Genomic DNA, 288358 nt, shown 5'->3' on the forward strand with positions numbered 1-288358 from the left:
CTGCCATTTGATTTCATTTTCGTCAGTTCTTCATTTACTCATTTGGCAGAATAAGTACATTTTCGACAACTGTACTTATCACTTTCCGTTACCGCGCCGTCATCATAGCCTACATCCTGAACAAAGTGCGTGCGTGCGACAGTAAAGTCGGCTCACTACACGACTGACATGTGAACGGCGATACTGACACGTTCCCGCTTCAAACCCATTGATGCAGATGTTGCAGCCTCTCGTATGTGGTATGGCATTGTCATGTTGATGGAGAGGGTGCTCCACGTGTGGACGAACTCTTCCACTTCGTGCTTTCAGTTTTCTGAGCGACTCGCAGTGCACCGACATAGTTACGTTACACAGCGCCATGTTACACGCTACAATCCAGAGTCTTCTATAGGCAGAGGATAGCAACTTAAGTCAACGAAGTGGGAAAGTCGACCGAGTAATATGCATGACATCTAATATGTCAAACGATACTGAAAACAAAATTAAAAATGCGGAAGCATTACATTTCAGCACGCCCTCATACAACAGGAGAAAAAGGAGAGATGATGGAACAATAGAACAATGTGAGTGCAGCATTCCGTATGACCAGAAAAGTATTCAATAGAAGGAATACAGAACTAAACCGAAAAAAACTTTGAGACGTTGTTCAGGGATATCTTCTGAGTATTTTAGTATAAGCGACTCAGGCGCTGTCATTGTGGTCAGAAGAAAGGTGGCCAAAAATTGAAAAAAGCGATAGCCTCCGAATAATCTGACTACTATAGCATCTTGTAGAGGAGGCTTTCATGCATGTTCCGAAAAGAAAGTGGGACATCTTTGATACCTGAGATGCTACGTTAGTTCAAAATCACTGTTCTCGGCATAGTGTTAACGATGTGTACCAACTCCGAAATAAAACCGTTATTGAAAGCGCGTGTAACTTTTTACATGGGTGTCCTATTTCAGTTCTGTTTGATGAAGAATATTAAGAGAGGTATGTAGAATATTAGCGTCTACTATGCTTTTATTAATTTACACTGTGGTGTATTGTAAACCGCCGGCCAATGTGGCCGAGCTGTTCTAGGCGCTTCAGTCCGGAACAGCGCTGCTGCTACGGTCACAGGTTCGAATCCTGCTTGGGGCATGGATGTGTGTGATGTCGTTAGGTTAGTTAGGTTTAAGTAGTTCTACGTCTAGGGGACTGATGACCTCAGATGTTAAGTCCCATAGTGCTTAGAGCCATTTGGACCATTTTTGTATTGTAAACCAATGTGAAATATGTGTCTACAAGATGATCTTTCTTGTAAATTTTTTTACCGAAAATTAGCAAAAAAGTTATGAATTCAGCGTTATTCAGAAATTTACCACATAGAACATATAGCTTATGGTCTTTTCTAATAGAATGTGTAAGAAAATTCTGCCAGTGTCTGCTCCTGTACTTTTGAGGTTAGAAATAAACGACCCCGAGCCCCGCTGGGCAGCTGTACACTAGGGTGGACAACTACAACCAGTGCTGCCTTTTTTATAGTTTTAATATGTATATAACGGGTGTCCTACTTTAAAGTATCATAAATTTTTATCCTTTTTGTAACTAATAATGTGAGTCAAGCTTATGTTGCAAATATGGAAGTAATTTGGTTGGTAATGTCAAAACGAACAGTATCTGCTCTCTAGAGTACTGCACTCCAGCGGGATTTGGAGGAAATAGTTGTAATAGTTCCCGTTTTTCACTACAGAGAGCAGCTAATAATAATACATAGCATTATGTCTGTATTTCAGATTCTCATATTGATAAAATAATCTGCACTTGTCGAGAACTGTTAGAAGTTGCACGAAGAATAAGAACTCGGACTCAGAGAAGCAACTTAAATGTTTAGAGCAAGATTTTGAGACGAAGATGAAAAACTGTTGTCAAATGTTTGACGAGGATAGGCAGTCTATGAAGGTTTTATTACCCACACTTACATCCTGTTTACATATGGCTCCCAAAACCGCATTACATAAACCGATTTCCCAAATACCGCTTCAGGGTGGTTGTGTAAACAATTAAATATCGATTCTGTAAATCCGTCTCTAGTTACCGGTTTTCTAATTCCGCAATAGACTTCCGCTCCCATGTAAACTCAACCGGTTTTGAAACGTGCCTGGGTTGTTAAGTTACGTCTTCTTTTCAGAATATTCGGTTAATGTGGACTTATCGTGCAGTGAAGGAGAAGCTGAAATATTAGACTGAGCATGAAGCTGTCTACCTGTAATATTTAAGTAAAGAGAAATAACGATTGTGTTGACTCAATCAAGAACTGGTTCACCTGTTTCCCAGGCGCCATATTTAACTGGGCGAGCAAATCCGCTTCAGACCTTAACATGAAAACACGACAGCGAAAAACGGTTTCCGAAATTCTGTTTTTGTAATTCGGAAGATGTGTAGCATGTAAACATAGTGTTAAATGCAGATGGAAACAACCTCAAAGAACAACTAAATGGTTTCTTCAAAACAATGAAGAGCGGCTTTCTTCTTCCACAATTATTAACGTGAGTATTGAACTTTAATACATAAACATGGAAATTTAATTCTAATTAGTTCAAGAACCTAAAATAAGATCCGGAGTCCGCTCAACAATTTCACTATGTACTCTATAGATTGTTTAGCCGATTAACGAAAAATCTACAGATTTGAGTACAGCGACAACAAGTATATCGAAATCAAAATCCACGGAGTCACAGAAGTGTGGCCGACCAAGGATGGAATTCGAGAAAGCAAGTGATCGAAGCAAAAAAGGAAAAGCCACTAACTAATTTACATAACACAATAAGCAAATTGGAATTGTCGTTGACTCAAATGAGCCTTCGTTCTTTTGATGCCTCTACTGCTGACAGTATCGTCAAAGACAGTCATCAGCGCGAGCTATTAAATACAGAGCGGCGTTAAAATTGTCAGCCTCTTTCCAAGTCATTAAAGTGTTTGCTGATAAAGCTTTGTCTGATGTCGTTGAAGGAAAGTTATGTAAGTAAAAGTAGATGCTTATCTGAAATACAAAAAACAAAAACGCTCTTATCTATCCCGCTTACGAAAAAATATTAAAAGCCAAAGGTAGGTATTACACATCAGATGCACACATAATGGCCATCCGCTGCGGCCGAGCAGTTCTAGGCGCTTCAGTCCGAAACCGTGCTGCTGCTACGATCGAAGATTCGAATCCTGCCTCGGGCATGGATGTGTGTGATGTCCTTAGGTTAGTTAGGTTTAAGTAGTTCTAAGGGACTGATGATCTCAGATGTTAAGTTCCATAGTGCTTGGAGCCATTTGAACCATTTTTTTGATACACACATGAGACTGTGCGGAATTCAGTGCACAGCCACTCGTAAACCATACATCAGAAAGAATTTTATATGTTGAAAAGGAAAGGTTGATACTAAAATGCTGTTTTGATGCTTCTTCGGGGCACAACGAGTACAAACAAAAGTTTACTGATGGAAGTGATTCGGACGCTAATGGTCTTATAACTTCTGTAGTTACATTGCAACTAGTATCCGCAGATAATCTCCTGCAAGAAAAGTAGTGATACGGAAAAGCCCTATGCCTTCATCACCTCGTTCATCACCTCGTTTTTGTAGATCTGTAATGCTACAATTTTTACATGAAAATGTAAAGACTACTTTAAACGAGAAGAAAGATACCGACGACCAAAAGGCGTCTCTGCGTTCTTTTCAAACCGTTTGCGGGGGAAAGAAATAATAAAACATTTTGGAATGGTTTTCACAATGATTGATGGAAAGGTCTGTAATGCTATAACATCTGCTACATCATCTTTACGTGCTATTCAGTTTGTTACCACAGTCACCATTTTTTGTGAAAATACCTGCACAAGATTGAAAAAGCCTATGCTGTACAATATCCAGAATTAAACATTACGTCAAAATAGTTTAATAATTTCGATTTTGTGAAAAATATAGTGATTAATGTTTCCAATTTTCATTGCGGTTTATCAATCTCACACGCACGAATTCTTTGCTTTGAGTATTTTCTTCACTTTGGGTACAAACTTGAAAGTAAAAAATGGCAATCCCGATCAACAGAAGAGGAAAAGTGTTTCGAGAGTTAGAAAAAAAAAGTTCAGAAGGATTTTCAGACCCGGCTAGGGCTTTTTGTCGATCGCCCAAAATTTGGATACGGGTACTCCAATGATGACAATACTAATCGTCGTTTTTTGAGAGATCATCAGTGTTTGCTCCAATCGTAGGGCCGGACGAAGATTTCATTCATCAATTTCACTTTATCTTGCAGGTCATGTCATGTGGTAAAATTTCGAAAATTTTGTCATCACACTGTGGAAACGTGTGTAGATGATTTACCCTGGAATTATATGTCTGCGACATTTCAAAAAGTCTTAAGGCACGGTGCTTAAATAATAGAATCAGCGATATTAATAATAGGCCAGTTATCTGAAGATGCTCAGGATACGAAAAATAAGGAAATCAAAAAATATCTTGATGGTTTTCCAGAAAAACTTCGTGCGTAAATACAATTGAAGATGTATTTCCTGGTATCTTCGGATTCACTTATTTCGAGCTTGAGAAATAATGGAAGGCAGAAAATATACAAATTTTTCAATGGTCGCCTTAGAGGTTTCAGTTTTTACTGATGATGAGAGCACATTTTTTTTTAGAAATTTCTTATAATCTTGACTCTGACTTTGTATTATAACCATTATTCGTCATCTTTAATTTTGAAATTATAATATGGAATTCATAATCAGCGGCCTCAAAAACAATTACACTGATTTAAATGAAATTCCAAACAATTTTGAATGCAATGGCCGGTCATACTGGATCTGCTTTGTTTTAAAAAAATTGGACTTACAATATCAAATTCGTAATCAGCGACCTCCATAACCCCCACATAACAATTTACGTTTAAAGCTAAAGCTTTCTTCTATTTTTGGCCAACTTTTCTGAGATCCAGACCACTGTGCCACTGTCTCCGGCAGCGCGTTACAGAGTAGAAATGTAATTATGATTTATTCAGTTTGTTACCACAGTTACAATTTTTTATGAAAATATCTGCACAAGATTGAAAAAGGCTGTACTATACAATAACCAACAATAAATATTACGAGTCCCCCCAGAACAAAGAGCCGAATGGTGTGTTTGTCATCGGCTCGGAAACACCAGTGTATAGCGTCGTTGTGCCGCTCTTCCATTGCATTAAGTGAACCCATACGCGAAGTGCATACCGGCCAACTCTTCGTCATTAAACGTATCCAAGTACTGCTGAGCGTCATTGATAATGCACAACTTACAGTGACGGAAAACAAAATCCTAAACAGAACTGAGCAGTACTGAAAGCATACGTTAGGGCAATAAGTTAAAGCGGGCTTTTCTGTTGTCAACAGCAGATACCGTGGGCGAATGGATCAAGGCACACAGCACATACCGTCAAATAGTTCAAATGGCTCCAAGCACTATGGGACTTAACAACTGAGGTCATCAGTCCCCTAGACTTAGAACTACTTAAACCTAACTAACCTAAGGATATCATACACATCCATGCCCGAGGCAGAATTCGCAAATGCGACCGTAGCTGCAGCGCGGTTCCGGACTGAAGTGCCTAGAACCAGTCGACCACAGCGGCCGGGGCACATACCGTCGACAATTGGACTATTGCGGCCAGCCGGGTGACCGAGCGGTTCTAGGCGCTACAGTCTGGAACCGCGCGACCGATACGGTCGCAGGTTCGAATCCTGCCTAGGGCATGGATGTGTGTGATGTCCTTAGGTTAGGTACGTTTATGTAGTTCTAAGTTCTAGGGGACTGATGACCTTAGAAGTTAAGTCCCATAATGCTCAGAGCCATTTGAACCATTTGACTATTGCGAGCTACTTTCGGTGTAATACAAATGCAAGGCTAATGGGGGCAAGAAACCAAACGAAGTGCAATAACTCCATAACGAGCCACCGGAGACTTTAGGTCCTTATACAGAAATCCTGACACGGTTTCCCTGAATAACCTCTGAAAATTAGTCCGTGGAGTTCTGGTTCACCCCGTAAATCTACAGACGCAAACATCAGACGCTACAAGGCAATGGTAAACAATGCGGTACTACATGCTGTTGAGACGATAACACTGGGAAGATATGGTGCAGGACAACTAGGGAAATAAAGAATAATACTGGGCTCTAAAAAAGATGGTGAGGGATGGATGCGAAGACCTAGGAAAGAACTATACTGGAGCATGACGACTGTGTCGGGTGAAATCAAAGTGGAAAGGGGAAGATTTGCGACACTCGTGGTCAGAGCGAATAGGAAAAGAATATTATGCAAATTCAAGGTGGCGGTTGGGGGAGAGAAAGGAAGGGAAAGAAAAGGAACTAATGTTGTCAGCTGCATTGGGACAATATGCGGAATCAGCGGTGACGAGTGAAAAAGTGTGCCGGATCGGGACTGGAATTCGGGATCTCACGTTTACTTGGCAGCTGCGTTAACCACTGCGCCACCCGGACACAGGGTTTATCGCAAATGCGCGGACTTTGTCGGCACGGTCCCCGGCCCTCTCAAATACCCACCTAGCGCCACCTATCCACAGGCCCGTCCATGTCCTCCATGCTCGCTAATTTTAGATTCCCATTGGAGGTCGACCGTAAATGTGCATCCCTACTGAAGGTTGTAGACTCATTACCTATCGAGGAAACCAATTACATATGAATGCGTGTTGTCTATTCTTTCGGATATGTCCAAAAGAACAGACACCGCGCATTCATACAGGAAGAGAATGACGAAAAGTGCATGGAAAACAATGGGGAAGACAAGAGCAAAGTCAGCTACAATGGGGGTTGCTGAACTCAGAAGTCACTGTTCGAAATTTGTAAGTAGGCTGTTTAGGTTTCTATGTTGGTATCGCCACGTAGCGCCCTGTATGAACATCACAGACTGTGCTGTGTGAAGTCTGTGGCTGGTTGGCATTGTTAGAATATTCGCTATTGTAGTGTTGGGCGCTTGGATGTGAACAGCGCGTAGCGTTGCGCAGTTGGAGGTGAGCCGCCAGCAGTGGTGGATGTGGGGAGAGAGATGGCAGAATTTTGAGAGCGGACGATCTGGACGTGTGTCCATCAGAAAGAGTAAATTTGTAAGACTGGATGTTCAGAACCGATATATATATATATATATATATATATATATATATATATATATATATATATATATATGACTTTGGAACACTATTAAGGTAAATACATTGTTTGTTCTCTATCAAAATCTTTCCTTTGCTAACTATGCCTATCAGTAGTTAGAGCCTTCAGTAGCTATAATCCTTTACTTAGCTGGCAGTATTGGCGCTCGCTGTATTGAAGTAGTTCGAGTAACGAAGATTTTTGTGCGGTAAGTGATTCATGAAAGGTATAGGTTATTGTTAGTCAGGGCCATTCTTTTGTAGGGATTATTGAAAGTCAGATTGCGTTGCGCTAAAAATATTGTGTGTCAGTTTAGTGTTGATCAGAATAAGTAAAGAGAGACTGTCTGATTATGTCCAGTTCTGCGCAGCTGTTTGAAAATCAAATAACGTAAGAGGTTTATCAGCACAGTAATTCATAATTTTTCTCATGGGATATTTCAGACGTCGACCCTTAACCGAGGATACCTGATATACCTGAGGATATCTGATTTTTTCTTGTAGTTTGTGTAATTAGTGTAGCTATTGTTTATTGCTAGCGCGTAATTGTAGAGAGAATCTTCTTTGTAGTTGTAGTTTTTCATTGTTGTACTGTAAAACAGATATGGCATGCATGTAGGTTTGCACCAAGTATTTCGCAGCTGTGCTTGCAATTAATTAGATATTATTTTCAGTGCTATTTTAATGTGTTTTCTTATTTTAGTCTTCAAATTGTGCTTTTCTGGGTTACCGTGTGAAATACTGTGACAATTATGGCGTGTGCAAAACGTAACACTAGGCTCCAAAGCAAACTGAGAAATGACAGTGAAGACGAAGTAGTGTGTTAGCGCCACCGTGAAATGAATTAACTAATGTTCAACATTGTAATTTGGTAATTGTGCGTAGAGAAATGGACCAGGCGGCAAATAATGGTGTAGACAGTGAAACAATAAGTGAACAGGGAACCAAGTACACATCGACCAGAATGCCAGAGATCAACGAAGGTACAGGAGGTGGACAGAGAGTTACCAGTGAACAGACAGTAGAAGAGAATACCGAATATCATGAAAAAAGAACGTTAAAGAAAAGTGAAAGGATGAAGAGCTTCTGGCAGAAAAAGTGGTCCCTGTGTTCCTAGAGAGGCCGTAAGAAGAATAAAAGGAAGAAATGATCTTATTCACTATTGTGGTGCATTAGCAAGACCTTTTTGCACTGCAAAACAAAGGCTGCTGGCTTTCAGTGAGCAGCGGGGTTCAGACGAGTTCCTCGATGAGGTAATCCGGCCCGCTTCACAGAGTCCGGCAGGATATAAACGCCATGCGTGTGGAGAGCGGCCTGGCCTGTGATCACTTATGCGGGCTGCTCGCGTGCCGCAGGAGTCACTAAGTCACTGCGCCGGACGTCACTAATTCAGGCCCACGTGGCCGCTCCCACATCAAACATTCACTGCAGCCGCCCATTTGCAGGGCGCCGGCCCAACAGACGCAAACCAAAACCTGCATCGATCACTCCCGCCAGCAACTCGTTGACTCTGCAGCAATGGCCTCTTCCCTCCTGCCACGTCAGGTCCCCCACACGTGATCGGTGCCTACACGCCGCGCTGTTTGCCCTAATGTACACCTGCCGCAGAGACATTACAAGTCGTTTATGGTTTCAGCTGTGAAGGGATAGATATTCCATGATGCCGACATACTATCAACTGGAACAGTGGTCAAAACCATTATTTTATTAAAAGTTTATAATCACACTTTTTTTCTCAAATTATTATCAGTTTCGGTACCAAGTGCCATCACTAGGCCGTCCCGCGATCAACAATATCATAGTGTACAATTGAAACATTGTTTAGGCCGGCCGGCGTGGCCGTGCGGTTCTAGGCGCTACAGTCTGGAGCCGAGCGACCGCTACGGTCGCGCCCGCATCTCGCGGTCGTGCGGTAGCGTTCTCGCTTCCCACGCCCGGGTTCCCGGGTTCGATTCCCGGCGGGGTCAGGGATTTTCTCTGCCTCGTGATGGCTGGGTGTTGTGTGCTGTCCTTAGGTTAGTTAGGTTTAAGTAGTCCTAAGTTCTAGGGGACTGATGACCATAGCTGTTAAGTCCCATAGTGCTCAGAGCCATTTGAACCAATTTTTCGCTACGGTCGCAGGTTCGAATCCTGCTTCGGGCATGGATGTGTGTGATGTCCTTAGGTTAGTTAGGTTTATGTAGTTCTAAGTTCTAGGCGACTGATGACCTCAGAAGTTAAGTCGCATAGTGCTCAGAGCCATTTTTGAAACACTGTCTAGAAATACACTGATCACTTCCCGTGGTATGCTGCCTCTGGGCTATGCAGGCCCACTGTGGACTCATTGCCTGCATAGTCCATATCTCACATTGATTTCGGGGCGCATGCGCAGGAAACAGTGGCGTTTTGTAGCACATGTGTTTCGGGACGGTTTTCTCAACTTATCACCAATACCGTGGACTTATAGATCTGTGTCGCGTGTTTTCCCTATGTGCCTATGCTATTAGCGCCAGTTTTGTGTAGTACCACGTTGTGTGACACCACATTGTGCAATTATCCTTAATTTATGAGCAAGAGTGTAGTAGCGGCCACTCGGAGAGCCAAGCTAAGAGGGGCGCCAGGGGCAAGACATGCATACAGTGCGTATCACAATTAGTGGCAAGAACTGACACGGGTGAAACTGTACCAATGAAAAGAGGGAGAGGCGGGTCAAATGAAAGGTCGCTTGTGTACAAAAATATTCTCTAACTGGCACTGTATGGCGGACATTCACGTGGCCTTCCATGGAACCTCGGTAGTAATCGGCCACGTGAACATTATTGGGCCACCTGCATCCGTTCATAGTGTTTCCCAACAGCGATGGCATCTTACAGCAAGATAACCGAGTCACAAGGCCAGAATTGTGCTACATAGCTTTTAAGAGAATAATAGCGAACTCAAGTCGATGTCTTTGCTACGAAATTTTCCTGGTCTGGACCCGAGGGAACCTTGTGGGAGGTTATCGGGTGCCATCTCCGAGCCCACTAATTACTGGCCCGTAGTTCAGGGGAACTGTGTGACCTGTTCGTAGATATGAGGTATCATATACCTCCAAAAACTTGCCAAGCAGAATCGCTGCTGTATTGCTTTCCAAAAGTGGACAAACACGATACTGAGCATGTGATCGTAATTTTTCGGCCCACCAGTGTAGTTCTTTACAGTAACAGGAAAAATAAATCATTTAGTAAGTGCGAAGACGTCACGGAGATGTTCAGCCAATTCCAGCAGCAGAAGCTGCAAGAGAGGCGTTCTGTATCTCGGTATGGTCTACTGTTAAAGTCCCCACAGCGTACGTTCCTAGAGGAGTCGACAAATATGTTGATATCTCTTACGTATCTCTCGCAAAAAGACAGTGAAGATAAAGAGAGACTTACCAGCAGCCTTTCTTCTCGCGAACCATTCGCGACTGGAACAGGAAAAGAGGAAATGACAGTAGTACACAAATATCCTCCATCACACACCGCAAGGTGGCTTTCAGACTATGAATGTAGATGAGCGAGACTGTAAAAGCAGCGTGCATGTATTACCCTAGCGCCGGGCGGAGTGGCCGAGCGGTTCTAGGCGCTTCAGTCTGGATCCGCGTGACTGCTGCGGTCGCAGGTTCGAATCCTGCCTCGGGCATGGACGTGTGTGATGTCCTTAGGTTAGTTAGGTTTAAGTAGTTCTAAGTTCTAGGGGACTGATGACCTCAGATGTTAAGTCCCATAGTGCTCAGAACCATTTGAACCATTTTATTACCCTAGCATTAAACCTCTGGCGATGGAAAATTTGCCGGACGGAGAATCTAACGCAGGGTCCCGGTCCGTCACAAATTTTCAGTAGCCCCGACATATTTATCTGACTGAGATTTCAGGATACCTGAACGGTTTGCACTCTAGTCATTTGATGTAATGGCATCTTCACTGGTTTCATCCTTAATCACACATTTATTTAATTTCGGTTCATTTTTTTTTACAACCTACGACTGTTGTATTACCTACATATTTTTTTAATTTTTGTTATCTGATGTTGAACACATATAGTAGACGTCAGGATGTAACGAGGAATTGTTTTATTTTTTATGTCACAGTTGTTGGATCACGACTATAGAGGCATTATGTATTCAGTTCATCAGCAGATTACTCGGCCAGCCGGCCCAGGTGGCCGAGAGGTTCTAGGCGCTACAGTCTGGAACCGCGCGACCGCTACGGTCGCAGCTTCGAATTCTACCTCCGGTATGGATGTGTGTGATGCCCTTAGGTTAGTTAGGTTTAAGTAGTTGTAAGTTCTAGGGGACTGATGACCTCAGAAGTTAAGACCCATAGTGCTCAGAGCTATTTGAACCATTTTTACTCGTCCACGAACCATAGTAAATCACGAAACTTTTATATCAAAACGTCGCGGGACACCGTCGAATACATTGTCTCACGGCGGCACGACGTTGTAAAATATTCTCCGGTTTTACTCTCTTTAAGGGGGCGAGCATTCGTTTGTCTACTTCTTATCCGTTGTCTAGTGATTAACTACTGCATACAGAATTTAGGCCTGGTCTGTAAGTTCGGCAGAAAGCTCGTGGTGTGTGAGCCATTAATGACCTATCACCATCAATGTGTCACATCAGGAAGATATTCTTATGGTTTCTATTCTATCATATTTCTAATTTTCAGTTCAGCTTAATTACATTAGTACTCGTACGATCTTAACCCTGGAGGTGTATCAAACAAAAACAAAAAAGTTCCTGTATTAATCGTATATGAAGTATCACAATTCAGAAAACTTCCATTGCGGCTCTGTTGTACTCTCAAAGGTCAGAACGGGCATGTTAATTTCATATCGCAGAATAACGAGAGGGTTATATGTACTTTTCGGCTATTGAAATTCAGGTAGCGTTCGACGTTCACGGAATGCTATCACCATTCACCCAGTCCGGAACCGCGCGACTGCTACGGTCGCAAGTTCGGATCCTGCCTCGGGCATGGATGTGTGTGTGATGTCCTTAGGTTAGTTAGGTTTAAGTAGTTCTTAGATCAAGGGGACTGATGACCTCAGATGTTAAGTCCCATAGTGCTCAGAGCCATTTGAACCATTCACCATCAAACAAATAATGCATATCTCCTACAACATGCTGAAGAATCAGAGCAAAAGCACGGGGAGAAGACTGCTGAAATGCTTCTTCGTGCGCTGTAATTAGTCTGATCTCGTCTTGGTGTTTCCGGTGGTAGCGTCATCTAGGAGGCTGGAATATACTCGTATTTCTAGATCACTTAATACTGCTTCTTAAAGCTTTCGAAGTAGGCCTTCGCTGTGTAATTGGCGCCTATATTCAAGCGTCTGCCAATTCATTTTTTTCCCTATCATTTCCGTGACCCTCTCTCGTGAGGCAAACAAACCTGCGACTATTCGTGGTGACTTCCTTTGAACATGTTCAACATTCTCTGTTCGTCCTATTTAGTACCAGAGCCTCACACTTGAGCAATTTTCTAGGATCAGACACAAAGGGTGTTTTGGAAGCAATCTTCTTCGTAAACTGACTGCATTTTCCCAATATTATGCCGCTGAACCTAATTCTACTAAGTGTTTTACCTACGACTTCCTCTGCGTGATTATTTCATGTCATACCCATACAAACTTTTACACTCAGGTATTTCTATGAGTTGACAGATTACAGTTGTGAGTCACTGACACTGTAGTCGTGAGAGACTACGTTTCTCCGACATTTGAAGTGCCCAGTTTTACATGCCTGTACTTTTAAAGAAAATTGGCAATATTTGCACCACTTTGAAATCTTATCGACTTCTAGTTCGATGTACGTGCAGCTTTTCTCAGATATTACTTTATTATAGATAAATGTATAATCTGCAGAAAGTGTTGGGTTAGTATAACTGTTTGCCAGATCATTGGTATACAGCATCAACAGCAAGGGCCTCAACAAACCCTCTTGGAGCACCAGTGAGTTTCCTGTGAACAGTAGCGCCTCACATTATGGCTCTGCCGACGCTGTGGCCTAGTTCGCACCATATTGTTAGTTCTGTTCGACGATGTCCATTCTAATTGTGTTTTATATCTCTTGACGGTGCCACTTTGGCTTTATTACAGAAGGATACGCTTTGAACAGATCTGAAGATGATCGATACAGACGGAAATCTATTACCTGAAGGCAACTTTTGTGACCGTACACCAGAAATAAACAAACTCAATGAGTGCTTTGTCTTAACTATGCTGTCGACGGCTTTTGTGCAGGCATTTACCGCAATACTTTGGCATCCATTCTTTGTTTAATGTATAGGGTCGATGGCCACAATCTAATACCATACCATGCATACTTTGTATCAATTTTTGAAAGTCTGTTTTTTTCACTAGGGCCTCTCACCTACGGTCTTATTAAGCTTCATACAAAGTTATATCATTATTAGAGTTTTGTACTCACAAGTCAGTATGGCAAAGTTTTCAAACAATAGATTGTTCTGTCTACCTTAGATATTAGTAACTGGTTCAATGTTTAAGCTACTGAAAATTTTGGTTTACGTTGAGTATGAGCTGCCTGATCGAATTCTTCAAATTTGGTTGAAGGCAGCGTTGTAAAGAATACTGAGATACCTACAGAAAAAACCAATAAATGATTGAGATGAAGTATTGCACCAAGAAGAACCTAAAGCGTATTTCTTGGCTCATAAACGAGTATATTTTCTCAAACATACCATCGTAGACTACATATTATTTATGCCTCACATTGATAAATACTGTGTTCTGTTATCTTTGATATTTCATCTTCCTTGGAAGAAATTCGATCGAATTGTATCTATAATTTCCATCTATTACAATACAGGTTTATAAGGAAAATAATACCCAATCTTGAGCAGCTATTTATAGCTATTTGTTACAATAACAAGAAAGGTGTAACTGAAATGTGATCAGTGAAGACGTTCGTTTGCGCCATAAAAATGAAGTAGCAAAGCTTCTAGAAAATAAAAAAGACACAATAACAGGCAGCAAAGTGAGTTCAGTTCAGTGTAATGACTTTGGAAGCCAGCCGGTGCGGCCGAGCGGTTCTAGACGCTACAGTCTGGAACCGCGCGACCGCTACGGTCGCAGGTTCAAATCCTGCTTCGGGTATGGATGTGTGTGAGGTCCTTAGGTTAGTTAGGTGTAAGTAGTTCTAAGTTCTAGGGGACTGATGACCTCAGATGTTAAGTCCCACAGTGCTCAGAGCCATTTTGACTTTGGAAACCTAATGGACAGTTACTTTACCAACGTTAAGAGGACTTAAAGTACAAGTCACACCTAAATTCCAACGTATCTCGATCAAATATTTAATAGCCAGTACTAAGATTGCACTAACCATGCGACAGTTGTCAGCTTGCGAGCAGAGTGAGTTCACTAGCAAAGTCTCGAAACTAATATCCAAACATAGCAAGCACGAGAAAAAAATCGTCGGCTACTGTCAGGTAAGCGGCGTACAGTACGAGAGATTAACAACAAACTCAAAGAGAATGATGTCATCACTATTAAAGCAGGCACTGGTCGTCATTCACAGGATGAATACGAAATGAAAGTATACGAATTTTTCGCAAAAAAGAACATCACTAAGCTTGACAAGTACCCAACTATTTAATTATACACATTATTAAAATGACTCATAAAATGCGGTACTATTTTCACAGAAAAAAATTCAAGATTGTGTAGCAATCAACCCCTGTACACTAAAAGTTACAGCCCAGCCAAAGTTTCGTGAAGAGGATAGACCAGTTCCTCCAGTTATTAATAGCATAAGCAATCCTGCGTATTTTCTAACCAAGAACTGCATGTATTTGAAACTGAATTCACAGTCACAAACCCCAAAGACTTAGCAAATCAGATTAAAATCATTAAAATTCCTGCTTAAGGGAAATTCGTTTTATTCTGCATTATGAATCTCAACACAGCCGTTCCAGTAAAAGAAACGGTAAACATTATTCAGAATATTTTTTTAAAATACGGTAAAGCCAATTTGTTCGAAACGTAAGAACTGACTGAAATTCTACATATGGTGCTATTGAACAATTACTTTTCATTTCATGGGAAAATACAAAAAGGTGTCCTAGTTATGGGAAATTGTCTTGCGAGACCACTTGCGAAAATTTTCATTAATCATGTAGGCAGGGAGGTTTTTACTAAACAAAAACAAAAGCAGGTCGCTGATAAAATCTTATATTGTAGACAACATGTAGATGAAACATTGGTTCTTTTTAACGGTGGCACTGAAGAGATAGGCTGCTTGTACCAACAACTATTTCTCGATTTAAAAACAGCAAATAGCAATTCGAAACATAAATGTAGAATTCATAGGAAACTTACGATATTGGATGCGATAGTCAACAGTTGCTCTTATCACCCTATTGCTCATAGAAGAGCGTTCTTCCTATCCATGTTGAATCACATCACGTCTTCCGTTATAAAAAGGCGAAATTGATAAACAACTAAGAATATTAGAAACCACAGCAACAAATAATAGTTACGATTTAAACATGATTAATGAAATGTACCAGAAGAAGCTGAAAATGAAAAAAAATCAGTAGTAAATGATGAACTCACGCTAGCTAGAGAAGTAAAAAACGAAAATTCAAAATACATTGTCATGCCATACATCGGAAAGGTTTCGCATAAAATAGCACGCATGTTTCGTAAGACCAACATTCGTGTTAGTTTACATACCGACAACGCGCTGAGCAACATCATCCGGCATAAAATATAGAAAGGCCTGCCGTTCAGTCAATCTGGCATGTATAAAATAACTTGTCAAAACCGCGAGAAGTTTCACGTTGGCCAAATCGGGAGAGATTTTAACACACTTTCTAAGGAGCACGTCAGACAGAGTGAGAATAATCCATTCACATTCGATACGCATCTGAGAGGGAACAGCCACTCCGCATTAGATATAAAGAAAACAAAAATTTTGCATAGAGTTGATAAGGGAGAACCATGGACAACGTCGAGGAAGTAGAAATATAAGAATATTTGAAAAAGCACCCAACACAAAAATTAAATGTGCAGACAGATTTGTGAAACAGAAGGGTTTGGACAATTTTAGCCATACCGGTACTTTAAATTCCATATGAACAAATGAACAAGAGGGACTACTTTTATTACGACGAAATCTGGCAGTGTTGCCGAGCCGGAATGTATTTATGTATGGTAGACTCTTATGTATTATATTACTAGTACTTTAAATGTTAGATTTGATGTATTTTTTAGTAAAATGAACACGAAAGATCATTTTTAGAAGGCTCTTAACAAAATGACTATATATTTTATGCAGTAACAGCGAATGTAAACAGTTTTAACAGTTTAGAGATTTGTGAGTCGTAGGATTTTTTTCAGCTGTAGGGATACTTTTGTTACCATAATGACGATTGACACTGCTGTAAGGCTATTTTGTGTTTTGTGTGGAGACAACCAGTTTAGAGACCACTCTTAATACTAGCAAAAAAAAGCATATTCTTTAAATTTTGTAATAAAGCATCGAAACATTATGCTAGTTGATTTTAGCAGTAATGTTATTGTAAGTAATTTTAATTTCTATTCTATAATATATCAAAAATAATGACAGACACACAATGTTGAGCCACATGACCATATACGTAGACATTCGATGAGTGAGCGCGCGCGGACGCAAGTGTGTGTGTGTGTGTGTGTGTGTGTGTGTGTGTGTGTGTGTGTGTGTGTGTGAGCGAGGTTTTATTAAAAGTCTTTCATCATTCTGGACCCACACATGAAGAATGTTTAAGTGTCATTTTTTTCTCCTTTTCTTTACAGTGGAGAACGATCTTCTGTTTTCCGTTTTCTAAATACAAGTGGAGCGTATGGCGACCTTTGGCCTGTTATATGGTTTCGTGCAGTATATTAAAAATAGAAGTGCTTACATAGGAAAGTGTTAAGGAACATGCTGTATTTAAACACATGGTACGTTGGTTTAAAGGTTAGTTGTGAAACGACCGCTTGGAACGTTGTTTTCACCAGCTTTGTGCAACTCACCCGTAAACTAAAGTAACACACGTGTCTTGATAAAAGCAAGGAAACCATTTGATAATCAATGCGTAAATTAGAAAGTGGTAACGGTGTTTTTTTTTTTTAAATAAACCAAAGGAACACTGTAGTTGGTTGTTTTTTGTGCTACAAACATTCTGTATCACGTATCTGCCAGGTTTCTCCAGTAATGTCATTATTTGACAAAATAGCAGATCAAGGAACAACTGCAGGTGATCAGAGAAGAAACGCAACAGAAATTGAGTTACCAGCAGGCCGGCCTTACGTTGTCATACATGGTTGTCCAACAGGGGAAGAGAGGAAGGGGGCGAAGGAAGCCTCTGTCACGCCCAGCTGTCCACCAGCCTCGCCGACGTGACATGGAGGGGCGCTGCAATGTATTTTGCATGCTTATGCGTTTTTCACAACGCTCCCTACACCACCGCCTGGCTAGGACTGCAAACTTTGCCACGTCTTGCACACAAAGAACACGAGTGACAATTTTGAGCCGGGTGGAATGCAAAGTCATCGATTGTCGATCAGTCAAACGTGGCTGTCGAACGGCCAGGTTACGAAGGAATAAAGAAGCAGATGGAGGCGAGACGAAGGACAATGCATGCGGTACCACACGGCAGCATCTGCGCGGTCCAATTATTTACGGCGCCCCTGAACAACAAATGATGCGGAAATAACAGACTCATTCAAGCCCTCTAGACGACTTGCAAATTTTAGTCCGGCATTTGAATATGGGGGTGCGAGCGGTGATAAACCACATTTAAAACTGTGGCGCAGTCGTGCCGTATGTTTTAAGTCAGACTATTTTTAAATAAAGGGATCGCTCGATGTGGAAATTCGAATGTTTCATTAGAAATATAATTTCATCATTAACCTCATGATCATCATCATCGCCGCTCTGATGCAAGCCATTTATATATATACGACTACTTGTAGAAGCTGCAGCTTTTACTATTACTGTCCAGTCAACACTACAGATACTCAGAAATATTAACATTGCTTAACTTCATTTGCTGAAATCATCATCATCATCAGCAGCAGCAGCATCACCATCACCATCACCATCACCGTCGTCGTCGTCGTCGTCGTCATCCGTTCAGCATCCACTATTAATCGTGGAACAGCGAAGAGAGGAAATGTTACATTGCTACTAAATCATCGTAAAGTTTATGCCTCCACGTGTTATTCAAAGGAAATCATAAATTATAGATTATGCATTACTTGATTATAATTATTAGAGCGCCAGTATGTTGTCCTAGACGGCGAGTGTTCATCAAGGGTATCATCATTCGGATTTCATTACGAAATATCGTATTCATGATCCATGGAACTAGTATTAATCTAATCTAATCTAATCTAATCTAATCCAGGGAAGTGTGATAAGACCGCTGTTTTTCTTTTGTATGGTAAGGTGTCGAAGTTGAATGGCTGTACGAAGATACGACTTAGACAAAATTTCTAGTAGGTATGTTGAATGTCAGCTAGCTCTAAATGTGGAAAAATATAACTTAATGCGGATGATTACGAAGAACAAACCTGTAATGTTCGGATACAGTATTACTAATGTTCTGCTTGACACAGTCAAGTCGTTTAAGTATCTGAGCTCGTTTAAATATCTGAGCGAAACATTACAAAGCGATATGAAATGGAACTAGCGTGTGAGAACTGTGGTAGGGAAACCGAATCGTCGACTTCGGTTTATTGGGAGAATTATAAGGAAAGTGTGGTTCACCTGTAAAGGAGACCACATATGTAGAACGCTAGTACGACCTATTCTTGAGTACTGTTCGAGTTTTTGGGATCCGTACCAGGTGAAATCGAAGGAGGACATCGAAGCAAATTCAGAGGCGGGCTGCTAAATTTGTTACCGGAAGGTTCGAACAACACATAAGTGTTACGGAGATGCTTCGGGAACTCAAATGGGAATCCCCGTAGGGATGACGACGTTCTTCTCGAGAAAAACTAATAAGAAAATCTAGAGAATCGGCAACCGAAGCTGACTGCCGAACGATTCTACTGCCGCCAACATACATTACGCGTAAGGATCACGAAGATAAGATACGAGAAATTAGGGCTCTTACGGTGGCATATAGATAGTCGTTTTTCTCTCGATCTGTTTGCGAGTGGAACACGAAAGGAAGCGTTTAGTAGTGGTACAGGGTACCGTCCACCACACACCGTGCAGTGGCTTACGGAGTATCTATGTAGATGTTGATGTAGAAATTAAGTACAAAATGTCCTGTTTTACACTCTATTGTAGTCGTAAATTTTACGAGGGTTTAGTAACATAGGCTTAAAACGGCATTTAGCCGTTTCTGTATATTGTGTACTACACGCACGCACATTGCTCCTGCATGATTTGGTGATGTCATGTATTCACCATCAGATTGTCGGATCGATCTTATTCTATCTCTCGGAATGCAGCGAAGACTTTTTTCGTCCATCTACACTATTCGATCGAAAGTATCCGGACACCCCAATGTAATGCAGAATTATCCACTAGATTTCAAGAGAGGTGGGCAAAAGCAGGCAGGCGGCACTGTGTTATCAGCAGAGGAGAGCATTAAAGGCAGAATGATTCCGTCAGGGGAGCCCAGTGTCCTCGAACGTGGACTAGTCACTGGATTTCACCAGAGAAACAAACGCACCGGGGACATTTCAGTCCCTCTAAAGCTGCCCAAGTCGACTGTTAGTGATACGATTGTGAAGTGGAAACGCGAAGGAACAACCACAACCAAATCAAGACCATCACTTAGTTTCAGATAGGCACAGTCGATCTCAGTGGAGGACGATGGTAAAAAAAAAAAAAATCGCATGAAATCAGCGGAAGGAATCTCTTGAGTTCCAAAGTACTACCAGCAATCTAGCTAGCCAATGACACCAATAATATCGCTGTGAATATTGCAGCGCCGTGTGCTGTCCAAGCAGTCGGTGGTAGCCTGAAATTAGGAGCTCCTGTACTTGTTATCCTATGAATTATATTATAAGCCTTATCTACTATTGTTGATACGTGATCACCAGAGGTTTCTAATCAGTTCGTACCTCAAACTATCCGCTGGGCGTCTTTCTAATCGTAGATGGTGCGCGTAAAGTACTTCCACATTTTTCATATTTCTCCCCTCCAAAAATATTGTAGGTATAAACTGAATTTTTTGCAGTTGTGTAGTTTATTATAAACCATTATCTTCCCTAAAACTACAACTCAATGTGTGTTCCAATATTTTCTAGACACTGTTTTAAACGGACAGGTACGTTTACTGAGACCTTCCTCAAGCACTCAGATCAGGAAAATCACCTATGACCTCACGGACCTTATTGGCAAGTTCGCCAAGAGACTAGTCTGCAGCGAAACCATATTTATTAGCCCGCTCCAATAAGAAGAAATCGCATGGAGTCAGGATTTCGCTCTGGCCGCTCTTTGGAACCTCGACTACCTGAGAAGCGTTCATCGAGCCATTGTGTTATAGGTAAAGCATAATTCATTTCATGTGACTCATTCCATTCAGAAACTGTAGGTTACTCAAAATTTTCTAGAATTTCCATGAAGCTTATATAGTGTCTCTCAACAGATAGGGTTCAATTATGCGGAAAGAAGTTAATTTACACCACACCACATTACACTGTCACTTACTGCTTGCGCTGAAGTTTTTCAGTGGCCTGTTTGGTGATGATGATGATTGGTTTGTGGGGCGCTGAACTGATCGGTCATCAGCGCCCGTACAAAGTCCCAATTTTTACACAGTCCATTTTCTGTTCACAGTCCTATCTAGTCACCCTAACAAATGATGATGAAATGATGAGGACAATACAAACACCCAGTCCCCGGGCAGAGAAAATCCCCAACCTGGCCCGGAATGGAACCCGGGTCCCCGTGATCCAGAGGCAGCAACGCCAGCCCCTAGACCACCAGCTGCGGACTGGGCTGTTTGTGATCACCTTTGCCCAACAACGGCGATTGTGACGACTAATGAACTCCGCTACAGGAGATACAGTTTCATCATAGATTTCTTTTTCAAACAAGTGTGGATGATTTTTTGTGCCAAGTGAGCATCGTTTCGCAAAACACAACACGGCTGTCGCAATCAACTGTATCCAATATTAGGACATAATGAGGCTTTCACTGTCTATAATGTAGCTCTCTGTGGAGAAATCCACACACAGAATAGAGTTAATGTCGTTCTCTTACAGTCTGCCTTGTTGATTTTGATGGGTTCCGCTCGAATATCTCGCTCACTGTGGCCGCTCTTTCCTCCGATACTGAAGTCGGTAACATTCCATTGGAATTTCTAAAATAACTGGGGGAAATGATAACGAAACGACTATTCACATTAGTATGTACAATGTGCGAGAGCTGCGATATACAATGTGACTTTCGGAAAAACATCGTCCACACAATTACAAAGAGCTGACTAGTGCGAGCATTATCGCACAGTCAGCTTAACAGTTCATGCGTCCAAGTTACTGACAAGAATATTGTGTGGAAGTACGGAAAAGAAAATTGAAGATGTATTAGACGACGATCAGTTTGGCTTTAGGAATGGTAGATGCAGCAGAAGGGTACTTCTGACTTTGTGGCTGCTAATGGAAGCAAGGCTAAAGAAAAATCAAGACAAGTTCAGAGGATTTGTCGACCTGCAAAAAGTGTTCGACAATGTCAAATGGTGCAAGGCTTTCTAAATTCTGAGGAAAACAGGGTTAAGCTACACTCCTGGAAATTAAAATAAGAACACCGTGAATTCATTGTCCCAGGAAGGGGAAACTTTATTGACACATTCCTGGGGTCAGATACATCACATGATCACACTGACAGAACCACAGGCACATAGACACAGGCAACAGAGCATGCACAATGTCGGCACTAGTACAGTGTATATCCACCTTTCGCAGCAATGCAGGCTGCTATTCTCCCATGGAGACGATCGTAGAGATGCTGGATGTAGTCCTGTGGAACGGCTTGCCATGCCATTTCCACCTGGCGCCTCAGTTGGACCAGCGTTCGTGCTGGACGTGCAGACCGCGTGAGACGACGCTTCATCCAGTCCCAAACATGCTCAATGCGGGACAGATCCGGAGATCTTGCTGGCCAGGGTAGTTGACTTACACCTTCTAGAGCACGTTGGGTGGCACGGGATACATGCGGACGTGCATTGTCCTGTTGGAACAGCAAGTTCCCTTGCCGGTCTAGGAATGGTAGAACGATGGGTTCGATGACGGTTTGGATGTACCGTGCACTATTCAGTGTCCCCTCGACGATCACCAGTGGTGTACGGCCAGTGTAGGAGATCGCTCCCCACACCATGATGCCGGGTGTTGGCCCTGTGTGCCTTGGTCGTATGCAGTCCTGATTGTGGCGCTCACCTGCACGGCGCCGAATACGCATACGACCATCATTGGCACCAAGGCAGAAGCGACTCTCATCGCTGAAGACGACACGTCTCCATTCGTCCCTCCATTCACGCCTGTCGCGACACCACTGGAGGCGGGCTGCACGATGTTGGGGCGTGAGCGGAAGACGGCCTAACGGTGTGCGGGATCGTAGCCCAGCTTCATGGAGACGGTTGCGAATGGTCCTCGCCGATACCCCAGGAGCAACAGTGTCCCTAATTTGCTGGGAAGTGGCGGTGCGGTCCCCTACGGCACTGCGTAGGATCCTACGGTCTTGGCGTGCATCCGTGCGTCGCTGCGGTCCGGTCCCAGGTCGACGGGCACGTGCACCTTCCGCCGACCACTGGCGACAACATCAATGTACTGTGGAGACCTCACGCCCCACGTGTTGAGCAATTCGGCGGTACGTCCACCCGGCCTCCCGCATGCCCACTATACGCCCTCGCTCAAAGTCCGTCAACTGCACATACGGTTCACGTCCACGCTGTCGCGGCATGCTACCAGTGTTAAAGACTGCGATGGAGCTCCGTATGCCACGACAAAGTGGCTGACACTGACGGCGGCGGTGCACAAATGCTGCGCAGCTAGCGCCATTCGACGGCCAACACCGCGGTTCCTGGTGTGTCCGCTGTGCCGTGCGTGTGATCATTGCTTGTACAGCCCTCTCGCAGTGTCCGGAGCAAGTATGGTGGGTCTGACACACCGGTGTCAATGTGTTCTTTTTTCCATTTCCAGGAGTGTATATAGAGAGACGTGTAATGTATAACATGTACAAGTGCGTAGAGGGAGTAACAAGAGTGGAAGACCAAGAAGGAAATGCTCGGATTAAAAAGGGTGTAAGAAAGTGATGTAGTCTTTCACTGCTGCGATTCAATCTATACATCGAAGAAGCAATGACGGAAATAAGAGAAAGATCCAAGGGAGTAATTAAAATTGAAAGTGAAAGAACATTAATGATATGATTCACTGATGACATTGCTGTCTTCAGTGAAAGCGAAGAAGAATTACTGGATCTGCTGAATGGAACATTCTATTGAGTACATAATATGGATTGAGAGTAAATCGAAAAGCCGGCCGAGATGGCCGAGCGGTTCTAGGCGCTACAGTCTGGTACTGCGCGACCGCTACGGTCGCAGGTTCGAATCCTGCCTCGGGCATGGATGTGTGTGATGTGCTTAGGTTAGTTAGGTCGAAGTAGTTCTAAGTTCTGAGGGACTGATGACCTCAGAAGTTAAGTCCTATAGTGCTCAGAGCCATTTGAACCATTTAAATCGAAGAAGAAAGTAATGGGAAGTAGCAGAGATGAGAACAGCGAGAAACTAATCATTATTGGCGATCATGAAGTAGAAGTTCAGGAATTCTGCTACCTAGGCAGCAAAATAACTCATGACCGACGAAGCAAGGAGGAGATCAAAAGCAGACTATCACTGGCAAAAAGGCAATTCCTGTCCGAGAGAAGTGTACTAACCCAAACATAGGCCTTAATTTGAGCAAGAAATTTCCGAGAATGTGCGGTTGGAGCACAGCGCTATATGGTAGTGATATATGGACTGTGGAAAAAGCGGAACAGAAAAGAATCGAAGCAATGCTACAGAAGAATGTTGAAAATTAGGTGGACTGATAATGCATGCAGTGAGGAATTTCTATGCGTTATCGGCGAGGAAAGGAACGTATGAAAAACGCTGACAAGAACAAGGGACAGGATGATAGGACAACTCTTGAGACATCAGTGAATAACTACCGTGGTATTAGAGGGAGCTGTTGAGGGTGAAACTGTCGAGGAAGACAGAGATTGGAATACATCCAGCAAACAACTGAGGAGGTAGATTGCTGTTGCTACTGTAGGATGGAAAGGTTGGTACAGGAGACGAATGGCGGTCCGCATCTAATAAGTCAAAAAACTGATTAAAATAAGGTCGAGAGTCTACGCGACTACCTAATGTCTATGGCCGGTAGTCATTAATTTTCTGTGGCAATTTTGGTTTATTATCATTTTTTTTGTATCCAGAACATTGACACCTCTGCCTCCACTGGACCTCAATTACAGATTGTCGCACCTCAAATCTTGATGCAATTTTGGTTCTCTCCTCAGTGTTTAATTGTTCTGGCATCTCTGTGGATTCACAGGTTCTGGAAAAAATGTGAAAGAAATGACATACAGTCATTGCTATTGCACGTACTGTAATGTAATAAAATAAATTTTTTATTATTTTGTGACTATTAGTGTAATGTAATAAAATAAAATATGAGCCGTGACTTATACAAAAAAGAAACACACATTAATGCAATGGCTCAGCATAAAAGAGAAATAACTAATGTAGGAATATTATTAACAGTGTAATACGTTGTTTAATTTAGCCCGGCGTGTATAAGCACTCAGTAAACTAGCTCAGTTCTCAGGGTAGTTACGTAATCGTCGATACACCGTGGTTTCGTCTCGATTACCCAATATAAGATAACAAGAGTAGCATCTACAAATGTAATGTTATAATGGAACTGAAATCCTGTGACCAGACCTTTTCTGCCTGGGATGTTATCTCGTTACATAAAGAAAATCTGTAAATAAAATTGTTAAATTATTAGTAGCTGCCTCTGGTCTCGTGAGATCTGAAATAAAGTTAATTGTCCTAACCGACGGCACGTCTCGTAGATCAGCTAAAAGAAAAATTTTAAAGATTCTTCTAAGACGGCGCCTAACAATGAAAAATCTTTGTTAAGGCCCATATCTACTTAAGACAATAAAGGTACCAGATTTACAATAGATTGACCACATACACAAATTCTTTTGACAAAATAACCATTATATTTTTCGGGTTTTAAGTACAACTTACATTATAAGCTGGTACAGCAAGATGAGCTTTACACAAGAACGTCCTCTTAGGTCCGAATCAAAGCAGATAAGATAAGCGAATGACAAAGGAAAGATGTTTCATGCATAGAAGCGCAAGAGTCCATGGAATAACATGTACATTGTAATTCTATCTCTTATTCTTTGGCGTACTTGTCGATTATTTATAAAATTTGTCATAATATTTAGTTTATATTTTTCTTTAAACCCAAGTCCACCCAGGAGAAACAGTACAGTATCATCAATAGATATCCAAAATTCAAAGTAGACGTTTACTTCGCCCACCCTGTAGATATAGCGGTATCCCTTGATTTAAATGTTGGATTTATACAGTAGTTTTAAGCATGATGGTAGTTCTAAGCGCTGCGGTCGCCAGTTTGTTTCCTTTGAGCAGTAAGAAATTAGATATGTGGCCTTGGCAACAGGAACAAAGGAACGTCGGCTGTTGGGAGCGGGCGAGCGGACTGCTAGGAGCGGACGTGAGGCCGGCGTCTGCAGGCGATGGAGCTGCGCGCTGCGGGGGGCGGCGGGGGCGCGTCGACGTCGCCGTCTTCAGCGTCGCCTTCGTCGTCCGGGCGGCCGGGGGAGGCGTTGTGCCGCGTGTGCGGGGACAAGGCGTCGGGGAAGCACTACGGCGTGCCCAGCTGCGACGGCTGCCGCGGATTCTTCAAGAGGAGCATCCGCAGGTAACGCTCCGTACCCAGGCGCCTGCAGTCGCAGGCCATCGAAGAAGTGCTTCTTACTCTTTGTTGCCTAATAACTTAATTAGATTATGTTGGCCACTGCATCCTTATTAAGCTTAGACTCTATATCACATACTACGTACAGGGTCAACCGACAAACTGTAAGGACGGATTTCTGGCTCGAAATGGAGGAAAAAAGTTCCTAGGAACATGTGTCTGTCATTAGACGGAGTGCGTGCAACGACAACAAATCGTCCCGGAACACAATAAAAAACTGCATCGCATCCAAGTCACAACAGATGTTCGAAGTGGCCTGCAAGAAATGCAATGTTTTCACAAGTCGCATCATAGATTGCCGACGTATTTTGCACGTTCTGGCCGCTCTCCAAATAGCGTCACAGGCGTCGTTAACGCGCTGTTGAAGGGTCTGCACATCAGGAACTGGTTCAGCATGTACAAAGCTTTTCATATGCCCCAGAGGTAAAATCCAGAAGGTTTAAGTCCAGTGATCTAGTAGGCCAGGGGCTTTGCGTCCTATCCAGCATCCGGAGACGATATTGTTGAGCTGTTGTCGAACTGTAACGCGGAAGGGGGTGGTGCTACGTCATGTAGAAACCAAATAATCTGTCGTGTTGCCAAAGGAACATTCTCAAGCAGCACAGGCAGAGTATTCCGCAAGAAGTCCAAGTACATTCCTCCATGGAGTCGTCGTGGAATAATAACCGGTCCAAGTATGTGGTCGCCAAGAACACCTGCTCATGCATCGATGCTGACTCGAGGCTGATGATATACCTCAACCATTCCCCCGGAATTGTCTGCAGCCCACAGAAGACGATTCTGGAGATAGATGGTGCCAGTTCTGGTAAAGGTTGCATCGTCGGTAAAGAGAACTGATGACCCCATAGAGGGAAATCCGCTGCTGATAATCCTTGTAATCGTTGTAGGTGATAGAAATAGTAGCTGTTGTCATACAGTATACGAGTATACGTATTTGTACCTAGGCTATGTTCAAAAAATGGCTCTGAACACTATGGGACTTAACTTCTAAGGTCATCAGTCCCCTAACTAACCTAAGGACATCACACACATCCATGCCGTAGCGACCGCACGGTTCCAGACTGTAGCGCCTAGAACCGCTCGGCCACTGACACCATGTTGACGGGCCACTTGCCTTGAGCTTGTACTAGGGTTCGTATCAATATGTAGTAGAACCTGGACCTCCGAATCTGGTGTATGCACAGTCCGTCGCCTCCCTGCACGTACGTCTGTCTGAAAGGAACGATAATGACACAAACATCCAAAAAGGGGTTGAAACGTTGTGTGATTTGATTGGTGCCTGTGAGGGAACCTATTTTGGAATAGCTGTGCTGCCTCTCGACCGTTTCCACCTGCCTGACCGTACACAGACACCATCTCGGCTTGCTTCCGCAATGAATACCGGACCATTCTGCTACTTACAGTACGATACGTCAGTCACACAGCCTGCAACACACAAGGAACACACGATACGTGGTCAGAGGAACTTTCATCCGTGAGTGACATGTGCCATGGCAACGATACATTTCCGGACATATATTCATCGGACCTTTTTTCCTCCATTTCCAGTTAGGAATCCGTCCCTGTAGTTTGTTTTATTAAATTTCATTCTGTATAAACGGGATGAAAAATAGTTCAGTGTTTCCAATATGAACAAAGGTGTTGTTGAATTAGAAACATGTAAAGCTTCTACTCTCCTTCTGTGTTAGGATTGCCTAACAATCCCAGCACTGCATGATTATTATTTTGCAAATTTTCTGTTACAAACGAACACAAAAATTGAGGTCTCTTTCGAGCGTAATATCGAAAAAATTTCATTTCCATGTATTCGTGAAAACACCTTTGAAGGCCGGCCGGAGTGGCCTAGCGGTTAAAGGCGCTACAGTCTGGAACCGCACGACCGCTACGGTCGCAGGTTCTAATCCTGCCTCGGGCATGGATGTGTGTGATGTCCTTAGGTTAGTTAGGTTTAAGTAGTTCTAAGTTCTAGGGGACTTATGACCACAGCAGTTGAGTCCCATAGTGCTCAGAGCCATTTTTTTAACACCTTTGAAATTATGAAGCAGTCATACGAAGAAATATACATATTGAACAAATGTACAAGTACAGTATCCCGTCCAGTTTCTGTACGCTGGGCACAGCTGTTCGATGTCTACAATGCGATTCTGTAAACGTCTCTACGCAACGCCTCCTCATAGCTCTATGGACGGCTATTGTTTCCGCCTACAGCCGCTCGCGTTTCGCAGCTGAAAGCTGTCGAAACCGCTGGCAGGTTTCGGGGGTTTCCTTAAGACGATTCGACTGTAGGGGAGTGTCTTAGCAGTAAAGAATAAACGTATTAAAACTTCAAGCAAGATGCGCAATTTTTTCACATATATCGCTGTTTATGACGTCATATCTCTTGAATTATGTGTCGTATGTGATATACTTGTGTAGGTACATTCAGCAGCATATGTAGATACTGTCTGTGAAATACGTTGTCAATCGAGTTGATAGCAAAAGAGTTATAAATTTTAATGTACGAGTGGGAACCTTTCACGCATCTCAGTGTTTATTACATATCTCCTGAACAGTGTATTGTACAATGATTCAATTTTGAGGTGCAATTAGCAGTATTCGTCGATACTGGCTGCGAAATTTATTGGAAATAGATTTAGTATCACAGAGGTGATAAATAAGTCATGGACGATGCCGCAGTTTTTCACGCATCTAATTGCGTTTGACAACATACCTCCTGAACTATGATACATAGGTGGTTCCCACCCCCATGGTGATTTTTGCCTGACCGTATGATATGTGTGTACCAAGTTTTATTGAATTCGGTACCGTGATTTAGGAGGAGATCTGCACCACAAGAAACCCTACATGTACTGCCGGATTAAGCCAGCGCGAAACCCGTAGTAATGCAGTGTCAATACAATCACAATTTTTAAATAAAACTGTACTGTTTGAAATTTGTGCGAGTGTGCGAAATAATAAAGTTAACACAATGACTGGGATGAGGCACTCAATGATTATAAATTAAATTTAAGAAAATAGTTACACTCCTGGAAATGGAAAAAAGAACACATTGACACCGGTGTGTCAGACCCACCATACTTTCTCCGGACACTGCGAGAGGGCTGTACAAGCAATGATCACACGCACGGCACAGCGGATACACCAGGAACCGCGGTGTTGGCCGTCGAATGGCGCTAGCTGCGCAGCATTTGTGCACCGCCGCCGTCAGTGTCAGCCAGTTTGCCGTGGCATACGGAGCTCCATCGCAGTCTTTAACACTGGTAGCATGCCGCGACAGCGTGGACGTGAACCGTATGTGCAGTTGACGGACTTTGAGCGAGGGCGTATAGTGGGCATGCGGGAGGCCGGGTCGACGTACCGCCGAATTGCTCAACACGTGGGGCGTGAGGTCTCCACAGTACATCGATGTTGTCGCCAGTGGTCGGCGGAAGGTGCACGTGCCCGTCGACCTGGGACCGGACCGCAGCGACGCACGGATGCACGCCAAGACCGTAGGATCCTACGCAGTGCCGTAGGGGACCGCACCGCCACTTCCCAGCAAATTAGGGACACTGTTGCTCCTGGGGTATCGGCGAGGACCATTCGCAACCGTCTCCATGAAGCTGGGCTACGGTCCCGCACACCGTTAGGCCGTCTTCCGCTCACGCCCCAACATCGTGCAGCCCGCCTCCAGTGGTGTCGCGACAGGCGTGAATGGAGGGACGAATGGAGACAGTGCGGCGAAATGTGGCGTTAGTGAGCGATGGTACCAGATGACCGACGCGAGTGTCTTTGCTAGCAGCACGACACAGCCTGTACGGCCTCTCCTGGGCCCGTGACCATATTGATTGGATCCTGACTGGAAAACCTCTGCTTTGTCAGATGAGTCCCAATTTCAGCTGCTAAGATCTGATGGTAGGGTTCGTATGTGGCACAAACCCCACGAAGCCATGGACCCAAGTGGTCAACAAGGGAGTGTGCAAGCTGGTAGTGATTCCGTAATAGTGTGGGCTGTGTTCACATGGAACAAACTGGATCCTGGCTGTGTTCGACTACTTGGACACCATTTGCAGCTGTTCATGGATTTCATGTTCCCAAACAACGATGACCGGCCACAAATGTTCGCGAGTGGTTTGAAGAAGTTTCTGGACAATTCGAACGGAAGGTTCCAAATGACTGGAAAAGAGCACAGGTAGTTCCAGTTTTCAAGAAGGGTCGTTCAGCAGATGTGCAAAACTATAGGACTATATCTCTGACATCGATCTGTTGTAGAATTTTAGAACATGTTTTTTGCTCTCGTATTATCTGGAAACCCAGAATCTACTCTGTAGGAATCAACATGGATTCCGGACACAGCGATCGTGTGAGACCCAACTCACTTTATTTGTTCATGAGACCCAGAAAATATTAGATACAGGCTCCCAGGTAGATGCCATTTTCCTTGACTTCCGGACGGCGTTCGATACAGTTCCGAACTGTCGCCTAATAAACAAAGTAAGAGCCTACGGAATATCAGACCAGCTGTGTGGCTGGATTGAAGACATTTTAGCAAACAGAACACAGCATGTTGTTCTCAATGGAGAGACACCTACAGACGTTAAAGTAACCTCTGGAGTGTCACAGGGGAGTGTTATGGCACCATTGCTTTTCACAATATATATATAAATGACCTAGAGGATAGTGTCGGAAGTTCCATGCGGCTTCTCGCGGATGATGCTGTAGTATACAGAGAAGTTGCAGCATTAGAAAATTGTAGCGAAATGCAGGAAGATGTGCAGCGGATAGGTACTTGGTGCAGGGAGTGGCAACTGACCCTTAACATAGACAAATGTAATGTATTGCGAGTACATAGAAAGAAGGATCCTTTATTGTATGATTATATGATAGCGGAACAAACACTGGTAGCAGTTACTTCTGTAAAATATCTGGGAGTATGCGTGCGGAACGATTTGAAGTGGAATGATCATATACAGGGTTATTACAAATGATTGAAGTGATTTCACAGCTCTACAATAACTTTATTATTTGAGATATTTTCACAATGCTTTGCACACACGTACAAAAACTCAAAAAGTTTTTTTAGGCATTCACAAATGTTCGATATGTGCCCCTTTAGTGATTCGGCAGACTTCAAGCCGATAATCAAGTTCCTCCCACACTCGGCGCAGCATGTCCCCATCAATGAGTTCGAAAGCATCATTGATGCGAGCTCGCAGTTCTGGCATGTTTCTTGGTAGAGGAGGTTTAAACACTGAATCTTTCACATTACCCCACAGAAAGAAATCACATGGGGTTAAGTCAGGAGAGCGTGGAGGCCATGACTTGAATTGCTGATCATGATCTCCACCACGACCGATCCATCGGTTTTCCAATCTCCTGTTTAAGAAATGCCGAACATCATGATGGAAGTGCGGTGGAGCACCATCCTGTTGAAAGATGAAGTCGGCGCTGTCGGTCTGCAGTTGTGTCATGAGCCAATTTTCCAGCATGTCCAGATACACGTGTCCTATAACGTTTTTTTCGCAGAAGAAAAAGGGGCCGTAAACTTTAAACCGTGAGGTTGCACAAAACACGTTAACTTTTGGTGAATTGCGAATTTGCTGCACGAATGCGTGAGGATTCTCTACCGCCCAGATTCGCACATTGTATCTGTTCACTTCACCATTAAGAAAAAATGTTGCTTCATCACTGAAAACAAGTTTCGCACTGAACGCATCCTCTTCCATGAGCTGTTGCAACCGCGCCGAAAATTCAAAGCGGGTGTCAGGGCTTGTAGCAATTGTAAACGGTAAGGCTTCTGCTTTAGCCTTTTCCGTAAGATTTTCCAAACCATCGGCTGTGGTACGTTTAGCTGCCTGCTTGCTTTATTCGTCGACTTCCGCGGGCTACGCGTGAAACTTGCCCGCACGCGTTCAACCGTTTCTTCGCTCACTGCAGGCCGACCCGTTGATTTCCCCTTACAGAGGCATCCAGAAGCTTTAAACTGCGCATACCATCGCCGAATGGAGTTAGCAGTTGGTGGATCTTTGTTGAACTTCGTCCTGAAGTGTCGTTGCACTGTTATGACTGACTGATGTGAGTGCATTTCAAGCACGGCATACGCTTTCTCGGCTCCTGTCGCCATTTTGTCTCACTGCGCTCTCGAGCGCTCTGGCGGCAGAAACCTGAAGTGCGGCTTCAGCCGAACAAAACTTTATGAGGTTTTCTACGTATCTGTAGTGTGTCGTGACCATATGTCAATGAATGGAGCTACAGTGAATTTATGAAATCGCTACAATCATTTGTAATAGCCCTGTAAAATTAATTGTTGGTAAGGCGGGTGCCAGGTTGAGATTCATTGGGAGAGTTCTTAGAAAATGTAGTCCATCAACAAAGGAGGTACCTTACAAAACACTCGTTCGACCTATACTTGAGTATTGCTCATCAGTGTGGGATCCGTACCAGGTCGGGTTGACAAAGGAGAGAGAGAAAATCCAAAGAAGAGCGGCGCGTTTCGTCACAGGGTTATTTGGTAAGCGTGATAGCGTTACGGAGATGTTTAGCAAACTCAAGTGGCAGACTCTGCAAGAGAGGCGCTCTGCATCGCGGTGTAGCTTGTTGTCCACGTTTGGATAGGGTGCGTTTCTGGATGAGGTATCGAATATATTGCTTCCCCCAACTTATACCTCCCGAGGTGGTCACGAATGTAAAATTAGAGAGATTCGAGCGCGCACGGAAGCTTTCCGGCAGTCGTTCTTTCCGCGAACCATACGCGACGGGAACAGGAAAGGGAGGTAATGACAGTGGCACGTAAAGTGCCCTCCATCGCACACCGTTGGGTGGCTTGCGGAGTATAAATGTAGATGTAGATTATTTGACCAACCAGATCTCCCGACATGAATCCCATTGACATTTATGGGACATAATCTGGAGATCAATTCGTTTAAAAAATCCTGCACCGACAGCACTTTCACAGTTGTGAACGGCTCCAGAGGCAGCATGGTTCAATATTTCTGCAGGGGACCTCCATCAACTTGTTGAGTCCATGCCGCGTCGAGTTGCTGCACTACGCCGGGAAAAAGGAGGTCCGTCACGATATTAGGAGGTGTCCCATGACTTTTGCCACCTCAGTGTATCTTCCTCATAGAACATGCTGGTTTTTTTAAATTTTTTTAACCTGGTAGCGCATATAAGCAAAATAAATAAAATTGCCTTATGCTTCGGTGCTTCTCGTTTTCCTACGGCAGATTTCACAGCCACTAAATAAAATTATATTTCACTGCCTTAATATCTTCTACTGCTTTTAAACAGTAGTTTTATCTCCTAATAGCCTTGGGAGAGCCAGTCCTGACAAAACTCTACCATCTGGTGAGCAAGCTGTATGAAACAGGCGAAATACCCTCAGACTTCAAGAAGAATATAATAATTCCAATCCCAAAGAAAGCAGGTGTTGACAGATGTGAAAATTACCGAACAATCAGTTTAATAAGCCACAGCTGCAAAATACTAACACGAATTCTTTACAGACGAATGGAAAAACTAGTAGAAGCCGACCTCGGGGAAGATCAGTTTGGATTCCGTAGAAATACTGGAACACGTGAGGCAATACTGACCTTACGACTTATCTTAGAAGAAAGATTAAGGAAAGGCAAACCTACGTTTCTAGCATTTGTAGACTTAGAGAAAGCTTTTGACAATGTTGACTGGAATACTCTCTTTCAAATTCTGAAGGTGGCAGGGGTAAAATACAGGGAGCGAAAGGCTATTTACAATTTGTACAGAAACCAGATGGCAGTTATAAGAGTCGAGGGACATGAAAGGGAAGCAGTGGTTGGGAAGGGAGTGAGACAGGGTTGTAGCCTCTCCCCAATGATATTCAATCTGTATATTGAGCAAGCAGTAAAGGAAACAAAAGAAAAATTCGGAGTAGGTATTAAAATCCATGGAGAAGAAATAAAAACCTTAAGGTTTGCCGATGACATTGTAGTTCTGTCAGAGACAGCAAAGGACCTGGAAGAGCAGTTGAACGGAATGGACAGTGTCTTGAAAGGAGGATATAAGATGAACATCAACAAAAGCAAAACGAGGATAATGGAATGTAGTCGAATTAAGTCGGGTGATGCTGAGGGAATTAGATTAGGAAATGAGACACTTAAAGTAGTAAAGGAGTTTTGCTATTTGGGGAGCAAAATAACTGATGATGGTCGAAGTAGAGAGGATATAAAATGTAGACTGGCAGTGGCAAGGAAAGCGTTTCTGAAGAAGAGAAATTTGTTAACATCGAGTATAGATTTAAGTGTCAGGAAGTCATTTCTGAAAGTATTTGTATGGAGTGTAGCCATGTATGGAAGTGAAACATGGACGGTAAATAGTTTGGACAAGAAGAGAATAGAAGCTTTCGAAATGTGGTGCTACAGAAGAATGCTGAAGATTAGATGGGTAGATCACGTAACTAATGAGGAAGTATTGAATAGGATTGGGGAGAAGAGAAGTTTGTGGCACAACTTGACTTGAAGAAGGGATCGGTTGGTAGGACATGTTCTGAGGCATCAAGGGATCACCAATTTAATATTGGAGGGCAGCGTGGAGGGTAAAAATCGTAGGGGAAGACCAAGAGATGAATACACTAAGCAGATTCAGAAGGATGTAGGTTGCAGTAGGTACTGGGAGATGAAGAAGCTTGCACAGGATAGAGTAGCATGGAGAGCTGCATCAAACCAGTCTCAGGACTGAAGACCACAACAACAACAACAGTCCACATCGACCAGCAAAGAAACCACTACATAAAAGAAATGAAGGAACTACGAAACTACAATACGTTATACAACAATAGTCCAAAAACGATGAAGGAACATGCAGTGAACTCCAGACGGCTAGAATCAAAGGTACCTTAAGAAAAGTAAATACACTGTACAAGGAATAAACGACTGTAATAGTACAATTAAAAAATAAATACGGTACACATTAATTACGAGGGTGAGTCAAATGAAAACCTTAAATATTTTTTGAAAATATTATTTTGTGCAAAAGTGGTACAAAGCTGTATCACTTTTTAACATAATCTCCCCCACGCTCAATGCAAGTCCTCCAGCGCTTACAAAGTGCATAAATTCCTTTATAAAAAATTTCTTTTGGTAGTCCGCCCAACCACTCATGCACCACGTGGCGTACGTATTCATCAGAAAGGAACTTCTTTCCTCCCATTGCGTCTTTGTGCGATCCATACATGTGGAAATCACTTGGGGTAAGGTCTGGTGAGTATGGTGGATGAGGAAGACACTCAAAATGCAGGTCTGTGATTGTTGCAACTGTTGTACGGGCAGTGTGGGGCTTTGCATTGTCATGTTGCAAAAGGACACCTGCTGACAGCAATCCCGTCGCTTTGATTTGATTGCAGGCCGCAGATGATTTTTTTAGGTGATCTGTGTATGATGCACTGGTGACAGTGGTCCCTCTAGGCATGTAATGCTCCAAAATGACGCCTTTTTCGTCCCAAAAGAGCACAACCTTCCCTGCTGATGGTTCTGTTCTAAACTTCTTTGGTTTTGGTGATGAGGAATGGCGCCATTCCTTGCTCGCTCTCTTCGTTTCCGGTTGGTGGAAGTGAACCCAGGTTTCGTCCCCAGTAACGATTCTTGCAAGGAAGGCATCACCTTCTCGTTCAAAGCACCGAAGAAGTTCTTCACAAGCATCAACACGTCGTTCTCTCATTTCACGAGTCAGCTGCCGTGGCACCCATCTTGCAGACACTTTGTGAAACTGGAGCACATCATGCACAATGTGGTGTGCTGACTCATGGCTAATGAGTAAACATGTTGCAATGTCATTTAGTGTCACTCGGCGGTTTTCCTTCACTATGGCTTCAACTGCTGCAATGTTCTGCGGAGTCACAACTCGTTGTGCCTGACCTGGACGAGGAGCATCTTCCGCTGAAGTCACACCATTTGCGAACTTCCTACTCCATTCGTAGACTTGCTGCTGTGACAAACATGCATCACCGTACTGAACCTTCATTCGTCGATGAATTTCAATAGGTTTCACACCTTCACTACCCAAAAACCGAATAACAGAACGCTGTTCTTCCCTGGTGCAAGTCGCAATTGGGGCGGCCATCTTTATACTGATCCTGCGACGGTACGTGTGCATCTGCACTATGCTGTCACCTGCAGGCCATTCTGCACGCTGTTTGTAGCACGCTTACTAACTTACAGGATAACAGCGCGAAATTTAAGGTTTTCATTTGACTCACCCTCGTATTTTCCGGTTGGTAATCAACACAACCCAATTCTAATTGGCTGGGTTATTATACTTAACTCGGATAACGTTAGGGAATTCCGATGGAAGTTGACGGTGTTGACTTACGACGCATAATGTTTATTGTCGTCATCTCTCACTTTTAGAAATGAGCTAAAACTGTTACTACTCATTGTAGATTCGGATACGACAGTCCTTGCATACGACGGTAGCTAGAATATCATTCATACCAAACTTGACAGTTTTTAAAATTTTATATTTTATATTTTTCTTTTGCACACAGGTACGCAGCTCCCTGTTACGCGGCGCCTGTGGCATGTGCTAATTCTTGCTACATGGCTAATCTAGCACTAAATCTTCTACCATTCCTCCTGCAGAATAGTGACAAACCCAGGTAACGATGATGGAAGTGGATAGCGATCACGCGCCCTCCTCTCCAAGTAGACCACAAGGGGTCAACGATATTGAGATCTAGTGGTTATGGTGGACGGGGGATACGCGACAGTTCATCGCCATGATCACAAAGCCACTCCTGGGCGTTGTTGTTGTGGTCTTCAGTCTTGAGACTGGTTTGATGCAGCTCTCCATGTTCCCCTATCCTGTGCAAGCTTCTTCATCTCCCAGTACTTACTGCAACCTACATCCTTCTGAATCTGCTTAGTGTATTCATCTATTGGTCTCCCTCTACGATTTTTACCCTCCACGCTGCCCTCCAATGCTAAATTTGTGATCCCTCGATGCCTCAGAACATGTCCTACCAACCGGTCCCTTCTTCTTGTCAAGTTGTGCCACAAACTCCTCTTCTCCCCAATTCTATTCAATACCTCCTCATTAATTATGTGATCTACCCATCTAATCTTCAGCATTCTTCTGTAGCACCACATTTCGAAAGCTTCTATTCTCTTCTTGTCCAAACTATTTATCTTCCATGTTTCACATCCATACATGGCTACACTCCATACAAATACTTTCAGAAACGACTTCCTGACACTTAAATCTATACACGATGTTAACAAATTTCTCTTCTTCAGAAACGCTTTCCTTCCCATTTCCAGTCTACATTTTATATCCTCTCTACTTCACCATCATCAGTTATTTTTCTCCCCCTATAGAAAAACTCCTTTACTACTTTAACTGTCTCATATCCTAATCTAATTCCCTCAGCATCACCCGACTTAATTCGACTACATTCCATTATCCTCGTTTTGCTTTTATTGATGTTCATCATATATCTTTCTTTCAAGACACTGTCCATTCCGTTCAACTGCTCTTCCAAGTCCTTTGCTGTCTCTGACAGAATTACAATGTCATCGGCGAACCTTAAAGTTTTTATTTCTTCTCCATGGATTTTAATACCTACTCCGATTTTTTCTGTTGTTTCCTTTACTGCTTGCTCAATATACAGATTGAATAACATCGGGGAAAGGCTACAACCCTGTCTCACTCCCTTCCCAACCACTGCTTCCCTTTCATGGCCCTTGACTCTTATAACTGCCATCTGGTTTCTGTTGAAATTGTAAATAGCCTTTCGCTCCCTGTATTTTACCCCAGCCACCTTCAGAATTTGAAAGAAATAATTCCAGTCAACATTGTCAAAAGCTTTCTCTAAGTCTACAAATGCTATAAACGTAGGTTTGCCTTTCCTTTATCTTTCTTCTAAGATAAGTCGTAAGGTCAGTATTACCTCACGTGTTCCAATATTTCTACGGAACTCAAACTGATCTTCCCCGCGGTCGTCTTCTACCAGTTTTTCCACTCGTCTGTAAAGAATTCGTGTTAGTATTTTGCAGCTGTGACTTATTAAACTTACTTACTAAACTACTTAATAAACATTAATGAAGACACTAAAACTGACTGTCACAATTGACTTTTATTAGCTCCATTCACAGAGTAAGGTATAACATTCTTCAAGGAAGAAAATGGTTTCATTTCACCCCTTTTATTGTGTACATTACGGCTGTGAATATACAGTAATTCTTCAGATGTGTCAGATCGTGGAGGCGTGTGTATTAGAGATCAGATCGTTCCGCGGCGGTTCTACTGACGACGGTTACTCAAACTTATCTAGGCTCTGGTGAGCTAGATACAGTTTTCGATCCCAGTTGTGCTTTATAAAAACAAGGGTACGAAAAAATACGATAGAATTTTTATTGGGTTACTTGAGATTCTTATCCAAAAGAAAGAGTCAAAGAGTTTGTCGTAGAAGTTACAACAGTGCAAGCACTGCCACCGAAATTTAATCTTCGTATTATTGTTATCTCAAATGGTGTGCTGGACCGATTTCAACCAAACATGGTACATACATCATTTACTGTCTGGAAAGAACCGTTGTGGGGGTAAGAAACACTCTCCTCTCAAAGGGGTGGGTTGGGAGTGGAAAAACAGTGTAGCACATGACGCGAGGGTACAGTGTACGTACCAGTCCCATGCCACACCACAGTCATCCAGTATCTGAGAGTGAGAACAATCGGTACTTGCAACAAATTTAATACATAATTTCTAACATTTACAAAACTTTCTCACTGATGATTTCCAAAAAATGATGAAAGGAAAGATGTTGATCATTTGCTATATTTTCGCTGTTCTAGCTCTAAAACTGCCACATAAAGCTGACGTTTTGGTTTATTAGTTCTTTACTACTAACTTTATTCGCAACACATTCGCAGACAGTAGACACGTGTACCACTGGATGTTCCTGCAAAATTATATCATTATACAGCTCATAGTTCAGGAGAAACGACGTCATAAACTTTGAGGTGCCTGAAAATGAACCTACTGCTCAAAATTCGCTAAACATAAGGTGAAACATATATGACTTGAGCGTTTGCGGACAAAGCCAAGGGTAAAAAGCTCATCCTAAACCCCTGGAACGATTTCCGTCAAATTTGGTACACATATTAATTACGATCTGAAAAGAAATATTGAAGGGATGAGGACCACCAGCCTCCTATTGGAGTAAGTATGAGAACGTGGAGCGAGATGGGGAGACGAGCAGGGGGGAAAGAGGAGACAGGCACAGTTAGGAGGAGGACATTGACAGGCGGAATTGGACAGAGAGAGGGAAGAAGAGGAAATGAACAGAGAAGGAAAGAAGAGGAGAAGGATAGAGGTGGGGGAAGGAAGAGATAGGTAGAGAGATGGGGAGGAGGCGATTAATAAAGGGGAGGAGGAAATGGACAGAGAAAGGGAAGAGGAGGAGATGGACAGCGAGAAGGGAGAGCACAGAAAGGAAAGGGGAGAAGATGAAATTAGAGGGAGGAGGAGGAGCGAACAGACGTGGAAGGAGCAGATTGACAGAGACCGGAGCGAGGAGTGGATTGACACAGAGAGAAGAGAGGAGGAGACGAAGGGCCGCAGGAAATGAACAGAGAGTGGGTGCTGGCAGAGGTGGACTGAGGGTGGGGAGAAGATAAAGTTTTGATAAGGAACCCATGTCCGGAAACGATCCGTTAGCATACAAAACATGTTTGAAAATCGGTTCACTAAAATCGCAAATTTGAGCTCATTAAGAATGCTAGACACGGTGCTACGTGATATTTGAGTGATGTCTCCTGGTTGTAACAAATTTTTTGCTCGGTAAATAAAACAAACATCAGGAACCTTTGAGATGTGGTTCTCTACACACGTCGTGAGTTTTAGAAGCTTTTGTTTCAGCTCATATCAGATTGAGCAGGAAGACTATCTGACAGCTGTTTGATCCTTCTAATCTGATACTTGAATCGTTTACTTGTAGCAATACTGCACGTTTGTGGTTTAACTATTTTTCTACGAAGATTACTTCTTAACTACATAAATTCAAGTAACGTTCCAAAGCATCGACTGGTCTTTATGGAAGTACACGATATTTTCTTAAGAATAAACAAATCTTGCTCCAGCATAATGGTACGTTTATCATGTTTCAGGAACCTGGACTACGTCTGTAAAGAGGCGGGCAGATGTGTCGTCGATGTAAGCCGGCGCAACCAATGCCAGGCATGCCGCTTCAACAAGTGCCTTCAAGTTAACATGAAGAAAGACGGTGAGCTACTCAAAGTAACTTCTCAACAGTTGCTATATATCTCTAAAAACTTCATGTCTCCCCCACCGAAACATTTGACATACGGTTATTTGACACTGGAAGTCTGCTGCCTATCATTACGACTGAGGTTACGGAGCTGTAGCAAGGTCCTATGACGTCTTTATGAATTGGTACTGCGTGGGACCAAAAAGAAGTACCTTCCTGGGGCAGTAATGACAGGTTACTGTGCCAGGTTACTCTTCTAAAGGCTGTGATGAATAAATTGGTAAGGCGTCACTTGTGTGGTGGAATCAATTAGTTTGCGTGAGTGCTCGTTCTCTAAACAGCTGTTTCAGGTTTTCGGCGAGTTTTAACTTGCAGGAATAAAGTGCTAATATCAGTTTTTTTGTAAAAAATCAGCACAGGGGATCCGAAACTGTACTATAGATAAGGCCGAGAATCCAAGTAAGACGAGCTAGTAAAAGGTTGCTATACCACCAAGACTAAAGAATTTGTTTCTTTAATTACTACACAGTTAATCCGAATTATTGCCTTCAAGTGCTAAAGCAGCTGCATGAGGTACCGCAGAAAAAAGACGGCCTGCACTGTGGAGATCGAAGGATTGTCTCTTTCGCCACGAAAACTCTCCATATAACACAGCCTTGGATGTCGAGCTGCTTTTGGTCATAAACAAAATGACATCGGGTTCTCATCTACCCCAGTCTATCGTATTTTAGCCCCATAAACTTTCTCCTGTTCTCCGAAATGAAAAGGGGTCTAAAAGGAAAACTTCGTTCGATCCGTCGAAGTTTAGGAGTATAGTTAGTGCGTGTCTTGGCTCTGATAATGCCTTCACCGTGGTATTTTTAGCAGCTTACCCCTCATTCCAAATTTCTTGTTCATTACAAAGCCTACTCTGTGTTACCCCTATATGATTTTGTTTTGATAACCCCACTACTGGCGTGACGAGAAGTCCTATTCTTCCTGCCGCCGCAAAATTATCCATTCCCTTTTTTAAATCCTTTAAACTAACTGCCCGATTGAGAGGTCTAACATACCACGCCACAATTCATACAATGCCAGTTGTGTTCCTCATGATGACGACATTCTCCTGAAAAGCTCCCGCCCGGAGATCCGAAAGGGGGGCTGTTTTGCCTCCAGAATATTTCACCCAAGAGAACGCCATCTTCGTTTAACCACACAGTAGAGCTGCATGTTCTCGGGGAAAGCAACAGCAACTGTAAATTCCCCTTGCTTTCAGTTATATGCATTACCGGCACAGCAAGGGCATGTTGACTAAAGGGGACATATCTTCAAATGGTTCAAATAGCTCTGAGCACTATGGGACTTAACATCTATGGTCATCAGTCCCCTAGAACTTAGAACTACTTAAACCTAACTAACCTAAGGACAGCACACAACACCCAGTCATCACGAGGCAGAGAAAATCCCTGACCCCGCCGGGAATCGAACCCGGGAACCCGGGCGTGGGAAGCGAGAACGCTACCGCACGACCACGAGCTGCGGACGGGACATATCTGAAAGAACAGAGACCACGCGTTCATATAAGGGGATGTTAGCTAATGCTACAAGGTTCTATACTGCAAGTCAATCACCGAGACAGTTGCCCCCGAAACTACTGGAAAAGGTGCTGTCCTTCGGGAACCTTGGGTTACTCTGGCCGCTTTACTGATACCCCTCCATTGTGGATGCACCTACACTACAGCTGTGTGTATCGCTCAGGCATGCAAGCTACCCAGTCTAGGCAAGCTCCATGATTCATGGGGCAATATTAGGTGTAATAGTCCCCCCTTGCTCGAAGTTGTCATTGGACGCCACGATTGTAATGTTGGCTTATCGATTTTTTCTGGCTCTCATTTGGCACTGATTTTTACATATCGACAGATAAAAATCTTTTTTTACCTCACAAATAAATAAGGTGTAATTCGTTTCTGTTAAAGGCTTCGAACATTATAGTACTTCCAATAATTGTGGTCTCACTAATTTCACTTTTGAAAATAGCTACGTTAGAAGCCACGACGAGGAGAATTCCAGTGTGTGTGTTTGTGTGTGTGTGTGGGGAGGGGGGATATCTTTAGAAGAATCTCTTCCAACAATCAGAATTTACTCTCATAGTTTATCCAGCATAGCTCCCCATATGAACTTCACTACGGAAAAAGTGGAGTTAGCATACTCAGATGCCGTAATGTATCACGGCAGAACTATTCCATTCTTTTTAAAAGCCCAGGAAGCGCTACAAGCCTCAGTTTTTCTGTTAAGGACTCCGACATGGAGACTTACTTGAAGTGCCCCATCGCAACGTCGTCTTCTAAAAAGCCAGAAGTTGCCTTGTTGCCACTGTTCAGTGATCAGCAGCTACTACACTGAATAAATATTTGCAAATACTTCGGGAACCTAACAAACTGCTTAATTATGTTTAGTTTCTGTGATTCACAGCCAGTAAATACTTCATAAAATAAAACATGTTCTATTGTTGGCTGTAATGTAAACTTCTATATTTAAATCAAGAGTTAACTAATTTCGACCGTAAGTCATCATCAAGTACCTGAAATTAACCAAAAAAGCATCTCGTTGTCTGTTTACATCGTTTTGTATAAATAAAACTTTACACAACTGGTACTGGCACAATCACGCTACAGTAGAATAATTCTACCCACAGGTGTGATGTTATCAGTTTCTTCTACTTTACACCTACAAAACCAGACGTCATATTCCATAATTACATTAGGAATGAATTCACATCAAAAACGTTACAGCGTCACAGGTCACCTGTTGGTGTATGTACTTAAAGTAGTGCAGCATGACAACTAGCAACTGCTGTTACGATATCAAAGATAAACTTACATTTACACACTGTATAACTGTTGATAGTAACGTAAAAAGAACATTACATATACTGTTGACGTGACAGACTTAGTTGGTGAATTGTATATCGTTTATCAACGACCGAAGACCACTTAAGGGCATACAAAAAAAGTAATAAAATATTCTATGCAGTGCATTAAAAGTAATATTTGAAATACGTACAAATTTCATTAAATATGTAAAGACGAACAATGTATTAACTTCTGACTCGCCAGACTTAACGAATGATTCATATCGTAGGTCACCAGTAACTGTAGACTACATATTGACATGTAGAGACCAACCTATTGGCATTTTATACAGAAGAGTAATCCATAAAAATACACATTTCTTATAATACTTTAAAACTGTTCTATGCATAGCGAACCAGCAGAATCCTCTTCCAGAGAACAATTTATAATACACAAACATGTGTCTATATACATTAAATGTATTCGCAGTTGCGAATATTTACTACCATATGCTGTACAAGGAAAAAGAAAATTCGTGCCGGACCGGGACCTGAGTCCGGATTTCCCGCTTATCACGAGCGGTCGCCTTACCATTTGGCTATCCGAGCGCGATTCACGGCCAGACCCAAACCATGTCGTCAACCATGTGTCTGCAGTTTGCATTCGTACATCCATTATATATATTCCCGTACAGGGGAGCCATTTTACTTGCAAGTCACTTACCCGATGTCGGAGGATACATAAGTGCATGCCTGCCCGAAGGTACACTGTTGTTGTTGTTGTGGTCTTCAGTCCTGAGACTGGTTTGATGCAGCTCTCCATGCTACTCTATCCTGTGCAAGCTTCTTCATCTCCCAGTACCTACTGCACCCTACATCCTTCTGAATCTGCTTAGTGTATTCATCACTTGGTCTCCCTCTACGATTTTTACCCTCCACGCTTCCCTCCAATACTAAATTGGTGATCCCTTGATGCCTCAGAACATGTCCTACCAATCGATCCCTTCTTATAGTCAAGTTGTGCCACAAACTTCTCTTCTCCCCAATTCTATTCAATACCTCCTCATTAGTTATGTGATCTACCCATCTAATCTTCAGCATTCTTCTGTAGCACCACATTTCGAAAGCTTCTATTATCTTCTTGTCCAAACTAGTTATCATCCATGTTTCATTTCCATACAAATACTTTCAGAAACGACTTCCTGACACTTAAATCTATACACGATGTTAACAAATTTCTCTTCTTCAGAAACGTTTTCCTTGCCATTGCCAGTCTAGATTTAATATCCTCTCTACTTCGACCATCATCAGTTATTTTGCTCCCCAAATAGCAAAACTCCTTTACTACTTTAAGTGTCTCATTTCCTAATCTAATTCCCTCAGAGTCACCCGACTTAATTCGACTACATTCCATTATCCTCGTTTTGCTTTCGTTGATGTTCATCTTATATCCTCCTTTCAAGACACTATCCATTCCGTTCAACTGCTCTTCCAAGTCCTTTGCTGTCTCTGACAGAATTACAATGTCATCGGCGAACCTTAAAGTTTTTATTTCTTCTCCATGGATTTTAATACCTACTCCGAATTTTTCTTTTGTTTCCTTCACTGCTTGCTCAATATACAGATTGAACAACATCGGGGATAGGCTACAACCCTGTCTCACTTCCTTCCCAACCACTGCTTCCCTTTCATGGCCCTCGACTCTTATAACTGCCATCTGGTTTCTGTACAAATTGTAAATAGCCTTTCGCTCCCTGTATTTTACCCCTGCCACCTTTAGAATTTGAAAGAGAGTATTCCAGTCAACATTGTCAAAAGCTTTCTCTAAGTCTACAAATGCTAGAAATGTAGGTTTGCCTTTCCTTAATCTAGCCTCTAAGATAAGTCGTAGAGTCAGTATTGCCTCAAGTGTTCCAGTATTTCTACGGAATCCAAACTGATCTTCCTCGCGGTCGTCTTCTACCAGTTTTTCCATTCGCCTGTAAAGAATTCGCTTTGGTATTTTGCATCTGTGACTTATTCAACTGGTAGTTCGGTAATTCTCACATCTGTCAACACCTGCTTTCTTTGGGATTGGAATAATTATATTCTTCTTGAAGTCTGAGGGTATTTCGCATGTCTCATACATGTTGCTCACCAGATGGTAGAGTTTTGTCAGGACTGGTTCACCCAAGATTGTCAGTAGTTCTAATGGAATGTTGTTTACTCCTGGGGCCTTGTTTCGACTCAGGTCTTTCAGTGCTCTGTCAAACTCTTCACGCAGTATCGTGTCTCCCTTTTCATCTTCATCTACATCCTCTTCTATTTCCATAATATCGTCTTCAAGTACATCGCCCTTGTATAGACCCTCTATATACTCCTTCCACCCGTCTGCTTTCCCTCCTTGGCTTAGAACTGAGTTTCCATCTGAGCTCTTGATATTCATACAAGTGGTTCTCTTGTCTCCAAAGGTCTCTTTAATTTTCCTGTAGGCAGTATCTATCTTACTCGTGGTGAGATAAGCCTCTACATCCTTACATTTGTCCTCTAGCCATACCTGCTTAGCCATTTTGCACTTCCTGTCGATATCATTTTTTAGACGTTTGTATTCCTTTTTGCCTACTGCATTTTTATATTTTCTCCTTTCATCGGTTAAATTCAATATTTCTTCTGTTACCCAAGGATTTCTACCAGCCCTCGTCTTTTTACCTACTAGATCCTCTGCTGCCTTCACTACTTCATCTCTCGAAGCTACCCATTCTTCTTCTACGGTGTTTCTTTCCCCCATTCCTGTCAATTGTTCCCTTATGCTCTCCCTGAAACTCTGTACAACCTCTGGTTTAGTCAGTTTATCCAGGTCCCATCTCTTTAAATTCCCACCTTTTTGCAGTTTCTTCAGTTTTAATCTACAGTTCATAACCAATAGATTTTGGTCAGAGTCCACATCTGCCCCTTGAAATGTCTTACAATTTAAAACCTGGTTCCTAAATCTCTGTCTTACCGTTATATAATCTATCTGAAACCTGTCAGTATCTCCAGACTTCTTCCATGTATACAACCTTCTTTTATGATTCTTGAACCAAGTGTTAGCTATGATTAAGTTGTGCTCTGTGCAGAATTCTATCAGACGGCTTCCTCTTTCATTTCTTAGCCCCAATAAATATTCGCCTACTACGTTTCTTTCTTTCCCTTTCCCTACTACCGAATTCCAGTCACCCATGACTATTAAATTTTCGTCTCCCTTCACTATCTGAATAATTACTTTTATTTCATCATACATTTTTTCAATTTCTTCATCATCTGCAGAGCTAGTTGGCATATAAACTTGTACTACTGTAGTAGGTGTGGGCTTCGTGTCTATCTCGGCCACAACAATGCGTTCACTATGCTGTTTGTAGTACCTACCCGCACTCCCATTTTTCTATTCATTATTAAACCGACTCCTGCATTACCCCTATATGACTTTGTATTTATAACCCTGTAGTTACCTGACCAAAAGTCTTGTTCCTCCTGCCACCGAACTTCACTAATTCCCACTATATCTAACTTTAACCTATCCATTATTCTTTTTAAATTTTCTAACCTACCTGCCCGATTAAGGAATCTGACATTCCACGCTCCGATCTGTAGAACACCAGTTTTCTTTCTCCTGATGACGACGTCCTCCTGAGTAGTCCCTGCCCGGAGATCCGAATGGGGGACTGTTTTATCTTCGGAATATTTTACCCAAGAGGACGCCATCATCATTTAACCATACAGTAAAGCTGCATGCCCTCGGGCGTGTCCTACTGGCCATTAAAATTGGTACACCACGAAGAAATGCAGATGATAAACGGGTATTCATTGGACAAATATATTATACTAGAACTAACATGTGATTACATTTTCACGCAGTTTGGGTGCATAGATCCTGAGAAATCAGTACCCAGAACAACCACCTTGATACGCCTGGGCATTGAGTCAAACAGAGCTCAGATGGCATGTACAGGTACAGCGGCCCATGCAGCTTCAACACGATACCACAGTTCATCAAGAGTAGTGACTGGCGTATTGTGACGAGCCAGTTGCTCGGCCACCATTGACCAGACGTTTTCAGTTGGTGAGAGACCTGGAGAATGTGCTGGCCAGGGCAGCAGTCGAACATTTTTTGTATCCAGAAAGGCCTGTACAGAACATGCAACATGCGGTCGTGCATTATCCTGCTGAAATGTAGGGTTTCGCAGGGATCGAATGAAGGGTATTGCGACGGGTCGTAACACATCTGAAATGTAACGTCCACTGTTCAAAGTGCCATCAATGCGAACAAGAGGTGACCGAGAAGTGCAACCAATGGCACCCCATACCATCACACCGGATGCCAGTATGGCGATGACGAATACACGCTTCCAATGTGCGTTCACCGCGATGTCACCAAACACGGATGCGACCATCATGATGCTGTAAACAGAACCTGGATTTATCCGAGAAAATGACGTTTTGCTATACGTACACCTAGATTCGTCGTTGAGTACACCATCGCAGGCGCTCCTGTCTGTGATGGAGCGTCAAGGGTAACCGCAGCCATGGTCTCCGAGCTGATGTCCATGCTGCTGTAAACGTCGTCGAACTGTTCGTGCAGATGATTGTTGTCTTGCAAACGTCCCCATCTGTTGACTCAGGGGTCGAGACGTGACTGCACGATCCGTTACAGCCATTCGGATAAGATGCCTGTCATCTCGACTGCTAGTGATACGAGGCCGTTGGGATCCAGCACGGCGTTCCGTATTACCCTCCTGATTCCATATTCTGCTAACAGTCATTGGATCTCGACCAACGCGAGCAGCAATGTCGCGATACGATAAACCGCAATCGCGATAGGCTACAATCCGACCTTTATCAAAGTCGGAAACGTGATGGTACGCATTCCTCCTCCTTACCCGAGGCATCACAACAACGTTTCACCAGGCAACGCCGGTCAACTGCTGTTTGTGTGTGAGAAATCGGTTGGAAACTTTCCTCATGTCAGTACGTTGTAGGTGTCGCCACCGGAGCGAACCTTGTGTGAATGCTCTGAAAACCTAATCATTTGCATATCACAGCATCTTCTTCCTCTCGGTTAAATTTCGCGTCTGTAGCACGTCATCTTCGTGGTGTAGCAATTTTAATGGCCAATAGTGCACTTTGCATCGTAATTCGGAATAACACAGGCGATGCAATATCGTATGTGTCTCTATGTCCGTTTGTAGTTCATCAAAATGGGTAAGCAGTGATAGTAAGATACCATAAAGAGACTGAGGTCGAATATAATCAACATTCATCGCAGAATACATTATTGGACGGATATAGATGCCAAAAACAGCCCGCTCAAAATCATGTATATGCATTTAAGTTAAGCAACATACGTGGTAACACATCACATTATTTGAAGAAAAATGTGTGGTATCCAAGTAGCAACGTCAGGAAATCACAGGTAGAAATTATGCCATCATCAACATCGAGTAATGACATGAACTAATACAGGCTTCTTATTAAAAGAAACAAGGTTTCAATTAAGCTAGCTTCAATAACTTTTTTTTTTTTTTTACAAAATACAAAGAAGGCAGAAAACGACAAATATCTAACATCTGTCAACCGATACAAACCGAAAGCCAGTGCAGCAAACATTTCGCACCTGTGTTCAGAGGTGTAGGAACTAGTACTGAATACACGAAGTAATTCATGATATGGATTATTATGTTGTCATAACGTAAAATAAACTAAAAACAATCTTAGGGGTTAGTTCAATATAAATCCAAAATACCGAGGACAATAACGCCAAAAAATGAGATTGAGTATCTGTGAACCAGACGCAAACCAAGTAATCGTATGAGTTTATGCCGATTACTTATTAATAAAGTTCGTTCTTGCACGTTACCATTTTCTCTACTACCCAACGCTCAGTAGAGTGCTTGAAAAATATAAACTTTCCGCGCAATTTTTTACCTGTTCTTCCAATCGCGTACACGGATGGGTCTATTCCTGCAGTGAAAGGGTGTTCTCGATATAGCGGAAGTATCAATGCGCCCATTATAAAATCCACCACTGCTTTTGTAATTTACGATCCGTGAGCCCAGGTAAAGAAGTTAGATGTGAAGCTTATCTTCTAAAACTAACTTGGATAGCAGAGTTGAGACGGGTCCTGAGAATACAACTTTAAATGGGATTAATATTGTTTGTAAAATAATAATAAAGTTTTAAAAACGTTTTTCGTTTAATTATTCATTTTCCAAGGCTCATACTATAATGTTTCAATATGTGATATGACTGCAGTAAATTTGCGTGCACTCTCTAGTGGTGGAATTGACTCTCTTAAAAAAATGGACACATATAGTCTTTCACTATGGAAGGGCAAACATAAGACGGTAGGTAGATATGCGCTATCATGCACAAAAGTATCCGAACGACTTTAATTGCGTTCCGTCTGGTTTATGTGCAATCGACATAACGTAACTGCCTTGCAGCACCTCTGCTCTCTTTTCGATATAGTCGTTCGACTATACAAACTGGTTACTACAAGAGATCGTTAGAGAAAACTGCTCTTTAGGGCTACAAGAACAGATGAAAATACCACGATAATTTTAGGAACGCCCCCCCCCCCTCTTCCTACGGACTATGGACCTTGCCGCTGATTGGGGAAGGCTCGCGTGCCTCAGCGATACAGATAGCCATATATCGAAGGTCCCACCACAACGGAGGGGTATCTGTTGAGAGGCCAGACAAACGTGTGGTTCCTGAAGATGGGCGGCAGCCTTTTCAGTAGTTGCATGGACAACAATCTGGATGACTGACTGGTCTGGCCTTGTAACATCAGCCAAAACGGTCTTGCTGTGCTGGTACTGCGAACGGCTGAGGGCATGTAGCTCTACTGTATGGATAAATGATGATGGTGGCTTCCTCTGGGGTAGAATATTCCGAAGGTAAAATAGTCACCCATTAGGATCTCCGGGCACGGACTACTCAGGAGGATGTCGTCATCAGGAGAAACAAAACTGGCGTTCTATAGATCGGAAAAGTAGAGTAGAAAATTTAAAAAGGAAATGGATAGGTTAAAGTTAGATATAGTGGGAATTAGTGAAGTTCGGTGACAGGAGGTATAGGACTTATAATCAAGTGAATACAGGGTTATAAATACAAAGTCGGTCAGGGGTAACGCAGAAGTAGGTTTAATAATCAATAAAAAAAAAGGAATGCGGATAAGCTACTATGAACAGCACAGTGAACGCATTATTGTAGCCAAGATAAACACAAAGCCCACACTCACAACAATAATACAAGTTTACACGTCAACTAGCTCCGCAGATGAGGAGGAGATGGAGGAAATAAGTGATGGGATAAAACAAGTTATTCAGATAGTTAAGAGACGAAAATATAATAGTCATGGGGGATTAGAATTCGGTATTAGGAAAAGGAAAAGAAAGAAAAGTAGGAGGTGAATGTGGATTAGAAGAAAGGAACGAAAGAGGAAGCCACCTGGTAGCATTTTGCACAGAGCGTAATTTAATTACAGCTAACACTTAGTTTAAGAATCATGAAAGAAGATCGTACACGTGATGGAGACCTAGAGACACCGAAAGGTTTCAGTTTGATTGTTGGTAAGGCAGAGATTTCCGAACCAGGTTTTACATTGTAAGACATTTTCAGGGTCAGATGTGGACTCTGACGACAATTTATTGGTTATGAATTGCAGATTAAACCTGAAGAAACTTCAGAAAGAGATGGAACTTGGATGCACTGAAAGAACCAGAGGTTGTAGAGAGTTTCAGAGGGAGCATTAGGGAACGATTGACAAGAGCGAGGGTAAGAATACAGTAGAAGAAGAATGGGTAGCTTTGAAAGATGAAATAGTTAAGGCAGCAGAGGATGAAATAGGTAAAAAGTCGAGGGCTAATAAAAATCCTTGGGTAACACAAAAGAGATAGCTTAAATTCAATGACTATGAAAGGAGAAAATATAAAAATGCAATAATTGAAACAGGTGAAAAGGAATACAGACGTCTAAAAATGAGAACGACAGGAAGCGAGAAATGGCTAAGCAGGGATGGCTACAAGACAAATGTAAGGATGGAGAAGGATATATCACTAGGGGTAACACAGATGCTGCCGACAGGAAAGTTAAAGAGACCTTTGGAGAAAAGAGAACCACAAGATGGAAAATCAGTCGTAAACAAAGAAGGGAAAGCAGAAAGGTGGAAGAAGTATATAGAGGGTCTATACAAGGGAGACGCACTTTAGGCCAATATTATGAAAATGGAAGCGTAGATGAAGATGAGAAGGGAGATATAATACTGTGTGAAGAATTTGACAAAGCACTGAAACACTTACAGACTTACGTCAAAACAAGTCCCCAGGAGTAGGCAACATCTCATTAGAACTACTGACAGCTTTGGGAGAGCCAGCCATGACAAAACTCTTCCATCTGGAGAATAAGACATATGAAAGAGGCGAAATATCCTCAGAGTTCAAGAAGAATATAATAATTACAATTCCAAAGAAAGCAGGTGCTGACAGGTGTTAAAATTACCGAACTATCAGTTTAATAAGTCACTGTTGCATAATACTAACACTAATTCTCTACAGAAGAATGGAAAAATTGGTAGAAGACGACCACAGGGAAGATCAATTTGGATTCCGTCAAAAGGTAGTAACACACGAGACAATACTGACCCTACGACTTATCATAGAAAATAGATTAAGGAAAGACAATCCTACGTTTCTAGCATTTGTAGACTTAGAGAAAGCTTTTGTCAATGTTGACTGAAATACTCTCTTTCAAATTCTGAAAATGGCAGGGGTAAAACACAAGGAGCGAAAGGCTATTTACAATTTGTACAGAAATCAGACGGCAGTTATAAGAGTCGAGGTGCACGAAAGTGAAGCAATGGTTGAGAAGAGAGTGAGAGAGGGTTGTAGCCTATCCCCGATGCTTCTCAATCTGTTTATTGAGCAAGCAGTAAAGGAAACAAAAGAAAAATTAGGAGGAGGAATTAAAATCCGTGTAGAAGAAATAAAAACTTTGAGGTTCGCCAATGAAATTGTAATTCTGTCAGAGACGGCAAAGGAATTGGAAGAGCATTTGAACGGACTGGACAATGTCCTGAAAGGAGGATATGAGATGAACATCAACAAAAACAAAACGAGGATAATGGAATGTAGTCTAACTAAATCAGGTGATGCCGAGGGAATTAGATTAGGAAATGAGACACTTTAGAAGTAGATGAGTTTTGCTATTTGGGGAGCAAAATAATTGATGATCGTCGAAGTAGAGAGGATATAAAATGTAGACTGGCAACTGCAAGGAAAGCGTTTCTGAAGATGAAAAATTTGTTAACATCGAGTATAGATTTCTGTGTCAGGAAGTGCTTTATGAAAGTATTTGTATGGACTGTAGCCATCCATGGAAGCGAAACATGGACGCTAAAAATGTTAGACAAGAAGAGAAAAGTAGTATTTGAAACGTGGTGCTATAGAAGAATGCTGAAGATTAGATGGGTAGATCACGTAACTAATGAGGAAGTACTGAACAGAATTGGGGAGAAGAGAAATTTGTGGTACAGCCTGAGTATAAGAAGGGATCGGTTGACAGGACACATTATGAGGCGTCAAGGGATCACCAATTTAGTACTGTAGGGAAGTGTGGGGAGTAAAAATAGTGGAGGAAGACCAAGAGATGAATACAGTAAGCAGATTGAGAAGGATGTAGGTTGCAGTTGAAAGTCCCCTTAGAAAAATTAATGAATTACTGTGCTGATAAACCTCTTACGTTATTTGCTTTTCAAACAGTTGAGCAAAACTCAACGTTCTCAGACATTACTGTCTTTACTTATTCTGATCAACTCTAAACTGACACACAATATTTTAGCGCAACGCAATCTGACTTTCAAAAATCCCTACAATGGCCCTGACTAACAATAACCTATACCTTTCACAAATCACTTACCTCACAAAAATCTTCGTTACTCGAACTACTGCAATACAGCGAGCGCCACTACTGCCAGCTAAATAAAAGATTCAGACTACTGAAGGCACTAACTGCTGATAGGCATAGTTAGCAAATGAAAGATTTTGATAGAGAACAAACAATGCATTTACCTTAATAGTGTTCAAAAGTCATAATATCTATATCAGTCCATGATATCCAATATTACAAATTTACTGTCTCTGTCCAGATCATCCGCTCTGAAAACTCCGCCATCTCACTTCCCACATCCACCACTGCCGGCGGCTCACCTCCAACTGCGCAACGCTATGCGCTGTTAACAGCCAACTGCCCTACACTACAATAGCCAACAACAATGCAAACCAGCCACAGACTGCACGCAGCACAGCCAGTGATTTTCATACAGAGCGCTATGTGGCGGTGGCGTTACCAATATAAGAACCTAAACAGCCTATTTACATAGCCTGCATGCTCCCCACAAAAAATTTTACAAATTGTTTTGGTCAGTGGCCAAAACAGATTTGAAAAAATTTTTCATAATTACAATAACAAAGAAATCAAATGTACACACTTATCGATACAATGTTGGTCAAAAGCTAAAATTTCCTACAGTCATAAAGACAGTCCTGATCATTCATCAGAATAAAATTGCAGTGTTTTTCTCAAAGTCTAAGTAGTAAAAGAAAATGCACACGGAAGTAGTGGATTTCCATGCTGTCTTGAAGAAGTATTGTTGTCCTTCCAACGGAAAGACAGTGCTGACTCTTGACATGCAAACAGGTAATGGGCCACAACAGAGCAAACCCACAGCAGAGTCAGTCGAAGTTTTGAAGAATATTGGTAGGTAGGTCATCACAGAGCAGACCCACTGTAGTCCTGGTAGGGAGTGTGGTATTTGTGGGCCACCAGGGGTGCAGTCCCACTGTGGTCCGTGTAGAAATAATGGTATTGGTGGGTCATCAAAGATGCAGAGCCACTGTAGTCCTTGTAGAGACGGCCAGCAGCCATTTTTTGCGACTATGCAGGTGCACAATCACCATCAAAGAGTCTTGCGTACAATATAGCAAGTCCATAAACCACCACTTGTGCATGCACAAAGTTTTTGAAATTGCCCTTAGAACCAGCAATGCTGTTAACCAGTCCCTTGATGAATTATCAACACACGTGCAAGCACTAACAGCCCTCTTTTTTTTCACATATTGTGCATATACTATGACCAACAGAAATGTGTGCAGTGAAATGAAACTTAATTTAAAGAACTGGTATCTATACAATTATAAATTTACAACAAAAGAATACAATTACAAAGGTACAAAATACATCATTAAAGAACATAACAATACAGATAACATTTGTGGTAATGCAGGCTTTACAAAAGAATCGAAATAACATATACATCAGTGTTATAGGAATTATGACATAAGTACATACATAAAAGATCAGAATAACTTCTGAAACATCAACTTCGCACATGAGCATTAAAACAAAACGGAATAAATAATGTCTAAACATCTTTACAACGTAAATCTTATTAGCTAAACACATAAAGACAGGAAAAACACAAATTCACATAGCGTAATAACACAAAAATACAGGACAGGGTTTGTTTTCAGTGTAACATTTGGTACTGCAGTCCAACCCAAAACTTCACTCTGTAGATCTTTCCTTTTATTGCAACGTTTGTTTCCACCAAAAAAAATCCTATCCAAGCATGCTTTCTGTTTTCTGTTCACATCCTCTTTCAAAAATAGTTTTTCTCCACTGTACACTACTTTTTTGGCCAAACCATTTTCTTATAGCTTCTCAATGCATTTCTTCCAATTAATCACAACTCGTTCTCTTATATAGCCTACCCCGTCTTAAGCTAACTTAATCTACTGAGCTCAGATATATACACTAAGGGACGAGGCAATGCAGCAGCACAAGACAATTAACACTAACACCAATGAAAAAAAATGCAAATTGGCAAATCTAGCATCAGTAAATATAAATTAGCAAAGCAAATGCAACATTACAACTAATATAAGTCAATGTGCAGCAACAAGAAAAATAAATCACTAGTAAAACTGGCTTAACAGAGTAATACAAAGTGAAATTTAGTAGCACTATGGCTGGAAAACAGCAGCAGCAAATGCAATAACTTACATCTAATCATGACAAACCCACGAGCAGAAAAAATAGTACACTAAAGACAACAATGCAGATAAAGAAAATGTCTATTCACATCTTAATATCTATGTCATTAAAGTGGTGCACCACAAGAAGTTATTCTACCAAAAAAAATTACCCAGTAGTTGAAAAGAAAATTATGTATGCAGTAACTCTTATTAATCCCTTCTTATTGTTCTTTCCTTTCCAAGTGCTCCTTTTTCGAAGAATGTGGATCATAAAATTATTATGTAATATATCTGTTGACAGAAAGTGTTCACATTAGCAAATGCATTTAATTTTATTTTATAAAACCAATGCTGCAACACAGCTGGAAACCAGATATCAAATGAAATAAGCAACTATGAAAAGCAAAGCATAAAAATATCATTCAATAATCATGTGGCATTTCATAAGTTAGTAGAAATTCTCTCAACTCTCGTAGAAAGACACTTGTTATAATCAGGTGTGCAGATGTAATAATATTGCCAATCAGTTTATAAGCATTTCAGTAAGTAGCACAGAGTACGCACTCCAGAATATAATCATATGTTTCCAAGTAATGAGCATGTCATATTTGCGATGCTTTCTACAAAGGAATGTCAATAGCGAGGTTAATGGTCTCTCTTTTTTTTCCACCTAATGGCTTTTTCTACAGGCAGGTGGAACAGCTGGGCGTCCACGACGCATTACGTGTAGGTCACTTAACTTTCTTACCGAAATATTTACGACAGCAGTGACAGTCTCATATAAAAAAAATTTCACAGGTCGAGAATCTGCGTTACGAATGTGTAGAAACGAAATCCTATAAATATAACAGCGTCCAAAAGATTTTTGCCGGCATTGTGATACATTCACGCATATACACACATTTCATAACTCTTAATTCTCGGTTTCCAACATCCTTTTTCACAAACCAGTCTCTAACCACTACTCATTATTCCTTACTTTATTACACATATACATATTCGTAGACACTTTTTCAATATTTCATCATAATGAATACATATCATAATAAACATTCCTCAACAGCATAATACACATCGTTGTCGTAATAATAACATCATAACACCTCAGTCAAATCTCAAAATCGTCGTAGCTTTCTGCAATAATTTCAAAACCTAAAAAAATATCTCTGCTCATTTCAATAGTGTCATCTACCTCAAACGTACTTTAAAAATCATGATTCCATACCAAATACATCATTCAAAGCTCTCATGGTATCACAATGGTTCCGAAAAAATATGAACAGTTCACAAAGTACAGACAAAATACAATTTCATAAGTGTGAAGTTATCCAACTGTGTAATTGCGTAAACATGTGTTACTGATGTAGTAAAAAAATGTTTGTTTCTCTCAGTTAAATGATCAGAGAGCTGTGTAATTTATGTTAGAGAAATATGATACTGATGTGTAAAGTTGTATAAGCAAATACCATATTAGCTAGGGCTCCTTGTGCTTGCCAGACATGGTACACAAAGTAAACGTGAACCCCCCTGAGGATTAATGTAATTATACCCTCAGGTGTTACAGATTACCGCAATGGAATGAAATGTATCACAGAAAACTTTCTTTGTAATTCAAAAATCTTTAAAAATAAATGTGGTAATTACAAAATTAATCACTCAAATACGCGTACTGACGCGCTAAATTGTGCGTCTAGTTGTAAGACAATCTCTGTCATTACTTCAGGGTAAAAAAATTTGCCAAGTGCCGTAATTATCGTCGTCCATAAGCAAAGTTCTGTAGAAGTCAATGTACTTACCTCGTAATAAACAAAGTGAATTGCTATGCGTATAGATATCGTAGTTGTTACGCTTATTGTCGTGATGAAGTAAGTACTGTACTGTAACGTATTGTTGTGCTACAGGAAAGGCTGTCTCATTGTAGCTATACCACAAAAGTTACTACTAAAACATGTTTTCCTTTCCAGAACAATTCAGAAAAACTGTGCAGATATAAAACAGATACACCGCAAAAGCAACAATGTAAATTGTGTCACACATTAGTATTGTCGTGATATAGTCGTGTAGCTGTCAAATAAACTAACCACTGTGTCATCTGGTATCTCTCAGAAAGCACTTTAAATCCATACTGTATTTTCAGGAAAACCAAAATGTTGCAGTAAAATCTCATTAGCAGTACTGGTATATGTTCTAAATATGTAAGCCTTATAGTCGTTACATAATCGTGCAACTAACAAGCAAGAATGTACACATACAGTAACACTGTGCTCTCTGTTCACTATAACAATGCATTTGTAATTACTTGTCTAAATATGTTCCCTAGGTTCTTGACTGGATAGTTAAGTTTAAAACGTAGTTGCATGTTAACAGTTTCTATGTCTGACAAAGGATACTAGTAACGTGAAGTGAAAAATTTTATGGCAAAGACAAAGTTAAAAAGCAGATTATCTTTCAATAAACGGTTTTACATGTGAAATGTGATGCAATCCTTTACTCTTCCTAGTACGCAGAGTTTCAACTTCAAAGAAATTATCATGCGGTATACGTCGGTAAAGAATACTGGAATTGTTCCCAAGGTGAGCGTCTATGTTATTTTTCTCTGAGCCAGCCGGCGCACGTGGCTGCCTACGGTGCAAGTCATTGTCTGTTTCTTTGTTGGTGCGCATCGTTATTGGAATTTGGAGATCTAACTTCTACAAATTCACCTTGTCGAGAGGGCCCTGCCCTGTTTGAACCACGCCAGTTCTGATGAAATTCAGGTCTGTCGTTTTGTCGGTAGTTTACATAATTTCTTTTTTGTCGGTCATGTGGTGAAGAATTTCTCCCAGAATCGTAACTGCACGGTGGACCGTTGCGTCTGAAGTTATTCTGTCTCCTTGATTAAAATTGTTTTGGTTCCCATATTGTCTGTTTCTGTGGTTATCTCTGTCATATTCATTACTACGGAAGAGGGATGTTTCTCTGTAACTATTATTCTGCCAATGGTTGTCATATGGGTGGTGTCTGTTTTGGTCACGATTTGCGTTGTGAGAATAGCCTTGTCGTGTCCAGTTATTATTTCTTTCATCGCGGAATTGTTACGGATGTGACCTTTAATTGTTGTGTTCCTGTTTTCGCGTCCCGCTATTGTCAGTGTCAATTTCCAATTCTTGTAACAGTCGCTGAAAAGCTTCAATGTCGTCTTTGGAACGTCCTGCCAAAATAATATGTCGTAAATGTTCAGACAATTTGATTAAGCAAATGTGGATGAGTTCTGAGGGGCTGTAAGGGTTTGACAGGTACTGATTCTTGTGCAACATGTCTTCAAAATATTTCACAAGACTGGAAAATTCAGATTGTTCGAAATGTTTCATCATTATGATGCTATGTTTTACTCGGTCTTGTGTGGCTTGAGACCAATATGCTGAGAAGAAGGCATGATAGAATTCTCTTTCACTGTGGCAATCTTGAATGACCGGTCGCATTCTCACAGCTGGTTCATTCTCTAAATAGCCACACATAAATTCTAATCTGTGCTCTAATGACCAGTTGGGAGGAAAACCATGAGAGAATTGATGGAGCCACGCTTGTGGATGAATGTCGTTGCCAGAATTCTTAAACGTTTTGAATTTACATGTAGTAATGAACAGCTTATAGTCAAAATCATCGTGTCGGCGAGTCGCAATTGGTCATTGTTACGTCATGTCGGCGGTTCCATCTCAAAATTTGGTGCACCTTGCCAATTTCTTTCATAATTTCCGAAATGCCCTCTGTTATTACTTTGCGGCTTTTCCATAGTTCTAAGTCCCTCTTCCCGTGTTGGAGTGCGAGTGTCCTCTGAAATATGTAATTTTTGTATTACTTGTGCCAACTGATCTTGTACTTCCCGGATTTCTCTTTTGTGTTGCGTATTAATATGATTCTGATTTTGTTTGAATTTCTTAATTTCTTCATACTCTTCTGTGTCAGTGATGGCTACAGGTCTTGTGTCATTCAGATCATCATCTACCTTTGTAGATAAGTTAGTGAACTGATCCGAAAGTTCAGCTACTTTATCCGATAGTGTACTTATTTCCTCTGTGTGTTTTTCTGAACCAAGTTTCAGAGTGTCCATTTGTGTTGAAATCGTATCTACTGTGTCCTTTAAGTTTTCCTGAGTTTTTGCAAGTTGCGTAACCGAATCGGTAGATGCAACTGAGTCAATTTTAGCTTGCAAGGTCTCATGATTTTCATGAACAATAGTTTGCAGTTCTTTTATGGCTGCTTCGTGATTATGTAATGTATTTTCATGCCGCGAAACATAGGTTTGAAATGCTCACAAATTTGTGTTTTTACGTCATTACAGACTTTTTGACATTTCGATTCGATTTTATGTAACTCAGTAGTTAAATCTTCACGTGTTTGTTCAGGTGTGGTGTGAAGATTTTGTTCCATTGCGTCTAACTGTTGCTGTGTTTGTCTCTGGTGTTGTTCCATTGCGTCTAACTTTTGAAGATTTTGTTTCATTGTGTCTAACTTTTGAAGCTTTTGTCCCATTTGTTGCATTAATTGTAATAACAATGCACTGGTGTCTGAAACATGTTCGTCAGTGCTATTCGGCAGTACATTTGAATCGGCAATATTCGCATTTTGAAAAGCAGAAAATGTGTCTTGACTTATTTGAGAAAACGGCGAGGACGCAAAACCTGAATCTACAGTATTAGCAAGATTGTGTCCTGTCATTTCGGATTCCTGAGGCGAGCTGTTGCCGACCGATCGATCGATAAGGCTTCCCTGTTCACTATTTGTTTCACAGTCTACGCCATTATATGCCGCCCGCTCCATTTCCCTATGCACAATTACCAAATTACTACTTTGTATGTCTGTTAATTCATTACACAGTGGTGCTGATAAGCTATGCTCATTGTCACTATTATTTCTCTATTTACTTTGGAGCCTAGTATTACGTTTTTCACACGCCATTATTGTCGCAGTATTTCACATGATAACACAGAAAAGCACAATTCGAAGAGCAAAAATAAGGAAACACATTAACATAACACTGAAACTAATATCTAGTTAATTGCAAGCGCGGCTGCGAAATACTTGGTGCAAATCTACATGCATGCCACAACTGTTTTACTGTACAACAATGAAAAACTACAACTACAAAGGAAATTCTCTCTATAATTACGCGCCAGCAGTAAACAATAGCTACACTAATTACACAAACTACAAGAAAAAATCAGAAGATTCCATTGAGGTATCCTCGGCTAAGGGTCGACATATGAAACGTCCCTTAGAAAAATTAATGAATTAATGTGCTGATGAACCTCTTACGTTATTTGCTTTTCAAACAGCTGAGCGAAACTGAACGTTCTCAGACATTACTCTCTTTACTTATTCTGATCAACACTAAATTGACGCCGGCGTTTGTGGCCGAGCGGTTCTAGGCACTTCAGTCTGGAACCGCGCGACCGCTTCGGTCGCAGGTTCGAATCCTGCCTCGGGCATGGATGGGTGTGATGTCCTTAGGTTAGTTAGGTTTAAGTAGTTCTAAGTTCTAGGGGACTGATGACCTCAGATGTTAAGTCCCATAGTGCTCAGAGCCAACTAAACTGACACACAATATTTTTAGCGCAACGCAATCTGACTTTCAAAAATCCCTACAATGGCCCTGACTAACAATAACCTATACCTTTCACAAATCACTTACCTCACAAAAATCTTCGTTACTCGAACTACTGCAATACAGCGAGCGCCACTACTGCTAGCTAAATAAAAGATTCAAACTACTGAAGGCCCTAACTACTGATAGGCATAGTTAGCAAATGAAAGATTTTGATAGAGAACAAACAATGTATTTACCTTAATAGTGTTCAAAAGTTATAATATCTATATCAGTCCATGATATCCAATATTACAAATTTACTGTCTCTGTCCAGATCATCCGCTCTGAAAACTCCGCCATGTCACTCCCCACATCCACCATTGCCGGCGGCTCACCTCCAACTGCGCAACGCTATGCGCTGTTAACAGCCAACTGCCCAACACTACAATAGCCAACAACAATGCAAACAATGCAAACAATGCCACAGACTGCACGCAGCACAGCCAGTGATTTTCATACAGAGCGCTACGTGGCGGTGGCGTTACCAATATAGAACCTAAACAGCCTACTTACACAGTAGTTAGTCGGAGATGAAGAGGCTTGCACAGGATAGAGTAGCATGGAGAACTGCATCAAACCATTCTTTGTACTGAAGACCACAACAACAGCAACAACAAGAAACAGTTTTAAATATCAATAAACCCGTTGTTATAGATGACACACCTTTAACGCTTGTAAACTGAAATCTATTATAGTGTGTGGCATTTCAAAAAGCAAATTCCAGCTTGAAATCACAAGACCGAAATTTTTGAACTGGGCTGGGAGCGGTGACTTCAATGCAGTAACTATTGTCCCTGTTAAATAACCACGAAAGATATTAAAAATTGTTTCAATGACAAGTAACAAAGTGTGCTCATGTTTAAACTTGAAATGACGTGAAGTAAAATTTTGTGTTGGACGAGGATTGAAATTCAGCACCTTACCGATACATTGTGCCCAACATGTCTTTAGGTTACAATAAGCTGCATGTTATTTGTATTAGTGCATTGCCTACATTACGTTTCTCGTTAGTTTAATGAAAACAACAGATGAACGTAAAGCGTAAATTAATCATCAGCAATATAAAGGCATTCGACAAAACATGGAAACGCCACGAGAAACGTATAAAAGCAGAACGCGAAGCTTGCACGTTGCGCTGTTGTATTTGAACAAGAACGATATCTGTGCAATATCCTTATTGCGTTGCAAGTGTCAATCGTGGCCAGAACAGTGTTATGTGTGGTTGTGAGTGCATTATGTCGAGCTAAGTGAATTCGCTTTGAGGGATGAAGTAGTGAAGGCAGCAGAGGATCTAGTAGGTAAAAAGACCAGGGCTCTTAGAAGTCCTTGGGTAACAGAAGAAATATTGAATTTAATTGATGAAAGGAGAAAATATAAAAATGCAGTTAATGAAGCAGGCAAAAAGGAATACAAACGTCTCAAAAATGAGATCGACAGGAAGTCCAAAATGGCTAAGCAGGGATGGCTAGAGGACAAATGTAAGGATGTAGAGGCTTATCTCACTAGGGGTAAGATAGATACTGCCTACAGGAAAATTAAAGAGACCTTTGGAGATAAGAGAACCAATTGTATGAACATCAAGAGCTCAGATGGAAACCCAGTTCTAAGCAAAGAAGGTAAAGCAGAAAGGTGGAAGGAATATATATACGATACTGCGTGAAGAGTTTGACAGAGCACTGAAAGACCAGAGTCGAAACAAGGCCCCCGGAGTAGACAACATTCCATTGGAACTACTGACGGCCTTGGGAGAGCCAGTCCTGACAAAACTCTACCATCTGGTGAGCAAGATGTATGAAACAGGCGAAATACCCTCAGACTTCAAGAAGAATATAATAATTCCAATCCCAAAGAAATCAGGCGTTGACAGATGTGAAAATTACCGAACAATCAGTTTAATAAGCCACAGCTGCAAAATACTAACACGAATTCTTTACAGACGAATGGAAAAACTAGTAGAAGCCGAACTCGGGGATGATCAGTTTGAATTCCGTAGAAATACTGGACCACGTGAGGCAATACTGACCTTACGACTTATCTTAGAAGAAAGATTAAGGAAAGGCAAACCTACGTTTCTAGCATTTGTAGACTTAGAGAAAGCTTTTGACAATGTTGACTGGAATACTCTCTTTCAAATTCTAAAGGTGGCAGGGGTAAAATACAGGGAGCGAAAGGCTATTTACAATTTGTACAGAAACCAGATGGCAGTTATAAGAGTCGAGGGACATGAAAGGGAAGCAGTGGTTGGGAAGGGAGTGAGACAGGGTTGTAGCCTCTCCCCGATGTTATTCAATCTGTATATTGAGCAAGCAGTAAAGGAAACAAAAGAAAAATTCGGAGTAGGTATTAAAATCCATGGAAAAGAAATAAAAACCTTGAGATTTGCCGATGACATTGTAATTCTGTCAGAGACAGCAAAGGACTTGGAAGAGCAGTTGAACGGAATGGACAGTGTCTTGAAAGAAGGATATAAGATGAACATCAACAAAAGCAAAACGAGGATAATGGAATGTAGTCGAATTAAGTCGAGTGATGCTGAGGGAATTAGAGTAGGAAATGAGACACTTAAAGTAGTAAAGGAGTTTTGCTATTTGGGGAGCAAAATAACTGATGATGGTCGAAGTAGAGAGGATATAAAATGTAGACTGGCAATGGCAAGGAAAGCGTTTCTGAAGAAGAGAAATTTGTTAACATCGAGTATAGATTTAAGTGTCAGGAAGTCATTTCTGAAAGTATTTGTATGGAGTGTAGCCATGTACGGAAGTGAAACATGGACGGTAAATAGTTTGGACAAGAAGAGAATAGAAGCTTTCGAAATGTGGTGCTACAGAAGAATGCTGAAGATTAGATGGGTAGATCACATAACTAATGAGGAAGTATTGAATAGGATTGGGGAGAAGTTTGTGGCACAACTTGACCAGAAGAAGGGATCGGTTGGTAGGACATGTTCTGAGGCATCAAGGGATCACCAATTTAATATTGGAGGGCAGCGTGGAGGGTAAAAATCGTAGGGGGAGACCAAGAGATGAATACACTAAGCAGATTCAGAAGGATGTAGGTTGCAGTAGGTTCTGGGTGATGAAGAAGCTTGCACAGGATAGAGTAGCATGGAGAGCTGCATCAAACCAGTCTCAGGACTGAGGACCACTACAACAACAACAAGTGAATTCGATCGTGGGGTTGCTTTCCAACCAGGCTCTTGCGTAGGATAGTTTGTGAAGTGATTATAGTGCAGGCATGCGTTCTTGTACAGGAGAACATATGATTCTGGTTTCTTAGTCTTTTTTTTTTCCTGCGACTGGGGTCATCTCAGATGTTGGCGACAGATGGCAACTGAGACGGACACACCCGTGGGGCGCAGTTCTTATTACAAAACACCGAACTTGTGCCACCAGATGCATAACGTTATATTTTAAGGAGTCAAGCTTTCCTTTTCTTAAGATACTTTTGTCAGTACCAACCGTTATTTCCTGTTTTGAAGTTATCACACGGTCGTTCAAATCCCGGTCTGACCATCCTGATTAGGTTTTCCGTTATTTCCTTAAATGCATTAGGGCAAGTGCTGAGGTCTTTCCTTGGCAACGACACAGTCGATTTCCTTCCCCATCCTTCACAAAAGTAGCTTCTGTTGCATCGCTAATGATATCGTAGCCGATGCGATATTTAACCGTGAGCTTCCTTTCTTTCTTTACTCCCCAACATTGGCCACTTAATGAAAGTGTCTCATGAAGGTTAAATGCTCGCAGTTCATCACATTTGCCAGTAATTCGGTGAAGCATACTGATAAAACGTAATAAGTCATTCATCAAAGCCCAATGATCTTCTTCAGTGAGACAAATAATTATTCACGTCAAACGATCACACTTCAAACCAGAAAATTATTTTTTGACGTGATTTCTTCGAAGCACAAGGCACAAATTTTTTCAGCTATCTCAATTGCCAGCAACTCACTATTAAATCCAAAGAGAGCAAAATGTGGCACGTGATAGACTTTTTCCCCGTTTCACGCTCCATTTTCGTTCGCTTAAATAACAGTACCTATAACCTTCAACTGTGCAAGATTCAATAAGTTACCGAAAGAACAATTCAGAACCTCAAATAAAAGATGACAATTGTAAATACACTAATAGCAATCTACGTCCCAACACACCTACCAAAACTTCCACGAACTTATGCACCAACCTATTCTTTTCAGATGAATTATTCCGTGCTAGATTATAAACATCTATATCCTTCACGTAATATACTGTATGAGAAAAGATCACTATGCCCCTGCCTATCCAATTATATGAGACGAAATATAGCTTTTAAAAATGTGGAGAAGACTCTGCACAATATCTACATCTACATCTACATGGATACTCTGTAAATAAAATTTAAGTGACTAGCAGAGGGTTCATCGAACCACCTTCACAATTCTCTATTATTCCAATCTTGTATAGCGCGCGGAAAGAACGGACACCTACATCTTTCCGTACGAGTTCTGATTTCCCTTGTGTTATCATGGTGGTCGTTTCTCCCTACGTAGATCGGTGTCAACAAAATACTTTTGCATTCGAAGGAGAAAGTTGGTGATTGGAATTTCGTGAGAAGATTCCGCCGCAACGAAAAACGCCTTTGTTTTAAATTCCTGTGTCATTTCAGTGACACTCTCTCCTCTATTTCGCGATAATACAAAACGCACTGCCCTTCTTTGATTTTTTTCGATGTACTCCGTCAATCCTATCTGGTAAGGATCACACACCGGGCAGCAGTATTCTAAAAGAGGACTGACAAGCGTAGTGTAGGCAGTCTCCTTAGCAGCCTGGCCTTTGCATTTCCACTGTGCCAGATTTACCACTGGACCACAAATACATACAACAGCACAGAAGTTCAAGTGCAAAGCAAGACTTCTAGAAGAAATTTCCACATCGTACCTTGCTGCCAGCTCCTGCAGCTTACTGTTATCAGATTTTATTTCAGTGATTACAAAATCAAGATGAAATTATGCATTGGGTAGCCGTGACGGCTGGTGAACATCGACGTGAACGAACAAGGAAATAATTGTTTTGAACAGGCTGTAATCAACCCCCAGGGCATTAGGATTCTCATCCAGCATTACCTGTTACTGCAAAATCAGGAACGAACCCAATGTGTAGTTCGGTGGTCTTGTGGAACGATTCCAACTTTGTGAGCTTAAGAACTGGGTTCCATTCACGCTTCAGGCAACCATTTTCAATAAGTACGAACAGACCCTCTTCATCTCTGGTAATGCCAGCTGAACAACTTAATGGTTACACCGTGATTCCAAACCCATATTAAGCATAATGCCCCTCGCTATCTACTTCAGGGGAGTTGGCTGGGCCATGACAGAAGCAGACTTCGCCGCAAATAGAAACTCTGGCACCGGCAAGCTTTCTTATATCAGAAATTTTACTTTATTAATTAATCAGTTGTCATGTAAGGTCGCAGAGCACATGTATCTTATTGTATTTCAACTTAAGACGTTGAAAATACTGACGCTTGACTGAACTTTAAACAGATCTCCCCTTTCGCCGGACTTGACCCCTTTCGGACGATAGAGCTCCATCGTCACGTTGTTTCCCCAAGATTCCAACTCCTCAAAGTCTCTTCAAAAGGCGCGTGTCTGGGTCCTAATCTTGGCAGGGCACAAAAAGCGTCATAGTGTTATTTTAGATTGTAGCATGCCCACACCAAACAACAGGTGAAAATAATTGAGATTTTTATCGCCTTTCCATGCGTTGTCAACAACAGCGATTGGTGCCGGTTTTGACTCCCAGTTCAAATATGCCACTGCTAATTGCTGATGAAAAAGAATTCGATAGCTAACGTCTCTTCGTGTGTAGCCAACAACTATGATACGTGCAGAGTTCGACTCTCAGTTAGGTCAGAACTTTTTGTTACGTTATTTCCAGTTCAGATATGTGCACAACCCGCTACTGGTGAAATTAACTAATATTTAACATTCCTACATGGCTAGAAAATAACAACCATAGAGGCCGGAATCGAATCCTAGTAATGGAAAAGTTTTTCAACTGGTCATTTCAGTTTCAGTCCTCTCGCTACTGGAGAAGAATTTCGATATCTAACATTTGACTCTACTTAGATAACAGTCCAATTAGCTGCTGGGTTTCAATTCTCGTCCAACACAAAACTTTAGGTCACATTATTACGAGTTTAAAATTGCACACGATTTCTTTTTTGTGATTAAAACCGTATTTAAGATCTTTTGTTGTTAGTTAACAGGGAATTGAAGCCCTGGATCCCGTTCCAGGAAAAAAAATCTCCTTGTAATTTCAAAAATGGCTCTGAGCACTATGGGACTCAACTGCTGAGGTCATAAGTCCCCTAGAACTTAGAACTACTTAAACCTAACTAACCTAAGGACAACACACACATCCATGCCCGAGGCAGGATTCGAACCTGCGACCGTAGCGGTCGCGCGGTTCCAGACTGTAGCGCCTAGGAACGCTCGGCCACCAGCGGCCGGCTCCTTGTAATTTCAAGATGACACTTGCTTTTTTAAATGTCATTTATCGTAATAAATTTGATTTTACATGCGTTGAAGACTGTATCTTTTCATTTAACGTATTTCCTGATGTTTACATAACCGTGGTACTATTAGGTCTACAATTTTGCTTCCGCCGTTTTGCAATACACGGCAGTAGTGGCAAGTGGGGTTCAGATGGTTGGTCATAGGTGTAATACAATAAGCTTAGGCATCTGTAAACATAATGCCATAAAAGCATTAGTCGATTTGTGATTGCATCATAAGGTTATTCTCGATTAAGTACGTCAGCTTACGTACCCATTTCTCGCCATTTGCAGGAAGTTTTAATTTTCCGCTTTAACATGAAGAAATCTGCGGCTGTGGCCTTTAAAATGCTGGGTAAGACCAATGGTGAGGGAACTATTAGTGGGAGAACGAGCAGAGAATATTTTCAACCCCTTAAGAACGGTGATTTTGATGTCGAAGACCGGCGTGGTGGGGGAAGACAGAACGTTTTCGTAGCTACTGAAACAGACAAAGACAGTCACAGGACATCATTATCGAAAGCAACAGATGCGTTCGAGCCCAGCACTGAAACACAAACGGCCACAATACAGCAACAGACACGTGAAGGTATTTTTGCAGTAGGTTAATGCTCGACCCCATGTCGCAAAACCCGTCAAAATATACATGGAAACGTTGAAATGAGAAGTCCTATCCCTCCCGCCGTATTCTCCATACTTTGCTCTCTCTCTCTCTCTGACTACCACCTTTTTCGATCAGTGACATACATTCTGGCTGACCAGCACTTCCGATCATATGAACAAGTGAAAAATTGAATCGATTCATGGATTCCCACAAACGACGCCCAGTTCTTCCGCCAGGTGATTCGTATGCTATCCGAAAGATGGGAAATGTAGTGGCCAGCGATGGGAAATACTATGAATCATAATTTTTTTGTAAGTTTTTCACAATAAAGCCACGAACTTCGAGAAAAAACGGCAGAAGCAAAGTTGTAGATCTAGTAATTTTCATCTGGATTGTTAGTCACACGGAGCAGTCTTTACTAGTCGTTGCTCGTAGTAACCATCTCATACAGTATGCGACTGTACCGAAAAAGAGAGAATAAGGTGCTCTTCAAACTGCGCCATGTACTGTGACACAGAATCCTAGTTAGCTGAGAAGTAAGTTAGGGCATGTGAATGCGCCGGTGTGAGGAGATGCATGTGCGCCTGTTGCTCTGCGGCGCAGTCCCGGATTCCCACGGAACACTTTGCGGCTGCGTGTATTGGCGAATGGGGATCGAGCTAGAGGGGAGCAGCATCTGGCAGCGGAGAGATTTCCCGTGTTTGCCGGAAAATACACCCTGGCGCACTCCTCTTCTCTCGTCACATTTTTCTGTTGCGTTCTTGCCCTGAGGAATACTGTAAATGCCATCTAATGTGAGCATCACTTAACACAAATGTCACTCAGAAAGTGAAGCACAACCCGCAAGCTCTCGGCTTATAGTTCATTGTTTATTTACTCTAGTCACGTTATAGACTTCAAGCTCTCTCTTACGTATGTTTAGACTTACAAAAATTTATGAATTAATGGTACTCATAAATTATTAATAATTCAATGAGTCATAATATATCTTCTTTATACTTTTACAAAATTAGCTGCAAATAATTTATTTCTTCCTGTTTTTACATAGGTATACGAAAAGCCTGTTTTGGCTTTTGTGCGATTTTGAAATGTTCCTGCCGACATAACATTTATAAAGCATTTTATTCTACAACTATGTAACAGTACTCTGAGACTTTTATCTTATATTATATTTATATCTAGGTGGAGTGACGTCCATAGAACATCTTGGGAAGTAATTTCTTTTATTTATTGCTTTGTTAATATTGGTGACATTTTTGCCTTGTATGGGAATTTTGTGCAATTTTTTTGTTAGTTGCCAAATGACAGTCGTTCCACTGATGCATTACGTTTACAAGTAAATTATATCTTAAGTTGTCAGAGATATTATTTGCCAGAGGAATTTGCATTATGTAGATGTGCAAATTTTATTGTTGTCTATTGTTTTTGTTTATCGTGTTGCATTCATCCCGTTTTTCTATTGTGTTAATAAAGTTTTCCAGATAATTTTTTGTGTTTGAGATCCATTTGCTCGTTTAGGACGTCATTCGGTTATCTGTTAAAATGTTCACGGTTTGACCTTTTGATATCCTATGTTGAATTTTCAAAGCATTTTCGACTGTGTTCGCTCTGTGGTTTTTATTTCTTACTGATTTCGTAGTCTCTCGTGTGTTCTTTAAATCTTACGCTAAACCTTTATCCTATTTGACCAATGAGAAAAACTATTGCAGTCGTAACAGGATATTTTGTATACACATGGATTAGAAAAGAGTGGGACGTTTTTTCCAGATCTCAGCTTTGTTTGTAGCTTGTTATTAGATCGAAATGCTGTTGTTTTTTCGTATTCTTTAACCATTTTGTTTATTTTGTGTGATATGTTGCCTGTATATATTGTTGGTACATTTATCGGTTTGGCTTTGGTTTTGTCACCTCTTTTCAATGTTATGTCTTTATGTATTACGTCTGTTTTCGGTTTAATAGCTAGTGTTACAGGCACTTTTACATTTAACTTAAACAGACTCGGATAAAAATAATTTTTAATGTTAACACAAATTCTGTTATACAGTAATGCATGAATTTCTCCTTTTTTAATGTACAAAATTAATTTCACAGTTTAGAACAATGTAACTTCCTTGAATATTATCTGTGGTGTATTATGGTCTTTGGTCGTAAGTTGATGCCATGAGAGGTAGTCTGTATTGAAAGGTTGCACGGTTAAGTCTTATTTAGAATCTGTTCTGTGAATTTCTGGCGTATGTACGTTGTCCGTTGTGGCTGATAAAGACATTAATCTATTTTGGAAAGCTATGTGAACCAAAGAATTATTATGTGACGAAAAATGTGATTTGGAATGTGTAATGTGTTTGTATTCGAGAAAAATAGCGAAATAAATTAACAACACCAACTATTTGTGTTCATTCATCTAGAAGGCAAAATCCGAACCTCCATATTGCAAAGTTTTGATAAATGAATTTCAGCAACGGACCACTGGAACCATCAAAAAATAATAGAGTTCGATGTTTTATGAGTTCATTCAAGACACTTGAATGAACTGACAGGAGCCCGAGCAACAGGAGTTGACGTACTAGGACATGTATTAGAACTCTGAAATACCACACGGATAATAGCTAGTTACTAGCCTAAATCGGGATTTGCTTTAATAGACCCAGAAAGGACGCGAGTGATTACTGCTCTCCATCATTCTGAAATTTTTTTTATTTTCTAGGTATTTAACCTGCGAAAGATTAGAAGGCATTAAGAATCTCTCGACACATCTGACATGTATTCGCATCATATTAATGTGTTGCAACACGGCGATTGAGAAACACTGGACTAGAATATACCCTTTGAAAACCTGAAGGTAGCAGGGATTCAGGGATAAAATACAAATGGCTCTGAGCACTATGGGACTTAACATCGGTGGTCATCAGTCCCCTAGAACTTAGAACTATTTAAACCTAACTAACCTAAGGACAGCACACACATCCATGCCCGAGGCAAGATTCGAACCTGCGACCGTTGCGCTCACGCGGTTCTAGACTGAAGCGCCCAGAACCGCACGGCCACACCGGCCGGCGATAAAATACAGAGAGCGAAAGGTTATTTATAGTTTGTCCAGAGACCAGACTGATATTATAAGGGTCGAAGGACATGAAAAGGAAGCAGAATTCAGAAGAGAGTAGACAGGGTTAGCATATCTCCGAAGTTACTGAATTTATCGCCGTCAGCAAAGAGTCCAGGAATAATAATACATGAAAATCAAAATTGGGCTGAGCTCGTAACTGCAGGGGAAAGGCCACATCAGCATCTCTCTGTGCGGTGCAAAAATATAAAAAGCTCTTCCCTTTTGACGGGAAAAAAAAAATTGTACGAACACTTCCAATTATGACTACAGCGATGTTATCTAGCAAGGTCTTTCTCAGGAAATCTCGCCGCTCCTGGAACTGGTTATGAATCTGCATCTACATCTACACACATATTCTGCAAGCCACTTTATGGTGAGGGGCGGAGGGTACGTTGTACGGCTACTAGTCATTTCCTTTAATGCCTGTGTTCGTTATAGATGTGATGTTAGACTCTCTCATTATATCTCACCATCATACCATCTTTCTCTACTGACTTATCAACGTACACTGTCTCCCATATCTCTCTTCGACCGTACTGTTCTTGTGTAAATAACATGAAAGAAACACCAGTTCTCATCAGACCAAAATCCTTTCTGTCCTACAAAAAAATGGCTCTGAGCACTATGGGACTCAACATCTTAGGTCATAAGTCCCCTAGAACTTAGAACTACTTAAACCTAACTAACCTAAGGACATCACACACATCCATGCCCGAGGGAGGATTCGAACCTACGACCGTAGCAGTCCCGCGGTTCCGGACTGCAGCGCCAGAACCGCACGGCCACCGCGGCCGGCCGCTGTCCTACACTATCGTTCAGCAAATTTCTCGTAATCCATTTCAGTAGCAGAAATCCGACTCTGTAGTAACTTCCCGCATTACATTAGAGAACTGAATAACATCTTCAGCTTCAGAAAACAATTAATGACATATCTACTAAAGCAATAATAATGACCAACATCGTCCCTGTACGCACTTATTACCCTCGTACATCTTTCTTTCCAAGCAGATCTTCCTCATTTCCAAGTATTCTTAGCTGGTGCAGTCTCCTTAAACTTCTTTTCCCGAGAAATCGCTATATCAGAAAATATGTGTTTCATATACTCTTAAATTCTTCTTACATCTGCCACTATAAATATTGTTATTTTTGTCATTATTATTATTATTATTAGCTCTATTACCATTATTAGTGGTAGCAGCAGTAGTGGATGTACTACTGGTGCGAACTTTATTATCTCAAATCAGTATTATTTACTAACATTAAACTATAGACACTCAAATCATTTTAATATTATTTCTCACATTAAAATTGTTATTCCTTAGGTAACTAAGACGTACGAAAAGGTGCTGTATGTGTGAAACCTTTGTCCGACGTATGAAAGGGCCTGATAGCCCAAGACAGATCAGGGTAAGTAAATAAATAAATAAATAAACAGGACAAGCAATAGAGTAGAGTAAAATAAAGAAATTGGGAAAGGAAATAGAAGTTCAGAAAGAAGAAATTAAAACTTTGAGGTTTTCCGGATGACATTGTAATCCTGTCAGACGGCTAACGTCTTGGAAGAGCAGTTGAAAGGAATGGATATTGTCTTGAAAAGAGGTTATAAGATGAACATCAACGAAAGTAAAAGAAGGGTAATGGAATGTACTCGAAAGAATAAGGCAGTTCCGAGGTGCCAAAATAGAGAGAGTGTAACATATAGCCTGGAAAACTAGAAGGGTTTTTCTGAAAAAGAGAAATTTGCTATCGAATGTAAATTTGAGTGTTATGTTTTTTCCTAGTTATTTGTCGGGTGTGTGGTTTTGTATGAAAATGAAACGTGAACGATAAAAAAAAGAGAAGAAGAGAGCAGAAGCTTTTGAAATGCTGTGGTACAGAAGAATAATGAAAATTAGATTGGTAGATTGAATAACTGAGGAGCAGATTGTGACTCGAAAAGGTAAAAGAAAATTTGCATATCTTGACGAAAAGAAGAGATCTTTTGACAGGATAGCACCGGAGGCATCAAAGGAATCGTCAGTCTGGTAATTGAAAGAAGTGTGGGGAGGAGAAATTGTAGAGGGAGACCTCTGTGGTTTGCAGAGTTTTTAAGTAGTTGAAGATATAGTTTGCAGTTGAAACTTCCTGGCAGATTAAAACTGTGTGCCGGACCGAGACTCGAACTAGGGACCTTTGCCTTTCGCCAGCAAGTGCTCTACCAACTGAGCTACCCAAGCACGACTCACGCCCCGTCCTCACAGCTTTACTTCTGCCAGGACCTCGCCTCCTACCTTCCAAACTTTCTGTGAACCTTGCAGAACTAGCACTCCTGAAAGAAAGGATATTGCGGAGACATGGCTTAGCCACAGCCTGGGGGATGTTTCCAGAAACCTCATTCTCGAAACATCCCCCAGGCTGTGGCTAAGCCATGTCTCCGCAATATCCTTTCTTTCAGGAGTGCTAGTTCTGCAAGGTTCGCAGGAGAGCTTCTGTAAAGTTTGGAAGGTAGGAGGCGAGGTCCTGGCGGAAGTAAAGCTGTGAGGACGGCGCTTCAGTCGTGCTTGGGTAGCTCAGTTGGTAGAACACTTGCCCGCGAAAGGCAATGGTCCCGGGTTCGAGTCTCGGTCCGGCACACAGTTTTAATCTGCCAGGAAGTTTCATATCAGCGCACACTCCGCTGCAGAGTGAAAACCTCATTCTAGTTTGCAGTAGTTTAATGATGCATTCGGAACCATGAGAAAACATCATTTTAGGAGCTGGGTCATTAGCTGCCTTTTGAAGCACGATACGTGAGACCGTTCGGTGACTCGGCGAAAGTTCCAAAATCGTTTTTCCTTCAGGGAAGCGTTTACAGAGACGGTTGTATGGCGGAGTGGTACAGGAAGGGCCTTGCTTTGATGAGTATCGGTATATCTGCTGTGCTGTTCGCGTTAGTTTTAAGGTTGAGAATAGGAGGTACTGTAAACTTTGACAAGATGGTATAGCAAAGAGTGAGTGTGAAACTGTGAGGCTCAGTATGCTGCGTTAAAGTTCCATATTGGTCGAAGCTTTACGTGGTCGTATTTTTTCTCAAATATTGCCTTATTTTGGTAATACGGAAACAGTGCTGACGAGTTGAAATAACACGAAAGACGACGACAGTAACAGTTGCAAAATAAATCGTAAATTACGATTTTATCGTTTGTCAGTTTTCAGAAAATATCTCTACAATTTCTGCGGGACGAATACAGCAACAGCTGATATTTTTTCCAGGTATATTTTGTGCAAGATAAATAGAATAGCGATCGAAGATCGCAGGTTATTCGGTGGGTTCTGAACCCAGAGCGAAAATCACACAGCTTAATGACAGAAATAAAGCTCTTTGATAAACAGTAATCTCTGTTTTGAGGAATTTCAGTGTATGTTTATTATTTATCAACCGGTTTAGGTCTGTATTGACCCATCTTCAGTTTATCTGTATTGCAAAGGAAATAACATTACTCAGAGTACATACATGCGTACTGATACGTAAACTAATGAAAACAAAGTTGTAGTAATACATAAAACATTGTCAGTTGATTTGTTGATTCAATTTTTTTGCACAATATTTCGACTTCCAGCCGTCTTCTTCAGGTCCTCCTAAACTAGTTGGAGTCCAGGCAGCGAGTACGTAAAATAACAAATGGTTCAAATGGCTCTGAGCACTACGGGACTTAATTTCTGAGGTCATCAGTCCTCTAGAACTTAGAACTACTTAAACCTAACTAACCTAAGGACATCACACACATCCATGCCCGAGGCAGAATTCGAACCTGTGACCGCAGCGGTCGCGCGGTTCCAGACTGTAGCGCCTAGAACCGCTCGGTCACACCGGCCGGTGTAAAATAACACAATTTGCAGCACCGGAAGAAGAAGACTGGGTCAGTCGACGAAATATCTCACAGAGCAATAGAATCAACAGCACGGCTGCACATCCGGAAGCTCACCAATAACCAATTACGCCGAGAAAATCTTATAACGAGAACAGCTCCATTTATCATCAGGAATTTACAACCATCATCCATAATATTATAAATGCGAAAGTAGCTCTGCCTGTTACGCTTTTACAACTAAACCACTGAACAAGTTTTGATGATATCTGGTCTAGACACAGCTTGAACGCTGATGAAAAACATAGGCTACTTTAAAAAATGTATAGTCCAAGACATTTATTGATCTGAAGAATGCTGTTGTTGTGGTCTTCAGTCCAGAGACTGGTTTGATGCAGCTCTCCATCTGAAGTATAGAAGGCGAAATATGGAACAATAATTACTCTTTGAAAAAGCAATTTAACCTTTGACTTTTGAACTTTATAATATTTGTGACCCCCCCCCCCCCTCCCCCTTGAACCATAGACCTTGCCGTTGGTGGGGAGGCTTGCGTACCTCTGCGATACAGATAGCCGTACCGTAGGTGCAACCACAACGGAGAGGTATCTGTTGAGAGGCCAGACAAACGTGTGGTTCCTGAAGAGGGGCAGCAGCGTTTTCAGTAGTTGCCGGGGCAACAGTCTGGATGAGTGACTGATCTGGCCTTGTAACACTAACCAAAACGGCCTTGCTGTGCTGGTACTGCGAACGGCTGAAAGCAAGGGGAAACTACTGCCGTAATTTTTCCCGAGGGCATGCGGCTTTACTGTATGGATAAATGATGATGGCGTCCTCTTGGGTAAAATATTCCGGAGGTAAAATAGTCCCCCATTCGGATCTCCGGGCGGGGACTACTCAGGAGGACGTCGTTATCAGGAGAAAGAAAACTGGCGTTCTACGAATCGGCGCGTGGAATGTCAGATCCCTTAATCGGGCAGGTAGGTTACAAAATTTAAAAAGGGAAATGGATAGGTTAAAGTTGGATATAGTGGGAATTAGTGAAGTTCGGTGACAGGAAGAACAAGACTTTTGGTCAGGTGAATACAGGGTTATAAATACAAAATCAAATAGGGGTAATTCAGGAGTCGGTTTAATAATGAATAAAACAATAGGAATGTGGGTAAGCTACTGAAAAACAGCACAGCGAACGCATTGTTGTGGCCAAGATAGACACGAAGCCCACACCTACTACAGTAGTACAAGTTTATATGCCAACTAGCTCTGCAGATGATGAAGAAATTGAAGAAATGAATGATGAATTAAAAGAAATTATTCAGATAGTGAAGGGAGACGAAAATTTAATAGTATTGGGTGACTGGAATTCAGTAGTAGGAAAAGGGAGAGAAGGAAACGTAGTAGGCGAATATTTATTGGGGCTAAGAAATGAAAGAGGAAGCCGTCTGATAGAATTCTGCACAGAGCAGAACTTAATCATAGCTAGCACTTGGTTCAAGAATCATAAAAGAAGGTTGTATACATGGAAGAAGCCTGGAGATACTGACAGGTTTCAGATAGATTATATCATGGTAAGACAGAGATTAAGGAACCAGGTTTTAAATAGTAAGACATTTCCAGCGACAGATGTGGACTCTGACCACAATCTATTGGTTATGAGGTGTAGATTAAAACTGAAGAAACTGCCAAAAGGTGGGAATTTAAGGAGATGGGACCTGGATAAACTGACTAAACCAGAGGTTCTACAGAGTTTCAGGGAGAGCATAAGGGAACAATTGACAAGAATGAGGGAAAGAAATACAGTAGAAGAAGAATGGGTAGCTTTGAGGGATGAAGTAGTGAAGGCAACAGAGGATCAAGTAGGTAAAAAGACGAGGGCTAGTAGAAATCCTTGGGTAACAGAAGAAATATTGAACTTAATTGACGAGAGGAGAAAATATAAAAATGCAGTAAATGAAGCAGGCAAGAAGGAATACAAACGTCTCAAAAATGAGATCGACAGGAAGTGCAAAATGGCTAAGCATGGATGGCTAGAGGACAAATGTAAGGACGTAGAGGCTTATCTCACTAGGGGTAAGATAGATACTGCCTAAAGGAAAATTAAAGAGACCTTTGGAGAAGAGAGAACTACATGCATGAATATCAGGAGCTCAGATGGAAACCCAGTTCTAAGCCAAGGAGGGAAAGCAGAAAGGTGGAAGGAGTATATAGAAACTCTATACAAGGGAGATGTATTTGAGGGCAATGTTATAGAAATGTAAGAGGATGTAGATGAGGATGAAATGGGAGATATGATACTGCGTGAAGAGTTTGGTAGAGTACTGAAAGACCTAAGTCCAAACAAGGCCCCGGGAGTAGACAACATTCCATTAGAACTACTGACAGCCTTGGGAGAGCCAGTCCAGACAAAACTGTACCATCTGGTGAGCAAAATGTATGAGACAGGCGAAATAAGGGCCCGGGAGTAAACAACATTCCATTAGAACTACTGACAAGCTTGGGTGAACCAGTCCTGACAAAACTCTACCGTCAGGTGAGCAAGAGCAAGATGTATGAGTCATGCGAAATACCCTCAGACTTCAAGAAGAATATAATAATTCCAATCCCAATGAAAGCAGTCGTTGACAGATGTGAAAATTACCGAACTATCAGTTTAATAAGTCACGGCTGCAAAATACTAACGCGAATTCTTTACAGCCGAATGGCAAAACTGGTAGAAGCTGACCTTGGGGAAGATCAGTTTGGATTCCGTAGAAATATGGGAACACGTGAGGCAATACTGACCCTACTACTTATTTTAGAAGCTAGATTAAGAAAAGGCAAACCTACGTTTCTAGCATTTGTAGACTTAGAGAAAGCTTTTGACAATGTTGACTGGAATACTCTCTTTCAAATTCTGAAGGTGGCAGGGGTAAAATACAGGGAGTGTAAGGCTATTTACAATTTGTACAGAAACCAGATGGCAGTTATAAGAGTCGAGGGACATGAAAGGGAAGCATTGGTTGGGAAGGGAGTGAGACAGGGTTGTAGCCTCTCCCCGATGTTGTTCAATCTGTATATTGAGCAAGCAGTAAAGGAAACAAAAGAAAAATTCGGAGTAGTTATTGAAATCCATGGAGAAGAAATAACAACTTTAAGGTTCGCCAGTGACATTATAATTCTGGCACAGACAGCAAAGGACTTGGAAGAGTTGTTGAAGGGAATGGATAGTGTCTTGAAAGGAGGATATAAGATGAACATCAACAAAAGCAAAACGAGGATAATGGTATGTAGTCGAATTACGCCGGGTGATGCTGCGCGAATTAGATTAGGAAATGAGACACTTAAAGTAGTATAGGTGTTTTGCTATTGGGGGAGCAAAATAACTGATGATGGTGGAAGTAGAGAGGATATAAAATGTAGACTGGCAATGGCAAGGAAAGCGTTTCTGAAGAAGAGAAATTTGTTAACATCGAGTATAGATTTAAGTGTCAGGAAGTCATTTCTGAAAGTATTTGTATAGAGTGTAGCCATGTATGGAAGTGAAACATGGACGATAAATAGTTTGGACAATAAGAGAATAGAAGCTTTCGAAATGTGGTGCTACAGAAGAACGCTGAAGAATAGATGGGTAGATCACATAACTAATGGGGAGGTACTGAATAGGATTGGGGAGGAGTTTGTGGCACAACTTGACTAGAAGAAGGGATCGGTTGGTAGGACATGTTCTGAGGCATCAAGGGATCACCTATTTAGTATTGGAGGGCAGCGTGGAGGGTAAAAATCGTAGAGGGACACCAAGAGATGAATACACTAAGCAGATTCAGAGGGATGTAGGCTGCAGTAGGTACTGGGAGATGAAGAAGCTTGCACAGGATAGAATAGCGTGGAGAGCTGCATCAAACCAGTCTCAGGACTGAAGACCAGAACAACAACAACAACAAAAATATTTGTGAATATGCTTTTATTCTTTGGTGTGTTTCATATACCACGATTCAACGTAATGAATACAGAACTTACGCAATCCTTAAAGCTTGAAGTCTCGCAACGACGGCGTCATTTACAGGCTTACGACAGAGAGAGAAACGTCGTGCCTTTACATGAAGAACGTGAGAGACTTTCAGTGAGGCAGCATTTGATTATGATATGCGAGCGCAGCGTCGGGTTGCAGAGAGGAACGTGAGGGCAGCTGACATTAATGAAGGTACAAATGTTACAAAATTTGCACTGGACCAAATTACAAACTATTTTTTTCTTAGTCACTTTAACGTTTTAATAATTTTGGAAAGTCCGCATTTTATTTTAGTACTTCGCCATCACTTATCTTAACAAAAATAGTGTTAAGTTTCAACAGCTAGCGGTCTTTTGGTTAGCGTTGTTGATCCGTGATCACGGAGTCCCGGGTTCCATTCCCATCCGAGTCGAACTTTCTCCGCTCATAACTGGGTGTATTTTTTGTCCTTAGCATCATTTTATCATCACCGAAGCGCAAGATGCGGAAGTGGCGTCAAATAAAAAGACTAGCACCAAAGATCAACTCGATTTTCGTCAGCCAAAAAAATGAAATGAAATCGTTGAGGGTGATTTCTTTTACCGTATTAGTTGAAAACTGCACAGAGACTGGACATCGGTAATAGTATAAAGCAGGTTTCAGGATGTGAGAAATAACAGTCACCGTCGGATTTTCACCGTCTCCCTTCTACAGGTACATCTGTATCTACAGACATTTTCCACAAGCCACTACAGGGTGTTTCAGACGTGATGCTCAATATTCAGGGATATGAGAGGAATGACCATTCGAAACAAAAAAGTCAAGTAAACATAGTCTCTAAAATGTATACCTTAAGAGCTATGAGCAGTTCTTGATCTTCGATGCTGTGAAACAAATCTCTCATACTGCTCTTTGCTTTCCATTTTTTGGGAAGTGTTAGTATGGACCAAAACGAGAAAACAATGTCTAGTAAGCATGAGCTCTAAAACGTGTACCAAGAGCTATTAGCACTTGTTCATCTTCGCTACTTTGAAACACAACTCTTCTAATGAACAAATGCTCATAAAGTTTAAGGTTCGCACTTTAAAGCACGCGTTCACAGGACATTTTTTTCTTGGTTTGGTCCATACTACCACTTCCCAAAATATGGAAAGCAAAGAGCTTGAAGTAGAAGAGATTTGTTTCGAATGACCATTCCTGTCATATCCCTGAATATTGACTATAACTTCTGAAACACCCTGTATATGGCGCATGGTGTGGGATACGTTATATCGTTCGTGGTATCGTCCGCAGAACGAGGTCTCATGTAAAAGTTGGTAAATCACGACGCCCCAGAATAGCTGCCAGACGCCAGAACGAATCAGAGACTTGTAATCATCGCTTCCATCCATAGTATGATCTTTGCACAGAGCCAGCTACCTGCTAATAGAACTGTTATTCAGAACTTCATATAAAGCAAATTCTACTGCGATGTGAAACTGTCATTCTGCAATAAACAAGGTGCTAGACGTTGTAAGTGTCAGCAACAGTTGTAGTACCCACTCTACCTCATCCTGAAGTAATCTACACGTGCTACAACACACCACACCACTGCCAGTCATTACCTTTCGTGTACCACTGGCAAATAGAGCGAGGGAAACACAACTGAGTATATGCCTGATAACTCCTCTCTTGTCATCTCAGTCCTCATGCGAAATTCACGTTGGTGGCAGTACAATCGGTTTGCAGTCGTCGCAAACCCCGGTTCTCCAAACTTACCCAACTGCGTTTCGCAAGAAAAAGTTTTCTTCCATATATGAAATTCTGCTCGAGTTTGCAGGACGTTGCCGTACAATTCGCGAGTTGATCAACCTACCGTTAGTAACACAGTAAGCCATCAACGCTGCTCCAGGTGTTGAACTTTCTGTTTTTCTTTGTTCCTCTGTTCTTGCTACTAACACTAAAATGAACGGAGATATGAGGGAATTAGGTTAGATGAACGTTTATTTTCATTACATTTTTCCGCGAAATTCTTATGTTTTCTAATACATATTTTTTATTGTATTCTACTTTTCCCTTATTTTTACCAAACATTTTCCTGCCAGGCACCAGCAGAAGAAGAATGTGCCAAAATATGCACAAACAAGCAACTGGAAGCAAATACACATCTTATAGCAGGTGTTCCTCGTTTGATTACTTGTAAACGTACACGTGTAATATGCCGGGCTGTGCCATTCGTGCCTGCTTCGTAGGTAATCTTCTCTTGGAAAGGTTCCAAGAACATTTAAGTGACTGGCTATACGATAGTTGGGATACATCTGTTTTATCATCTTCAACTTGTAAATTTTCTTTTCTTGTTCGAAGCAAGAAGAGACTCTGTCTCACACTGGCTAACTGACCTAATACATTCAGGCGACGTGTCTCCGTCTAGATTTTGAATAGTGAAGGGGTTCTCTGAGTACTATATTCGTTTCAGCTGAGTGAGTTTTGTCTGTTTTCACACCTAACAGACGACTGCTTTGAGCTAGTACAAGTAGGGGACATTGGCTCTGAAAAACGTACAGATGTGGCAAGGGAGCTATTAACTACAGGGTTATTACAAATGATTGAAGCGATTTCACAGCTCTACAATAACTTTATTATTTGAGATATTTTCACAATGCTTTGCACACACATACAAAAACTCAAAAAGTTTTTTTAGGCATTCACAAATGTTCGATATGTGCCCCTTTAGTGATTCGGCAGACATCAAGCCGATAATCAAGTTCCTCCCACACTCGGCGCAGCATGTCCCCATCAATGAGTTCGAAAGCATCGTTGATGCGAGCTCGCATTTCTGGCACGTTTCTTGGCAGAGGAGGTTTAAACACTGAATCTTTCACATTACCCCACAGAAAGAAATCGCATGGGTTTAAGTCGGGAGAGCGTGGAGGCCATGACATGAATTGCTGATCGTGATCTCCACCACGACCGATCCATCGGTTTTCCAATCTCCTGTTTAAGAAATGCCGAACATCATGATGGAAGTGCGGTGGAGCACCATCCTGTTGAAAGATGAAGTCGGCGCTGTCGGTCTCCAGTTGTGGCATGAGCCAATTTTCCAGCATGTCCAGATACACGTGTCCTGTAACGTTTTTTTCGCAGAAGAAAAAGGGGCCGTAAACTTTAAACCGTGAGATTGCACAAAACACCTTAACTTTTGGTGAATTGCGAATTTGCTGCACGAATGCGTGAGGATTCTCTACCGCCCAGATTCGCACATTGTGTCTGTTCACTTCACCATTAAGAGAAAATGTTGATTCATCACTGAAAACAAGTTTCGCACTGAACTCATCCTCTTCCATAAGCTGTCGCAACCGCGCCGAAAATTCAAAGCGTTTGACTTTGTCATCGGGTGTCTGGGCTTGTAGCAATTGTAAACGGTAAGGCTTCTGCTTTAGCCTTTTCCGTAAGATTTTCCAAACCGTCGGCTGTGGTACGTTTAGCTCCCTGCTTGCTTTATTCGTCGACTTCCGCGGGCTACGCGTGAAACTTGCCCGCACGCGTTCAACCGTTTCTTCGCTCACTGCAGGCCGACCCGTTGATTTACCCTTACAGAGGCATCCAGAAGCTTTAAACTGCGCATACCATCGCCGAATTGAGTTAGCAGTTGGTGGATCTTTGTTGAACTTCGGCCTGAAGTGTCGTTGCACTGTTATGACTGACTGATGTGAGTGCATTTCAAGCACGACATACGCTTTCTCGGCTCCTGTCGCCATTTTGTCTCACTGCGCTCTCGAGCTCTCTGACGGCAGAAACCTGAAGTGCGGCTTCAGCCGAACAAAACTTTATGAGTTTTTCTACGTATCTGTAGTGTGTCGTGACCATATGTCAATGAATGGAGCTACAGTGAATTTATGAAATCGCTTCAATCGTTTGTAATAGCCCTGTACATACCGTGGATCCATATTACATTGTTCTGTAATAGGTTTTCATCAAACGCTTTTGAAATCACCCTTATCAATTCTGAAACCACGCTGCGCCTAGACAAAACGTTTTCGTACAGGAATTCGCGCTTGACAAATAGCTAATTTGCCGTCCTGCGCACATTTTGTTTAGCTACGGCTTTAACTGATAAAAAAGAGCTTTCCCATCACATTTCCCTGAAGCGTTCCCCAAATTACCTTTACATCAAAAAAACTCTCATTATCGAGGAGAGCGTATTCAATTGCTTTCAAAAACTATCAAACGCATCAGACATTAACAATCATTTCCTGTAGCACACAACGTTGTTACCAATCAACAATGTCGTCGAATCTGTTCGTAATTTGAGAGCTACTGAGAGCGATGCAGTAAGCTTGGTTTGATGTAAGTGGTACTGCCTAGCTCTGTGCTGGTTTGTGTAGAGAAATATCTCTCTCTCTCTCTCTCTTTCTTACTCTTCTCTAATTTTTCAACAGTATGTCCCAAACCTTTTGGGTGGTTTCATATCGGAGTAGCACTTGTACTCTGCACCATCGATTGGTTACATTCTAATCTCCATATTCCCCTACAAATTTTCAGTCTTTTTTTCCCTCTTGCGGCTCCATCTAGTTTCTTGAAACTTATTCCCTGATATCTTTTCCTCATTATGTGTTCATTAAATTGTTCATTCCATTCAAGATGTCCCGCAATTCTTCTTCACTTTCAATGAGGATAGCAATCTCATCAGGGAATTTCAACATTGGTATTTTCACTCTGATTTTTAATTCCAATTGCAAATATTTGTTTCTACCATTGTTTCTTCAGTGTACAGGACGAACAGTAGGGGAGAGAGATAGCATGCCAGTTTTACGCCCCTAATCCGTGCGCTTCTCTCTTGTTCGATCCTTATTGCTCCTTCTTAGTACATGTACGTATTGGAAACTACCCTTCTTTCTTTTAGCTTATGCCTATTTTTTTCAGAGAATTTCGAACATCTTCCATCATTTTACGCTTTTGAACGCTTTTTACAGGTCGAAAAATCGTATGAAGATGTTATTTGTCTTAGGTCTTGCCTCCACTATCAAGCACAACGTAAGAGCTGCCTCTCTGGTGTATTTACCCTCCCTAAAGCCGAACTCATCGTCATCTAACAAATCATCTCTTCCTACGCATTTTTTCGTTTTTTACTGTCAGTAACATGGTTGCAAGAGATTCATTATGCGACAGTTTTCGCATATATTGAATGGGAAATTTAGTACGATGTACGGTAGTGCAGTGCCTGTGTTTTTAAGCAGTAAAATGACATGTCCCTTCGGTCATGCCTGCATGCACCGTATTTCTTACAAACATAGGGCTACAAAATGATATTTATCCGGCGATACCTGGCTAGCGACTTTCGATATAAATGTCTCCCCTGTACGGGAATTACAGTAAGTGTACGAGTGCAGGTTAATGATTCATAGACGACTTATGGAAGTTCGGGTCTGTCCGTGAAGTGTGTACGGGTAGCCGAAATGTTGAAGGCGGCCGCTCGCGACAAGCGGGAAATCCAGATTCGAATCCTGGTCTGTTCAAATTTTCGACGACGTTATTCCATTCTACAGTTGAAGACTGACCGTATTCGCAACTGCGAATACATTTCCTCTGTTAGTCAGAGCTGTTTCGCAGTAGGTGGTCTGTTGACGATCTGGAAGACAGTGCAAATGGCTCTGAGCACTATGGGACTTAACTGCTGAGGTCATCAGTCCCCTAGAACTTAGAACTATTTAAACCTAACTAACCTAAGGACATCACACACATCCATGCCCGAGGCAGGATTCGAACCTGCGACCGTAGCGGTCGCGCGGTTCCAGACTGTAGCGCCTAGAACCACTCGACCACTTCGGCCGGCCGAAGACAGTTCACTTAATGTAGATACCGAACTCTATCTACTAGAGGAAGTGTGTGCAAGAACATTGTAGTTCAATCGCTCGGAACTGAGATCGCTGTTTCTGGCGGCCCCCGTTGCGGAAATTCATCCGATTGATTTGTTGCCATATGTGATGTGAACAGAGGGGTACACATCCCTTGGAGATATGGAAGCACTCCATCATCTGTGTTGCTAAGTAACAAAGTGAACAGCTTCCAGAAACGCTTTTGAATGATACTTGGAGTAGAGGAACAGTTACGAGACGAAGACCGTATCAGCACAACAATGCACCCTTTCATAAAGCGGCATCTGTGAAGCAACGGCTCGTGAATAATTCGTGGACTTGAATGTACTGTCTATGGTCCCAAACTGAACCCGATGGGAAACCTTTGGAATTACTTAACGTCGACTTCTCTCCAGATCCCAGTGTCCAACATCACTAGTTTCTCTGGTTTGGGCTCTTGAGGAAGAATGGACTGCCATTCCTCCACAGAGGTCCAAAGACCCCTCTGAAAGGGTCACCAGCAGGGTTCAAGCCATTAGAAAGACGAACGATGGACACACTCCCCATTAACGCCCTCAACCATGTGACCGGATACTTCTGATAAGATAGTTTCTCTCTCTCCAGGATACCATGAAGATAAAACTGGAGAGATCTGAATTCGCACTGTTGCGGTCCAGTTACAGTTTTCCCGCATGAAGTGTTAAATTTATTTATTTACCGTGTGGTTTTAAGCACAAATCTAAATAAAATACAAAGAATCACACTTACAGTTTACTGAGCGAGGTGCCGCAGTGGCTAGCACACTGGACTCGCATTCGGGAGGACGACGGTTCAATCCCGCGTCCGGCCATCCTGATTTAGGTTTTCCGTGATTTCCCTAAATCACTTCAGGCCAATGCCAGGATGGTTCCTTTGAAAGGGCACGGCTGACTTCCTTCCCCGTCCTTTCCTAATCCGATGAGACCGATGACCGCACTGTCTGGTCTCCTTCCCCAAACAATCCCAATCCACACTTGTAGTTTAAGAACAGACACAAAAATTTTTCATATAATCAATAGTGTCGTTTGTTGCCATCAAGAAATGGACGAAAGTTCGACGACATGCCTTGCTGTGACATTCTGTAACAATATGGCGAACGGTTTGCTTGGCTGCTCCACATTCGCATTTTAGAGACGGAGCCTTATCCCGTCTATGAAGAAGAGTCCGCGATTCTGACATGATTGCCTGTATTCCGTTAATCGTTGTCCATGTTTCGCGCGGCTGGTCAAAGGCAGGCGGTTTCTTTCAGTGAAAGTTCTTGTAATGCGGAGAGCAAGCCACCATCCAGCCTCGTTCCCGTGAATCGGTTAAGTCGAATTGAGACGTGTGCAGTTCCATGGATGTTTTTATGGATGGTTTTCTTGGAAGAAGCTTGTTACTTTCCAGGATTACCGCGTCTTGATGGATGCGGAATTTCGGATTATATGGTATCCATGTAAACTCGTGGAGAAGATATGCTATTCTTCGAAGACTTACCACACACACCACTGGGTGGCTTGCCGATCACAGATGTATTGACCATCCGGAGAATAGTTGAATATACCACACCAGTAACAGCCACTCTCGACTCTTTAAAGAATCGAACTCCCATGTGTAATACAGCTACAAACTTACGTTACAGATGAGTTTATGTGTTAAAAATTAAACGCTAAGCTTGTAAAACATTTATGACTGAGACGCAAAAGCCAAATCATTCGGGTTTTATAGGTTTCGGATTGATTTATTTATTTTGAGTCACCAGTCTTCTGACTGGATTGATGTGGTCAGCCAGGGATTCCTTTACTGTGTCAATCTTTTCATCTCGGAGAAGCACTTCCTCAGTTATTTGGTGGATGCATTCCAGTCTCTGTCTTACTCTAAAATTGTTAGTTTTTTTCCCTTTACCATGGTACTTATTCCCTGATGTCTTAACAGATGTCCTATCATCCTTCCCTTCTCCTTGTCAGTGTTTTCCGTATATTTCTTTCCTCGCTGATTCTGCGGAGAATTGCATACCTTACTAGTCTACCTAATTTTCAACTTTCTTTTGTAACTCCACATCTCAAATGCTTTGATTCTCTTCTCTTCTGCTTTTCCCACAGTCCATATTTCACTATCATGTAATGCTGTGCTCCAAACGTACATTCTCAGAAATTTCTTCCACAAATTAACGCCAATGTTTCATATTAGTACACTTCTCTTGTCCAGGAATATCCTTTTTGCCAGTGCTAGTCTTCTTCTTATGTCCTTCAGTCACGGGTTATTTTGCTGCCTAGGTAGCAGATTTCCTTAACTTCGTGATCACCAATCCTGATGTTAAGTTTCTATCTGTTCTCGTCTCTGCTACTTCTCATTGCTTTCGTCTTTCTCCGATTTACTCTAACTCCATATTTTGTACTCATTAGACTGTCCATTACACCCAGCATATCAAATAATTCTTCTTCGCTTTGACGGAGAATATCAATATCATTAGCGAATCGTTTCATTAAAGTCCTTTCACCTTGAATTTGAATTTCACTCTTGAATCTTTCTCTTATTTCCGTTATTGCTTCTTCGATGTACAGTTTGAACAGTAGGAGCAAAAGACTGTAGTCTTCCTGTCTTACAGCCTTTTTAATCCTAGGTAGTTGGCCTTCCATTCTTATTATTCCCTTTTGGTTCTTGTACATATTTTGTATTACCCGTCTTTCCCCATAGCTTACCCCTATTTTTCTCAGAGTATCGAACATCTTGCACCATATGACATTGTTGAACACTTTTTCCAGGTCTATAAATCCTATGAACGGGTCTCGATTTTTCTTTAGTCTTGCTTCCATCATCGACCGCAACGTCAGAATTGACTTTACATTTCCTAAAGCCAAATTGATCGTCATCAAACACGATTTCAATTCTCTTTTCCATTCTTCTGTATGTTATTCTTATCGGAAACTTGGATGCATGAGCTGTTAAGCTGATTCTGCCATAATCTCGCAACTGTCGGTTCTTGCAATCTTCGGAACTGTATGGATGATATTTTACGAAAGTCAGGCGGTATATCGCCAGACTCGTACATTCTCCACACCAACTTGAATAGTCGTTTGTCTACTACTTCCCCTAGTGATTTTCAAAATTCCGCTGGAATGGTATCTAACGCCTCTGCCTTATTCGATTTTAACTCTTCCAGAGCTCTTTTAAATTCTGATTCTCATACTGGATCCTCTATCTCTTCGACAACTCTCCTGTTTCTTCTCCTATTACTTGATCAGACAAGTGTACGCCCCTGGTAGCTGAGTGGTGAGCGTAACGGAATGTCATGCCTAACGGTTCGGGTTTTATTCCCGGCTGGGTCGGAGATTCTCTCCGCTCAGGGACTGAGTGTTGTGTTGTCCTTATCATCATCATTTCATCCTCATCGACACGCAAGTCGCCGTAGACTTGCACCAGGCGCGCGGTCTACCCGACGGGAGGCCCTAGCCACACAGCATTTACAGGGTGTTTCAAAAATGACCGGTATATTTGAAACGGCAATAAAAACTAAACGAGCAGCGATAGAAATACACCGTTTGTTGCAATATGCTTGGGACAACAGTACATTTTCAGGCAGACAAACTTTCGAAATTACAGTAGTTACAATTTTCAACAACAGATGGCGCTGCAAGTGATGTGAAAGATATAGAAGACAACGCAGTCTGTGGGTGCGCCATTCTGTACGTCGTCTTTCTGCTGTAAGCGTGTGCTGTTCACAACCTGCAAGTGTGCTGTAGAAAACATGGTTTATTCCTTAGAACAGAGGATTTTTCTGGTGTTGGAATTCCACCGCCTAGAACACAGTGTTGTTGCAACAAGACGAAGTTTTCAACGGAGGTTTAATGTAACCAAAGGACCGAAAAGCGATACAATAAAGGATCTGTTTGAAAAATTTCAACGGACTGGGAACGTGACGGATGAACGTGCTGGAAAGGTAGGGCGACCGCGTACGGCAACCACAGAGGGCAACGCGCAGCTAGTGCAGCAGGTGATCCGACAGCGGCCTCGGGTTTCCGTTCGCCATGTTGCAGCTGCGGTCCAAATGACGCCAACGTCCACGTATCGTCTCATGCGCCAGAGTTTACACCTCTATCCATACAAAATTCAAACGCGGCAACTCCTTAGCGCCGCTACCATTGCTGCACGAGAGACATTCGCTAACGATACAGTGCACAGGATTGATGACGGCGATATGCATGTGGGCAGCATTTGGTTTACTGACGAAGCTTATTTTTACCTGGACGGCTTCGTCAATAAATAGAACTGGCGCATATGGGGAACCGAAAAGCCCCATGTTGCAGTCCCATCGTCCCTCCATACTCAAAAAGTACTGGTCTGGGCCGCCATTTCTTCCAAAGGAATCATTGGCCCATTTTTCAGATCCGAAACGATTACTGCATCACGCTATCTGGACATTCTTCGTGAATTTGTGGCGGTACAAACTGCCTTAGACGACACTGCGAACACCTCGTGGTTTATGCAAGATGGTGCCCGGCCACATCGCACGGCCGACGTCTTTAATTTCCTGAATGAATATTTCGATGATCGTGTGATTGCTTTGGGCTATCCGAAACATACAGGAGGCGGCGTGCATTGGCCTCCCTATTCTCCAGACATGAACCCCTGTGACTTCTTTCTGTGGGGACACGTGAAAGACCAGGTGTACCGCCAGAATCCAGAAACAATTGAACAGCTGAAGCAGTACATCTCATCTGCATATGAAGCCATTCCGCCAGACACGTTGTCAAAGGTTTCGGGTAGTTTCATTCAGAGACTACGCCATATTATTACTACGCATGGTGGATATGTGGAAAATATCGTACTATAGAGTTTCCCAGACCGCAGCGCCATCTGTTGTTGAAAATTGTAACTACTGTAATTTCGAAAGTTTGTCTGCCTGAAAATGTACTGTTGTCCCAAGCATATTGCAACAAACGGTGTATTTCTATCGCTGCTCGTTTAGTTTTTATTGCCGTTTCAAATATACCGATCATTTTTGAAACACCCTGTACATTTGACAAGTCCTCTCCCTCCTAGTAGGGATGGGCTATGATCGCGCTCGAGAAACACGCGACGCGAAGGCAATTTCTCGAGAATTTCTCGGGTACGCTCGAGAAGTTGACACTGCTGCGCTCTCTGAGAAATTGCGCAAACCTTCAGTACACGAAGCACTGAGCCGCAGCGGTCGTACTCGTCGTACGTACGTGCTGGGAAAACTTTGAAATTCTATGATTGATATCAACTGTACTACCGTTATTAATGTGTACTGAAGTATTAGTATATGTCTCATAAGACAAAAATCATAGAATTGTTGTTTAAAACAAAGCACAGAATTCGCATAAAACAGAAGCTTTATTCTTAAAAAATAAATTACCTTGTACATTCTGCATGTTTGCATGCATGCTTAAACGTAAAAGAGAAGTGCTATAGACTTTTATATACAGAAACTGCGTGCATGCGTTTACTTACTGAAGAAAGAAAGGAAACAAAAGTTGTTCAGCAGAAGACATTTTTACATCCCATTGCTACACTGTCGTCGATTTTTGTTTGGAAATATGATTTTATTAACCAATTAGCCTTTGAGTCTGCTTCTTTGTTTGTTAATAAGTAGTGCTGTTTTCGAAAATATTCTTTCACTGGGAACAGAAGTTGCAGGTATTGCAAGATATTTTTTTGCCACGACAGCTAGGCCTGGGTAACTTTTCATTTTTTTTCCAGTAGTGTAAAGGATCATCCGTGCGTTGTAAGTACGGTTCCTCCAAATATCGTTGTACCTCCAGGTCTATGCTATCGCAACCGCTTTTCATTAGATTTTTATTGGACACCTCTTCATCGGAAGATGCCCGTAAGGAACTACTGGCGTTTTGTACGAAATGGTACTCGTGGCTAGCGTCGTTAGCAGCCGAATGAGTAGATCGTACGGTCTCTGCCACGTTTGTGCACTCTGCACTTAGGCTTGCAACGGCATGTTTTGAATGAATGGGATTCGTAAATGGTAACGTTTTGGATCTTGGGTCGAGAACTGTGGCAACGCATGTACAGGGATATTACAAATGATTGAAGCGATTTCATAAATTCACTGTAGCTCCATTCATTGACATATGGTCACGACACACTACAGATAAGTAGAAAAACTCATAAAGTTTTGTTCGACTGAAGCCGCACTTCAGGTTTCTGCCGCCAGAGCGCTCGAGAGCGCAGTGAGACAAAATGGCGACAGGAGCCGAGAAAGCGTATGTCGTGCTTGAAATGCACTCACATCAGTCAGTCATAACATAGCAACGACACTTCAGGACGAAGTTCAACAAAGATCCACCGACTGCTAACTCCATTCGGCGATGGTATGCGCAGTTTAAAGCTTCTGGATGCCTCTGTAAGGGGAAATCAACGGGTCGGCCTGCAGTGAGCGAAGAAACGGTTGAACGCGTGCGGGCAAGTTTCACGCATAGTGATGTGAAAGATACAGTGTTTAAACCTCCTCTACCAAGAAACGTGCCAGAACTGCGAGCTCATTGATGGGGACATGCTGCGCCGAGTGTGGGAGGAACTTGATTATCGGCTTGATGCCTGCCGAATCACTAAAGGGGCACATATCGAACATTTGTGAATGCCTAAAAAAAACTTTTTGAGTTTTTGTATGTGTGTGCAAAGCATTGTGAAAATATCTCAAATAATAAAGTTATTGTAGAGCTGTGAAATCGCTTCAATCATTTGTAATAACCCTGTACTTTGTTAGTTTCTACTAATCCTAGCCGGGCTATTAGTGAGTTGTGCAGATGCTGTAGCTCTTGCGCTGTCGCGGTAGCCCACTTCCCATCGCATACGGTTAGGATTAGCTGTCTGATTATTGGAATAGCTTTCAAAAGAGGGGTATAGTTTTCAGTTGAGATTTCACTTGTTACCACTTCAAATGGCTACAGTACACACAAACATTCGCTCAAAATTCGCCACTCGTCATCTGTGAGGTTCTCTACACCTGCATACAAAGTTGATATACACGCTGCAACGCATTCCTTTTGCTCCACTAGACGTTGTAGCATATAAAGCGTACTGTTCCATCGGGTTTCGGTTTCCTGAATCAATTTATGAACAGGTTTTTTCATTAGATCCTGGATCTCATGGAGTTTTTCATTAGCATTGCAACTTGTTTTAAAATAGCTAACAATTTTTCTGGCCTTTTCCCGCATTATGCAGAGATTTCAGACTTTGAGAAAAGAAACGGCAGTTTTACTGTGATGAATGATCAGGACTGTCTTTATGGACTGTGAGAAAATTTTAGCTTTTGACCAACATTCTATCAATAAGTGTGTGCATTTGATTTCTTTGTTACTGTAATTATGAAAAATTTTTTTCAAATCTGTATTGGCCAGTGCCCAAAACAATTTGTAAAATTTTTTGTGGGGAGCAAGAGGACTATGTAAGTAGGCTGTTTAGGTTTTCTTATTGGCAACGTTACGTAACGCTCTGTATGAAAATCACTGGCTGTGCTGTGTGCAGTCTGTAGCTAGTTTGCATTGTTGTCTGCCATTGTAGTGTTGGGCAGCTGGATGTGAACAGCGCATAGCGTTGCGCAGTTGGAGGTGAGCCGCCAGCAGTGGTGGATGTGGGGAGAGAGATGGCGGAGATTTGAAATTTGTAACACTGGATGTCATGAACTACTATATATATTATGACTGTTAAGGTAAATACATTGTTTGTTCTCTATTAACATCTTTCAATTGCTAACTATGCCTATTAGTAGTTAGTGCCTTCTGTAGTTTGAATCTTTTATTTAGCTGGCAGTAGTGGCGCTCGCTGTATTGCAGTAGCTTGAGTAACGAAGATTTTTGTGAGGTAAGTGATTTGTGAAAGGTACAGGTTAATGTTAGTCAGGGCCATTCCTTTGTAGGGATTTCTGAAAGTCAGATTGCGTTGCGCTAAAAATATTGTGTGTCAGTTTAAGCACAGTCGTATATAATTGTTGAAAGGGGATTCTCTCCCCACATCCACCACTGCTGGCGGCTCACCTCCAACTGCGCAACGCTACGCGCTGTTCACATCCAGCTGCACAACACTACAATGGCAGACAACAATGCAAACTAGCCACAGACTGCACACAGCACAGCCAGTGATTTTCATACAGAGCGCTACGTAACGTTGCCAATAAGAAAACCTAAACAGCGTACTCACAACTGTTGCTGCTCAAAGAAATTTTCACAACTAAATTGATGGTGTGTGCTAAATAACGCACATGTTGCATATCTATGTTGCCACTGTGAATAAGTTGTACAGCTGCCGTCATGTTACTGGCGTTGTCAGTTGTGATGCTTAAAACTTTGTTTTCAATGTTCGATTTTGAAATCACGTTATCTAACACCTCACTAATATTCAGCGCTGTATGCTTTTCCGGGAAACGGAATGTCTGGAGAGCTAAAGCTTTCAGGCACCAATTAGTGTTAATGAAATGACCAGTTACAGCAATATATGCCTCACTATTGAGTGAGGTCCAAATATCGGTCGTCAAAGAAACACAAGTAGAGTCTTCCACGGCCAAGCTTGCAGCCTCTTTCTGTTTATAGTAATTGTCCTCAATCATGAGGCGCAAATTTTTCGATTTGGTATCGAGTATTGTGGGTCAAACAGTGAAACAAAACGTCGAAAACCAGTGTCCTTGACGATTGAAAGCGGTTGAAAATCGTCTGTTATCATGGCCATTAGTGCTTCATCTAGCTGTTGTTGCCGTTTACTTCCCTCTATGAAGAGAAACGTAAGATTTAGATCAGTGCTCCTGCGAGGGGATACGTTATGCTCGAAACTAGTCCAATAAAATTACATATCGTATTGTGCAAAAGCTAGAATAGTATAGGTTTGATTTTGGTGTATGTTGTATGTTATCGGAGTACGATTAAAAAATCAATGTTTTTTTTAAGTGTGGCGGACCGCTTGGAACACTATCCGAACTTTTGCACGGAATTCAACTCTTGTACCATACGTACCTGGATATTTTGTCTGCCTCGCACTATTGGAAGAATGAGCCTCTGTATCCACGGACGTCGCTGTTTTATTGCTCGATAAATTGTGCAGTTTAAGATGTCTAATGATGCCCGTTGTATTTTTTGACACATTGTTGTTGTTGTTGTGGTCTTCAGCCCTGAGACTGGTTTGATGCAGCTCTCCATGCTACTCTATCCTGTGCAACCTTCTTCATATCCTAGTACCTACTGCAACCTACATCCTTCTGAATCTGCTTAGTGTATTCATCTCTTGGTCTCCCCCTACGATTTTTACCCTCCACGCAGCCCTCCAATACTAAATTGGTCATCCCTTGATGCCTCAGAACATGTCCTACCAACCGATCCCTTCTTCTGGTCTTATTGTGCCACAAACTTCTCTTCTCCCCAATCCTATTCAATACTTCCTCATTAGTTATGTGATCTACCCATCTAATCTTCAGCATTCTTCTGTAGCACCACATTTCGAAAGCTTCTATTCTCTTCTTGTCCAAACTATTTATCGTCCACGTTTCACTTCCATACATGGCCACACTCCATACAAATACTTTCAGAAATGACTTCCTGACACTTAAATCTATACTCGATGTTAACAAATTTCTCTTCTTCAGAAACGCTTTCCTTGCCATTGCCAGTCTACATTTTATATCCTCTCTACTTCGACCATCATCAGTTATTTTGCTCCCCAAATAGCAAATCTTTAAGTGTCTCATTTCCTAATCTAATACCCTCAACATCACCCGACTTAATTCGACTACATTCCATTATCCTCGTTTTGCTTTTGTTGATGTTCATCTTATATCCTCCCTTCAAGACACTGTCCATTCCGTTCAACTGCTCTTCCAAGTCCTTTGCTGTCTCTGACAGAATTACAATGTCATCGGCGAACCTCAAAGTTTTTATTTCTTCTCCATGGATTTTAATCTTGACACATTACGGAGATTTTTACGACAAATGTTGCAAGTAACGTTATCTCCATCCTCCGTACAGTATTGCCAGCACCATGACGTTCGTTTTCGAGTGTCCATATTGATTTGAATAACAACTTTACTCGAATGAAACCTGAGACATACTAGTTAAGAGCACAGCGAGCGTGTTTGTCTAGCGGCGGCATTCAATTCATAAAACAGCTGCGCGGCGTATGTTGTCGCAGCCAACTGGCGCGCAGCGGCACACGCCGCCGAGCCATTTCTCGTGAGCTTCTCGAGAATTGCTCGAGAACTAGAGGCTCGAGAAATTCTCGGTGCGCTCGAGTCGCCACGCCTCGCCATCCCATCACTGCCTCCTAGAGGCCTTCAGTATATTCTTTCCACCCATCCGCTCACTCCTTTGCGTTTCTGAGTGGTATTCCCAGTGCACTATTAATATTACCGCCCTTTCTTTCGTTTCAGCGAAGGTGTCGTGTAACGACGTAAGTTCTTTATAAATGATTTTCGTTTGGCATATGACCATGTGTAGACTTCGTCACCTACGTCAGTTACAACACACTTCAAAATTATTTATATTCTTTTTAAATTGTCTCAGAATGGTTCTTGAACGAAACTGTAAAACATCATTTGAGTCGTATGCGCAGAATTACGTCACTCGAACCAATTGGTTTGCGTGAACTTTTTCAATTTAGATTTCGTTTGTTTCTTCTCAGAAATTATATTGACACACGTTATCTTGATTTAATCGATATTAGAATCACACATTGAATAAACTTTTGAGATTCAAAGTTGCGATGAACGCTGTCAAAATTCAATAATCTTGTCAAATATATTATTAATCCATTCACATAATTCTTCATAAATAAATCCTCAGAACACGTATTTCAACTTTAGTAGCATCCACTAGTTTATTATCTTCCTACATACAAACGTGAACCTGAGCCTTGACGAGACAAAACTAACATTTTCAATAAGATTAAACTTCCTATGATATCATTGTTGTACAAAAAAATTACATATTTTCATTTATCAATTTTTAGAAGCACGACGCAACAACTCCGTTCCTGGATCTTCTGTTGCTCTTTGGCTGTCGACCCGCGACGTATAGTGGCCAGCAATTTTCTCTCTGGTCCCGGCAGCGAAGATGCTGTCTCCGTTCGTTGCGCCGCCCTCTCCGTACATGAAGCATAAAAAAATACAAAAACTTTAGACAATTCACAACCATTACAAAATATTACAAAAAATACATAAACAACACTAAATTAAACTTATATTCACCTGCAAACTGGGCTGACACTGGTGGATGGATGACGCTTCAATTTCGTCCCACTACACCATCCGCTCACTCCTTTGCGTTTCTGAGTGGTATTCCCATTGCACTATTAATATTACCGCCCTTTCTTTCGTTTCAGCGAAGGCTGTTTTGACTTTCCTATATGCTGAGTCTGTCCTTCCGACAATCATTATGTTTTCGATTTCTTCACATTTTCATGCAGCCATTTCTCCTTAGCTTCCCTGCCCTTCCTATTTATTTCATTGCTAAGGGACATGTATTATTGTATTCCCGATTTTCATTGAACATTTTTGTACTTCCTTCTTTTATCGATCAACTGAAGTATTTATTCAGTTACCCGTAGTCTCTTCGCAGTTACGTTCTTTGTACGGAAGGTTTTCTTTCCACCTTCTGTAACTGCCATCTTTAGAGTTGGCCATTCAACTGAACTGCCTACTTATCTATTCCTTATCGCAGTATTTATAGTCTCAGAGAACTTCAAGCGTTCCCCTTCATTCCTTAGAACTTCCGTATCTCACTTCTTTTGGCACTGATTATTGCTGACTATTGTCTTTAAACTTCAGCTTACTCTTCATCACTACTACATTGTGATCTGAGTCTATATATGCTCCTGGATACGCCTTACAATCCAATCTTCGGAATCGCTGCCTGACCATGAAACCTAACTGCAATCTTCCCGTATATCCTAGCCTCCTCCTTTTGTGATTCGTGAACAAATTATTCGCTATTACTAGCTCAAATAGATTGCAGAACTCCATTAATCTTTCTCCTCTCTCATTTCTTGTCCAAAGCACACATTCTTCTGTAACATTTTCTTTTACTCCTTCCCCTACAACCGCATTCGAATCTACCATGACTACTAGATTTTCATCTCCCTTTACGTTATGAATTACCCGTTCAAAATCCTCATACACTTTCTCTATCTCTTCATCTTCAGCTTGCGACGTCAGCATGTACACCTGAACTATGGCTTTCGGTGTTAGTTTGCTGTCGATTCTGATGAGAATAACCCAATCACTGTTCACAGTAGCTCACTCTGTGCCTTCCTTCCTAATCATAAGGAATCCTACTCCCGTTATACATTTTTTGTTGCTGTTGATATTACCCTGTATTCATCTGACCAGAAATCCTTGTCTTCTTCTCATTTCACTTCACTGACCCCCACTATATCTAGACTGAGTCTTAGCATTTCACTTTTCAGATTTTCTAGCTTCCCTGCCACGTTCAAACTTCTGTCATTCCACTCCCCGACTCGTAGAATGTTGTACTTTCGTTAGTTATTCAGTTTTTTCTCATGGTCACCTCCCCATTGGCAGTCCCCTCCCGTAGACCAGACTGGCGAACTAATCCGGAATCTTTTACCAATGGAGAGATAATCATGATACTTTTCAATAACAGACCAAGTGTCCTTTGGATACACAGAATGTGTCTTTAATGCAGTGAGTTCCATTTCCTTCTGTATCCCCACACCGTTGATGATTGCTGATTCATCCACAGCCTAATTAAAAAGTGAAAATCAAAATTAATGTTGTCAAATCTCCTGCTTAACGATAACATAGCCGGCCGTGGTGGCCAAGCGGTTAAAGGCGCTACAGTCTGGAACCGCGCGGCCGCTACGGTCGCAGGTTCAAATCCTGCCTCGGGCATGGGTGTGTGTGATGTCCTTAGGTTAGTTAGGTTTAAGTAGTTCTAAGTTCTAGGGGACTGATGACCTTAGAAGTTAAGTCCCATAGTGCTCAGAGCCATTTGAACCATTTTTGAACGATAACATAATTGTGCATGTACGCTCAATGATGTAGGAGGATGCTGTCTATAAAATGTATTACGAACAAAGTTAGTAGTAAAGAAGTGATAAATTAAAACATCAAGCATGATGCTGTAGTTTTACTAAATGAACAGCGAAAATGTATTAAAGGATAGATTTTCTCCCTCCATTATTTTGTGGGTTCTGTGCGTGCGTGTGTGTGTGTGTGTGTGTGTGTGTGTGTGTGTGTGTGTGTGTGCGTGTGCGATAAAATGTTTCAAAAATATTTGAAACTATTTGTAAAGTGAGCTGAAATCGCTCTATTCTCAAATACTGCATCAGTATATGCACCTTGAGTTACGTTGCCTCATGGCATACAACCCTACACATTTTCTAACTTGAATACTTGTCTTATTGTGCTAATATTTAAAATAAGATTATTGACTACGTCTTAATGAGTAAATCAGGACAGAAATTCATACGCTTGCATTCAGTCAAAAATTGTATGAAACACAGAAAGTCATTTTTTCTTTTTTTATTTCGTTCATCATGTTAGACGACTCAGGAAAGTCTGCAATTGTGTCACTCATGACTTAAATAATGAAAACTGCATTAGTTACTTATGTTTTGATCCTTAGCACAACACGCTGTATTAATGCGAAATAGGAGGGAGTGTGCTACGGACATGATACGTGATTTGGTGTGGCAATTATTAAAACATAGGGTTTTTCGCTGCGACAGGATCTTCACGTGAAATTTCTATCACCAACTTTCTCCTCCGCCTGCGAAAGGATTCTGTTGGCACCCACCTACATCTGGAGAAATGATCATCATGCTAAAATAAGAGAAATCAGATCTCGCACAGAAAGAGCTGTTTTCCCATGCGCCTTTCGAGAGTGGAACGATAGAGAATTAGCTTGAAGGCTGTTCGATGAACCCTCTGTCAGGCACTTAACTTTAATGAATTTTATTTACAAGAAGATGGATTGCCAATGGGGTCTCTAGTTTCAGGAGCCTTAGTAAACCACATTGAAGAGATCATTTTCACAAAAATAGTAGCAAAAGAATTCAACATATTATATTGGTTCAGGTATATGGATGAAATCCTCTGCTTAATAGATGAACCACAAACAAAAATTGAAAAACTACATACTGACATCAACAAGATACATAAAAATATAAAATTCACAATTGAGAGAGAACAGAACAACCAAATTAACTTTCTGGATATAACAATCAAAAAAGAAAACAATAAGCATATGTTTGAAATTTACCATAAACCCACAGCAACGGACATTATCATTCGCCAATCCTCGAACCACCCACACGCACAAAAGCAAGCAGCACTTCGACACATGCTCCATAGAGACACATGCTCCAGTACCGCTCACCAAAGAAAGCTACCAAAAAGAATTAGACATAATAATGCAGATATTACAAAATAATGGTTACAATAATAACACAGTCACAAAGCTAAACAACAAAATTAAAAGTAAAATGAAAGAAGAAAGCTCCTAACCACAGATAACAACACAACAGAACCCAACACAAACACGCAGTCTCATAACAACTACACAGGATAATCAGAAAAAGATGAATGAAAACACAAGATGGTACACAATGACATACAGACACAAACTCACCCATAAAATCGTCAACATTTTCAAAAGACAGGGAATAAACATAGCACACACAACAGACAATTCTATACAAAAATACACCCCAAAACTGACAAAAAACAGAGACATATATCAGGAAGCAGGTATATACCAGTTATAGTGTAACACTTGTGAAGACACATACATAGGGCAAACAGGGAGAACATTTGATGTCAGATACAAGGAACACATGAGAGAATGGAAGTATGGGACAAACCACTGCTCATTGGCAGAACACCTAAGAGAATATGACCACAAACCAACCACTAGAGAAGATGACATGAGAATAATTAGAATCAACAATAAATAGCACCTTCTGACCATGCAAGAAAATTACCACATACATAAAACCAAAACAGAGGGGAAAATCCTGTTGGATGACCAAGTACACATGTCAAACTATTCATTATTTACACTAATAGATAAAATAATAGAATAATGTTCGCAAAAAGGATAAATATAATAATACGGTTCAATGTAATCATAATAAAACCCAACATCCTTACACTCACTCATCCATGAGCCTGTCCCAGAATATTGAAACGAAAAGTCAAAACAGCTGTCACCAAAGTTTTCAGCCACTCGCTAACAACTAGTATAACCGCCAACCCCCCCCCCCCCCCAAAAAAAAAGAAAAGAAAAAAAAATCGGCTCTATCCCCCCCTCTCTCTTTCACTCATACGCACACACACGGTATAAACGTCATAAACAGAAGTTAGTAACGAACATATACTTCGTTAGGGTGGCAACACATAGGTAAACATACCAAAGACGATGAAACACGTAGTGGAGTCACAATATTTAAGCTGTGACAAGAAGTGCACGACGAAATAGTTGTATCAAGTGACAGAAGAACGATAGTCCACCACAAAGAAGAGTGAGAAACATGGTGAACAGTGTGTGGATAGAGAAAACACAAAGATGTGAATATAGAACAGTGATAAAAGTGGTAGTGCGACCTCCAGACCAGATGTGAGGAAACGCAGATCAGCAAATCGTAGGTAATAACATTTTTACAAAAATCGCGAAGTGAACTGTTTGATAATCTATAACTAACAAAACTGTATCGTTATAGATCCCACTGATGATGCCTTAGAAAAGGAGAAGGCGAAACGCGTATGGGATTGATAAAGTAACTAGCAGCAGGAAAAGGCGGTTTGATTTGCAAAACAAGTACTTAACTTTGAATTGCAGGGTAACCATGTAGATATAGATTTACATGTAGGTTCTCGAATACTGGATGTATAGTATTTAGGGTAATTTGCGTGGCATGAGGCGCTGTCTCAAGACATATACACATTCTCCAACTTTAATATTCACTCTGTTAAACATTTAACGCAAGATTCTATCTCTTAATGAGTAGACTGTGACAGCATTTTAAATATTTCAATTTGATCAATGAAATGAAATGAAATGTCGTGTGACTAGGACCTCCAGTCGGGAAGACCGTTCGCCTGGTGCAAGTCTTTTGAGTTGACGCCACTTCGGCGTCTTGCGTGTCGATGGGGATGAGATGATGATGATGATGATGACAACACAACACCCAGTCTCTGAGCGGAGAAAATCTCCGACCCAGCCGGGAATCGAACTCGAGCCCCGTGGTACGACATTCCTGCGTGCTGACCACTCAGCTACCGAGGCGGACATTTGATCGATGACTATATGAAACAATGAAAATCAAATTTTTGTTGCCCCTGGAAGGCATTAGATAGGGAACTTGGAACCGTTTCAGCAGTGTAGATCTACAGTGTGTTTCAAAAATGACCGGTATATATGAAACGGCAATAAAAACTAAACGAGCACCGATAGAAATACACCGTTTCTTGCAATATGCTTGGGACAACAGTACATTTTCAGGCAGACAAACTTTCGAAATTACAGTAGTTACAATTTTCAACAACAGATGGCGCTGCGGTTTGGGAAACTCTACAGTACGATATTTTCCACATATCCACCATGCGTAGCAATAATATGGCGTAGTCTCTGAATGAAATTACCCGAAACCTTTGACAACGTGTCTGGCGGAATGGCTTCACATGCAGATGAGATGTACTGCTTCAGCTGTTCAATTTTTTCTGGATTCTGGCGGTACACCTGGTCTTTCAAGTGTCCCCACAGAAAGAAGTCACAGGGGTTCATGTCTGGCGAATAGGGAGGCCAATCCACGCCGCTCCTGTATCTTTCGGATAGCCCAAAGCAATCACACGATCATCGAAATATTCATTCAGGAAATTAAAGACGTCGGCCGTGCGATGTGGCCGGGCACCATCTTGCATAAACCACGAGGTGTTCGCAGTGTCGTCTAAGGCAGTTTGTACCGCCACAAATTCACGAAGAATGTCCAGATAGCGTGATGCAGTAATCGTTTCGGATCTGAAAAATGGGCCAATGATTCCTTTGGAAGTAATGGCGGCCCAGACCAGTACTTTTTGAGGATGCAGGGACGATGGGACTGCAACATGGGGCTTTTCGGTTCCCCAATGCGCCAGTTCTGTTTATTGACGAAGCCGTCCAGGTAAAAATAAGCTTCATCAGTAAACCAAATGCTGCCCACATGCATATCGCCGTCATCAATCCTGTGCACTATATCGTTAGCGAATGTCTCTCGTGCAGCAATGGTAGCGGCGCTGAGGAGTTGCCGCGTTTGAATTTTGTATGGATAGAGGTGTAAACTCTGGCGCATGAGACGATACGTGGACGTTGGCCTCATTTGGACCGCAGCTGCAACACGGCGAACGGAAACCCGAGGCCGCTGTTGGATCACCTGCTGCACTAGCTGCGCGTTGCCCTCTGTGGTTGCCGTACGCGGTCGCCCTACCTTTCCAGCACGTTCATCCGTCACGTTCCCAGGCCGCTGAAATTTTTCAAACAGATCCTTTATTGTATCGCTTTTCGGTCCTTTGGTTACATTAAACCTCCGTTGAAAACTTCGTCTTGTTGCAACAACACTGTGTTCTAGGTGGTGGAATTCCAACACCAGAAAAATCCTCTGTTCTAAGGAATAAACCATGTTGTCTACAGCACACGTGCACGTTGTGAACAGCACACGCTTACAGCAGAAAGACGACGTACAGAATGGCGCACCCACAGACTGCGTTGTCTTCTATATCTTTCACATCACTTGCAGCGCCATCTGTTGTTGAAAATTGTAACTACTGTAATTTCGAAAGTTTGTCCGCCTGAAAATGTACTGTTGTCCCAAGCATATTGCAACAAACGGTGTATTTCTATCGCTGCTCGTTTAGTTTTTATTGCCGTTTCAAATATACCGGTCATTTTTGATACACCCTGTACCATCAGCATAGAACAGGAGAATAATGAAAGCTGGCTGGGTTAAAATCTTGCTCGAGCCTTTGGCAGGAGGACGACTGGATTTAGATGGCAAGAATTGGGCGGGGGCGCGCTTCGGCGAGTGCTCGACGCCACTTGCAGGCGTTTTGTGGGCGCACTTGCAGCTGAATGTTGACGCAGAGGCGTAATAGGGGCGGCAAGAGGCGCGCGAGTGGCTTGTACTACCGCCCCATCCTAATGAGGCGCGCCGCCGGCTGAGCAAACAGCCGCTGAGTGACAGACTTCACAGCCGCGCGGCGCGGGGGCGCTAGGGGAGGAGCGGGCGATGCGATACCAGGCGAGAGGACGCACACCGCTGGATTTGACGGCTCCGATGATTCCCAACCCGATAGGGGATAAAACCCCGCCGGCGGCCGCCCTCGCAGCACCGCCCTCGCCCCCGCAGCACTCCTTCACCCCCACTCCGCCCCCGCGGGCTCGTCTGCGGTTACTGAATAAATGAAGACTTCCCGCCCGTCGTCGCTGCGTCACGACTCATTGCGTCACGCCGGCTGCTCTTCTCGCTGCCCTGCTGCGGTCTGCCGGTAGCGCAACTGATGGTAACCCGACCTGGGAAGTACACACAGCCTCTAGTGCTTCCAGTTCTCGATTATAATGGCGTTATTTTGCAAGGAGTTTTGCACGAGAGCGTGTCACACCGCACCCTCCTGATCTCAGTCGATTTTGGCTTTCGTTCATACACTACTGGCCATTAAAATTTCTACACCACGAAGATGACGTGCTACAGACGCGAAATTTAACCGACGGGAAGAAGATGCTGTGATATGCAAATGATTAGGTTTTCAGAGCATTCGCACGAAGTTGGCGCCGGTGGCGACACCTACAACGTGCTGACACGAGGAAAGTTTCCATCCGATTTCTCATACACAAACAGCAGTTGACCGGAGTTGCCTGGTGAAACGTTGTTGTGACGCCTCGTGTATGGGGGAGAAATGCGTACCATCACGTTTCCGACTTTGATAAAGGTCGAATTGGAGCCTATCGCGATTGCGGTTTATCAAAGTGGCTCTGAGCACTATGGGACTTAACATCTATGGTCATCAGTCCCCTAGAACTTAGAACTACTTAAACCTAACTAACCTAAGGACATCACACAACACCCAGTCATCACGACGCAGAGAATGCGGTTTATCGTATCGCGAGATTGCTGCTCGCGTTTGTCGAGATCCAATGACTGTTAGCAGAATATGGAATCGGTGGGTTCAGGAGCGTAATACGGAACGCCGTGCTGGATCCCGACGGCCTGGTGTCACTAGCAGTCGAGATGACAGGCATCTTATCCGCGTGGCTGTAACGGATCGTGCAGCCACGTCTCGATCCCTGAGTCAACAGATGGGGACGTTTGCGAGACAACAACCATCTGCACGAACAGTTCGACGACGTTTGTAGCAGCATGGACTATCAGCTCGGAGACCATGGCTGCGGTTACCCTTGACGCTCCATCACAGACAGGAGCGCCTGCGATGGTGTACTCAACGACGAACCTGGGTGCACGAATGGCAAAACGTCATTTTTTCGGATGAATCCAGGTTCTGTTTACAGCATCGTGATGGTCGCATCCGTGTTTGGTGACATCGCGGTGAACGCACATCGGAAGCGTGTATTCGTCATCGCCATACTGACGTATCAACCGGCGTGGTGGTATGGGGTGCCACTGGTTACACGTCTCGCTCACCTCTTGTTCGCATTGACGGCACTTTGAACAGTGGACGTTACATTTCAGATGTGTTGCGACCCGTGGCGCTACCCTTCATTCGATCCCTGCGAAACCCTACATTTCAGCAGGATAATGCACGACCGCATATTGCAGGTCCTGTACGGGCCTTTCTGGATACAGAAACTGCTGCCCTGGCCAGCACATTCTCCAGATCTCTCACCAATTGAAAACGTCTGGTCAATGGTGGCCGAGCAACTGGCTCCTCACAATACGCCAGTCATTACTCTTGATGAACTGTGGTATCGTGTTGAAGCTGCATGGGCAGCTGTACCTGTACACGCCATCCAAGCTCTATTTGACTCAATACCCAGGTGTATCAAGGCCGTTATAACGGCCAGAGGTGGTTGTTCTGGGTACTGATTTCTCAGGATCTATGCACCCAAACTGCGTGAAAATGTAATCACATGTCAGTTCTAGTATAATATATTTGTCCAATGAAAACCCGTTTATCATCTGCATTTCTTTTTGGTGCAATAATTTTAATGGCCAGTAGTGTAGTTGTAGGGAACCGACAAAAATTTGCATGTTAGAAGATATTCATGTCTAAAGTTCAGCCACAGAAAAAATAACAAAATCAGTGTCTGCTTATAATGTCGGATTGTTGGCCACTTGGGAACTGTTTATGTGATGTAAGGCGAAAGCGCAATATAGTTCTTGACGTGAGAGTAATCTTCGGAATTTAATCTTAAGTAAGTTGCGCCTGGGCAGTAGGCAGCTTGCCGCTCTTCTATGGAGTCTGTGCCCCATACCTTCGCCAGGCTACAGCTGAGCATTAAATACACTGGTGTGCAAAACACAAGGACGAAATTAACTTTCGGATGATGTGTCACTGCCAAGTAATATAGCTCGACGAAACATGGACTATACATAGAAAGAACTGTTACGCTATAGTACAGAAAGTAGCTGAAATAAATAGTGCAAAGAGACGAACAGAAACTTTAGTTCAAAGACAATAATTACACAGAAGTGACCGCGACTTATGATGCTCCCCTGGACATGACAAAAGGCGGGACGTGGTTCCTAATAGGGTGTGTGATCACCACGGACAGCAATGTATGCTCTGCTGGCCACAGGGTCTGTAAGGACTTTTTGTAGTGGTCCGTTCCATTTCTCCACGAGCAAAGCTGACAACTGCTGGTGCATCTGAACGTGCTGTAATAGGTCTCCCTAACACATTCCACACGTGCTCGATGGGATCTAAGTCGGGGGAATGGTCAGTCCAGCCAATTTTCCAGATATCTTCTCCTTTCAAGAGCTCCAAGACCACCAAAATAATCGTGTTTCCAATGCTGGACGTACCATCGTGTGAAGAGGGTTGTGAACACGTAAGGCATCCAGGAACATTGTTGGATATGATCGTGGCCTATGTGCTATGCTGTGGGGAGCTATAGTGTTGCAAGGGCGCACTGACCTACAAATTTGGACGCGCTACACTCTCCAGTCAACGTTATTTTGACACCGTGCCCCTACGTCATGTGCGTCTTTTCAGAGGAACATTCTTCCTGACTTTGTTTTTATGCATCAAAATATGCAACCCCATCGAAGTGCGTAGGTGGAATAGTTCTTTGAACAAGTGGATATTCTCTGGGGACTGGCGTGCCCGTTCCCTCGAACGTGTAGGATGCATTGTGGAGATTATTACAGCTCGTCCATATCCACCAGAAACCATCCAGCAGATGTCAACCGTGGTGGTGGGAGATCGGAACGCCCTACCACAATAACTCCTTACCGACTTTGTGGCCACCAGGGGAGCATGGCTCACAGCACCGTCCGTGTTGATCACACACCCTATTAAGAGGCTTGTACCTTCTTTCTTAATGTCCACGGAACCGTTATGAGTAGCAGTGACTTCAGAGTAATTGCTGTCACTGAATAAAAGTGTCATTTCTCATCGTCTCACTGCATATTTCCTTCAGTTACCATCTGCACTATAGCGTAGCAGTTCTTTCTAGGTACGGCCCAAGTTTCATCGAGTTACGTTACTTAACATTGACACATTGTACGAAAGTTACTTTCACCTTTACATTTTGCGCATTAGTGTCGTTCTAAATATATGATTTTTTTAAAAATATATACAACCTTAATCAACTCCTGCCATTTTTCCCTGCACTGCTACTTCCAGCGTCAAGTTAACTATTTCTGAACGCCGTAGCAGATGTCCTATTAACCTGGCACTTATGCTTGTGAGTGTCATTCATAGATTCTTCCTTACTCCATTTAGTACTTCTTTGTTTTCTGCTCTATCTTTTCACTTCATGTTTTACATTCTTAGACAAAATCATATTTCAAGCGCATCCAGACACCTCTCCGGACTTTCAATGTTCCACGTCTCACTACTCAGTTACAAAATAGATAGGCTAAATTTTAAAGCCTTACTGTTGTAATCTATCATCAGAACCTAATTATTCCGTCGCAGCATTTTTGGCAGGAGCTGTGAAGAGAGGCGAAATGTATTATGTATAATAACATCGCCTAAAATACAGTGCAAGTCTCTTCTCAAATACAAAGTGTGTTCAAAAAGTAAGGTGACTTTATATTTTTATGAAAAAACTTGTATTTATTCATCAATATTCATGTCTCTCCCTTCAACGAAATCCCCCTCAGGTACAATACACTTGTGACAACGCTTCTTCCAATCCTCGAAGCGCTTCTCATAAGCACTTTTTGGTACAGCCTCTAATACTTCCGATGATGCAGTTTTTATTTCCTCAATCGTTGAAAATCTTCGTCTTTTCATAGGTCTCTTCAGTTTTGGGAACATGAAAAATTCGCAAGGGTCCAAATCTGGTGAATCAGCGATGAATGAGCAGTTGCATTGTCTTGATGCGAAAGCCACGAATTGTTTTTCCACAATTCCGGACGTTATTTTGTATATTACTTCTCGCAAACGGCGCATAACGTCAAGGTAATACTCCTTATTAACCGTACGATCTTGAGGCAAATATTCATGATGCACTACGACACGGTAATTGAGCAAAACTTTGACATTTGAATGAACTTCTGGTGCTTTTTTCGGTCTTGGCTCTCCGGGATGCTTCCATTGGAACCATGGGCTTTGGTTTCGACTTCATAACCCTAAACGCATGCCTCCTCACCAGTTATGACCCTTTTGAGCAAGTCAAGATCATCATTGACACGCTAAAAAACGTCTAACCTTTCTACCTGTCCAAAACAAACAAAGTATGCTGTGCACTTGAAACTGTGAACATATGTTCGGGACATGTGTACTAACATAACAAAAAAATGATCGATGATCGAATGTACGTTGCCCGCGCAATTTGAAAAGTCACCTTACTTTTTGAACAGCCCATGTACGAGGGGCGTTTGAAAAGTCCGTGCAAAAATAAAAACTACTTCCGTTTTTGGGGTAAATCTTTTTTATTTTTCTACATAGTCTCCTTTTAAACTTATACACTTCGTCCAACGCTGTTCTAATTTGTTGATCCCTTCCGAATAATAGGAATCGTCCAAGTCTGCAAATTAGTTATTAGTTGTTCCAATCACCTCCTCGTTTGAATAAAATCTTTGTCCCGCCAGCGATTTCTTCGAATTGGGGAACAAATAGCAGTCCCAGGGAGCCACGCCTGGAGACCAGGGAGGGGATGTGAAACCAGTTGGAATCCTATTTCGATTAATTTTGCTATCACAACTGCTAAGGTGTGTGCTGATGCATTGTTGTGATGGAACACGACTTTTTTGCAGTCCAATCGCCGGCGTTTTTCTTGCAGCTCGGTTTTCAAACGATCCAATAACAATGAATAACATGCACCTATAATAGTTTTACCCTTTTCCATTTAGTCTATGAGGATTACCCCTTGCGAATCCCAAAAGGCAGTCGCCATAAACTTTCCAGCCGAAGAAATGGTCTTCGCCATTTTTGGTGCAGATAACCCATTTTTTAGATTGTTGTTTGGTCTCAGGAGTATAATAATGTATCCATGTTTCATCCACAGTGACGAAACGACGCTTGAAGTCCTGCGGATTCTTTCTGAACAGCTGCAAACCATCCATGCAACACTTCACACGAATCCGTTTGCGGTCAAGCGTGAGCAATCGCAGAACCCATCATGAGAATAGCTTTCTCATGTCCAAATGCTTATGCAAAATATTATGTACCCGTTCATTCGAAATGCCCACAGCACTAGCAATCTCACCCACCTTAACTCTTCTTTCATCCACCACCATATCATGGATTTTATCAATGATTTCTCGAGTCGTAACCTCCACAGGGCGTCCAGAATATTCAGAATCACTTGTGCCCATATGGCCACTCCAAAAATTTTGAAACCACTTATAAACTGTTCTAATCGAAGGTGCAGAGTCACTGTAATTATTTATCAAGCTTCTCTTTAGTCTCATGAGGCGTTTTGCCTTTCATAAAGTAATGTTTAATCACCACACGAAATTCTTTTTCGTCCATTTTTTGACAAGCACTCGACTTCCTTGATTCACACGAATGCCAAACACAAATAGACCAATATGGCTGAACTTGGTGTGCGTTCTTTCCAAAGATGCTACAAACTAGACATGACCTCGATACACACCGGTGGTGCCATCTCTCTGACTTTGCACTGATTTTTCAAACTCCCCTCGTATGTGCTGCCCTCCAATTGTCACATTTTTGCACTCTTCAAAGACATTGTAAGAGGTCCATGATTAAAGAATTTGTTGCTAGCACACTCGAGTAGATCTAATTTCGATGGATTGCTCATGCACTGCCTGCGATAGGTAAGCTATAAAAGAATCTTAGACCAGAGAGCAGCGTTGTCAGCAGTAGGAACTGTGTAGCAGTAGGAGTGAGTAGTAGCTAGCAGTTGTGTGTGTGGAGTTGGCTGGGCCGGTCGTGGGGAGCGATGGCGGAGCCTGAGCGTTGTAGTATAAGGTAAAAGCAGCCTCGCGCATATGTAGTATTGTTATATCAAGTCCCATGTAAATGTGTCTAAAGAATCTGTTAATAATAATCTTTCTCATAAAAAGTAACTTTTAACAATCATTCATTTCAATTTAAAGAATTTACTAATTTCTCCAATCCTTGGTCATCCCGATTATTGAAAAGAAAAATCAGTTGTTTCTTTTTATACATGAAAAATTTTTCTGGCACAGCCGAGTGCAATGCTGGCCGATTTGTCATGTATAAAAAGAAACAACTGATTTTTCTTTTCAATAATCTGGATGACCAAGGATTGGAGAAATTAGTAAATTCTTTAAATTGAAATGAATGATTGTCAAAAGTTACTTTTTATGAGAAAGATTGTTACTAAGAGATTTTTTTAAAACATTTACATGGGACTTGATATAACAATAGTACATATGCGCGAGGCTGCTTTTACCTTATACTACAACGCTCAGGCTCCGCCATCGCTCCCCACGACCGGCCCAGCCAACTCCACACACACAACTACTACTCACTCCTACTGCTACACAGTTCCTACTGCTGACAACGCTGCTCTCTGGTCTGAGATTCTCTTATAGCTTACATATCGCAGGCAGCGCATGAGCAGTCCATCGAAATTACATCTGCTCGAGTGCGCAAGCAACAAATTCTTTAATCATGGACATCTCACAACATTATGTACTGGTGCTTGCACGTGAAGGTACCACAAACTGGCGGGTCATTTCGGCAGAGAAGAGAATCAGAAGGCAAAAGGCGGCACACAATCCGACGACGAGTGTCAGGACTTCATTCCGTCTCAATGGATGGAAAGAGATATGCCACAGCCGAGTAGTTGACTTTAATGACAGCAGCTTGCTTGTCTCACTTACGTCCACTGTTCCCCGCCGGCCGCGGTGGGCTAGCGGTTCTGGCGCTGCAGTCCGGAACCGCGGGACTGCTACGGTCGCAGGTTCGAATCCTGCCTCGGGCATGGGTGTGTGTGATGTCCTTAGGTTAGTTAGGTTTAAGTAGTTCTAAGTTCTAGGGGACTTATGACCTAAGACGTTGAGTCCCATAGTCCTCAGAGCCATTTGAACCATCCACTGTTCCCCAGTGACGCTTGATGCCGCGTATCGATGGTGCCTCTGCTTGCAAGGAGGCTATATGATTTATTACTGTAAGTACTGTACAAACCTCTTTGTCTGTTGCGTCCACAAATTCTTTGCCCAGTTGCCCCTACGCCTTTATACCAAATGGGATGTCACTTCTTACGTTGGATATTGTATGGGATGTGGGGTGTGCTGGAGGGACGGAGGATTCTCTGGTTCGTACACGGAGTGAATATTTTGCAATGCATTAAGGTAATCAAGACAGACGAGCAGTCTGCTGGCTTAGATACACCTCTTTTCCGCAAGTGCCCTCGAGAGCACATGTGCCTTTGTATCATAGTATGTGAACATGTTCTAAAATATTTAGACTCGTCGTCCTGCCATTGCAAATCTGAATCAACTCTTGGCCTGGTGCATAAAAGGAGACACTGGTACATTGAGGACGAGATAGTCTTCATTGTTTAAAATATTTGTAACTGCTTTTATATATCGTATTTTCACTAATAACCGCTCAGTGATTGAAATATGCATTACAAATTGCTCTTTGGCAATTCTCGTTTCTAACTCACTGAGATTTCACATAAAAATCCCATTGTGTTGATGTGCTGTACTGAAATGTGGGACTTAGGGAAAGCAGGAAAAGGTGTGGACAGGGCCTAAATCAGTTACCGTTGGTTGCACAGAAAACACATACACTTTATTTTAAAAAGGCTCTCAACAATCATTTTAAAAATTTTACTACACTGACAGCTGAAGGCCTTATCACACGGTAATATTCCAAAATTTTGAGGCCAAAGGCCACCAACAATAATTTCAAACAACAAACGGCTGAAGGCCTGAATTGGAAGTCAGAAGGACAATTCCGAATAGCACATAAATACTCGGTTTTAAAACAACTGTAACACGGCTGAAGGCCTTTCTGTAAAAGAAATGAAATTATTACTCGGCTGAAGGCCACAAACAATTTCAGATAATAAACGGCTGAAGGCCTGAATAGAAGTGAGGAAAACAATTCCAAACAGCACTTTTAAAATCCATACCTTGCATTTAAAACAGGTTTGCTTAGAATAATTTATTGTAACACGGCTGAAGACCTTATCACGAAAGAAGTGAAATTATTCCTCGGCTAAAGGCCACACCAACAATAATTAGAAAATTACAAATACCTTTAAAACAAACAAACATCACAATCTAGGGAATCAGGACAAGCGGTTCTCAGCAAGTGTTCCAAGTGTCGGCCTGGAAAGGTAACTCAAACATAAGGTAAGGTGAGGCAGGCAGTCAAGAGTTGTACTCACGTAACAGGATGGCAACTCAAACAAGGGGCAGCTTAAGCGCCGACCGACCGACTCACCAATCCGCCTAACGTCCGATCACCGATACAACGATGGAATACTTTTAGGGAAGGGCAAGAGCACTGCGTCTTCAGAAAACACCAACACCGAAGAAAATAGTAGAACCAAGGTAGACTCTTCACTCATCTTAAACGTCCAGGGTTCGGTGTGCAACGAAGTCGCTCTCGCAGCTACCCGTCCTCGATCCGGCAGTGGCAGCTCGCCGCCAGCGATCCCAGCTTGCCCTCGCGCTATACGGACCTACTCGCCGCTGCGCCTCAACCGAACTGATGTCCGTTCGCAGCTCCCTCCAAATCCAGTACGCAGACAGCATTAAAATAACTGCTCATTCAAAACCTCAAGATACGCACGGGTCCGGGAAAACAATTCCGCCAACAGCTCACAATACTAAAACCACTGTGGAACAACACAGACGAATTACAAGTCGGCACAAACACAGAGAAGCCAGAAGCGGTCGGAAGACCAAAAGCACGTCGTCCGCTGCGGACCAACCGAACGAACGACCAACCAACGATTGTCCCCACTCAAATCAGGCACGGGAAAGATCCCAGTATAAATCGTCGACTGATAACTTTCTGCCATAAGGGCACTTCGACGGGCGGACACATGCACACAGGTGAAAATTGCATTACACGAATATCACGGTCCATTCAACTAAGGCTCGTTTCACACTGGGACACTTGTGACGGTCACCGGTGACGGTCACTGATAGAGATACATTCGTTTGAATTGGAGCATTCACACCGGGACACTGCACTGAGTCACCGAGTCACGGTGACCCAGAAGTGACTCACCCTCGCCACATGTGACGGACACGGACACTGTGTTCGCTGCGGTCACCGCCGGACATGCATTAGCTTGTATTGGAGTGTTCACACTGGGACACCGATCAAAGACACAGCAGTGCAGAGTTGCCAACAGACAGGCAGCCGTTGCTGAGCCCAGTGGTTCTCCACACAGTGCAGCCGTGAGTTTAGAGTTCATCAACACAGAAGATTTTATAAGTGAAGTGGAAAGTCGTCCCGTTATTTGGGATATGAAAAGCGATGACTACAGTAACAAAGTCATGAAAATGAAAGCGTGGCAAGAAATTATTACGAAGTTTGTGCCTGATTTCGATGAAAAGAGCATAGATGAAATAAACAAAATTGGTAAGTTCTATATTCTTTTTTCACTTTAATACCGTATTTTCTGGACCACAAGAATAGCGAAATATATTTCCTACCCCTGTACGAGGCTAGGAGGTTAATAACCTACAAGGAGAATGCTATCCCTCACCCCTTTTCTTTTGCATTACCAATAGCAAGTGTACTGTTATGCAGTCTTAATGCGAGAAGAATGGACAAAATGGATGAGCGCAGAAACCATGTACTCACCCCTACAGGGCGAATGAAAGTAAAATAAAATAAATAGTTTTATTTCAACATTTTCATAACAAAATTAAGGGTACGTCTTTTCGTAGTCTAATAAGTCGCTCCGCCTTATGGTCCGAAAAATACAGTAAAATGATTATTCAAAACAACAATAATTTACGCATATGTTGTTACTATAATAATGAATTTTATTTATTTACCATAATACTGTTGACTTACAAGTTTTTGACACCCGAATGAGAACAGTGCTCGTGCTTGGGTTCTGTTCAATTAGGTACACACAACTGTAATACAAAAAAGTGCATTGTAATTATAATTTTAATTGCAAGTTTTAATCAGTTCAGTGAACGCAACAGTATGGTTTGTTACAGTTAACATGGTAATAATTGAACACTGCACATTTCAAATACAATTCCAATGAACGTTTTGTCTTCATTCTCCTCCTCCTCGTCCTCCTCATTACAAGTGCTAACAACAGTTCCTCCTCGCTCGAGTCCATTTCACCAACTAATCAGTTGGCAACAGCAGCAGTGTGGGACACCAGTGACCCAGGAGTGTTCGCCACAGTCACCGGTGACCGTCACAAGCGTCCCAGTGTGAAACGACCTTTAACTCGCTGAATCCGGACCTTGTCGTGGTCGTGCGCTCTCGCGACCACATCTTCCGTCGGACAGTGCGTGTGTGTCGCCAGCGGCCGTGCGAGTACTGGCTGCCCGGACCTCACTGTTGTTCCGTCCCAACTGCTCTCGCTCAACGCACGACGACCCGGAAATACTCAAGTGCACCCCAAAGATGGTAACGCAGTACGCGCTATCGATAAGCGCTGCTCCTGCCACTCACGGAGAGACAAGGCGGGCAAGCGTGGTGACGCCAGTGAACACACTAAAAAAACGAGACGCCACTATCGCTATTACAAGATGCCAAGCTATGAACGCATCAACGCGAGCCGCACACGGCTCAAGTACGTAAGTTAGAGAACTTCAGCGCTGATGAACTCTAGCTGTAGTTTCTCCTTTTCCAGATTTACACTCATACGCGTCATTTGCTTGACTCTGGTCTGTAGTGAATCATCATCGACTATAATGCTACCGTAGATACACCTACATGTATACCCCGTAAGCGGAGAATACTTTGTGAACAACTGTCACTTTGTAACCTCCCCCTCACTTATCGACCTTAATGACAGTGAAAAATTAAACCGCGTGTACCTAATGGAAATTTGGGAAAAGCAATCGTCACCGAGGTTAATTTGTCGGTAAAGAGGGAGGAAAGGGTTACATCTAAATGAAAGGAAAAATGCTAATGAAACTGGTGGAAATTAATTTTGAAGTAGGGGTAAAGTTAATAAAGAAAATAAATGTGCGACCGTTACGTTAACAATCAACTAGCGGTAATTAGATATTTGAGATTTGGGGGAAATTACGGTCGCCAGTCCTAAGCACAATTACTATAGTAACTGAAAAAGAAAGATTATTACACATATAATTAGCACTAGAAGCGTGGCAACTGAAGGTTGACTAGTGTGAAAACTGAAAGTTTGTCAGAAGTAAAAATTTCGCTACACTCTGACTTAATTTAGCAAAAGAATTAATAAAGCCGGAAAATCGAAAGTTAATTTAGTGACTGAAGTTAATAGTGAGCTTTCTTTCTGAAGCACATCGAAATTCAGTAAAAAACGGTTAGTCTTGGACTACCTCAACAATCATTTCAAAAGCTACTTGAATCTACGCAATTTAGAAATAAGGGATCTAACTTTGAACTTGAATTAAATGATACTGAACAATTAACAATAGTAAAATTTAGTACGTACCAAGCTGAGCTGCAGTCACAGGTAAGCTAAAATACGGTAACAAAGCTCGCACTCTTAATTTGTGCTTGTGTAATCTGAATATTGTAGCCAGCTATGAATACTTTAACTGAACTTTGAAATTAAAGTAGTGAAGTGGAATAATGCTGGCGTTTGAATTTCAACGACACTCGGGTTCATTCCGGAGAAGGAAGGGACCCTGCTTGGTAATGCAATTGGGACAATGAGCAACAAAAGTTCATGCTACGTTGCTGTAATTTAGTTATGATAATGGAACAGTTTGAGAAGCTGAGGTCTGCCATACAGTTCTAAAACTTTACGTGTTTCCAGTCTTCCTTGTTGGTTGATTGAAAGTTTGAAGCCGTCGATCGAGGAGGTGGCGACAGTCACTCATTGTCGGCCGTCACTGTTGCAGAAGCTGGATGTTGGCGCGCCTTCTTCTCGACACGGTCACCAGGCGAAACGGGCTCTTGACGTGCGCCAGCTAATGCTTCCCGTCCGCGACACCATGTCAGAAACTATCATCGCAAGTCGAGCGCAATTACATGCTGCCACACCCCGAAAGCGCGGCAACTCGCGGGAGCTTCACACAACACACCTGCTCCACTCGCTACTCCAGCCAGACTCTCTCTGCCCGCGCTCCACGCGGCAGAGTTAACCCTCCCAAAGATCCTACACACTTTGATTCTTCACACGACCTATCGATGTAATCGTTCGATAGCAGTTTTCCCTAGGCAAGACCCAGCGTAAAAATACAAATAATATTTACGAAACAAACCAATTATACATCGACATAAATGCATAAATATATATATACAAATAGTAAAACAATTACAATATGTAAAGACACAGAAATGTCATATATTCAGGTAACAAAAATAAGGAAAACAAATTTATAGTACAATAGATGGAAATAGGAGGATATGCATTTCCAGCGTTACAACTTCCCCCATTTCCCCTTCCAGCTGAGAATGATTTGCCGGAAGAACGATTGCTGATAGGTCTCCGAGGGAGCTCAAATCTCTCTAGTTTTACCTTCATGGTCTTTTCGAGAGATATACCTAGGAGAAAGCAGTATTCATTGACTCTTTTTAGAAATGTACGCTCTCAGAAAGTTAACAGCAAATCACACCGCGATGCAGAGCGCCTCTCTCACAATGTCTGCCACTGGAGTTGGCTGAGCACATCCTTGGCGCTTTCGCGCTTCCTGAAGGTGAGTAACGAAATGTGCTGCTCTTCTTTGGCTCTTCTTGATTTTCTCTATCATTCATATCTATTACGGACCCCATAACTGACGGCCAATGTTCAAGTATTTGTCAAACGAGGGCTTTGTAAGGATTCTTCCACTGAATTTCAGTCTGGCATCTGCCTTACCTGAGATTAGTTTTAAGTGGTCGTTCTGCCTGAAGTCATTCCGTACGCGTAATTTTAGATATTTTGTGGATGTGACTGCCTCGAGTGATTGCTCTGCAATCATGTAATCATGTAGTAAAGCGTCTTTTTATTTATGCTCAATACGTTAATGTTGAATGTCAGTTGCCAATCGTCACACCGTGCGTCGATCCTCTACAGGTCTCTTTCATTTCGCTACCATTTTATAATGTGACTTCTTTATATACAACAGCATCATCCACAAAAGTTTCGTCGAACTTCCGACGTAACACACTACGTCAAAGTAAAGGGCCACTCCCTTGGGATACGCCCGAAGTTACGTTTACGTGTCAAAATTTCTTTCCGCTGAGAATGACATGCTGTGTTTGCTAGAAACTCTTAATCCAATATACAGCTTGACTGATATCCCGTACGCTCGTATTTCGTTCATTAGGTGGCAGAGCGGAACTGTACCGAGTGCCTTCCGGAAGTCAAAGAACACGGCACCAACCTAGGTGCAAGTATCTGATGCTTTCTAGCTCTCGTGGACGAAATGAGCAAGCTGGTTTCCACACGACAGTTGCTTTTGAAATCCGTGATTTCTGCAGAGAACATTTTCGACCTCCAGAAATATCATAATACGCGAGCATAAAAGATGTTCCGAAATTCTACAATAGAGAGTAACTGTAGTAGTTGTGTCGTATTGCATTGTATATTAACCGGGGGCGGAGAGGCTCCGTCCCCACCGCAACCGCAATGGTCCACAACCCGACGACCACTACCGCAGTCCACATCATCTCTCTGCTGCCCCTACTGTACCAGTTAGTACGGAAAAGCTACCGCAGCTGCTGTAATCAGTGCTGCTCTGTTCACATCCGTGCAGCAGCATGAAACGTCTCACTAAACGGTGCTTCTAATGCCCCGCACTGGTGGTATCCAGACCAGTGTACATACCCAAGTTGTTGGTGACACCAAACTCTTTACGCTGTGGTGTTGTTTACTAAGCTTTTGGTGCGCCCGCGCGGACGGTGTACCTATTGTTGTGTTATCCATGCTGGATTTTGAACTCCGTCGCAGCTATACAATTAAGGATTACTGAGAGAGATCGTAACCAGACAGAAATACCTTTAAGAAGCTTTATTTCGTTGCAATGACTGACTGCGGGCCATTGTACCAATTTTCAGAATCATCAACAGCATGTCATCTGCATAAGAATGAGTAAGAAGGATAATATTTAACTTGTTCGCACCACCTTATAAGCTAGATATATTTATTGTACAATAAATAAATATGCGCCAATGTACATACAATCGAAAAGCGATAAGATGATTTAGTGATATCGATTTACATTTCTTATAGAACGTTTTGTCTGTTTTTGGTCCTTATGGATTTCTGGAAGGAAGTACAAAGTTTACTAACGTAAATAGTACGCAAGACACAATCAACTGAGGCGCATGAATATTTCACTCTATTATTGATTACAGTTACCGCTCCAGAGATGCGCCTTACACGTAATATTCCTGTTTACAGTCAAAGCGTAGATATTACAGATGTATTAACAAGCAAAGGTCTCAACTACGTTTCGTTAAATACAGAAAGTGTATGGGAGAAACAGAAAGAATACGTTACTTGTATTAGTGAACTAGCTTAGCGCACTCTGTTTCGCTCACGTAGACTGTTTGGCCTGCAGAGATTTTTTTTATTTAATCAAGTTTCTATGTTCACAAATTGAAACAAGTTCCAAGCTTTTAAGGCTAATTAAGGCCTTATAAGGATGGTCTTTTCCGAATGTACTTCTGACCAAACAACGATTCTGGTAGGTGCAGTCCAAAGTATTTGTTAACATTCCTTTTACATTCTTGTGGAGATACTTCCATACCAACTTTCATCTCCTAACAAATATTTCTCTATATCTAACCGAGAACTGAAATACCAATTTTCACAAAATGTAACGAAATATTTTCTTTAAAATTTTCATCCCCTGCTGCACTCCCTTAGGGGTTGAATTTCAAGAAACCTTAAACACGTATTTTTTAATGTCTCACCGGGAAGTCAAATACCAATTGCGATAGATGTAGCTTTAAAAATCATCCAGTAGTTCTTCAGTAATTAATTATTTTCAAAAACCTTTCATCCACTATTCTATCCCCTTAGTGGTTGAATTTCGAGAAATGCTGGAACACGTATTTTTTATTTTCTGACTGAGAAACCAAATACCAGTTTTCACAGTTCTAGTTTCAAAATTCCCTTAATAGCGACATATTTTCAAAAAGTTTTTCACCTTCTGTTCACCCCCTTAGGAGTGGAATTTCGATCAATCTCTTCTTAAACGGTTTGCTGTGTGAACAGTTATGTGGGGACTTGCATTATCCTACTGGAATATTCCATTCGGTATCCTGGTCATGAGCAGAGTAGGATACTCTGCAATATGAACAGGGTACAAAATGGCATATTCCAGCAGGGTAATCTAATACGGCAGGCGGAAATTCGCATCACAGGTTTTATCATCTTACCACATATTATCTAGTATTCAGCCTCTCTTCCAAAATTATCTTATCAGTTCTGTTCTCATATCCATGAGTCCAAGATATGAAGAGGTATGCGACTCGAGAATCGCTGCGTCCTCTGACTTTTCAATAGATCATCTACGTGTACGTTAACGTTGATGTGAACGCCGTAAAGTGAGACTCATCACTGAACACCACAGAATGGCGCTCATTATCCCAGTTGACTCCGCCTCTACTCTACCCAAGTCTTTGTTGTCTATGGTCGGCGTCAGCGGTGAACGACGCAAGGCAACTGGAAATCTCAACCCAGATTACAGTAACCGGCTCCCGATCGTTGGTAGTGACACTTCCTGTAAGCCCTGATCAGCGTTCAGGTGTTTTCATCCAGCTATTCGTCAGAGCCAGTCCTTCTGGAACGACCCGTGCCTCCTCCTGCAGCACATACTGTTCCTTTGATTCGATCTCATTGTCACTCGTTGCAGTCACTGCACCACAGCCAACAGTCTGAGTGAACTGTCGGCATTATTGTCCAATCTCGCTTATGCCAATGGTTGGTCCTGGAAATACAGAGTGTGAAGGAAACGGTTCTCTGTAGTGTAACGAAATTAAGCCATATCAGCCACAACATGCTGTGTTATTCAGTCCTGTCACGAACAGAGCGACATGTGAAGAAAATTCTCAGATATCTACTTTGTACAATACTGATGTGAATTATGATTGTTTGGACACCAAATGAACCAGTTTTACTCCCAAACTTAATGGAAGTAACAAACAGTAAAAGAACATAAAACACGAAAACTCCCGTAAATCAATTCGTAATTAATTAAGAAAATGATTATAATTTCGTTCATTTATAACTGTAAGAGCCAAATAAATTCTCATTTGGTCATGAATATGTCTTGTTGAATGAAAACATGATTTACATAGTTGACAACTGTCGGATTTAAAATTTCCACATGTATCGTGCCTTGCACGAATATCGAGCGGGCAACTTAGCTATGATTAGTCAGTGCTTGGAATCTAATGGCGGACGCCAAAATTTACGCTGGTAGGCACATAATATCACAATAAAATGCGTAAACTCACCCGGTAAAATACCGCCCACTTATGTAAAAGCAAACCCTTCAAAAGAATACATAGAAACACATGTAATAGCAGCTACGATACAATAAAGGAGAAACAGAGGTAGGAAATAGCAATAACTACTGTTTATGGTAGGTGAACACAGACTATAACACACTTCACTGAAATTACATTTGTTTTTAAAGAAAGCAAGTATCGTGAAAGCTTGTCACAAAAGAAAAAGAAACTACATTTCAAACTACGCGAAATTCTTTGACTCTTTACAGGGAGAGAGCACTTGACGTTGCAGCTTATCTTATTGTAGACGATGCGTCGTTACGTTACCGGCAGCTCGTTGGTACTGACGACGTAATTATTATGGCTCCATTAGTCATGAAATTGACTCGGATACATCCTCTTGATTGCTATAGGCTCCTCTAGAAGGCAATATTATCCTCCGTCGAAATCCTTTAACCACAGAGCGGTCAGACGTAGTTATTGCTTTTAAAATCCCAGTTCGTATGTGTGCGATTACGACGTTCCTCGCACACACACCATTCCGATATCAAAGTCCCAAACACATTTCTGAAAAAGGATAAAATCCGCTGTGACTCGCCGATCGCGGCTTTACAGTCCGTCCACTTTTAGCGATAACAGTAGTGTATTTAACAGTTCTAGCGAAAGCAGTACCACACGTCATAAGCAATTTAAAAGCCTCCACGGCGACAGTTTATGTTTTAATGCGTGCGGAAGCTCACTAAGTTGCAAACGAGATAGTAACTCGAGAATATGTCAGTTTTTGAAGTTCGGTTAGCTGCGAACAGTTCGGTTCTCACAACGACAATCACAGTCCATTCGCTCGAGCATTGTTACTGCTGGTTATAGTACTCCACGAAACTCACAGAACGCCAGGCCCCCACAACCTCACGAGTGGTCGACTGTGAAGAGCGGACAAATTGAATAGCTGGCCGGCGGCCATTAGAGTGGTAAACTGACGCGCGGATTTCGAATGTTTATACATCGCTTTTGGTTATAAAATGCCTTCCCTAGAGTTAGGTCACAAACATAATGCCTCATTCAAATACGTTACTACAATATAGTTTTTAATTTATGAACAAACAGCAACTAGTCACTGTTTATGAATTTATGTTACGTAGTACATGGAATCTGCCGTAGCTAAAAGTTATGCACTGGACCCCTAGCATTTTTCGTAGTTCATTTACGATAGATGTACGCAAAATGCATCAAAATACTCGAAGATTTGCCCACTATGTTAATAGATATTTTCTGACTCTACCTTGCTTTAGCTTTTATGACGAAAAGTGCGTTATATATGGCGTAGTGCTTTGGCAACTCACGACTAAATTATCAAGTTTCAACCTAACCTGGACCATGAAAACTACCGATCAGCCAGCTACAACAAATAAGACTTCAGGCAGTATCGCATTAGTCACAATATTTACTTTCGAAGTTGTACACTTCAGTTTATGTGTGTGGTTTTTTCATATAATAAATAAAACTCAACAACTGTTCCATAGAGAGAAGTTGTGAAATCAGATTACAATTACACACATTCAGTTGCATTTTATAACGATAAAAATGCCTGCTAACTCAAATTTCGTGTTGCTTGAAACTCAACTTTTATAGTTAAAATAAAATGTGGTTCACAAAGAAAAATTTATCTTCTGCTGTATATGGTCTGGAAAACGAAAGATGGATGGAACAGCATCATCTTTCAGCTTCCTGCGATTTACGTAATTTTCAATGAAACAACTTTCTTCAAAATAATCGGAACATATAAAATGGTATTCTGTCGGTCGGAAATCTTGCCGCCGGCCAGAGTGGCCGTGCGGCTCTAGGCGCTACAGTCTGGAGCCGAGCGACCGCTACGGTCGCAGGTTCGAATCCTGCCACGGGCATGGATGTGTGTGATGTCCTTAGGTTAGTTAGGTTTAATTAGTTCTAAGTTCTAGGCGACTGATGACCTCAGAAGTTAAGTCGCATAGTGCTCAGAGCCATTTGGAAATCTTGCCTCCTGACAGCGTGTAACCATTTTTGTAACAGCTGTGGTTTTGACAAAGGAAACCTGCAAATATATGCACAGACATTATGCTAATACCGTTACAAAAACATTTACTAAGCAAGTGCACTGACATACAAAACAAAATATCCACATACCTGTGAAATGTAATATTCGTTCCTTTCTCGAATTTATTTGTACAATTAATCGCTGCACAACTCTTCACCATTGTACTTCTTTTGATTGGAACGTACAGACAGTAGAATTACGAGTAACAAATACTGTATGTATGCCCCAACAAATATACAACGCTGAATCAGGGTCTTCATAAACAACAGTACTACACAACACATCAGACTACAACCACTATAATGGCGTCCAGCCGAAGGTTCAAATTATCCCGCGACTGCAGCGCCATCAGTGAGTCTAGTTATTTTTTACAAGGTCTTTGCAGAACGCACACAGTCTAACATTTTGTTCCACAACGTGCACCTTTAAGCTTAGTTTCTTCAGCCATTACCGAAAAATAATAAAGTGGCCATGAATTATGGTGTGATTCTGTCTAGCATGATTACACAACATACACCCGGCGTACTCCCACGACGCCCTACGCCTTCCGATTGCCCGACTGTCATTATCGATTCGCTGTCGCATCTCAGTTCATAAAACAGTGCTGCATATTCCGTTTAGTTTTGCCACAGTCTACTGTGGTTTTACGCAGTGCATTGTGCATAAGCGTTACAAAGATAATGAAACGTTCATTGAACATTTGCATGCTCATTTAAAAGGGGATTCATGTAGGAATACAAACAAAGCAAAACATAGTACTGCTTCATATTAAAGAGCGAAACAAAAACGTATTTTAGGCCACAAAAATACACATCCAGAGTAAAGAGGAAGCACATGAAAACAAAAAACTCGGAATGTCAACAAAGCTTCCAGTAACCTGTTACCGACGGTTCGTGATCACAACGTTCGGCTCATCATTGTCTACACATACATCACCAAAAGGTTTGCAATATGTTATGCAATTACTATCCAACCACGATATAATTGTATCTGGCTTCCCGTGGCTGTTATTGGAAACAGGCGGTGACGTTCGAGTAAACAAGTATTGTAGTGACTAAGCAAAATTCATCGCACCATCAATACTTTAAGATTAATTGTGAAACATTTTAGTGTGTCTCGTGAAATGTAGTCCGTAGAGCAGGGCGATTTTATCCATAATCATGGATACCCCTGAGAATGTAAAACGGAGGAAAGTGGGCACATCATTCAAGTAAAAAGAGTTCATATTCAAATTTGTAAAAGTGTGCCAGGAAGAAAAAACGCAGACTGAGGTAATGATACATGTACAAAAGCAAGTCTTGCGGGAGACAAAAATGGTATAGGAAAGTCAGAAATAACAATAAATTAAATTTGAAAGATTTTAAGGAAGTAGCAGAAACCGCGAGAAAATTAAAACTCCTAGAAAACAAGGGCGCCCTAGAAATGTGCTCTCTCTAGATGACTTCGATAAAACGTAAGAGTAAAGTATTATGAAGAGATCATTCAGTAAACCACTTATATTTTCAAAAAACTGACATAAATTTTCAGGGAATGAAGGATAAATTTCGGAAAATTTTGATAGAGATGGTGATTAGATTCAAAAAATGTTAAAATAAGAGAACCATCCTAACTCAGCGTTCCGACATTGTTGCAAAACGTGTGGAATACTTGAGAGCAATAAAAAATAATGGAAACACCAGAGATGCTCACGGACAAAACGTAGTTGCCTGCGCTTTATACCACGAGAACGTCGTTAGCATGAAGAAGTTCCGGCTGCACTGACTAATAGCGGAGCTATAGTTGTCCACTCTCGAGGACTCATAGAGATAGCATAGGCAGTGTATGATTCTGAACCTAAATCCCAGGATTATCACGGTGATATGTAAAGGGATAATTATCACAAATAGAATTTCCTAACATCCCAGCTAGTGGTACTGTTGTTCTTGGTAACGCGCTGTATCACACTGTTCGGAGATGGTCAAATGGCTCTGAGCACTATGGGACTTAACATCTATGGTAATCAGTCCCCTAGAACTAAGAACTACTTAAACCTAACTAACCTAAGGACAGCACACAATACCCAGCCATCACGAGGCAGAGAAAATCCCTGACCCCGCCGGGAATCGAACCCGGGAACCCGGGCGTGGGAAGCGAGAACGCTACCGCACGACCACGAGATGCGGGCACTGTTCGGAGAATTAGACTCCCCCACCACTGCTGCATCTCGAAAAAAAGGGCATAATTGAATGGTTAATTCAGAAAAAAATCAGTTTTGAACCGAACTTTTACAAATTGTGCGTTTTAATAAACCAAAGCCTGTTTTTTAAAGCAGATGCTATTTTGAAGCGATATGCTGTTCAGAGGTTCCACCATACCACTTGATTTAGACCATATAGAGATAATCTGAAACACGATGAAACAAAAAATAGCAAAAAACGTTTCTTCCATTAATTCAACTATCCTAAAAGAGTGGATAATGCTCGTTTCACAGTTCACGCAGATGTGAGGTCAGTTTGACGTCGCGTGCAATATCGACAACCGCATGATCGACTGACGACTTTGTGACAAGGAAACATATGATGTTATTGCTCCTCGATTCACTTCCAGCGATTTAAGCTGTTCTCTTAGGTTCGTGCCTAACCACACCCTCAGTAATCGCTAAACATTAATTTCATCCTTCGTTCTCAAATCAGACTGAATGAAAAAAAAAATTGTGGTGTCACCGCCAGACACCACACTTGCTAGGTGGTAGCCTTTAAATCGTCCGCGGTCCATTAGTATACGACGGACCCGCGTGTCGCCACTGTCAGTGATTGCCGACCGAGCGCCGCCACACGGCAGGTCTAGAGACACTGACTAGCACTCGGCCCAGTTGTACAGCCGACGTTGCTAGCGATGGTTCACTGACAACTACGCTCTCATTTGCCGAGACGATAGTTAGCATAGCCTTCAGCTACATTTGCTACGACCTAGCAAGGCGCCGTATTCAATTGATATTGAGATTCTATTAATGTATCATCAAGAGCGATGTTCTACAAATGTGGATTAAAGTTAAGTATTCCAGAAGCTACGTACTTTTCTTTATAGCATTCATTACGTATCCTGTTTCAGACCTCACGCCAGCCTGCGTGAGTTTAAGCGCGTGCCTTTCGGCTTCCTCTCATTGTGTCTAGGCTGTCTTGTCTAGACACAACAAAAATGTATGTGAAATCTTATGGGACTTAAGTGCTAAGGTCATCAGTCCCTAAGCTGACACACTACTTAACGTAAATTATCCTAAGGACAAACACACACACTCATGCCCGAGGGAGGACTCGAACCTCCGCCGGGAGCAGCCGTTTGTAAACATACAAGCAGGAGAGAGCCTGTGTAGGTATATAGGCTCTCTAACGCACAGTTACCACGAGCGCTATCTACGGGTGGAATGCCGCACTCCAATGGATTGCAGCATTTGATATGAAAGTAAAGCACCAGTAGGCACACACTACAGACGTGTGTGAAACAGTAGAACGAACATCCGTCGTGCGTCAGAGAACAGTCGCGAGCACCGATCGTGCCGCACCATCGCTTTACGCGAAGAAAGCTTGTCAACAGCGAGGTTGGTAGAAGTGTGCACCGAAGTGATAATCATGTGCTGCAGATATGAAATCGCTTTCGATTGACTGGTAGGCTTGAGGACTTACACCGCACAGGCCGTCCACGGTCGACAGGTGTCCTGGGTGATAAATATCTACGAATTTGGAGTCAAAGCAAGCGTAGAGTGCCAGCCCGAGAAAGGCTTTCGGAGAGGCTACAGACGTCATGTATCGCATAATACGGTTGGGAGACGATTGTATGATGCGAATCTCCATTCGCGACGATTGTGGCGAGCACCGCGTGGTACACCACAACACCGTTACACGGGGGCAAGGAATCATGCAGAATGCGCGCCCCATAATTAGCGTCAGGTGTTGCTTACGGAAGAACCGCATATCTGTTTGTACCCTGATAGTGGCAGACGGCGTGTTTGGAGGCTATTCGATAGTACCGAACGTTTCCGACACTGTATAGCACAGGAGCAACGCTGGCCGTTGTGGCCGAGCTGTTCTAGGCGCTTCAGTCCGGAACCGCACGGCTGCTACGGTCGCAGGTTCGAATCCTGCCTCGGGCATCGATGTGTGTGATGTCATTAGGTTAGTTAGGTTTAAGTAGTTCTAAGTCTAGCGGACTGATGACCTCAGATGTTAAGTCCCATAGTGCTTAGAGCCATTTGAACCATTTTGAGCAGGGGCAACAAGATGGTGGTGGAATGATGTTCTCGGGTGCACTACATGGGGCCACCGTAAAGCTCTCGTGGTTATTGAGGGTAGTCTCATTGCTCCTAGGTACAGGGACTAGATTATGCAACCAATAGCGGAACAGCATCGTCAACATTTTAGTGGCAAGTTCATCTTGATGGTTAATAACTCGCATGGTCCTCGAGTTACTCTCGTGAACAGGTTTCTTCAGCACCCTAGCATCACCAGAACGAAGTGGCCTGCCTGTTCCGCGAACTTCAATCCAATCCAAAATATTTGAGGTCGATTGAAAAGAGCCTTTTTTTTTGGACTTCGGCATCGACCACGTACTCTGCGCGATCTACGCAGAATCTCCATTAAAGAGAAACACAGTTTGGGACACTGCTGGCGTGATAACTTCATTGATGGCATGCCGCAATGGATTTCAAGAATGCATTGGAGCAAGGGATGTTGCTCAGAGATGTTGTCGAAAACCATCCATGTGAAACAGATGATTTTGTCTCTACACAGTTAATTTATTTATTTATATGGACACATTCCAAATGAATGCCTCAGACTCCATTTTCTTTTCTTTGGCATGAGCTTCGAAGTAAAGGTTCGATTTAAAACTTTTATTGATACGTGTATGTAGTACCTTCGGGTGTACCTCTGTTAACAGCAGTACAGCACCGTGGTGCTGCAGTGACGCTGCACGTTTCCCGCCTGTCCACAGCGGTGCAGCACGAGCGCGCCCCCCGGCTGGTGTCGCGCCCGCCCCCGCAGCCGCCACCGCGCCTGGGGCTGGGACTGGGCCTGGGCCTCGGACTCGGCCTGCCGCCCCCGCAGCCGCCTCCGCAGCCGCCGCCGCAGCTCACGCTCGACCCTGGGCTACTCTACCCTGCGCTCGCCTTGCCGACGCATCACGTCTTCACCCAACAACATGCCGGTATGTGTGTTTCCCAGAAGGAAAAAGAAAACCTAGCAGTGCTTGTCTGTCATATGCTGGTTCATCTCCGGAAGAAAATCAGCATTCTTTGTACATCACTTCCACCCACGAATATAACACATTACTTTTTAATGCTAAAAACGATTTTAGCCTCAAATATCCTGGGTTTGCACCGCATTCTGTGACATGTATGTTTTTACATTACATTATACATTTTACATTGGTGATCCATCGCTAAACTGACCTTTTACATACATGGTGTTTAGAAACAAGTTGTCAGAAATAAATTTATGTTGAAACCTTCTGGCCTCACCTGATCTGGAGACTGAGACATTTTGACAAGTGCTCCACCGTCGTATCCAAGCACGACTGACGGCCTTTACTTTCGTCAGTACCTTATCTCCTGTGAAGGAGTGTCGTCAGTTGTCCTTGGATAACCCAATCGGTGGAGCACTTGCCAGCTAAAGTGAAAAGCTCGGAACCCTGTTTCGCACATAGTTTTAGTCTGCTATGAAAGCTCCAATCATTATATACTCCGCTACAGCGTGACAAATGAACTCTGGATACATTTTTGTTACTTCCTAGAACTCCTAGTACTCAGACGGAAAAAATCACAACAACCAAAAATATTAATGTAGAGAAATGAAATTTCTAGCTTACATTTGTCTAGGTAACATATTTAATTGATCAGCATTCCAAGATCACAGTTTAATTTAAACGCTAGATAAGCTATTGCAGACGAGAAATGCTGGTACATTAATAACCGGTGTAACCGCCAGAATGTTGAATGCAAGCGTGCAAACGCGCATGAATTGTTTTGTACAGGTGCCGGATGTCAGTTTGTGGGATGGAGTTCCATGCCTGTTGCACTTGGGTTAATGATGGCTGCAGGTGACTTTCTGGCCGCACCTGATACGATGACGATTGGAGGCAGATCTGGTGATCGAGCAGGCCAAGGCAATATGCCGACACTCTGTAGAGCATGTTGGGTTACAACAGCGGTATGTGGGCGAGCGTTATCCTGTTGGAAAATACCCCCTGGAGCGCTGTTCATAAATGGCAGCACAATATGTGCGTGGAATAACTGCGAGAGAGCTCCTGCTGTCACATGAAATCGCATCCCAGACCATAGCTCTAGGAGTAAGTCCAGTGTGTTTAGCACGCAGCCGGCCGTTATGGCCGAGCGGTTCTAGGCGCTTCAGTCCGGAACCGCGCGACTGCTACGGTCGCAGGTTCGAATCCTGCCTCGGGCATGGATGTGTGTGATGTCCTTAGGTTAGTTAGGTTTAAGTAGTTCTAAGTTCTATGGGACTGATGACCTCAGATGTTAAGTCCCATAGTACTCAGAGCCATTTGAACCATTTTAGCACGCAATCCCCCCCCCCCCCCCCCCGCCATGAACCATGGACCTTGCCGTTGGTGGGGAGGCTTGCGTGCCTCAGCGATACAGATAGCCGTACCGTAGGTACAACCACAACGGAGGGGTATCTGTTGAGAGGCCAGACAAACGTGTGGTTCCTGAAGAGGGGCAGCAGCCTTTTCAGTAGTTGCAAGGGCAACAGTCTGGATGATTGACTGATCTGGCCTTGTAACAATAACCAAATCGGCCTTGCTGTGCTGGTACTGTGAACGGCTGAAAGCAAGGGGAAACTACGGCCGTAATTTTTCCCGAGGGCATGCAGCTTTACTGTATCAACAAGGCCCCCGGAGTAGACAACATTCCATTGGAACTACTGACGGCCTTGGCAGAGCCAGTCCTGACAAAACTCTACCATCTGGTGAGCAAGATGTATGAAACAGGCGAAATACCCTCAGACTTCAAGAAGAATATAATAATTCCAATCCCAAAGAAAGCAGGTGCTGACAGATGGGAAAATTACCGAACAATCAGTTTAATAAGCCACAGCTGCAAAATACTAACACGAATTCTTTGCAGACGAATGGAAAAACTGGTAGAAGACGACCTCGGGGAAGATCAGTTTGGATTCCGTAGAAATACTGGAACACGTGAGGCAATACTGACCTTACGACTTATCTTAGAAGAAAGATTAAGGAAAGGCAAACCTACGTTTCTAGCATTTGTAGACTTAGAGAAAGCTTTTGACAATGTTGACTGGAATACTCTCTTTCAAATTCTAAAGGTGGCAGGGGAAAAATACAGGGAGCGAAAGGCTATTTACAATTTGTACAGAAACCAGATGGCAGTTATAAGAGTCGAGGGACATGAAAGGGAAGCAGTGGTTGGGAAGGGAGTAAGATAGGGTTGTAGCCTCTCCCCTCTCCCCGATGTTATTCAATCTGTATATTGAGCAAGCAGTAAAGGAAACAAAAGAAAAATTCGGAGTAGGTATTAAAATCCATGGAGAAGAAATAAAAACTTTGAGGTTCGCCGATGACATTGTAATTCTGTCAGAGACAGCAAAGGACTTGGAAGAGCAGTTGAACGGAATGGATGGTGTCTTGAAGGGAGGATATAAGATGAACATCAACAAAAGCAAAACGAGGATAATGGAATGTAGTCGAATTAAGTTGGGTGATGTTGAGGGTATTAGATTAGGAAATGAGACACTTAAAGTAGTAAAGGAGTTTTGCTATTTGGGGAGCAAAATAACTGATGATGGTCGAAATGGAGCGGATATAAAAGGTAGACTGGCAATGGCAAGGAAAGCGTTTCTGAAGAAGAGAAATTTGTTAACATCGAGTATAGATTTAAGTGTCAGGAAGTCATTTCTGAAAGTATTTGTATGGAGTGTAGCCATGTATGGAAGTGAAACATGGACGGTAAATAGTTTGGACAAGAAGAGAATAGAAGCTTTCGAAATGTGGTGCTACAGAAGGATGCTGAAGATTAGATGGGTAGATCACATAACTAATGAGGAAGTATTGAATAGGATTGGGGAGAAGAGAAGTTTGTGGCACAACTTGACCAGAAGAAGGGATCGGTTGGTAGGACATGTTCTGAGGCATCAAGGGATGACTAATTTAGTATTGGAGGGCAGCGTGGAGGATAAAAATCGTAGGGGGAGACCAAGAGATGAATACACTAAGCAGATTCAGAAGGATGTAGGTTGCAGTACGTATTGGGAGATGAAGAAGCTTGCACAGGATAGAGTAGCATGGAGAGCTGCATCAAACCAGTCTCAGGACTGAAGACCACAACAACAACAGCACGCAATCAGATTGGTTGCAGGGCCTAATCGGGCCTCCTCCGAACCAACGCAAGTCCATCACTGGCAAAGAGGCAGAAAATGAATGAAATAAGCGTATGGCATTGTTGGCCGGAAGGCCCCATGCGGGGGAGTTGGGCCGCCGTATTGCAAGTCCTTTTTAGTTGACGCCACTTCAGCGACTTGCGGGTCAATGATGATGAAAATGATGATGAAGGACACTCAACACCCAGTCCCCTGCCGGGAATCAAACCCGGGCCCCCTGCGTGGTATGCGGAAACGGTACCGCTACGCTACGGAGGCGGACACGGAGACAGAACAAGCTATCACCAGAAACCACTACAGATCTTCACCCTGCCCAATGATCCCTCGCTTGACATCACTGAAGTCGCATATTGCGTTGGTTTGAGGTCAGTGGAATGGCTCGGAGTTGTCCTTGAAGTAACCGATTTGTACCAGTTCGTTGTCACTGTGCTGCTACTGCAGATGCAGTACGATGCGCCACAGCCATACGGCGAACACGATTGTCTTCCCTCTCGGTAGTGCCACGTGGGCTTCCGGAACCCGGCCTTCTTGGGACCGTACATTCCCGTGGCCACCGCTGCCAGCAATCACATACAGTGGGTACACTCCTGCCTAGTCTTTTTACAGTATCGCAGAAGGAGCATCCAGATTCTTGTAGCCCTCGACCTCGTTCAAACTGAGTGAGGTGTTGGCAATGGCTTCATTTTCGATTTGAAGGTATTCTTCATTAACAGCAACTCACCGCATCCAATCTCAAAGGTAACTAACGCTCATGACCGTTACAGCGCATATTTAAAGCATGCCTGATTTGGATCCTCAGAGTAGAGCTACTAGCGCCAGCCGGCCGCAGTGGCCGAGCGGTTCTAGGTGCTACAGTCTGGAACCGCGGGACCGCTACGGTCGCAGGTTCTAATCTTGCCTCGGGCATGGATGTGTGTCATGTCCATAGGATAGTTAGGATTAAGTATGGAACGTCCCCTTTCAACATTTATACAAGACTGTGCTTAAACTGACACACAATATTTTTTATCGCAACGCAATCTGACTTTCAGAAATCCCTACAAAAGAATGGCCCTGACTAACATTAACCTATACCTTTCACAAATCACTTACCTCACCAAAACTCTTCGTTACTCGAACTACTGCAATACAGCGAGCGCCACTACTGCCAGCTAAATAAAAGATTCAAACTACGGAAGGCACTAACTACTGATAGGCATAGTTAGCAAATGAAAGATTTTAATAGAGAACAAACAATGTATTTACCTTAATAATCATAATATATATTTCATCCAGTCTTACAAATTTCAAATCTCCGCCATTTCTCTCCCCACATCCACCACTGCTGGCGGCTCACCTCCAACTGCGCAACGCTACGCGCTGTTCACGTCCAGCTGCCCAACACTACAATGGCAGACAACAATGCTAACTAGCCACAGACTGCACACAGCACAGCCAGTGATTTTCATACAGAGCGCTACGTAACGTTGCCAATAAGAAAATATAAACAGCCTACTTACAAGTAGTTCCAAGTTCTGGGGACTGATGACCTCCGAAGTTAAGTCCCATAGTGCTCAGAGCCATTTGAACCATTTTTACTAGCGCCGCCACTCTTATGCGACTGGCGTAAAAATAAATAGACATCATCTTGCAGTTGTAGAAACACGCCTACCAATTTCGTTTATGTCGCACAACTCCTTGTTGTTGGGATTTTTTTTCCTGTCAGTGTATATGCTACAAACGTCTTTGTCTGACTTGGCTGTCAAGTAGCTCCTCAGTTTGCCTCACAAGGGCTGAGTGCAAAGTGATAGCCCAGTCCGACAGCGCTTAACTTCGGTGATCTGACGGAAACCGGTGTTACTACTGCGGCAAGGCCCTTGGCTCTCTAACTGATTAGGTCAATTTCCAGAGAAGATGGTCACAACGATCTGACGCGGATGCGTGCCCCAGGAATTTGGTTTTAATCATTTGACCCTCTTAGTCTACACTTACAAGGGAACCTCCCCATCGCACCCCCCCCTCAGATTTAGTTATAAGGTGGCACAGTGGATAGGCCTTGAAAAACTGAACATAGATCAATCGAGAAAACAGGAAGAAGTTGTGTGGAACTATGAAAAAAATAAGCAAAATATACAAACTGAGTAGTCCATGCGTAAGATAGGCAACATCAAGGAGTGGTTGAGTTCAGGAGCGCCGTGGTCCCGTGGTTAGCGTGAGCAGCTGCGGAACGAGAGGTCCTTGTTTCAAGTCTTCCCTCGAGTGAAAAGTGTGCATTCTTTATTTTCGCAAAGTTATGATCTGTCCGTTCGTTCATTGACGTCTCTGTTCACTGTAATAAGTTTAGTGTGTGTTTTGCGACCGCACCTCACAACCGTGCGATTGTTATTGAAGTGGCGAGCTATATTTGCTGAATTCATATTGCCCACGGAATACATCTCACGTATTTAATGCGCTCTCGTCCAAAGTAGCGAACAGTCAACTGCCAGCCACGGAGCCTCGTTAGCAGGAATACTCTCTCTTCCGTGCGATGTAGTCGACTGACTTCGTGTATTTCGAACGTATGTAACGCCCCCATACTACGGCGCAGTTACCTCGCATCGGACGGACAGATAATAATTGTCTGAAAAATAAAAAGTTAAACTTTTCGCTCAAGGGAAGATTTGAACTAAGGACAGCTCACGCTAACCACGGGACCACCGCGCTCGTCAGCTCATATTGTCCTTGATGTTGCATATCTTGCACATGGTCTACTCAGTTTGTATATTTTGCTTATTTTTTTCATAGTTCCACACAACTTCTTCCTGTTTTCTCGATTGATCTATGTTCAGTTTTTCAAGGCCTATCCACTGTGCCAACTTACAACTAAATCTGAGGGGGGTGCGATGGGGAGGTTCCCTTGTTAGCTATTTCAAGTCTCCCTCAATTTCCATCGCATATTCAGGTAATCTTTGGGGTAAGTCCTACGGAAATGTAATTCTATGAAGACAGCTGTAGCCCTCGTTTAAGTGTTTCTCGAATACTGATTTTACTCTGAATTGTTCCTTAATATAGGAAACCGAAAAGACCCAAAGAAGATCGTCGCACTTAATCATGGATTCTTTTACTGGGAGAGAGATCGCGGAGGTCCTTATCAAACACGTTACGATAGAGGCGTTGTTGGTCACGAACGGTGCTGCTGAAATTCCGAGCGCGTACCTTCCAACATGAGTCAAGCAACAAATTAAATCCTCCCACGTAATCTAACTAAAGAACCAAGTTGAGAAAATCAGAGAAAATTGGAACAGATATGGCTTACCAACACTTCAGTTAAATCTTCCGGGCCTGGAGACCGTCATCGATATTGTTGTTGTTGTTGTTGTTGTGGTCTTCAGTCCTGAGACTGGTTTGATGCAGCTCTCCATGCTACTCTATCCTGTGCAAGCTTCTTCATCTCCCAGTACCTACTGCAACCTACATCCTTCTGAATCTGCTTAGTGTATTCATCTCTTGGTCTCCCTCTACGATTTTTACCCTCCACGCTGCCCTCCAATGCTAAATTTGTGATCCCTTGATGCCTCAAAACATGTCCTACCAACCGATCCCTTCTTCTAGTCAAGTTGTGCCACAAACTTCTCTTCTCCCCAATCCTATTCAATACCTCCTCATTAGTTACGTGATCTACCCACCTTATCTTCAGCATTCTTCTGTAGCACCACATTTCGAAAGCTTCTATTCTCTTCTTGTCCAAACTAGTTATCGTCCATGTTTCACTTCCATACATGGCTCCACTCCATACAAATACTTTCAGAAACGACTTCCTGACACTTAAATCTATACTCGATGTTAACAAATTTCTCTTCTTCAGAAACGATTTCCTTGCCATTGCCAGTCTACATTTTATATCCTCTCTACTTCGACCATCATCAGTTATTTTACTCCCTAAATAGCAAAACTCCTTTACTACTTTAAGTGTCTCATTTCCTAATCTAATTCCCTCAGCATCACCCGACTTAATTCGACTACATTCCATTCATTCATTCATTCATCGATATACAGGGTGAAATTAACAAACCCGGCAAACTGCAAGGATGGATTCCTACCTGGAAGTCGAGGAAAAAAGGTTCTATGAATAAGCGTCCGGAAATGGGCGGTGTGCGTGTAACGACAACAAATAGTACCGGAGCATAGTACAGAGCTGCATCGCATCCATGTCACAACATACGTTCAGAGTGGCGTCCATGGGATTGCAGGGGATAGGGATAGTAGCGGTTGCTAAGCAGGTTACACATAATCGTCGTACTTTGGCTTACAGTATGTTCGCGGGCCACTTGCCTGGAGCTTGTACAAGCGTTCGTCTCAGTATCCTTTAGAAAAGGACCTCCAAATCTGATGTAGGCACAGTCCGCCGCCTCACTGCACGTAAGTACAGGGTGTTTCAAAAATGACCGGTATATTTGAAACGGCAATAAAAACTAAACGAGCAGCGATAGAAATACACCGTTTGTTGCAATATGCTTGGGACAACAGTACATTTTCAGGCGGACAAACTTTCGAAATTACAGTAGTTACTATTTTCAACAACAGATGGCGCTGCGGTCTGGGAAACTCTATAGTACGATATTTTCCACATATCCACCATGCGTAGCAATAATATGGCGTAGTCTCTGAATGAAATTACCCGAAACCTTTGACAACGTGTCTGGCGGAATGGCTTCACATGCAGATGAGATGTACTGCTTCAGCTGTTCAATTGTTTCTGGATTCTGGCGGTACACCTGGTCTTTCAAGTGTCCCCACAGAAAGAAGTCACAGGGGTTCATGTCTGGCGAATAGGGAGGCCAATCCACTCCGCCTCCTGTATGTTTCGGATAGCCCAAAGCAATCACACGATCATCGAAATATTCATTCAGGAAATTAAAGACGTCGGCCGTGCGATGTGGCCGGGCACCATCTTGCATAAACCACGAGGTGTTCGCAGTGTCGTCTACGGCAGTTTGTACCGCCACAAATTCACGAAGAATGTCCAGATAGCGTGATGCAGTAATCGTTTCGGATCCGAAAAATGGGCCAATGATTCCTTTGGAAGAAATGGCAGCCCAGACCAGTACTTTTTGAGGATGCAGGGACGATGGGACTGCAACATGGGGCTTTTCGGTTCCCCATATGCGCCAGTTCTGTTTATTGACGAAGCCGTCCAGGTAAAAATAAGCTTCGTCAGTAAACCAAATGCTGCCCACATGCATATCGCCGTCATCAATCCTGTGCACTATATCGTTAGCGAATGTCTCTCGTGCAGCAATGGTAGCGGCGCTGAGGGGTTGCCGCGTTTCAATTTTGTATGGATAGAGGTGTAAACTCTGGCGCATGAGACGATACGTGGACGTTGGCGTCATTTGGACCGCAGCTGCAACACGGCGAACGGAAACCCGAGGCCGCTGTTGGATCACCTGCTGCACTAGCTGCGCGTTGCCCTCTGTGGTTGCCGTACGCGGTCGCCCTACCTTTCCAGCACGTTCATCCGTCACGTTCCCAGTCCGTTGAAATTTTTCAAACAGATCCTTTATTGTATCGCTTTTCGGTCCTTTGGTTACATTAAACCTCCGTTGAAAACTTCGTCTTGTTGCAACAACACTGTGTTCTAGGCGGTGGAATTCCAACACCAGAAAAATCCTCTGTTCTAAGGAGTAAACCATGTTGTCTACAGCACACTTGCACGTTGTGAACAGCACACGCTTACAGCAGAAAGACGACGTACAGAATGGCGCACCCACAGACTGCGTTGTCTTCTATATCGTTCACATCACTTGCAGCGCCATCTGTTGTTGAAAATTGTAACTACTGTAATTTCGAAAATTTGTCCGCCTGAAAATGTACTGTTGTCCCAAGCATATTGCAACAAACGGTGTATTTCTATCGCTGCTCGTTTAGTTTTTATTGCCGTTTCAAATATACCGGTCATTTCTGAAACACCCTGTACGTTCAGAGTGGCGTCCATGGGATTGCAGGGGATAGGGATAGTAGCGGTTGCTAAGCAGGTTACACATAATCGTCGTACTTTGGCTTACAGTATGTTGGTGGGCCACTTGCCTGGAGCTTGTACAAGCGTTCGTCTCTGTATCCTTTAGAAAAGGACCTCCAAATCTGATGTAGGCACAGCCCGCCGCCTCACTGCACGTAAGTATGTCTGAAAGAACCCAAGATAACACAAACGCCCAAAAACGGCTTGAAATGTGTAATGTGATTGCTGTCATTGAGGATAGTTGTTTTGATACAGCTATGCTGCCTCTCGACCGTTTACATCTGCTTGACAAATACCATCTCGGCTTGTTCCCGTCATAAATACCGGAGCATTCTGCTGTTACAATACGCATCGTCAGTCACACAGCTTGCTACACGCAAGGAACACACGGAGCGTGGTCAGAGGAACTGCCATTCGTCAGCGCCATCTGCCGTGACAACGATGCTTTTCCCGGACGTATCTCCAGAGGACATTTTTTCCTTCATTTCCAGTGAGGAATCTCTCTCTGCAGTTTGTCGGTTTTATTAATGTTCATCCTGTATAAAGCTTTCCTTCGGCGTCTTGTCTCCGACTGCGGAAGAGCGGCAACAGAAACATCTGTTGTAGGGGTCCCGAATTTATAGAGCCACCATTGGTTACTTGATGCTGATTACGTTATTATCTCTGGCTGGTGCCATCGGTAATCAATCGTAATTCTGTTGTCGCGATCGGAATTCTGTTCTTTATCCAACCTGACACCTTCTTTTCAGTTAAAAGTTTTATGGTGTTTGTCAGTCTCAATGGCCTCTCTATACATGTCCGAGTGGATATAGTGTTGCTTTCCACAAAATGTTTCTCTCACTAAATTTTACTGCGTGTTTTCTATTTCGGAAGACATGTTCGGCTACGGCCGATTTGCCAATATATTCCAGGTAGCCGTTTCTTCTGTATTCAGCTAAGCGGGTGTTAATACTTTCTTTTGTGATGCAAGTATACGCTCACCCACGACTACAAAGAATTTTGTATACCACAGGCGTCGCTAGTAGATCCTGTATATGCCTGTATTTTCGTTTTTAAGTATTTTTTTTTATTTTCCTTGTGGGCCTCAAGATCGTCTCAACCACATATTAGTGCAAGACTTTCTCGATCTGATATGTAGTCTTGTTAGCGAACTGGAGGAAAATTTTACAAGTAGTTTCGTCAGTAGAACTGACCTTCTCTCTTCTTGCACGGAGTGCTCGCTCTAGCTCCTTATTTCTCTACTGCAGTAACCATTTTTCTTGAAAGGTGAAACCAGCGTAGCGAGGTGGCAGTGGTTATCACACTGGACTCGCATTCAGGGGGAGGGGGGAGAGGGGGGGTTGGGCCCGTATCCGGCCATTCTGATTTAGGTTTTCCGTGACTTCCTAATATCGCTTCAAGCAAATGCCGGGATGGTTCCTGTTGTGTCTAGACAAGACAGCCTAGACACAATGAGAGGAAGCCGAAAGGTACGCGCTTAAACTCACGCAGGCTGGCGTGAGGTCTGAAACAGGACACGTAATGAATGCTATAAAGAAAAGTACGTAGCTTCTGGAATACTTAACTTTAATCCACATTTGTAGAACATCGCTCTTGATGATACATTAATACAATCTCAATATCAATTGAATACGGCGCCTTGCTAGGTCGTAGCAAATGTAGCTGAAGACTATGCTAACTATCGTCTCGGCAAATGAGAGCGTAGTTGTCAGTGAACCATGGGTATCAACCTCGGCTGTACAACTGGGACGAGTGCTAGTACGTCTCTCTAGACCTGCCGTGTGGTGGCGCTCGGTCTGCAATTACTGACAGTGGCGACACGCGGGTCCGTCGTATACTAGCGGACCGCGGCCGATTTAAAAGCTACCACCTAGCAAGTGTGGTGTCTGGCTGTGACACCACAGTTCCTTTGAAAGGGTACTGCTGATTTCCTTTCCCATCTTTCCCTAATCCGAGCTTGTGCTCCGCCTCTAATGACCTCGTCGTCGACGGGACTTCAAACACTTCCTCCTCCTCCTCGAAAGGCGACAGTCGCTCTTTCGCTGAACGATGCGAGAATTGAATACGAAAAGAAGTACCAGTAGTACCCTCTGCCACATATCGTGAGGAGTGTTGCGGAATATTGATTCTTGAGCACTACCGTTCCTGAGGCGGGTGGTCTATATCAGCGTGCGATTGCCAGACTGTACTCACGTTTGACGCTTACCTTCATCCACAATAATTCGCCTCCGGACTGTGCAGCAACCTCTCTATACATCCCTGAGCCAGATGAGATCCTGTGCGCAGGCCTGCCCGTGCACCTGCTGCCGCTGCTGCAGCCGCCCACGCCGCTGGTGGGCGTGTCCCCCGGCTCCATCTCCGCCGCCCACGGTGTGCACCACGTGCCACCCCCGGCGCCCGTCTGCCCCTCCACCACCGGCAGCACGTGCGGGGGCGGCGCCAGCAGCAACGAGGACGAAGTCACCAGCTCAGAGGAAGCTGGCCGCCACGACAAAGGTGAGCACAACAGTTCCTGCCGCCATAAAACCGGTATAAATTAAAAGTGATGCTGTTTCGTTAATCTCTGATAATTAATGTTTCTATGTAAGGTTTACTTTAACCTCAGCAAAATACACTCCTGGAAATTGAAATAAGAACACCGCGAATTCATTGTCCCAGGAAGGGGAAACTTTATTGACACATTCCTGGGGTCAGATACATCACATGATCACACTGACAGAACCACAGGCACATAGACACAGGCAACAGAGCATGCACAATGTCGGTACTAGTACAGTGTATATCCACCTTTCACAGCAATGCAGGCTGCTATTCTCCCATGGAGACGATCGTAGAGATGCTGGATGTAGTCCTGTGGAACGGCTTGCCATGCCATTTCCACCTGGCGCCTCAGTTGGACCAGCGTTCGTGCCGGACGTGCAGACCGCGTGAGACGACGCTTCATCCAGTCCCAAACATGCTCAATGGGGGACAGATCCGGAGATCTTGCTGGCCAGGGTAGTTGACTTACACCTTCTAGAGCACGTTGGGTGGCACGGGATACATGCGGACGTGCATTGTCCTGTTGGAACAGCAAGTTCCCTTGCCGGTCTAGGAATGGTAGAACGATGGGTTCGATGACGGTTTGGATGTACCGTGCACTATTCAGTGTCCCCTCGACGATCACCAGTGGTGTACGGCCAGTGTAGGAGATCGCTCCCCACACCATGATGCCGGGTGTTGGCCCTGTGAGCCTCGGTCGTATGCAGTCCTGATTGTGGCGCTCACCTGCACGGCGCCAAACACGCATACGACCATCATTGGCACCAAGGCAGAAGCGACTCTCATCGCTGATGACGACACGTCTCCATTCGTCCCTCCATTCACGCCTGTCGCGACACCACTGGAGGCGGGCTGCACGATGTTGGGGCGTGAGCGGAAGACGGCCTAACGGTGTGCGGGACTGTAGCCCAGCTTCATGGAGACGGTTGCGAATGGTGCTCGCCGATACCCCAGGAGCAACAGTGTCCCTAATTTGCTGGGAAGTGGCGGTGCGGTCCCCTACGGCACTGCGTAGGATCCTACGGTCTTGGCGTGCATCCGTGCGTCGCTGCGGTCCGGTCCCAGGTCGACGGGCACGTGCACCTTCCGCCGACCACTGGCGACAACATCGATGTACTGTGGAGACCTCACGCCCCACGTGTTGAGCAATTCGGCGGTACGTCCACCCGGCCTCCCGCGTGCCCACTATACGCCCTCGCTCAAAGTCCGTCAACTGCACATACGGTTCACGTCCACGCTGTCGCGGCATGCTACCAGTGTTAAAGACTGCGATGGAGCTCCGTATGCCACGGCAAACTGGCTGACACTGACGGTGGCGGTGCACAAATTCTGCGCAGCTAGCGCCATTCGACGGCCAACACCGCGGTTCCTGGTGTGTCCGCTGTGCCGTGCGTGTGATCATTGCTTGTACAGCCCTCTCGCAGTGTCCGGAGCAAGTATGGTGGGTCTGACACACCGGTGTCAATGTTTTCTTTTTTCCATTTCCAGGAGTGTAGTTAGGTACAAATATTCTCCAGTCTTCCATCGAATAAAATTACTTCCTCCCACTTGCAAATAAACTACAGAAATTTCCATTGCGTCTCTCCCTCTTTCCGCTCCTCCAGTCCGAACACCCAATCTCTTCCTTTTTGCTGATTCTGTCCTCTCTCACTGCAGTCTGCACTCCGTAATCACACTTGTAGCCACCGATCCCAGCGTAACCGCGACAGTCAACATCCCCCCCCCCCCCCACCCTCTCACTCGGACACACTTCTCTCTCGCATCCTCTTTCAACTGGTTATATCGCCAAAATCCATAAAACCGAGCGCCCACTGCTCACTTGTTTCCTGTGCCGTCTCCCACTGCCGTGCTAGGCCCTTCCAGGTGAATTTGCAATTTAGCCGTTGTCCGGAAACCACACCTATCGTCTTACAAAAGCAAAGCAACACTTGTGCTACTACAAAAATTCACATCCGTCTAGCATCCGCAAACAGCCTCAGAGTTCCCGGAACTGCTACTGTTCTGTAATTACTCCAGGTATCGCCTAAATTCCGTAGCAAGGCTTTTGTACTTGAGCACGTAGGGAAGTCCTCCTTCCACATTCATTAAGTCGTTGCCCAATACAGACGTCTTTCACCTGGCCTTACTAGCAGGTAAGGTGTTATCTTCCCAGCGGCCGGGGTGCAGCCGCAATCCATAGCAGATTTCCCCCAATGATGTTTCACTCAAGAATGATAGACGCAGAGTTAAACATTCCGGTAAGCTCCCGTAAATCAGTGGTAGTCAACCTGGTCCCTGCTGCGTACTAGTGCACGTACTAATTTTTATGGTGGCCAATAAGCACCTCGAGATGACGAGGTGTTGTCGTGTCGTCTGCATCATCATCATTCATTCCCATTACGGTCGGAGGAAGAATTTGGTAAATCACCTCTACTAGGACCTTGCCTAGTACGGCGGTGCGGGTTTCCCGCATCGTCCCCTACGCTCCTCGAAATATGGGACCTCATCATCATCAGTATGCGCTAGGGGTTTTAAAAACATTTGCATTAGGTTTCCATAAAATTTTCGCACGAAGTATTTGGCAAGCGTAATATCTATACACAAAAGGCAGTGTCCTGACTAACTGACTGGCTGACGCACCATCGCCTAGCCCAAACCGCTAAGCATTGAAACTTGAAATTTGGAGAAGGTGTTTATCTTATACTGCACGCGTCGTTTAAGAAGGAATCTTTAAAAATTGTGACCCCAAGGAGATGAAATAGCGGATGAAAGATTTTTGAAAAATGTCGCTATTAAGGCAATTTTGAAACTAGACCTACGAAAATTACGAATTTCACTGTTTTTGAAAATTCAATCCATGCGGAGGTAAAACGGGGAATAAAAGCTTTTATGAAAATATTTCATTTTGTAACCATTTTTGAAGCTAAATCTATAAATATTTGGACTTGGGACATACCCATGTCACTGTTTTTGGAAATTCAGCCCATAACGGGGTGAAAATGGGGTGAAACGTTATACGAGAATATTGCATAGAGAAATCATTTTAATGTTAAATCTTTAAAAATTGGTGTTTGGCTTCTCTGTTTGAGATGAAAAAGATACATGTTCTACTGTTTTTGAATACCAACCCATAAGCAGGTGAAATAGGGCCAGAGTGATTCACTGATTCATCATCGCCCAGCCCAAACCGCTAAGGATAGAAGCTTGAACTTTGGAGAGGGTGGTGATGATATACTGTTGGAATCGCGTAGCAAGGGGTTTGTCCGAAATTCCACTTCTTAGTGTGTAAAATAAGGGATGAAAGGCTTTTTGAAAGCATGTCGGTATGAAGGGAATTTTAAAGCTAGAACTGCGAAAACTGGTATTTGGTTTCTCAGTCAGAGAATAAAAAAATATGTACTTCAGCGTTTTCGGAAATTCAACCTCTGAGATGGTAAAATAGTTGGTGAAAGATTTTTTGAAAATAAATAATTACTAAACAACTACTGAAGGGTTTTTAAGGCTATATCTATGATAATTGGTATTTTACTTCTCGGCTAGAAATAAAATAAGTACGCGTTTCAGTGTTTTTGGAAATTCAGCCCCTAAGGGAGCGTAAGATGGGATGAAAAATGTATGAAAACTGGTATTTCACTTCTCTGTTAGATATAAAGAAATATTTGTTATGGACGCAAGTTGCTTTGTATGGAAATATGTCCCCAAGAACGCTAAAGGTATAATTAACAAAAGCTTTGGACTCTGGCTTCCGAAAAGACTATGCTTATATGGCCTTAACTAGCGTGAGAAGTTTAGATGCTGTTGCAACTTGTGAGCAACACAAAAATTCGACTGAAAAAAAGAAAAAGTCTCTGAAGACCATACAGTCCATGCGAGCGAAGTAGTGTTTGCTAAACTAGTTATTATTATGTGATTTAACTTATGTTACTTTGCCTTATAGATTTTGTAAAGTAAAGTCAGTTCCCTACCTTATAAAACACTATTGCGGAGGAAATGGAGGGGGGTGGGTAGAAAATTTTACTATTAACAAAAATACAGAAGTGTACGGTAGGTAAAAAACGTTGACTGCCCTTAACTTAAATGAACCATCAGACCAGAACATGTTTTTATTATAACCGTTAATTTTTGTCACTTCTGCACACACACTCCTAATCGTGTCCGCGGGCCATTCACTGCAGCTCTGTTAGTTCTTCAGCCACTCTCTTTCATCCTTCTGTGATCGTCGCCACCCTCGGACTGCTACGCTGGCGTCCCTTTAGCACAATTTCTCCTCCTGTCTGCCACGCCTTGATCATGTGATCACCACGCAACGGTTCACAGTAGCAAAACACGCTGTTCTCACGAGATTGTCTGACGAGCACAGTACTTGTCCGAACGATTCCTTTTTTCACGGTGCTTTCTTAACCGAAGTATTACACCTAAGGGACACTGAGTCTAGGCGCTGATTCACTTATTAACTTACATATTAAAAAATTTTTAAAAATGAAAATTAATAAAAATATGAGACGACATCTTAGGTGACTGAGGATATGGGTCTTCACCTAAGAAGACGAAATAAATATTCCAGACCTCAGACCAAGAACAGCTGTCAGCATGAGTAACTTAGAAGAAGACATCCACGGAGTAGTGAAACAAATTAAATCACTTAATAAAAGCAAGTCTTCTGGTCCAGACTGTATACCGGTTAGGTTTCTTTCATAGTATGCTGATGCAGTAGCTGCATACGTAGCAATCACATACAACTGGTCGCTCAACGAAAGATCCGTTCCCAAAGACTGGAAAGTTGTACAAGTCACAGCAATATTAAAGAAAGGTAGTAGGAGTAATTCACTAAATTACAGGCCCATAGCACTAACGTCGATATGCAGCAGGATTTTGGAACATATATTATGTTCGAACATTATGAATTGTCTCGTAGAGAACGGTCTATTGACACACAATCAACGTGGATTTACAAAACATCGTTCTTGTGAAACACAACTAGCTCTTGAGTACTATTGACAAGGGATTTAAAGTTGATTCCGTATTTCTAGATTTCAAAAAGGCCTTTGGAGCTGTACCACACAAGCGGCTTTTAGTGAAACTGTGTGCTTATGGAATGTCGTCTCAGTTGTGTGACTGGATTCGTGATTTCCTGTCGTAGAGGGAACAGTTCGTAATAATTGACGAAAAGTCATCGAGTGAGACACAAGTGATTTCTGGCGTTCCCCAAGGTATTATTATAGACCCCCTGCTGTTCAACATCTATACAGGGTGTTACAAAAAGGTACGGCCAAACTTTCAGGAAACATTTCTCGCACACAAAGAAAGAAAATATGTTATGTGGACATGTGTCCGGAAACGCTTACTTTCCATGTTAGAGCTCATTTTATTACTTCTCTTCAAACCACATTAATCATGGAATGGAAACACACAGCAACAGAACGTACCAGCATGACTTCACTTTGTTACAGGAAATGTTCAAAATGTCCTCCGTTATCGAGGATACATGCATCCACCCTCCGTCGCATGGAATCCCTGATGCGCTGATGCAGCCCTGGAGAATGGCGTATTGTACCACAGCCGTCCACAATACGAGCACGAAGAGTCTCTACATTTGATACCGGGGTTGCGTAGACAAGAGCTTTCAAATGCCTCCATAAATGAAAGTCAAGAGGGTTGAGGTCAGGAGAGCGTGGAGGCCATGGAATTGGTCCGCCTCTACCAATCCATCGGTCACCGAATCTGTTGTTGAGAAGCGTACGAACACTTCGACTGAAATGTACAGGAGCTCCATCGTGCATGAACCACATGTTGTGTCGTACTTGTAAAGGCACATGTTCTAGCAGCACAGGTAGAGTATACCGTATGAAATCATGATAACGTGCTCCATTGAGCGTAGGTGGAAGAACATGGGGCCCAATCAAGACATCACCAACAATGCCTGCCCAAACGTTCACAGAAAATATGTGTTGATGACGTGATTGCACAATTGCGTGCGGATTCTCGTCAGCCCACACATGTTGATTGTGAAAATTTACAATTTGATCACGTTGGAATGAAGAGAACATTTGCACTGAAATGAGGATTGACACATTGTTGGATGAACCAGTCGCAGAAGTGTACCCGTGGAGGCCAATCAGCTGCTGATAGTGCCTGCACACGCTGTACATGGTACGGAAACAACTGGTTCTACCGTAGCACTCTCCATACAGTGACGTGGTCAATGTTACCTTGTACAGCAACAACTTCTCTGACGCTGACATTAGGGTTATCGTCAACTGCACGAAGAATTGCCTCGTCCATTGCAAGTGTCCTCGTCGTTCTAGGTCTTCCCCAGTCGCGAGTCATAGGCTGGAACGTTCCGTGCTCCCTAAGACGCCGATCAATTGCTTCGAACGTCTTCCTGTCGGGACACCTTCTTTCTGGAAATCTGTCTCGATACAAACGTACCGCGCCACGGCTATTGCCCCGTGCTAATCCATACATCAAATGAGCATCTGCCAACTCCGCATTTGTAAACATTGCACTGACTGCAAAACCATGTTCGTGATGAACACTAACCTGTTGATGCTACGTACTGATGTGCTTGATGCTAGTACTGTAGACCAATGAGTCGCATGTCAATACAAGCACCGAAGTCAACATTACCTTCCTTCAATTGGGCCAACTGGCGGTGAATCGAGGAAGTACAATACATACTGACGAAACTAAAATGAGCTCTAACATGGAAATTAAGCGTTTCCGGACACATGTCCACATAACATCTTTTCTTTATTTGTGTGTGAGGAATGTTTCCTGAAAGTTTGGCCGTACCTTTTTGTAACACCCGGTATAAACGAATTAGGAGACAATCTGAGCAGCCGTCTTAAGTTGTTTGCAGATGATGCTGTTGTTTATCGTCTAGTAAACTCATCAGAAGATCAAAACAAATTGCAAAACGATTTAGAAAAAATATCTGAATGGTGCGAAAATTGGCAGTTGCCCCTAAATACTGAAAAGTGTGAGGTCATCCACGTTGTTGTTGTTCTTGTTGTGGTCCAAAGACTCATTTGATGCAGCTCTCCATGATACTCTGTTCTGTGCAAGCCCCTTCATCTCCGAGTAATTACTGCAACCTACATCCTTCTGAATCTGCTTAGTGTAATCATCCCTTGGTCTCCCTTTACATCCACGGGAGAGCTAAAGGGAATCCGTTAAACTTCGGTTACACGATAAATCAGTCAAATCTAACGGCCGAAATTCAGCTCAATACCTAGGAATTGCAATTACGAACAATTTCAATCGGAGAGAACACACGGAAAATGCTATGGGGAAGGCAAATCAAAGACTGCGTTTTGTTGGTAGAACACTTAGAAGATGTAACAGATCTACTAAAGAGACTGCCAAGACTACGCTTGTCCGTCCTCCTATGGAGTACTTTTGCGCGATCTGGGACTCTTATCAGATAGGATCAACGGATTATATAGAGAAAGTTCAAAGAAGAGCAGCACGTTTCGTATTACCGCGAAATAGGGGAGAGAGTGTCACGGACGTGATACAGGATTTGGCATGGACACCATTAAAACAAAGGCGTTTTTCGTTGCGACGGAATCTTCTCACGAAATGTCAGTCACCAACTTCCTCCTCCGAACAAAAAAATATTTTATTGACGTCGACGTACATAGGGAGGAACGATCATCATAATAAAATAAGGGAAATCACAAGCTCGCACGGAAAGATATAGGTGTCCGTTTCTTCCATGCAGCGGAATAATAGAGAATTATTGTAAAGATGGTTCCATTATCCCTCTGCCAGGCACTTATGAGTGATTTGCAAAGTATCCACTCAGATATGTAGATGTAGACCTCACAACAATGTTACCTACTTACATTTTGTTAGACTTCCCGACAGTTTATTGCAGTCTCCTTAATAGTCCCACATTTTTGGTAATTACTGCGTCGTGAAATTGGAACTGGTGACTTTTGGCTCTCTTGTAGATTAATTCATCAGATTATAGAGTTTTCATTAGATGTGCGACATATTTTCTTTAGTTACAAGCTGTTTATTTTTTCGCTACGACGTTTTACGTTACACAGTTGTTCTTTTTGTATCTCTAGGTTTGTCTAACATGCAGCTGCTAATTCAAAATGGCATAATCAATCAAAGATAAATAAACATTATTCCAAAGGGAATCTGAAATCGTATAACTAAATCCCACGACACGTAGATGACAAAATGAATTGGATGATAATGGAATGTGACGTGAAACGAAATTATATAACTCTAAAAACTTTATGTATCCCACAAACGAAAGCACTGCTGTACGAAATATGAGGAAACATGTAACTCAGGTGTAGTTCTTGAGTTTAGCTTCGGGCTTCAAGCCCTTCAGTTGAGTGATCACACAACATACTTCTGAAGCTATCCAGATTTTTATGCCGTAGGCCTACACGACAGTTCAAAACGCAGATGTGATTTACAATTTTGGCGAATGTCAGATTCGTGTTGAAAGAAATCCTGATCGTGCAAATCTAACATGATCTGTCGCTACAAACATTAAAATTCCAAGCAACTGGAACTGTGAAGAATAATAATACGCCAACGAAAAAGAACAGCAACTGGTGAGAGGAATGCAACTAACGTTTTAGCACCGTTAACACACACTCCATACGTCACTTCGAGGCGGCTTCAACGTGCGTGTGAGCTCAACCACACGAGCGGTCTGTGAATGGTACATTCCGGTGCATTTAACGCTTTCCAGATTTCTTCCATCAACAGCTTCATGTCAATAATTCTCAAAATGTTTGCCCCCGGTAGCTGAGGGGTCAGCGCGACAGAATGTCAGTCCTTAGGGCCCGGATTCGATTCCCGACTGGGTCGGAGATTTTCTCCGCTCAGGGACTGCGAGTAATGTTGTCCTAATCATCTTCATTTCATCCCCATCGATGCGCAAGTCGCTGAAGTGGCGTCAAATCCGGCGAACGGTCTACCCTATGGGAGGTCCTAGTCACACGACATTTATTTTTTATTTATTCTCAAAATAATATATATTTTCCTATGTCCGTCTACAAAATCCTGAGCTACGATTTGCATGAAAATACTATGAGATGAAACGGCCATTGGATGTTTTGTGGCGGCGTTCGTAGCGACAAACACTTCGCTGTAGAAACGGCTTACGAAGTCACCGCCACACTTTTAATAGCGGGCCGACCGGTCCGCTGGAACAGTGAACAGAAAGATGAAAACCCAAACACTCTGATTAAATAAAAGTCGGTACTTATCTTTATTAACGAAGATACAGAAGCACAGTAGTGAACTCCGTGTCTACAGAAATCTGTCTAGTTCGAGTCGGAGCGGCTAGGTCAGCGTCGGCTGACGACAAACAACAACTCTGCTGCGATGAACACACAACTGACTAGCAAGTACACAAATCGGTGGCGAGTATACAACTGAGCGGCGAATACAGAACTGTCCTAGCGCTCGCGACTCCAGCGCTTAAGAAGCCAGAAGCCAGCGGTGGCGCGCGCAGACTTGCGGCGATTTCCTGTATCGCTGGCGCTGCTTATGCGGACGGCGTCCGGACTTTGATGCTGCCAACCTTTTGGCAGCGGGCTCGGTTGGCATTACTGGCTAGGATATAACAGGATGTACCTGACTACTCTCAAGCTCTTGACCAAGTTGATTATTATTTCCTAAATTGCCTTACACGTGTCGACATTCCGTCATTTTAAAAGGCTGTCTAAAATACGACAGGAAACTGGTATCAATAAACAGAAAATTGGTATCAAGAAAACTGGTATCAAGAAATTCAAACAACCTGAGAAGACGCAACCCTGGAAACTCCATACGTCAGTATCGTCAGTACTATAGGGCAGCCCTCCAGATTGCCTTATCAAATTAAGACTCCTCAACCACCAAAAATCAGTTTAACCAAAACACCATTCGGGATTATAATCATGTTACGGTGACCTGGTCGTGGAAATGACTGAAAAGTATTTAAAAAATTTTATCTCCATCTGAAAGACTAAATTTCTCCCGTTTCCAAAAATGGGTGCATTATCAACTTTAAAATTGTTTATTTGTTCTTAAACGCTCTTTGAACAAAAGTCTGCACACCAGCCACGTCTCCTTTCAGTTCACTGTCGCACTGCCACAGTCATGCAAACAATAAAGTCAATATAGGGGGACTTTGCAGATACCAAATTATTTAGTAGATGTCTACATGGCCACACACAGAACCATAATAAGAGTTTCAACATTTGTGTGTCGCAACAAGTACCAAAAACAGTGTTTGTTGGAAGGACGGTACTCAAAATAGGTATGATATTTGCTGTCATCTGTTTCAATGATGGTGCAATTAGCAGGACAAAAATAACCGACAAATTAGTCACCTAACCAGGAAATAATATGATAGTTTCTCCGACTGCCATAGATCGTCAGCGAGTAGTTGAAGCTGAAAGGCAGCGGAGGCCACCACTGTAGAGTTCAGAGTAAGGAAAGGACGGCGTCGATGATTTCAGCCGTAAATAGGAATATTAAAAAGGGTAGGAAGATTTTTCTGTTTAGAAAAAGTGACAAAAAGCAGATTTCAGAGTACCTGTTGGCTCAACACAAAAGTTTTGTCTCAAGTACAGATAGTGTTGAGGATCAGTGGACAAAGTTCAAAACCGTCGTACATTATGCGTTAGATGAGTATGTGCCAAGCAAGATCGTAAGAGATGGAAAAGAGCCACCGTGGTACAACAACCGAGTTAGAAAACTGCTGCGGAAGCAAAGGGAACTTCACAGCAAACGTAAACATAGCCAAAGCCTTGCAGACAAATAAAAATTACGCGAAGCGAAATGTAGTGTGAGGAGGGCTATGCGAGAGGCGTTCAATGAATTCGAAAGTAAAGTTCTACGTACTGACTTGGCAGAAAATCTTAAGAAATTTTGGTCTTATGTCAAAGCGGTAGGTGGATCAAAACAAAACGTCCAGACACTCTGTGACCAAAATGGTACTGAAACAGAGGATGACAGACTAAAGGCCGAAATACTAAATGTCTTTTTCCAAAGTTGTTTCACAGAGGAAGATTGCACTATAGTTCCTTCTCTAGATTGTCGCACAGATGACAAAATGGTAGATATCGAAATAGACGACAGAGGGATAGAGAAACAATTAAAATCGCTCAAAAGAGGAAAGGCCTCTGGACCTGATGGGATACCAGTTCAATTTTACACAGAGTACGCGAATGAACTTGCCCCCCTTCTGGCAGCGGTGTACCGTAGGTCTCTAGACGAGCGTAGCGTTCCAAAGGATTGGAAAAGGGCACAGGTCATCCCCGTTTTCAAGAAGGGACGTCGAACAGATGTGCAGAACTATAGACCTATATCTCTAACGTCGATCAGTTGTAGAATTTTGGAACACGTATTGTGTTCGAGTATAATGACTTTTCTGGAGACTAGAAATCTACTCTGTAGGAATCAGCATGGGTTTCGAAAAAGACGGTCATGTGAAACCCAGCTCGCGCTATTCGTCCACGAGACTCAGAGGGCCATAGATACGGGTTCACAGGTAGATGCCGTGTTTCTTGACTTCCGCAAGGCGTTCGATACAGTTCCCCACAGTCGTTTATTGAACAAAGTAAGAGCATATGGACTATCAGACCAATTGTGTGATTGGATTGAGGAGTTCCTAGATAACAGGACGCAGCATGTTACTCTCAATGGAGAGAAGTCTTCCGAAGTAAGAGTAATTTCAGGTGTGCCGCAGGGGAGTGTCATAGGACCGTTGCTATTCACAATATACATAAATGACCTGGTGGATGACATCGGAAGTTCACTGAGGCTTTTTGCAGATGATGCTGTGGTGTGTCGAGAGGTTGTAACAATGGAAAATTGTACTGAAATGCAGGAGGATCTGCAGCGAATTGACGCATGGTGCAGGGAATGGCAACTGAATCTCAATGTAGACAAGTGTAATGTGCTGCGAATACACAGAAAGATAGATCCCTTATCATTTAGCTACAAAATAGCAGGTCAGCAGCTGGAAGCAATTAATACCATAAATTATCTGGGAGTACGCATTAGGAGTGATTTAAAATGGAATGATCATATAATGTTGATCGTCGGTAAAGCAGGTGCCAGCCAGACTGAGATTCATTGGAAGAATCCTAAGGAAATGCAATCCGAAAACAAAGAAAGTAGGTTACAGTACGCTTGTTCGCCCACTGCTTGAATACTGCTCAGCAGTGTGGGATCCGTACCAGATAGGATTGATAGAAGATATAGAGAAGATCCAATGGAGAGCAGCGCGCTTCGTTACAGGATCATTTAGTAATCGCGAAAGCGTTACGGAGATGATAGATAAACTCCAGTGGAAGACTCTACAGGAGAGACGCTCAGTAGCTCGGTACGGGTTTTTGTCAAAGTTTCGAGAACATACCTTCACCGAAGAGTCAAGCAGTATATTGCTCCCTCCTACGTATATCTCGCGAAGAGACCATGAGGATAAAATCAGAGAGATTAGAGCCCACACAGAGGCATACCGACAATCCTTCTTTCCACGAACAATACGAGACTGGAATAGAAGGGAGAACCGATAGAGGTACTCAAGGTACCCACCGCCACACACCGTCAGGTGGCTTGCGGAGTATGGATGTAGATGTAGATGTAGAAAAAGTGTAGAGGATAAAGAAACAGCTGGCCAGCAAGAATATGCTGCTAGAATGTTCTAAAAGAGGCATTCGGCGAGTCAAAAGCACTGCGAACAGTCTTTTCTCATTTTCTCGAAACTACATTTTCCGAACTTTAGGTACATATATCTTCACTATGGTTCGAGATATGTTCACCAAATTTCTCCCAAGTGAAGAATGGTATCTCATTATATTATGCCTAATACATTGCAGAAAATTTCTGTGTTTGTCATCCTGAAAACAATTTTAGCGGTAATTTCCGAGCAAAATAATTATCTGGTATAATAAAGATTTTTCTGTTTCCTCAGGTGGATCACAAACTACAAAACGAGAGGCATAATGTGTTCCTATGAGTGTTAACAGCAGCGTGCCTCAGTATGAATGCTGTTAGACTGATGATGCACCAGAAAATAGTACCAGAAATGAAACGAATGTTATAAAAGCATCTATTAGACAAAATGTTGTGATTCTTAAACTATAACTGACAATTTAATAAATTTTCTTGTACAGCTTCAGTTAATGTCACTCATTCAGGGTCAAGCCCGCAACTTCCTCCGCACTGCAGGTCACGGGTAACACGCAACGAAAGCGAAGCATAAAAACACAGGCCGTTCAGTCCACGTCCCCTTAAACAAGTGCAACATTGTCTGCCTCCACAGCTGAGTGGTCAGCGTGGCTGACTATCGTCGGTTCAAGGCCACATCGGGGGCTGGGTTTTATATTTTCCTCGTCGTCATCGACGAACAAGACGCCGAGGTGGCGTCAAATAAAAAACCTTGCACCAGGCGGCCGAACAACCCGAGGTGGTGTCTCTCTGCCAATAATTCCATACGACCATTTCATTTCAGTGTAATACTGAAGACAATAATGGTACACCGATAATAGTGCAACCTCTTCCCATTTTCATATATTACATTTTTTTCGTAGGAATCCAGTAATCAAATAACACACAATATAAGTAGATGAGGCAGTCTGAATGGCTCCCATACATTACTGGTGATACTGATGTATGGCGTTTTCAAGGTTGCGGCATCTCTGTTTGTTTGAATTTCCTGCCTGTGTGACGCTTATACGTTTGCCCCCTGTTTCACTGGGGTTTGCTCTTACTGGTGGAGACGGCAATGCGTGGGTGCCGCCTGTTCCATCAAACGCAACCGCTGCAATTCTCGTCTGATATTTCAATATTTTGTAAAATATTGTATACCGGTATTTATGACCTTCCACTGATGACATATTTTGTGCGTTATAATTAACTCCCCGATGTTATTCAATCTGTATATTGAGCAAGCAGTAAAGGAAACAAAAGAAAAATTCGGAGTAGGTATTAAAATCCATGGAGAAGAAATAAAAACTTTGAGGTTCGCCGATGACATTGTAATTCTGTCAGAGACAGCAATGGACTTGGAAGAGCAGTTGAACGGAACGTATGGTGTCTTGAACGGAGGATATAAGATGAACATCAACAAAAACAAAACGAGGATAATGGAATGTAGTCGAATTAAGTTGGGTGATGTTGAGGGTATTAGATTAGGAAATGAGACACTTAAAGCAGTGAAGGAGTTTTGCTATTTGGGGAGCAAAATAACTGATGATGGTCGAAGTAGAGAGGATATAAAATGTAGACTGGTTCAAAAATGGTTCAAATGGCTCTGAGCACTATGGGACTCAACTGCTGAGGTCATAAGTCCCCTAGAACTTAGAACTACTTAAACCTAACTAACCTAAGGACATCACAAACATCCATGCCCGAGGCAGGATTCGAACCTGCGACCGTAGCGTTCTTGTGGCTCCAGACTGCAGCGCCTTTAACCGCACGGCCACTTCGGCCGGCTGTAGACTGGCAATGGCAAGGAAAGCGTTTCTGAAGAAGAGAAATTTGTTAACATCGAGTATAGATTTAAGTGTTAGGAAGTCATTTCTGAAAGTATTTGTATGGAGTGTAGCCATGTATGGAAGCGAAACATGGACGGTAAATAGTTTGGACAAGAAGATAATAGAAGCTTTCGAAATGTGGTGCTACAGAAGAATGCTGAATATTAGATGGGTAGATCACGTAACTAATGAGGAAGTATTGAATAGGATTGGGGAGAAGAGAAGTTTGTGCCACAACTTGACCAGAAGAAGGGATCGGTTGGTAGGACATGTTCTGAGGCATCAAGGGATCACCAATTTAGTATTGGAGGGCAGCGTGGAGGGTAAAAATCGTAGGGGGAGACCAAGAGATGAATACACTAAGCAGATTCAGAAGGATGTAGGTTGCAGTAGGTACTGGGAGATGAAGAAGCTTGCACAGGATAGAGTAGCATGGAGAGCTGCATCAAACCAGTCTCAGGACTGAAGACCACAACAACAACAACAACAAACTTGTTACAACTGCTTTATACTATGTAATGATGAAAAGCTTAATCGTGAACAAACAAATTCATCGTGTACCACGTACCTAACGCCATCTAGCGGTTTAATCCACCTAGTTTCAACCTTGTTCCTTGATAGCAGTTTGCACTTTGCCTCTTAGTTAAGAGTGGTGACGAGAAACAAAGTGTCTGTTTGATAATTTTCTATGTGTCACATTAAGACATAATATTTGGTAAAGCAAAAAACCATATTCTACTCACTATACTACATTTCTAATCAAAGTTGAAAATTTAATATATTTCGTATCTTTTTATACCAGTTTTGTAATGTATTTCATAGTATTTGAAAATGATGGAATTTCGAAATGCATTAGACGATTCTGGAACTAATAAAAATTGTGGCGAAGATAACTGAAAGTTATCAAAAAGAAAATACTGCGAGCGACCTGCGTCATTAGCAAGTCATCAAACCATTGGTTCGGTTCCGAATTGTGTCTGAATATTTCAAGGAATACTTTTCGAGCGTGCATATTTGTCTCCATCTCGCCTTCCCTTCCTCGTCTTCCCCATACCCATCGTGAATAGGTCCGACGCGCTTATTTCTGAAGGAAGAAGTTTATAATTTTGTAAACTCATCCTGCGTTACACGTTAACCTGTCGGTTTGCTCCACCTTTTAATTTACCGGTCTACCTTCCACCCTTCGCTCACAGAAAGTACATTATCGATTTACTCAATATGGAAGGACGTTTCGCTTTTTTTGTTTTCAAAGTCAGTAATCGGCTGATGAATGTAGTCTACCGAAACGTGTGTCATTAAGCCGGTGTTTCTTACTTAATTATGACAGAGATAACGAGTCTCCCACTTCGAAGCTCGGTAACGAGAAATTAATTTGCTCTTGCAACGTAAGTAAACGAAATATCGAACGCTAACATAATTCAAAGACGATGAAGAAAAGGATGGACGGGCGTCGCACATGAATTCGAGAGGAATTTTGCTAAAGTACAGAGTGACAATTATTGGACTTAATGAAATAAAATCGTCATAACTTCTAAACGATTGTCTTTAGGACGTCAAACTGCATTGTTGGCCGCGGGGCTGGTGGAAGTTAGTATGTGCAGGCTTACACGTCTTGTTATCGGCCATTTGCACGTGAAATTGTCATGGTACAGCGTGCCTGAGCGAATAGCGCTTGTGAAGGCCCACTATGCGACCAATAACAGCCCAACAGCGGCTCAAAGGAAGCTTGCGACCGAGTTCAAGCTGAAGAGAGCGGCTCCAAGTGTGATAACAATCAAGAATTTGATTCCCAAATTTGAGAGAACTGGTTCTGTTCGTGATGACAGGGTTGGCAATGTCGGTCGTTCAAAAACGGTGAAAACGCCTGAAAACATCGAGAAGACATGCTCTGTGTTTCACCCAGCCCCAGGGAATCGATTAGACGAGCTGCACAATAGGTGGGAATCAACCGTGGGACACTGCGACAAATTGTTGTTGAATCTCTTCCGATACAGAATTCAAACCTATGAGTCATTAAGCCAAAGGGTCATGGAACAGCGGTTGTGTTTCGCCGGCACTATTGTCCACAGAACTGATGGAATTTGATGTGAATATGGTTTGGTTTAGCGACGAAGCCCACTTTCATTCGGATGGGTTCGTCAATAAGCAAAGTTAGCACATTTGGGGGACTGAGAACCCGCATTTCGCGATAGAAGTCTCTTCAACTTCAATGAATGACTGTGTGGTGTGCAATATCCAGTCACGAAGTAATCTGTACGATATTCCTTGATGGCACGGTGATTACCGAACGGTACCTGAAGATTTTGGAAGATAATTTCATCCCTATTATCCAAAGTGACCCTGATTTCGACACAATGTGGTTCATGTAAGAGGGAGCTCGACCCCATCGAAGCAGAAGAGTGTTTGATGTCCTGGAGGAGCATTTTGAGGACCGCTTTCTGTCTCTGGGGTACCCAGAGGCCACTGGCATGGGCCTCGATTGACCATCATATTCTCCGGATCTGAACACATGCGACTCCTTGCTGCGGAGCTATATTAAAAACAAGGTGTACAGCAATAACACGAAAACCAATGCTGAGCTGAAAACAGCAATTCAGAAGGTCATGGACAGCATCAATATTCCGACACTTGAGCGGGTCATGCAGAATTTCGCTATTCGTCTGCGCCACATCTTCGTCAACGATGGCAGGCACATCGAACATGTCATAACCTAAATCCTAACGTCTGTAGTGACGTATACATGTTAAATAAAGTGTGTGCACGCCTTAATTTGTAACTAATTTTCGTTTTTTTTAATGTACAAAGTGCTTCAATAATTGTCACCCTGCCGCGCGAGATTAGCCGAGCGGTCTCAGGCGCGGCAGTCGTGGACTGACTGACTGACTGTGTGGCTGGTCCCGGCAGAGGTTCGAGTCCTCCCTCGGGCATGGGTGTGGGGTGTGTGTGTTTGTGCAAGCTTAGGGACTGATGACCTTAGCAGTTAAGTCCCATAAGATTTCAAATACATTTGCAAAAAAAAAAAAAAAAAAAAAAAAATGCCACTCTGTATTTATTGTTAGATTTTGCTTACATACTTTTAGGTGACTCTTAGGTTGTGAGTTTATACGAACAAATATATTTTTCCGTTTCTTTAATTTTCAACATTTGATTTTCACATTGACGAAAGAAAGTTTAGCAACGTCAATAAATGTGGAACGATCTTCCAAACGAGTCTGTCTGAACGCGTAAGTTGAACAGTTCTTTCTTAGAGTATAAATAAAAGGATGCAAAAGATTTGAATATTTGCGGTAATTTTTAGATGATAGGGAAATGTAATGTAACATTGTCATGCTGATAGAAAGAACGATCGTCTCTAAACTGTTTGAATACTATATGCAGTACACAACGTTCTAAAATGTGTTCATATCGTTGGGTATTTAACGTTTTCTTAAGCGCAGTGACGTGGCTACAGCCTAACCATGAAAAATACCCCTAAACTGTAACATCATCTACTGCATATTTCATTGTTGGCACAACACATGACGACAGGTAACGTTTTCCAGTCGTTTACCAAATCCAAACCCTTCTGTAGGACTGCTGGAGCGCGATTCATCACTCCATATCTCTCGTAATCCACTGTCTTCATCTACATCTATACTCTGCAACCACTGTGTGGTGCATGAGGTGCATGCCGCAGGGTACGTCCCATTGTACCAGTTATTAGGGTTTTCTCCTGTTCCATTCGCGTATGGAGCGCGGAGAGAATGATTGTTTGAACGCCTCTGTGTGTGCAGAAATTATTCTAATCTTACCTTCACAATACCAATGTGAACAATACACAGGGGGTTGTAGCAATTTCCTGGAGTAATAATTTAAAGCCAATTCTTAAAACTTTGTTCATAGGCTTTCTCGGGATAGTTTACGCCTATCTTCAAGAATCTTCCATTCAGTTCCTTCAGTATATCTGTGACACTCTCCCACGGATTAAACAAATATGTGACAATTCGTGCTGCTCCTCTCTGTATGCGTTCAATATCCCCTGTTAATCCTATCTGGTATGGGTCCCACACACTTGTGTAATATTCTAGACCTGGTCGCACGAGTGATTTGTAAGCAATCTCCTTTGTAGATTGATTGCACTTCCCCAGTATTCTGCCTATAAACCGTGTCTACCACCTGCTACCAAGTGACATTGCTTCTTACACCATTTCAAGCGTCCCTTAGCCTTGCCTACAGAAATACACTCCTGGAAATTGAAATAAGAACACCGTGAATTCATTGTCCCAGGAAGGGGAAACTTTATTGACACATTCCTGGGGTCAGATACATCACATGATCACACTGACAGAACCACAGGCACATAGACACAGGCAACAGAGCATGCACAATGTCGGCACTAGTACAGTGTATATCTACCTTTCGCAGCAATGCAGGCTGCTATTCTCCCATGGAGACGATCGTAGAGATGCTGGATGTAGCCCTGTGGAACGGCTTGCCATGCCATTTCCACCTGGCGCCTCAGTTGGACCAGCGTTCGTGCTGGACGTGCAGACCGCGTGAGACGACGCTTCATCCAGTCCCAAACATGCTCAATGGGGGACAGATCCGGAGATCTTGCTGGCCAGGGTAGTTGACTTACACCTTCTAGAGCACGTTGGGTGGCACGGGATATATGCGGACGTGCATTGTCCTGTTGGAACAGCAAGTTCCCTTGCCGGTCTAGGAATGGTAGAACGATGGGTTCGATGACGGTTTGGATGTACCGTGCACTATTCAGTGTCCCCTCGACGATCACCAGTGGTGTACGGCCAGTGTAGGAGATCGCTCCCCACACCATGATGCCGGGTGTTGGCCCTGTGTGCCTCGGTCGTATGCAGTCCTGATTGTGGCGCTCACCTGCACGGCGCCAAACACGCATACGACCATCATTGGCACCAAGGCAGAAGCGACTCTCATCGCTGAAGACGACACGTCTCCATTCGTCCCTCCATTCACGCCTGTCGCGACACCCTGGAGGCGGGCTGCACGATGTTGGGGCGTGAGCGGAAGACGGCCTAACGGTGTGCGGGACCGTAGCCCAGCTTCATGGAGACGGTTGCGAATGGTCCTCGCCGATACCCCAGGAGCAACAGTGTCCCTAATTTGCTGGGAAGTGGCGGTGCGGTCCCCTACGGAACTGCGTAGGATCCTACAGTCTTGGCGTGCATCCGTGCTTCGCTGCGGTCCGGTCCCAGGTCGACGGGCACGTGCACCTTCCGCCGACCACTGGCGACAACATCGATGTACTGTGGAGACCTCACGCCCCACGTGTTGAGCAATTCGGCGGTACGTCCACCCGGCCTCCCGCATGCCCACTATACGCCCTCGCTCAACCACCAACTGCACATACGGTTCACGTCCACGCTGTCGCGGCATGCTACCAGTGTTAAAGACTGCGATGGAGCTCCGTATGCCACGGCAAACTGGCTGACACTGACGGCGGCGGTACACAAATGCTGCGCAGCTAGCGCCATTCGACGGCCAACACCGCGGTTCCTGGTGTGTCCGCTGTGCCGTGCGTGTGATCATTGCTTGTACAGCCCTCTCGCAGTGTCCGGAGCAAGTATGGTGGGTCTGACACACCGGTGTCAATGTGTTCTTTTTTCCATTTCCAGGAGTGTATGTGGCGTATGAGGAGCTGCTCTTCTATTGTACCTCTATTCCTTTTAAATCGCCACGCACGGTTATTGTGCAAGATGGGCTCCTGGTAGCCCTTTGGAACTCACAAGTGATTCGTTTCGCTGATTTCACGCGATTTTTACAACCAACCTCTATAATGCTCAACGGTCCCCGTCCGACAATACATGAGGTTTGCTTGATCTTGGTTTAGCTGTGTTTATTCCTTCGCGTTTCCATTTCACAATCGCATCAACGACAGTTGCGCATCTTTTAGAGGGGTTGAAATGTCCTGGTTGGATTTGTTACTCAGGTGACATCCAATTCACTGAACTGTGCTAACCGAGCGATTCTGCTATTACTGCTTCTCAACTGAGAACTCGACACTCACCACCTATAACATTTTTTTCCCTTTCTTTCATAGACTTTCTGTTGATTTTGAATTTCTGTCGACTGTTTCATTGTTTAGCGGTGATCGGAAAAATTTTTAGGCCGACGTGCAGAGTGTTGCGTTCTTTGTTTGGTCCTAGACTACCAAACATTGATCAACAAAATCTGCGCTCCACACCTGACAATGAGAGATGCGAACTGTTGAAATATCGAATAAAGACAAAATGACAACTCGACCGAGAAATATGGAAACCACCATTTTCCACGATAAAGCTTGAAAGCTGAAGCTGTGACGTCTACACTTATGCTATCATTTAATGTAAGAGAGAGACTTTTTGGAGAAACAGTATGTTTGGTGATTAAGACTTCACTTGCAAGTTCTTAAGTTGGTGTGCCTTGCTTTACTGAGTTGCCGTATGCATCGTGGATCAAATCGCTTTACAGAATCGGTGATTAAGAGTATTTTAAATCCAAACACTGGTTTGACGTAGCTCTCCGAGCTAGTATATCCTGTGCAAACCTCCCCATCTCTGCGTAGCTACTGCAGCCAACACCCATTTGAACGTGCATACCTGTAGTCAAGCCTTGATTTCCCGCTACAGTATTTACCCCAGTCATACCTCCATCACCAAACTGACTACTTCTTGATGCTTCTGGATGTGCGATATCAATCACTCCATTCTTTTAGTCAAGTCTCGAAACACATTTATTTTCTCCAGTATTCGATTCAGCATCTCTTCATTAGTTGCACGTTATACCGACCTCATCTTCAGCATTTTACTGTAGCGCCAGATTTCAAAATCTTCTATTCTCTTCTTGTCTGAACTCTTTCTCCTCTACGTTGCATTTCGCTATAAGGCCACACTCAAGACAAATACTTTATAAAAGTCTTCCTAACATCTGACTTAATATTAGATGGTTAAATATTTGTCTCTTTCAAAAACACTTTTCTTATTGCCAATCTGCATTTTATATCCTCTAAACTTAGGCTATTTTCAGTTACTTTGCTCCCCATATAGCAAACCTCGTCTACAACTTTTGCTGTCTCTTTTCCTAATCTAATTTCCTCATCAATGGTTAACTTAATCCGACTACACTCCATTACCCAGGTTTTTTATGGTATCTTATGACCTCTTTCCAAGACACTTTCCATTTCATACAACTGTTGTTCCATATATATATATATATATATATATATATATATATATATATATATATATATATATATGTGTGTGTGTGTGTGTGTGTGTGTGTGTGTGTGTGTGTGTGTGTGTGTGTGTGAGTGTGTGTGTGTGGTTTTTCTCTGTTTTTGGGTCATTTTTACATTTAATTTTTATTCAAGTTTTACTATTCTGCCGTTTTATCCACACACAAAAAACATTTAGTATAGACGCTAAGGACACTGGTGTTGTTTTGCTCATACAAACACATCATCGTCATCGTATCATGTCCACAGCTCGTGGTCTAGTGGTTGCCGGCCGCTGTGACCGAGCGGTTCTAGGCGCTTCAGTCTGGAACCGCGCTGCTGCTACGGTCGCAGGTTCGAATCCTGCCTCGGGCATGGATGTGTGTGATGTCCTTAGGTTAGTTAGGTTTAAGTAGTTCTAAGTTCTAGGGGACTGATGACCACAGATGTTAAGTCCCATAGTGCTCAGAGCCATTTTGAACCAGTTCATTTTATTCATGAGATTGGACAAACAACACAGCGACGAGACCGACAGTCATCGGAAAATCCGCAGCGGGCTAAAGCATGGAGCCTCCTTATGTCGTAACGGGACGATCTTTATTATTCTGGTTCTGTCGCCGAAGAGGAACGGCATTCCTTTATCTATTTGTGTAAACGAAGTAAATAAATAAAATAAAAATAATGAAACAAAAAAGAAAGTGGACAAGGTGACCAGCTGGGGAACTGCTGGCTCCGGTTCGATTGCCACTCCTGCCAACACTCTGTCATTTTACTTTATTCCTCCTGTTATTAAACAGTTAACTACAAAATTAAAATCTATGTAAACAGTTTAATTAGTTATTGAATTTAGTTACGTTACTACCCTGTTAGCCAAAAGTTGTAGATAAAAGTTGTGATAAAAAAGCGAGCATACGCACAAATTTAACACGGATTTTTTTTAAAAAAAAAAAGGGGGAATGGAAGAGGTAACTGCCTGCGCAACCAATCGTGGAGTACTGTTCCATCATAAGAAAAAAAAAAAAAAGTGGCTAGCGTTGCTGCCTCTGGATCACGGGATCCCGTGTCCGATTCCCGGCCGGGTTGGGGATTTTTCTCTGCTCGGGGACTGGGTGTTTGTGTTGCCTTCATCATCATCATCATCATCAACATCATCATCATCATTGGTGACAGTGGACTGAAAAAAACTGAACTGCGTAAAATTTTGGACTCTGTGTGGGCGCTGATGACCGCGCAGTTGAGCGCCACACAAACCAAACATCATCATCATCGTATCGTGTCATCATCATATCATCGTCACAATATCTTCATATCACACCAACATCATAATCCACATTTCAAATTTCTCTTTGGTTTCCATTACTTCGCACTTTTGTTTACATAATCTTTCCACTTTATTGTAATATCACCTTGCGTGCTCTTTGTGATGTGTGTGTGACATTAGTCATCGTGTTCCAGAGGCCGTGGAATCGCCTAGCAGGCAACCGCTGGAGTTGTCCAGCCTGACGCTGCTGCCAGCAGAGAGCGTGTACGAGTCAGCCGCCAAGCTACTCTTCCTGGGAGTCAAGTGGGCGCGTGGCGTGCCCTCCTTCCTACAGGTACATCAGCATCCTCACATGACACCGTACTCAGTGCCTTCACTGAAGCTCACAACATCATTTTGTCTACTGGACGTGATCCATATGTAATGTTGTTCACTACACAGTCCCCAGTCACCAACGGAAATGTCTGCACTTATACCCTTAGTGCAGACATTTCCGTTGGTGACTGGGGACTGTGTAGTAAACAACATTACATCGGTGTTCACTTCGTTTACACACTAATAATTATAGCTTTTAGGAGGGATATGTTTTTAGGTTCCCAGAATGAGATTTTCACTCTGCAGCCGAGTGTGCGCTGATATGAAACTTCCTGGCAGACTAAAACTGTGTGCAGTCTGGAGCCGCGCACGCTACGGTCGCAGGTTCGAATCCTGCCTCGGGCATAGATGTGTGTGATGTCCTTAGGTTAGTTAGGTTTAAGTAGTTCTAAGTTCTAGGGGACTGATGACCACAGATGTTAAGTCCCATAGTGCTCAGAGCCATTTGAACCATTTTTTTTTAACATCAGCGTCGCATCTGTTCCTTAACTAAAGCGAAAGGTGGTAGTGGGAGGGTGATAAGTGGCGACTGCAGGGAGGATGCGGAAGAGTTTCCCACCCATTTGTCCTGATCTTTTCCGCAGTGACACAAGCAGTAGAGGATGCATGTTTTCTTCTTCCCAAGGCGTTTATCGCGCTATGCACGAGGGAACTTCAAAGTGTGTAGTTATAATTATGGTTTGTCCAGGTTCAAGAACATCAATCAGAATCTCTTCTTGTTGTATCCGCGGAGACAGTTTGAGAGCGACTGCTCTGAGGCTAATCACGAATCTTCGAGTTCTTATCTTTGAAATGTTTCAGCCATCTCTTAACACTGGAGGAGCCCATGAAGATATCTCCAGAGCCACAATGAAGTCTAAGGTGAAGTTTAGCAGCACATTTTCCCTCTTTGGCAAGGATTTCCATGACAATTCATTGTCGAAAAGAAACATTGATGTCGGCCAATTTTGGAAGTACTGCCTGTGGACACGTGATAGTCGCTAATGACGTTATAATATGGCAGTATATATATATATATATATATATATATATATATATATATATATATATATATATATATATATATATATTTACTGACGACGTAGTAATGCTGTCAGAGATGGCAAAGGACCTGGAAGGTCAGATGAACGTAATGTTGGTGTCTTGAAAAGAGATTACAAGATAAAAATCAACAGCAGCAAAGGTCGTACAATGTCATCATATTAAATCAGACGATGCCGGGAGAATTAGGTTAAGAAATGAGACATTAAAAGCATTAGACTTTGCTATAAGGGCAGCAAAATAATTAATGATGACCCAAAGTAAAATATTAATTGCAGCCTGGCTGTAGCAAGAAAAGGATTTCTGAAAAATAGAGATTTTTTAACGTCGAATATAAATTTAAATGACAGGAAGTTTTTTCTGATGGCATTTGTCTGGAGTCTTATAGACAATTGAAACGTGGATAATAAGCAGTGCAGACAAGAAGAGAAATGACATTTTGAAATATTTTGCTACAGAAGACCGCTGAAGATCAGATGGGTAAGTCGAATATCTAATGAGAAAGTACCGAATCTAACTAGAGAGAAAATAAATATATAGCACTACTTGACTCAAAGACACATCTCGATGCATCAAGATTCTGTCAAACTGGCAAGGAAGGAAGCGTGGGGGGTATAAATTGTAGAAGAAGACCTAGGCATGAAACACAGTATGCAGTTTCAACGGGATATAAGTTGCAGTTTGTTATGAATACATTGGCTATCTTATGTGACAGAAGACTGGACGACATATGTCAAGTTACAACACTGTCTGCGCCTGCTGGTAGTGCAATGTTCACACAAATAAAAATTTTTGTTTGATTGGCTCAAATTAATGTTGTCTAGGAGATGATCTAACGTTAGATGCCAGCTGAGGAAAGAGAAAATCACTTCGCATTATTTCCATCATAAGTACACTCCAGGACTTCTCGCAACGAAAAGACCACGAACGCCTGGTCTGTTCCTAACCCGCGTTGCTTGCGCCATAGCGTAAAATGTCATAGACTTCAATCGCGGGTAGAAATTAGGTTCGTAATTTTTTAAAATAAAATGTCAAAATAAGAATTAAATTTGTAATCTCGGTCTGAGATAACATTAAGGCATAGACTGGGTAGAATGTACAGTTTTGTCTACTTTTTGATGATGTTCCATTGCATAGCGGAGGAGTATGAATATTATTAATTTTTATTATTAATTTATTTTTATTATTAATTTATCATTAGCTTGTAGCATACATACATTTTAGCCATCAAAAGTTAAAAGGATTGACAAATGTAGCAAGTTAACATTTGACCTCCATCATACATACATTTCAGGGCATAAATTCTTAAATTTGTCTTCAAACTGAAAATGTTATATGTATTCACTTAAACTACTAGATACAACTGACAGCTAACCACGTGTTTGTATTAAAGCAATTAATTCAATTGGTAGATTAAGTTCAGTAGCCACCATTCCTTTTAGATTTTGATATCTTGTTCTATACGCTGAGGTGGCAAAAAGTAATGAGATAGTGATATGCACGATACAGACGGCGGTAGAATCGCGTACACAAGGTATAAAAGGGCAGTGCATTGCGGAGCTGTCGTTTATATGCAGATGATTTATGTTAAAAGATTTCCGACGCGATTATGGCCGCACGACGGGAACTAACAGACTTTGATCACGAAATGGTAGATGGAGCTAGACGCATGGCGCATTCCATTTCGGAAATCGTTATGGAGTTGAGTATTCCGAGATCCACAGTGTCAATGGTGTCCGATGAATGCCAGATTTCAGTCATTACCTGTCACCACGGACAACGCAGTGGCCGACGGCCTTCACTTGACGACCGCGAGCAGCAATGTTGTCGTAGAGGTGTCAGTGCTAACAGACAAGCAACACTGCTTGAAATAGTCGCAGAAATCAGTGTGGAACGTACGATGAACGTATTCGCTAGGACAGTGCGGCCAAATTTGACGTTAATGGACTACGGCAGCAGACGACGGACGCGAGTGCCTTTGTTAATGGAGCGACATCGCCTGCAGCGCCTGTCCTGGGCTTGAGACTATGTCAGCTACACTGGTAGACCACTGGGAAGCCGTGGCGTGGTCAGATGAGTTTCGATTTCAGATGGTAAGAACTCACGGTAGGGTTCGAGGGCGGCGCAGACCAAACTCAGTCACGGACCCAAGTTGTCAGCAAGGCACTGTGCAAGTTGGTGATGGCTCCATAGTGGTGTGGGTTGTGTTCGCATGGAGTGGATTGGGTCCTCTGGCCCTACTGAACCGATACCGATCATTGACTGGAAATAGTTATGTTCGGCTTCTTGGAGACCGTTTTCAGCCATTCATGGACTTCATGTTCCCAAACAACGATGGAATTTTTCTGGATGACAATGCGCCATGTCACCAGGCAACAATTGTACACTATTTGTTTGAAGAACATTATGTACAATGCGAGCGAATGATCTGGCCATCCAGATCGCCCGACATGAATCCCATCGAACATTTATGGGACACAGTCGTGAGGTCAGTTCGTGCACAAAATCCGCACAAGCAACATTTTCACAACTATGAACAGCAAAAAGGCAGTATGACTCAATATTTCTGCAAGGAACTTCTAACGACTTGTTGAGTTGCTGCATTACACCGGGCAGAAGGAGAGCCGACACAATGTTAGGAAGTACCTCATGACTTTTGTCATTCAGTATATACCTGCCTATGACATCATACGTGGTCCTGGTTGTATCTCCAAGAACTTCCCCACAAAAGTGTGAGAGGACTGTTGTTATTCTCAATATGGACGAAATGGTGGGCACCAATCTGCTGTTCTTTGCTGATGATGCTTTGGTGCACGGTAAGATGTCGAAGTTGAGTGACTGTAGGAGAATATAAGATGACTTATGCAAAATTTCTTGTTGGTGTGATGAATTGCTGCTGGCTCTAAATGTAGAAAAATGTAAATTAATGAGGATGAGTAGGAAAAACGAACCCGTAATGTTGAAATATAGCATTAGTAGTGTTGTGCTTGATACAGTCATGTCGTATAAATTTCTGGGCGTAACGTTGCAAAGTGATATGAAAGGAACAAACAAGTAAGGATTGTGGTAGTAAAGGCGAATGATAGATTTCGATTTACTGGGAGAAATCTAGGAAAGTGTGGTTCACCTGTAAAGAGGACAGCATATAGGACGCTTGTGCGACCTATTTTTGAGTACTTGTTGGGCGTTTTGGAACCGTACCAGGTCGGATTAAAGGAAGATATCGAAGCAATTCACAGGCAGGCTGCTAGATTAGATGTTGGTAGATGCGAACAACACGCAAGTGCTACTGAGATACTTCGGGAACTCAAATGAGAATCCCTGAAGGGAAGGCGACATTCTTTTCGAAGAACACTATCGATAAAACTTAGGGCAACAGCATTTGAAGCTGACTGCCGAACGATTCTGTTGCCTCCAACATACATTGCGCCTAAAGACCAGGAAGATAAGAGATTTTTGGAAATTTTTGGTAAGGACTGTGGGACCAAACTGCTGAGGTCATCGGTCCCTAGGCTTACGCACTACTTAATCTAACTTAAACTAACTTACGCTAAGGGCAACACACACGCCAATGCCCGAGGGAGGACTTGAACCTCCGACGTGGGAAGCCGCACGAACCGTGACGAGACGCCCAAGACCGCGGGGCTAGATTCGAGATATTAGAGTTTATACGGAGGCGTACAGACAGTCATTTCTCCGTCGTTATATTTGCGAATGGAGCAGGAAAGGAAATGGCTAATAGTGGTACAGAGTCCCCACCGCCATGCGCCGCAAGGTGGATTGCAGAGTATTGATATGGATGCAGATACAGATATAACACTGGGATAGTGCAGTGGCTGGTAGCAGCCCACGTGGAATGTTTCCCTCTATTATATACTCCTGGAAATTGAAATAAGAACACCGTGAATTCATTGTTCCAGGAAGGGGAAACTTTATTGACACATTCCTGGGGTCAGATACATCACATGATCACACTGACAGAACCACAGGCACATAGACACAGGCAACAGAGCATGCACAATGTCGGCACTAGTACAGTGTATATCCACCTTTCGCAGCAATGCAGGCTACTATTCTCCCATGGAGACGATCGTAGAGATGCTGGATGTAGTCCTGTGGAACAGCTTGCCATGCCGTTTCCACCTGGCGCCTCAGTTGGACCAGCGTTCATGCTGGACGTGCAGACCGCGTGAGACGACGCTTCATCCAGTCCCAAACATGCTCAATGGGGGACAGATCCGGAGATCTTGCTGGCCAGGGTAGTTGACTTACACCTTCTAGAGCACGTTGGGTGGCACGGGATACATGCGGACGTGCATTGTCCTGTTGGAACAGCAAGTTCCCTTGCCGGTCTAGGAATGGTAGAACGATGGGTTCGATGACGGTTTGGATGTACCGTGCACTATTCAGTGTCCTCTCGACGATCACCAGTGGTGTACGGCCAGTGTAGGAGATCGCTCCCCACACCATGATGCCGGGTGTTGGCCCTGTGAGCCTCGGTCGTATGCAGTCCTGATTGTGGCGCTCACCTGCACGGCGCCAAACACGCATACGACCATCATTGGCACCAAGGCAGAAGCGACTCTCATCGCTGAAGACGACACGTCTCCATTCGTCCCTCCATTCACGCCTGTCGCGACACCACTGGACGCGGGCTGCACGATGTTGGGGCGTGAGCGGAAGACGGCCTAACGGTGTGCGGGACCGTAGCCCAGCTTCATGGAGACGGTTGCGAATGGTCCTCGCCGATACCCCAGGAGCAACAGTGTCCCTAATTTGCTGGGAAGTGGCGGTGCGGTCCCCTACGGCACTGCGTAGGGTCCTACGGTCTTGGCGTGCATCCGTGCGTCGCTGCGGTCCGGTCCCAGGTCGACGGGCACATGCACCTTCCGCCGACCACTGGTGACAACATCGATGTACTGTGGAGACCTCACGCCCCACGTATTGAACAATTCGGCGGTACGTCCACCCGGCCTCCCGCATGCCCACTATACGCCCTCGCTCAAAGTCCGTCAACTGCACATACGGTTCACGTCCACGCTGTCGCGGCATGCTACCAGTGTTAAAGACTGCGATGGAGCTCCGTATGCCACGGCAAACTGGCTGACACTGACGGCGGCGGTGCACAAATGCTGCGCAGCTAGCGCCATTCGACGGCCAACACCGCGGTTCCTGGTGTGTCCGCTGTGCCGTGCGTGTGATCATTGCTTGTACAGCCCTCTCGCAGTGTCCGGAGCAAGTATGGTGGGTCTGACCACCACCACCTAAAGAGAAGGCCGCGGCGCGCTCTTGTGACGTCACGCAAAGCGGGCCACGGTTGGCTTGGCGCTGCGCTTAAAGAATCGAGACGCACGGCCTGCAAATCTTTGTAAAACGGTTTTACAGAACCTATTCCGTAAAAAATAATTAATTTCTGAAATACTTTTAGCTTTATATGGCAGCTTCATGATGAAGTGCCAATCATTTCGATAATGGTCATAACTATTGTGGTATTTCACAGATGAGTATCAAATTTGAGAACGTTGCCATCAATAATAGGGGTCGCTATGAATTTGTGTTTGATGCATATTACACATTCTATTGCTGAGTATGAAATACAGATGAGGTTTTGAAATTTTCGTAAAACTTTGGATCAATATCTGCTTCCAATCTCGAAAAAATTGAGCATCTGCAGCAACTTCACTTCCGATCACAACGCGCGGGAATGAAATATTCATAACGCCTGTTATATCTCGTAAACCGCTGGAGATAACGAAACGAGATCTTGGCAAATGATACCATGCAAAGAGGAGAGTACTTTGCCGAATGGTTAAAATAAGTAACTTTATCAATCGCGATATAGCAGAAACTATAGTTTATAATTCTTTTTTACCGGTAATGTAATTGCATAAGACTTATCAATAGCCAGTGAAAACGTACGAGTGCGGGATGTAAATAATATTGCGATATACATGATAAAACAAGGTACATTTGTGAAAAAATGCACTGTGATAAAGTACATTCTTTCTGGACCAGACAACTATTATTTACACTCACTTGAAAAATTCTGCACTAATACAGTGTATAATATTAAATTCCTCTGCCTTTAGTATCCTAAATAAATATTGTGTAGCTGTTTATAGAGCTCCCTCAGGAAAGCTGAGTACATTCCCCAAGCAAACAATCACTTTTAACTCACCTCACAAAAACAATTATTCGTTGTTATTGTAATGTAATTTTTCTTTCCTGTAAAAATATGGCAGATTTTGAGCATAAGTCAACAGTGAAAATCTACAAACCTTCAGCAGACATTTGCAGCAGTTGGAATGAGACAATGTGTCAAGCTAAAAACGTCAATAATAAATTTAACCTATTTCTAGATTAATTTGTTCCATTGTTTGACACATCGAAAAATAAAACAGATATGCTTCATACAGAGAGATCGCTTTTTAAACATGAAAACAGCAGTTTCAACATTCGTTAGCACTCATGCTAACTAATGCGAGAGTGAAAAACAACACCCACTCACAAATAGAGAATAAAACGTATCGGTAATGCGTAACAAAATACGAACTGCAGAGAAATTTAAATACGAATAAAAAGTAACACGAGCCACAAATTTATATTTCGTTTTCAAAATCAAAATAAAGCCACTTGATAACGAATACTAGGCCTACTTACTGCGAACTTTTGCTCACAATTTTAGTCAAATGTATCCAAAATGCAAGATATTCCACCAGAAAAAAATAATAATTGTACTAGGTATATAGTTTTTATATACCGTCGTGTGCTCAGTGGGTTGGAAATTGTCCCGATGAATCGCTGAAAGACATTTCCAACGCAGTTTCGCATCTTTCGGAAAGGAAAACAACATTACTTTCGGTCGAGTTCCGTAATTCCCACGACACCTTGGCACACAACACTTGTAAACCATGTTCACAGTAGCTTCACTACACGTAAACACTGTAATCGCTAGTTTTAAGCACGAATATAGCACTCGATCCAACAAACGTGTAGATAAACAAACGCTTCGAAACACAACGTGGTGGCCCTCTTGGAGTGACGTCACGGCCTGCTATGAATTTCGCGCCGCGGCCTTGTCTCTAGGTGGTGGTGGTCTGACACACCGGTGTCAATGTGTTCTTTTTTCCATTTCCAGGAGTGTAAGATGTGATTTACATTAGTTAATGTTACTTCGTCCTAGTGTCAGTAGGGTGTCTCCAGTACGCCGATTGTGTGTAAGTGGGCGGAGAAGGACCCATGACTGATGCACATTCTCACAAAGGACGCTATTATTTTCCTTGAATGTCTGGAATATATAAACCACAGCTGTTTTGGTGTGAAATGCTGCATAGTTGCATAGGTTTTACCTGTTGTGTTTGAACTCTCGTTCCATTACTCCTGGCACGAAAGAATCGCTTGTTGTTATACTTTCAGAAGGTAATGTGTGTGTGCGGGTCTTTTATGTCCGTATGTCTTACACAACTGATGGCATCTCTCGCTAGTCAGTCTGCTTTGTCATTTTATTTACTGCCGGAAAGAGATTTCATACATACATTTTCTATAACTTAACTAATCGTTTTTGTTTGATAATACAGTTCTACTAAGTCGAGAGTGCATTTCCTATTTCTTTTATTCTAATTAATGTAACTAATTGATTTCAGAACTCTATGTAAGCAGGTGATTATTTCAGCCTTGGGTAATTGAGTGATCTTGCATATTTTATTTCCTGCATAGCAGCAAATATTTCAGCTACAATATGGAATCATCGCATGGCAGTTGAAACTTCCTTTATTCCCCGATGTGTGGATAGAAGAAAGCGCATCCTGTACGATTTTCAGTATCCGTTTTTGAGCTGTCTGTATAGAATTGAGTGGGCCTGTATCCTGTCCACTTTTCTTCCAATTACGATGTAGGTGAAAACTGCTCATATTCTTACCTTTTTTGGAACAATCGTTATATGTTACAGGAATCTTGTGATAAGAGATGTGATAGTCGTATAGGAACATTGGAAGAAATTCAGTTCGGTGTATTTATTTTGCAGATATTTCCAGAGCTCGTACCGGTATAGATGCGAAACGGCTGTTTCCTCGCATTTCTGTAATTCCCGATTTGTGAGTGCGTTTCGAACTTTATCAGTGAATTGTTTGTATCCGCCATTCTTTGTAGACAATGCGATTACACAGCATAAATTTGCAGTCTGTAGAGAGAGCGTGTAACAAGAGCTCTGTTCCATTATTAGAGGAAAGCACACGGTTAATCGTCTATAGTAGCAATCACAATAATGTAATAGATATTAATCAACAATGATTATGTTAATGTCATTAAAATATTACGAATATTTCATTATTATTTTACAAATCATTTTAATGTTATATTCTCAGATTCTGTGTCAGCTCGACAGTCCAAATTAAGACTGCTGGAAAAAAACAGCACACGCTCTTAAAAGTTTCTAGTTCACTCAAGATTTATTGTTGCAACAATGCATATGGATTACGTGAAATGATTACATTTACAGATCAATAGCACAAGACGTTCCGAGGTACCAGATATCGAACCATGTTGAAACTCCCATACTAGTAAGTGGTGGTGTGGCCTCCACGAGCGGCAGTACAGTCGCTGACTCTGGCATCCAGTCGATCGCACAAGTGGCGAATGCTGTCCTGGGATACGTTAAGCCACGCCTGCTCGGCCTGTTAACGTAGATCTGTAAAAGCCGTTGGTCGACGAGGCGCACGAGTCACTTCTCGTCCCATCACATCCCACACGTGCTCGATTGGAGATCTCTGGTGATTGTCTGGTGATTGTGCTGCACGACTTGTAGAGCACGATGAGTTTCAAGGGTAGTGCGTGGGCGAGCATTATCCTGTTGGAACAACACATCACCTGCCTGTCGCAAGAATGGCTAATGAACTGGTCTAATAACATTCTGCATGCGCCGAGTGCTGGTTAGTGCCCCCTCCAGAAACACCAAAGGCGAAAGAGAATTGTAGCTTATCGCACTCCACTGGGGCGGGACCAGTGTGTCTTGCACGAATGTACAGGGCTATTACAAATGATTGAAGCGATTTCATAAATTCACTGTAGCTCCATTCGTTGACATATGGTCACGACACACTACAGATACGTAGAAAAACTCATAAAGTTTTGTTCGGCTGAAGCCGCACTTCAGGTTTCTGCCGCCAGAGCGCTCGAGAGCGCAGTGAGACAAAATGGAGACAGGAGCCGAGAAAGCGTATGTCGTGCTTGAAATGCACTCACATCAGTCAGTCATAACAATGCAACGACACTTTAGGACGAAGTTCAACAAAGATCCACCAACTGCCAACTCCATTCGGCGAAGGTATGCGCAGTTTAAAGCTTCTGGATGCATCTGTAAGGGGAAATCAACGGGTCGGCCTGCAGTGAGAAGAAACGGTTGAACGCGTGCGGGCAAGTTTCACGCGTAGCCCGCGGAAGTCGACGAATAAAGCAAGCAGGGAGCTAAACGTACCACAGCCGACGGTTTGGAAAATCTTACGGAAAAGGCTAAAGCAGAAGCCTTACCGTTTACAATTGCTACAAGCCCTGACACCCGATGACAAAGTCAAATGCTGTGAATTTTCGGCGCGGTTGCAACAGCTCATGGAAGAGGATGCGTTCAGTGCGAAACTTGTTTTCAGTGGTGAAGCAACATTTTTTCTTAATGTTGAAGTGAAGAGACACAATGTGCGAATCTGGGCGGTAGAGAATCCTCACGCATTCGTGCAGCAAATTCGCAATTCACCAAAAGTTAACGTGTTTTGTGCAATCTCACGGTTTAAAGTTTACGGCCCATTTTTCTTCTGCGAAAAAAACGTTACAGGACACGTGTATCTGGACATGCTGGAAAATTGGCTCATGCCACAACTGGAGACCGACAGCGCCGACTTCATCTTTCAACAGGATGGTGCTCCACCGCACTTCCATCATGATGTTCGGCATTTCTTAAACAGGAGATTGGAAAACCGATGGATCGGTCGTGGTGGAGATCATGATCAGCAATTCATGTCATGGCCTCCACACTCTCCCGACTTAACCCCATGTGATTTCTTTCAGTGGGGTTATGTGAAAGATTCAGTGTTTACCAAGAAACGTGCCAGAACTGCGAGCTCGCATCAACGATGCTTTCGAACTCATTGATGGGGACATGCTGCGCCGAGTGTGGGAGGAACTTGATTATCGGCTTGATGTCTGCCGAATCACTAACGGGGCACATATCGAACATTTGTGAATGCCTAAAAAAACTTTTTCAGTTTTTGTATGTGTGTGTGCAAAGCATTGTGAAAATATCTCAAATAATAAAGTTATTGTAGAGCTGTGAAATCGCTTCAATCATTTGTAATAACCCTGTACTTTATGAGACACTGTTCACCAGGTCTACGCCGTACGCGAAAATGATCATCACTTGCATGCAGGCAGAATCTTCCTTCATCGCTTGAACCGTGGCGCTCCATTCCATCTTCCAAGCGATCCTCTGACTGCACAAGTCGAGACGTGCACGTCGATACTGTGGTGTGAGTAGAAGACAGTCTAGAGGCGTGCCTGCCGGTAGTCCCACTGCTAATAACCGGTTCGCAACAGTTCGTGTTGACATGTCTGGGCTCACAAGCCCACTTACCTGTGCTGCAGTAGTTGTACAGTACGCTACTGCTGCCCTTACAACACAATGATCTCGGCGGGCGTCTGTGTTGCGTGGACGTCCAGAACCTCGTCTATGGGCGTCAGAATGTTCAAGTAAACACTGATACCAGCATCGTTGCACAACTGACGCAGCACGTCCAGCTTGTGTTGCAATTCCCCGAAAGGACCATCCCGCCACTCGGTAGGCCACAATTTGATCACTGTCAAACTCGCACAGTTGTTTGTAAGAATGACGAGTGCGTCTCCGTGGCTTGGTTTCCTGCTTGCTTCACGCGCTTGCATCACACTGAGCCTTCTGGCTGTGAGCATTCCCTGTTAAAAGGTAGACACAGATGGCGCTCTATTAGCTATGCTATTCAGCTATCTGCTGGTTGGCGATATCGAAACCACTATCAGTACATGTACTATCCCACATATGCCGCATTTTTTTTTTTTGGTCATCAGTCTACTGACTGGTTTGATGCGGCCCGCCACAAATTCCTTTCCTGTGCTAACCTCTTCATCTCAGATAGTAGCACTTGCAACCTACGTCCTCAATTATTTGCTTGACGTATTCCAATCTCTGTCTTCCTCAACAGTTTTTGCCCTCTGCAGCTCCCTCTAGTACCATGGAAGTCATTCCCTCATGTCTTAGCAGATGTCCTATCATCCTGTCCTTTCTCCTTATCAGTGTTTTCCACATATTCCTTTCCTCTCCGATTCTGCGTAGAACCTCCTCATTCCTCACCTTATCAGTCCACCTAATTTTCAACATTCGCCTATAGCACCACATCTCAAATGCTTCGATTCTCTTCTGTTCCGGTTTTCCCACAGTCCATGTTTCACTACCATACAATGCTGTACTCCAGACGTACATCCTCAGAAATTTATTCCTCAAATTAAGGCCGGTATTTGATATTAGTGCACTTCTCTTGGCCAGAAATGCCTTTTTTGCCATAGCGAGTCTGCTTTTGATGTCCTCCTTGCTCCGTCCGTCATTGGTTATTTTACTGCCTAGGTAGCAGAATTTCTTAGGTTCATTGACTTTGTGACCATCAATCCTGATGTTAAGTTTCTCGCTGTTCTCATTTCTACTACTTCTCATTACCTTCGTCTTCCTCCGATTTACTCTCAAACCATACTGTGTACTCATTAGACTGTTCATTCCGTTCAGCAGATCATTTAATTCTTCTTCACTTTCACTCAGGATAGCAATGTCATCAGCGAATCGTATCATTGATATCCTTTCACCTTGTATTTTAATTCCACTCCTGAACCTTTCTTTTATTTCCATCATTGCTTCCTCGATGTACAGATTGAAGAGTAGGGGCGAAAGGCTACAGCCTTGTCTTACACCCTTCTTAATACGAGCACTTCGTTCTTGATCGTCCACTCTTATTATTCCCTCTTGGTTGTTGTGCATATTGTATATGACCCGTCTCTCCCTATGGCTTACCCCTACTTTTTTCAGAATCTCGAACAGCTTGCACCATTTTATATTGTCGAACGCTTTTTCCAGGTCGACAAATCCTATGAAAGTGTCTTGATTTTTCTTTAGCCTTGCTTCCATTATTAGCCGTAACGTCAGAATTGCCTCTCTCGTCGCCTTACTTTTCCTAAAGCCAAACTGATCGTCACCTAGCGCATTCTCAATTTTCTTTTCCATTCTTCTGTATATTATTCTTGTAAGCAGCTTCGATGCATGAGCTGTTAAGCTGATTGTGCGATAATTCTCGCACTTGTCAGCTCTTGCCGTCTTCGGAATTGTGTGGATGATACTTTTCCGAAAGTCAGATGGTATATCGCGAGACTCATATATTCTACACACCAATGTGAATAGTCGTTTTGTTGCCACTTCCCCCAATGATTTTAGAAATTCTGATGGAATGTTATCTATCCCTTCTGCCTTATTTGACCGTAAGTCCTCCAAAGCTCTTTTAAATTCCGATTCTAATACTGGATCCCCTATCTCTTCTAAATCGACTCCTGTTTCTTCTTCTATCGCATCAGACAAATCTTCACCCTCATAGAGGCTTTCATTGTATTCTTTCCACCTATCTGCTCTCTCCTCTGTATTTAACAGTGGAATTCCCGTTGCACTCTTAATGTTACCACCGTTGCTTTTAATGTCACCAAAGGTTGTTTTGACTTTCCTGTATGCTGAGTCTGTCCTTCCAACAATCATATCTTTTTCGATGTCTTCACATTTTTCCTGCAGCCATTTCGTCTTAGCTTCCCTGCACTTCCTATTTATTTCATTCCTCAGCGACTTGTATTTCTGTATTCCTGATTTTTCCGGAACATGTTTGTACTTCCTCCTTTCATCAATCAACTGAAGTATTTCTTCTGTTACCCATGGTTTCTTCAAAAAAATGGTTCAAATGGCTCTGAGCACTATGGGACTTAACATCTATGGTCATCAGTCCCCTAGAACTTAGAACTACTTAAACCTAACTAACCTAAGGACAGCACACAACACCCAGCCATCACGAGGCAGAGAAAATCCCTGACCCCGCCGGGAATCGAACCTGGGAACCCGGGCGTGGGAAGCGAGAACGCTACCGCATGACCACGAGATGCGGGCCATGGTTTCTTCGCAGCTACCTTCTTTGTACCTATGTTTTCCTTCCCAACTTCTGTGGTGGTCCTTTTTAGAGATGTCCATTCCTCTTCAACTGTACTGCCTACTGCGCTATTTCTTATTGCTGTATCTATAGCGTTAGAGAACTTCAAACGTATCTCGTCATTCCTTAGTACTTCCGTATCCCACTTCTTTGCGTATTCATTCTTCCTGACTAATGTCTTGAACTTCAGCTACTCTTCATCACTACTATATTGTGATCTGAGTCTATATCTGCTCCTGGGTACGCATTACAATCCAGTATCTGATTTCGGAATCTATGTCTGACCATGATGTAATCTAATTGAAATCTTCCCGTATCTCCCGGCCTTTTCCAAGTATACCTCCTCCTCTTGTGATTCTTGCACAGGGTATTCGTTATTACTAGCTGAAACTTGTTACAGAACTCAATTAGTCTTTCTCCTCTTTCATTCCTTGTCCCAAGCCCATATTCTCCTGTAACCTTTTCTTCTACTCCTTCCCCTACAACTGCATTCCAGTCGCCCATGACTATTAAATTTTCATCCCCCTTTACATACTGCATTACCCTTTCAATATCCTCATACACTTTCTCTGTCTGTTCATCTTCAGCTTGCGACGTCGGCATGTATACCTGAACTATCGTTGTCGGTGTTGGTCTGCTGTCGATTCTGATTAGAACAACCCGGTCACTGTACTGTTCACAGTAACACACCCTCTGCCCTACCTTCCTATTCATAACGAATCCTACACCTGTTATACCATTTTCTGCTGCTGTTGATATTACCCGATACTCATCTGACCAGAAATCCTTGTCTTCCTTCCACTTCACTTCACTGACCCCTACTATATCTAGATTGAGCCTTTGCATTTCCCTTTTCAGATTTTCTAGTTTCCCTACCACGTTCAAGCTTCTGACATTCCACGCCCCGACTCGTAGAACGTTATCGTTTCGTAAATTATTCAATCTTTTTCTCATGGTAACCTCCCCCTTGGCAGTCCTCTCCCGGAGATCCGAAGGGGGACTATTCCGGAATCTTTTGCCAATGGAGAGATCATCATGACACTTCTTCAATTACAGGCCACAGGTCCTGTGGATACATGTTACGTGTCTTTAATGCAGTAGTTTCCATTGCCTTCTGCATCCTCATGTCGTTGATCATTTTTGATTCTTCCGCCTTTAGGGGCAATTTCCCACCCCTAGGACAAGAGAGTGCCCTGAACCTCTATCCGCTCCCCCGCCCTCTTTGACAAGGCCGTTGGCAGAATGAAGCTGACTTCTTATGCCGGAAGTCTTCGGCCGCCAATGCTGATTATTTATCAAAATTTAGGCAGTGGCGGGGATCGAACCCGGGACCGAAGACGTTTTGATTATGAATCAAAGACGCTACCCCTAGACCACGGGCGAATCGTATATGCCGCCATCGGGTCAAAATCGACGTCGTCTTTCCAGGTGCACTAATTTTTTCGGCAGTGTATTTTTTTATAACATCTGCTCCTATCTGGTGACCTTTCCTAGGGCATACGGTTCCTAACTGAAAAATTCAGGGTTTTATCTTATAACAGCTACAATGAAGAAAGTAGTTAGCAGCCAAATAGATTTAAAAAAAAAAAAAAACAATTTTCTGCCACACTCGCTTCGCTTCTTTTTGAAGTACCGTCAGTGGCTTGCAATACATATATTTCTTCTTGCTACATGCATAGGTACCTATTAGAAAAGAGATAAATATTTTCAAACAAGGTTTCTGTATTCCAATTTTTTGTCTTAGGTTCGTATTTTTTTCGTCCTACATTTACAGACATACGTACTTCGAAAGCCACTGTGAAGTGTATGGCAGAGGGTAATTAGCATGATACTAGGTGGACGGGTTTCTTCTCGTTTCACTTGCGTGTGAAGAAGGAGAGGAATCACTGTTTACATGCCTCGGCGCGCGCTATAAGTTGTCTAATCTTTTCTCTGCGGGCTCTACCAGAGCTATACGTGGGGGTGGAAGTATGCACCTAGATTCTTCACTTACCGCTGGTTGTGGAAACATCGTAAGCAGGCTTTCGCGAGATAACTGGCGCCTATCTTCAAGCGTGTGACAATTCAGCTTGATCAGCTTCTCCTTTATGGTGTCCCGCGAGTCAAACATACCCGTGACCAGATGTACCAGGTGTTCTTTGTATACGTTCACTATACCCCGTTAGTTCTAGTTTCTGCAAGTTTCACGCATATGAGCAATATTCTAGGACGGGGCACCCAAGAGTTTTTTAACCAATTTTCTTTGTAGATTGGCATGGTTTTTCCAGTATGCTGCCAATGAATCCAAGTCGCTTTACTTACGGTTGAGTCTATGTCATCATTTCATTTCATATCTATAGCAAGGATGATCCTTACCAGAATAAGGGACTGGTTAGCAGGACATCTGCTACATCGTCAGGAAGCAGTTAACTCGGCTCTCGAGGAGGCAGGAGAGGGACATAACAGGAATTGGTAAATATTATAACACGCAAAACAGATCATTAAGGATTTTACGAGTATTAGATAAGTAGAGGAGAAAACATTAGCACAATAGAGGAAAAGATGGACTACAGCATCAGACCAGTTGAAAGACATGTACTTACAACTAGGCTATACTAGTGTGCAAAACTTAAGGGCGAAGGTAATTTTCTTATGAAGTGTCACTGCCAAGTAACGTAGCTTTTTGAAACTTGCACAGTATAGTACAGTACAGTAGAGAAAGTTGTGGAAATAAATACGCAATGAAACTAATAGGAATGTCACTTTTGTTCAAAGAAAATAATTACACTGAAGTCACTGCAACTTATGATGATCCCCTGAACAACACAAAAGGCGGAACACAGTTCTTAACTGGGTGTGCAGTCACCAGGGATGGCAATGCCTCCCCTACAACGTGAACCCATGCGGGCCCCAAGGTCGGTAAGAAGTTCTTGTGGTGGGGTGTTCCATTCCTCCAGCAGCTCGAACAACTGCTGGATGGTCATTGGGCATGAGGACGTCCCCCCAAAGTGCCCTATACACAAATCGCAATGACTTCAAAGTAATTACTGTCGCTGAATAAAACCGTCATTTCTGTTCAGTTCGATGGGTATTTATTTCAGTTACCCTCTGTACTATATTGTTATAGTGTCACCGAGCTATGTCACCTGGCATTATGAGACTGTTACATTCGTCCTTGTGTTTTGGACACCAGCGTACTACATTCAGGTATTTGTATGAGCTGATTGATACCAACTGCAAGTCATTGTATTCATAGGATATTATGTTCCTCCGTCTTGTGAAGAGCGCGATTGTACATTTCTGTAAATTTAAAGCAAGACACCAATGTTTGCACCACTTTGAAAACTTATCAGGATCTGGTTGGATGTTTGCGTAGCCTTTCTCAGGTAGAACTTCATTATAGATAACTATAACGTCTGCGAAAAGTCTGAGGTAAGTATTAATACTGCCTGTCACGTAATTAATATACAAGATGAACAAGTAGAGTTCTCAGGCGCGCCTAAAGTTACTTCTAAACCTATGGATGACTCTCCATCCAAGACAAGAAGCACCGTCCCTCTTACTAATTTTACTTGATAACCTACATTATGGTTGGTGTGGCAGGGTTACATGTTTTTTGGAAGTCAAGGACTACAGCAACCATTGCTGGTTACTTTGATATTGAGCTTTCAGGATGCCATGTGAATGAGATTGACCGATGTTTTTGAAATACAAGCTGGTTGGCCTGGCGGAGGTAAAAATATATTTTAAAAACAGCTTTTTGGCTCACGAATTACTCGAGGGCTTAGAAATTTCTTTGCGTTCCGTACGCAACCTGTACCGCGTTGCAGCTATATTACTTATCCTTTAAAATCCGAGACGTCATGGTACGGACATTCGGGAAAAAATTTCACTGGTTCTACTTCACATTTTCGCTCGTTTTTGTTAAGGTGTTTTTGTGCTGTGATGACTACATGCGGTTCAATGTTTGTTTGTTTGTCGTTTAGGTGCTTGTGTGTCTGTGTACGGCAGGTAGATAATAACAATTATGTTAGTGACTAAGGAATGACAGAAAATATATTAATAAAAAGTTGGCTTGTACGCATATTCGCCATCTACTGAGGAACGCACAAATACTACCACTGCGATTTTGCTCAACTCTGTCCACCAACGACGGTGCATATTGCGACACGGACGGTGTTAATTAGTGCAAGGTTGCTTGTTTACATCGCTTATCTCGCGGATGCTGGTAGTCGCACGGAGCACTGAGTTCCGAGATAGCGGCTAATGGTTCTAAAACCGTGCCGGAAGTTCCGGTCTGCAACAGCGATACGAGATCCGCGCTCCAGCGATGGAATCGATTTAAACAGCGCACCACAGGGCAGTGCTCCCCTGGATCGACGGAAGGAAAACTACTACAGTAAAAATTATCAAATGTAGGTACCAAAACATAATGCTTCTGAGGAAGTACAGATCGTGCGTCATTCAGTAGCCCATCCAGTAATAAACGTCTCGTAGCGTGTAATTGAAAAGACTTCCACAACGAAACACTGTCTCGGAATATGGCAGAAAACCCAAAGAGATTCTGGTCATACATAAAGCACACCAGTGGCAAGACGCAATCAGTACCTTCACTGCGCGATAACAACCGTGAAGTCACTGATCACAGCGCCACTAAAGCACAGGAATTAAACACCGTTTTCCGAAACTCCTTCACAATAGAAGACGAAGTAAATATTCCCGAATTCCAATCAAGAGTAACTGCCAAGCTGAGAAACATAAAAGTAGATATCCTCGTGCTAGCAAAGCAGCTTAAATCACTTGACAGAGGTAAGGCCTCCGGTGCAGATTGTATACCAGTCAGGTTCCTTTCAGAATAAGCTGGTACAATAGCTCCATATTTAGCAGTTATATACAACCGCTCGTTCTGAGAAAGATCCGTACCTAAAGACTGAAAAATTGCTCAAGTCACACCACTACCCAAAAAGGGAAGTAGGAGTAATCCGCTGAATTACAGGCCCATATCACCGACGTCGATTTGCAGTAGGGTTTTGGAACATATACTGTATTCGAACATTATGAAGTACCTCGAAGAAAACGATGTATTGACACATAGTCAGCACGGGTTCAGAAAATATCGTTCTTACGATACACAACTAGCTGTTTATGAAGTAATGAGAGCTATCGACAGGAGATGTCAAATTGATTCCATATTTTTAGGCTTTTCACACCGTTACTCAGAAGCGTCTTCTAACCAAACTGCGTGCCTATGGAATATCGCCTCAATTGTGCGACTGGCTTCATGATTTCCTGTCAGAAAGGTCACAGTTCCTAATAACAGACGAAAAGTCATCGAGTAAAACAGAAGTAATATCCGGTGTTCCCCAAGGAAGTGTCACAGGCCCTCTGAGTAGCCGTCTTAGATTGTTTGCAGATGATGCTGTCATTTACCGTCTTGTAAAGTCATCAGATGACCAAAACGAATTGCAAAATGATTTAGATAAGATATCTGTTGGCGCAAAAAGTGGCCATTGACCCTGAATAAACAAAAGTGTGAAGTTATTCACATGAGTACTAAAAGAAATCTGCGCGATAAGTCACACAAATCTTAAGGCTGTAAATTCAACTAAGAACTGAGGGATTACAACTACCAATAACCTAAACTGGAACGATGACACAGATAATGTTGTGGGTAAAGCAAACCAAAGACTGCGTTTCATTGGCAGAAAACTTAGAAGGTGCAACTGGTCTACTAAAGATACAGCTTACATCACGCTTGTCCGCCCTGTTCTTGAGTATTGCTGTGCGGTGTGGGATCCGTATCTGGTGGGACTGACGGATGATATTGAAAAAGTTCAAAGAAGTGCTGCTCGTTTTGTATTATCGCGAAATAGAGGAGATAGTGCCACAGACATCATACGTGAATTGGAGTGGCAATCATTAAAACAAAGGCGTTTTTCGTTGCGACGGGATCTTATCATGAAATTTCAGTCACCAGTTTTCTCCTCCGATTGCGAAAACATTCTGTTGGCACCAACCTACATAGGGAGACATGATCATCACGATAAGAGAAATCAGGGCTCGCACAGAAAAAATTTAAGTGGTCGTTTTTCCCGCGCGCGGTACGAGAGTGGAATGGTAGAGAGACAGCTTGCAGGTGCTTTACTGAACCCTCTGCAAGGCACTTTATTGTGAATAGCAGAGTAATCACGTAGTTGTAGATGTAGCCAACATTCTCAGAATTTATGTTGGTGATTTTCTACACTATCTAAAGCATCTGGACACCCTGTGTAATGCGAAGTTGACCACTAGATGTCTGGAGAGGCGGATCCGTCAGTATAAAGGGAGCTGGGGAGTATTGTTTCGTCATTAGAGGAGGAGTAACAGCAGAATGGGTCGGCAAGAAGAGCTCGGTGACTTCGAACGTGGACAAGACTTTGGATGTCACCTGAGTAACAAATCCATTACCGACATTTTAATCCTTTTAAAGTGATTGTGAAGTGGAAGCGCGAAGAAACAACCACAGTTTAACAAAGGCAAGGCAAACGTCTTGTGCTGATGGACAGGGTCCGCCCGGGATTTCTGAAGATATATACATATTTCATCCCTCCTGGAAATCTAGAATCTCAACGATTTTTACCTGTTATTGATATCGATAATGGCAAGAAATTGGTCCTAGGAATTACAAGATCGTATCAAAATCTCTACAGTAGTTCCGAAGACTAACCTGCACATACGAAAACAAGTGAGCAGAGGACTTCAGTTTATATATGTAGAGAGAGAAGATTTATTAAAACATTTTATTTACTTACTAAAACACGACTACAACTACACTTTATGTTTGCATGCGGTAGTGTTCGCCTATTTTGCTTTTGACGAATGATGATGATGTTTGGTTTGTGGACGCTCAACTGCGCAGTCATCAGCGCCTGTAAAAAGTCCCAACTTTACACAGTGCAATCTATCCACTTCTACAGGTGATGATGGAATGATGAGGAGAACACAGACACTCCGTCCCCGGGCAGAGAAAATCTCCAACCCGGCCGGGAATCGAACTCTATTGACGGATGATGAATGCAATGTATGTTCAAATGTCAAAAGATATGCTTTATGTGATATAATTACAGTTTCACAAGTTTCAGACTTTTAACTTCACTCGTACTATGAAACCTCGCTTCTTGCCGAATTTCGTGATTCTAGGTCAACGGGAAATATCCTATAGGTTTTAACGAGTGAGTTTTCGAGTATCAAAATATGAGGCATAAATGACGGAATCTTTTGATTTCATTAAGTTAGAAGTTTAAATTTTTTTACACCGCCAAGAAAGCATAGGGTTTAGCATGTGACATAAATTTGAACTTAATACGCCAACCTGCGCGAGAGAAAAAGAGTCTTGATAAACGGACAGACGAATAAAAACGACAAAAATATAGTTTCGTGTTATATGAGTATAATTACACTTTAATAAATTTCCGATTATTTCCTTTACGTGTGCTACGAAGCCTCGCCTCTCGCCAAGTTTCATGATTCTAGGTCAACAGGAAACACCTTATAGGTTTTGATGGGTGAGTTTTCGAGTATTAAAGTATGTGACATAAATGACCGTATCTTTTGATTGCATTGACTTAGAAGCTTACAATATTTACGCCCCCAAGGGACTACAGACCTTAATACGTGACATAAATTTGAACTTGATAAGTATAGTCGTTCCTGTGAAAAATTGTTCTTTACAGTTGGACAGAAAGATAGATAGACAGACGGTCTACAAAGCGATTCTGTAAGGGTTCCGTTTTTACATATTGGGGTGCGAAACCCTCAAAATAGCATGAAATCAGCGGAAAGAATCGCTCGTGAATTTCAAAGCGCTACCACCAGTCCAGCTAGCACAGTGACTGTGCGTAGGTAGGTAAAAAGAATGAGGTACAACGGTCGCGCAGCTTATCATAAGCCATACATGCTAAGTGATGCTTGAGGTGGAGTAAAGAGTGATGCCACTGGACTGTGGATGACTAGAAACGAATGCTTCGGAGTATGGATCACGCTAAATACACTCCTGGAAATGGAAAAAAGAACACATTGACACCGGTGTGTCAGACCCACCATACTTGCTCCGGACACTGCGAGAGGGCTGTACAAGCAATGATCACACGCACGGCACAGCGGACACACCAGGAACCGCGGTGTTGGCCGTCGAATGGCGCTAGCTGCGCAGCATTTGTGCACCGCCGCCGTCAGTGTCAGCCAGTTTGCCGTGGCATACGGAGCTCCATCGCAGTCTTTAACACTGGTAGCATGCCGCGACAGCGTGGACGTGAACCGTATGTGCAGTTGACGGACTTTGAGCGAGGGCGTATAGTGGGCATGCGGGAGGCCGGGTGGACGTACCGCCGAATTGCTCAACACGTGGGGCGTGAGGTCTCCACAGTACATCGATGTTGTCGCCCGTGATCGGCGGAAGGTGCACGTGCTCGTCGACCTGGGACCGGACCGCAGCGACGCACGGATGCACGCCAAGACCGTAGGATCCTACGCAGTGCCGTAGGGGACCGCACCGCCACTTCCCAGCAAATTAGGGACACTGTTGCTCCTGGGGTATCGGCGAGGACCATTCGCAACCGTCTCCATGAAGCTGGGCTACGGTCCCGCACACCGTTAGGCCGTCTTCCGCTCACGCCCCAACATCGTGCAGCCCGCCTCCAGTGGTGTCGCGACAGGCGTGAATGGAGGGACGAATGGAGACGTGTCGTCTTCAGCGATGAGAGTCGCTTCTGCCTTGGTGCCAATGATGGTCGTATGCGTGTTTGGCGCCGTGCAGGTGCGCGCCACAATCAGGACTGCATACGACCGAGGCACACAGGGCCAACACCCGGCATCATGGTGTGGGGAGCGATCACCTACACTGGCCGTACACCACTGGTGATCGTCGAGGGGACACTGAATAGTGCACGGTACATCCAAACCGTCATCGAACCCATCGTTCTACCATTCCTAGACCGACAAGGGAACTTGCTGTTCCAACAGGACAATGCACGTCCGCATGTATCCCGTGCCACCCAACGTGCTCTAGAAGGTGTAAGTCAACTACCCTGGCCAGCAAGATCTCCGGATCTGTCCCCCATTGAGCATGTTTGGGACTGGATGAAGCGTCGTCTCACGTGGTCTGCACGTCCAGCACGAACGCTGGTCCAACTGAGGCGCCAGGTGGAAATGGCATGGCAAGCCGTTCCACAGGACTACATCCAGCATCTCTACGATCGTCTCCATGGGAGAATAGCAGCCTGCATTGCTGCGAAAGGTGGATATACACTGTACTAGTGCCGACATTGTGCATGCTCTGTTGCCTGTGTCTATGTGCCTGTGGTTCTGTCAGTGTGATTATGTGATGTATCTGACCCCAGGAATGTGTCAATAAAGTTTCCCCTTCCTGGGACAATGAATTCACGGTGTTCTTATTTCAATTTCCAGGAGTGTAGTGTGGCATACTCATGAAAGGGTCTAACATATGCCTGAAGAACGATACCTGCAATACTGCGTAGTGCCAAAGGTGAAGTAAGGTGCAGATGGTGTTACGACATGTGAGTGTTTATCGTGGTTAGGCTGTGGTCCTCTTATTGCGCTTAAGAAAACGCTAAATGCGGAAGGGTATGAACACATTTTACAGGGTTGTGTGCCGCAAACAGTAGAGGAACAGTACGGAGACGATGACTATTTGTGTCACTATGACAGTGGACCCCTGTCATAAAGCAGCGTCTGTGACGCAATGGTTTGCGGATAATAACATTCCTGTAAGGGACGGGACCTGAGCCCGATGCGACACCTCTGGGATGAGTTAGAACGTTGGCTTCGCACCAGACCTAAGCGTCCAACATCACTACCCTCTTTGGTTATGCTTCTTAAGGAAGAATGGGCTGCCATTCCTCCACAGACATTCAGATACCTCGTTGGAAGTGTCGCCAGCAGAATTCAAGCCGTCGTATAGAAGAAATGTCGACAGTTGCCCTTGTGAAAGTCCACCAACAGGCGTCCAGATACCTTTTATCAGGTAGTTTAATTGCTCGGGAAAACATTATCGCAAAAAAAAGCCACGACCTAACGTGGACATGCGTGATGGCTAACTTACTACAAAGTGAATATCCGTTACTTGTCTACTTTTCGTTGCTTCAACATAATGGCTGGAAAGATCAGAAACCAAAGGAAACACATTTTCATTAGATTTTATTCCTTGTGGAAACAGATGTGCCCGGTGACTGTATTTATTTCATTGGTAAAGAGTACAGCAAGCAGTTGCCAATAATTATATGTGACCGACTGCTGTACTATTTAACACTTTCTCATTTTCAATGATTCTTAAAATTCACTGACACACTTGCATAAGAGGCTGCTTCTGCAAGGTTGCTGTTAGCCAACATTAATCGTTGATGTCGAGCTCTATAGTCCAACTTCTTTCACCGTGACGACAACCTCTTTTCTATACCACTAAATTTCGTTTTTCAGTTTTATCGTTATTGGGATTAAAAATCAAAATATATTAAGACAGTAACTGTTCTCGAAAGAACAGATACCATTGATGACCGTGCAGCTTCTCTAGAATAAGTAATTGAAACCCTCAGCTGCCGATAGGTGTTGTTGATATACCTCGATGGGGACAGTTGAAAATGTGTGCCCCGACCGGGACTCGAATCCGGGATCTCTGTCGGCAGCTCAGGGTTTCAATTACTTCTCATTTATTCTAGAGAAGGTGCACGGTCATCAATGGTATCTGTTCTTTCGAGAATAGTTACTATCTGCATATATAATTAAAAGCTACCCGGCCATTGACCTTAGTCTACGCGAATTCGCACAAGTTGCCCGAACTCTTACGGGAATCGTCACCTTAGTGGGCGTGAGTAGTGAGTGGATGGGCAAATATCTATTAGGTACATTACGTATGTAGATTGTGGACAGTTGGGAATATGGGTCTCACGGGGAGCGTGCAAGGGATAAGTCCCTGCAGTCGCGCTATTCATCTATGTCCTCAGTGGCTTAGATGGATAGAGCGTCTGCCATGTAAGTAGGAGATCCTGGGTTCGAGTCACGGTCGGGGCACACATTTTCAACTGTCCCCATCGAGATACATCAACAACACCTGTCGGCAGCTGAGGGTTTCAATTACTTATCAAAAATCAAAATATTTATATTTCTGTACAACTTATTAACAACATAAAATTGTGAGAATTTTAATTTCATTCCTCAACCTTGGGATATATGACTGAGAGTCTACTATCCTTTCAGAAAACTTTATTGTCTAGTTCGCGTATTTTGTTACATAGATAATAAGTTTAAGCCAGTTCAATGGCCATCTTCAGATCTTTAAAGGTTTTCAACCAGATACAGGTTAATACGTCTTATCCAAACCAAAAATGTTTTAACGCAGTTAAGTAGAGTACACGATCGATGCGGTAATATCAATGCTATTAAATAACTAGTCGCATTTTTGTGTACAACACGTAAAAAAGTATAATAATTTACGGAACTTGTATGAAGTCATCAATTACATTACACAGCTGTGCTATATGTATATTACCTACCTATAATCCCAGAATTTACAACGCATTACATTTTCTGAGATAATAACCATAAGCAACATAACACTCCATCCTGTATGAACAAATTAAATTGTCCCGCTGATGGGAACAGTCAAACTATCTGCTGCATATTATTTAGACCTTAAATCGTAGCTATTGTTATCAAATGGCAGTACAGTACGATACATCTGATGAATGAAGTTACACCACTGTATATTCTGTTACAAAATAATGAAATACATCAGTTACCTAAAATCTATTTGTAGACCTGATGCTGTATGTTAAACATAACAGTATATGATAGAACATAGTGATACTTGTTACATACATTTAAATACTGAAAACATAAGTTGCAAAGATATTTAAGGTACGAGATTCAAGATCGCTTATCAAAATTTGTTTTACGAAAACTCCACGGGACAGAGTAGTACCACTGTGAAAAATATTTGTCAACAACGTGAATCCAATAATATGTTAAAATACTTAAAATATATAAGCTGCAAAGATCTTTAAGGCACGAGATTCAAGCTCGTTTTATCAAATTTGTTACATGACAACGCCATGACACAGAGCGGTACCAGTCTAGTAAGTTCGTATAAATAACCTGGTATCCAGTAATTAAATGTATAGGAACCTTTGACAAGTACTACGTTACGTTTCATGAACAAAAAAGGTATATGAAACGTATTACGAACCTATAAACATATTCCTAAAACACCTGTTTCTACCGACTATATGTCTCAACACACTAAGTCAACAAGGCAATAGATATTATTCCTACGTTCAGTTTTATAATACACAACTAGAACAGGAACATGGTAAAGTCTTGTGAACCTTATATTATACCTCAAGGATAGTAACTGTGGCGGCCATACGCCGTAGAACATTACGTCAATACAGCAATAGACGCTCAACTTTTATTCTATACTATCAGGCAGAGCATTTAAGTTCCAGACAGATTACCCAACCAATAGCGAGAACTATAATACGTAGCTGGATGTCTACATTACATACCGATTACGCTACATTTATTGTATGGTAACATTATAAAACACAAATCCCTTAAAATTATGTTCTTGCGTTCAGCTTAAAGCAAAGCGTATAGGGTCCCTGATGGACAGCAAGCAGTTGTCATTATAGTAATACGTAGCTCGATATTTACATTACGCAAATGTTGCATCATACTTATTTCATGGTAACATTGTAAAATCACTACATTTAAACAACCTGACATCCAGTAACTAATTGAATAAGATCTTTTAAGAACTATTACATTACAATACAATAAAATAAATATTGTGTAAGACGTATGTAATGTAGACATCGAGCTACGCATTACGGTTCTCGCAAATGTTTGTAATATACCTGGATCCCAAACACTCTGTTTGATAGTACAGAATAAAAGTGAAATATCTACCGACTTAGTTTATATTTCTTGTTTCATAACACGTCGTCATGTACGTGTCCTGTTCATGAATCGTAATGTAATAGTTGGTAAAAGATCTTATCCAATTAGTTACTAGATGTCAAGTTGTATATAGTTGTAACATAGTAGATCGCCTCCTGCTCCCACTGACAATGTCACGTAATCAGTTGAATGAATGACAATGTTCTATACTGACAGTCATACTGTACGCTAACATTACTGGAAACGGGAGCGTTCTAAATCTGGATGGTAAGTTAACCGAAATGTGTGGAATCCTTGACTTCCCTTTACCTTTTCCGATTAATATTTCCGTTCCTCTTTAGTTCGTTAGAAGCTTTATTGAGTGGCTTTAGGAATTCTTTTGGGAAGTTTACGCTGTCGTCCGCTGCGTAATCCAGCCTTATACACGGTGTTTCAAAAATAGTGGCGTAGTTTCAGGTATGTATTCCCCGTATGTAGGCCTAGACAACAGAAAATGTTCATTACAACATGCATCCGGAAATGCGTGGTTCCCGAGTTACAGCCTTAAAAAACAGTGATATTCACAAGAACATTCTTCTTCCCGCTATTAGTTGCCATGACAGAAGATACCAAGAGGACAGTTAGTTCCAAGGCGAAGGAAACATTGAGTGTTGTGTTTCACGTTCGATGTTACTGCAATAAGGAACTGGCGAAAGTGAACGATAAGATGGACGGCAATGCTGCACTAGATCGTCGTTTGAACCAAGAGAGATACACACAGCGAAGATGTCTAGATGGGAAGACATTTGAAGGTCTCCATCGCCGTCTGCGAGCCCGTGGAAAGTTTACACCTCCTAGTTTGGAGAGGGGACGACCAAGAACTCCAACTCCGGATGTAGAGGAGGAGACTCTGAATTCTGTACACGTGGCTCCTTCTGTCAGCATGCAAAGGTTAGCGTTGCAAGTGAATGTTTCTCGTACGATTGGCTGGAGACTGTTGCCAGAACAACAGTTGCATCCTTATCATATGCAAACTGTTTAGGCCCTGTCACCAGGAGATTACCCTGCACGTATTATTTGTTCCCCCGATAGTTCTTGCAGCAGTGTGCTAAAGAAGCTTATGGGGCAGGCGGACACAGACGTCCTCTAATATATCTTTCCTCATTGTTTCAAAAACAGCTCCTTTGATATTTCGCCAATGAGTTTTCTTGCACGACAGCGTGCCTGCACACTTCAGTCGTACTGTTTGCTAGTATTTTGATCGATGGACAGGTAGAGGTGAACCCATTGCTTAGCCTTCAACCTCACCTGACTTAATCCCTGTCGATTTCTGATTGCTAGTGCATTTAAAATCATTGATCTGTTTGTCTCCCGTGCCTGACGTAGAATTCCGTCGGAACCAAACCCTGTTGGACTCTGAATAAAAACTCGTTACTCCTGAATTTGGAATCGTATTCGCAGTGGCATGAGACACCGATGTGAGGCCTGCGTTCAAGCAGGAGTTGGACACTTCGAACATCGTCTGTAAAGAAAACTATCTGTGCGAGGAGAAACGTTCTGGTGAATATCATTGTTTTGAAAAGAACTCCGAAACCGTGCATTCCCGAACACAGGTCGTAATTAATTTTTAATGGGTAATGCACACCTGAAAATACGCACACTATTTTTGAAATACCCTATATACAAAATGTGCCGGGATGGTCATAATCAAAGTGCAGCTACTCAAGGAGGTCAAGAGTTGCCTGTAATTGTCGTATGGCAGGGAAACTTGGCAGATATGCTAATGCGTTAATGTGAAACAAATTTACGCTGGAGAAATATTACTTCCAATCTTGGCCACCAGGCCGGCCGGGGTGGCCGAGCGGTTCTAGGCGGTACAGTCTGGAACCGCGCGACCTCTTCGGTCGCAGGTTCGAATCCTGCCTCGTGCATGGATGTGTGTGATGTCCTTAGGTTAGTTAGGTTTAAGTAGTTCTAAGTTCTAGGGGACTGATGACCTCAGCAGTTAAGTCCCATAGTGCTCAGAGACATTTGAACCATTTGTTGGCCACCAGGTGTAAATCTGGCACTGTACAGCGTATCGTCGACGTCTACGGTGCTCATATTGAATAAATTATGTATGCGACAGATAATAATAACACCAACATTATAGCGTTCTCACCTGTTGACCTTTTATGCCCACGTCCCGTACCTGATCCACTACATACGGAAACATTTTTAAATTTCTTTCTTGCATTTACAGTGCCAGATCTGCACCTGGTAGCTAAAATTGGAACTGTTTTTTATCCAGCTTAAATCGGTTACGCATTAACAGATTAGAATATCTACCAAGTTTAGGTGCTATATTATGTACACTACTGGCCATTAAAATTGCTGCACCACGAAGATGACGTGCTACAGACGCGAAATTTAACCGACAGGAAGAAAATGCTGTGATATGCAAATGATTAACTTTTCAGAGCATTCACACAAGGTTGGCGCCGGTGACGACACCTACAACGTGGTGAGACGAGGAAAGTTTCCAACCGATTTCTCATACACAAACAGCAGTTGACCTGGTGAAATGTTGTTGCGATGCCTCGTGTAAGGAGGAGAAATGCGTACCATCACGTTTCCGACTTTGATAAAGGTCGGATTGTAGACTATCGCGATTGCGGTTTATCGTATCGCGACATTGCTGCTCGCGTTGGTCGAGATCCAATGACTGTTCACAGAATATGGAATCGATGGGATCGGGAGGGTAATACGGAACGCCGTTTTGGATCCCAACGGCCTCGTATCACTAACAGTCGAGATGACAGGCATCTTATCCGCATGGCTGTAACGGATCGTGTAGCCACGTCTCGATCCCTGAGTCAACACATGAGGACGTTTGGAAGACAACAACCATCTGCACGAACAGTTCGACGACGTTTGCAGCAGCATGGACTAGCAGTTCGGAGACCATGGTTGCAGTTACCCTTGACGCTCCATCACAGACAGGAGCGCCTGTTATGGTGTACTCAACAACGAACCTGGGTGCACGAATAGCAAAACGTCATTTTTTCGGATGAATCCAGGTTCTGTTTACAGCATCACGATGGTCGCACCCTTGTTTGGCGACATCGCGGTGAGCGCACATTGGAAGCGTGTATTCGTTATCGCCATACTGGCGTATCACCCTGCGTGATGGTATGGGGTGCCATTAGTTACACGTCTCGGTCACCTCTTGTTCGCCTTGACGGCACTTTGAACAGTGGACGTTACATTTCAGATGTGTTACGGCCCGTGGCTGTACCCTTCATTCGATCCCTGCGAAACCCTACATTTCAGCAGGATAATGTACGACCGCATGTTGCAGGTCCTGTACGGGCCTTTCTGGATACAGAAACTGCTGCCCTGGCCAGCACATTCGCCAGATCTCTTACCAACTGAAAACGTCTGGTCAATGGTGGCCGAGCAACTGGCTCGTCACAATACGCCCGTCACTACTCTTGATGAACTGTGGCATCGTGTTGAAGCTGCATAGGCAACTGTACCTGTACACGCCATCCAAGCTCTGTTTGACTCAATGTCCAGGGTTTCAAGGCCGTTATTACGGCCAGAGGTGGTTGTTCTGGCTACTGATTTCTCAGGATCTATGAACCCAAATTGCGTGAAAGTGTAATCACATTTCAGTTCTAGTATAATATATTTGTCCAATTAATACCCGTTTATCATCTGCATTTCTTCTTGGTGTAGCAATTTTAATGGCCAGTAGTGTATCATTACAGGCCACACTGCTCCTCTGTGAGTAGGTGCACTTTAAGTATAACCACCTGGTAGATGCCATTCTTTCTGTCTAATTTGTGCTGTTCCTGGAAAGTTAGTCCATTGCATATCCAAACATGTAGCCCACTTTGTTGCATGCCGCCTTGGTAGTGCTGCAGTTTTAGTGGCTAGCTGCCTGGATTGCAAGTGACGAGCTAGAGCCTCATGACCTATTGCCTAAAGCACAAGACAAATAAACTTTAGAAAGATATTTCGCTCTATGTGTGAAGTTTTATGCTGGTGTTTGCGCAGCTGCCGGCCAGGGACCAGGCGCTGCTGCTGGAGGAGGCCTGGGGCGAGCTGTTCGTGCTGAGCGCCGCACAGTGGGAGCTGCCTCTGGACGAAGGTCAGTCAGCCACCTCAGGCACCATAGTCTTCCTTATCATCATCATCATCATCATCATCCAGTATGTCATTCGCTTATAAGCGTCCTGTCAGATATGGAAAGCTGATTACCTATAAAAGTAAATCCGAATGTGCCCCGATTTAAGAAAAAGGCCCCCTCACGTACAATGTTTCGACCCATGACTAAAATTTAGTAACGCGATCTGTCTGCAAAGAATTATTGGACAATTATCTTATCAGTGGCGCATACTTTTTGTAGTGCAACGATCCGTAATGGGCATAGCAAAACGAAAACTATGTATCGCCACCCCTATTTTTTTGGCAAGAGGCCATGGAACTGGATCAAACTGGGGCCGATCAAACACGGTTACGTCACGGACTACCCGCTAATGTGACAAAAACTGTCACCAAGACCTCAAGCGATTACAACATCAGTGAGCCAGCAGACAGAGTAGAGTCATAATAACAGCAACACGGCAGAAAAACAGAACCACTGTGGTGTGATGGCTTGGTTACTTCGCCCCCAAGCCAAGTGTTCTGTTGTGGCTCCGTAACGGGCATTGATGCCTAGGCAAAATAAGCATGCACGAAGCATGTGTAAATACTCTTAATTTTTAGACAGATGCATGCAGTCTGGCAGCTGTAGTCTTCGAGCAGAAGTCCACACCAGTCTATGAGTCGACTAGAATCTACAAGCTGCCACTGTGAGGTTTGGCGTCCAATAACTAAAGACCTATCTGTGAGTCCCATGATGTGGGTTTAGCGCCTCCTATCTGGTGGGCTACCTCTGGCCCTGTTTCCAGCCCCTGTCAGCCTCCTGTCCTGATGGGCTACCCAAGACCGGGGTCGGACAGTTGTTCACCCACCTTCGCCTGTGTGGGCATACTGTTGCTCTCTTCCTCCGTAAGCAAGGGCAGGCGCTATTGCTGAGGGCTGTCTTGCCTTGCAGGCCCACAGCGGCATCCCGCATTTTCTGGCGCGAAAGCTGCGAAGCTGCGTCCAGTCGGCGCACACGCAGCCACATTCGAGTATAATGACTTTTCTGGAGACTAGAAATCTACTCTGTAGGAATCAGCATGGGTTTCGAAAAAGACGGTCATGTGAAACCCAGCTCGCGCTATTCGTCCACGAGACTCAGAGGGCCATAGACACGGGTTCACAGGTAGATGCCGTGTTTCTTCACTTCCGCAAGGCGTTCGATACAGTTCCCCACAGTCGTTTATTGAACAAAGTAAGAGCATATGGACTATCAGACCAATTGTGTGATTGGATTGAGGAGTTCCTAGATAACAGGACGCAGCATGTTACTCTCAATGGAGAGAAGTCTTCCGAAGTAAGAGTAATTTCAGGTATGCCGCAGGGGAGTGTCATAGGACCGTTGCTATTCACAATATACATAAATGACCTGGTGGATGACATCGGAAGTTCACTGAGGCTTTTTGCAGATGATGCTGTGGTGTATCGAGAGGTTGTAATAATGGAAAATTGTACTGAAATGCAGGAGGATCTGCAGCGAATTGACGCATGGTGCAGGGAATGGCAACTGAATCTCAATGTAGACAAGTGTAATGTGCTGCGAATACACAGAAAGATAGATCCTTTATCATTTAGCTACAAAATAGCAGGTCAGCAACTGGAAGCAGTTAATACCATAAATTATCTGGGAGTACGCATTAGGAGTGATTTAAAATGGAATGATCATGTAATGTTGATTGTCGGTAAAGCAGATGCCAGACTGAGATTCATTGGAAGAATCCTAAGGAAATGCAATCCGAAAACAAAGGAAGTAGGTTACAGTACGCTTGTTCGCCCACTGCTTGAATGCTGCTCAGCAGTGTGGGATCCGTACCAGATAGGGTTGATACAAGACATAGAGAAGATTCAACGGAGAGCAGCGCGCTTCGTTACAGGATCATTTAGTAATCGCGAAAGCGTTACGGAGATGATAGATAAACTCCAGTGGAAGACTCTGCAGGAGAGACGCTCAGTAGCTCGGTACGGGCTTTTGTCAAAGTTTCGAGAACATACCTTCACCGAAGAGTCAAGCAGTATATTGCTCCCTCCTACGTATATCTCGCGAAGAGACCATGAGGATAAAATCAGAGAGATTAGAGCCCACACAGAGGCATACCGACAATCCTTCTTTCCACGAACAATACGAGACTGGAATAGAAGGGAGAACCGATAGAGATACTGAAGGTACCCTCCGCCACACACCGTCAGGTGGCTTGCGGAGTATGGATGTAGATGTAGATGTAGCAGCGCTACTGAGTCGCTGGCGTCACCGTAAGCCACGTGTTCATTTCGGCGCCTCCACACCTGCCATCTTCGGCAAACGCCCTGGAGTGTGCTGCCACCGCAGAGCTTCGCTAAAACTACTGTTGAATGTTCACTAATAAAATGTACCTTTAATCAGTGATGTTTTCCTTGACAGCGCATGAGCCTGCAAGCCGATAACCATTGGCTATCCACACTGCAACCAAGGGCGGTGAATTACCGCTTCCTGAAGCTACCAATGTAGTTCCACCATCCACTGTAGTGGCCACCAACCTCCAGTCATTACAGCTGGATTTCGGTGAACATGGGTCAGACGCCCTGCTAAACCGTAGGACAGGACAGGTTGTTTAAATTGTGGAAATGGGCCAAAATAAGCGCCTGTCAGTTACACTCGAACATACAACTTTACTTATTTGAGCAAACATTACAAGAGCCAAGAAAATTTAAAAAAACGCAGCTTTAATTTTTGGGACTTCACAACCGGCTGAATACGCCATACAATCTCATGGCTTAAGGACAAGAACACTTTAATTTAAAATCGGCTGAAAGCCAATAACTTAAAACTCAAACCAAAATCAGAAATTTAAAAGGCAGAAGGCCTTATCTTAAATCAGTTCTTTCAATTAGGTTGAAGGCCCAAACAATCTCATACCTTAAGAGCAAAACAACTTTAATTTAAAAATCGGCTGAAGGCCAATCACTTAAAACTCAAACCAAAATAAATTTTTAAAAGGCCAAAGGCCTTACCATAAAACAGTTCTTTAATTAGGCTGAAGGCCCAAACAACTTTAATTCAAAATCGGCTGAAGGCCCATCACGTAAGACTCAACAAATTAAATTTTTAAAAAAGAAAAGGCCAAAAGCCTTACTTACACTCCTGGAAATTGAAATAAGAACACCGTGAATTCATTGTCCCAGGAAGGGGAAACTTTATTGACACATTCCTGGGGTCAGATACATCACATGATCACACTGACAGAACCACAGGCACATAGACACAGGCAACAGAGCATGCACAATGTCGGCACTAGTACAGTGTATATCCACCTTTCGCAGCAACGCAGGCTGCTATTCTCCCATGGAGACGATCGTAGAGATGCTGGATGTAGTCCTGTGGAACGGCTTGCCATGCCATTTCCACCTGGCGCCTCAGTTGGACCAGCGTTCGTGCTGGACGTGCAGACCGCGTGAGACGACGCTTCATCCAGTCCCAAACATGCTCAATGGGGGACAGACCCGGAGCTCTTGCTGGCCAGGGAAGTTCACTTACACCTTCTAGAGCACGTTGGGTGGCACGGGATACATGCGGACGTGCATTGTCCTGTTGGAACAGCAAGTTCCCTTGCCGGTCTAGGAATGGTAGGACGATGGGTTCGATGACGGTTTGGATGTACCGTGCACTATTCAGTGTCCCCTCGACGATCACCAGTGGTGTACGGCCAGTGTAGGAGATCGCTCCCCACACCATGATGCCGGGTGTTGGCCCTGTGTGCCTCGGTCGTATGCAGTCCCGATTGTGGCGCTCACCTGCACGGCGCCAAACACGCATACGACCATCATTGGCACCAAGGCAGAAGCGACTCTCATCGCTGAAGACGACACGTCTCCATTCGTCCCTCCATTCACGCCTGTCGCGACACCACTGGAGGCGGGCTGCACGATGTTGGGGCGTGAGCGGAAGACGGCCTAACGGTGTGCGGGACCGTAGCCCAGCTTCATGGAGACGGTTGCGAATGGTCCTCGCCGATACCCCAGGAGCAACAGTGTCCCTAATTTGCTGGGAAGTGGCGGTGCGGTCCCCTACGGCACTGCGTAGGATCCTACGGTCTTGGCGTGCATCCGTGCGTCGCTGCGGTCCGGTCCCAGGTCGACGGGCACGTGCACCTTCCGCCGACCACTGGCGACAACATCGATGTACTGTGGAGACCTCACGCCCCACGTGTTGAGCAATTCGGCGGTACGTTCACCCGGCCTCCCGCATGCCCACTATACGCCCTCGCTCAAAGTCCGTCATCTGCACATACGGTTGACGTCCACGCTGTCACGGCATGCTACCAGTGTTAAAGACTGCGATGGAGCTCCGTATGCCACGGCAAACTGGCTGACACTGACGGCGGCGGTGCACAAATGCTGCGCAGCTAGCGCCATTCGACGGCCAACACCGCGGTTCCTGGTGTGTCCGCTGTGCCGTGCGTGTAATCATTGCTTGTACAGCCCTCTCGCAGTGTCCGGAGCAAGTATGGTGGGTCTGACACACCGGTGTCAATGTGTTCTTTTTTCCATTTCCAGGAGTGTATTAAAACAGTTCTTTAAATTAGGCTGAAGGCCAAAACAAACTTACGCTTTAAGGGCAAAACAACCTTAATTTAAAAATCGGCTAGAGCCATACAAATACAAACAAGAACAAATAAGAAAAGGCAGTAGATCCAACTGCGCCCAGAAGTTTCCGAGAGTCAGCCTGGAATTCAAACACTAACGCTCACTTAGGTGAGACAGGCAGTCGGCCCAACCATTCTCGATCCGACGACAACCCAACCGACTGACAGTCAACAGACCCACCGACAAGATAACTTCCGCTCCACACGACCAGCACACAACAGGGAGTTCAATGGAACAATGTAGAAGGTAGTGGCGCCCACAACCAATCATACATTGAGCTGTCAAACCACACCGTGCTGGACAGCGACAGCACGACGAGGAAAATACACTGCCTGAATTTACGCCAACGGCCAGGGCAGGTAACCGGAACGTTAACGGCCACAAGGCAAAACATTCTGCTGGTGCACTTCCATTCAAAATAACCAACCACAGCTAAACTCCGCCGGAGGGTGGCTAAACTTTGCCATCTTTAAAACACACGTTGTTGTTGGCGGGAATGTCCCAACAGCTGACAACGAAATCCAAACGACACAATGTGAACAGTCGTGACTTGCTGGTAGATTAAGTCAAAACTCAACTTTCGTGTCCAGGATCGGTGAGCCACGCACGTCATAGTAATGGTGAAACGTCCCCTTAAAAAAATTATAAATTACTGTGCTGGTAAACCCCTTACGTTATTTGATTTACAAACAGCTGAGCAAAACTGGACGTACTCAGACAGTTCTCTCTTTTCTTATTCTGATCATCACTAAACTGCCATACAATATTTTTTTAGCGCAACGCAATCTGACTTTCAATAATCCCTACAAAAGAATGGCCCTGACTAACAATAACCTACACCTTTCATGAATCACTTACCTCACAAAAACCTTCGTTACTCGAACTACTGCAATACAGCGAGCGCTAATACTGCCAGCTAAATAAAAGATTCTAACAACTGAAGGCACTGACTACTGATAGTTAGCAAATGAAAGATTTTTACAGAGAACAAACAATGTATTTACCTTAATAGCGTTCAAAAGTCATCATATAACTCCTGGAAATTGAAATAAGAACACCGTGAATTCATTGTCCCAGGAAGGGGAAACTTTATTGACACATTCCTGGGGTCAGATACATCACATGATCACACTGACAGAACCACAGGCACATAGACACAGGCAACAGAGCATGCACAATGTCGGCACTAGTACAGTGTATATCCACCTTTCGCAGCAATGCAGGCTGCTATTCTCCCATGGAGACGATCGTAGAGATGCTGGATGTAGTCCTGTGGAACGGCTTGCCATGCCATTTCCACCTGGCGCCTCAGTTGGACCAGCGTTCGTGCTGGACGTGCAGACCGCGTGAGACGACGCTTCATCCAGTCCCAAACATGCTCAATGGGCGACAGATCCGGAGATCTTGCTGGCCAGGGTAGTTGACTTACACCTTCTAGAGCACGTTGGGTGGCACGGGATACATGCGGACGTGCATTGTCCTGTTGGAACAGCAAGTTCCCTTGCCGGTCTAGGAATGGTAGAACGATGGGTTCGATGACGGTTTGGATGTACCGTGCAGTATTCAGTGTCCCCTCGACGATCACCAGTGGTGTACGGCCAGTGTAGGAGATCGCTCCCCACACCATGATGCCGGGTGTTGGCCCTGTGTGCCTCGGTCGTATGCAGTCCTGATTGTGGCGCTCACCTGCACGGCGCCAAACACGCATACGACCATCATTGGCACCAAGGCAGAAGCGACTCTCATCGCTGAAGACGAGACGTCTCCATTCGTCCCTCCATTCACGCCTGTCGCGACACCACTGGAGGCGGGCTGCACGATGTTGGGGCGTGAGCGGAAGACGGCCTAACGGTGTGCGGGACCGTAGCCCAGCTTCATGGAGACGGTTGCGAATGGTCCTCGCCGATGTCCCAGGAGCAACAGTGTCCCTGATTTGCTGGGAAGTGGCGGTGCGGTCCCCTACGGCACTGCGTAGGATCCTACGGTCTTGGCGTGCATCCGTGCGTCGCTGCGGTCCGGTCCCAGGTCGACGGGCACGTGCACCTTCCGCCGACCACTGGCGACAACATCGATGTACTGTGGAGACCTCACGCCCCACGTGTTGAGCAATTCGGCGGTACGTCCACCCGGCCTCCCGCATGCCCACTATACGCCCTCGCTCAAAGTCCGTCAACTGCACATACGGTTCACGTCCACGCTGTCGCGGCATGCTACCAGTGTTAAAGACTGCGATGGAGCTCCGTATGCCACGGCAAACTGGCGGACACTGACGGCGGCGGTGCACAAATGCTGCGCAGCTAGCGCCATTCGACGGCCAACACCGCGGTTCCTGGTGTGTCCGCTGTGCCGTGCGTGTGATCATTGCTTGTACAGCCCTCTCGCAGTGTCCGGAGCAAGTATGGTGGGTCTGACACACCGGTGTCAATGTGTTCTTTTTTCCATTTCCAGGAGTATATATATATATATATATATATATATATATATATATATATATATATATATATATATAAGTTCATGACATCCATCTTTACAAATTTCCTTTTTCTGGCGGACACACATTCAGGTCGTCAGTTCTCAAAACTCTGGCATCTCTCTCTCCACATCCACCACTGCTGGCGGCTCCCTCCAACTCCACAATGCTACGCGCTGTTCACATCCAACTGCCCAACATTACAATAGCGAATATTCCAACAATGAGTCCAACCAGCCACATACTGCACACAGCACAGTCATTAATTTTTATACAGAGCGCTACGTGGCGTTACTGTTGTGGTTGGCAGGAGAGCTAACACCGTGTTACTAGAGGAAGCCGAAAGGCACGCGTTTTAGCTCACGCAGGCTGGCGTGAGGTCTGGAACAGGACAAGGAAATTAGAATTTAGAAAAAAACGGACGTAGATGGTGGAATACTTAACTTTAATCGCTTAATGGTGAACGTTGCTCTTGACGGTACATTATTCACAGTATCAATAGTAACTGGTAATGGCGCCTTGCTAGGTCGTAGCAAATGACGTAGGTGAAGGCTATGCTAACTATCGTCTCGGCAAATGAGAGCGTATTTTGTCAGTGAACCATCGCTAGCAAAGTCGGTTGTACAACTGGGGCGAGTGCTAGGAAGTCTCTCTAGACCTGCCGTGTGGCGGCGCTCGGTCTGCAATCACTGATAGTGGTGACACGCAGGTCCGATGTATACTAACGGACCGCGGCCGATTTAAAGGCTACCACCTAGCAAGTGTGGTGTCTGGCGGTGACACCACAGTTACCAATATAAAAACCTAAACAGCCTACTTACAATGGGAACAGCATCACACTCTCCGAGCGTACGTGGACGCCGCCAGCAGCCCCGGCCAAACTACCGCCACGGACATTTCCTCGCTGCTCCACGCCAACCGACCAACTGCTCGCACACAGCACAGCCGGAACTATAAGGGTGAGGCCAAAGATAGTACAAAGCGCGAATATCAATACACACCGCTGCTACCACTCGCGGAGAGAGAGGATAATAGCATAATCGCGATAACCGCGGGAGACTAAACACAGAATAGCAACCAAGGTTAAATCCAACGCATAACATGAGCCAGCCACAGCTCAATGGGCAGTCGTACCACATACCTCACCAAGTATAACTTGGATTACAGCCAATCGCTGTGCAAATGGGCATGTAGTACCCAAAGTGTTAGAATAATACGGTATCATAAGGCACTGAATGAACGTATTTTCTGTAAAACAAAGCATAACGTCTCTATCACCTCTGTCAGCTCCAAAATATAAACTTTTGGTTGGAAAAGCTTGCAAAGAATGTGACTCGTATTCGCAGTGAGAAACCTATAAAATGTTACTAGTTACTGAAGGCGAATGATACGTTTCACATCATGTGATCATATACTCACACAGAGCAGAAGCCAGCCTAATTCGTTTAAATGGTGGTAAGAAAAACTGAATTTTGAAAAGGAACTCATACAACTGACTTCAGAAAAGTATGTAAATCATAGTAACACTTGTTCTACTGGTGTCCTGGGAACACATGGCACTCAAAGTATCAGTACGTAAGAAAATCAAACAAGAAGTCGCAAAAAACGTACTACAAAGAGTCGTCGACGGGGAACGAGACTCAGTTCATTGTACTACTGTTCGGCTGGATTAAGAGCAAGCAGATTCTTTACCGGACCTTGGAACAAACCTACCTCACGAACACACAGAGACACGAAATCGGCCTGTGGGCTGGGTCAAAGAAGAGCAGTACGTTTTGTATTATCCAGAAATAGGGGTTACAGTGTCACGGATATGATTCAGGATTTGGGGTGGACATAATCAAAACAAAGGCGTTTTTCATTGCGGTGGGGTCTTCTGACGAAATTTCAATCTCCAATTTTCTCCTCCGAATACGAAAATATTTTGTGGACGCCGACCTACACAGGGAGAAACGATCATCATAATAAAATAAGGGAAATCAGAGCTTGCACGGAAAGATATAGGTGTTAGTTTATCTCTGCGCTGTTCGAGACTGGAACAACAGAGAATTGTCGAGAATGTGGTTCGATGAACACTGTGTGGTGATGATGTTTGGTTTGTGGGGCGCTCAACTGCGTGGTTATCAGCGCCCGTACAATTACGCAATATTTGCTCAGTCCAATTTCGCCACTTTCCTGGATGATGATGAAATGATGAGGACAACACAAACACCCAGTCATCTCGAGGCAGGTGAAAATCCCTGACCCCGCCGGGAATCGAACCCGGGACCCCGTGCTCGGGAAGCGAGAACGCTACCGCGAGACCACGAGCGGCGGACTAATGATGAACACTGTGCCAGGCATTTAAGTATCATTTTCAGCGTATCTATGTAGATGCAGATGTAGATGCAGACTCCTTTAGTCACCTAATCGACATGGACGAATGCTGACTTTATGGTGAATATATTTTTAGAGGCAAATGACCACATACTAATGAAACCTCCTGACGAGGCTACGGGAAGCTGTTAAGCCGCAGCATTCGCGGGAAGCTGACCAAAGGGGTGTCATTGCTCGACGACTAAGCTTCCACTCATTCAGCTCAGGACGCAGTCACGAATGTTGCTCTTTTGTCTTTCACATTTTCCATCATCACTTGTATTCTCATGAAATGACACTCAGTGATCTCTTCCTGCTTCCTCGGATGAAGAAAGAATTTGGTGACAGATATTTTCATAATGACGACGAGGCTTTTTTCGAGACTGAAGGTTTCCTCATCAACCAAAATGGACATCTCTAAGCACGATTTCCGCCACATCAGCCATGATTGGGAAAAATGTGACGCGTTGAAGAGTGAATATGTAGGGTGTCTCCCAGGAGAAACGTTCAATATTCTGCGACATGATAGGAACGCTCATTTGAAGCAAAAAACTTTATATGGACATATATCCCATTTTTAATGGTTTCTGATATACACTCCTGGAAATTGAAATAAGAACACCGTGAATTCATTGTCCCAGGAAGGGGAAACTTTATTGACACATTCCTGGGGTCAGATACATCACATGATCACACTGACAGAACCACAGGCACATAGACACAGGCAACAGAGCATGCACAATGTCGGCACTAGTACAGTGTATATCCACCTTTCGCAGCAATGCAGGCTGCTATTCTCCCATGGAGACGATCGTAGAGATGCTGGATGTAGTCCTGTGGAACGGCTTGCCATGCCATTTCCACCTGGCGCCTCAGTTGGACCAGCGTTCGTGCTGGATGTGCAGACCGCGTGAGACGACGCTTCATCCAGTCCCAAACATGCTCAATGGGGGACAGATCCGGAGATCTTGCTGGCCAGGGTAGTTGACTTACACCTTCTAGAGCACGTTGGGTGGCACGGGATACATGCGGACGTGCATTGTCCTGTTGGAACAGCAAGTTCCCTTGCCGGTCTAGGAATGGTAGAACGATGGGTTCGATGACGGTTTGGATGTACCGTGCACTATTCAGTGTCCCCTCGACGATCACCAGTGGTGTACGGCCAGTGTAGGAGATCGCTCCCCACACCATGATGCCGGGTGTTGGCCCTGTGTGCCTCGGTCGTATGCAGTCCTGATTGTGGCGCTCACCTGCACGGCGCCAAACACGCATACGACCATCATTGGCACCAAGGCAGAAGCGACTCTCATCGCTGAAGACGACACGTCTCCATTCGTCCCTCCATTCACGCCTGTCGGGACACCACTGGAGGCGGGCTACACGATGTTGGGGCGTGAGCGGAAGACGGCCTAACGGTGTGCGGGACCGTAGCCCAGCTTCATGGAGACGGTTGCGAATGGTCCTCGCCGATACCCCAGGAGCAACAGTGTCCCTAATTTGCTGGGAAGTGGCGGTGCGGTCCCCTACGGCACTGCGTAGGATCCTACGGTCTTGGCTTGCAACCGTGCGTCGCTGCGGTCCGGTCCCAGGTCGACGGGCACGTGCACCTTCCGCCGACCACTGGCGACAACATCGATGTACTGTGGAGACCTCACGCCCCACGTGTTGAGCAATTCGGCGGTACGTCCACCCGGCCTCCCGGATGCCTACTATACGCCCTCTCTCAAAGTCCGTCAACTGCACATATGGTTCACGTCCACGCTGTCGCGGCATGCTACCAGTGTTAAAGACTGCGATGGAGCTCCGTATGCCACGGCAAACTGGCTGACACTGACGGCGGCGGTGCACAAATGCTGCGCAGCTAGCGCCATTCGACGGCCAACACCGCGGTTCCTGGTGTGTCCGCTGTGCCGTGCGTGTGATCATTGCTTGTACAGCCCTCTCGCAGTGTCCGGAGCAAGTATGGTGGGTCTGACACACCGGTGTCAATGTGTTCTTTTTTCCATTTCCAGGAGTGTAGAACACTTTTAACGTACGTATGTGTTTGTGCCAGTGGCGCGCACGCGTATGTTTTACCCATCCGACTTCCATGGCGTGTCCAGCCCTACCACGTTGCTTTCAACCTCTTTGCTCGGTATGTCTTTGTACCATTACACTAGCCCGTTGTCCACGGTGTGTTGTGAGTGAATTAGTGCGATGGATTGAGAATGTGCCCGAGAGAAGCATTGGTTAACTAAGTTTGTACACGCTTTACCTAAAAAAAAAAAAAAGCTCTGAGCTTTATGGGACTTAACATCTGAGGTCATCAGTCCCTTAGAACTTAGAAATACTTAAACCTAGCAAACTTTAGGACATCACACACATCCATGCCCACGGCAGGATTCGAACCTGCGACCGTAGCGGTCGCGCGGTTCCAGACTGTAGCGCCTAGAACCGCTCGGCCACACCGCCCGGCTTTACCTTAAATGCCACGCATCTACACTAACGAAGAATATGCGGAAATTGTGTTATGTTTACGGCTTCTGCGGTGGTTGAGCTCCTGCCGCTGTCAAAGAACACCTTCGGCGCTTTCCGACATGTCGTGTACCTGATCGTAGACTGTTTACTGGGGTTTTCAGTATTCTCCGTGAAACAGGTATCCTTCTAGGGTCCCATTTTTCTTCTCACTGCGTAGTTCAACAGCTTGAGCACGGAACAACAACATATTGTTGAAGTGGCGCAGCGTAGTCCTACTTCCAGCGCATGGTGACTTTTTGTACTTATCAATGTCCCACGAACACATATATGGCTAATATTAGATGCGGAAAACTCGTGCCCATTTCACATACAGCGTGTCCTCAATCTTCACATTAGCGACAATGCCACGCCATTTGAATTTTGTTACTGATCAAATGACGATCGTCATTTCCTTGCATTGATACTATTCACTGATAAAGCGACATTTTCATGAATTACATCAACAACACACTGACAATCATCGATGGTCGCAGGACAGTCCACACACTACAGTGGAAACCAATTACCGAGTTCGTTTTTCCATCAGTGTTAGGCGTGGCATGATCAGTATCATGCTGATAGGTCGAATCATTTTAGAAGAGCGAATGACAGGACAGAAATACTTGCATTTTTTTAAAAATTTAATAATTTTTTCATAATGCGGGGACACAGTCATAATACACTCCTGGAAATGGAAAAAAGAACACATTGACACCGGTGTGTCAGACCCACCATACTTGCTCCGGACACTGCGAGAGGGCTGTACAAGCAATGATCACACGCACGGCACAGCGGACACACCAGGAACCGCGGTGTTGGCCGTCGAATGGCGCTAGCTGCGCAGCATTTGTGCACCGCCGCCGTCAGTGTCAGCCAGTTTGCCGTGGCATACGGAGCTCCATCGCAGTCTTTAACACTGGTAGCATGCCGCGACAGCGTGGACGTGAACCGTATGTGCAGTTGACGGACTTTGAGCGAGGGCGTATAGTGGGCATGCGGGAGGCCGGGTGGACGTACCGCCGAATTTCTCAACACGTGGGGCGTGAGGTCTCCACAGTACATCGATGTTGTCGCCAGTGGTCGGCGGAAGGTGCACGTGCCCGTCGACCTGGGACCGGACCGCAGCGACGCACGGATGCACGCCAAGACCGTAGGATCCTACGCAGTGCCGTAGGGGACCGCACCGCCACTTCCCAGCAAATTAGGGACACTGTTGCTCCTGGGGTATCGGCGAGGACCATTCGCATCCGTCTCCATGAAGCTGGGCTACGGTCCCGCACACCGTTAGGCCGTCTTCCGCTCACGCCCCAACATCGTGCAGCCCGCCTCCAGTGGTGTCGCGACAGGCGTGAATGGAGGGACGAATGGAGACGTTTCGTCTTCAGCAATGAGAGTCGCTTCTGCCTTGGTGCCAATGATGGTCGTATGCGTGTTTGGCGCCGTGCAGGTGAGCGCCACAATCAGGACTGCATACGACCGAGGCACACAGGGCCAACACCCGGCATCATGGTGTGGGGAGCGATCTCCTACACTGGCCGTACACCACTGGTGATCGTCGAGGGGACACTGAATAGTGCACGGTACATCCAAACCGTCATCGAACCCATCGTTCTACCATTCCTAGACCGGCAAGGGAACTTGCTGTTCCAACAGGACAATGCACGTCCGCATGTATCCCGTGCCACCCAACGTGCTCTACAAGGTGTAAGTCAACTACCCTGGCCAGCAAGATCTCCGGATCTGTCCCCCATTGAGCATGTTTGGGACTGGATGAAGCGTCGTCTCACGCGGTCTGCACGTCCAGCACGAACGCTGGTCCAACTGAGGCGCCAGGTGGAAATGGCATGGCAAGCCGTTCCACAGGACTATATCCAGCATCTCTACGATCGTCTCCATGGGAGAATAGCAGCCTGCATTGCTGCGAAAGGTGGATATACACTGTACTAGTGCCGACATTGTGCATGCTCTGTTGCCTGTGTCTATGTGCCTGTGGTTCTGTCAGTGTGATCATGTGATGTATCTGACCCCAGGAATGTGTCAATAAAGTTTCCCCTTCCTGGGACAATGAATTCACGGTGTTCTTATTTCAATTTCCAGGAGTGTATATTTCTTTAAAGACAGTACCGCCATTAGACTGTTGTTTATTTACAGTGTTACATTTACACTTACACAATCATGATTTCGGCTTCAAAGTCCCATTATCAAATGTTTCAAGTGTTATAAACTGCCTGGGATGGCATACTGTCGTATTAAAATACACTGTTAGACACATTTTTTTAAAAAGTTCGTTTGTTGAACACCATGAGGACATTTCTTTGGCCACAAGGATTTCAGTGTACTTCCAGCATGACGGAGCTCCTCCACATTTTACAAGATGAGTGAGTGAACATCTGAACCGCACTTACCCCAATCGATGTATTTGTCGTCGTAGTACAACTAATTTGCCACCAAGATTGTCTGACCTTGCGCCATTGGATCTTTGTTTATGAGGCTGATGAAGTCTGAGATGCTCGAACGAAAGGTGTAGACATGAGATGAACTTCTTGGTCGAATGATGGACACTGCTGCCCTCATTTAGGGAACGTGCAGAAGCACTCAGACAAGCAACATGGTCTCTTCCCATGAGCGCACAAACTCACTGAAGATTGGATGTTCGAAGATTTATTGCGAAATGTACGACAGCTGTACGATAATGCTTAGACGTGAATGCGTTAAAAATTCAATTGATACTTTGTGAAAAGCGTATTGTAATGTTTACTAACTGGTGTACCTTTGTACCTGTGTGAACCTAACAGTGTACTGAATAATGTAGAAAACAAAACTAAATGTACATTAAATGTAATCTACATAGAAAACCATTCGGAATAGAGCATATATCCATTAAAGATTTTTACTTGAAATTATCTTTTCTGTTGTATCTCCAAGTAATGGCCGTTCTAACCGATACTCCCTGAATAGAGAAGGATTAACATCATAACCAAGTTTCACGAACACGGCAGGGTTTTTTCGAGATGATAATTTAAATTTTATGACTACCGCTGTACTTTTTTGGTAATGGAATAATTACGTCATATCGAAATCAAGGACATCTAAAATTGTCTGAATCACGGGGATAATGCTAGATGACAGTGTCATGTCTTCTAACTTCAGGATACGTGAAAGGAACATTTAGTCTACATCAAAAATCTATGTGATTGAGAAGACCTGCCCCAAAGCGTGAGAGAAGAGGAGGAAGAGACTGCTGTAGAAGAAATTAGCTCAGACTTTGACAAAGCTGAAGCTATTGAGTTCATCCAAATCAACAAGATCTCGCGAGACACGAAGACACGATCAAAGTTGTTTAAATCTAGAACTAGTACAGTAAATGGAAGGTTATTTGATTTCGTGTGCAGAATCCATGAAACAGGCGGCATATTGTAAGATTTGCAGAAAATCGTTATCGTCACCTTACTGAAGCAGTTCCGAGTGGACAAATACGAGAACTATCACGAAGTGTGCTCTCCATCTCATACTTCGAAAACTTCTTCTAAACAGAAAGAATGAAAATAAACATTGATGAAGTACTGTAAAACGATATGATTGACTGCAGAAAAGCTAAAGGTACCAGGAGGGAGCAGTTGTTAGTTTGTCCTTAACAATGGAATGAAGAACGCAGAAAAGTCAGAAATATGGAAATAACTCACTTTCTTACTACTTGTTCCCTAATTATTTATTTCCGTGACTTCGTTTTTGGATTATTAGTCCATTGTCTACAACGGGCAAAGGTGTTGTTGTGCATAATGGTAGAAGCATAGTGTCAGACGTTATTGGTTCATCCATATAGCCGGCCGAAGTGGCCAAGTGGTTAAAGGCGCTACAGTCTGGAACCGCGCGACCGCTACGGTTGCAGGTTCGAGTCCTGCCTCGGGCATGGATGTGTGTGGTGTCCTTAGGTTGGTTAGGTTTAAGTCGTTCTAAGTTCTAGGGGACTTATGACCACAGCAGTTGAGTCCCATAGTGCTCATAGCCATTTGAGCCATATATGCTGACATGCTATCTACTGCTTACAAATTGTATAGTGAGAGCTGGCTGGCAAGCATTCTCGATAATTTCTGTTGATTTCACTGTGGGTTCTTAGTGAATTGGCGTGGCTCTGAGCACTATGCGACTTAAGTTCTGAGGTCATCAGTCGCCTAGAACTTAGAACTAATTAAACCTAACTAACCTAAGAACATCACACACATCCATGCCCGAGGCAGGATTCGAACCTGCGACCGTTGCGGTCACGCGGTTCCAGACTGAAGCGCCTTTAACCGCACGGCCACACCGGCCTGCGGTTCTTAGTGAAACAAGATTATATCGAACAGTTACTTTTTGACAACAATCAACAGAAAATGAATGAAGAGGTTATTGAAACATTTTGTGGATGGGATGATAAATAGATTTCGATCTCTGTGGGCGACGAACGGTCGTTCATTGGCCGTATTTCACACGCCCCTGTTCTAGATGCTGCCTGCTCTCACCATTAAAATTGCTACACCAAGAAGAATTGCATATGATAAACGGGTATTCATTGTAAAAATATATTATATTAGAACTGACATGTGATTACATTTTCACGCAATTTGAGTGCATAGATCCTGAGAAATCAGTAGCCAGAACAACCACCTCTGGCTGTAATAACGGCCTTGATACGCCTGGGTATTGAGTCAAACAGAGCTTGGATGGCGTGTACAATTACAGCTGCCGATGCAGCTTCAACACGATACCACAGTTCATCAAGAGTAGTTACTGGCGTATTGTACGAGCCAGTTGCTCGGCCACCATTGACCAGACATTTCCAATTGGTGAGAGGTCTGGAGAATGGGCTGGCCAGGGCAGCAGTCGAATATTTTCTGTATCCAGAAAGGCCCGTACAGTACCTGCAACATGCGGTCGTACATTATCCTGCTGAAATGTAAGGTTTCGAAGGGATCGAATGAAGGGTAGAACCACGGGACGTAACACATCTGAAATGTTAAGTCCACTGTTCAAAGTACCGTCAAAGCGAACAAGAGGTGACCGAGACGTGTAACCAATGGCAACCCATACCATCACGCCGGGTGATACGCCAGTATGGCGATGACGAATACACGGTTCCAATGTGCATTCACCGCGATGTCGCCAAACACGGATGCAACCATCATGATGCTGTAAAAAGAACCTGGATTCATCCGAAAAAATGACGTTTTGCTATTCGTGCACCCAGGTTCGTTGTTGAGTACACCATGGCAGGCGCTCCTGTCTGTGATGTAGCGTCAAGGGTAACCGCAGCCGTGGTCTCCGAGCTGATTGACAGTCCATGCTGCCGCAAACGTCGTCGAACTGTTCGTGCAGATGGTTGTTGTCTTGCAAACGTCCCCACCTGTTGACTCAGGGATCGAGACGTGGTTGCACGCTCCGTTACAGCCATGCGGATAAGATGCCTGTCACCTCGACTGCTAGTGATACGAGGCCGTTGGGATCCAAAACGGCGTTCCGTATTACCCTCCTGAACCCACCGATTCCATATTCTGCTAACAGTCATTGGATCTCGACCAACGCGAGCACCAATGTCGCGATACGATAAACCGCAATCGCGATAGGCTACAATCCTACCTTTATCAAATTCGGAAACGTGATGGTACGCATTTCTCCTCCTTACACGAGGCATCACAACAACGTTTCACCAGGCAACGCCGGTCAATTGCTGTTTGTGTATGAGAAATCGGTTGGAAAGTTTCCTCATGTCAGCACGTTGTAGGTGTCACCACCGGCGCCAACCTAGTGTGAATGCTCTGAAAAGCTGATCATTTGCATATCACAGCATCTTCTTCCTGTCGGTTAAATTTCGCATCTGTAGCACGTCATCTTCGTGGTGTAGCAATTTTAATGGCCAGTAGTGTATGTAGACAACTTACAGGCTGGAGTGTATATTAGTTGATGAAAGAAGCAACAGTCAGTACGCTATAGTGTTTGAGTTTTCGTTAAATCCTTAGAACAGGTCGAAACTTATTAGTGGAGGAACTACCGGCCAAGGACAATGTCTGTGAGTGGGAGTTGTAGCTCTGCTGACGATGTCGGTGTTTCCGCAGTGACGCTGTCGTCAGCGCCGCGGCGGCAGTCGCTGGAAGCAGAAGCGTGCCGCCTGCGAGAGACGCTCTCCCGCTGCGCGCAGCTGCGGGTCGACCACACGGAATACGCCTGCCTCAAGGCGCTCGTGCTCTTCAAGCCAGGTCAGTTGGCACGCGTGCGCCCAGCATTCCGCTGTCCATCTTGGTCCCTGCACTCTTGTCCCATCACTTCTCACTTGACTTGACCTCATAAACTTCGACTAACTAGTTGTAATAAATCCATTAATAAAATTACTCGTTGAGTACCCAGCGTTTCCAGGATATGTATTTACTCCTATCTTCTATTAGTCCATCTCATCCTTCCTCCTCCTTCCTCTTTGCTCTGTCCACGTTCTTCATCCTTCACTCTCTCTCCATTTCCTCATGCCCCTACCTCTGTCCATCTGCTCCTCTCCCCTCTCTCTTACCATCTGCACCTCCCCACTGTCCATGTCCTCCCTCTCCGCCTCCGGTAGCTGAGTGGTCAGCGCGACGGACTGTCAATCCTAAGGGCCCGGGTTCGATTCCCGGCTGGGTCGGAGATTTTCTCCGCTCTGGGACTGGGTGTTGTGTTGTCCTAATCATCATCATTTCATCCCCATCGACGTGCAAGTCGCTGAAGTGGCGTCAAATCAAACGACTTGCACCAGGAGAGCGGTCTACCTGACGGGAGGCCCTCTCACACGCCATTATTATATCTCCTCCCTCCCTCCCAGGTTTCCTGGGTATATATGTATTTCAATCTTTTATTACCCCACCTCTTCCTTACCATCTCTCTCTGTCAATCTCCTTCTCACTCCACCTGAGTCCATCTCCATTCCCCCCCCCCCTCTGTTTCACTGTTTCCTTCTCCCCCTCTTACCTGTCCAACTCCCCCTTTCTCTGTCCATCTCCTACTCCTCTCTTGCTAGTCCGCAGCTCGTGGTCACGTGGTCGCGTTCTCGCGTCCCGAGCACGAGGTCCCAGGTTTGATTCCCGGTGAAGTCAGGGATTTTCACCTGCCTCGAGATGACTGGGTGTTTGTGTTGTCCTAATCACTTCATCATCATTCATTACAGCGGCGAGATTGGACTGAGCAAAGGTCGGGATTTTGTACGGGTGCTGATAACCGCACAGCTGAGTGGCCCACAAACGAATCATCATTATCATCATCATCATCATCATCATCGTCACCCTCTTTCGCTGTCAATCTCCTCCTCCTCTCTCACTGTCAATATCTTCCTCCTCTCTCGCTGCCAATATCTTCCTCCTTTCTCTCTCTGTCCATCGCCTCCTCTTTTCTTTCTTTGTCCATCTCCTCTACCCCGCCTCCCCCCTCTCGTTGTCCATCTCCTCCAGTTCCCTTTCTCTGTCCATTACCTCCTCCGCTCTCTCTGTCCAGGTCCTCCTCTCCCTCCTATCTGACCATCTCCTTCTATTTCTTTTCTCTGTCCATTTCCTACTCCCCCTCTCTTTCCATCTTCTCTTATTTACTTTATCTGTCCAAATATTTCTCTCCCCTCTTTTCTTCATCTGTCCTCTTCCCTTTCTGTGCATTCCCCTCCCCTTCTATTTGTCTATCTCCTCCTCTCACCTCTCTCTCTCAACGCTATCACCATCACAACAAGATGTTGCTGGTTCTTAACCTCCCACCCCCCCCCCCCTCCCCTTATTCCTTTCCAGATTGTAAGCAAGATGTGTACCAAGTTTGTTTGAAATAAATCCAGGGGCTTAGGGAGATTTTTTACACTTGGCCTTACCTGCATACTCACATGTCACATCTATTTAACCTCTATTTCTAGCGAATTTCGTCCTGCAGTCTCGCTTTCATGCAGCTCAATATTTGTGATGCCATATCTCCCAAACTATGTGTCGTACAATGATATATTTTGCAGGTACATCCAGTGATATATGTGGCTACTGTATGTAAAGTGTGCTGTGAAAAGAATTAGTGGCAAAGAAGTAATAAATTAAAACGTCATGCATGATAAGGCAGTTTTTCACGCATCTCAGTGTTTATGACATCATATTCCCTGAGAAATGTATCAACAATGACGTATTTTTGCAAGTACATTCAGTGGTATATATGAATACAGCCTGCAAAATGTGTTCCAAATGGAGTTAATTGTGAAGAAATAATAGACTAAAAGGATACGCGTGATGCCAACAGCGTTACTGCATGAACAGCGAAAATGTATTAAGTGGTAAACTTTTCCCCTTCATCATTTTACAGGGGTTGTTAGTGAGAGAAAATCTCATAAGTTTTTGAATTATGTGTAAAGTTGATTGCAAATCACTAAGTCTCTTATTCTGAAATTCTGGATAAATATAGTTCGGCTAATTGCATGTCGTGAGATACCCTTCTTTTTCACCCCCACTCCCACCATCTTTGAGAGGTTCTTATCCCATAATTGGAGCAGTAGGTGTTCTTATCCCATATTGATTCTTTCCAGACAGTAAGTGATGTTTGCACCAAGTATGGGTGAAATCGATTTAGCGGTTTAGGAAGAGATGTGGAACTGATCAAAAGTATCCGAACAACCTCAAAAACATTCGTTTATCATATTAGGTGCATTGTACTGCCACATACAGCCAGGTACTCCATATTAGCGACCTCAGTAGTAATCGGGAGAGAGCAGAATGGGGCGCTCCGCGGAACTCACGGACTTCGAACGTGGTCAGGTGATTGGGTGTCACTTGTGTCATACGTGTGTACGCGAGACTTCCACACTTCTAAACATCCCTATGTCCTCTGTTTCCGATGTGATAATGAAGTGGAAACGTGAAGGGACACGTACAGCACAAAAGCGTGCAAGCCGACCTCGTCTGTTGACTGGCAGAGACCGCCGACAGTTGAAGAGGGTCGCAATGTAGGCAGACATCTATCAGGACCATCACACAGGAATTCCAGACCGCATCAGGATCCACCGGAAGTACTATGACAGTTAGGCGGGAGGTGAGGAAACTTGGATTTCATGGTTGAACGGCTGCTCATAAGCCACACATCACGCCGGTAAATGCCAAACGACGCCTCGCTTGGTGTAAGGAGCGTAAACATTGGACGATTGAACAGTGGAAAAATGTTGTGTGGAGTGACGAATCACGGCACACAATGTGGCGATCCGATGGCAAGGTGTGGGTATGGCGAATCCCCGGTGAACGTCATCTGCCAGCGTGTGTAGTGCCAACAGTAAAATTTGGAGGCGGTGGTGTTATGATGTGATCGTGGTTTTCATGGGGGGGGGGGGCACTTGCACCCCTTTTTGTTTTGCATGACACTGTCACAGCACAGGCCTACACTGATGTATTAAGCACCTCCTAGCTTCCCACGGTTGAAGAGCAATTCGAGGACGGCGATTGCGTCTTTCAACACGATAGAGCATCTGTTCATGCCGCACGGCCTGTGGCAGAGTGGTTACACGACAATAACGTCCCTGTAATGGACTGGCTTGCACAGAGACCTGACCCGGATCCTATAGAACACCTTGGGGATGTTTTGGAACGCCGATTTCGTCCCGGGCCTCACCGACCGACATCGATACCTCTCCTCAGAGCAGCACTCCGTGAAGAACGGGCTGCCATTCCCCAAGAAACCTTCCAGCACCTGATTGAACGTAAGCCTGCGAGAGTGGAAGCTGTAATCACGGCTAAGGGTGGGCCAACACCATACTGAATTCCAGCGTTACCGATGGAGGGCGCCACGAACTGAAGTCATTTTCAGCCAGGTGTCCAGATACTTCTGATCACATAGTGTACGTACACACGTCCACTCTTATAATATGTATGTATTCATTTTATAAATTAAAATGCCCTTCACGTACTGCAGTATAATATCTATGTACGTACCAGATCTGTTTCATCTTCTACAGTAAAAGCGTCTTCAGTGGTTTTTGTCTGTAGTACTGTTGGTTTATTTCTACTTATACTTATAGATTCGAAACATAACTTTTGCACAAACTAAATATTACTTAACAGTTATCCATCTGTCCTAGCAAAATCTACTTTTCCTCTCATCTGGTCGGAGGATAGAGTGCGCATATTCACGCCTAGATTTTTCGACAAAATACGTCTGGAACGTAACTAAATTTTATATTGCTGCAAGGAAAACGGCGTTTGAAAAAATAAAAGAAAAATTTATACTCTCAATGTGGAAAATGGTCAGAGAAAAAACTTATTTTAGAAAAATTAGTTCGGTATGGCGTTTCCGTGAAGCATAACGAAGTTCACTTCGTCGCCAGCCATTCTTGAGATACGAAGTTCACTTCGACGCCTCCTATTCTTGAGATACACCCTGAAGTTCCGCTGGTGACTGCTTATTTTCGCCCACATCGTCGTCTACTTAAAAGGTTTCGAGTGAGTACCAGGATGTTTTCATGAACAAAATAACGATTATTTTAGTCCCCGTCTTTGCTCGATTGACAATGGAAGTCCGGCAATTGTGGGACAAATATTTTGATGAAATATCACACAGACGTTCGCCCGCTTCTCGTGGTCGTGCGGTAGCGCTCTCGCTTCCCACGCCCGGGTTCCCGAGTTCGATTCCCGGCGGTGTCAGGGATTTTCTCTGCCTCGTGATGGCTGGGTGTTGTGTGCTGTCCTTAGGTTAGTTAGGTTTAAGTAGTTCTAAGTTCTAGGGGACTGATGACCATAGATGTTAAGTCCCATAGTGCTCAGAGCCACACAGACGTTCGTCGTTAAAAATAAATCTACACCTGTTTCGCGTTTCCAGTCGACAGTCTACACTTTTCGAGAAAATTACACTAACTTTAATCGTAGGAACTATAATAATTTCACAGTTGGGGCCGGTGAGCGAGTGGCGAACGCATCATGCTCTGCATCTGGGGACTTGTGTCCAAGTCCGCCTCCAGAATTTTGACGAAAATTATTGCACCTACGTAAAATTTACGTTTCCTCAAAACAAACGACATTTCAGCATTTCGAATAGCACATGTCAATAAAAATATTTTTGGTTACTTTTTGTTAAGTAATCGCTTAGTGATATTGGGTTTTGGGTAGTGATTCCATATCTGACCCCTGTTGTTTTCTCTTATGTGCTGTTTTGTCACTGTGTGACCACGTTATGAAGTAAGGAAATTAGCAATACAGATGGAACTAGAAAGAAAAGGAATTTAATTTTTCTACACAGGGTCTTTCATGAGTAATTGTCAATATTCAGGGATATCACAGGGACGATCATTCGAAGCATAAAAGTCTAGTAAAAAGTATAGTGAAAATGGGCTCTAAAATGCGCACCTTAAGACCTATGAGTACCGGTTTAGTAGAAGAAACGTGTTTCACAGCAGTGAAGATGAGCAAGTGCTCATAGCTCTTAAGGTATGCGAATTGGAGCCGACGTTAAGGGGCTCCGGAAAGGCTCAAAATCATGAAAAGTTCAATTTTTACTTTTTTGCGTTTTCTGAATCTGCAGACTATTACCTTTTAATAGATATATAATTTATTCAATTCCGAAGACTACAACTATTTTTAAATTTTTTTTGAAATGTGTTCTACATGGGCGTGGCCCACTGTGGCGCTGTTAAACTGCTGTCAAATGGTGTTATTATTAACGTCCGTGTTCATCAGGTACATTTTAGTGATGTGAGATAAAGTATGTGTTGTGGCTAACCTGTGATGGTTCAATATATATCGCTGGTGTGATTGTCGATTGTTTCATGTTTATTTACTCTGTCGTTATCTCGAAACTATTCGTAATTAATTCTGTTTCTTGAGTCCCTGTTTTGTTGAAGTATAATAATGAGTAAAAGTAAAGTTGCTGTTGCGACTTTCAATGATGGCAACATTGTAAGGTGCAAGGTATTTAGAAATATGGGAATGAAGATAGGTTCTAACATGGTACGAACGATGCTTGCTTTAGACAAGGAACGCCTTCGGGCTGCAGACAGGGCTGTAAAGAGTCTAGAAATACAAGCAAGAGTAAACAGGAGGAGGAACAAGAGGAAGCTGGAGGAGGAGTTTGCAGAGGATGAAGATAATCCATCCTATGGACCTGGAATGCACTAAAAAGTTAATCCAATCTTTGTCGCTCGATTCCCAAAACTTTTATTTTCTCATACTAATTACATGTTTTCTAAGGATCTTCCAAACATATTTGTTTCAAACTTTCAGTAAATGTTACACAGTACCTTCTGCATAATTTAACACAGCCTTTTTCCAAAAAACTGTATATTTTTGAATATATAAATAAAAAATTGCAAAAAAATGTGAATTTTCATTACAATTGAAAAAAAATCATCTTTAATAATTGAACTAAAATTTTTGTAAAATCCCTGTGTTAAGTTGTAGCCCATATTCCAATAAATAATCTGTAAAAAGTTCAACTTCCTACCTCAAATACTTTGTGAGGAAAGATGTAATTTATAAGCGTTATTTTAACATTGCAAGTATAGGGCGTTCCGGAGCCCCTTAACTGGGCTTTTCTTTTTCGTGTTTTGGCCCTCACAATCACCTCTCAAAATATGGCAAGTAAAGAGCTTGCAGTAGATGAGATTTGTTTCACAGTATCGAACATGAAAAAGTGCTCATAGCTCTTAAAGGACGAATTTTAGACGCCATGTTTACTAGACATTTTTGCTTCGAATGATCGTTCCTGTCACATCCCCGAATACTAACCATTCCTCCTAGGACTCCACGTGACCAAAGATTTTATTGAAGTATATACAAGAAATTACCTTTCCCGTGACTGCCTGTTAAAAAAAAATAAAATCCTTTTTTTTTTTAATTTACGACTCGTTTTAGATGCTTTACTCCGTCAGGTGGCAGTTCCAGCGTTTAGCTCAGGTGCGTCGCTCTGGTATCGAAATATCTGCAGTCCTGAGCGTCTTCGACACATAGGGAACAGTGCATGTGTTAAATTCAAATGCAGTGGTCTCGCGGAAAGCACACTACGAAAATGATTAGGACTACAGATATTCCGACATCTTTGTTTTGCAAGATCAATACACCTGTGTTAAACACACGAACTATCACCTGATGATGCAGCAAAGCCACTGAAACACCTCTTTATTGCATAGGAATTATGTGTCCATTGGTTTACATTTCCTTTCTCTATTCTCCTTGAAGCATCTGATATAACTTTTCCGTCGTTGAACTACCTGTTGTTCGTCTCAGTGAAGCGATCGGCAGTAGGCTCCGATTACAACCGTATTCCAGTGGTCCTGCTACCGGCTTTACAGCTCTCCATGTCTCGATTAAAGCGCTCTCCTTGTTTCTCAAAGACATCTATCAAATTTTCGGGGGAAAAAATGAAGAAGGCTGCTGAAGAAGTGAATCTTGAAGCTCATCAAACAGCTTAACTCTCACTAAGTAATTTTTTACTCAGTGTTGGAATGCAACATAATTTTTAGAATATCAGGATCAACGAACACACTTTCTTTTAATTCCGCTTTTGATAATAATAAATAAGAACAGCCAAAGGCTTTGTCATAGTAGTTACGATGTATACCAAGTGCAACAACTGCCACCGAAATTTCAGTTTCAAATTATAAATCGCTGAAATGTTCATTTTTGTAATATTAACTGTTAATTGTTCAAAAATGGTGTGAGATATTATGGCTTTTTTGTTAGCATATTAGGATTTAGCACAGTAAAATCCACTTTTGCTACGATGCATAGTCAAGATAAAACAAACAAGTTTCTTCTTCTTCGGCCTTTGTAATTTTAGTCACTTGTTGTTGAAGAGTTGCCACTGTGTGTTGTCACTCATTTAGTGCATACGCTGCAGCAAAGTTTTCAGTGTCTGAAGTTTTTGCGGCAAATTACAACTGAACTTTCGGCTCCAGTTAAGCTCCGAATGGGATGTGGTGTTAGTAAAAGTACGTTAGGAGCACTCTGACGTGAAAGCGGAGGAGGCAGCAAGTGAATAGACAGACAGCACCAGGACTCGACCCCCGGATCCCCCACCAAATAAACCACCTTCCCCACCCCCCTTCTGGCCGAGCGGTTAAAGGCGCTACAGTCTGGAACCGCACGACCGCTACGGTCGCAAGTTCGAATCCTGCCTCGGGCATGGATGTGTGTGATGTCCTTAGGTTAGTTAGGTTTAAGTAGTTCTAAGTTCTAGGGGACTTATGACCACAGCAGTTGAGTCCCATAGTGCTCAGAGCCATTTGACCCGTTTGAAGACAACGAAGTCAAAACAGTGGTGATGCAGTGGTTAAGTCAGGCGGCAGACTTCTATGAGGAAGTTATTCAAAAACTGGTACAACGTTATGACAAGTGCCTCGATATTGACGAACATTGTGTAGAAAAGTAGATTAAGGTACAGACTTTCATGTAAAAATAAAATTATTGAGATATCTTAGCACGTCTTTTTTTTTTAATTTCAAAATGGTACTCACTTAAAAAACACGCCTTGTATGTACTCTGTGAGGATAATGACACAGTCGTCCTAGCAGCTGAAAAAGGTAGTGAGGAGGTGATGTTACGATCATAAGGTTGAAATGCTACTATTGGATCCCGCATGCAAGCAAATGCAGAAGGATCCTACACCAGCAGTAACATGGAAGACCATTTCACTCTTCAGCAGCTCTTGACTGGTCAAATATAATGTCAGTATTCTATATCTCAGAGCACTGGCACCGCCACAGTTTTATGGCCTCCCGAAAATACAAAAAGAGGGAGTTCCACCAAGTCCGATAGTGAACACTATAAATTCACCAATAAATGGCGTAGCCAAACACCTGGTACAGTTACTAAAACTGCTGGTGGGTCACTGTACACTCCACAGAGTTTCTGAAAGCGATTCAGGAGATACATCTCGACAAGAGTGATCTTCTAGTCACTTTCGACGTCACGCCTCTCTTCACACAGGCACCGCATGGTATTACTAGAGAGTCATTTCGACAGTGACACAGAACATTTTCGACACGAGGGCCAACCACCAATTTACAGTGAGGTGGAAAGTTCTGTGAAGGGATAGACGAAGTTGCAGTGGGATCCTCTCTTGCACCAGGCGTCGCTAATCTACACAGAGTGATTCCGCGATGTTATTACAAAATTTCACGGATGGCGGAGAAGGGTAAAATGTATGGATCTGACGTAAGGGACCCTGCTCCCGAAACGACCGAGTCGAAAATTATAACCGAAAATCGTTCTCATACCGCTGACAGTGGACCTCTTCTATTGCAAGCTCTTTGATTTCCATATTTTTAGATATGGTAATATGAACCACAACAAGAAAAATGTACACTAAACGTAGGCACTGAATTGCATACTTAGAGAACTCTAGTCCGTCTTTGCTACTGTGAAACGCCCATAGCTCTTGAGGTATGCACTTTAGAGCCCATGTTTACTGTGGTGGTTAGAGTTTAACGTCCCGTCGACAACGAGGTCATTAGAGACGGAGCGCAAGCTCGGGTTAGAGAAGGATTGGGAAGGAAATCGGCCGTGCCCTTTCAAAGGAACCATCCCGGCATTTGCCTGAAATGATTTAGGGAAATCACCCATGTTTACTGTACATTTTTTCTTGTTTTGTTCCATACTACCTCCTCCAAAATTATGGAAAGCGAAGAGTTTGCAGTAGAAGAGATCCACTGCCAGAGATATCAGAACGATTTTCGTTTATAACTTTCGACTCGGTATTTTCCGGTCCAGGGACTCTTACCTCAGACCAGTACATTTACACCTCTCCATCATCCCTGAAAGTTTGTAACACCACCACGGAATCCCTCTGTATATGGAATACGTCGAGGAAACAGTTCTCGAAACTGCTTACCTGATACCAGAAGCAATCTATAGGTCTGAGGATAAACGTATTCATAGTTTATTACGAAATTTTATTTGCAGATGCAAATTTAAATTGATTTCAGCTGTGCAATTTATTGGTGACACTTGAAATTTTTTGCCGGACGAGGACTCTAACTCTGATTTCCGGGGTATCGCTGGCGGTCGCCTTTGCTGTTTCGGCTATCCGTGCACGCCTCTCGGGCCGACTCAAACCTCCACGTGTCAGAGTTGTCCATATATTCCAATGCTCGCACACACATTATATACTGAACTAAACTAAACTCCTCCCGAACAGGCGATGAAGGCCCGACAGTACGGCCTGATCACCGTGTAATCCGCGGTCTACAAGCGTCAATGGATGCGGATACGGAGGGTCATGTGGTCACCACACCGCTCTCCCGGCCGTATGTCAGTTTACGAGACCGGAGCCGCTACTTCCCAAACAAGTAGCTTCTCAGTTTGCCTCACAAGGGCTAAGTGCATCCCGTTTGTCAACAGCGCTCGGTAGACTGGATGGCCACCATCCAAGACAGCGCTTTACTTCGGTGATCTGACAGGAACCGGCACACGCATTATATGATTGCCGCAGTGGGGAGGAACATTCATTGTGATCATCGTCTGGCAAAAATTTTCGTGTGTCACCCGTAAATAGTACAGCTAAAGTCAATTTAGATTCGCAGTTTGCGAATAAAATTTTCTATTTTTAAAGAGAAGCTCTGGATCATCAAATAGTGTCTGTTCCTTCACATACATGCATACATGTCTGAAGGAACACTGTATAATGTGAATTACAAACACGGACATTATACAATAAAAATAATGTTCGTAGTTTGGTCGCATGATGAGGAAAACTTACAGGAACTCCAGTGCCCCGTAACAGCATACCCGATACCGTCAGGTTCAGCACGGAAGCGGAAGAGAATAATGTCTCCCATTCTTAAATACTCTGATAACGAAGAACCCTGACGGTATGGTGGGATACTCAGTCTACAGGAAAAAGGCGCACACGGAGTTGTACGTAAATGCCAATAGTTACCACGATCTAGCGCAACAAAAGTATGTGTTCACCTACCGAATTATGGTGTCTGCGTAAAACCTTTCGCAAGAACTGTTATTCAGACATACAAATATGATGCGCTCTTCAGCCAGGCTGGAAGAAGAAAGAGGAGAATCCAGAAGCAGAAATCAAGCACCTGGCGTTCCTTTCACACGCTAATCCACCCACAGCAAAGTTGTCTTTTTTTTTTTTTTTTGTCGAGCCAAAACAAAAACCATTTGCTGCTCAACGTTAACCTCGATAACACGCTTGGGTATGTCAAAGAACAACTGGGGCTATGGGCACCTGGCATCTACACTATCATTTGTGAGTGTGGGAGACTGTACATCGGTCAGATGCAGCGATGAATCTTTCAGCGCTGTTCAGAACATGTGAGGAGTGTTCACCTCGGCCAAACCAACAAGTCTCCAGTCGAGGAGCACAGCGTCAACGAACGTTACATGTTTGTACAAAGTTGCTACGGGTTCTAGGATTCAACCATCAAAGAGGCAGTGGAAATACGAGCATATGGCGATCTTGTCATCGGGTACATTTGTTTCCAACTGAGCTCTGCTTGGGATGTGTTACTGGTAAACGTCAGTGGCAAAGGTAGCAGATAGGATAGACAGGGAACACCAGGACTCAGTGCCCGTACGTCCGTTCACCCCATAGCTCCCCCACCCCCGCCCACACACATTCGGTCGCTCCATAACGTCTTCCGGTGACACGTGACTGGCCTACCCATTGAACCCTCGGCAGAGGAGTCTGCACGGTCCAGCAGCTTTGAAGGAACGAACTGGATATGAACCTGATACTTTGCCTGAGCCTGAAAATGACGAATAGGAAACTCGTCGAAACGTTACAACAACACGACATGAGTCAGCAGAAAACCCAAGATGATTTCATCCACGTGTTCTGTGTCTCATGACTTCTTCGTCGGCGCGCCATTAAACCTTAATCTTCCTTCTATGTCCAACATCGTCCTTCATTCAGAAATAGAACTAGGCGTCCTGCAACTCCCTGGTATGACTGTACAACATGTCAAAATGGGGATATGAGGGCTACCTTTGTGCGATCGTGGGCTACTAAGGAACCATTCTGTCAGAGAGCTTGAGTGTGGTTGTAGGAGGTTTACCAGATTTATTTAGATGAATTTTGGTTTTGTGTTATACTTTACATCAACAATCCTAAACAAATCTGAATTTCTGTAAGAAAACAAAAAGTTGTACATAATGTGAAAGAAATACTTTCTTGAAATTTCGGGAGGAAGGGTAGCTGGTTTCTCACAACAAAAGAAGAAAAAAAGTCATGTAAACATATATCCGAAAATAATTCATTTTTGGGTTAGTAACAAAAGAACATTTTTCAAAATGTGAAGTCAGAAACTGAAAGCAAATTTCCAAAACCTTCTGAGCTTGCCTTCAGATTATGGGCAGATTATGGGCAGTCGCATGCTTCGAAACACACCTCAGTTGTGTCGAATGGTCTTAGAGGCTTCCACGGCACTTTGATGAAACGTTTCTGCTTTAAAATGTGCGCTGCGTGAAACAAGTGACATATCTGGCTCCATACAGAACATTATGAAGGAGTGAGGTCGGCGAAAAGTACTGACCATGGAACTGGTTCTCCCTTTCTTATCCATCTGTCATCAAAAAAATCATACAGTGCATCGTGCACAACATGACTGAAATGTGCTGGAGCCCCATTTTGCCACTTAACTGGCGCCCATGTGTAGCCTCAATTGCACCGTGAGGAATTTTCATTTGCTTACAAAACTGACTGTGAAAAAGTGCATTCCATCTCTTCCAATTGTTACCTCATTTGCAAACAAGAATGAAGATACAAACACAAAATTAGCAATGTGAGCAATAAATTATAGCAAAATTTCTCTCGTGTTCAGGGAATGGCAGCCGAAAGACCCTGCACAAGTTAAAAGCCATCGGTTACATGAAAATTCTGTGAAGAAGCCTCCATGTTGTAATATCGGATGTACTGCATGTTGTGTCAAGCGCTTATACATAGATTTTCTTCAACGGAATGCAGAGCGCATTCTTTCTGGCAAGGCCTACAACCACTTGATATACCTGGATTCATCCGTTTTTGGTGCTATGGTTCCCCTCTCAATAATGTGGCGACATACCTTTCTTTCAGCAAAGGATGGCTGATTCGGCTGTCTTCTGCCTGGAGACGTATTTTTATACAGCCTGGGACCCTGAAATAATTACGCGGTCATACATAAAAATCATGTCCATCTGGACATTAAATAAATATTGAGCTACGGATAACTGGAATACTTACCAAGAATCGCACTACCGTTACACAAGCCTGACAGTCAAGAGAGATTAATCTACAATGTACACAAATGTCAAAAAAAAAAAAAAAATGGCTCTGAGCACTATGGGACTCAGCTGCTGAGGTTATTAGTCCCCTAGAACTTAGAACTAGTTAAACCTAACTAACCTAAGAACATCACAAACATCCATGCCCGAGGCAGGATTCGAACCTGCGACCGTAGCGGTCTTGCGGTTCCAGACTGCAGCGCCTTTAACCGCACGGCCACTTTGGCCGGCACAAATGTCAAATATAAAGGTGTTTCCGTTTCATCACATCAGACACAATGAGTGTTGTACTGGCGCCGTAAGGAGGTGCGAATAACGTGGATTATTTCGAGGTGTGTGACTGTCAGATACTTTAACCAGCACTAATTCACACGTCTAAGTTCGCACCTTCACAGTCTCTCTGTACAATTACCACTGTAACAGTCTAAGTTGATTGATACATTAACTCTCCTTTATTGAAAGAAAGGATGCACGGTGCAGCTCCGTGATAAAAAATCCAGTAGAATACAATCATAAATAATGTCGTCGTGTTTTCCGAAGTATGCAGGCTACGGTGTATCCAGGTATCATTTTCAGGGTGAAGCAATTTGGAAACTAAAAGAACTGCCTCCCTTTCCAGACGATACATTGTAAAAACTTTTACAATAAATGCATATATACTGTTGTCTGATACAAAGTTCGTCCACGCAGAATCACGGACAAGAACAGACAGATAGTTGAAGAGTAAAAAATTTGATATCGGCTGAACGCAACATTAGAATATATATATATATATATATATATATATATATATATATATATATATATATATATATATATATATATATATATATCCTTTCGTGTATATCTATTTCTTGCGCGGGCATGTTTATATTGCATCTTTGCCCCGAACATGTTCCGATATACTTATTAGATGACATATTCTTTATGTCTGAACCAAAATAAGATCTACCGCAGTGCACAATCAGACTTACTTGCGTCGGTATCATAAATAGATTTTGAGTACTGGTTATAACCTTTAGTTGCAGCATTTCACCTAGAAGGGATTGATCTTAAACTTTCATTTTCGGACATACATTGTCTTTCTTTCTTGTTTTGGTATAAAGACTATGCTTCCCGAAATTTTAAAAAATATTTCTTAATGAACGATGTAGATGGTATTAAAGTTCAATAAGATCTTTTATAAGTTAATTTCCTGCTCCCAAGTTTTGAGGACCAATCAATTGTAATTCATTGCTTGGTATTTGTACTGGTGGCTAATAGTATTATCTCACTTGTTCTAAATTGTTCTATTTCATTTTTATTATTCTATGCGTCCATCTAACAGCATTCTTACATGAATAAAAATATCCTTTGTGCGCGTGTGTTCTAACTTTCTTTGTCAGACTGTAAATTTTCGTGTGGCTCAGTGGCCAAGTCCTAGTCTTTTGACGGAACGCGACTTCACGACTTCTATGTCTCTAACGTACGCCAGTTACCCAAATGCGGAAAGGGGATCTATAGCTTAACGTGAAATCCGAACTGTGTGTCTTTACTGGCGACTCCTCAGGTCGTTAAAATCTTAACGCAATAAGACAAGTAGAGCCAACGGCCTCGTCGCTGTAGTAAAACCGGTTCTCGTCAAATAGCCGACGTTAAGCACTGTTGGGCTTGGCTAACACTTGGATGGGTTACCGTCGGGGCTGTTGGCAAGCGGTGTGCACTCAGCCCTTGTGAGGCTCATTGGGGAGCTACCTGATTGTGAAGCAGCGGCTCCGGTCACGGAAACTGACAACGGCAGGGAGAGCGGTGTGCTGACCACATGCTCCTCCATATCCACATCCAGTGACGCCTGAGGATTGAGAATGACTCGGCAGTCTGTCGGTACCGTTGGGCCTTCAAAGTCTGTTCGGGCGGAGTTTAATTTAAGACAAGAATTACATTTAGAAACTGTGTATAGTCTATGTCTTGAGGTAACTGATGGCGGAACTGCCCGGACGTTATTCATCCAGTATTTTACAATGCGGCTTCCAACACACTTTACGCATAATTTCAAACCTTTTCAGAACTTTTTCGCTGAAACCCTCCTCCCCCAACAAAATTATGAGTGTACAAAAGCTTGTCACATACTGCATTTTCGCCGTTGGTGCAGTAAAACTTAAGCATCAGACAGGACGTTTTAATTTACTATTTATTTACTACGGACGCTATTGTCAACGCAGTTTGCACACAGTACCCACATACACCACTGAATGCACCTACAAAATTATATCTTTGTACGATACATAGTAGGCACCGTAGTCAGTTGGATGCGCGGAAAAAGTAGCTTCTAATTACACTACTGGCCATTAAAATTGCTACACCAAGAAGAAATGCAGATGATAAACGGGTATTCATTGGGCAAATATATTATACTAGAACTGACATGTGATTACATTTTCGCGCAATTTGGGTGCATAGATCCTGAGAAATCAGTACCCAGAACAAACACCTCTGGCCGTTATAACGGCCTTGATACGCCTGGGCATTGAGTCAAACAGAGCTTGGATGGCGTGTACAGGTACAGCTGCCCATGAAGCTTCAACACGATACCACAGTTCATCAAAAGTAGTGACTGGTGTATTGTGACGAGCCAGTTGCTCGGCCGCCATTGACCAGACGTTTTCAGTTGGTGAGAGATCTGCAGAATGTGCTGGCCAGGGCAGCAGTCGAACTTTTTCTGTATCCAGAAAGGCCCGTACAGGACCTGCAACATGCGGTCGTGCATTATCCTGCTGAAATGTAGGGTTTGGCTCTGAGCACTATGCGACATAACTTCTGAGGTCATCAGTCGCCTAGAACTTAGAACTAATTAAACCTAACTAACCTAAGGACATCACACATACATGCCCGAAGCAGGATTCGAACCTGCGACCGTTGCGGTCGCTCGGTTCCAGACTGTAGCGCCTAGAACCGCACGGCCACTCCGGCCGCCGAAATGTAGGGTTTCGCAGGGATCGAATGAAGGGTAGAGCCACGGGTCATAACACATCTGAAATGTAACATCCACCGTTCAAAGTGCCGTCAATGCGAACAAGAGGTGACCGAGACGTGTAACCAATGGCACCCCATAACATCACGATGAATGATACATCAGTATGGCGATAACGAATACACGCTTCCAATGTGCGTTCACCGCGATGTCGCTAAACACGGGTGCGACCATCGTGATGCTGTAAACAGAACCTGGATTCATCCGAAAAAATTACGTTTTGCTATTCGTGCACCCAGGTTCGTCGTTGAGTACACGATCACAGGCGCTCCTGTCTGTGATGGAGCGTCAAGGGTAACAGCAGCCATGGTCTCCGAGCTGATAGTCCGTGCTGCTGCAAATGTCGTCGAACTGTTCGTGCAGATGGTTGCTGTCTTGCAAACGTCCTCATGTGTTGACTCAGGGATCGAGACGTGGCTACAGCCATGCGGATATGATGCCTGTCATCTCGACTGCTAGTGATACGAGGCCGTTGGGATCCAGCACGGCGTTCCGTATTACCCTCCTGAACCCACCGATTCCATATTCTGTTAACAGTCATTGGATCTCGACCAACGCGAGCAGCAATGTCGCGATACGATAAACCGCAATCGCGATAGTCTACAATCCGACCTTTATCAAAGTCGGAAACGTGATGGTACGCATTTCTCCTCCTTACATGAGGCATCGCAACAACATTTCACCAGGTCAACTGCTGTTTGTGTATGAGAAATCGGTTGGAAACTTTCCTCATGTCAGCACGTTGTAGGTGTCGCCACCGGCGCCAGCCATGTGTGAATGCTTTGAAAAGCTAATGATTTGCATATCACAGCATCTTCTTCCTGTCGGTTAAATTTCGCGTCTGTAGGACGTCTTCTTCGTGGTGTAGCAATTTTAATGGCCAGTAGTGTATCTGTCTGAACGTATCTGCAAAATTAGATCATTGTACGACACACAGTTTAGGAGATATTCGTGATAAACATTGAGACGGGTTAAAAACTTGCGTATACTTAGAATGGAGCGCAAGTTACCCGGCCTGCATTGAGGAGGTAAAAGTCATGGTACACTTCTTAATATCGTATCGGAGCTCCTTTCACCTGGCGTAGTGCAGCAATTCGACGTGGCATGGAGTCAACAAGTCGTTAGATGTCCCCTGCCGTATTGCCTCTATAACCGTCCATGACTGCAAAAAGTTGCCGATGCAGGAGTTTGCGCACGAACTGACCCCTCGATTATGTTCCATAAATGTTGAATGGGATTCATGTCAGGCGATTTGGGTGGCCAAATCATTCGCTAGAATTGTCCATAATGTTCTTCAAACAAATGGTGAACAATTTTGGCCCTGTGACATGGCACATTGTCATCCATACAAATTTCATTGTTATTTGTGAACATATTTTGGACAGGTGAAGAAAACTGCTGGTGAATCCTGTGGATGCCTTGGGCAGATGGAGGGAATATTTTGAAGAGTTGCTCAATGTAGGTGAAAATGAGATCAGTAATGTTTCTGATTTCGAGGTAGAATGGGATAGGAATGATGATGGAAATAGGATCACATTTGAGGAAGTGGAAAAAATGGTCAATAGATTGCAGTGCAATAAAGCGGCTGGGGTGGATGAAATTAAGTCGGAACTCATCAAATAAAGTGGAATGTCAGGTCTTAAATGGCTACACAGGATAATTGAAATGGCCTGGGAGTCGGGACAGGTTCCATCAGACTGGGCAAAAGCAGTAATCACACCAATCTTTAAACATGGAAACAGAAAAGATTGTAACAACTACAGAGGTATCTCTTTAATCAGCGTTGTGGGTAAAATCTTCTCAGGTATTGTTGAAAGGAAAGTGCGAGTATTAGTTGAGGACCAATTGGATGAAAATCAGTGTGGGTTTAGGCCTCTTAGAGGTTGTCAGGACCAGATCTTTAGCTTACGGCAAATAATGGAGAAGTGTTATGAGTGGAACAGGGAATTGTATCTATGCTTTATAGATCTAGAAAAGGCATATGACCGGGTTCCTAGGAGGAAGTTATTGTCTGTTCTACAAGATTATGGAATAGGAGGCAAACTTTTGCAAGCAATTAAAGGTCTTTACATGGATAGTCAGGCAGCAGTTAGAGTTGACGGTAAATTGAGTTCATGGTTCAAAGTAGTTTCAGGGGTAAGACAAGGCTGCAACCTGTCTCCACTGTTGTTCATATTATTTATGGATCATATGCTGAAAACAATAGACTGGCTGGGTGAGATTAAGATATGTAAACACAAAATAAGCAGTCTTGCATATGCGGATGACTTAGTTGTGATGGCAGATTCGATTGAAAGTTTGCAAAGTAATATTTCAGAGCTAGATCAGAAATGTAAGGACTATGGTATGAAGATTAGCATCTCCAAAACGAAAGTAATGTCAGTGGGAAAGAAATGTAAACGGATTGAGTGCCAAATAGGAGGAACAAAGTTAGAACAGGTGGACGGTTTCAAGTACTTAGGATGCATATTCTCACAGGATGGCAACATAGTGAAAGAACTGGAAGCGAGGTGTAGCAAAGCTAATGCAGTGAGCGCTCAGCTACGATCTACTCTCTTCTGCAAGAAGGAAGTCAGTACCAAGACTAAGTTATCTGTGCACCGTTCAATCTTTCGACCAACTTTGTTGTATGAGAGTGAAAGCTGGGTGGATTCAGGCTACCTTATCAACAAGGTTGAGGTTACGGATATGAAAGTAGCTAAGATGATTGCAGGTACTAGTAGATGGGAACAATGGCAGGAGAGTGTCCACAATGAGGAAATCAAAGAAAAACTGGGAATGAACTCTATAGATGTAGCAGTCAGGGCGAACAGGCTTAGATGGTGGGGTCATGTTACACGCATGGGAGAAGCAAGGTTACCCAAGAGACTAGTGGATTCTGCAATAGAGGGTAGGAGGAGTCGGGGCAGACCGAGGAGAAGGTACCTGGATTCGGTTAAGAATGATTTTGAAGTAATAGGTTTAGCATCAGAAGAGGCACCAATGTTAGCACTGAATAGGGTATCATGGAGGAACTGTATAAGGGGGCCTATGCTCCAGACTGAACGCTGAAAGGCATAATCAGTCTTAAATGATGATGATGATAATGATGATTTGTGAACATGAAGTCCATGAATGGAAGAAAACGGTCTCCGAGTAGCCGAACATTACCATTCCCAGTCAATGATTCCTTTGATTGGACAAGAGGACGCAGTCCATTCCATATAAACACAGCCCACACCATTATGGAGCCATCATCAGCTTGCACAGCGCCTTGTTGACAATTTGGGTCCATGGCTTCGTGTGGTCCGCGCCAACCTCGAAATCTACCGCCAGCTCTTACCAACTGAAATCGGGATTCATACGGCCAGCTCATGGTTTCCCAGTCGTCTAAGGTCCAACAAATATGGTCACAAGCCCAGGAGAGGCGTTGCAGGCGATGTCGTCCTGTCAGCAAAGGCAGTCGCGTCTGTCATCTGCTTCCACAGCCCATTAACGCCACATTTCGCCGCACGGTCCTAGCGAATACGTTCGTCGCACGTCCCACATTGGTTTCTGCGATTATTTCTTGCAGTGTTGCTTGTCTGTTAGCACTTACAACTCTACGGCAATGGCACCGATCTCGGTCAAGTGAAGGCCGTCGACGACTGCGTTGTCCGTCGTGAGAGGTAATGCCTGAAATCTGGTATTCTCCGCACACTCTTGACACTGTGGAACTTGGAATATTGAATTCCCTAACGATTTCCGAAATGGTATTTGTCACGGGTCCGGCTACAACTGCCATTCCACTTTCAAAGTCTGTTAATTCCCGTCGTGCGGCCATAATCACGTTGGAAACCATTTCACATGAATTATCTGAGGACAAATGAGAGCTCTGCCAATGTGTTGCCCCTTTATACCTCGGTACGCGATACTACTGCCATCTGTAATGTGCATATCGCTATCCAATGGCTTTTATCACTTCGGTGTATATTCAACCCGTGTTTCATAACGAGACCACTTAACAACTTACAAGAAACTTTAAGGATAATTTCAAACTTAATCTCAAATATTTAAGACGTTAATTCATTTGTAAAGTTGTTAGACGTTTGAAACTGTTTTACACATGGGAGTTTGATTCTTTAACGAATCGGGGGTCTACTGGTACCATATAAATGAAAATTACACAATTTTGCCCCTCCCTTAGGTAAGTTTCTATGCATGTGCATGGGAGATGGTATCCGCCAGTCTGTTTCGTGGGCACTGTCTCACACACTCCACAGCCGAGTGAAGACCACGTATCTGAAGTGCTCTAGTTAGACCCTCTTATCAGTACGAATCTGTTGCGAGAGTGACGGCGGTGTGCCCGCAGAGTGCCCCGGGCTGTCGGCGCGCGCGCACGTGCAGCTGCTGCAGGACCAGACGCTGGCCATGCTGCTCGACTACTGCGGGGGCGGCGCGGGTGGCGGCGGCCGCCGCTTCGGACGCCTGCTGCTGCTGCTGCCCGCCGCGCAGGCACCCACGCGGCACGCGCTCGAGGACCTCTTCTTCCGCAGGACCGTCGGTGACGTCAGTATCCGCGCCCTGCTCAGGGACATGCTGGACGAGACGCGCGCCGACCGCCACTAGCCTCGTGCTCTGCCACCTTGCAGAGGCAGCAGTTCAGGCGGATAAACTCAACCAGTTACTTCTCCTAGACGAACATCTGGGATGAGTGATGAGTGCGCAGTCTTATTTGACTGTGCACCAGTGTTCTAAGCCTATTTTTCTCATCCAGATGTTTCCTAAATGGCGTCTTGTGCGCCTTGCAATAGCTGCTGTGCAGTGGGATAAATTCACCAAGCTACACCGATCACTGACTATAGGTTCATTCTACTGTAAGAAAATCTGGACTGAGTGACCCGGCCACCATCTTATTTGTGCACCAGTTTTCTTAGTTTATTTCCATTATGATGGCTATAATGGTGGTGGTAGTGGTGGTGATGGTGACGATGATGAGGTAATGATCATGATATGGTGGTGTGGGCGCACAGAAGCTGTACTAAAATTTTATGAGACAAGTCTGTAAAAAGTTTTCAAAATAATTAAAATACATATTAACAACCATCAGTTGTATAGTGGAATGATCTACTTCTTCTTTATGTACGTCCCACGTCACGTAGGGTCGGCGTTGCTCTTCTGGATCCTTCTCCATAGTACTCTATCCATTGCCTCTTCCTTCTTCCATGCATTCTCCCTTAGGTCCCCAGATATCTTATCCTTCCACCCCATCTTCGGTCTTCCTCTCCTTCTCGCTTCTTCAATCTTTATATCTTCAACTCTGTTTTCGATATACTCTGCCCCTCTTCTCTGTAAGTGTCCGTACAACCTTAGTCTGCTCTCTTGTATCTTTTTCCCCATGGGTTCCACTTTCACAGCTCCTCTAACAAATTAATTTCTAATCCTGTCCTTCCTTGTTACCCCACACATCCACCTCAGCATCCTCATTTCCGCCACTTCCATCTTCCTTTCCTGGGCTACTGTGATTGGCCATGTCTCTGCCCCGTATATCATAGCAGGCCTTACCACCGACTTGTACACTTTCCCTTTCAACCCAGTGCTCACCTTCTTGTCACACAACACTCATTTTCCTCCAGTTGTTCCAACCGCAATTTATTCGGTGTTGTAGCTCGCTTTCCAGTCCTCCGTACCTCTGTATGTATGACCCCAGGTATTTAAATTTGCACACCGATTTCAGCTCATCATACTGGATCTTGCAAGACCTCATCTGCAGATCCTTCAGTGCTAAATATTCTGACTTTGTCCTACTAATTTTCATCCCTCTTTCTTCCAGTGCCTTCCTCCAATCCTCCAGCTTTTCCTCAAGTCTGTCGATGCTCTGCTCACAAAGAACCACATCATCCGCAAATGGAATGATGACAGTGAAAAGTCATGCTGGACTGGGACCCAAACCTGGGTTTCCTGCTTTACACGAGAGGTCGCCTTAATCGCCTTAGCTGTCCTGCACAACCCACAACCAGACCCAAACTTCCATATGTCATCGTCCCTGCAACAAAACCTGTACTCACACACACACATTGTGTAAGAGGGGGGACCCAAAAACAACCGGAATTTCTTTCTAGAAAGCATATACTTTATTGTTTTCGAATACAACATTAATCTCCTTCGAAGTACTCTCCATTAGCATTAATACACTTGTCCAAACGTTCTTTCCAGTATTCGAAGCACCTTTTAAATTCGTCCTCTTTGATACCTGCTAGCAGTTTCATGACAATGCGTTTTACGTCTTCCACATCCGCAAAACGCTCCCCTCTCGAGTATCTTTTCATCCTCGGGAATAGGAAGAAGTCCAATGGTGCTAAATCCGGCGAATAGGGCGCGTGGGTCAAGGGAGTCGTCTTCGTTGGAGCCAAAAACTGGCGGACGCTGAGAGCCGTGTGCGCGGGAGCGTTGTCGTGATGCAAGAACCACACGCCACAATCCCACAAAGCCGGACATTTTCGCGACAAACTTCAGCGAAGCCGTTTCATAACCTCCAAATAGAATTGTTGGTTTACTGTTTGGTTTTCAGGGACAAATTCGAAGTGTACGATCCCTTTGATGTCAGGAAAAAAAAAGTATCAACATTGTTTTCACATTAGATTTCACTTGTCGAGCTTTTTTGGTCGAGGTGAGCCAGGTGACTTCTATTACGATGACTGTTGTTTACTTTCTGGATCATACCCATAGCACCATGACTGTAATGATTTTGTTGAAAAAATGTGGATCATTTTTTAACGCATCCTTCATTTCAAGACAGGCTTGAACGCGATGATTCTTTTGATCTCCAGTAAGAAGCTTCGGCACGAATTTTGCTGTCACTCTTCGCATCCCCAAATCGATGGTCAAGATGCGCTGAATTGAGCTCCAGGACAACCTGGACAATTTCTCGAGTTGGTCGAGTGTCCTGCGTCGATATTCACTGATGAGATCACGGATTTTGTCTTCGCTTCAAGCAGTTGAAGGTCGACCGGAACGGGGCTGATCTTCAACCACCATTTCTCCCTTTTTAAACCGAGAAAACCATCCTGTACCCTTGCGTTTTACTAAGAGCATGGTCTTTGTAGGCTGTCTGAATCATCGCAACAGTTTCCGCTGCGTTCTTGCCGAGCAAGAAAGAAAACTTCACTGCTGCACGTTGTTCGTAAGAACTAGCCATTTCCTTGTGTCACATCGGCACTGTAGGCACCCTCAAAGAACTGCCAAAGAAACCACACTTCTCACTGTTGGGTGACGCTGCGTGGCAGAATGACTCAGCACAGCTCCTACTACAACACTCTGGTAGCGCAACCTGCTACTACAAGTACACGATGTGCAGCATTACGATTCCGGTTACTTTTGGGTCCCCCCTCGTATATACCCATACAGGGGAGGACATTTTAATTGAAAGTCACTGCCTGGATATTGCAGTGCCTATGTAATTCAGAACTATGAAGCAAGCATGCAGATCCAAAGGAACATTGCATAATACTTCTTAACAACACGGGCACTGCAATACTGTATTTATACACCAATACCAATGTCATCCCCTGTACAGAATTACGTAATTTGCGCACAAGTGCAGGTTGTGATGCAGGAATGATGACGTATGGAAGTTTGAGCCTGGCCGTGAGTTGTGTATGGATAGCCAAAGCAGTTAAGGTGACCACTCACGTAAAGTGGGAAATTCAGGTTCAGGTCCTGATCTGGCACAAATTTTCATTGATGTCATTCCCTTATACAACTGATGTTTGTTCATATTCACAACTGTGAATACATTTCGTGTATTTCAGAATGGCTGCAATCGCTACAGTGCTTGTTCCTTCGGACATGCACACCTGTCCAAAGTAACACTGCATCATTCCTCTTAACAACACAGGCACTGTCATATTTTAAATAATTAAAATGTGATCTGCAAAGAAAAACAATAAAGGACACACTAAATGTGCATGCACACCCATCTCATCATCAGCTAAAATGTGGGTAGATCCCTATCTACATTTCCCTCCTGCCTGCTTATCACAATAAAAAGTGCACTCAGTGAAAATACAGCATAAGTGATTTGTACACCACAGGCATCATAGACTGAAGGATCCTCCTGCTGGAATACGAAGCCATGTGTTAGGGGACAGTGCCCAATTTGGAGGCAGGTCAGGGCCACTTCATTCTGCCAGAGTGACCAGCACCAGAAACACCGTGACCGGATAGTTGACTTCAACAACAACTGTATAGTAAGCTTATTGTCCTTCACTGCCAGCCACTCTTTCTCCTGCAACTGCATGGACCCTCAGCTCACTAGCAAAATGACAGCCTGCAGGGGAACAGCACATTGTGTCATGTCATGTTTCCTGCAGGCCTCCTTGGAAGATTGGTCTGCTTGCTCATTTCCCCAAATTCCCACATGTCCCAGTATGCAGCACAATGATACTTGCTTCCCCCACTGTTGAAAAAAGTACAGCTGATCATATTTTAGCTTAACTATTTTCTCTGCCAGCTGCATGTGCTGCAACGATTATAAGGCACAAAGGGAATCAGAGCAGATGAGAAATTGTTTGCCCTGAAGATGCCCCATCTGCTTGAGCTTTACTGTAAATACAGTATATTCCTGAGGAACACTAGTCCTGAACAATGGCCAGGAAACACCACTAAACAACCAAGGGAGTACCCTTGTTTGGAACCATCAGTGTACACTGCTTTAAATCTGCAATGACTATCTGATATGTTGAAAAACAAAGCTTGAAACGTAAAATCTGGACATTAATATTTCTTAAAAGTTGTGTTTATATCTAACCATGCTGTGGTAGCAGTATTACAAAACTAAAGCTCCAGTCTTTCTTCATGTGTAATGTACACAATTAAAAAATAGTGATCAATGTAATAAGAACAAGGAGTTATACTCAAATAGAAATGTTCCCTTCTGTAATAAGTAACAGCTCTATAACATGAATGGTCATGCTTGGTTGCATCTTGAGGCAATCTTTTTCAGGGAAGTTCACTATTTGTATCCATGTCTGCTTGAACATTAAATGCAGTGTGTTACAAAAAGATTCATTTAGTTCCACAAGTCTATATCTTCTACATGAATGAAGAGCAAACCTTGGGGTTAATTTTAAATTGTGCTGCAAAACTTAAAGTTTGCTTTGGCACTAGCTGCTTGCCAGTTCATGTGGTTGTCATTAGGAGTCCATCTGGTGCAGCTAGCTCGATCACTCACTTGCTGCCAAACTGTGTTGACTCAAGATAACGCAGCAACCAAATACAATTTCCATTCTCTATTTCAGCAGGAGCAATTCAGTTACAGCTATGCAGCATGATTTTCAGGTGCAGCACTAAAACTCTTACAGCATTAGGGGCACATAGATATTGCATTGCACCAGTGGGTGTGTCCAGTGGGTGTGTCCAAGGTCACCTGATCTCAAAGCTAGATCTTGACGTGTGTGTGTGTGTGTGTGTGTGTGTGTGTGTGTGTGTGTGTGTGTGTGTGTGTGTGTGTAACTCCAGACTTGTTCACCAAAATATGGAGTGAGTTTGATTATTGTCTGAATGTTTCTCACGTCAGCTCTTGTTTTGGGTAAATGAAAACTTTGATCCTAAACATAGTTGTAAAAAGTACCCCATGGTCGTATGCGCATGCATATGAAAGGTATATCCTTGGATTGTTCCTTTGAAAGAATGTAGAGTCCAGTCACAAGCATAACTCGTAAGAAACAAAATCATATCAATATACCAGGCTGATGGTTAGAGAGCTTAAAACACGTGTATTGACTAGCAGTAGCTGACAGCACTGGTTATATTTCATGCGAAAGCAAACATCACATGCAGGTCATGATGTGCAACCGAATTCAAGGAGGAAGTGATGACTTGAATATTCATGGGCTCCACAGAACTCTTCTTGAGACCCTCAGCTAGAACTATTGTTATGCTGTATTCTGGAATGTTAAACTTAACATAATGTTTTTTTTGTCCTTTTTCAACAAAACTTTTGCTAAATTGACATGAACCTTCTATTGATTGTATATAGCAGCTGGATGATGTAGTGTAAAGCATATGGATGTGTGAGAGCTGTGCATGTGAAAAAACGTGGACAAAATGACAGCAATGAACAGTGTGGATGCTGCTACTTGGACCAGTGAAGCAGCACTGATGCTGTCTTTTTAAACTGTTTGGCAATGAACCTGCTCCTTTAAAGAGAACTCCATACAAGATGTTTAACAATGTATTTGTGCAAACAGAGGAGACTTGGCTTCTTCAATTACATCTAATTTATGTCTCCCTTAAAGTCCTACAAATACAAAGTACACACAGCCAACTTTCCAGAGACTGCAGTTTAAAATCTGCTGTGATTTCTAGAAGGCATAGCAGTATTTGATTTTGTCTACAAGATTTCCTGGCAATATTGTATAGGTGTATTGGAAAACTTGTCATGAACACGTTTGTATTGTCCATCTGCCGATGACAAACAGCACATCAGTATGAGGTGTGGTGATATCGCTTAAAAATTAAGATGCACAACAGTACCCCATACTGCAAGTCAGCCCATCCAGCATGATTGCAGTAACGTTTATCACAGATGTGCACGTGCATTCAGTAGGTGACCAGTGGACCATGGTGGTAGTATTATAGCTGCAAGTCTTCCATCTGGAGGGACCTTTATGCACTCAGCAAGATTTTTCAGTCTGGGAATAAGGTGGCTACTCTTCATACATAATGTCACAAGTTGTAGGTACTCATCCGCTAGAGAATTTTCATGAGGGGTTGAGACCATCGAAACATTTTAGTCACTGAGTACTTCTTGAAAAAATAATTCTGAACTTTTTTATGACTAGAAGGTCATCCATCACGGCACCCAAAGTTTTTGCTACTTCATTTAATAGCAGTGAGGTAGTTCAAATTCCATCTTATGTCATGTACCATATACAGTACCATATTAAAATAGTGACATCGTAAATACATTACACCTACAAAGAGATGCAACAGTTTTTGTACAAAAGTTAAAAAAGTTGCTTTTGATATTAATTTAACAGTATTTTTTACAAAAATTAGAGAGAATAATATACTAATATTTATGGTTTAAAGAGCTTGTGTGGTTTTACTTCTAACTGCATCCTGCACCCACTGAAATCTAAAAACATAGGCTTTACGGTGGTACAGGTGCCATTTCCTGTTCATAATTCAGGATCTGTATACAGATGACTAACTAGCCTATATCGTCTCTTATTGTATCTGCCAATGCAAAAAATTATTGTCACGTAAAATGTTAGGATGACTAATGTCAGCACTTCATGCTACGAATAACACTTCAGTGACTGAAATATGAATTGCAGTAATGATACTGAAAACTACTTGCATGTTTAATTTATGGAAAATTGACTCAAGTAATGTGATACGTGATGTATAAAGGATTATACTTTGTTATGTGTGGCTCATATTTTAAAACAATGGAGTATAATTGTGCTACTAATAACTCAGTAATTGTGATGATTGTTTCAAAGTAATTTGCAATTAATTTTTCTCAAAGCGCAGTTAATGAGTGCTACAAGATGTTTTGTAGTGGGCTGTTTTAATTCCTTTAATTTTCTAAACATTTTGTACCATTACAAAAAAAATGGTGAAAAATCACCAGTCATAAAAACAGTCTCCTTAAACTTCTGCTTTCATGAATGGAAAAGTAAAAGGAAAATAAATAAAAATAAGAGAGAACTTATTACATTTTACTGGATACATTATCAATTTTGTTGAGTATTTTTCAGTTAGCTAATTGTTCCAAAACTTCTAATGCAGAAAACAATCCAACACTTTTTTTATGAAATTCTATGCTTTATACATTATAGGACCCTTTGGATCATGATGATAAAAAAAATGGTTTTTAGTTATTGATTACTGGTGAGTAGCTAAAAGAATTCCCTATGAAAGTAACAGTCAGTCATCAGTGTCTATTAAATTTTCTCAGATTCTGCTTGTTAAGGCGTGATTATGCACCTATATTTCTTGACATTGTTTCAAATGTTATTTCTTTATTATTGCAGGAATAATTCTAAAAGAAATTGTGCTACTCTGAAGCTGTCTTGTCAATATTTATGTGTCCATGTATAGTTCAACATACAAAACATTTATTTTTCATCTTTTAGTAGTAACTCTTGAACTCAAGGTACAACTGCTTTCTCATAATTTTGTGATGAGATCAGTGTAATATTTAACATTATGTACAGGTACAGAATGGCTGTCCATAAAAGTGGAATAAAAATAAATATAAAACTAAAATACATACATGCAATGTACATCATTAACCAAAAAAATCCTTTACTTCTCATCACAATTCTACAGGAACCATTTATGCACCTACAATCTATCCACGTAACTCAGTTCTAGCATATGGATTATAGTGAACACAATTGGCAAGAAAAATGATTATTGAATGGTTGCTTAAACTAAGTGCTCTTCAAACATAGTAAGGTAAAAGAGCTTCTTGTACTAATACTGTTCCTAACATAAAGACTATTTTTTTCTGTCTCTTATTGGCGTCTACATTGTTTGTATTCTGTGTGTATTTCAAATATCAAAACTGTTTTGCAAGCTGTATTCTTACAATCTTTTATTGTTCAAAATAAGACTGAGACTTGCTGAAGACAACTGTAAACATATTTTACATCAGGAAACATTTAAAATTTAAGATGCGTTGAAATAATATGCATTTAAGAAATGAACAACCTCCCCTCCCCCCTCCTAACTGTAATAAATATTTTGGATTCACACGTCATTTAAAAGCTCTGATTTTCTTACAAATATGGAACTTCTCATCTTCTTCCTGAATTTTATAATTCAGGAAATATTACTACTCAATTAGTTAGTTTCATGTTCCATGGACCATTTTGCATAATAAATCATAATGATGACGAATGAGTCATTTTACCTTCAAATTGCAAACTAATTTGTAAATATGGCTGCATACTGAACATTTATAAGACTTTTTTAAATACAAATGTGAGTCGTAATCCTTACCTACTACCTTTTCCACATCACAATAATAAAATTCTTCTACAAAATGAAAAGAGTTGTCAAGTAGAGACTTTTTCAGTTTGTTTTGAAATTTTATTTTCCCGTCTGTCACAGATTTTATATCACTGGGTAAGAGATCAAAGAGTTTAGTTGCAGCACTCTGCACCCCTTTTTGTGCTAAAGACAACTGCAGTAGCCACCAGAAAGATCGCGGGAGGCGCACATCGGCACGGCGCGTCACGGACAGTAGTTGCCGCAAGTAAAGTCCCGTCCACCAGAGGGAACGCGAGAATTCGGCCGCGCCCTCTGCCGGCAGAACAACAACAACTCAGGCAGCACGGGCCGTGCCCAGTCAGTTCACAAAGGGCATGCCTAGCAGACAGTCCCCGGTCTACACTATGTGATGTGCAACAGAATTGTGAATCATGTTACTAATGATAATAATAATAATAATAATAATTTTATTGTCTTTAAGCCATTACAGCAATAGACAAAGTCATACATATAATACAATAGAGTACAGTACATGCTATAGAAGGACAGAATTGTTAAGAACTTTACAGTTTAATATCACAGGTCATGAAATCCTTTACATTGTAGAATGGGTTTACAACTAACCAGTCATAAAGTGTTTGTTTGTATTGTTGCTCTGGTAAATTTTGTATACCTTGTGGAAGTTTGTTAAATAATTTGTGGCCCATAAGTTCATAACTGTTAACTGATTTTGACAGTCTGTGGTAGGGCGTATAGATAGAGCTGTTTGTCCTAGTGCTGTAACAATGTATATTTGCCCTGCGTTTTACTTTAAGTAAGTTCTTTTTTGTGTAGATTAAAACATAATAAATATATAGGTTTATTACTGTCATGATTTTTTGTTGAGTAAACAAAGGTTTACAATGAGCCTTGTATGGTGAGCCTGTAATTATCCTAATAGCTTTCTTTTGCAGCAATAGTATATCATGCACACAAGTGGAGTTTCCCCATAAAATAATGCCATAGGATATGATGCTTTGGAAAAATGAGTAGTAAGATACTCTAACATAATTTTTAGGTACACAGTGCATTAATCGCCTTAACAAATAGATTACCCTAGACAATTTACCACTAATATACTTAATATGTGGATTCCAAGAAAGTTTATCATCCAAATATACCCCCAAAAATTTAACACAACTAGGATCATCTGATGGAAACTTGTCTTTTAAACTAAATACCATCTGCTGGGTTTTGCTTTCATTAAGCAAGAACCCATTTGCTTTAAACCAGAGTGAAGCTTGCTCAATTGTCTCTGTAACACATGTTTTAAGGCTATTAAGATCATTACTGCTGTTCAGAAATGTTGTATCATCAGCATAGAGTACTGTTCTGGATTTGATAAATGATGGCAAGTCATTTATCATTATTAGGAAAAGGAAAGGGCCCAGCACGGATCCCTGCGGAACACCTACCTCAACTTGTTCTATACTGGACATTTCTTTCCCAACACAGACGGCTTGCTTACGGTTTTGTAAATATGATCTTAATAGCTTAAGTCTGTTACCTTTAACACCGTAAAAGTCCATTTTTTCGAGTAGTAGTGTATGTTCTACACAGTCAAAGGCTTTGCTTAGGTCACAAAAAGTCACTTGGGCAAAGCATTTATCTTCAAATACTTGATGGATGTATTTAACAACATTGTCTATGGCATCAATGGTTGACAGGCTTTTCCTAAAGCCATACTGTGATCCACTTATTAATCCTATGTTATCAAAGTAAACAGATAATTGTTGGTAAATTATGCATTATAGAACTTTTGAGAAAACTGGGACTATGGATATTGGCCTGTAACTTGAGACAAGAATTTTTATCTCCTTTTTTATGTACTGGAACTACCCTAGACAGTTTAAGCTCGTGAGGGAAAAAACCCTCCAGTATACACTTGTTTATACAATATGTTAGGGGGTACACTATACAGTCTATTACTTTCTTAAGCATGTTACAAGACAGGTTGTATATGTCTACACTGTCTGATGATTTTAACTGCTTCACTATTCTTAACACAAAACCAGGTGAGACCTCAGAAAAATTGAAGGTACTTGTGTTTGTTGATGACCTAGCAATATATTTTGACAGCAACTGTGATGAGCTGATTTCAGGTTTAATTGTAGCACTTCCTACTTCCTCAACTGATTTAATAAAAAAGTCATTAAATTCCTGGGGAGAGATACTAATTTTGTCACTTCTTTTATCTTTGGCGACACTATTTATTAGAGTCCATGCTGCTTTGCACTTATTGGTGGATTTCTCAATACTTCTGAGATTGTGTGCTTGTTTGGCTTCCACAATTGTTTTTTTGTACTCATTCCTAGATCTAACATAGTCTAGTTTAGCATGGTCGGTTTTCAGATTTTTATAAATATTGTACAACATAACTTGATTTTTCATAGTAGACAGCTGTTTTGTATACCATGTATTTTGTCTATTTGGAACTTTTGCTTTTAGGACTCTGTCAGTTACTTTGCATTTCTTTATTGGTATGCAGTCATTAAAGTGTCCCAAAAATGCTTTGAGAAACCTATCAAATAATACCTTTGCTGGCAGATAATTGCTTAGAGTATAATGTGTCTCATCATAAAACAGGCCAAACCAATCCCTGTTAGAAAGGGACATACGAAACCTGTCAATTTTCTCATCTGTGACTGGTCTAGTGACCATAACTTCTGGGACAAGCTTATTTACATAACTCTTATCAAGAGGGAACCTACTTGTATAATTTAAAGATACTGAATCATGATCAGAATATGGAAATACTGTCACAAAACATGATTCTTCTGTTGTTTTAAAATTTACAAAAATATTGTCAAGACATGCATGTTCTCTTGTAGGTTTGTTATTGACTGAATGTAAGTTGCACTGTCTTAGTAGGTTTTGGAGTTCAGTGACAGTACGTTTTTGTGTTGTGACGTTGAATTCAGCATTCACATCTCCACCTATCACAATATCATAATGTATCCATCTAGTATCTGTAAGTACATGTAACAGCAGGTCCAGTTTTTCTCAAAATACATTGGTTATACCCTTAGGTGACCTGTACAGGGAAATTACAACTAACTTAAAACTGTCTATTACTATACCAGCAGCTTCAAAGTTCTGTTCATCACACAGAAAATCTAGATCTAATCTATTGAATGTACCGCTAAGTGACTTGTTAACATATATTGCCACACCACCTCTTAAATGCAATTTTCTGCAGTAGCTACTGGCTAGAATATAATTATCAAATTTAATAAATGTAAGTTCACTCTCTCTAGCCCAGTGTTCACTTAAACAAAAGATATCAAACTTATTTTCTAATCCAAAGTCATTGACAATAAATTCTTTATCCCTTACTCCTTCAATGTTAAGATAACAGATTATAAAATCAAACCTGTCTTTCTTTACAGATGCACTATTTTGCTGAGAGGCTATTAAATCTCTGGCACTATTTATCTTATGGGCTTCTTCCCCTTGCTGCCTTCTACTAAAAAATCATTTAGACGTGATGGAGGTACAGTTTTCCGTTTGCCCGCTACACTTGATACTGCTTCTACTCTTGGAGGTCTCTTCGTGTCTTCTTGTTCATGGCATGCTCTAAGTGGATGGGTTCCCACTGTAGGTAGTTCAAATGTTGCTGCAGAATGGACAGCTGGATCACCTGTTGGTACACTTGTTGCTGAATATGCTGCCACTTTTGCTGTTTCTGTTATCTTAGGTCCTGAATGAGGTGTTCTACCTGTTGTAACTGTAGTTACAGCTTCCTCTCTCCCAGCACATTCTTTTGTAATCAGTGATACCTGATGTTGTGTAACTGCTGCAACTGGAGTACATGGTAGGGAAGATATTTTGCAGGCATTCTTTACCAGTGGTAGTGGAATAGGATCACTTTTCTTACATCTAGGAGAAACAATGTCCACTACCATTTTGATCTTTTGACTGAGCAGCGATTTGCCCCATTTATTTAAATGCATACCATGTGTTGTGAAGTGCTGTCTTTCAAGATCGTCAATACTGAGGAAAAAAGCATTTGAAATGGTCTTGCAGATCTTTTCATACATCCTGTTTGCTTTTTGGATTTCTCTGTTCATACAAGAAGATTCAGTAAGGTCATGTCTGTGTGGAATGCCTACAACAATAACTTTTTGATCCTCTGTTGTACGTAGCGCATCTCTTAGCACTCTGTTTGCTACTATTAGTTCATTCTTATATACATCGTTTGCACCGCCCAATATTACAATGCATTCACTTTGTGTCACGTGATTATTGTTTTTATAGTTTTTCAAAACTTCTTTTAGACCTGCTCCAGGTTTCACAACACTTGTCACATTGAGTAGGTCGAGTAGGGTCGTTCTTTCGCATGTTGCGTTGTTGTTCCGGTTTCGCAGCTTATCCACGGCATGGAGGATTTAGTGCAGGTTTCGGTTGAGCAGCAGTCGGAGCTCATGGCAACCATGAAACAAGTGCTTCCGGCATTGCTCTCCACGCAGTCTGCTCCAGTGCCGTTCCCTCCTCCCTTTCCCCCGTATGTCGAGACGGCGGAGGATTGGGACGCATATGAACATCGCCTTCGGCAGCATTTCCAGGCGGTTCATGTTTCCGATGCGGAGGTATGTCGTGCTCTTTTCTTGTCTTGGATATCTCCCTCGCTGTACCAAGTTTTGTGGCAGCTAGCGCCGTTGCAGGAACCCTCGTCCTTGTCTTTTGACGCATTGTGTTCATTGCTGTCTTCATATTATCACCACCGCACACATGTTGTGGCAGCTACGATCGAGTTCTATCGATGCAAGAAACAGCCCCATCACAGTCTTAGTTGCAAGTGTCTTTTGTCACTGAGCCGTCGCGAGAGTCGTATGCCCACGTTATGGTGCACGACGTCATTGTTCGTTCGGCCCCTGATAGGGAGGTCCGGCAACGGGCCCTGCAGTTGGAAGACCCTTCCCTTGAGGAAGTCCTGTCCATTGCTCAATCGTATGAAGTCTCTCATACCACAGGTCAACAGTTGGAAGCGTTGTGCGACGTCGCGGCGGATCAGGGCGGCGTGGCAGCGTCCATTGCATCCGCGGTGGACGATGTACGAGCGGTATAATCCGGTCGTTATGGCCGCTCCCGCATGGCGCGTAAACAGAGTTCCGGCCGCCGGCCCCTGTTACCATCCTGTGCATCATGCTATATACATCATGATCGGTCAGAGTGCCCCCAGCGTTGGGCTGTTTGTCGCAAATGTAATAAAAAAGGACGCATTGCTAAATTTTGCCACTCAGCCTCAAAAGAATCGAAGGAAGCAGGTACAGAGGACATGGACGTTGACATTCAGGAAGTTCATTTGGATGTGGTGTCCCGCCAAGCGGTTGATGGCTTCCACATCACTAGTTCTAGGGTCGTCAGGGAAACGGCACCTGACCCAGTTCTCCGGCAAGTAGTTCACCTCGTTCAGCGGGGATGGTCCTCCCAACCTCCAGGCCGGGCCTCGGACCCTCTTCATAATTATTTTGTTCTACGAGACCGCCTCCCAGTCTTGGAAGGAGTTCTCCTTCTGGCTACCGTTAATACAGCTCCTCGCGTGGTTGTTCTTGCAAATTTGCGAAGGGAGGTCCTCACGTTATAACATGAGGGGCACTGGGGTGTTTCCCGTACTAAAACCTTGGCTCGCAGACATGTTTACTGGCCTGGTATTGACAGATAAATTGAGCACTTGGTGGCCGCCTGTTCCCAGTGTGCGAGCCAACAGGTGTCTCCCAGGTCAGTGTTCTCTTCACGGCTGCCTGCTACCCAGGCATGGGAACGTGTTCACATAGACTTTGTGGGCCTGTTTCTCAATGGCTTTTGGCTCATTGTCATTGATGCTTATTCCCGATTCCCATATGTGGTTCGCTGCTCCTCAACCACTTGAGAAGTTGCAATCCAGGCACTAGCAAAAATCTTTTCTGTGGAAGGTCTGCCAGTCACCCTGGTATCGGACAATGGACCTCAGTTTATTTCGCAGACCTTCCAGGATTTTTGTAGGCGCTTCGGGATTCGGCACATTTGCTCTCCCCCCTTTCATCCACAATTGAATGGGGAAGTCGAGCACATGGTGCGCACATTTAAGACACAGATGAAAAAGTATGTGCACGAATTTCCTGCGGAGGAGGCTTTGACGTTTTTCCTGACGGCATACCGGACCACACTGATGCAGCCCCGCAGAGCTCCTCCATGGGCGCCAACCTAGGACTCTGTTGCACCTCCTCCGGCCTGGTCCTTGCCAGTCTTTGCAAAACGGGGTACCCGTCTTTCCACAGGGTATGTCGGTCTGGGCACATGGGTTTGGTCGCAATCCACGTTGGATACAGGCGGTGGCCCTGCGCCACAATGGCCGCCGGCTCTATATCTCGCAAGTGGGGGACTGGGAGGTACGTCGTCACCACAATCAGCTCTGTCCACGTTTGGGCATCTATCCTCCGACCCCTCGGGCACCGGTTTCCCCTTTGCCGGCACCCGTGTTGTTTTCTCAGGGGACGCTACTGCCCCTCCCACCTGTGACTCTGCCACACTGCGATGGTTCTCAGCCTTGGCGGCCTCCAGTAGCTCCAGCACTGGCATCGCCATCGTTAGAGATGCCCCGGTGACAGCCGGCCCCCCTCATGGGAGCGGTTTCTCAGGAGGGTGGTTCACCTGTGGTCGTCCCTACCCCATCATCCCAACCACTGGGTCTTGCCCCTTCCGAGGTGGACCGGTATCCGGAGTTCGACGGCTTGTCACCTGTTCTGTCCTGGCCTACGGTGGTGGGACGGGGGCCTCTTCGTGTGGGTCACTTCCAACCGTATTCAAAGGTTCCGGCTCGAGGGTTGGCAGATCCCCCTGACTCCAGCCTTCCAATGGACGTGGAGGTCATCGCTACTGCACGACACTCCACCTTCTGACACAGTGGATCACAGTGGCTTCTCCCCCCCGAAGGAGGAGGAGTGCAGTAGCCACCAGAAAGATAGCAGGAGACACACATTGGCACGGCACGTCACGGACAGTAGTTGCAGCAAGTAAAGTCCTGTCCACCAGAGGGCACGCGAGAATTTGGCCGCGCCCTCTGCCAGCAGAACAACAACAACTCAGGCAGACCGGGCCATGCCCAGTCAGTTCACAACGGGCATGCCTAGTAGACAGTTCCCGGTCTACACTATGTGATGTGTGACTAAAATTGTGAATCGTGTTACTAATGTGTGACGGAAATTGTGAATCGTGTTACTACAACAACCATAATGCGAAGTATGAATGTCATTTTTCCTTCTGGTATTGCAGTTACAGTAGAACCCCTATTTTATGTTCTCCTAGGGACCAGAATTTTTAACCTTAACTGGGGGTTTACCTCAAATCGAAGTTTTGATAGAAAGCAAACTTTTTCCAGAACTCTTTGCCTGTATTGACATGAATTGCACCAACACACATAATTTACACAATAACAACAATAAAACAAGGAGATGCCTACCCTACACACTATACTATAATAACAACTTTTTTCGTAGCACTAATACAGTAGTCAAAGATCATAGTTTCACAGCACGCTACAAAATTAAAAAAAAACACAAAATACTTACACAATTACAGTAATATAATAAATCGAGCTACTTTTCCTATATACAACGCATATTTATACAACTTCCACAGTGCATCATTTTTTGAAATACCTGTAATCAAAAATGGTAGTCTACTTTTTAGCACTGTTGGATTTTAGGTTCAAAACGTCTGTCTCCAATTGATTCACTCTGTCTATAACAGAGCTGTCCACTTTACATGCTGTGACAAATCTCCAGACAATGTCTATGTTGGCAATAGCTTCACTGAATGACGGTATTTGCATTTCTTCATCCCAAACATCATCATCTTCTTGAATATCTTCATCATTCTGCTTTACTTCATCTTCACAGATTTCCTCAACATCTCATATGAATGTAGTAATGGCACCATCATTACAGGCCACAAATTCATCAAAAGTGACGGTAAAATTGTTAGATACCTGCACCCAATCATTCATGTCCACTACTGCTTCATTACCATCTTTATCGTGAGTGCTCATTTCATTAAATCCAGCCTTATGAAAGCAATTTGAGATGGTTTCCTTAGTTACCATTTTCCAAGCTCCTGTGAGCATATGCATTGCTTGCAGGATCTTCAATTTAAGCACTTCATTCCTATCAATAAAGGCAAGTGTCTTATGAATAAAAACTTTCCGATACTTGCATTCAGGCTATGAATAATCCCTACATCCATGGGCCGGAGTCTTCTACTGTAATTTGCAGGAAAGAAATGCACTTTCACCATCCACAGAAATCCTAAGTCTGTTGGATGAGCAGGACACTTATCCACAAAGAGAACAACCTTCCTGTTTCTAGCACCCATTTGTGCATCAAAAGCTTGCAAGAACTTTTTGAACAAATCTTCAGTCATCCAAGCACTTTTGTTGCTATAATACTTACATGGCAGCGTAGCACTGTTCTTAAAGCAACGTGGTTTGTGGAACTTTCCAAAATCTATGGGATCCAGCATGTTGCCGCTATCTGCGTTGCTGCATAACAGAACAGTAATTCTCTATTTAGATTAGATTAGATTAGATTAATACTAGTTCCATGGATCATGAATACAATATTTCGTAATAATGTGGAACGAGTCAAATTTTCCAATACATGACATAATTAAGTTAATTTAACAACATACTTAAGTTAATATAACAACTTTTTCATTTTTTTGTGTTTTTTATTTTTATTTTTTTTTAATATATATTTTTTAATATATATCTAAAAATTCCTCTATGGAGTAGAAGGAGTTGTCATTCAGAAAGTCTTTTAATTTCTTCTTAAATACTTGTTGGTTATCTGTCAGACTTTTGATACTATTTGGTAAGTGACGAAAGACTTTAGTGGCAGTATAATTCACCCCTTTCTGTGCCAAAGTTAGATTTAATCTTGAATAGTGAAGATCACCCTTTCTCCTAGTATTGTAGTTATGCACACTGCTATTACTTTTGAATTGGGTTTGGTTGTTAATAACAAATTTCATAAGAGAGTATATATACTGAGAAGCTACTGTGAATATCCCTAGATCCTTAAATAAATGTCTGCAGGATGATCTTGGGTGGACTCCAGCTATTATTCTGATTACACGCTTTTTGCAATAAATACTTTATTCCTCAGTGATGAATTACCCCAAAATATGATGCCATATGAAAGCAACAAGTGAAAATAGGCGTAGTAAGCTAATTTACTAAGATGTTTATCACCAAAATTTGCAATGACCCTTATTGCATAAGTAGCTGAACTCAAACGTTTCAGCAGATCATCAATGTGTTTCTTCCAATTTAATCTCTCATCAATGGACACACCTAAAAATTTGGAATATTCTACCTTAGCTATATGCTTCTGATTAAGGTCTATATTTATTAATGGCGTCATACCATTCACTGTACGGAACTGTATGTACTGTGTCTTATCAAAATTCAGTGAGAGTCCGTTTACAAGAAACCACTTAGTAATTTTCTGAAAGACAGTATTGACAATTTCATCAGTAAATTCTTGTTTGTCAGGTGTGATTACTATACTTGTATCATCAGCAAAGAGAACTAACTTTGCCTCTTCATGAATATAGAATGGCAAGTCATTAATATATATTAAGAACAACAAAGGACCCAAGACTCACCCTTGTGGAACCCCATTCTTGATAGTTCCCCAGTTTGAGGAATGTGCTGATCTTTGCATATTATGAGAACTACTTATTTCAACTTTCTGCACTCTTCCAGTTAGGTACGAATTAAACCATTTGTGCACTGTTCCACTCATGCCACAATACTTGAGCTTGTCTAGCAGAATTTCATGATTTACACAATCAAAAGCCTTTGAGAGGTCACAAAAAATCCCAATGGGTGGTGTTCAGTTATTCAGATCATTCAAAATTTGATTAGTGAAAGCATATATGGCATTTTCTGTTGAAAAACCTTTCTGGAAACCAAACTGACATTTTGTTAGTACTTCATTGTTACAGATATGTGAAGCTACTCTTGAATACATCACTTTCTCAAAAATTTTGGATAAAGCTGTTAGAAGGGAGATTGGACGGTAATTGTTGACATCAGATCTATCCCCCTTTTTATGCAAAGGTATAACAATAGCATATTTCAGTCTATCAGGGAAAATGCCCTGTTCCAGAGAGCTATTACACAGGTGGCTGAGAATCTTACTTATCTGCTGAGAACAAGCTTTTAGTATTTTGCTGGAAATGCCATCAATTCCATGTGAGTTTTTGCTTTTAAGCAAGTTTATTATTTTCCTAATTTCAGAGGGAGAAGTGGGTGAGATTTCAATTGTATCAAATTGAATAGGTATGGCCTCTTCCATTAACAGCCTAGCATCTTCTAATGAACACCTGGATCCTACTATATCCACAACATTTAGAAAATGATTATTAAAAATATTTTCAACTTCTGAGTTTTTGTTCATAAAGTTTTCATTCAATTTGATGGTAATACTGTCTTCCTGTGCTCTTGGTTGACCTGTTTCTCTTTTAATAATATTCCAAATTGTTTTAATTTTATTATCAGAGTTGCTGATTTCAGACATGATACACATACTTCTGGATTTTTTAATAACTTTTCTTAATATAACACAGTAGTTTTTATAATGTTTGATAGTTTCTGGGTCACTACTCTTTCTTGCTGTCAGATACATTTCCCTTTTCCGGTTACAAGATATTTTTATACCCTTAGTAAGCCATGGTTTGTTACAAGCTTTCTTACAAGTATATTTAATTATTTTCTTGGGGAAGCAGTTTTCAAATGCATTTACAAAAATGTCATGAAATAAATTATATTTTAAATTTGCATCAGGTTCACGGTACACCTCATCCCAGTCTAACTGCTGTAGGCTTTCCCTGAAATTTGGAATTGTTAAATCGTTGACTGAACGTACTACTTTGGAGGACTGTTTAGTATTGCTGAATGGAGCTATGTCATATATTGTAACTGCTCATGCTTCCTCCATGGCATGCTTCTTCTTTAACACTTAAGGTTTTAGTGGGCACGAGTTGGTAAAACAGGCCTGTTTCAGCCACATTGTACACATCCCAAGATTCAAAACCTTCTAAGAGGGGTGGCAGCACCTCTTCTTTTCAGTGTTCAACACTTTCCTCACTAACTGCAGCACTCTCTCCACATACTGCCCTGCAAGTTATCCCATAGAGTTTTTTGAACATATCCAGCCAACCATTCGAAGCTTTGAACTCTGTTACCCCAAGTTTCCCTGATATCGTAGATGCTTCCATTTTCATCAATGCCCCATCGATTGGTAAATTTTCAGCACGCGCTCCATTCATGTTGTGGATTGGCAAGACAGCCAATCCACTAGGAGGAAGCCGAAAGGCACGCGTTTAAGCTCACGCTGGCTGGCGTGAGGTCTGGAACAGGACACGGAAATGAGACTAGTAAGTAAACGTACGTAGCTGCTGGAATACTTAACTTTAATCCATAATTGGTGAACATTGCTCTTGACGTTACATGTTTTACAGCATCAATAGTAATTGGTAATGGCGCCTTGCTAGGTCGTAGCAAATGACGTAGCTGCAGGCTATGCTAACTATCGTCTCGGCAAATGAGAGCGTAATTTGTCAGTGAACCATCGCTAGCAAAGTCGGCTGTACAACTGGGGCGAGTGCTAGGAAGTGTCTCTAGACCTGCCGTGTGGCGGCGCTCGGTCGGCAATCACTGATAGTGGCGACACGCGGGTCCGACGTATACTAACGGACCGCGGCCGATTTAAAGGCTACCACCTAGCAAGTGTGGTGTCTGGTGGTGACACCACATTTCAACCACTCCATTAGCTTCCATTTCATTTCTTTGTACGGCGACTTTTTAACATTTTTTCTCTGTTTTGCTTTTGAAACGCACTGTGTTTCTTGATCCAGAATCTTCTCCTTGTTCTTCAATATTCCTGACAATGAAGACTGCAAGTCCCAGGCGTTGAGCCATTTCACTTATAGGCGCATTTGCATTTCTCTCCACTTCCCGAATCAAGTTCACTTTCGCCACAACAGATAGAGTTTTTCTTTTTGAAGTCATAGTCAACTTCACTACAACAATGAATGCGAGTGAGCAAACTGATATACAGCTGGATTCTCCACGCAATACGCAATAATACACAAACTGATGCAAACTTGCGTAAACTGGCGCTGTACTGTAATGCTGCTACGAACGTACAGGCTCGGACAGAGCTCGGCAGCGTGCAAGCATGCAAAGTGGCGTGAGTGTTAGCACGCTGTACATTGTTAGTCTTCGGCCGCGGTCGGCGATGTTCGAGCTTGCTCGTGCATGTAGCGAGGAATCGATATGGAAGATCATCGATCGTATGCAATATAAAGGCTGGAGTTCATAGGTTCTTAAAGCCCGTATTACACGATGCTTGCATTTGGAGGCAAAGCCTACGGAAGTTCCGAAAAATCCTGCTAGAAGCCACCACAAGTACTGTAGTTACCGTATTTACCCGATTGCAAGCCGACCTCGAATGCAAACCCCACCCCAGAAATAGGACTCGGAAAAAAAATAAATTACCCCGATTTCAAGCCACACTTAAAAGCGAAAGATACGGCTCATCATATGATGGATAGAGTATTAAGTGGCCCTACCTCTCAGGGATCTGGGAAACTTAAAATTACAATTACATCGCAAAACACTGACAACAGTGAAAATTCACAATATCTATCGAAATACAGTATTCCGGATCTACACGAATGTGAGCAGTGACATTGCAGGCGAGCTCGCTGCACTTGCCGCTGCTTTCATACAAAGCATCATCATCTGTGCCGTCAAGTGCATTAGAAATACAGCATTTTTTAAATGCATGACGAACAGTTTCACTTGAGAGACATTTCCAAGATTGACTAATGCACACTTGAGACAAGCTTGCACACTTAACGTGTCCTGTAGATGTTAATTGCCTATCTTCTTTCGTTAGGCACTGTGTATACATATTTTTCTGCTTGTCCATAAAAGGTTTGTTTAAACAAACATCTAATGGATGCAGAATGGACATCATCCATCCTGGAATTACAACTAAGTCCGTTTTACCCTCTGATAATTTTTTTTTTTTTTTTTCACGACTGGTGTACAGTGACATGCGTACGAATCTAACACAAGCATACGTGGCAAACCTAGCAAGGTACCAGAACGACGTTGCCAGACAGATCTGATACACTCTAAAACCATGTCCTCCGCGAACCAGCCGATTTCGTTAGCACGTACAATAACATCTTTAGGAAACACTTGGGACTTCGGTAAAGTCTTCCGTGTGAAATGAATGGTGGCAGTTTATGGCCATCGGCTGTACAAGCTAGCATGAATTTCCGGTGCACAGTTTGACGATGTAGCGCTGAAATGCGACGAGTTTTTCCCCATATTTTTCGGGCCCAATTGCGGCTTCCTTTAAAATCCTAGATTTTTTTACATGCTTTTACTTGAATTATTTCTGCAGTTACAGGTAAGCACTATCGCTGCTTCCACACAAAATCGTTCACTACAACTTCCAACTCATAGTGGTGGTCATGTTTTGGTCCAGAAAATGCTTTTCTGTTGCTGGAACAAGCTGAAAGTTGTTACTTTTGCTTTCTCCATGTCTTACCAAAGTTCAAAACCAGACTGAAACAAAAGTTTTGCGAGCACTGCTCTCATTAGCTGGAGTTGTCGAAATGTAAAGCCACACTTGTCAAGTTTCTTCAAAACATCCATTTTGATGGCGTATATGTAAAGAGTTTTTTTTTAATTGCTGTGAATATTTGAAATATTGCTAAATTCGCCCATGATAAAAAATACCTTAACATTCATTACTCTAAACTAACACTAGGGCTTTTGTGGCAGCTTCTAGCGGCAAATAGCACCAATAAAGGCTGCAAGCGCTTACGGCGGCAACTAGCGGCAAATTCCAGAACTTCTTAGGCTTTGCACCTGAATGCAGACTGTAGGCGGTTTTTGGGATTCCGAAAACCGGAAAAAAAGTACAGCTCGCATTCGGGCCGTAAAAGCCACTATTGTGGGAATATTTCATATTTCTAATGCTAAACGCGGGTTTTGCCGTAATGCGAATTACGTTAAATCGAATATAAAATTGCACTGCACTTATGGAATAATATTTGGGACTTGAAATTTCTTCCACTAAATGTGGGTTTACGCTAAATCGAGGTCACACAAAATAGGGGTTATACTGTATGTTCATTGTTCCTTTTGCACTGCAGTGGCTTATGTACAACAAGCTTCACGAGGGAAGTACTACTCAGAGTGCCCAACTCCTTGAACAGATGTCAACAAGACGACAATGGGTGGCCACCACATATTCTTACATTATGTTTTGAGCAATGAAAACTTTTCTTTCTTAACCCTTTCAGACCTGGATATTTTCTGGAGGAAGGAAAGTCTTTTATTATGTGGTAATGCTCTTAGGTGATTTTCTAATGATTTTAGGTGCAAGATTTATACAAAAATATGTACCATTTTCAAACTATAGTTTGTGCACTTGGTTCATTTTATGAACTAAAACAATTAATTATGAAATACTCTCTATTGTAATAAATAACATGATCATTCAATAATTACCATACAAAATAAGCATAACAATATTCAATTATACGGTGGAATGTAGCAAACCAACCATTCTGGTGGTCATGAGCTGCTACTCACTGCGACATTGACTTGCTGATGTTTTCATAGTGATGCCCAACAGCTGGTAATGCTTTTGCATGATGAAAGTGTTGACAATTCACAAATGTGTACCACAGACTACCATTGGGGAAAAACATTTCTGTTGTAGCTAATACACAGTAAAATTTAACATACACGATTATAACCACAGGGTCTGAAAGGGTTAAAAATGAGTTACCCCATAATATTATTCCATGTAACTTTACTGAATGAAAATATGTCGACTTACTTATTTGTCTCTCCCCAAGATTTGGAATTGTTCTAAGTGAAAATATGGCTGAACTAAGAAGTTCCAAAATGTGCTGCTTCTAATTTAAATTCTCATCAATATGGACATCTAAGAATTTTGAAGTTTACACACTATTTATTATTTCCTCACCATGTGTTATACTTATCACTGGTGGAGTCCTCCTGTATGTGCAGAGCTGAATATTTTGGCTCTTTTTAAAACTGAGGGTGAGATTGTTCAGAGAAAAACAGTCAATGATACTTTTAAGGACATTGTTTACCTAAGTCCATTAAATTTCGGGCATGCAGTTGTGCACGCGGCGGTACTGCACGTGCGGGTCACAGATGCTTTTCGGCAGCAAAGAGATACACTTACAGACGCACCGCCTGTGGCAAAGGCCTACAGACATTCGATTCACTTACTGATGTATGTTCTGCAGTGGTGACACGATGACGACTTCTCTACAGTTTAATTACCCCAAGAGCCAGATTCCATGCTTTGTCCACATTAAAACCAATATCTCCCTTTATTAATTTATTAGCTAATCTAATATCTGTAGCTTCCTTGAAGGCAGAATCCCAAATGAAGATGTGGATGTTAAAATAGCCACATCATTGTAGTTCATGGAATGCCCAGTATCAATACAATGTTCGGTCACAGCTGACTTGTCTGGCTGTGATAAGCGTGTGTATATTTGATGTTTCACACATCTCTCATGAACGGGGCGTGTTGTTTGACCTGTGTATGGCTTCTCACAATTTCCGCAAAGAATCTGATACACACCCACCTAACAAAAAAAATAAATCATCCTTTATAGAGATGAACAAAGCAAAAATCCACTCACTTTAAAAATGCTTTAGTGGTATGTAAGCTTTTCTTGCAAATTATCTTTATTGGATATACAGTGTGCTCTATTCACTAAGGTCTTAAGGACATCTAGGGTCTGTGAATGGTGATAGCAGCTGCTGGCATGTAGATAGAGGTTCTTTATGTATCGGTTTACGATATACGGCATGTCCTAATGTGCCATCAACTATACAGCAAATGACAACATCCAAAAAGGGGAAGTAGCTGTCTTTTTCTATTTCCATAGCAAATTTGAGACTAGCATGGATAGAATTCAAATGCTCAAGAAATCAATGTAATTCATTCATCCCTGTGGCCTTACTACAAATGTGTCATCCACGTACCTCCAGAAGACCATTGGTTTAAAACTTGCTGAGTCCAGAGCCTTTTCCTTGAAGTCTTCCATGAGTAAATTGGCTATTATAGGGGAGAGGGGGCTTTCCATAGATACCCCATCAACCTGCTCATAAAAGTCACCATTAAACTGAAAATACGATGACAAAAGAACATGTTCAAATAAGGCTGTGATGTTCTTATCAAAATATTGGGTGATAAGAGATAAAGAGTCCTTTACAGGTACCTTGGTATACAATGATACCACATCAAAACTAACGAGCACATCCGTACTTTTTAACCTGACATTGCTAAGTCTCTGAATAAAATCCATAGAATTATGAATGCAGTGACTACATTTTCTTACCAACAGTTTTAATAAGGAAGCTAAATATTTGGCAGAAAAATATGTAGGTGAACCAATAGTGCTCATTATAGGCCTCATAGACAAATCCTCTACACGCTCATCCTTATGCATCTTGTGAACTTAAGGAAGCCTATAAAATCTCGGTGGTACTGTACCTCACATTTTGAAACTTCTTATGACTTTCTTTGGTAGTGATGAAGCAATCAAGCAAGGCAGCAGTCCTTACTGTCATCTTGTTAATAGGATCTTTGTTAATCTTATGTATCAGAACTGAGTAGTCCTCCTATAAGTGGATCCTGCTGAAGAAAACACACTTGAAAGCTGCTGAGAAATTACTAAACATTGCCCACAAAGAAGTAATATTTCCAAGGAAGAGAGATTTGTGATATGCAAGTTGTGTGAGGATACTGACACAGTCGTCCTGCATGCTAATAAAGGTAATGCTACTGTCCTTTTCCCTCAAGAAGTCCACACACACACACACACACACACACACACATACACACTCACTCTGCACAGCTAGCAGAACTGCTCAACAGTGGCAGATTTCCAAAACAGTCAGAAATTGATAGGACTCTACATTAAAATTAATTGAGGAAAAAATATGCCTTCAGAGGTAATGAAGCCTAAGTGCAAGGACCTCAAAAATTTTTATTTACAATAAATAAAAATTTAGATGTGAATTCTGGCTCAAAATGCAAAATAAACTAATGGACACTAATTTTACCTGCATAACTGGTGATGTGTTCAAATTGCTTTACTTTCAGCAAAAAATGTTGGTAAAGTGACCAATTTGCAGTTAGTATTCTACAACATCTTACAAAGTTCCATTTAAGAATAGAATTGTTGAAGAATGTGTCTGCAAAATAAGGAGCACAGTGGTCTGTAACGATGCTCGAAAGTTTCACTCTAGTGCTACATAATTTGTCGGGTGGCTGGAAGGTCTTTACAAGATATACACAAACTAAAGTAAGATTGTCTTCATCCATGGGACCTGAACTCATAGAACAAAGAAACATGTAGTTTTGTCTGTAGCATTAAATAGTATGGGCTGCACAGCTATGAATAAACATTGTAACAAATGCTACTTAGGCCTTATGTACCACTGATACGAAAACATTTCTTTTCGGATTTTGCAATTGTTGAACTGGGTTGAAAAAGACAGATAATATCAAGAAAGACATAAATTAGAGAAGCATTAGTTGTTCATGTAACACATCTGTAAAGACTGCTGTGCACAGCCACTTCATCAACATTGCGATCATTAGGGATGGAGTACACACACTGAATGTTTTAAGAATGGGAAAAGGATCGATCGTACCCTTTCAATGGAACAATGCTAGCACATGCCTGGAGCAATTTAGGGAAAACAGAAAACCTAAATCTGGATGGCCTGACATGAATTTGCACTGTTGTCTTCCCAAATGCGAATCTACATTGCACCACCTCACTCCATCCTTTTGAAGGAAACATCTGTAACAACCTCTTCACTAAACACCCTTATAATACATTAACTCCCCAATATGTCTCATGAAAGAATAAACACTTGTCCCTAACCAAATAGTGAACATACAATAAAAAATGAAAAGAACATATTACTAAATTTAATTGCATTTTTGTCTACATATTACAGTTTCACTCAGTTTTAGATCCACTGTATCACTGATTTTTACTTTGCTAATTATACAATAAGACCATTCCTTGTAAAACATTATGGTGTTCAAACCAAACTTTGGTTTGATGACAGCCTTTCCAGTCTTTAGTTAGATATTAACATCACAATTATGCACCACTTCACTTTCAGCCTATCTCAGTAAATAATAAAACCAGCAACGATTCTCCACCAAACCCATTTTATATAGTGACAAATAACAAACAAATGGTTCAATCACTTTAGGGGAATACCAAGTGGGCTGAAGTGTGGATGGGAGTTTGGAAGGTGTGCTAGGGTAGTTGGGCAACTGCACAAAGCCATGGTGTATTGGTTAGCGCATCAGCCTAGTGCTTAGGAGATCTGGGTTTGAATCACAGCCCTTGTACAAATTTTTATTTGTCACATCAGTCTGCATATTTACATCAAAAATGTTGGAGACTTGAAAAGGTCTCTGGAACCGTTGAGTTTCATTTGAATCCCATATAAGGTAGGCAGTAATATGTACTTTAAACTACAAAGATGAAATATTCTTATGGTTCTACTCATACAGCCTATCACCAAATGAAAGTGTTAACTAAAATTCATATATTGCAGGTATATATACATTGAAAATCACTGCAAACTGCCTCTGCAGGTATATTCATAAGTCTCCTGCAGAAATGAAACATTTTCGAGAAATAAAACACACACACACACACACACACACACACACACACACACACACACACACACACACACAATTTATCGATAACCTAAGAAAAAGTTCGTAATGAAACAAAGGAAAATTCAGGATGGAATAATGACAGTATTATGAATAGGATTGATTGCTACTCATAGTACAGTGGAGACGCTGAGCCACTGATAGGCACACCTCCAAAAAACACTGCCAAACAAATAAGCTTTCGGCTGAAAAGGCCTTCATCGGAATTAGACAACATGCACATGCACACTCATGCAAACGCAGCTCACACACACATGACCAGAGCTTCTGGTTGTGAGGCCAGACTGCGAACAGCGGTGCATGATGGGAGAAGCAATCTGGGTGAGAGGGGTAAGGAGGAGGCTGGTGCAGGGAGGTGGAGAGGTAGCAGTGTAGGGGTAGGATATGGTAAAGTGCTGCTAGTGGGATCACAAAGAGACAAGGTGGAGAGGGGGCAGGGCAGCTAGGTAGCTAGGTGCAGTTCGGGAGGATAAATGAACGGTGGTGAGAGGGGTCAGTGGCAGCAGAAAAGGAGAGAAGTAAAATCATTGTAGGTGCATTGGTGGACTAAAGGGATGTGTAATGCTGGAATGGGAACAGGGAAGGGGACAAGTGGGTAAAGGACAATGGCTAACGAAGGTTGAGGCCGGGTAACCCTCCTGGCCTCCACCCTTCCTGTTTCCATTCCAGTTCTACACCAACCTCCATTCCACCAATACACCCCCAACTGTTTTACTTCTCTCCTCTTCCACTGCCTCTCCCCCTCCTCCCCTTCTTTTTAACCTCCTGACTGCACCTAGCTGTCCTACCTACCATCTCCCCACCTTGTCCCTGCATGCCAGTGGCACTTTACCATCCCGCACTCCTATTCTGCCATCCCTCCCTCTCCATGCATCATCATCTTTAGCCCCACCACTCAGACTACTTCTCCTGTCATGCACTGCTGCCTGCAATCTGGCCTCAGCAGCCAGAGACTGTGGTCATGTGTATATGAGTTGCGTTTGTGTGTTCTTTAATTCTGATGATTGCCTTTTGGCCAAAATCTTATTGTTTGATATCTTTCTTTTGTGCCTATCAGTGGCTCAGCATCTCTGCTATCTGGTGAGTAGTAATCTATTCTTTTCTTTAATGAAACAAATATATTTAACTGTCATCTCTCTCTTCTTAGCTCTAAAAATACTTCAATTCTTGATAAGGATATAACCTTTAGTGTGTCCTGATGTTTAATAAAACAATAGATAGGTTCCTCCATGCAATATGCAAGTGATCCTCTACATTCTGTACATATCGTTTCTTTAGACATCTTGCTATGGATGATGACTTTGCATGATTTTATAAAACAACGAGCTCTTCAACTTTGTAGTCACATTTGTCTGGCATATTCCTATAAAAATATTTCTTTCTCTCTTTTGCCCATTTTATTAGTGCCTAGTGTGAAATATGATTTATTTGATGCAACATGTAATAGTTAATTACATAACATAACTGTAAACAACAAAGAACATCTACATATCATTCATCTGTATGGAGCTCAGAGACAACACAAATAATCAAAGAGTCCACACTGCAGATAAAACATAACAGATGAATTACTGTCTACATCAGCCTCTCCCCCCCCCCCCCCCAACTCCTCACCCCCCCAGTGTCAACAATATCTGGGGTTGAAACATGCACAGCACCCAAAATGAGCTGTGACTAAAAGTTTACTGAGAGAGACAAGTGTAATGCCAGACTTGCACTTTCTCTTCCAAAGGAAATTCTTCACAGTTACATTTTGGCAAAGATCTCATCCACTCCTCATGTGTATATCTTAATTCACATTATATGAAATTGGTGAATAAGTGTGGTAGATTGTTCATGATTTCCTCAGAGTGGTATGGGCAATGAAACCACTTCCCTTGCAAATAGTATTATCTCTTGAATATTTTCAGTTGTATAACAACTCACTCAGCTGGGTTCACTTCAGGTGTGAACTTAGAACTAAGTATGTGTCAAGTCCCTGAAACAGTCAAAAATTGCATCATTGGTTACAACTAAATTGACATTCCTTATCTGGCAACATTACTTCAGTTTCCCACTGTTTATAAAATGTGTTCCACAAACCCATTTTACAAGCATGGGACTGATTACATTCTTCAGATTGTGTAACTTCAGATTCATGTGAAAGGCATCATAAGTGCAACAAGGTAGTGGTGCCTCACTTCACCTGGTCATTTTGATCCAGCAACACAAATGTTGCGAACTACTATTTGAAGTAATTAAGGGAGTACAATATGAGTGTAGTTCTTCCTTTCTGCATTTATTGTTAGCTCTTTTTTTTTTGGCATAGCAAACAACATACTAAAACTTTTTGCACCCTGTTCCATGTGTTTTGGAAGTAGTAATACTCATTTTTTTTTTTTTTTTTTTTTTTTTTTTTTTTTTTTTTTTTTTCACACTTAATGACACCAAAGAGTCCACATTAAAAAATGTATATGCCAAAGCAATTTATTATTAGTCTCCTGTTGAATGCATATGGACCCCTTACTTAGGCCTAGTCATGTAAAATTATACAGCCTGGTTGATAATGTAACATGCTGTGAGCTTGTTGTCTGGCTAATTTTTCAGTTATTTCTTCACCCGAAATCACACATTATCCTTGTCTTGCATCTGAATTACTTTTCACCTATCTAGAAAGTGTTTATGGTATATATTATCCTTCATCAGCATGACCTTTACCTGTGCATTTGATTTGATTTGAGTTGATTTGCTGTAAGATAATAAAGATAATACTTTTGCAAACCTTCTGCTAAACATTGTGATGCAATGGATTTAAATTTGCTAACGTTAATGAACGTTAAAAGATAATGGATGTTCACTCTGCTCTTCTTGCTGTTTCCTGTAGGATAAATAACTGACTAAGGGTGAAGCTAAACACTGTTGGTTCTACTGATTCATGAGGCCCCATGTGCATCAGCATTAATAAAAATTTAATATACCAAGAAAAGCATAGTTCATTGGCTGGATTTCAAAATGTTGGCTACGTCACTGTCCTGGGTTTGTCGCCTTAACCCCAAATGAAATCAGTCAATTTGTGGCGATATCATGTTCACTTCTCACAGTATTTTTATCTTTTCACACACGTGGCTTACTGCAGAAAAATAAAGTATTACTTTTCACTAGATACAATAATTTATTATTGAAATAATGTCTACGAGGAATTATTTAGGCCGACCAGTATCATGTATTCGTTTGTACTTTGATAATCCGCAAAAAGTATTTAAAATTGCTTCAGCATAATTCTAGTTGAAATTCCTTATTTGCAAACTAATGATATTTTACGTGCAGATCACAATCAAAGTTAACTGCAGGACAGTTTTTAAAAGTAAAGACTAAGTTGCCTATTCCAAAATAATTTAGAGTCCTCACATTGTTTTCATGTAGACTTCACGATTTTGTTACAAATAGCGCTTTTGTTCACATGGACACTATTTTGCATCATTATATCATCAATAATAACTAAACAATAAATCTAATTACAGTCATGAATCTGTAATTAAATCTACTTACTAATGGTGCAGTTACTTTCACTATTTCATGTTTTATTCTTGAGTAAATTCACTTTTTCATGTGCAGAATATGTTGTGTTGCTGTTGTGGTCCACAGTCCTGAGACTGGTTTGATGCAGCTCTCCATGCTACTCTATCCTGTGCAAGCTTCTTCATCTCCCAGTACCTACTGCAACCTACATCCTTCTGAATCTGCTTAGTGTATTCATCTCTTGGTCTCCCCCTATGATTTTTACCCTCCACGCTGCCCTCCAATACTAGATTGGTGATCCCTTGATGCCTCAGAACGTGTCCTACCAACCGATCCCTTCTTCTGGTCAAGTTGTGCCACAAACTTCTCTTCTCCCCAATCCTATTCAACACTTCCTCATTAGTTATGTGATTGACCCATCTAATCTTCAGCATTCTTCTGTAGCACCACATTTCAAAAGCTTCTATTCTCTTCTTGTCCAAACTATTTACCGTCCATGTTTCACTTCCATAAATGGCTACACTCCAACAAATACTTTCAGAAATGTCTTCCTGACACTTAAATCTATACTCGATGTTAACAAATTTCTCTTCTTCAGAAACGCTTTCCTTGCCATTGCCAGTCTACATTTAATATCCTCTCTACTTTGACCATCATCAGTTATTTTGCTCCCCAAATAGCAAAACTCCTTTACTACTTTAAGTGTCTCATTTCCTAATCTAATTCCCTCAGCATCACCCGACTTAATTCGACTACATTCCATTATCCTCGTTTTGCTTTTGTTGATGTTCATCTTATATCCTCCCTTCAAGACACCATCCATTCCGTTCAACTGCTCTTCCAAGTCCTTTGCTGTCTGTGACAGAATTACAATGTCATCGGCGAACCTCAAAGTTTTTATTTCTTCTCCATGGATTTTAATACCTACTCCAAATTTTTCTTTTGTTTCCTTTACTGCTTGCTCAATATACAGATTGAATAACATCGGGGAGAGGCTACAACCCTGTCTTACTCCCTTCCCAACCACTGCTTCCCTTTCATGTCCCTCGACTCTTATAACTGCCATCTGGTTTCTGTACAAATTGTAAATAGCCTTTCGCTCCCTGTATTTTTCCCCTGCCACCTTTAGAATTTGAAAGAGAGTATTCCAGTCGACATTGTCAAAAGCTTTCTCTAAGTCTACAAATGCTAGAAACGTAGGTTTGCATTTCCTTAATCTTTCTTCTAAGATAAGTCGTAAGGTCAGTATTGCCTCACGTGTTCCAGTATTTCTGCGGAATCCAAACTGATCTTCCCCGAGCTCGGCTTCTACAAGTTTTTCCATTTGTCTGTAAAGAATTCGTGTTAGTACTTTGCAGCTGTGGCTTATTAAACTGATTGTTCGGTAATTTTCACATCTGTCAACACCTGCTTTCTTTGGGATTGGAATTATTATATTCTTCTTGAAGTCCAAGGGCACCTCGCCTGTTTCATACATCTTGCTCACCAGATGGTAGAATTTTGTCAGGACTGTCTCTCCCAAGGCCGTCAGTAGTTCCAATGGAATGTTGTCTACTCCCGGGGCCTTGTTTCAACTCAGGTCTTTCAGTGCTCTGTCAAACTCTTCACGCAGTATCGTATCTCCCATTTCATCTTCATCTACATCCTCTTCTATTTCCATAATATTGTCCTCAAGTGCATCGCCCTTGTATAGACCCTCTATATACTCCTTCCACCTTCCTGCTTTCCCTTCTTTGCTTAGAACTGGGTTTCCATCTGAGCTCTTGATGTTCATACAAGTGGTTCTCTTATCTCCAAAGGTCTCTTTAATTTTCCTGTAGGCAGTATCTATCTTACCCCTAGTGAGATAAGCCTCTACATCCTTACATTTGTCCTCTAGCCATCCCTGCTTAGCCATTTTGCACCTCCTGTCAATCTCATTTTTGAGACGTTTGTATTCCTTTTTGCCTGCTTCGTTTACTGCATTTTTATATTTTCTCCTTTCATCAATTAAATTCATTATTTCTTCTGTTACCCAAGGATTTCTACTAGCCCTCGTCTTTTTACCTACTTGATCCTCTGGTGCCTTCACTACTTCATCCCTCAAAGCTACCCATTCTTCTTCTACTGTATTTCTTTCCCCCATTCCTGTCAATTGTTCCCTTATGCTCTCCCTGAAACTCTGTACAACCTCTGGTTCTTTCAGTTTATCCAGGTCCCATCTCCTTAAATTGCCACCTTTTTGCAGTTTCTTCAGTTTTAATCTACAGGTCATAACCAATAGATTGTCGTCAGAATCCACATCTGCCCCAGGAAATGTCTTACAATTTAAAACCTGGTTCCTAAATCTCTGTCTTACCATTATATAATCTATCTGATACCTTTTAGTATCTCCAGGGTTCTTCCATGTATACAACCTTCTATCATGATTCTTAAACCAAGTGTTAGCTATGATTAAGTTGTGCTCTGTGCAAAATTCTATCAGGCGGCTTCCTCTTTCATTTCTTAGCCCCAATTCATATTCACCTACTACGTTTCCTTCTCTCCCTTTTCCTACACTCGAATTCCAGTCACCCATGACTATTAAATTTTCGTCTCCCTTCACTATCTGAATAATTTCTTTTATTTCATCATACATTTCTTCAATTTCTTCGTCATCTGCAGAGCTAGTTGGCATATAAACTTGTACTACTGTAGTAGGTGTGGGCTTCCTATCTATCTTGGCCACAATAATGCGTTCACTATGCTGTTTGTAGTAGCTTACCCGCATTCCTATTTTCCTATTCATTATTAAACCTACTCCTGCATTACCCCTATTTGATTTTGTGTTTATAACCCTGTAGTCACCTGACCAGAAGTCTTGTTCCTCCTGCCACCGAACTTTACTAATTCCCACTATATCTAACTTTAACCTGTCCATTTCCCTTTTTAAATTTTCTAACCTACCTGCCCGATTAAGGGATCTGACATTCCACGCTCCGATCCGTAGAACGCCAGTTTTCTTTCTCCTGATAACGACATCCTCTTGAGTAGTCCCCGCCCGGAGATCCGAATGGGGGACTATTTTACCTCCAGAATATTTTACCCAAGAGGACGCCATCATCATTTAATCATACAGTAAAGCTGCATGCCCTCGGGAAAAATTACGGCCGTAGTTTCCCCTTGCTTTCAGCCGTTCGCAGTACCAGCACAGCAAGGCCGTTTTGGTTATTGTTGCAAGGCCAGATCAGTCAATCATCCAGACTGTTGCCCTTGCAACTACTGAAAAGGCTGCTGCCCCTCTTCAGGAACCACATGTTTGTCTGGCCTCTCAACAGATACCCCTCCGTTGTGGTTGCACCTACGATACGGCCATCTGTATCGCTGAGGCACGCAAGCCTCCCCACCAACGGCAAGGTCCATGGTTCATGGGGGGGGGGGGGGGGGGGGGGGGGGGGGAATATACATTTAATATATATACAACTGACAAAAAAATCTACCATAACAATTCAATAGTACTAATTGAGACCTATCCATTGACACTATGTTTGTCAAAAAAATCTACCGTAACAAATCAATAGTACTAATTGAGACCTATCCATTGACACTATGTTTGTATGAATCACTTAAGGTGTTATGTTATATTATGTTATGTTAACTGGGGACCAAGAAACGATGGAGAGGCTCTGTCCCCACCTCAGCCGCAGCGGTCCGCAACCCCACGATGACTACTGCAGTCCACTTCACCCCTCTGCCGCCCCACACCAAACCCAAGGTTATTGTGCAGTTCGGCCCCCGGTGGACCCCCCCAGGGAACGTCTCACACGGGATGAGTGTAACACCTATGTTTGCGTGGTAGAGTAATAGTGGTGTACACATACATGGAGAACTTGTTTGTACTGCAATCGCCGACATGGTGTAGCTGAGGCAGAATAAGGGGAACCAGCCTGTATTCGCCGAGGCAGATGGAAAACCACCTAAAAACCATCCACAGACTGGCTGGCTCACCAAACCTCTACACTAATCTGCCGGGTGGATTCCTGCCTGGAAATTGAGGTGTAAGTCAGCTATTAATTTTTAAAGATCATTTTAAGTCTAAAACATTTACCATTAAATAACTTGAAAACTAGATCTCATAGTGAAGGTGCATCTTTACAAACACACACACACACTTGTCTAATTTTTGTCTTTGAACCATGTGACTCTCACTATTTTGGTTTAGTATTTATTTAATATTTTCTTTATTCAGTAAATTCAGCCAACAAGGCTTCCCTCCCAAGTCTACTGAAGGGTCAAGTTTTTCCCGTCATGTGATCAGAGCTTCATGCTGGCTGATACATGCTCAGGACTTCTCATACTCTGAGGTCTGCCAATCATCGCACATCAAAGGTGTCATCACCTACTGAAGTCACCGCAAAGCTCATCTGGCCTAGCATAGCCTCCCCCACAACTTTCAAAAACATGCTCACTTGGCTGTCACAACACTCACCGACTTGGTGGCTAGCATCACAACAGAATGCGAGCGCACAGCCGCACCTGTTGTTAAAGTTTTTTTTAGCATTTTCTTAGATATAAAGTCTCAGTGCCCCCAATTGCTACTACATATGTGAACATGGTGTCACAAATATCATCCACTAAATATTATATTCATCTCTTTAAACAAAAATCAAGAAAAACTTATTTAACTTATGCGGCAGCATCTCCTACCCTAAACAATTCATTTATTCGTATCCCTAAGCATACCCAAATTTGTAAGACAAACAACAAATTATAACCCACTAAATTAATGAGTCTAATCTCCAATTTTTTGAGTGTATGCGTTCATGCCCCCCTCACCCCCCCCCCCCCTCTCTCTCTCTCTGTCTGTCTCTCTCTCTCTCTCTCACACACACACACACACACACACACACACACACACACACACACACAGTGGCATGGTGTATTTTGTCTGAACCACAAATAAAATTATTCAGAGAACAATGGTAAGTAATTGAATATCATCACTTTCATATAACTTAATTGATCTAAGCAGTACATGGCAGGGAAGTTCTCTATAGGAATGAATGTTGCGTGTTCGTATTACCTCACGGCAATGATGGGAGTACATAGTGGTGTAAGTAATATTTTTAAAACTAATGTAAATATTCTATGCGAATCATGAGTGTAGGTGGGTGTGAGTGATGCAGTGTGTATTGGAGGCAGGCTGAGGTGGCAAAAAAAAAAAAAAAAAAAAAAAAAAAAAAGCATGATTTATATGTTTAGGTGGGGTTACAGCAAGCTTCTTGTGAAGTTTAGTACCCAGATATGCATTGTTGAGGCTAATTTTGCTGTGTTTCTTTGTTGTGGAATCTTTATGACAGACCTCTTTGCCGTCCAATGCCAATAATCGCATCCTCATCTAGGTTTAATTCAAGGAAAGCTGAAAGTTGAAACCTGTTGCTGAAAGAATGTACTACATGTGAATGAAGCAAAGTTTCTGAAGTGATTTTTTGGAAAACATTTTACTTGAAGCACAATAAATAAAACACCACATAAATAATATTCTTCTCGGGTATGCAGCCGGATCATAACGTCTTCATGACACAATATTTCCGCGGTCCAACTGGCCGCCATCTTCAGGTGAGAGTGCTGGTGCATGATCTTGCCGGAACTGACTTCCCAGCGCAAACGGCGGCCCCTATATAGGCCGCAGAAGACCCACAACGCATGCGCGAGAAGGTGCCATAACTGCCCTCTAGCGCGGTAAACATACCGTGCCGCCAGTGGTGGAAAGAGGCGAAATCGAGATATTGCTGTCAAAAATTAAAAAATTTTAAAAAAAATTTTTTCCGGCGATAAAACACAGACTGTTGTTTTTTAATGTCAGATAACACCGGGTCCCAAGTCGTACTTAAAAGATAACCCTTGTCTCTATTAATAAGATTGTCAGATAAACGAATCTCTATGGATTCTTTTAAAACACAGTCCCAATAGCGAGATGCAGGGGCAACCATTTGTGTTGCGTCATATAGCATTCTGTGTCCCTCGGTGAGACAGTGCTCCGCCACTGCAGATTTCTCAGGTTGAAGCAGCCGTGTGTGCCGCTGATGCTCACATCGGTCCTGATTGTCTGACCAATATAAGCTTTCCCACAGTGGCAAGGGATCTTGTACACACCGGGCTTCCTCAAACCCAAGTCATCCTTAACAGAGCCAAGAAGTACTCTAATCTTGACAGTGATATCTCAATTTCGCCTCTTTCCACCACTGGCGGCGCGGTATGTTTACTGCGCTAGAGGGCAGTTATGGCACCTTCTTGTGCACGCGTTGTGGGTCTTCTGCAGCCTATATAGGGGCCGCCGCTTGCGCTGGGAAGTCAGTTCCGGCAAGATCATGCACCAGCACTCTCACCTGAAGATGGCGGCCAGTTGGGACCGCGGAAATATTGTGTCATGAAGACGTTATGATCCGGCTGCATACCCGAGAAGAATATTATCAATTATTACGCCGGGAAAGCCTTCGTAGTCACAAAACACCACACATTTTGGATTCATGTGATTTTTTGCTATGCAGTTGTTCTCAAATGATTGCAGGGAATCTATTGGTAAAAATATTTGATTATTTCAAATTGTAAGTCTCAGCTCACATGATGAACTGGTTATCTTTTCATTATTGGTCATATTATTACAATAGCTGAAAGTTTAGTAACTCGTGGCCTGTTGTTCGAAGGATTTGTGGTGAGTCAAGAGCATGACTGCTAATGTGAGAAGAGGAAGAACTTGTCTATTTGAAACTGTCATCATATTTTGAAATGCACTGCCAGAGGAGAGTTGTTTGCCAATCTTCTGCATAATTTGCAATTGTCCAAAGAAATAATATCTTTCGCCCCATGATGCACAGAACTGTATTTTCATTTACGTTTGACTCATGGAAAGCAAAAAGTTGACAGATGAGTCATACACTGGGCTGCTGTAAAACCTTCTTTGTACAAAAGAAGCAAAGCTGCATTTTACTTTATGCATAAAGAATTGAAAAACATAGGTTTTGGAATCACATATTACTTTCACTATGCAGTTGTCATGAAGTGATTGCAATCAACTGGATGTCACTTAGATGACGTGCATGTTCCTCATCAGTTATCAAACCAAGAAAAGGTGTGCTATAGAGTAACATGTAATCCAAGCTATGTTTCATTTCTGATGAATCTCCACATGACTGGGAGGTGAATTCTACTTTACAAGGCAGAGTGAAAGAAAGTGACCCAGGTGGGATTCAATCTTAGCACTTTTCAATTTCTAGCCAGATCCTTTACCGCTACACTAGTTGCAAATTATTTCATGCTTTCTGCTCTCTCAAGAACTGTTCGTCTCTTGAATTACGGTGGCTGCTCGCTACGTTACAATGATGTACTTTTATAACTAAACATGAATTCATCATAATTCATACAATCTGTCTGAAACATTCATAAATTATATACACAAGCCTTCTTCATCGATTGTGTATCCATTAGCCAAATCTGGATCAAATCTGTACAGCAGTTCCCGAGATTAGCCGGCACATACAAATAGACATGATGAGGCAAAATCAGACATGGCATTAAAAAATAAATCAAATAAAAAATAAAAAAATTATATACTCAATCACTCATAAATGAAAGCCCAGGACTGATATATCACACTCTGAAGTGCCTTCACTGATAAGTAATGTCCTAGGTATGCTGTTAAAATAATATGCAAGACTGTATTTGAGGATTTTAATATATATATGTGTGTGTGTGTGTGTGTGTGTGTGTGTGTGTGTGTGTGTCTTTCAGATTTTACTGCTATATGGAAAAATTGACCACTTTTTGTCACTACTTATAGACTGTATTTTGGCATATTTTCTTGTTGTGCAGAATGGTATTATTGATCATGTTAGAGCTACAGCTACTGACAAAGGTGGCGTGCATGATCATCCATAATTACTGGGTTGTCTCATAAGTTGGTTCACTTTTTGTTACAATGCAGTCACAAAGAACGTTTGGGCACACACCTTCTTGCAGCACAGCTGCAACAGAACAGTTGCTGACCTGTCTGTTTACACACTTCACACGCAAGGTCGTGCACAATATAAGTAGATAAGGCAGATCAGTTTTGTAAAGAAACTATTTATTTCCTGCAGTATACACAATTATTGTTGACAATATAGTACCCTTTCTACGGATGCTTATAAATGCCTTTATTCCAAAATATGGGTGCTTTCAAGTTGAGGTTCAGTTTGCAGTCCTCCAAGGAGGTGAAGCGTTTGCCATTTGGGAAATTCTGCAGGGGATGGAATAGATGAAAGTTGGAAGGGGCAATGTCTGGCAAATACGGTGGTTGGGGTAATACATTCAGCTTCTGACGGATTACCATTGAGGTATGTGATCTGGTGGTGTTGTAGTGAAAGACAACACCGTGTCACAAATCCAGTCATTTCTCGTCACTGGCTGCCTTGAGATGATCCAACTGTGAACAGTATTTCTTGGTAGTGATAGTTTCATTCAGAAGAAGGATGCCTTTGAAATGCTACCAGATGCATAGCAGAACCTTTCTCAGATGCAGTCCTTGTTTAGGAACTGATAGTGGTGGCTGCCATGAGTCGTACCATGATTTATTCTTTCCAGACATTGTAGTGCATGATTCACTTCTCACATCCAGTTACCAACTGTTCCAGAAAAGTAGCATTCTGATTGTGTCTCAATAAGGAGTCACAGATGGGCATGCACTGAATCAAATTTGATTCACTCATTTCACGAGGAACCCATACATCGCGAATATTTAAATAACCCGTGTTGTCATTCACTACTTATTGACTATCACAGCATTAAACCGTTCCACGTGTGTAATCTTTGGTCATCCAGATCAAGGTTCGTCTATTAGGGCAAAATTCCCTGCTCTAAATCGACTAAACTCTTTCTGATAAGCTTGAGCTGTTACTGCATTGTCCACATATACAGCACAAATCTTCTGTCAGCATGGTGAGGTGGTATACCTCTTACGACAGTAAAACAGCATAACATGTCAGATATGTTCGTTCTTGCTTTCCATAGCTTGTAAACAAACATTAACCCTCTTCTATCCAACACCAGGCACATACACACATTTACATATTGTGGTGTGCGTACTGTAAGACCTTCGGTACACACACCATCAGATTATTTGACTTGTCGCACTAACGAATATGTCTTGTGGTCTTATTGTGGCGTGTTTATCTTCTGCCGTTAGGTCAGAAGATAGAAATGTCACTTGCACGCTTAGAGTAGCAGATTGACGGTGACCAACTTTAAACAGAACTTGATTAATTTTCACACACATTTATTAAAATAATAAAAAGCATAAAATTACTTAACTTGATTCTGGATGCTATTTACAATTGACAATCTGAAGTTCCTTTGGTCTTGGTACGTTAATCTTATTCTCACATATCTCTGATACTTGACAAAGTGTCTATACATGTATCTTCATGGCTATGTACAGGAAGATGATAATCTTATTAGGTGCAGACTGAAACTTGACTATAGACTGGTACAGACTAATACAGACTGGTGCAGACAAATGCAGACTGACTAATCGGAGGTCTGTACACTCGTTATAATACCTCACGTGTTCAGGTATCACTGCGCGAGTGTGATCTGTGAGGAGAAAAGGTTCTACGTTAGCAGCAATCTCATTGGCTGCATTACACATTAATACGCGGATCGGTGGAAGCAGAATTTGGTCCGTCTCTAAGGCAGCGCCATCTCGTAGTGCGGAGACAGACGACTGCTGCACCTGCGCTGTTGTGCTTAGTGGGGTGCGCTCTAGTGGGAAAGTTGTGTACGCGCTGACTATGCGGAACTATGTACACAACACATATCCAATGGTGAAACATATAATGGATCAAATACAAGGTGAATCACCATCCAAAGCTGACTCATATTCCTGTAATGATGAACCACATAGCTCTTAGAACCTGTGGTTTCATGTTAGCACATGAACATCCACAAGAAAAAAAATCTTAGTTCCTTACAAATAAATGGAAGTATTCTATCCCCATCTTCACGTGTCTCTGAGTCAGTCTCCCATTAATTGTCATTGTGTTTGGATCAAATCATTTAACATATTTAATCCTTCCAAGACTGCAGCCAATCCTGGCAATTTTAATTCCTTAACTCATGTGGAGGCATCAAAACATATCACAAGGAAAGCTTAACATTGCCTTGATGACGATGTCATTAGAGAAAGAGCATGAGTTCAGAATAGTGAAGGAAATCAGTTGTATTGTTTCAAAGGAACCACCTCAACACTATCCTCATTAGATTTACGGAAATCTCAGCAAATCTAGATAGTCAGATGGAGATTTCAACCATTCTCCTCCCAAAGAAGATTCCAATGTCTAACCAATGCATCACTTTGCTTGAAATCAAATATATTAGTCCTGATTCACAAATGTATGTTAACATTATGTGGCCTGGTTTATATTTTCAATTGGTTATACAAACACACTACTACTGTCAAGAATCAGCATTACAATCATACACATACCCCCTGTGTGTACATATAAGACCTTCAGCCCTAAACCCAATTTTAACTTTGTTGGACGTGGACCTACTCTCCTTTTCCCAATCCCTACAATGAAAATACTTATTTGCCACCAATTCCCCCAACCAAAACCAATCTAATATCAATGTTGAATCTTATCTCTCCCAGTTCACACCACCATCCAACTGTGACCCTCCCCCTCCCACCCCATAATCAGTTTCCATGAATTCCTTATCTCCACCCTGCACACCCATCTTCCACATGCTCCCCAAAATCCACAAACCTAACAATCCTGGATGCCCACAGTAGCTGGCTATTGTGCTCCCACTGAAAGAATTTTTGCTCCTCCTGACCAACACCTCCAATCAACTGCCAAATCCTAGCCTCACATCAAAGATACTAACCACTGCCTTCACTGACTTTCGCCATCCTCACCCTTTACGTCCTGGATCCCTAATCATTACTGTTGATGCCACTTCCCTATACACCATGCCAATGGCCTTGCAGCTATCAAACATTAGCCCTCCAAATGTCCTGAAGACTCCTAACCCACCACCTCATGCCTCATAAATATACTAACTATATCCTGACGCAATACTTTTTCTCCTGTCCACTTCATCTGGTCCTCTTCTACCCAAAGTGCCATCTTTCTGGTTGGTGACCCCAACCTCTCTGATGGGTCCATCCACACCTCTGTCCATAATCACGAACAGTACAACAGTACCTGCATTTTGACAGCTGTCATTACTTCCACACCAAAAAAATCTCTCACCTACAACCTAGAAACCTTGCCCAGTATGCTGGATGCCTCACAACGGCCTTCACGGACGGACGATATCCACCAAACCTAGTCTACAAATAATTTCCCATCTATATCCTCACACACTCGCAACCCTCCCTCCACCCCCAGGAATCAGCTACAAAGGAGTGACCCACTTGAATCAGCTACAAAGGAGTGACTCACTTTTCACACAATACCACCCTGGTCTGGAACAACTGAAGCATGTTCTTCAACAGGGTTTTGATTCTCTCTCATTATGCCCTGTAATGAGGGACATCCTACCCAACACCCTTCCCACAGCTCCTAGACTGGTGTTCCATTGTCCACTCAAGCCACATAACATACAGTCCAACCTCATGCCACTCCCACACCCAACCCCTTGCCACCGGAATCATATCCCTGCGGCAGGTAAAGATGGAAGACCTATGCAATTCAATTCAGCCACCCAGCACCTCCTAATCGAGTCCTATCCTACCCCATCAGAGGTTGAACCACTTGTGAAAGCAGTTACGTCACATACCAACCCAAACACTGCATAGCTTTTTACATTGGTACAACTACCAACCAGCTGTCCACCAGGATGAATGACCACCACCAAACTGTTGTCAAGCATAAAGTTGACCACCCGGTGGCGCAACATGCACCTGAGCACAAAATGCTCAATTTCAATGTCTGCTTGACAACCTGAGCCATCTAGATCCTCCTCTCCACTGCCAGCTTCTCTGAACTTCATAGGTGGGAGTTATCTCTACAACACAGCCTCTGCTCCTGTAGCTGTCTTGGTCTCATCTCAGGTAACCCACTGTCTCGACACCTCCACCCAACAATTTCCCATCCTCCATCCTGTCATCCCTTCCCAATTCATGTCCCCGTGTCACTAGAAGGATGTGACACTTGCCACTGGCCATGACAATTGTGACAGCCCATATACCTGCCACCTCTCCCTCCCACATTTCTAGCCGGCAAACTGGCTGCCCCTCTGAGCTGCTAGCCACCCAACCTCAGTCCCTCCTCCCTGCTTCCCTCTCCCTCTACTCACGCCACCTGACACTATCCCCACGACAACCAGTCCACCTGCCGAAAAATAGCATTGGTACTGTTAGTCCAGCTGGTACCACGTAGGTGTGTGTGTGTGTGTGTGTGTGTGTGTGTTTTTTTTTAACTCAAGTTCATCAAAGGATAACTCTGAAAGCTAGCAAGTTTTCTTTCTTTTGTGTGTGTCTATCGACAACTCAAAATGATTCTGCTTTTTGGTGAGAGGTCTTCTTTAATCCAACTGTGTACACATGTATATATATACATGTGGGCTTGCAGTCTTCTAGTTTGCAAACAAAAGCAATTTAAATTTAGCGAATACTGAGACTTATATATATGCTAAACATACACTGATGTGTTTCTAATCCCCAGGTATCAAACATTGTACTTAAATCCTCTTACCTTTTCCCTACTTGGAATCAAATGTTAATATTCTAGATTATTATAATCTGTATTAGCAAAATTGCACAGAGATACCAATACAATAGCTCTCCAGGAATAGAGAGATTTGCACATGATAGACTAGCATGGAGAGCTGGATGAAACCAATCACTGGGCTGAAAACAACAACAACGTTTGGAATATTAAGAGAGAAGATTAATACTCTTAACTCAGAATACACTTTGTTGAAAACACACATGAAGATTTTACAGGTGTGTACTCTCATCTGTCACTACAATACCTTTTTTAGCTACAAGTAACAGTACCCTGCACAAACAGATAATAGGTGGTACTCTGATTTCTTCTCATTCTCCAACAGTCTATCTCATCTACATATGTGGATCAACAATAGCCACATTACTGTCCCAATAATGTGGAAGGAACTTTAAAATTGTCACATACTTCCCATTGGAACCTTGGATGGTCTACTCCCACTAAAACATTTTTCATGTACATATATGATTCTTTTTTTTGGGTAATATACTCCACAGTAGCAGAAGACAACACGTTTGCATTGTGTAAAAGCACTGCCTTCTGACTTGTCCTTGAAGCATCAATCAACAGTTGCCATTATTCACGACAGAGAATCACATTAACTACATTCATCAGACCATATACGCCTTTGCAATACAAGAGATCACCCTTAGTTTTAAACAATGGCTTCTTTACCTTTACTAGGAAATATGGACACTTTCACAGTGTGTTTTAGACACTCCCGCTGTTTTCCTGTGATGCCAAAAGTTTTTCCTTATTTTTAGTAAGTTCTAGGTCACTGGTGAGATAACCGAGGTTCCCTTGAACCAACTTTGGAATAAAGGAGTAAGTGCTTGGAATGAAATCTGCAACTCTCAAAGTGCACTGTTGTCCATCTACAGATAAGCATTTATTAGACCTCACAGAAACCATTTCTGGAGGTTCAAGCAAAGGAAATTCTTTGTCATGGGGTACATGTTAACTTCTGTAGCATATATAAGGGGCGTTCAAAAAGAAACGAGCCGGAGGTATAATTACAGAATCCAGTACCTGTATGTTATAAGTACTGAGCCTGGCTGTTGAGACGCCTGTCCCACTGTGACACAAGGCAGTGAATGGCTGCCTCGTAAAATTTCTGGGGCTGCAATGTTAACCAGTTCTGCATGTACATCTGGACGTCGCCATCCACAAGACTGCAGGAAAGGTTATGCTGACATTCTTCTTTGACCAAGATGGCACCCTTCTGATTCACTTCTTGCAGCAGGGGACAACAGTGAATACCCGGCGTTACTAGCAAACCTTGATCACCCTTCGCCAAGCAATCAAATCAAAACAACCTGGCAATCTCACCCATGGGGTCATTCTGCTCCACAACAATGCAAACCCTCATACAGCCAACACAGTCATGGAACTCCTGCAGAAATTCAAATGGGAGGTTCTCGGCAACCCTCCACACAGTCTGGACCTTTCTCCCTGTGATTACGCCATTTTTGGACCCCTTAAAAAGGCTCTGAGGGGCAAATGATTCACTTCCGACAATGACGTTCAGCTGTATGTCCGGAACTGGTTAACATCAAAGCTGTGGGAATTTTACGAGACAGCCATTCACTGTCTTGTGTCACAACGGGACAAATGTCTCAACAGCCAGGGTGAATACTTCTAACATGCAGGAACTGGTTTCTGTAATTATGCATCGGCTCATTTCTTTTTGAATACCCCTTATATTGTAGTGTAGAACTGTTAAGTTTTTTTTCTGAATGGAGAACTACTAGTTGGCAGTATGGTCTTTGGAGTAATTGGCAATCAAAATGGTATTCAACAGTCTTTTCCACACATCCATGCAATTAGTGTTATTTCATGAAATATATGCAGGTTCTTAGTCTTGCAGCCAAATATGGTTTTCTATTGCATAGACAGCATTGAAGGGCACTAACTTGCAGAAAATGTCACTTCACCACAAGTGTAACAGAAGTTATTGCATTATTTCCACATTTATGAACCACTGTTGTATGTCTATCAGTAGTAAATTGCCAGTTCTCATGAGAACACTTTGAAGAGCAATCACTTTCTAATGTAAGAACTGAAATCCCTTACCGGGCTATAATCTTTCTGATCATGTCTTGAGCACCTGAGCAGATAATGGGCCTGACCACATATGCTGTGAAAATTACATGCTTGAATAATGCTAGGAACTGCTCCACTTTGGGGCCCAATATTTCGTATGTTTCAAATTCAATAGCTCCAAATTCACATGGTTTAGCTCACTTCACTTCCCTAACAATTTTTGTGTTGAACAATGTATCTTAGTCTATAGGAATACATTATACAGCTGACGTCATTACACTTTTGTATTGTTAAAAAAAATAAACAATTTAAATAAAAAATTTATTTTCAAAATGTACAATTATCAGACACAACATATCTGGTCAAATATCTTACCTTATGTACACAGTTGACCACATTTTTCATCACATGCCATTGATGCTATTCTTATATATTTTATTTACATAAATTACACATAAAACTCAATAAATTAGAAAATTTACATACATAAAAATAATTACTGCAAAATATTAGGAGCCACATGTAACAGTAAACACTGTGGCACTGCCATATTGTGCTATTTTTCCCCAGACAAAATAAATTATGCTTATCTTCGTACAAAATAAGATTACTATACCTTTCAATTTCTTTCAGCAAAAATTCAGTAGGCATTAGCATTTGAATTCATTACCCAAGCTGCTCTGGTGTAACTGATTTCAAATACTTAGAATTAAGCAAGTTTTATTGTTGGTTACAGTGCTTTTCATACACTGGTTCACCAATTCAGCACTTAAGTGAATGTGTCATCAAGGAAAGAAAACAATCACACATTTCTGAGAAAATCAGAGAATGAGACTTGACAGATACATTACATAAAACACACAGAATTTCAGTTACATATTCTATACTGCGAATGCTGTCAATTTATAACTCTTTTCCATGGTGTTAGCCAAAAAGGAACATATCTATGCACCAAGATGAAAAATTGCATATACCATGTAAAACATAAAAAGAGATTTTTTTCCACCAGTATTTGTCATTAATTTCACTGTGGTCTCCAATAAATATTGCAACAATATAAGGTTGACAAACAGATACAGATCAAATTAAAATTTTTAAAATATTATTAAAAATGACAGACTAAAGTCATTGTGGTGATTTGAGATAGACAAAATCATCTTTTCCAAAATACAATACGTAGTATAATAACAGATGTAACAGCTCAAGGCTGGAGGCAAATATTAATATCGATTTGGCACGAAGACATTGCATGGCATAGAGGAGTTTTCCAACAAACAGAATAAAAAAGGGACAGATATCACCATCAATTTTTTTGTTTTGTTTTTTTGGTGACATTACCTGTAGGTTTCTTTTAATTCTTTGTAAAGAAACAGTGTATGTAAATTTAACACATATGTAAAGAGACCTACACTTTGGCTTACAGGGAGGTGGAATAGTGTAAGTACAAGGTGGTGGGTGAGGAGGGAGGGAGGGAGGGAGGGAGGGAGGGAGGGAGGGAGGGAGAGAAAGAGAGAATATTATCGATTACTGCTTAATAATACATTCTAAAGTCAAATGATAAAAATGCTAAAGGAATGCGACAATTGATTTTTGGATATTTGTCTTTACAGTGATTGTTGTTTAACTATCCCTTCTATGGAATATGGACGAAGACAGAGGAAATAACAAAAAAACATATAAAGTTAACCATAAGTAAATGAGTGGGTTTGAGATACGGGAAGTCGGATGCTTGAAGAGATACAATGCTAACTAAGATCAGCATGAAGTGACAAGAAGTGTGATGGAAAAGATAAGACTAACTATAAATATAAAATGCACTAGTCTCATTAACATGACACTGGCTGTTACAATTATTCCTATGTTCCAGAAGTATTACTGTCACGAGGTGAGGTCCACGTCATCTGAGAGGTCATGTATAGCATCAACCATGTGGAGAGCTAACTGGTACTCAGGATGATCATCTGACATATGTTGAACTGCCTGTGCCAACAGCTGTGATGTATCCCTCACTGAGCACATTGCCACTGAGCGGAGTGAAAGTCCATTCTGGAGAAAAAAAAAAAAAAAAAAAGAAAAAAAAATAGTACAGCCAAATAATATAGTACACAAACATTACACTAATAAGAAGGTAATGGATTAGAAACTAGTGAAACCAAATGTTGAGTATACGTGGCCATGGGTGATGCTCTATCTTCTTTCAAGAGTTTAAATTTAACAAAAACTTTATAGGCTGCTGCTTCATGTCATTACAACATTTGTAAATCAATCTAAAGTAAGCCTTATTTATAAACCAATTTAACTCAGAGTTTTCTACAGAGTAGCTAATCAGAGTGTTGAATGAAAAGTTCTTGGGAGAATGGCTGTACTTCACCCTTTTCCAGTTTTGGGAGAACTGGAAATTGACCTAATAGTCTCATGAATAAAATGGCAGTGACACACTCCACAAGCACCATCACTTTCACTTTTTCAGTGTTGACAAAGAGATCATATAATTCCCAAAATACACTAAGAAAATGGAACTTTCATTTGAGGGATGACAAACATAAGTTCAAACCATTCTATCGACGATTTGCAGGCGGTAAGGCTTTTGTTAACTTGTTCAATCTCTTAATTTGTAATAATTTTTATTGCATAACAAAGAAGGGTGGGAAATGCAAACACTTTGCTGTAAGGGCAGACTGGTGTGATTGATGCAGTTTGTTTCACAGCTTGTTCATATTTATTAAGGATATATTGATGTACACCATGAGCTGCTGTTCAAAAGTTATTATTTGCCAAATCAGTGTTTGGGTAAATAGCCCATCTTCAGTGATGTCACTTTCGTAGTCAGCAAAAATGGTAATACCTGTGTGCTGATAGAAATGTCTATGCAACATGCATCAATCAGCTACAAGTGAGCAGTTGCCTTTTTCAATTCTTGTTTATTATTTTCACCCCACAATTTCCATTACTGTAAGATTTATTACATTTTATGTACTACACAACTATCTGCTAAAGTGCACTATTAATAATGTAGCGGCAAAGATCTAATGTATCCAAAATTTCTGCCATGTTACTTCTTTTTCTATTAAGAGCCCCCCCCCCCCCCCCCAATCCTTTACATACAACTAAAAGCAAAGTAAATGGCATGGCATCATACCTACATGATTATTGTTGTTGTAGGTTAGTGCCTATGCTCTGAATTGTTTGCTGGAATCTATGAGTTTAACAACAGATTAGGTACACTAGTTTTAGTCCCATGTAAATAGAGACCTGTTTGTATTTGAAAGTTTATCTCATAAGGGAAGGTTCAAAACTCTCCCATGATATCAACATCAATGTGCTTATTGTCTCTTTTACTATAAGATTTTGAGGTGGTACTCTTGGAAACCAAGTATAAATCACAAAACCTATAATAATTTTGGTCAGCAGTAATAATTTTAACAGGAAAGATGAAGGTGTTAAACTGGATAAAATTTGGATGTCAGCACTGCACCAGAAGTGTGGCAATTGATTACTTTCAATCGAGAAGGTTGGCATTACCAAAGACAGTCCATAGCCGACGCCACATGGTGGACTGTGGAGGCCTCTGTACTGCCTATATAAGCAGAGCTTCCTCAAGTTCTCTTTGCAGTTTGCCACTTTACCTCAGAGGATGTCTCCCACAGTCGGAGACGAAACGTCTCGACCACAGCCTATCAGCCCAGAAGTTTGAAGTGAAGACAATACCGTCCGTGAAAGCCTACACTGTATGATCAAATGCCTGTACAGGAAGGATATGTCAGCATCAGTTCAACAATTTGAAGGAATGTGCAAGAAGAAAGTACAACAACTGTGTGCTCTCACCTTCCTGTTACGCTGTAGGGACAATTTGATGGTTCCAAAATTTCTGAAGGTGAAGAGGATGTTTTGCTCGTCTCAGGCTCATCATATTTACAACCGTATGGAATCTGCAATGTTACGGGGGAGGATTCATCAGACGTGGCGAGCTCTAACAGAAACCAGCAGTAAGCTTTTTCATCTCCACTTGGTTATCAGTAATGCTATGAAGAGTGGTGATCAGAATAAGATTGATGGTCTAACATTCGAAACTATGGAAGTTAGTGCAGAAATATCAGTAAAGAGACAGAAGAAGTAGTTTGCTAACTTACAGAAGAACATTTTGGGAGGCTCAGTTGAGGATAATTCTCGAACTGTTGTTAATCTGTCTGATAAAGATTTATCAAAAGTTGAAATTTCTGTACTAGTCAAAGGAGGCAATTTTGCTGTGAGACCCCAAAACGTACCCACAGACATACCCCAGACCAGCAGTCTGCTGATGTAATTAGGACGGAAACAGCTAAGATTTTACGTACATGTAAGCCACCTAACAGTAAATTGTCACAGGCACAAAGGAAGGCACTGAGAGATACAAACGTAGATAAGGGTAATGCACCATCAAATTGAACAGTGAGGACTATTATGGAAAGATCAATGACATTTTGGACAGTCATATTAAAAAAATTCTGCTCATTTCATTGATAAGTTAATGGAAATGAGTGTGGGCCTGGATGATATCCTCATCAGTTTTGATACTGTCTCATTATTTACCATGATTCCAGTAAACAAAGCTATCTTATCCATAGTGGATATTTTTCCTACCAATATTGTGGCATTATTCCGACAATGCCTCTACACAACCTACTTTCAATACAATAGTGACTTTTATAGGGGGTGGCTATGAACAGTCCTCTTAGTCCTGCTGTGGCTAACTTGTTTATGGAGACTTTCGAACAATGGGCATTGCAGACTGACAGTAGGAGACCAGCCAGATGGTATCGCTATGTTGATGACACGTTCGTAGCATGGACACATGGAGCAGAGGAGTTGGATGCCTTCATGACACATATAAACAGCATTAATCCGAAAATCCAATTTAGTATGTAGACGGAGAGTAATGGGCAATTGAATTTCCTGGACACGTCTGTGATTAAACGATGGGACAGAATGTTGGGCTGTAAGGTGTATAGAAAGGCCACACATACTGATCGTTATCTGCATAAAGATTCACACCACCGCACAAGACAAAAAAAGAGTTGCAATAAAAACCTTGGTAGACAGGGTGTACAAAATTTGTGAATCTGTTTATTTAAAAGAGCAGATTAAACATCTACCATCATCTTTCGTGAAGAATGGGTATTCTAGCAAGGATATAGATCGAGCACTTCGCTCTAGGCAGAGAATCAGGAACTATGGCGAACGACAATCGCCCAACGACAAGGTTTTTCTTCTGTTCATTAGTAAGGTCACAGATCGCATTGGGAAAGTGCTGAGCAAGTATGGGGTGGAAACTATTTTTAGACCTACCAGGAAAATAAAAGAATATTTAAGATCGGCAATAAACGTGGGGCTGATGTTGACAGTGATCACTACCTTATTGTTGCAAATTTTTGACTAAAAATCGTGGCTACAAACAGAAAGTTCGAACAACAGAACAAAAAATATGATGTGGGAAAACTTAGAATGACAGCAAAACAAGAAGCTTTCTGCATTGACCGAAGGAACTGCTATGAGGCACTCCAAGAACCACAGGAAAATGATGAAAATAGTGTTGATGATACATGGACTCAGATTAAGGACGTCTATTGCAATGTGAGCAAACAGGTCCTTGGCTTTAAAAACCACCTGAAGAAAGATTGGATGTCTGAGCGTACGTGGAATTTGACCAGCTGTATGAAGGAGATTAAGGCAAAATTAAATATGAATAAAACAAGACAGCAGAAAACTCGAATGCAAGGTGAGTATGCAGCTACTGACTCTCCAACAAAGAGGATTGTGAGGAATGATAAGAGAAAGTGGATGGGTGAGCAAGCTCTGAGAGCAAAGACAGCTGCAGCAAGGGGTGATGCAAAAGGACTGTATCACATCACCATAATGTTGTCCAAAAAAGGTTTCAAGAAGAACAGACCTGTGAAAAGCAAGGAGGTTCGACTGTTGATGGCAGAAGAAGACCAACTTAGAAGATGGAGAAAACATTTTTCTGAAGTCCTCAACAGAGAGCAATCTGAAGAGAGGGAGAGGCAACGGCATTTTCCAGATGCTAGTGACAGAATCAATGTAAACACACCAACTAAGACTGAAATTAAAATACCATATTTACTCGAATCTAAGCCGCACTCGAATCGAAGCCGCACCTGAAAAATGAGACTCGAAATCAAAGAAAAAAAAAAAAAAAAAAAATTTCCCGAATCTAAGCCGCACCTGAAATTTGAGACTCGAAATTCAAGGGAAGAGAAAAGTTTTAGACCCCACCTGCAAATCGAAACAAAGTTGGTCCATTGTAATATGAGACACAATTTAGATCAAATGAATGATTGTACAGCTACAGTAGTTTGGTTCGAGTCATAAGCTCAGCAGTTAAGCTTTACCAGGTAGGCATTGCTATGCGTCAGGCGCTCCGTTCGTATTTATACGGCTACCCTTCCTTTTTCACGTGCTTTGTCTGGTTTGAAGTGATTGCTTATTTTTATTTGATCTGATAAGTGCCGTTCTCTTTGGTATAGGTTTTTACGTCACTCTCTGCTGAAAATGCATTATTGTACTGTGTCATGCATTGTTTATCGCATTCTGATAATGAGTGTTTACGGCCTGTCGCTGCTCTCGGCATGACTTGCTTTTGTGCGCGCTACTGCCGCTTACAATTAAAAGAAAAGAGAGGAATCATCTCATTAGCGAAACAATGGCAAGAGACTACTATTTATTGTTACTTACACTGCTGCTTTCTTTGATAATGATAAACAAGAACCAAATAATAGACAGCGTATGATAGAAGATGTTCTAAAAGAGTTTATTGAAAAATTTTCTTCATTTGAAAATCTTTGCAGACGCCTCTTTAGTACATTACGTTCTGAACAGAAATTAGATTTAAAAATCTAGTCAGTTGCTGTGCTTCATTTCTGAATGTATCACTATTTGGCATAAGAATAATATGAATATAAACATGACATGATATGTATATTCTTCCGCGTTTGCTGTTGTCTCACTCTTAGTTTTGTAGTTTATTAGGCAGATAGGATTTAAATGAGATAGCAGCAAACACGAAAGAATACATGGCAAAATGTTTACATTCGTATTATTCTTATGGTGAAGAGAATACTGCATGTGATTCACAATTCATAAAAGTTCCTATTAGCAACCATCTCTTGTCACAGGTAGGAAAAAATTCAGAACGTAGAGTTAACCTTATTGACAGACAAACATCCCAAACAGTCTTGCCAGTCAGATTTTCGTAGTACATTGAAAGGCTGCTACATTTGAAAATGAACAATACGGAATTTGTATTTACCTCGTTGGATAATGTATGAAAATGCAGTGGTCGAAACTCGGGGCGGAGAAAAAAGCTCGTCTTCCACCTTTTTTTTTTATTTATTTATTTACTGTGCCTGGAAAGCATGCCTGTGTAGCACTACATATATTCGAGGGCAGACGTTAGTTGTGGCGGCACCTACCAACATTTTTCAGAACTTCCACTTACTTTGCACTCGATTCTAAGCCGCAGGTGGTTTTTTGGATTACAAAAACCGGAAAAAAAGTGCGGCTTAGATTCGAGTAAATACGGTAGCTCCCAAACAGATAAAGAGCAGGAAGGCTCCAGGAATGGATAATATTGCACCTGAGGTGCTAAAAGCAGACATTGGCACCACCATAAATCTACTGCATCCATTGTTTGAGAAGATAGGGTCAGACGAGAAAATACCAAAGGATTGGAAAGAAGGGCTGATTATTAAGTTGCCAAAGAAAGGGGATACTACCAACTGTAATATCTGGCGAGGCATCACCCTCCTATCTGTATCAAGTAAAATACTCTGTAGATTTGTGCTAAATCGAATCAAGGACTCAGTTGAGGCACGACTGAGAAAAGAGCAAACTGGGTTTACAGTGCATAGAAGTGGCGCCAATCTCATCAACGCATTGCATATAATACTTGAGCAGAATACAGAATTGCAGAACACACTCGACCTAACATTTATTGGTTTTGAAAAAGCATTTGATGATGATGATGATGATGATGATGATGTTTGGTTTGTGGGGCGCTCAACTGCACGGTTATCAATGCCCGTGCAAATTCCCCAGTCCAATCTCACCACTTTCATGAATGATGATGAAATGATGAGAACAACAGTCATCTCGAGGCAGGTGAAAATCCCTGACCCTGCTGGGAAAAGGCATTTGACTCTCTTAATAGGAGAGTTATATGGCATATCTTGGAAGAATATAGAATACCATCAAAGGTAATAAATATTATTAAAGCCATCTATGATGGATATGAATGTAGGGTGCTACACAATGGGAAACTTACTGAATCTATCCAAACAAATGCTGGGGTGAGGCAGGGATGTATTCTGTCACCTACCTTGTTCTTGTTGGTACTAGACAGCATAATTCATAGAGAAGTTGATGGTAGGAGAAGATGTATTCAGTGGGGAATGCAAGACAGGCTTGAAGACCTTGACTTTGCTGACGATATCTGTCTGCTCTCGCAAAGATTACGTGACATGGAAGAAGAGCTGGAAAGACTGAAAGAGGAAGCAGAAATTGCAGGACTTAAAATAAATGTTCAGAAAACTAAGGAAATGAAAATGCGATCTGAAAAACAACTGAAGCTAACAGTGTATGGAAAGGAATTGGAACAAGTAGACTCCTTTGTATATCTAGGAAGTACCGTCTGTAAAGATGGAGGGACCGAGTGGATACGGAAGGCAAATGGAGCCTTTGTACAACTATACCCTGTCTGGCATAATAAGAACATTTCAAGACGAACCAAGCTGCACTTGTTCAGTATCAATGTAAAGTCAGTCCTCCTGTATAGTTGCGAAACATGGAAGGTGATAAACAGATTGTAAACCAGGTGCAAGTCTTCATAAACCAATGTCTTAGGCAGGTGGCCAGATGTTATTTCAAATGACGAATACTGGGAGACGACAAATCAGCAACCGATCCGTGAACAAATGAAGGAAAGAAAATGGAGGTGGATTGGTCACACAATATGCAAACAACAACGAGCTGTTGAAAAGGCAGCACTGGATTGGAACCCACAAGGCACACGTAGATGTGGCCGCCCGAAAAAGACATGAACATGGAGTGAAGTGAAATGTTTGGCTGCCAACAACAGGAAATAAGTCAAGTAACATCAGCAAAAGATGCTCGACACCCTTTGGCTATACTGTGGGTATATAAAATTCCTTGCAGTTGTGGACTGGTTTAGATTGGTACCACAAAGAGAAGTGTGAACAACTGTCTTGTTGAACATAAGAGGAATTGCCACCTGGGTCACACGGGTAAATCGGGCGTAGCAGAACATGTTTACCAGGGAGGTAATCATGAAATAAAATTCAGTGAGACTGTGACGAAGCAAGCTGGGATGATTTCAATTCCCCTCTTGTTTTGCCATCTGCCTCCTTAAATTCATTTTTTTCAATTTTTAACTAATTACCATTAACGTGCATGAATATAATCTGCATTTTCATAAAAGAAAAAGGTTGGCCCTTAGTATTAAAGAATGTAACACCAGATCTATTTTTGTGCTTAATTTTATGTATGTAATTGATTTTCTAACTTATTTTGACTATTACTAGTTAGTATCTTTTGTTATAGGGTGAAATCAGTAACTGTTTCGTAACTTGAAGTCTATTGTTGACGTATAAACAAATATAAATTCTGTACTAATTATAAACATTTGGGAGACGAAACAATAGCATTCTTAAAGGATCTATTTGGCTCTGTTCGAAAACATGTTAGCAAAACCAGCCCTTCATTAATTCCAAAGTAATTAACAGTTTTGTCAAAAGTATTGTTTACATAACTATATTTGTTAATTTCACGATTTAAACAAATAATTCGGCTTAACTCTTTTAGTAGAAGAAACTGTTGAAAAGAATCAATTTTTCGATATATGCAGTTAATTTAATGAGTTAAGATTTAATTTTAATTTCTGTAAATTTAAATTTAAGCAATGCGTAGTTTCTGGGCGTATTATTGTATAGTTTCAGACGAGGAACCTGTGTTGCTAAGAACGACAATAATGTATCAACTTCACAGTGAAATAAGTGTTACACCAATAGGCCGTGTGTTAAAGAAATGGCAGTGACTGTTCAATTTAATTGAAGAACTGTGAACTATGTGGTTATGTTTTTACTGCTCATAGGTGTTCAACAAAAAACTATTGTAGCAGTATGTGCAGGTTTGCCTGCAAACTATTAATGAGGCTTAAGGAAAGATTAAACAATAGTGCACTGGTCGTACATATATAACTGTGTATTATTGGGGGTTGTGCAAAGTGAAAGTAAAAGACTGTAAACTGCAACTGTGCATCTGTCGGCTACATTATTCACTGTAGTCAGTGTCCAAATTACGAACCCCATTTTTCAGCCAGTGTAGCAACGCAGTACATCGACACCGAGGACAACAACCGAAATAAATATAGCAGGTAGAACCACTACAAGACAAGCATCATATCTAAAACCTCACATTATTATGTGCACATGTATAGAGAGGTTATCGAGA

General features: G+C 42.6%; 2 protein-coding genes across 3 annotated transcripts in view; one reads left to right on the forward strand and one right to left on the reverse strand.

Moving 5' to 3' along the window:
• Window positions 1-14480: 14480 nt before the first annotated feature.
• On the forward strand, window positions 14481-232370 carry LOC126092662 (nuclear receptor subfamily 2 group F member 6-like). The gene is made up of 11 exons (XM_049908384.1): window positions 14481-14508; window positions 25947-26076; window positions 40245-40360; window positions 76603-76769; window positions 113831-113856; window positions 138784-138833; window positions 162027-162166; window positions 193443-193562; window positions 207339-207345; window positions 211620-211745; window positions 232061-232370. Exons 1-11 carry the CDS (start codon window positions 14481-14483, stop codon window positions 232315-232317), a joined length of 1167 nt encoding a protein of 388 aa, XP_049764341.1. The 3' UTR covers window positions 232318-232370.
• Window positions 232371-278144: 45774 nt separating this feature from the next.
• Window positions 278145-288358, reverse strand: part of LOC126092071 (rab3 GTPase-activating protein non-catalytic subunit) — a 217495-nt gene continuing 207281 nt past the window's right edge. For both annotated transcript variants that reach the window (XM_049907488.1, XM_049907490.1), the window contains exon 25: window positions 278145-279883. In XM_049907488.1, coding sequence (XP_049763445.1) covers window positions 279716-279883 — 168 coding nt within the window. In that variant the 3' untranslated portion in view covers window positions 278145-279715. The remainder of the gene's footprint in view (window positions 279884-288358) is intronic.

Source organism: Schistocerca cancellata, chromosome 7 (genome assembly GCF_023864275.1).
Source record: "Schistocerca cancellata isolate TAMUIC-IGC-003103 chromosome 7, iqSchCanc2.1, whole genome shotgun sequence".
In the NCBI taxonomy this organism is placed as follows: domain Eukaryota; kingdom Metazoa; phylum Arthropoda; class Insecta; order Orthoptera; family Acrididae; genus Schistocerca; species Schistocerca cancellata.

What these genes read in the sequence shown, in the direction of transcription:
- LOC126092662 (XM_049908384.1), top strand. Translation starts at nt 14,481, where the DNA reads ATGCGACAGTTGTCAGCTTGCGAGCAGA. An exon ending in TGAAGGCAACAGAGGATCAA is followed by an intron (nt 76,770 to 113,830) that starts GTAGGTAAAAAG and finishes CCAGCGGCCGTG; the next exon opens with CGAGTACTGGCTGCCCGGAC. An exon ending in AGCTGGCCGCCACGACAAAG is followed by an intron (nt 138,834 to 162,026) that starts GTGAGCACAACA and finishes ATCGTGTTCCAG; the next exon opens with AGGCCGTGGAATCGCCTAGC.